Source organism: Bombina bombina, chromosome 4 (genome assembly GCF_027579735.1).
Source record: "Bombina bombina isolate aBomBom1 chromosome 4, aBomBom1.pri, whole genome shotgun sequence".
NCBI classification, from domain to species: Eukaryota; Metazoa; Chordata; class Amphibia; order Anura; family Bombinatoridae; genus Bombina; species Bombina bombina.
Genome location: NC_069502.1, coordinates 832,339,930 through 832,628,287, shown reverse-complemented (window position 1 = coordinate 832,628,287; position 288,358 = coordinate 832,339,930). Strand labels below are relative to the sequence as shown.

The 288,358-nt window shown below is 39.8% G+C and overlaps 2 protein-coding genes across 7 annotated transcripts; one reads left to right on the top strand and one right to left on the bottom strand.

Moving 5' to 3' along the window:
• Window positions 1–55,864: 55,864 nt before the first annotated feature.
• Window positions 55,865–277,352, bottom strand: LOC128657177 (oocyte zinc finger protein XlCOF7.1). Of its 4 annotated transcripts, XM_053711425.1 has the most exons (9): window positions 277,228–277,352; window positions 275,809–275,914; window positions 249,703–249,807; window positions 211,457–211,604; window positions 211,145–211,225; window positions 196,001–196,224; window positions 194,990–195,158; window positions 85,962–86,053; window positions 72,424–73,273 (listed from the first exon to the last, which is right to left on the bottom strand). In XM_053711425.1, the coding sequence occupies exons 2-9, from the start codon at window positions 275,884–275,886 to the stop codon at window positions 73,271–73,273; spliced, it is 900 nt and encodes a 299-aa protein (XP_053567400.1). In that variant the 5' UTR covers window positions 275,887–275,914; window positions 277,228–277,352; the 3' UTR covers window positions 72,424–73,270. The 4 variants fall into 4 exon arrangements, with proteins under 4 accessions (XP_053567399.1, XP_053567401.1, XP_053567402.1 ...); XM_053711424.1 differs by lacking the exons at window positions 72,424–73,273; window positions 85,962–86,053 and adding an exon at window positions 55,865–56,394; XM_053711426.1 differs by lacking the exons at window positions 72,424–73,273; window positions 85,962–86,053 and adding an exon at window positions 71,057–71,391.
• Window positions 277,353–277,391: 39 nt separating this feature from the next.
• On the top strand, window positions 277,392–285,883 carry LOC128655635 (gastrula zinc finger protein XlCGF66.1). Of its 3 annotated transcripts, none has more exons than XM_053709225.1 (5): window positions 277,392–277,494; window positions 278,294–278,399; window positions 282,052–282,156; window positions 283,281–283,428; window positions 284,272–285,883. In XM_053709225.1, the coding sequence occupies exons 2-5, from the start codon at window positions 278,322–278,324 to the stop codon at window positions 284,364–284,366; spliced, it is 426 nt and encodes a 141-aa protein (XP_053565200.1). In that variant the 5' UTR covers window positions 277,392–277,494; window positions 278,294–278,321; the 3' UTR covers window positions 284,367–285,883. The 3 variants fall into 3 exon arrangements, with proteins under 3 accessions (XP_053565200.1, XP_053565199.1, XP_053565201.1); XM_053709224.1 differs by having other exon boundaries at window positions 277,399–277,525; XM_053709226.1 differs by having other exon boundaries at window positions 277,408–277,462.
• Window positions 285,884–288,358: the final 2,475 nt, after the last annotated feature.

Here is a 288,358-nt window from a genome sequence, read left to right as displayed (position 1 = left end):
TCATACAGTAAAAAAGAGAAATTAATAACTATGTGGGAACATATAGAACAGTCAAACCAGCAGATGCTATTTCGTAAAGTGGAATACATGGGGGATACTGCCTCTCTACATAAGTGGGAAATATGGTGTCTTATAATGAAGGGGTGTGAGGGATAAGAACCTTCCATACTAGTTCTGGTATAAGCAGGTACCATCTAAGAACAGTGTTAGTGGTCAGTACAGGAAATCAAGATTGTGCCATCTCGGCCGCAGGCAGCACATCTCCCAATTAGTGTAACTTAGAGTGACCAACTAATCACAAGCAGGTCTCTACCGTCTATTTCGGGGTAATAGTGATCCAGTTTATAGTAGGGTTCAGATATTACAGTATGTGATTATGTATGAGCCAACTGTAACTAGACTACAAGACTGAAAAAGTTGGTCCGGCGTCTCCAGCATCCGTTTCTTCCTCAAGCCGGTTAGACCGGAAGTGAAAACAAAAATATCCCAAGGTTTATTGGAACAAGTATACAGTAAATACCAATTCAACAAGGGGTGGGTGATCCTTCAAGGGAACTCCAAGACAGGTATGGTATGGACAATGGCAATAATCTGACACATTTCAGTGGGAAGGGGTTAGAGGTGGCGCCTACGGCTAGCTGTCTGAAAATAAAATTGAAAGAAAAAACGTTTTGAATATATAATGTTGTGGGTGTAAATCAATGTGAAATATAGAGTGTATTACAAATATTAAACAAACCACTAAAAGAGTGAATCGAATTATTAATTTATTTAGAAATATATATATAAAAACACAATAGTACACATAAGTTGTATATTAATGTGATGATAAAAACCAAGCAGGTACTGTCTCAGCAGACTGGATTTGATGGTTTGAAAGGGTGTACTAATAAACAGATTAGGAATCTGATATAAAAGAAAAAATATATTTCAGTTAAAAATATATATCATTAGACACAATGTGGCTCAAAAAAAATAAAAAATAAAAAAATCCAAAAATAGCATAAAAAAGAAAAAGAAAAATTCTTCAGAAAAAAAAAAAATGTATAAAAACGATACTTCCGATTAAAAATTGCTGCAGCAAAAAGAAAAAAAGTGATAAAAGCTGACACTTGAATTTTGTCTAAAATAAACTTCTATTTAGGCCGTACATTCAAATAGTACTAAAAAGAATGTATATCTGAAAATGTCTCTGGAGTCTCTAAATTCCCACGTAGGTCTTTGATTCCTCGAAATAATACCAGATACTTTGTAACGTCTCTTAAAGTGTTAGTAAAAGTCTGTATTGTTGCAAATACTAAAATGGACTTATAATCCCACGTTCTTAAAGTTGGTATATGTCAACATTAATGTTTATGTTTGTAATAAGGTATATATGGATCTTCTTTTTAAAAAATTATAACATTGTTACAAATTCCTGCTAGAATATAATTTCTTTAAAAAACGAATCAGCTGATGATATTTTGAAAGCGCTCACTTGAGGCTTTAATTCTAATATCTACTGAAACTCTTTACATATATTCTCAGATGGGGCAATTATTCTTTTCTTTTATCCTTAAGTGTGTTATATTGTCTTCATAGACACAAGAAACAAAGAAATCTCTTACCCAATCTTGCTTCGTTGAGATGGTTCTATTTGTGGCAACGCCGAATATTGTTTGTAGTGGCGTTTTCTCTGGACCGGAAGTGGTTGTATTTCAGAGGATCCGATCCTCTAATACCTTCCTTCGGATACGTATAGAAGTGTAAAATCCCTTTTGTTGATGTGTAGAAAAGCTCTTATTCAATTGTAGACGGACGGTCTTGGGAGAGTAAGATAGCTATAACTGGCCAGTTATTTGTAGAGTAAATGCTGGAGCTGGTTATCTTCTACGCGTTTCGGCTTCTAGGACACAAGCCTTTATCAAGTATACCAGATCCGGCTTCTCCCAGGTATTTAAAGGGTTTCCTGTTAACCCTTAATTGGCTACAAATTACCTTGTAGTTTTGATAGATCCTCAATGAAAATGAAATAACATCTTTGATCTCGCTGTAGATATGCTTCGATCCAGTGTATATTTTACCATCATATATACCTTAGATATTTATTTGTGACAATTTATTTTCTGCATTTTAATTTATAAGATTAATATACATAAGAAATTTTTTTTTGGGAAAGTTGGATTTTTTTGATAAAAAGAGAAAAGTGTTTTTCATAAAATCAATCTCTTTCTATGAATCTTAAACATGGATTTGTAAAATGGAAGTTATGAAAAATAAAATATGAAGAATAAAAAATACTGCATAATGAAAAATTATAAAAATTATTTTATGTAAAAATATATAAAAATAAAAAATAATGAATAGACAGAAAAAAAAAAAATAAAGAATAAAAAATGAAAAAAAATATAAAAAATGAAAAATATATTTTTTTTTCATTTTTTATTCTGGTATACTTGATAAAGGCTTGTGTCCTAGAAGCCGAAACGCGTAGAAGATAACCAGCTCCAGCATTTACTCTACAAATAACTGGTCAGTTATAGCTATCTTACGCTCCCAAGACCGTCCGTCTGCAATTGAAATTCTTTGACTCACCGGACGATAGGAGCTTTTCTACACATCAACAAAAGGGATTTTACACTTCTATACGTATCTGAAGGAAGGTATTAGAGGATCGGATCCTCCGAAATACAACCACTTCCGGTCCAGAGAAAACGCCACTACAAACAATATTCGGCGTTGCCACAAATAGAACCATCTCAACGAAGCAAGATTGGGAAAGAGATTTCTTTGTTTCTTGTGTCTATGAAGACAATATAACACACTTAAGGATAAAAGAAAAGAATCATTGCCTCATCTGAGAATATATATAATGAGTTTCAGTAGATATTACAATTAAAGCCGCAAGTGAGCGCTTTCAAAATATCATCGGCTGATTCGTCTTTTAAAGAAATTATATTCTAGCAGGAATTTGTAACAATGTTATAATTTTTTAAAAAGAAGATCCATATATACCTTATTACAAACATAAACATTAATGTTGACATATACCAACTTTAAGATCATGGGATTATAAGTCCTTATGGCCACATTTTAGTAATTGCAACAATACAGACTTTTACTAACACTTTAAGAGAAGTTACAAAGTATCTGGTATTATTTTTTTATACATTTTTTCTGAAGAATTTTTCTTTTTATAGTATTTTTGGATTTTTTTAGTTTTTATTTTTTTGAGCCACATTGTGTCTAATGATATATATTTTTAACTGAAATATATTTTTTATTTTATATCAGATTCCTAATCTGTTTATTAGTACACCTTTCAAACCATCGAATCCAGTCTTCTGAGACAGTACCTGCTTGGTTTTTATCATCACATTAATATACAACTTATGTGTACTATTGTGTTTTTATATATATATTTCTAAATAAATTAATAATTTGATTCACTCTTTTAGTGGTTTGTTTAATATTTGTAATATACTCTATATTTCACATTGATTTACACCTACAACATTATATATTCAAAACGTTTTTTCTTTCAATTTTATTTTCAGACAGCTAGCCGTAGGGGTCACCTCTAACCCCTTCCGTTGTTTTGTCTAGCATATATCTGGTTGCAAATTTGTGAGATTTTTTGCAACCCCAGAGGTAGGCAAGTCTGTCTCATAAACAGTTTGATACACACACCTTTTCTTTTGCATTTCAGTGGGAACTATGGTGTCTTGTAATGAAGGGGTGTGAGGGATAAGAGCCTTCCATACTAGTTCTGGTATAAGCAGGTACCATCTAAGAACAGTGTTAGTGGTCAGTACAGGAAATCAAGATGTGCCATCTCGGCCGCAGGCAGCACATCTCCCAATTAGTGTAACTTAGAGTGACCAACTAATCACAAGCAGGTCTCTACCGTCTATTTCGGGGTAATAGTGATCCAGTTTATAGTAGGGTTCAGATATTACAGTATGTGATTATGTATGAGCCAACTGTAACTAGACTACAAGACTTAAAAAGTTGGTCCGGCGTCTCCAGCATCCGTTTCTCCCTCAAGCTGGTTAGACCGGAAGTGAAAACAATGTAGCCGTATGACCTACCAACCCGGAGTGCCGTAACCAATAGCGGTGAACCAATCCTCTGTGGTATGTATGAGGAAAGAAAGGATCAGGCACTGCATACACAAGTTATTGCAAAAATATCCCAAGGTTTATTGGAACAAGTATACAGTAAATACCAATCCAACAAGGGGTGGGTGATCCTTCAAGGGAACTCCAAGACAGGTATGGTGTGGACAATGGTAATAATCTGACGTGTATCGTACCCCCTACAGGCGCTTACTCATAGATCTATTGCATGCTTAGACTGTGTGCTTTATATACGCTTTCCTTCAAAGTGATATTAACCCTATGATGACCTTAAAAAATGATGGGAAAACTAGGAAAACCATCAATGTTAAAAGAGATTACACTTAATGTATATGCAAAAGGCAGTTCAACTATGTATTTATCAGATGAAACTTTTAACTAACTGTTCCATAATTATGACACATATTAATTACTGAGCCTAAGTATAAAAAATGTATTAGTTACTTCTATTAACTGGTATCTATTAGGATCTAAATAACAAGATTAAAAAAGTTAGAGAATGCCTAGAAACCTAAATATGCCTCATTATATACAGGACTCAGTATAAGGACAAAGATGATCAGATATTAATCATAATGAACCATTAAAGAAGCTTGTACACTCTGAGCTATACAAAGCTCTGCACTGAGAAAAAAAGGGGGGGGGGGGGTGCAGGATACAGAGGAACAAGCTACATATATCAAATCTTAGAATTGTGTGACTATAAATGTAGAATGAAAGGAACCCTGCTGTAAGTGTTAAAGGGTACTCCAATAGTTACAGATAAGGCATCAATAAAAAAATTGATGTCACATTCTCTATTAAGTCCTAACGGACTTCTAGTCTGTAATTGGAGTATCCAATAAATTTCCTTTCTTTGTAGTATGTTATATCTGTTTCCTCCTTTAGTAAGTTAGCGACATCTATTATATGAATGGAGACATTGGCTATGTTTGTAAAATGTTCTCCATTAAAGTGGTTAGCTATGGCCGATTCCTTAACATAATTTTTGGTTTCCCTAAGATGTTCGCTAAATCTCTTTCTGACCTCCCTGGAGGTTTGACCCACATACTGCATCTGACATAAATTGCATGTAAGCAGATAGACAGCAAAAGTTGTGCCACAATTGGCATTAAAGTTGATGTCATATCTATGTTTGGTGATACTACTAGTGAAGTAATTTCCTCCACCCATGTAGACGCACATACCGCAATTTCTACTTAGGCATTTAAAATTCCCTTGCCTAGCAAGCCACCTAGCAAGTTTGCTGGACATGTCCTGGTTATGTTACTGGGGGAAAGACTTCTGGCTAAAGTATGGGGTTTCTTAGACACAAATTTGCAATTTTTTATGATGGGAGCCAGTGTGGGATCTCCTTCAAGAATATGAAGGTGTTTTTGTAGAATTTTAGCTATTTTCGTGTACTGGCTGGTATATTCAGTGGTAAATACAATGGCCTCTTTATAAGAATTCTCTTTAGTTGTATTTTTACAAGCCTCATAGGACTGAATTTCTGTTCTGCATTTTTCTATGGTACGTTAATTATATCCTCTGGCTATAAGCCTTTTTTTTTAGGTCTAATGACTGTATTTTATAAGTTTCTTGTGACTGTATTTCTTTTTAACCTTATAAACTGTCCCAGAGGAACAGCTTTTATAAGGTGACTAGGATGTTGTGAGGTGGCATGCAGTATTGTATTACCTGCAACAGGCTTGCGATAAGTTTTGGTAATAACTTTATTGCCACTCACTTGTAAAGTCAGATCAAGATAATTTACTTCTTCTTGATTAAAAATGCCAGTGAATTTAAGATTCATGAAGTTGTTGTCCAAAAAGTCAATAAATCTATTGAACAGCGCTTCATCAACTGTTTTTTTAGGATGACCAAAAGATCATCTATGTACCTCACAAATATTAGTATATCCTCCAGCCATGGATTAAGTACACTATAGATGTAAGTGAGCCCCCACCATGAGACGTATAAATTAGCGAACGCGTGGGCAAATTTTGCCCCCATGGCCGTCCCACATATTTGTCTATAGACGGTCCCTTCAAACATGAAGTAGTTATGAGATAATACAAACCGTAGAACATCACCAATGTACTTCTTGGTATCATATTCCAGGTTCAGTTCTCTTTCCAGGAAAAATTCTACTGCCTCAATTCCAAGATGTTGTGGTATGGAAGTGTATAAGGAACTGATGTCTACTACTAACCATGTGTAATTGGGTTCCCATACCACCGTTTGTAAAGTATCTATGAGGTGAGAGCTGTCTTTAAGATAAGACAGCTGCTTAATGGCTAAAGGTTGGAGGATACTATCCAACCATGCCCCCAAGGGCTCAAACAGGGACCCCACACCAGAGACAATGGGTCTACCCGGGGGATGTGTGAGGTCCTTATGGACCTTGGGGACATGGTAAAATATAGGAACAAGTGGATTTTTGGGGACTAGTGTGTCTAAGTCTGTCTCTCTGAACACACCTAAGTGTATACCTTCAGTAATTAATTTGACAAGATCTTGTTTGTAGTGTACAACCGGATTTCCTGCAAATTTTTGGTAAACTTTGGCATCAGACAGCTGGAAAAGTGCCTCACAGAAGTAATCTTCTTTATCCAATACAACAATACTTCCCCCCTTCTCAGAATTTCTAATGACAATCTGATCATTGTTCCTGAGAGTAGTAATAGCTTTCCTCTCCCCTTTACTCAGATTCTGGGGGGAAGCACTGTTGCTTAGAGACCTCTCCAACTGTAGGATGTCCTCCTGGACCAACCTCTGATATGCATTAATATGAGGTCCCCTATATTGTATAGGATAAAAATCAGACCTGGGTTTAACAGGTTTCAGCATGTCATTTGGTAACGTCTCATTTCTCTCCCGACTATAGAGCTCAGTAAGTTGTACCACAGAGCACGCTTCACTAAAAAGTAAGTGTTTGCTTTCAAAATTACAAGGTGTCTCAAATGACTCCTCAGTATCAACTTCAACTGTATCTCTAGTGAGAGCAAAATAGCGTTTTAATGCCAATTTTCTTATGAATTTGTTATGGTCAAGGAGTGTATTAAAACTTGAAAAATTTGACGTTGGTGCAAAACCTAATCCCTTACGGCTAGATTTAGAGTTTTGTCGGTAACGACCCGCGTAGCCAACGCTGGCTTTTTTCTGGCCGCACCTTTAAAATAACTCTGGTATTGAGAGTCCACAGAATGGCTGCGTTAGGCTCCAAAAAAGGAGTGTAGAGCATATTTAACGCAACTGCAACTCTCGATACCAGAGTTGCTTACGGAAGCGGCCAGCTTCAAAAACGTGCTCGTGCACGATTCCCCCATAGGAAACAATGGGGCTGTTTGAGCTGAAAAAAAACCTAACACCTGCAAAAAAGCCGCGTTCAGCTCCTAACGCAGCCCCATTGTTTGCTATGGGGAAACACTTCCTACGTCTGCACCTAACACTCTAACATGTACCCCGAGTCTAAACACCCCTAACCTTACACTTATTAACCCCTAATCTGTTGCCCCCGCTATCGCTGACCCCTGCATATTATTATTAACCCCTAATCTGCCGCTCCGTAAACCGCCGCTACTTACGTTATCCTTATGTACCCCTAATCTGCTGTTGCAGCTTGCGTCCGGGGATTTGACAGTGATATATTGTTGCTACTTATTACCTGTGTATCCAGACAGGATTTGTACTGAGATCACAATTTGCAGAACTATTCCTTATATAAAGGTGTGTATCACAAATGGATTATCTACTACCACTATTGTAGGAGAAGTGGCAGCAAAGTTTAACCCTTGTGAAATGAATGGATATCAGTTTAATTTGAGTTTAGCCAGAGGTTAACCAGATATGTTAATCCTGTAACTATGGAGATCTAGTGAAATGAGGAACCGTTACTTTGTGGTTCCGTTATACAGCCTTAGGGATAGTTATGCTGCTAAGATAGATAAATCAGTAAAGTTTTACCTTATGCAGGATTGTCCATTTATTTGGTGCAACTTACAAGCTGTCCGTTGTTATAGTTGTTTACCTCGGCGGTGCCGACTACCGCGTCTTAGGTGCAGTGAGCGTCCTCTGTTACGTCACAGAGGGGCGTGCTGAATTCCTCCGGTCTCAGTTTCAAACACGGAGTTACGATTAAGGTAAAACTTATGTACAATGCGTGCGATATTTACAGTGCAAGGGTTGTTTGTCTCCATTTAGCTGGAAATCCTTTGTAATCCTGTTACTTTGAAGAGAAGTAATTCATAGATGTTGAAACATCAACAGCGCTGCGATAAGCAGCAAATTGTTCAAGTGTCCTGAATCTTTATAAGCTGTATTGGTAAAGCTGCAGGTTTTAAGAAAGAAAGTTCAGGTAGTAGATGAATAGAGATAACAGGAGCTCTTACTAGGTCTACTCACAAGTTACCTAACAAATTGCTAAGCACCTGGTTACAGGTGCAGTGGGAATTTGTAGAGTCAGTGGGAGGGCTTAGCTTAAAGGTACAGTCCTGACATCTGCTGTCCCTAACACCGCCGACCCCTATATTATATTTATTAACCCCTAATCTGCCCCCCACAACGTCGCCTCCACCTGCCTACACTTATTAACCCCTAATCTGCCAACCGGACCGCACCGCTATTATAATAAAGTTATTAACCCCTAATCCGCCTCACTAACCCTATAATAAATAGTATTAACCCCTAATCTGCCCTCCCTAACATCGCCGACACCTAGCTTCAGACATTAACCCGTAATCTGCCGACTGGAGCTCACCGCTATTCTAATAAATGTATTAACCCCTAAAGCTAAGTCTAACCCTAACACTAACACCCCCCTAACTTAAATATAATTTAAATCTAATGAAATTAATTAACTCTTATTAAATAAATTAATCCTATTTAAAGCTAAATACTTACCTGTAAAATAAATCCTAATATAGCTACAATATAAATTATAATTATATTATAGCTATTTTAGGATTAATATTTATTTTACAGGTAACTTTGTATTTATTTTAACCAGGTACAATAGCTATTAAATAGTTAAGAACTATTTAATAGCTAAAATAGTTAAAATAATTACAAAATTACCTGTAAAATAAATCCTAACCTAAGTTACAATTAAACCTAACACTACACTATCAATAAATAAATTAAATAAAATACCTACAATTACCTACAATTAAACCTAACACTACACTATCAATAAATTAAATACAATATCTACAAATAAATACAATGAAATAAACTAACTAAAGTACAAAAAATAAAAAAGAACTAAGTTACAAAAAATAAAAAAATATTTACAAACATCAGAAAAATATTACTACAATTTTAAACTAATTACACCTACTCTAAGCCCCCTAATAAAATAACAAAGACCCCCAAAATAAAAAAATGCCCTACCCTATTCTAAATTACTAAAGTTCAAAGCTCTTTTACCTTACCAGCCCTGAACAGGGCCCTTTGCGGGGCATGCCCCAAAGAATTCAGCTCTTTTGCCTGTAAAAAAAAAAACATACAATACCCCCCCCCAACATTACAACCCACCACCCACATACCCCTAATCTAACCCAAACCCCCTTAAATAAACCTAAAACTAAGCCCCTGAAGATCTTCCTACCTTGTCTTCACCTCACCGGGTATCACCGATGCGTCCTGGCTCCAAAATCTTCATCTAAGCCCAAGCGGGGGCTAGACATCCATCATCCGACGGCTGAAGAAGTCCAGAAGAGGCTCCAAAGTCTTCATCCTATCCGGGTAGAAGAGTAGATCCGGACCGGCAACCATCTTCTTCCAAGCGGCATCTTCTATCTTCATCCGATGAGGACCGGCTCCATCTTGAAGACCTCCACCGCGGACCCATCTTCTTCCGACGACGACTTCCCGACGAATGACGGTTCCTTTAAGGGACGTCAGACAATCGGAATTAAGGTAGAAAAATTCTGGCTCCAAAATCTTCATCTAAGCCCAAGCGGGGGCTAGACATCCATCATCCGACGGCTGAAGAAGTCCAGAAGAGGCTCCAAAGTCTTCATCCTATCCGGGTAGAAGAGTAGATCCGGACCGGCAACCATCTTCTTCCAAGCGGCATCTTCTATCTTCATCCGATGAGGACCGGCTCCATCTTGAAGACCTCCACCGCGGACCCATCTTCTTCCGACGACGACTTCCCGACAAATGACGGTTCCTTTAAGGGACGTCAGACAATCGGAATTAAGGTAGAAAAATTCTAATTGGCTGATGGAATCAGCCAATCAGAATCAAGTTCAATCCGATTGGCTGATTCAATCAGCCAATCAGATTGAGCTCGCATTCTATTGGCTGTTCCGATCAGCCAATAGAATGCGAGCTCAATCTGATTGGCTGATTGGATCAGCCAATCGGATTGAACTTGATTCTGATTGGCTGATTCCATCAGCCAATCAGAATTTTCCTACCTTAATTCCGATTGGCTGATAGAATCCTATCAGCCAATCGGAATTCGAGGGACGCCATCTTGGATGACGTCCCTTAAAGGAACCGTCATTCGTCGGGAAGTCGTCGTCGGAAGAAGATGGGTCCGCGGTGGAGGTCTTCAAGATGGAGCCGGTCCTCATCGGATGAAGATAGAAGATGCCGCTTGGAAGAAGATGGTTGCCGGTCCGGATCTACTCTTCTTCCCGGATAGGATGAAGACTTTGGAGCCTCTTCTGGACTTCTTCAGCCGTCGGATGATGGATGTCTAGCCCCCGCTTGGGCTTAGATGAAGATTTCGGAGCCTGGAACGATCGGTCATACCTGGCATGGTGAAGACAAGGTAGGAAGATCTTCAGGGGCTTAGTGTTAGGTTTATTTAAGGGGGGTTTGGGTTAGATTAGGGGTATGTGGGTGGTGGGTTGTAATGTTGGGGGGGGTATTGTATGTTTTTTTTTACAGGCAAAAGAGCTGAATTCTTTGGGGCATGCCCCGCAAAGGGCCCTGTTCAGGGCTGGTAAGGTAAAAGAGCTTTGAACTTTAGTAATTTAGAATAGGGTAGGGCATTTTTTTATTTTGGGGGTCTTTGTTATTTTATTAGGGGGCTTAGAGTAGGTGTAATTAGTTTAAAATTGTTGTAATATTTTTCTGATGTTTGTAAATATTTTTTTATTTTTTGTAACTTAGTTCTTTTTTATTTTTTGTACTTTAGTTAGTTTATTTCATTGTATTTATTTGTAGATATTGTATTTAATTAATTTATTGATAGTGTAGTGTTAGGTTTAATTGTAACTTAGGTTAGGATTTATTTTACAGGTAATTTTGTAATTATTTTAACTATTTTAGCTATTGTACCTGATTAAAATAAATACAAAGTTACCTGTAAAATAAATGTTAATCCTAAAATAGCTATAATATAATTATAATTTATATTGTAGCTATATTAGGGTTTATTTTACAGGTAAGTATTTAGCTTTAAATAGGAATAATTTATTTAATAAGAGTTAATTTATTTCATTAGACTTAAATTATATTTAAGTTAAGGGGGTGTTAGGGTTAGACTTAGCTTTAGGGGTTAATCCATTTATTAGAATAGCGGCGAGATTCGGTCGGCAGATTAGGGGTTAATAATTGAAGTTAGGTGTCGGCGATGTTAGGGAGGGCAGATTAGGGGTTAATACTATTTATTATAGGGTTATTGAGGCGGGAGTGAGGCGGATTAGGGGTTAATAACTTTATTATAGTAGCGGTGAGATCCGCTCGGCAGATTAGGGGTTAATAAGTGTAGGCAGGTGGAGGCGACGTTGAGGGGGGCAGATTAGGGGTTAATAAATATAATATAGGGGTCAGCGGTGTTAGGGGCAGCAGATTAGGGGTACATAGCTATAATGTAGGTGGCGGCTCTTTGCGGTCGGCAGATTAGGGGTTAATTATTGTAGGTAGCTGGCGGCGACGTTGTGGGGGGCAGGTTAGGGGTTAATAAATATAATATAGGGGTCAGCGGTGTTAGGGTCAGCAGATTAGGGTACATAAGTATAAACAAGTGTGAGAGAGAAAGTAAGGGCGCTAAAAAAGCTAAAAATACCACTTAAAGCTGACAGACAAATGTATAATAACCAGGGACTTCAATAGAATATTTATGTATTTAATATACCATAAAAAATGACAAGAAACTAAACTTAAAAGGGACGTCTCCCAAGAAATTGCATAATAAAATGATACAGCATAAAAACATTTTAGCATAAAAATGTTGATAATCTTGGATTTAAAACTGGATTTCAGTTAAACGGTGGATACTATGTATAAATCAAAGTTTTTTCCTTAGGACCTTGCCGTTTGCGAGATACAGTGTCTCTATCTAGAGTCAGATGTCAGATATACAGGTAATCTTGATTGCTGATCTATGTAATATTCCCACAATAGAAAATCTTTACTTCATCTGTGAGTTGGTAAGTTAGAAACGTCTATATCTTATCTAAAATACTTGGTGATAACTTTACTAGTGGCCGGTCTCTGTCAGGCAACTCCGTGTGTGCTCCACGAGAATCCGGCGTCTGACGTCACGGTTTCCACCTCGAGGGCTCGCCTCTATTCAGCCAATTGGAACCTCCGTTGGTCCCTGTCTGTGAATCTGCTGTTGTCCGGTCCGATTCGTAGTAGTTGGATTATAGTTGGAGATTGCTCTTAGTGCTGTGCACGCAACCTCTTTTTCAGCTATCCGCCAGGGGATAAAAAATGAAGTAACAACCCAGGTTGATAATTCTTCTATGTGATGGTAGTTGATTCTCAGATTATGGTATGTGGTACTAGTTTTTCTACGCGTTTCACTCCTTTCAGAGCTTTATCAAGAATGACTAGCCCACATTATCCTCCTCCTTTTCAAGGAGTCTCTGTGTTCTTATTGGTCAATGCTTTATTTGATTGAAAGATGGAATTTTTCTGACATCTAACTCTTTGTTCTTTCTTATATGCTTAGTGGAAGATTCACTGTATCTTTTAGGTCCTCTCCTGAGCTCTCGGTGCCAGACACTAACGATCACTGCTGCATGTTTCCGGTGATGGATAAGCCAGAGTGACAGGGTCTGGACGCTTTGTTGAGAATTGCTTAGCTCTGATAATTTCTTCTGCGAGCTAAGCAATTCTCAACAAAGCGTCCAGACCCTGTCACTCTGGCTTATCCATCAACGGAAACATGCAGCAGTGATCGTTAGTGTCTGGCACCGAGGGCTCAGGAGAGGACCTAAAAGATACAGTGAATCTTCCACTAAGGATATAAGAAAGAACAAAGAGTTAGATGTCAGAAAAATTCCATCTTTCAATCAAATAAAGCATTGACCAATAAGAACACAGATACTCCTTGAAAAGGAGGAGGATAATGTGGGCTAGTCATTCTTGATAAAGCTCTGAAAGGAGTGAAACGCGTAGAAAAACTAGTACCACATACCATAATCTGAGAATCAACTACCATCACATAGAAGAATTATCAACCCGGGTTGTTACTTCATTTTTTATCCCCTGGCGGATAGCTGAAAAAGAGGTTGCGTGCACAGCACTAAGAGCAATCTCCAACTATAATCCAACTACTACGAATCGGACCGGACAACAGCAGATTCACAGACAGGGACCCACGGAGGTTCCAATTGGCTGAATAGAGGCAAGCCCTCGAGGTGGAAACCGTGACGTCAGACGCCGGATTCTCGTGGAGCACACACGGAGTTGCCTGACAGAGACCGGCCACTGGTAAAGTTATCACCAAGTATTTGAGATAAGATATAGATGTTTCTAACTTACCAAATCACAGATGAAGTAAAGATTTTCTATTGTGGGAATATTACATAGATCAGCAATCAAGATTACCTGTATATCTGATATCTGACTCTAAATAGAGACACTGTATCTCGCAAACGGCAAGGTCCTAAGGAAAAAACTTTGATTTATACATAGTATCCACGATTTAACTGAAATCCAGTTTTAAATCCAAGATTATCAACATTTTTATGCTAAAATATTTTTATGCTGTATCATTTTATTATGCAATTTCTTGGGAGACTTCCCTTTTAAGTTTAGTTTCTTGTCATTTTTTATGGTATATTAAATACATAAATATTCTATTGAAGTCCCTGGTTATTATACATTTGTCTGTCAGCTTTAAGTGGTATTTTTAGCTTTTTTAGCGCCCTTACTTTCTCTCTCACACTTGTTTAACCTTTCACTATAGTAGTCTGAAGGATCTGCTATTAAGTTAAGGTGTTTAATACCCTACACTAAGCGCACTATCATCACCCACTACCTCGTACATAAGTATAACGTAGGTGGCGGTCGGCAGATTAGGGGTTAAAAAAATTTAATCGAGTGGCGGCGATGTGGGGGGACCTCGGTTTAGGGGTACATAGGTAGTTTATGGGTGTTAGTGTACTTTAGAGCACAGTAGTTAAGAGCTTTATAAACCGGCGTTAGCCCAGAAAGCTCTTAACTACTGACTTTTTTCTGCGGCTGGAGTTTTGTCGTTAGAATTCTAACGCTCACTTCAGACACGACTCTAAATACCGGAGTTAGAAAGATCCCATTGAAAAGATAGGATACGCAATTGATGTAAGGGGATCTGCGGTATGGAAAAGTCGCGGCTGAAAAGTGAGCGTTAGACCCTTTCCTGACTGACTCCAAATACCGGCGGTAGACTAAAACCAGCATTAGGAGCCTCTAACGCTGGTTTTCACGGCTACCGCCAAACTCCAAATCTAGGCCTTAGTTAACACTTTGCTTTCATCAGCAGTAAGATTATGATGGGAAAGATTGATAATGCTAAATCCACACGTGCTTTTAATGTTTAAACAGTCCCCATTGAACATTGTGAATATCACCAATTAATGTCCCTTCTTCTTCTTTGGCTTTCCTGGCCCTTTCTTTCCTCCATCTTTTTCTTCTTTTTCTAATAAGCCCATCTGCCTTGTCTTGGGTCTCACTACTTGGGATATATCTTCTGTTCTGTCCTTCGGTATACCCTGTAAAAAAACAGAAGGAGGAGGGGAAAGAGAAGAGCAAACAGAAGAAGGAGAAGAGGAGCAGTTGGAGGCAGTGACGTGCAGTGAAGTTAGAGGCTGGTGAGGCACTAGATACGACACACTGAAGAAACACATATACCACAGGCCGCAAGTACCCCCAACAGAGCAGGTTTTAATTATAGCTGAATCAGTGCACAGGTAAAGTAATCAGCTGATGAGTGAGAGCAAGTTAGTAACCATTGTGTTACTGATCAGCTGATTACTTCACCTGTGCACTGGTTCAGCTTTAATGAAAACCTGGCCTGTTGAGGGTACTTGAGGACCATGGTTGAGAAACTAAAGCATTAGTTCATCTGAAATGTGTTGATTACCTGGAGAATAAAGCACACATACTCTGCTTACTGACACCCACACACACTCTGCTCACATACACACTCACACAATTCTGTGGCACAGTGCCAGTTACTAAGCAATTAGAATGATCCACAATCTCTTCTCTACTCACTACTGTATTGTAAAAATAGAAATAATTTAACATACAAATTTTACACAAAGAACAAGTTATCAATACTGCCAACACAGCTGCTGCAATACGGTGCTCAAGAAACACACGTGCACATCTCACTTAGGTATGCTCTTCAACAAAGGATACCAAAATAATGCAGTACATAATAATAAAAGTAAAATAGAAATGTGCATTTTGGAATTTTGAATTACAGGTTGTGGTTTCAACATAAAAAAACAGCCATTTCCATTTTAATCCAATCCATCAGGTAAAATGGACCACATTATGAACACACTGAAATGGAGGAAACAGTGCAAAATCATTTTAATACTTTTTATTTCATGTCAACCCCTTGTTTCTATTATTTTATTGGACCCTTCAAAGCACTATTATAAACTGCTGTTAAATTGTATTGTGGATCATAAAAGAATACTAATATAATACTAATAAAAGCCTAAACACTTTCCGGTTTGTTGTTTTTGTGTAGAGCATGTGTGTGTACTGTATGTATAATGTATGTAACTATATATAGACATAAACACAGTCCAGATAGGAATTCCAAGAGAAAAAAAAATATTATCCAAACAAGTGTGTTTGTATGTGATTATGTCACCCATCTTGACAGCATAATTTGCACAGTGCACAGTCATCACCTCTTGGGCTGAGGGCTCATGTCATGACCAAGTTCATATTTAATAAGACAGAGAGTGCCTAGAGGATTGCTCTTTATTGCCTTCCAAATCTCTGCCTGCCTTGTAATATCCATAGTATTTTTTTATTTAATTAGCAAGAAAAACAAATAGCTTGACAATAAATAGTTACAGGGGATTCTCAAAAAGCCCCTTTGAGAATCCCCTGTAACTATTTGTCAACTTAGCTATTTGTTTTTCTTGCAAATTAAATAAAAAAAATACTATGGATATTACAAGGCAGGCAGAGATTTGGAAGGCAATAAAGAGCAATCCTCTAGGCACTCTCTGTCTTATTAAATATGAACTTGGTCATGACAGGAGCGAGCTGCACTTAGTCTTATGGCACGGTCGGGCCGGGCTGTGACTATACAGCTGGCCCGATGCGCTGACTAAAAATAACAGACCCGCTCAGCAGAGAGCAGAGAGCGGGTCTGTAAAAGCGCCATATTTTTAAAAAATTAAAAAGGTAAAAAAGGCATTTATAGCTATAGCACCTAAATAATGTTATATAATTCTGCACTGTTCAGAATTATATAACATTATTTTTAAGGTTTACTGTCCCTTTAAAATAGTTTGTGAAATAATAAGAGAAAGAAAAGAAAGACAGAAAGACAGAATTTTTATTTTTGATTATTCCACTGCATATGTGCCACAGTAAAAGTTGTAAAGAAATGAGCATGTTTTAATCCAAATAAAAAAATAATAATTTATTTAATTTAATAAATAAAATAATATAGTTTGTGAAAGAACCCCCCCTCCCAGAATTTATAGTTTTGATTGTTCCACTGCATATGTGTCAAATCAACGTAGCATAGAAAGATCTTTGTATGACACTGACAAGAACAATCCACTCTTTGTTACAAGATTACACTAATCTATATAGTTAAATTAATGCTATCACATTCTGTATGTTAGGGCTTTATATGTAGTATTGTATTACACATTCAATATACATGCAACACGCACAATTTTGTATCATCGTTTTGATGTAACAATCGTTTGGTCATGGACAGTTCCTAATAACTGCACATTTATTAACAAAACATAATTATGTAAGTAAAACAATCATGTAATTAAAGTAAAAAGTAAATGAAAGAAAAAAAACTGAACAGATTAGCACTGTGTCCCAAAGGCAAAACACTTTTTTAAAATAAGCCAAACTGGGTTATGTGTTTTCTATAGTAATCATGCTAAAGTGTAAGTCAGAGAACACATTACACAAAACAAAGCAAGGACAATTTTTTTCTTTGGCTTTGTATTGCAAGGCGCCCCTCTAAAGCAGTACAGAAATGCTCAGCATACTGTAGTTAATGACTCAAGCCCACAAATGAAAGGCATAGGAGCTGGATAGCAAGTGCCAGATAAAAAAACCTTCATGAAAATCAGAGTATTGATCGACCCAATCACAGCAGATTGCTGCCCTGAAGAGCACAGCAGGGCAGTTTGAGCCGCCTCTCTGCCTGCACTGTGACACTTAGGGAACAAATGCAGCAAGTGCCTGTCAGTGTCACCCGTGACTGACCTGTCATCCGGACCGGAACGCTGGGCTCTCTCTCACCCGACTCCTCTGACTAGTGCCAGCAAAAAACGCTCCAAGCCCTCACACTGACTGAGAGCCAAGACGTGTAGAGGCGCGGGAAAAGGAAATAGAAACTATACTAAGTTCCTCCCGCAGTCCAGTATGTCCCACCCCTGGGACCGCGGCGCGCCGGCGCTGACAGCCTCCATTGGGAGCGGTATGGGCCACGAAGAGGACTCAGAGACTTTTGCCAGTAGCCACTGGGTGGCAGTCTCACTCTCCGCCGGCCCATACAAACAAATAGATACACATTGCGCAACAGTAGGGCACACCGCCTCTGCCTACTTGCGCAATGTGTATGTATTTGATTTTGATTAGGATTTTATTTTAAATCAATAATTATGCAGCGCAGCCATGAGCGCAGGGTGGGGGGGAGTAGGTTACCCACAAAAAAATTATAAAAATTATTTTATTTTTTATTATTAATTAAATAAGGTGCAATTACACAGATAGGACAGGTGAGGCACTGCCTCACCTGCCTCCTATGACAGCACGTCACTGCCATATATGCAATACATTAAAAGGGTTAACAAACATAAATCCTTTAGTAAACAAATCAGCTAAGTGTGTAAATAGAAACTGATGAAAGAAAGAACTGACCTGAGATTAATGAACTAATAATTACAAGTGGTTTGAAGTCTCTGGATAGTTCCTGAAAATTGTTATTACTGTAAAATTGTCACCCTAAAGACATCAGATAAGTTTTATAGAGCATCAGAGAGAAACATTTTTAGAAATCAGGTGCATAGGACAAATTGGTTTTGTGTTTGTTTTTTTCTTTGCTAACAAACCAACTCAATAATAAAAGCATTGGGTACTAAGTATAACAAAGAGGAGGTTAAATACCACATTTCCCTTTTGGGGGTCAGGGATCTTGAAACCCAACAAAGATATCACCCTGCAAAAAACTATCCGGGTCTGAAACCAAATGACCATTTCTACTGTCTTCTCAACCGCAGTTTCTGTAGCTCTTACACTCTAATAGTCTACAGGAATCCCTATTAAACAACAGAGTCATCAAGCTCTTAGCACCCACTCAAGAAGATACCCCGGTAATTAAGTCTTAGCCCACAGCTTCACTTTTAATCCAAGGATTCATTTCTCTACATTTGTAGAAATCCTTTTGTAATATCTGGAGTTTAGGTTTTAGAAAAGTACAGATCTGCCAATGAAATCACTGAAAGCCTAAAACAACATTGTAATTAGCAAGAGTCCATGAGCTAGTGACGTATGGGATATACATTCCTACCAGGAGGGGCAAAGTTTCCCAAACCTCAAAATGCCTATAAATACACCCCTCACCACACCCACAAATCAGTTTTACAAACTTTGCCTCCCATGGAGGTGGTGAAGTAAGTTTGTGCTAGATTCTTCGTTGATATGAGCTTCGCAGCAGGCTGGAGCCTGGTTTTGCTCTCAGTGTGCAGTGAATGTCAGAGGGATGTGAAGAGAGTATTGCCTATTTGAATTCAATGATCTCCTTCTACGGGGTCTATTTCATAGGTTCTCTGTTATCGGTCGTAGAGATTCATCTCTTACCTCCCTTTTCAGATCGACGATATACTCTTATATATACCAGTACCTCTACTGATTCACCGATTCTCGTTTCAGTACTGGTTTGGCTTTCTACTACATGTAGATGAGTGTCCTGGGGTAAGTAAGTCTTATTTTTGTGACACTCTAAGCTATGGTTGGGCACTTTTATATAAAGTTCTAAATATATGTGTTTAAACATTTATTTGCCTTGATTCAGGATGTTCAACATTCCTTATTTCAGACAGTCAGTTTCATTATTTGGGATAATGCATTTGAATAATCAATTTTTCTTACCTTAAAAATTTGACTTTTTTTTCCTGTGGGCTGTTAGGCTTGCGGGGGCTGAAAATGCTTCATTTTATTGAGTCATTCTTGGCACGGACTTTTTTGGCGCAAAAATTTTCTTTGTCATTTCCGGCGTCATACTTGTCGCCGGAAGTTGCGTCATTTTTTTGACGTTTTTGCGCCAAAAATGTCGGCGTCACCGGATGTGGCGTCATTTTTGGCGCTTTAAGCATTTAGGCGCCAAATAATGTGGGCGTCTTTATTGTCTCCACATTATTTAAGTCTCATTGTTTATTTGCTTCTGGTTGCTAGAAGCTTGTTCATTGGCATTTTTTCCCATTCCTGAAACTGTCATTTAAGGAATTTGATCAATTTTGCTTTATATGTTGTTTTTTCTATTACATATTGCAAGATGTCTCAGATTGACCCTGAATCAGAAGATACTTCTGGAAAATTGCTGCCTGATGCTGGATCTACCAAAGTTAAGTGTATTTGTTGTAAACTTGTGGTAACTGTTCCTCCGGCTGTTTGTAATGAATGTCATGACAAACTTGTTAATGCAGATAATATTTCCTTTAGTAATGTTCCATTACCTGTTGCTGTTCCATCAACATCTAATATTCAGGGTGTTCCTGTTAACATAAGAGATTTTGTTTCTAAATCTATTAAGAAGGCTATGTCTGTTATTCCTCCTTCTAGTAAACGTAAAAGATCTTTTAAAACTTCTCATTTTTCAGAGGAATTTTTAAATGAACATCATCATTCTGATTCGGATAATGATTTTTCTGGTTCAGAGGATTCTGTTTCAGAGGTTGATACTGATAAATCTTCATATTTATTTAAAATGGAATTTATTCGTTCTTTGCTTAAAGAAGTACTAATTGCATTAGAAATAGAGGAATCTGGTCCTCTTGATACTAAATCTAAACGTTTGAATACGGTTTTTAAACCTCCTGTAGTTATTCCAGAGGTTTTTCCCGTCCCTGATGCTATTTCTGAAGTAATTTCCAGGGAATGGAATAATTTGGGTAATTCATTTACTCCTTCTAAACGGTTTAAGCAATTATATATCCTGTGCCAGATTAGAGTTTTGGGACAAAATCCCTAAGGTTGATGGGGCTATCTCTACTCTTGCGAAACGTACTACTATTCCTACGGCAGATGGTACTTCCTTTAAGGATCCTTTAGATAGGAAAATTGAATCCTTTCTAAGAAAAGCTTACTTATGTTCAGGTAATCTTCTTAGACATGCTATATCTTTGGCGGATGTTGCTGCAGCCTCAACTTTCTGGTTGGAAGCTTTAGCACAACAAGTAACAGATCATAATACTCATAGCATTGTTAATCTTCTTCAACATGCTAATAATTTTATTTGTGATGCCATCTTTGATATCATTAGGGTTGATGTCAGGTATATGTCTTTAGCTATTTTAGCTAGAAGAGCTTTATGGCTTAAAACTTGGAATGCCGATATGTCTTCTAAGTCAACTTTGCTTTCCCTTTCTTTCCAGGGTAATAAATTGTTTGGTTCACAGTTGGATTCTATTATTTCAACTGTTACTGGGGGGAAAGGAACTTTTTTACCACAGGATAAAAAAATCTAAAGGTAAATTTAGGTCTGCTAATCGTTTTCTTTCCTTTCGTCACAATAAGGAACAAAAGCCTGATCCTTCCCCTACAGGAGCGGTATCAGTTTGGAAACCATCTCCAGTCTGGAATAAATCCAAGCCTTTTAGAAAGCCAAAGCCAGCTCCCAAGTCCACATGAAGGTGCGGCCCTCATTCCAGCCCAGCTGGCAGGGGGCAGATTACGTTTTTTCAAAGAAATTTGGATCAATTCGATTCACAATCTTTGGATTCAGAACATTGTTTCACAAAGGTACAGAATAGGCTTCAAGATAAGGCCTCCTGCAAGAAGATTTTTTTCTTTCCCGTGTCCCAATAAATCCAGTGAAGGGTCAAGCATTTCTGAAATGTGTTTCAGATCTAGAGTTGGCTGGAGTAATTATGCCAGTTCCAGTTCTGGAACAGGGGCTGGAGTTTTACTCAAATCTCTTCATTGTACCAAAGAAGGAGAATTCCTTCAGACCAGTTCTGGATTTAAAAATATTGAATCGTTATGTAAGGATACCAACATTCAAAATGGTAACTATAAGGACTATTCTGCCTTTTGTTCAGCAAGGGCATTATATGTCCACAATAGATTTACAAGATGCATATCTGCATATTCCGATTCATCCAGATCACTATCAGTTTCTGAGATTCTCTTTCCTAGACAAGCATTACCAGTTTGTGGCTCTGCCGTTTGGCCTAGCAACAGCTCCAAGGATATTTACAAAGGTTCTCGGTGCCCTTCTATCTGTAATCAGAGAACAGGGTATTGTGGTATTTCCTTATTTGGACGATATCTTGGTACTTGCTCAGTCTTGACATTTAGCAGAATCTCATACGAATCGACTTGTATCGTTTCTTCGAGAACATGGTTGGAGGATCAATTTACCAAAGAGTTCATTGATTCCTCAGACAGGGGTACCCTTTTTAGGTTTCCAGATAGATTCAGTGTCCATGACTCTGTCTCTGACGGACAAGAGACGTCTGAAATTGGTTTCAGCTTGTCGAAACCTTCAGTCTCAATCATTCCCTTCGGTAGCCTTATGCATGGAAATTCTAGGTCTTATGACTGCTGCATCGGACGCGATCCCCTTTGCTCGTTTTCACATGCGACCTCTTCAGCTCTGTATGCTGAACCAGTGGTGCAGGGATTATACAAAGATATCTCAATTAATATCTTTAAAACCGATTGTACGACACTCTCTGACGTGGTGGACAGATCACCATTGTTTAGTTCAGGGGGCTTCTTTTGTTCTTCCGACCTGGACTGTGATCTCAACAGATGCAAGTCTGACAGGTTGGGGAGCTGTATGGGGGTCTCTGACAGCACAAGGGGTTTGGGAATCTCAGGAGGCGAGATTACCAATCAACATTTTGGAACTCCGTGCGATTTTCAGAGCTCCTCAGTCGTGGCCTCTTCTAAAGAGAGAGTCGTTCATTTGTTTTCAGACGGACAATGTCACAACCGTGGCATATGTCAATTATCAAGGAGGGACTCACAGTCCTCTGGCTATGAAAGAAGTATCTCAAATACTTGTATGGGCGGAATCCAGCTCCTGTCTAATTTCTGCGGTTCATATCCCAGGTATAGACAATTGGGAAGCGGATTATCTCAGTCGCCAAACATTACATCCGGGTGAATGGTCTTTTCACCCAGAGGTATTTCTTCAGATTGTTCAAATGTGGGGATTTCCAGAAATAGATCTGATGGCTTCTCATCTAAACAAGAAGCTTCCCAGGTATCTGTCCAGATCCAGGGATCCTCAGGCGGAAGCAGTGGATGCATTGTCACTTCCTTGGAAGTATCATCCTGCCTATATCTTTCCGCCTCTAGTTCTTCTTCCAAGAGTGACTTCCAAGATTCTAAAGGAGCGTTCGTTTGTTCTGCTGGTAGCTCCAGCATGGCCTCACAGGTTTTGGTATGCGGATCTTGTCCGGATGGCTACTTGCCAACCGTGGACTCTTCCGTTAAGACCAGACCTTCTATCGCAAGGTCCTTTTTTCCCATCAGGATCTCAAATCCTTAAATTTGAAGGTATGGAGATTGAACGCTTGATTCTCAGTCATAGAGGTTTCTCTGACTCCGTAATTAATACTATGTTACAGGCTCGTAAATCTGTATCTAGGAAGATATATTATCGATTCTGGAAGACTTACATTTCTTGGTGTTCTTCTCATCATTTTTCATGGCATTCTTTTAGAATTCCTAGAATTTTACAGTTTCTTCAGGATGGTTTGGATAAAGGTTTGTCTACAAGTTCCTTGAAAGGACAAATCTCTGCTCTTTCTGTTCTTTTTCACAGAAAGATTGCTAATCTTCCTGATATTCATTGTTTTGTACAGGCTTTGGTTCGTATAAAACCTGTTATTAAGTCAATTTCTCCTCCTTGGAGTTTGAATTTGGTTCTGGGGGCTCTTCAAGCTCCTCCATTTGAACCCATGCATTCGCTGGATATTAAATTACTTTCTTGGAAAGTATTGTTTCTTTTGGCCATCTCTTCTGCTAGAAGAGTTTCTGAATTATCTGCTCTTTCTTGTGAGTCTCCTTTTCTGATTTTTCATCAGGATAAGGCGGTGTTGCGAACTTCATTTAAATTTTTACCTAAGGTTGTGAATTCTAACAACATTAGTAGAGAAATTGTGGTTCCTTCATTGTGTCCTAATCCTAAGAACTCTAAGGAAAGATCGTTGCATTCTTTGGATGTAGTTAGAGCTTTGAAATATTATGTTGAAGCTACTAAAGATTTCCGAAAAACTTCTAGTCTATTTGTTATCTTTTCTGGTTCTAGGAAAGGTCAGAAGGCTTCTGCCATTTCTTTGGCATCTTGGTTAAAGTCTTTGATTCATCATACTTATGTTGAGTCGGGTAGAACTCCGCCTCAAAGGATTACAGCTCATTCTACTAGGTCAGTTTCTACTTCCTGGGCGTTTAGGAATGAAGCTTCGGTTGATCAGATTTGCAAAGCAGCAACTTGGTCTTCTTTGCATACTTTTACTAAATTCTACCATTTTGATGTGTTTTCTTCTTCTGAAGCAGTTTTTGGTAGAAAAGTACTTCAGGCAGCTGTTTCAGTTTGATTTAAACTTTGCTTTAGGTGTGGATTTTTTTTTTCAGCGGAATTGGCTGTCTTTTATTTTATCCCTCCCTCTCTAGTGACTCTTGCGTGGAAGATCCACATCTTGGGTATTCATTATCCCATACGTCACTAGCTCATGGACTCTTGCTAATTACATGAAAGAAAACATAATTTATGTAAGAACTTACCTGATAAATTCATTTCTTTCATATTAGCAAGAGTCCATGAGGCCCACCCTTTTTGTGGTGGTTATGATTTTTTTGTATAAAGCACAATTATTCCAATTCCTTATTTTTTATGCTTTCGCACTTTTTTCTTATCACCCCACTTCTTGGCTATTCGTTAAACTGATTTGTGGGTGTGGTGAGGGGTGTATTTATAGGCATTTTGAGGTTTGGGAAACTTTGCCCCTCCTGGTAGGAATGTATATCCCATACGTCACTAGCTCATGGACTCTTGCTAATATGAAAGAAATGAATTTATCAGGCAAGTTCTTACATAAATTATGTTTTCAAGAACATCTTGTACTGTTCTTCTATTTCCTATCCTGCAGCGCCACCTACTGGACATTGTTTTTGTTCAAATATTTATTTCAGAAGCTGTATTATAATATTCTCTAAAAATCGTGCGTCAAAGTGACGGATAAAGTATGAGATTGCATCATTTCATATAGCAACGTTATTGAATACAGTGTTTCCAAATTACATGTTGATTCAAAATGAATTGATTTATTTCAACATTCTAGCTTTAGTACAAGCTTAAAAAAAGTAGATTTGCAACTAATCAGAAATAGAAACAATAGAATAATATTACACCAATGCGCTGCTTGCTGGAATGGTATATAATGAAATATAAAATAAGTATATACTAAAAACATAAATATAAGCAATACTGAAATTAGGAAAGATCTGTTCCTCGTTCACTCATTGAAATTGACAAATAAATATTAATTACAATCCAGAACACTTTGTTTTATACAATTTGCTTGAAGTGTAACAAGAGGAGACCATTACACCTATTGCAGATATCATTTTATTTTATGTTATCTGCATTTATTTCTCTGCAGAAGATTGTAATGTTACATTTTTGCAGCATTAACAGGTCAGGTCACCTGTATTAGATTTAAACATCAACTAAATAAAAGCTGCCCTTATACTAAATATTATAAGTAGCTCTCTGTGTATATGGTATTAATATCATAAAACAATTATAGAGAGATAACATATAAATAATGTGTGAGTAACTCTTAAAGTAACCTTTGTGGTAAATCAAACCTGAAAGGAAACTGAGAGGCGGGGCTTGTGACGTGTCCTCTTCTTATTGGTTACACAGGAGCCGTTCGTGTTTTGAATAAAAAAAAAAAAACCCGAGCTCCTGTATTTATTATTTCATCTTCAATATAACATATTTTACAATTCTGCCTGTATATAATCTCAATGAACTGTGACCCAGTAAGTGAAAACCTTTTTTTTTATATAATATTCACAGTTGCATCAATTTCATTTGCTCACAAACATTTTCTAGTATCTTGGAAATGAATCAATTAATAAATAACACAAAATGCAATTTAATATCCATTACATTGCCTTAAGTCACAGGGCTTCTAAGTCCTATAAGGGAAATACACAATACCCACCAGGTGGCGCTGCGGAACAATAAATCACATTCTCTTGCTAAATAGCATTTAATAAATATGTGAATTATGTAAATTGTTTTGTACTCACCGTCCTGCAGTAACCGGCAGCATTTTATTAGGGAATCACATACTGGGCACATGTTAAATTACACAATAAGGTTACCCACTACTATAAAGAACATAAAGCTGCAAGTATGACTACCATCCAGTGACGTGCATTCATTGGAGGCAGGGCCTCCCCTGGCCAATGTGGGAATTACATGCTTTTTTATATAAAAAAAATAAAATAAAAGCTTTTTTTTTTCTTCATTTTTTTTTTCATATGAAAAGGTGACCCCCCCCTACCCCCCCACCAAATTATGTATGTTATTGCAATTTTATTGTTTTAAAAAAAAAACCGTTATATTAAGTTACTACATTCATATTGCGCAAGAAGGTAGAGGCCAGCTGTTCTTCCATTGCGCAATATGAATGTAATAGTCTGTTATGTTATGGGCTGCTTTAGAGACTGCCACCCAGTGGGGAATAATAGCTAATGCAGCAGTCTCTATTGCAGCCCATAACTGCTCCCACCGGAGGCTTGACTGTTCTAGCCTCGGGGAGCCCTCAACCTTGCTTGCCCACCCCTCAGCCAATCAGACATCAGTATGTCTGAGTCTCTAGGCTGAGTTGCCGGGCGGGAAATAGTTGCGCAGCCGCATTGGTGGTCAGGTTGTTGTGCAGTGACTGTCACGTGCGACCGGCGTCCACTTGTCAGAGCAGAGATTGAACTGAAGACGGATGTGCTGCATGCAGTTCTCCCTCTCAGCGTGACCCAGCCCAGGCCTTGTGTGAGGAGTGGGTCCGCGGTCGGTGACGGTCAGGAGTCGGACTGGACAGTGTCACTGTTGTGGAGTGCTGTGGAGTCAGTCAAGTGTCGGTGTCAGGAGGAGTCGGACGTCAGGAGGACAACTAGGAGCCGGAGCTTAGCCAGAGAGGTAGGTGAGCTGAGTGGTGCGTGGTGACAGATGGTCACAGACACGGAGGGGTGGTGAGGAGGGCCCGAGGTCAGATTGAAATTGAATAATTTCATCGTCAATTTCAAACATCAACATGTGAATGAACTTAGTGAGTGGTGGCCGTGGCGTGCTCAGTGCTAGCTTGGTGGCTGTGACAGGTCAGACCGTCAGCTCAGTGGTGGCTAATAATAACAGTAGAGACCAGACTCCAGTGAGAGTCGAGTAGTGTTAGATCATGTCACGAGTGCTAAGAGCTTTAAGCTGCCGCTGCATTTCCTCCCTTTCTACTCATCACACACAGAATACTGATGTTTTACCTCATTGCAGTGGGCGATAATGCAGCCTCAATTTTACTAATACATAGCATTTCAACTTAGCCACCCTCGTTCAGAACGTCTTACTATTTTTAGTAACTGTTACTGTTTGTCAGTGTTTTTATACTATACTGTGGTGTTTTTCACACAAATTTATAAGTTATGACATTTATTAACCTTGTTTATTTTATATAACATTTTTGCTGCCTAACTTAGGTTTTAGGCAGCAAAAATGTTCTATAAAATAAACAAGGTTAATAAATGTCATAACTTATAAATAGGTGTGAAAAACACCACAGTTCTGACAGCTAGGACCATGTGTGTCTCTGTAAGGAAAGGCAGACGATTAGCTGTTCTGCTGCACAAAGATGCCGGTGTGATCACTTTGTTACTGCTGCTGTTATGAACGGGCTTGTAACTTGAGCTTGCAGACAAGTTTCAGCTTCCCCCTCTCTAGCTAGCTTTCCCTGCTCCTTCTATTGGCTGACCTTTAACCCACTGAGGTCTTCCTTGTAACATCGCATCACTGACTTCCCTGCTTCAGGCTTACTCCTGTTTATTCTGAATTCACTGTGCTAGCTGTGGCTGTGTGAGCTGGGAAGCACTAGGCAGCTTTGCAACCTCAGTACTGCAGAAGGAAAAGTAATGACAGTGAGAGGACAGCAGAGATTCTGCAGAGGAAAAAGAATCAGTGATAGGATCAGACTGTTAGTTTCACTCAGTTTTATTTTCTCTGCTGAGTCTCTGCTGTTCTCTCACTGCTTTCCCCTCTGCAGCTACGTGATTGAAAATCTGCCCAGTGCTTCTAGCCCACATACTGATGCTTTTACTTCAGAGGCACAAGGATTAAACCCACTCCTACTGAACACAGTAAGTAATGTGTATTATGCTGGTTAATCTTTTCCAAAAAGTTTGTGTAGAACACTGGCAGTAAAAAATGTATGGCTTTACACCATGAACCTCCTTTTGTTTTCCTAGATGATGCATAATTAAAATCTGAAAGTTAACACCTTGTGTAGTGTGTGTGTGTGTGTGAATGCTTGTGTTCATGTGTATGTTGTGCAGTGTGTGTGAATGTTTGTGTACAACTGTACATGTGTATGTTGTGCAGTGTGTGTGAATGTTTGTGTACAACTGTACATGTGTATGTTGTGCAGTGTGTGTGAATGTTTGTGTACAAGTGTGTGTTGTGCAGCAGTGTGTGTGAATGTTTGTGTACATGTGTATGTTGTGCAGTGTGTGTGTACATGTGTATGTTGTGCACTGCAGCAGTGTGTGTGTGTGTGTGAATGTTTGTGTACATGTGTATGTTGTGCAGTGTGTGTGTGTATGAATGTGTATGTGTATGTGTATGTTGTGCAGTATGTGTGTGTGAATGTGTACAACTCTACATGTGTATGTTGTGCAGTGTGTGTGAATGTTTGTGTAAATGTGTATGTTGTGCAGTGTGTGTGTGTGTGAATGTGTACAACTGTACATGTGTATGTTGTGCAGTGTGTGTGAATGTGTACAACTGTACATGTCTATGTTGTGCAGTGTGTGTGAATGTTTGTGTACATGTGTGTGTGTGTGAGAATGTTTGTGTACATGTGTATGTTGTGCAGTGTGTACTAATAGTGTACGCTCTGCACTATGTACCTCCTTCTATAACTTGTTTACCATAACCATAGGCAGCTCCTCTTACTGTTACTCACCTATACATGATCTTTGTCATACAGGAACCCCACACACGGGTGTAAATGATGTGAAGAAATAAAGGCACTTTTGTGCAAATGGACACAAATGTCTTTATTATAGTGATAGGTCCTGTCCAAAAACAGTTTTTGGACCTATCAGTATAATAAAAAACGATGTGTTCATTTGCACAGAAGTGCTGTTTCTTCATGTCATTTACACTGACTTTAAGGGTAAGCAGGACCCCTACAACAGCGTGCAGGGTGCTCTCTGAAAAAGTATTTGTGAAAGTTTCTAAAGAAATTGGGTGCTGAACTCATTCTATTTGTTTTCAATCACACACACTGGCACAGTGACAGCCCCAGTCTTTAGGGGCTACATAAAATAATAATTTCAAATGCAATCAAAATACTAATAGGACAATGCCAGTGGAAGGTACAAAAGTCTGATAATAACCATTACCATGCACACAAATAGTAGCCTGCAATTCGTATAACTCCAGGTTTTAACCACTTAGCCAGAAAGAGATGCAAAACATTCCATTCCATGGCAACTCATTGGAAGCCAAAAGGTTAAGTGCTGTAACAGAAATTAAATTCTAAAAATAAATGCCCAATAAATTATATATTTAATCCCAAAGTAAAAATATACTTTATATCATGGGGTATTAATGATGTAATTACTTTAGTAATATTGACTAATTCACTAAAGTGAATTGTCTTTATGAGGTAATGAAGAGAGATGCTCTACATAATGGGGCAGTAGATGCTGTCTGATGAACTGGGACATGAGGTATTCACTATAAGTAATGGAGTACTGACTTTTTATAGAGGAGTAAAAATATGTATTCAGTGCCTGAAAATGAAGTAATGATTGATGACATAAGTGCAAAATCCATAAAGATCTGTTACTCATTTCAAGATGGCTTCCCTAAGTATATTTATTAAATAGTGAATTGTGCTTAGTTTTATGATTGTCTTACCCCGGTACCCGCAGATACTAATTGTAACTTATTTAATAATAGTTTCATGTACCTTACAAATAGAAAGAAATTTGTGGCTTATTACAAGGTGGCTGTTGTTCTGTACATAAACAGTTATGTGTTTTTCAAGATGTCTGTGTTCACCTCTAGATGGATGCCTGAAAAGCCTGTACATTATTCTAAGATGATTTTATCTGCCTTAATCATGATAGAAAGCTAACTGTGCTTTATCCAAAGTTGCCTTGAATCTAGATAGTTGTATGTGCCTTTTTCCAACATTGTCAAACTGTGGTTTATCTCTAGATAGCTGCCTGTGCCCCTTTCAAAGATGGCTACCTGTGCTTACACCTAGTTAGCTACTTGTGCCTTATACCTAGTGTGCATGTAGTGTGTGTGTCAGCGGGCAGAGTATGTGTGCTTTATTCTCCAGGTAATCAACACATTGCAGATGAGCTGGTGCTTTAGTGCAGTGCTTTTCAACTGCGGTCCACTCCTTAAGTACCCCCAAACAGGCCAATCAGCTGATCAATAACACCATGGTTACTTACCTGCTCTCACCAATTAGCTTTTGTTTTTTTATCTGTGCACTGGATCAGCTGTAATGAAAACCTGCCCTATTGGGGGTACTTGAGGACCGCAGTTGAGAAACAATTGATTTAGTGTCTGTATTGTATGTGTGTGTTGTAAAGAATGATAATTGCCATTGTACAACCTAATTTAACTGTAAATTTAAGCTACCTCTACTGGGTTCATATATTTGTCTCAACAGCATATCATAGCCAGTAGTGCCTCACTAGCCTCTGACCTCACTGCACGTCACTGTCTGCCTGTATCTGGGTATTGCTGCCTTCATAAAGAGCACCCATGGCAGCAAAGAATTGGTCTAATGAGTCTAAAATAGGATTGTTTGATTCAAAAAACCGATTTGCCCATGATCTTGGTTCTCCTGTGAGATAGGAAATTGTAGTGCATACCTTTATTATATCTGAACAATAAGTTTTAGGCTTCATTGTGTATAGCAATAAACATGCATTCTTGAAATCTCTAAAGTCACACCTTTCCCCTGAGAACAAGGCAGGAGGGTTAATCTGTGGTTCAGGTGGTTCTGTGTGTTTTGATGCAGTTAAATCCTTAACTACATTTTTTAATGCAGTGTTTTTAGTCTGGAGATCAGTAAGAGCTCTGGCAAGATAATCCACTTTGTGGTTTAATGTATCAATCTCTGTACAGCCTGGGGATCCATTGCTACTGGTATATTTAGGCTTGATTATTATATAATGACTGTAATGTTTAACATAGGTCTATTTTATAAATAGTTTGTTGTGTAGCTGTAGCATTCAAACACCAAATGATATGAGACTTAACACTTGATAATAAGAAATACAGCAATTTAGTGCAATGGAAATAACCCAGGTAAAGAGTATAAATATATATATATATATATATATATATATATATATATATATATATATATATATATATATAATCTGTAGGTTGCAATTCCAATGAGAGCAGTGATCCAAAGTAAGTAACAAGCAAGCATGGATTAGTAAATTGCAGCTGTTAAAGGCAAGTCTATATACAAGTAATTAGCACAGTTAGTATACTTGCTTATCTGGTGGTATTTGGATGATGAATACTTGCTTCCCCTGAGATGATGTAGCTAGACTCCGGTAAGTAGAGCAGGTAGGTTCTGGCAGAAGGAAAGCAAACTTCAGATGAGCTGTGATAGTTTTACACAGCATGTAGTGACTGGTAATGGAAGAAAGCAGGCGGAGTGATACGTGCTGCAAGTAGATCCGGCAAGCCAGGTAACTGAGGCTGCAATGATTACAGCAGCATGGAACAGAGACTGCAGCAGAGAGACACAGGAGAAGCACAGCTAATTATCAGGATGCAGTCAACCAAAGGTGAAAAAATAAGAAAATAAGTTGAGCTCAGGTGAATACTAGTAAATTCAGCAAAAAGAGTTCCAATAACTCCAATACAAAAGTACAAGTTATTAGAGGGTTAAATTTGACTTGAATATGAGAAACTAGGCAGAGTACAATTCAGATACTCTGCTTAAACAAAATAATCAAGCAAAGAACCAAAAAGGAAATGAGGCTATAAAGGGTAAATAGGCGGAGTTTACTAGAAGGAACATTACTTAAAGGGACATTACTTAAAGGGACATTACACTGTGTGACTGTATGTAATATGACAGGCACTGGGCAGTGCAGGATGTCAGGATTGACCTTGTCAGTGCCACATCCCTCATGTTTTCCTGGACAGTGTGGACATTGTGGACAGTTACTCTGCTGCATTTGCTAGGACTATGTAATATATATGTATTCATTTAGCTGTGCATTGTACTACCTTTAATGTATACTGTCTTGTACACAAATCATACTGCTGTAAATTCAGCACTTTTCAGGTTTCTCCATGCATACACTGCTTCATATGTTAATCATACCACAGTTATAATGACTGTCCAAGAAAACATGACAATGGTGTTTCAGAAGACCTAAGAATTGGCTAGTTGCTACTATGTAACCACAGCACAGGCAGCTAATTTTATTTTAACAATTTTGTGGTTTATATTTGTATGCTCCAAGAGTGTTTTGTACACTGGCAAACATGTACATTAAGATTATCAAGTTTTTTTATTTTTTTTTATTTTTTAATATTAACTTTTTATTGAGGATATACGAGGTGAAATACATGTTACAAACATTGCAATTTCAAGTGTACCAATCAGTAAGGTTTACAACAAAGTGTACAGAAAGATTACACAATTAGCAATTTATCATTGGTGAGGGCAATAGATTCCATTACATCATGCGTCAGTACTTAGCAAGGGATTGTCTCACTTAGCATACAATTTTCTGTGTTTTTAGTGACTGAGCTTCATTGGTGGTTATAATATACCTCCTCCTCATTTAACTTTATAAATAATAACAAACAGAATCTTTTAGTATAAGTCTATTGTTGACAATAGTATGTCTATTAGTGACACCGTTGTGGTCACCTCTCCGGCCTCGATGATGGTGGGGAAAAAAAAAATAGGAAAGCACCTTGGTGTGTCTTAATCCCTCCCTCCCCTTCCATCACCTATTTGTTGGTACAGAAATCCCCATTCACCCCTCAGGGAGGCTGTTAGCATGAGTTCAGTATTAGCAAAGGGTGTCAAGATCCGCCTCTGGTTGTCAATACTCAGTGTAGCTATATAAACCCGCCATTTGTTCAAAAAGTGTTTTAGGCGCTTGTTAGTGTCCATCTTAGTGTCTATTTGTTCTATGAGAAGCTGCCTAAAGAGGCTGTGTCTAAACGTCACAAAGGAGGGCGTTGTTTTGTCAGTCCAGACCTTCAGTATAACTTTTCTTGCGACTAGTATTACTGTCGTTAGGAAGGGGTTCATTTTGGGGTTCTGCTCTCCCCAATTCAAAAAGCATACCTGTTCTATTCCAATTTCGACTCTGGTCAACAAGGTCTTGTTGATCCAGTAAGCAATGCGTCCCCAAAACTGTCCAATCCTCGGACACATAAGAAAATAGTGAAGGAAATCAGGGTCCGTCAGTCTACATTTGCTACACTCATTCACTACCATAGGATTCCATTTAGATGTCCTTCGGGGAGTCAGGTAATCTCTGTGTAGCATTCTGAACTGGGACTCTCTAAATGTCATGGATAGGGTCGCCCTTCTCACATTCTCTAAGCTTTGCAGAATTATTTCTGGCAGGCCTTCCCTACTCAAGTCTGTGCTCCACCTATCCACCAGTGTTCCCAAATTTTTTGTCTCAATCTTGCCAAGTAATGTTTTGTATATTCCTGAAAGTGTGAATTTACCTAACTTAAATGATACCATAGAAGGGCTAAGTGCGTGTGGTTCCCAAAAATGTGAGTCAGTTTTAATCAGTTGGTCTATATAGTGTCTCATTTGTAGGTAAGCATAAAAATGCCTCCTGGGTAGTCCATACTGGCGCTGCAGGTCAGTGAATGTTTTGACTCCCTTCGTAGAGGGATCCAGAGCATCTCCCACCAAGCGTAAGCCCGCACCTTCCCATATGATGAAGGGGGAGGTATCGACTCCCGGGGGGAAGTCACTGTTGTGTCTTAGCAGTATCATCCTGGAGGACACACAAGTGCGTCCCAGATGACGGAGCGTCAACCTCCACGCCCTTAGTATGTCTCTATATAGAAAGTTTCCTCGAATCCCTGCAGGGATATCACCAAAGTGAGCAAAGGGCAGGAAAGCTAAACTATAGTCCCCCAGTGTCGAGCCCGCCAGGTCACTCGTGCAGAAGTGCTCTGTGTTAAGCTGCCAGTCCAGTACCAAGCGACTTAATGCCGCCCAATTATATAGCCGCAGGTTGGGCAGACCCAATCCTCCCTGAGAGGGAGGCGCATATAATTTATTAAGGGCTATCCGCGGTTTGCCCCCCTTCCATAAGAAGCCTATTATAGCTCGTGTGTATGAGGCCAGGTCTTTCTTTGATATTAATAGGGGTAGCATCAATAATGGATACAAAATTCGCGGTAGAATCACCATCTTTATTAGGCTGACTCGCCCCGAGAGAGACACAGGAAGCTTTCTCCAGCCCTCCAAGGTCTGCCCGACCTCTCTACTCACCCGTGTGATATTGGCTTTGTATAAAGTGTCCACGTCCGTGGACAGTCGAATCCCTAAATAAGTCAAGGTGGGGGCAGCTTCTCGGGTGTCTTGTATAGTGGGTGTCATATCCTGTGAGTGGTCAGCAGCTCCCCTAGTCTTTCCTGGGCCTTTATTCTTCCCAGACATTTTACCTCCCGCCAGAAATTTATCCATAAAACCCAGGCAGTCAGATTACAGCAAAATCACATCCAGCTGTACCAATATAATACTGTAGTAGTGCAAAACAAACTGGTAAAGCATTAAACATCAAGGCTATACAATACTGCTGAGCTTATCCTCCTATCTTGGGTCTGTTTGGTGCCAAGGGCAGGTGTTGCAGTTCCTCAATAACAGTCCCACAATGTCCGCTTGAAAGGTGCTATCAATAAATATCAAGTTTTTTTTAATGAAAATTTTTATTAAACTTTTATTAAAGTTTAAATCGCAATTGCAGTTTTTCTTCCCAATATGGCCCAGCCCTATCATACATGTATAAAAAATTAAACGATCTAACCAGAACCTATGCCATGGAACAGTAACACGGTCCTTCAAGTTTGACAAACAGTGCTTTCTTCACTCAAGACATGAACTTGAGTGAAGAAAGCAGGCAGCGAAACTCATCTACACTGATTGCTTATGGAGCTGTTAATACGAGTCGGGATGGTTTTGCAGAAAGAGTCTCCCTCAATCCCTGGACTCTAACATTTATCCATGCTCTTACTGAGAGGCTGACAGAACTACTTAAAACTCCAGTCCCATCTCGAAGAGTACTACCCTCCATAAGAGACTACTCCAAAATCTTCTGACACTTCTCTGCCAACCTCCTGTGAAAAAAGGCAAAGAATGACTGGGGTTATGAGGAAGTGGGGGAGGTATTTAAGCCTTTGGCTGGGGTGTCTTTGCCTCCTCCTGGTGGCCAGGTTCAGTATTTACCACAAGTAAGGAATGCAGCTTATTAAGAAGGAAATCATGTGAAAGGTTATTGTTCTAAAAATGTAACATTTATGTAAAAAAACATGACTTAAACTGAATCTTACTGATAAGTGATTTAAATTGTGATTTATATAATGATTAGAATCCGTTTGATTTAAGTCAAATCCACCCTGGTATTGAAAGGTATGGTAATAGCCAGAGACTGAAAATCCACTCAGATACCCACACTCTTGTCTTGTGCAGACAGAATAAATATTTTTCTTAGAGAAATATTAATTGAAACATAGACCTTCACAGACCCCCCAGCCCCCAATCCTCCCTCAACCTTCATGACCTACGGGGTGTTAGCAGGAATCTTAATTTGAGGGCTGAACATTAAGTACCTCCAACCTAACATTTTCTCTCCTGCTCTGCTCTACCTCACTATTGGCTAGATTGCGAGTTTTGCGTTATGAGGGGTGCAGTGCTAACTTGCACGTTATTGTCACCGCTCACTTTCCTACAGCGCTGGTATTACAGGTTTTTATAAACCCGGCGTTAACAGGCAAGAAGTGAGCGTAGAGCAAAATTGAGCTCCATACCGCACTCCAATACCAGCGCTGCTGAAAGCTGTGGTGAGCTGGTTTTACGTGCTTGTGCACGATTTCCCCATAGACATCAATGGGGAGAGCCGGCTGGAAAAAAAAGCCTAACACCTGCAAAAAAGCAGCGTAAAGCTCCGTAACTCAGCCCCATTGATTCCTATGGGGAAACAAAATTTATGTTTACACCTAACACCCTAACATGAACCCTGAGTCTAAACACCTCTAATCTTACACTTATTAACCCCTAATCTGCCGTCCCCGACATCGCTGACACCTACATTATACTTAACCCCTAAACCGCCGCACTCACGCTTCGCAAACACTAGTAAAATATTATTAACCCATTATCTGCCGCCCCTAACCTCACCGCCACCTACCTACATTTATTAACCCCTAATCTGCCGCCCCCAATGTCGCCTCCACTATACTAAATTTATTAACCCCTAAACCTAAGTCTAACCCTAACGCTAACACCCCCAACTTAAATATAATTAAAATAAACTAAATAAATATTACTATCATTACCTAAATAATTCCTATTTAAAACTAAATACTTACCTGTAAAATAAACCCTAAGCTAGCTACAATATAACTAATAGTTACATTGTATCTATCTTAGGGTTTATTTTTATTTTACAGGCAAGTTTGTATTTATTTTAACTAGGTAGAATAGTTACTAAATAGTTATTAACTATTTACTAACTATCTAGCTAAAATAAATACAAATTTACCTGTAAAATAAAACCTAACCTGAGTTACACTAACACCTAACCTTACACTACAATTAAATAAATTACCAAAATTAAATACAATTACCTAAATTACAACAAAACACTAAATTACACAAAATAAAAAAAGAAATTATCAGATATTTAAACTAAACTAAAAAAACTAAGCTCCCCAGTGCCCTGAAAAGGGCATTTGGATGGGCATTGCCCTTAAAAGGGCATTTAGCTCTTTTTCTATTGCCCAAACCCTAATCTAAAACTAAAACCCACCTAATAAACCCTTAAAAAAAACTAACACTAACCCCCGAAGATCTACTTACAGTTTTGAAGACCGGACATCCATCCTCAATGAAGCCGGGAGAAGTCCTCAGCGAAGCGGCAAGAAGTCCTCAATGAAGCCGGGAGAAGTCTTCATCCAAGCCACCAGAAGTGGTCCTCCAGACGGGCAGAAGTCTTCATCCAGACGGCATCTTCTATCTTCATCCATCCGGCGTTTAGAATCCTCTTCAAACAAAGTCTTCTTCCTGAATGAATGTTCGTTTAAGTGACGTCATCCAATATGGCGTCCCTTGAATTCTGATTGGCTGATAGAATTCTAATCGAAAATAAAGGTGAAAAAATCCTATTGGCTGATGCAATCAGCTCGCTGATGCAATTGAGTTTGCATTCTATTGGCTGATTGGAACAGCCAATAGAATGCAAGCTCAATCCTGTTGGCTGATTGGATGAAGACTTCTGCCTGTCTGGAGGACAACTTCTGCCGGCTTGGATGAAGACTTCTTGCTGCTTTGCTGAGGACTTCTCCCGGCTTCGGGAGTTAATGTTAGGTTTTTTTAAGGGTTTATTGGGTGGGTTTTAGTTTTAGTTTAGGTTTGGGCAACAGAAAAATAGCTAAATGCTGTTTTAAGGGCAATGCCCATCCAAATGCCCTTTTTAGGGCAATGGGGAGCTTAGGTTTTTTAGTTAGGATTGTATTTGGGGGGTTTTACTGTTGGGGGGTGTTTGTATTTTTTTTAGAGGTAAAAGAGCTGATTTTTAAGGGCTATTGGTAGTTTATTGTAGGCTAGGTTTTGTTTTATTTTGGGGGGCTTTTTTATTTTGATAGGGCTATTAGATTAGGTGTAATTAGTTTAAATATCTGATTTCTTTTTTTATTTTGTGTAATTTAGTGTGTTTTTTTTGTAATTTAGGTTAGGCTTTATTTTACAGGTACATTTGTATATTTTAGCTAGGTAGTTAGTAAATAGTTAATAACTATTTAATAACTATTTTACCTAGTTAAAATGAATACAAACTTGCCTGTAAAATAAAAATAAACCCTAAGCTAGCTACAATGTAACTATTAGTTATATTGTAGCTAGTTTAGGGTTTAATTTATAGGTAAGTGTTTAGTTTTAAATAGGAATTATTTAGGTAATGATAGTAATTTTTATTTAGATTTATTTTAATTATATTTAAGTTAGGGGGTGTTAGGGTTAGACTTAGGTTTAGGGGTTAATACATTTAGTATAGTGGCGGCGACGTTGGGGCGGCAGATTAGTGGTTAAAAATTAAGGTAGGTGGCGGCGATGTTAGGGGTGGCAGATTAGGGGTTAATAATATTTAACTAGCGTTTGCGAGGCGGGAGTGCAGTGGTTTAGGGGTTAATATGTTTATTATAGTGGCGGCAATGTCCAGAGCGGCAGATTATGGGGTTAATAATTTTCTTTTAGTGTTTGCGATGCGGGAGGGCCTCGGTTTAGGGGTGTTAGTATACTTTTTAACACTTTAGTTATGAGTTTTATGCTACAGCTTTGTAGTGTAAAACTTATAACTACTGACTTTAGATTGCGTTACGAATCTTGCGGGATAGGCTGTACCGCTCACTTTTTGGCCTCCCAGAAAAAGCTTGTAATACCAGCGCTATGGAAGTCCCATTGAAAAAAGATTTTACGCAAGTTGCGTAAGTTAATTTGCGGTACTGCCAAAAAAGTGTGTGGTGCCCCTAAACCTGCAAGACTCGTGATACCAGCGGTAGTGAAAAAAAAGCGTTATGAGCCTTAACGCTGCTTTTTTACTCATACCGCAAAACTCGTAATCTAGCGGTATATCTCCTCCCACTGCATTGTACATTACTCATTCCGCTATCACTTTCCTACATTCCTCTCACTCTTTATACAATGTTCTGTTTGTCTGAGACTCATGTACCAGACATTTATTTGTTAACCTATTATGAATTGCGTTAATAATATGTAATGACCTGTTATATCAGTCTGTGCCAATCTGAAAGGGATGTGATATATCTAGTCACCTGGTTTGGTACCAATTAAGAGACTCTTAATCAGCCACTCACCACAATGGATCTTATGATACCTGAACCACTTAAAGATTCAGCTTTAAAAACTTACCCCCCACACCATGGTTTATTGTCAGTGTTATCTACACTAGTGCAAGTGTGACCAATGTCCTACACTGCAGTCGACTTTGTTATTTACCTCTTTGTTAGTTGTTTGTTATGTCTTACACAAAAACTCTTATTCTACAAACAGATCTGTTACTTTATTATTACAAAATACATCTGTAGTTGTTCTATGTAAATGGTTTATTCTTCAAATCCTGTGAATGAGGCAGAAATAGATGTAACTATGTCAGTTTTGCACGTGTTTTCAGGATCATTTGAGTGCAGGTTAAATTGAGAACATATTACAAGTTGAACAAATCGAATGAGCGCAATTACAATTTATGCTAGAATTATTACCACAATCTCAGTGCTGTGGTTAACTGTTTTGCAAAATTAAAAAGTTCACAAAACACATCAAAAATACATTACAAAGTACAGTTACACTCATAATAACACCATCTAATAAAATGTATTTAAAAATATATTGCACAAAAAAGTTATAAGTGCACAAAGATATGAGATCTCCATTTTTAGAAAAAAAACATAATTTATGTAAGAACTTACCTGATAAATTCATTTCTTTCATATTAGCAAGAGTCCATGAGCTAGTGACGTATGGGATATACATTCCTACCAGGAGGGGCAAAATTTCCCAAACCTTAAAATGCCTATAAATACACCCCTCACCACACCCACAATTCAGTTTAACGAATAGCCAAGAAGTGGGGTGATAAGAAAAGAGCGAAAGCATCAAAAAAATAAGGAATTGGAATAATTGTGCTTTATACAAAAAAAAAATCATAACCACCACAAAAAAGGGTGGGCTCTTGCTAATATGAAAGAAATGAATTTATCAGGTAAGTTCTTACATAAATTATGTTTTCTTTCATGTAATTAGCAAGAGTCCATGAGCTAGTGACGTATGGGATATAAATACCCAAGATGTGGAACTTCCACGCAAGAGTCACTAGAGAGGGAGGGATAAAATAAAGACAGCCAATTCCGCTGAAAAATTAATCCACTACCCAAATCAAAAGTTTCAATTTTAATAATGAAAAAAACTGAAATTATAAGCAGAAGAATCAAACTGAAACAGCTGCCTGAAGTACTATTCTACCAAAAACTTCTTCTAAAGAAGAGAAAACATAAAAATGGTAGAATTTAGTAAAAATATGCAAAGAAGACCAAGTCATTGCTTTGCAAATTTGATCAACAGAAGCTTCATTCTTAAATAGCCCAGGAAGTAGAAACTGACCTAGTAGAATGAGCCGTAATCCTCTGAGACGGGGAATAATCCGACTCCAAATAAGCATGATGAATCAAAAGTTTAACCAAGATGCCAAGGAAATGGCAGAAACCTTCTGACCTTCCTAAAACCAGAAAAGATAACAAATAGACTAGAAGTCTGTCTGAAATCTGAGTAGCTTCAACATAATATTTCAAAACTCTTACCATATCCTAAAGAATGTAAGAATCTTACCAAAGAATTCTTAGGATTAGGACACAAGGAAAAGACAATAATTCCTCCACTAATGTTGTTAGAATTCACAACTTAGGTGAAAATTGAAATGAGGACAGCAAAAAAACACCTTATCCTGATGAAAAATCAGAACAAGGAGATTCACAAGAAAGAACAGATAATTCAAAAATTGTTCTAGCTGAAGAGATGTCCAAAAAGAACAATACTTTCCATGAAAGTAATGAATGTCCAGAGCAAGCATATGCTCAAAATAGAAGAGCCTGAAAAACCTTCAGAACCCAATTAAGACTCCAAGGAGGAGAAATTGGCTTAATGACAGGTTTGATACGAATCAAAACCTGAAAAAAATGATGAATATCAGGAAGTAACACTGCCTTATCCTGATGAAAAATCAGAAAAGGATATTCACAAAAAAGAGCAGATAACTCAAAAACTCTTCTAGTAGAAGAAATAACCAAAAGGAACAATACTTTTCCAAGAAAGTAATTTAACGTTCAGAAAATGCATAGTTTCAAACAGAGGAGCCTGTAAAGCCCTCAGCACCAAATTGAGACTCCAAAGAGGAGAGATTGAATTAATGACAGGCTTGATATGGACCAAAGCCTGTACAACACAATGAATATCAGGATGATTAGCAATCTTTCTGTGAAAAAAGAACAGAAAGAGTAGAGATTTGTCCTAACAAAGAATTGAAGACAAAACCTTATCCAAACCAACCTGAAAAAATAATAAAATTCTATGAATTTTAAAAGAATGCCAAGAAAAGTAGGTCTTCCAGACTCAATATAAATCCTTCTAGAGACAGATTTATGAGCCTGAAACATAGTATTAATCAATGAGTCAGAAAAACCTCTATGACTAAAAACCAAGCGTTCAATCTCCATCCCTTCAAATGTAATGATTTGAGATCCTGATGGAAAAAATGGCCTTGAGAAAGAAAAGGTCTGGTTTAAACGGAGGTGTCCAACGTTGGCAACTGGCCATCCGAATGAGATTCGTATACCAAAACCTGAGAGGCCATGCTGGAGCTACCAGAATAACAAACAAATACTCCATAAGAATTTTGGAAGAAGAACTAGAGGCGGAAAGAAATAGGCAAAAAGATAATTCCAAAGAAATGTCAATGCATACACTACTTCCGCCTGAAGATTCCCGGACCTTAATAGGCCCCTAGGAAGTTCTTTAGTCAGATGAGATGAAAAACATATCTGGGTAAGAGAGACCATTCTCCCGGAAGAAAAGCTTGATTAACAGAGATAATCCGCTTCCCAAATATCTATACCTGGGAAAAAAACCCACAGAATTTAGATAGGAGCTGAATGTAGCCCAAGCTAACATCCGAGACACTTCTGTCACAGCCTAAGGACTGATAGTCCTACTCTGATGATTGACATACACCATAGTAGTGATATTGTCTGAAAAACATTAAACGTCTCTTCTTCAAAAAGAAACTAACTGAAAAACTCTGAGAAAACACAGAGTTCTAAAATATCAAATGGTAATCTCGCCTCCTGAGATTTCCAAACCCCTTGTGCTGACAGAGATCCTCAGACAGCCTCCCAACCAAAAAGACTCACATCTGTAGAGATCATGGTCCAGGTTGAAAGAAACAAAGAGACCTGTAGAACTAAATGATGGTGATCTTAACCACCAAATCAAGAGAGATAAATATTAGGATTCGAAGATTTAAAATGTGAAATCCTAGAAACCCTGCACCATAATTCAGCATAAAAGACTGGAAAGGTTCTTTCTATTGAAAATGAGCAAAGGGAATTAAATCCAATGCTGTGGCCATAAGACCTAAAACTTCTATGCATATATAGCAACTGAAGGAAATAATAGAGACTAAAGGTACCGACAAACGGAACACAATAAAATTGTCCCTTGTCTGATAGAGACAAAGACAGTGACACAAACTATCTGGAAACCTAAAAAAGGTGACCCTTGTGTAAGGAATCAAGAGCTTTTGAAAAAAAAAAAAAAGATCCTCTAACTATGTCCTGAAGAGCAAAGTGAATCATATGAGATTCCGCATCCTCAGAAAATAATCTTAATGAAAACAGAAAAATGAAAATATGCATTTATTGTATATAATGAAAACAAATAATGCTATCACTGACCAAAAAAAGGCAGAATAGTTTGGATAAAACTCCAAAAACCCAGTTCCTAAAAATGGAACTGGAAGAAATACCCCAGAAGATTCCAGGTCTGAGCAGCGCTTGAACCCCATGGGTGCCCAGCCATGCTTCAACAGTACCCAAAATATATAGGACCGAAACACACTTAAAGAAAGTGTTAGCCTTACTGGAATAAAATCAAAGAAATTTGGACCGAATAGAACCAAATAAATATCAAAGAAGTCTTAACCTGCCCCTTGCCAGCCAAGCTGGAATACGGCACGTACATCGCAATTTTAGGGAGCTGATTTCGAACTGAAAAATTTCCAATTAAAAACATGTTACTTGGGAAAGAATTCAGGAATTCGTTCCTTAATAAGAACAACCAAACTAATATAAGCTTAAAGTTTTAGTCTTAGAACTCAATCTTGAAGCCCAGAGTAACAGTTAAGAATTGAATCCAATTATAAAACAAATAATTGATTATCTTAGAACAAAAGAAATATGGATTTTTAAAAATCACAAAATTCTTCTAGCTAAAATAGCTAAAGACATAGATTAACCCTCATTTGCGAAAATATTCAATAAAATGAAGACACAAATGAAATTATTAGCATGATAGTCCAGTTAAAGGACCAGTCAATACAGTGGACTTGCATAATCAAAAAATGCAAAACAACAAGACAAATGCAACAGCACCTAGTCTAGTAAATGTTGTCCCTTAACAATGCTAAAATAAATCATAATCTGATACTTGATCTTAAAGTAAACAGAACAAAAATGAAGCAATTGCAACATCCAAATAAATCACAGGACCAAGAAAAGTACCTGAAACTAAATAATTTTCCATAAATAAGATACAACCATCTAAAGGAAAATAAATACTATTTTGCTATAGAAACAATAGCATAATTAGTAGGAGTAGAGATAGCCCCAATAAATTGGAGAACCCTCCAAATTGAATTTAACTGCTGGCAAAGAATATAGTTTAAAACCTTTGAAGAAGGAATAAAAGAAAATTCTCAGCCTATTCCATTCCCTAGTATGAGGAATTGGAAAGAAAACCTCTGAAAACACAGAAGAAAAATAAGCAGAAATAGTGTTAGCTAGTCTTGAAAAAGAACTAGTTACCTTAATATCCAAAATAATCAACACCTTTTCAACAAAGAACAAATGTACTTTAATAAAAAAAATAATAAAAAAGTAGATTTGTTAGTGTCAATATCTGATGAAGAAAATTCTGAATGAGAAAAAAAACATCATCAGAGAAGGATAAATCAGTATGTTGTTGGTCATTTGAAACTTCAATAATTAAAAAAGAAGTGAAAAAGACCAAAAATTTTTTATTAGAAGGCACGATGTCAGACAAAGCCTTTAAAATAGAATCAGAAAAATATTTCTTATAAATCTTCTAAATATTTCTTGTACATAAGATGTAAAAAGAATGGCAATATATAAAGCATAAATACTAATAGATTCTGCATGTAAAAGTTTATCATAATAACTTATTACAAACCATAGCTAAAGATAAACATTCATAACATTTAAAATAAATGAACTTAGCTTTGGTAGGACTGAACTCAGTCAAGCGTTTTTCCAGAAGTAGCTTTTAATCCAGGGTCAATCTGAGACATCTTGCAATATGTAATAGAAAAAGCAACATATAAAGCAAAATCTATCAAATTCCTTAACTTACAGTTTCAGGAATGGGAAAAAAATGCCAATGAACAAGCTTCTAGCAACCAGAAGCAAATAAACAATGAGACTTAAATAATGTGGAGACAATAATGATGCCCATATTTTTTAGCGCCAAAAAAAGACGCCCACACTATTTGGCGCCTAAATGCTTTGGCGCCAAAACTGACGCCACATCCGGTAACGCCGACATCTTTGGTGCAAAAAAACGACAAAAAAAATAAATAAATGACGCACATACAAACAACTTCCTGTGACAAGTATGACGCCGGAAATGAATAAGAAATTTTTTGCGCCAAAAAAGTCTGCGCCAAGAATGGCGCAATAAAATGAAGCATTTTCAGCCCCCGCTAGCCTAACAGCCCACAGGAAAAAAAGTCAAATTTTAAAGGTAAGAAAAATTTAATATTCAAATGCATAATCCCAAATAATGAAACTGACTGTCTGAAATAAGGAATATTGAACATCCTGAATCAAGGCAAATAAATGTTTAAACACATATATTTAGAACTTTATATAAAAGTGCCCAACCATAGCTTAGAGTGTCACAGAAAATAAGACTTACTTACCCCAGGACACTCATCTACATACAGGGAGTGCAGAATTATTAGGCAAGTTGTATTTCTGAGGATTAATTTTATTATTGAACAACAACCATGTTCTCAATGAACCCAAAAAACTCATTAATATCAAAGCTGAATAGTTTTGGAAGTAGTTTTTAGTTTGTTTTTAGTTATAGCTATTTTAGGGGGATATCTGTGTGTGCAGGTGACTATTACTGTGCATAATTATTAGGCAACTTAACAAAAAACAAATATATACCCATTTCAATTATTTATTTTTACCAGTGAAACCAATATAACATCTCAACATTCACAAATATACATTTCTGACATTCAAAAACAAAACAAAAACAAATCAGTGACCAATATAGCCACCTTTCTTTGCAAGGACACTCAAAAGCCTGCCATCCATGGATTCTGTCAGTGTTTTGATCTGTTCACCATCAACATTGCGTGCAGCAGCAACCACAGCCTCCCAGACACTGTTCAGAGAGGTGTACTGTTTTCCCTCCTTGTAAATCTCACATTTGATGATGGACCACAGGTTCTCAATGGGGTTCAGATCAGGTGAACAAGGAGGCCATGTCATTAGATTTTCTTCTTTTATACCCTTTCTTGCCAGCCACGCTGTGGAGTACTTGGACGCGTGTGATGGAGCATTGTCCTGCATGAAAATCATGTTTTTCTTGAAGGATGCAGACTTCTTCCTGTACCACTGCTTGAAGAAGGTGTCTTCCAGAAACTGACAGTAGGACTGGGAGTTGAGCTTGACTCCATCCTCAACCCGAAAAGGCCCCACAAGCTCATCTTTGATGATACCAGCCCAAACCAGTACTCCACCTCCACCTTGCTGGCGTCTGAGTCGGACTGGAGCTCTCTGCCCTTTACCAATCCAGCCACGGGCCCATCCATCTGGCCCATCAAGACTCACTCTCATTTCATCAGTCCATAAAAACTTAGAAAAATCAGTCTTGAGATATTTCTTGGCCCAGTCTTGACGTTTCAGCTTGTGTGTCTTGTTCAGTGGTGGTCGTCTTTCAGCCTTTCTTACCTTGGCCATGTCTCTGAGTATTGCACACCTTGTGCTTTTGGGCACTCCAGTGATGTTGCAGCTCTGAAATATGGCCAAACTGGTGGCAAGTGGCATCTTGGCAGCTGCACGCTTGACTTTTCTCAGTTCATGGGCAGTTATTTTGCGCCTTGGTTTTTCCACACGCTTCTTGCGACCCTGTTGACTATTTTGAATGAAACGCTTGATTGTTCGATGATCACGCTTCAGAAGCTTTGCAATTTTAAGAGTGCTGCATCCCTCTGCAAGATATCTCACTATTTTTCACTTTTCTGAGCCTGTCAAGTCCTTCTTTTGACCCATTTTGCCAAAGGAAAGGAAGTTGCCTAATAATTATGCACACCTGATATAGGGTGTTGATGTCATTAGACCACACCCCTTCTCATTACAGAGATGCACATCACCTAATATGCTTAATTGGTAGTAGGCTTTCGAGCCTATACAGCTTGGAGTAAGACAACATGCATAAAGAGGATGATGTGGTCAAAATACTCATTTGCCTAATAATTCTACACTCCCTGTATAGTAGAAAGCCAAACCAGTACTGAAACGAGAATCAGTAAAGGTAATGGTATATATAAGAGTATATCGTCGATCTGAAAAGGGAGGTAAGAGATGAATCTCTACAACCGATAACAGAGAACCTATGAAATAGACCCCGTAGAAGGAGATCATTGAATTCAAATAGGCAATACTCTCTTCACATTCCTCTGACATTCACTGCACGCTGAGAGGAAAACCGGGCTCCAGCCTGCTGCGGAGCGCATATCAACGAAGAATCTAGCACAAACTTACTTCACCACCTCCACGGGAGGCAAAGTTTGTAACACTGAATTGTGGGTGTGGTGAGGGGTGTATTTATAGGCATTTTAAGGTTTGGGAAACTTTGCCCCTCCTGGTAGGAATGTATATCCCATACGTCACTAGCTCATGGACTCTTGCTAATTACATGAAAGAAAAAGGGAGGCAAAGGGCTTTTACGTAGACATACATACATATGAATATCTAAAGGTGTATATGTATGTGTGTGTATATATATATATATATATATATATATATATATATATATATATATATATATATATATATATATCAGTTATGTGCAGTGAGGTCAGAGGCAGGTGAGGAACTGGCTAGGATATGCCTTCATTCTTTAGATTTCCTTTGTTGAAGAAATAGCAATGTACATGGGTGAGCCAATCACATGAGGTATCTATTGTGCAGCCACCAATCAGCAGCTACTGAGCATATTTAGATATGATTTTCAACAAAGGATATCAAGAAAATGAAGGAAATTAGATATTAGATTTAAGTTGGACAGAGGGGGTGGGAGAGACAGGGAGATAGAAATAGACAGAGGGAGGGAGAGAGACAAAGAGACAGAGGAGAGAGAGACAAAGAGAGACAGAGGGTAGAGACACAGAGAAAGAGACCATGGGGGAGAATGAGACACATAAGGATAGAGACAGAGGGGGAGGGAGAGACAGGAAGAGAGAGATGATAGATAGAGAGAGACAGAAAAAGAGAGAGAAGAGAGAGAGACACAGAGGGGGAGAGAGAGACACACAGAGGGGGAGAGAGAAAGAAAGACACAGAGGGGGAGAGAGAAAGAAAGACACAAAGGGGAGAGAGAGAGACAGAGGGGGTGGGAGAAAGGGAGAGACAGAGGGGGAGGGAGAAAGGGAGAGACAGAGGGGGAGGGAGAAAGGAAGAGACAGAGGGGGAGGAAGAGAGAGACAGAGGAGAGAGAGAGAGACAGAGGGGAGAGAGAGAGACAGAGAGAGAGACACAGAGGGGAGAGAGAGAGAGAGACAGAGAGGAGAGAGAGGGGGAGAGAGAGAGGGGGGGAGGGATAGAGAGACAGAGGGGGAGGGATAGAGAGACAGAGGGGAGAAAGAGAGACAGAGGGGAGAAAGAGAGAGACAGAGAGAGAAAGACAGAGGGGAGAGAAAGACAGAGGGGAGAGAAAGAGAAACGGGGGAGAGAGAAAGACAGAGGGGGAGAGAGAGAGAAAGACAGAGGGGAGAGAGAGAGAGACAGGGGGAGAGAGAGAGATAGACAGGGGGAGAGAGAGAGAGAGAGACAGGGGGAGAGAGAGAGAGACAGGGGGAGAGATAGAGAGACAGGGGGAGAGATAGAGAGAGACAGAGGGGGGAGAGATAGAGAGAGAAAGACAGAGGGGAGAGAGAGAGACAGGGGGAGAGAGAGAGAGAGAGAGAGAGAGAGGGGGGAGAGACAGGGGAGAGAGAGAGAGAGAGAGACAGGGGAGAGAAGAGAGAGACAGAGGGGAGAGAGACAGAGAGGGAGAAAGAGAGACACAGGGGGGAGAGAGAGAGACAGACAGAGGGGAGAGAGACAGAGGGGAGAGAGAGAAGAGAGAGACAGAGGGGGAGAGAGAGACAGAGGGGGAGAGAGAGGCAGAGGGGAGAGAGAGAAAGACAGAGGGGGGAGAGATAGAAAGAGAAAGACAGAGGGGAGAGAGAGAGAGAAGAGAGAGAGAAGAGAGAGACAGAGGGGGAGAGAGAGACAGAGGGGGAGAGAGAGACAGGCAGAGGGGAGAGAGAGAAAGACAGAGGGGGGAGAGATAGAAAGAGAAAGACAGAGGGGAGAGAGAGAGAGAGACAGGGTGGGAGAGATAGAGAGAGAAAGACAGAGTGGAGAAAGAGAGAGAGAGACGGGAGAGAGAGAGAGAGAGAGAGAGAGGGGGGAGTGATAGAGAGACAAAGACAGAGGGGAGAGAGAGACAGGGGGAGAGAGACAGGGGGAGAGAGAGACAGGGGGGAGAGAGAGAGACAGGGGGGAGAGAGGAGAGAGACAGAGGGGGAGAGGGAGAAAGAGAGACACAGGGGGGAGAGAGAGAGACAGAGGGGAGAGAGACAGAGGGGAGAAAGAGAGAGAAGAGAGAGAGACAGAGGGGGAGAGAGAGACAGAGGGGGAGAGAGAGACAGAGAGGAGAGAGAGGGGGAGAGAGAGAGAGGGGGAGGGGGAGAGAGAGAGAGGGGGGAGGGATAGAGAGACAGAGGGGGAGGGATAGAGAGACAGAGGGGAGAAATAGAGAGACAGAGGGGAGAAAGAGAGAGACAGGGAGAGAAAGAGAAACCGGGGGGAGAGAGAGAGACAGAGGGGGAGAGATAGAGAGAGAAAGACAGAGGGGAGAGAGAGAGAGAAAGACAGAGGGGAGATAGAGAGAGACAGGGGGAGAGAGAGAGAGACAGGGGGGAGAGATAGAGAAAGACAGAGGGGAGAGAGAGAGAGAGACAGGGGAGAGAGACAGAGGGGGAGAGATAGAGAGAGAAAGACAGAGGGGAGAGAGAGAGAGACAGGGGGAGAGAGAGAGAGACAGGGGGAGAGAGAGAGAGACAGGGGGGAGAGAGAGAGAGACAGGGGGGAGAGAGAGAGACAGGGGAGAGAGAGAGAGACAGGGGAGAGAAGAGAGAGAGACAGAGGGGAGAGAGGGGGAGAGGGAGAAAGAGAGACACAGGGGGGAGAGAGAGAGACAGACAGAGGGGAGAGAGAGAGAGAGAGAGAGACAGAGGGGAGAGAGAGAGAGAAGAGAGAGAGACAGAGGGGGAGAGAGAGACAGAGGGGGAGAGAGAGAGACAGAGGGGGAGAGAGAGACAGACAGAGGGGGAGAGATAGAGAGAGAAAGACAGAGGGGAGAGAGAGAGACAGGGGGGGGGGAGAGATAGAGAAAGACAGAGGGGAGAAAGAGAGAGAGAGACAGGGGGAGAGAGAGAGAGAGAGAGAGAGACAGGGGGAGAGAGAGAGAGACAGAGGGGGGAGTGATAGAGAGAGAAAGACAGAGGGGAAAGAGAGAGACAGGGGGAGAGAGAGAGACAGGGGGGAGAGAGAGAGAGAGAGAGAGAGGAGAGAAGAGAGAGACAGAGGGGAGAGAGGGGGAGAGGGAGAAAGAGAGACACAGGGGGGAGAGAGAGAGACAGACAGAGGGGAGAGAGAGAGAGAGAGGGGAGAGAGAGAAAGAGAGACAGAGGGGGAGAGAGAGACAGAGGGGAGAGAGAGAGACAGAGGGGAGAGAGAGAGACAGAGGGGAGAGAGAGAGAGAAAGACAGAGGGGGAGAGATAGAGAGAGAAAGACAGAGGGGAGAGAGAGACAGGGGGGGGAGAGATAGAGAAAGACAGAGGGGAGAAAGAGAGAGAGAGACAGGGGGAGGGAGAGAGAGACAGGGGGAGAGAGAGAGAGAGAGACAGAGGGGGGAGTGAGAGAGAGAGAAAGACAGAGGGGGGAGAGAGAGAGAGAGACAGGGAGAGAGAGAGAGAGAGAGAGAGACAGGGGGAGAGAGAGAGAGAGACAGGGGGAGAGAGAAGAGAGAGAGACAGAGGGGAGAGAGGGGGAGAGGGAGAAAGAGAGACACAGGGGGGAGAGAGAGAGAGACAGAGGGGGAGAGAGAGAGACAGAGGGGGAGAGAGAGACAGACAGAGGGGAGAGAGAGAGACAGACAGAGGGGAGAGAGAGAGAGACAGAGGGGGGAGGGAGAAAGGGAGAGACAGAGGGGGAGGGAGAAAGGGAGAGACAGGGGGAGGGAGAGAGACAGAGGGGAGAGAGAGAGACAGAGGGGAGAGAGAGAGACAGAGGGGAGAGAGAGAGACAGAGGGGAGAGAGAGAGACAGAGGGGAGAGAGAGACAGAGGAGAGAGAGAGGGGAGAGAGAGACAGATGGGAGAGAGAGAGACAGAGGGGGATGGAGAAAGGGAGAGACAGAAGGGAGAGAGAGAGAAAGTGAGAGAGAAAGAGAGACAGAGGGGGAGGGATAAAGAGACGGAGGGGGAGGGATAGAGAGACAGAGTGGGAGGGATAGAGAGACAGAGGGGGATAGAGAGACAGAGGAGAGAGGGGAGAGAGAGAGATGGGAGAGAGAGAGACAGAGGGGATGGAGAAAGGGAGAGACAGAAGGGAGAGAGAGAGGGGATGGAGAAAAGGAGAGACAGAAGGGAGAGAGAGAGGGGATGGAGAAAGGGAGAGACAGAAGGGAGAGAGGGGAGAGAGAGACAGAGGGGAGAGAGAGACAGAGGGGGATGGAGAAAGGGAGAGACAGAAGGGAGAGAGAGAGAGAGAGGAGAGAGAGACAGAGGAGGAGGGATAAAGAGACAGAGGGGGAGGGATAAAGAGACAGAGGGGGAGGGCGCAAGAAAAAAAAAGTTGAGAAAAAAAAAAATTGCACCAGTACAGTACCATAGTATGTGTCAGTCACCAGTGCACTCATTCATCTTAGCTTACCATAAACTGTGAATAATAATCAATGAATCTATTAAATTTCCCTCCCCCTGCAGTGCACCCATGTCTTTAATCTCCCGGTTTTCATTTCCAATACTATGCAATGCATTAAATACAGTACCGGGTCCACTACCTATCAATTACATCTGTATTATAATCCAGATACGATGACAGGCACAGGCACTCACATTTCTATCACTAACATTACCTTTAATGAATTGTTCCCCTTACATGAAGGTGCACAAAGTTGTGTCAGCAGAAGAAATCTAAGTTTAAGAGTGCTATGCATGAAGTGCACTAACAGTCTAACACAAATTGGGAGCGTGACTTAATAGCAGCACGGTGGATAAATATCTCTAAATAAGAGCTGACAGCCTGACACATGACATGTTAAGTTATGTAAAGGGAGCGCGCTCTTACAGTGCTACTGTTAACCCAAAATTAAATGTACTAATGAAATGAATATAACTATTATTTGTGCACATTATTTTTATTATAATATATCTTTATGTCATCAAGGTAAATTATAATAAAAATAATGTGCACAAATAATAGTAATAACCGTTACCTTACGTCATTCACTTATCACTAAGAGAATCCCTGCAGCAGATGCTCTGCGATACAGAAATTTCAGATGTCCCCAGGGCGGCTGGCAGTGATCTTTCAAAGTTTCTTCCAGGGGGTCGCTCACTCAGTCTCAGTTACTCACCTGGCTTACTGGTCCAGTATAGCAAGTCCAACTCCAAAGTGACCAGGTAGATGGCTCCGTCCAGACTCTAGATGGGATGACAGCTCAGGTTGCAGCAGTCTCTCCTCCCCAGTTCCCTTTTGCCGCCAGTACTGCGCTGCGCTCAAAATCATGCTATCTTAAGCATGCGCAGGGAGCCAATCTATAACGTTCACGTTCTCCTGGTGCTGTCAATCACCAGGAGAACATGTCCGTCTCTGATTGGCTCTCTCGCTAAGAGGCATTACGAGTGATGCCTCCTATTGGCCTATTTTTTCCACACTGACGTTCGGTCAGCCTGTGGCAGCCAGTGGGTGGTGTTCTCTTCCTTACTGTGTAATTTAAAAAATGCACCCATGTTACGCAATGGAGAAGTAGAAAAGTACATTGCCTCTCCATAGCGTAACATGGGGAGAAAAAAAAGGTTAATATTTTTTGTTTGTTAGCCAGAAGCTGTTGCTCTAATGCCCAAAATATGCACCCATGTTGCGCAATGGAGTATGTAAAGTACACTGTCTGCATCTCCATAGCGTAACATGGGGAAGAAAAAAAAAGTAATTTTTTTTTTAACACAATTTTTTTTTTCATTTATATTAAATTTAAATAAACTTTGGGGGCCAAAATGGCAGGGGAGGCCCTGCCTCCTATGACTGCATGTCCTTGATATATATACATACACAGTGTATATATATATATATATATATATATATATATATATATATATACACACATACAGTGGGGCAAAAAAGTATTTAGTCAGCCACCAATTGTGCAAGTTCTCCCACTTAAGAAGATGAGAGAGGCCTGTCATTTTCATCATATGTATACCTCAACTATGAGAGACAAAATGTGGAAACAAATCCAGCCAATCACATTGTCTGATTTAATAATAATTTATTTGCATATTATGGTGGAAAATAAGTATTTGGTCACCTACAAACAAGCAAGATTTCTGGCTCTCACAGACCTGTATCTTGTTCTTTAAGAGGCTCCTCTGTCCTCCACTCATTACCTGTATTAATGGCACCTGTTTGAACTTGTTATCAGTATAAAAGACACCTGTCCACAACCTCAAACAGTCACACTCCAACCTCCACTATGGTAAAGACTAAAGAGCTGTCAAAGGACACCAGAAACAAAATTGTAGACCTGCACCAGGCTGGGAAGACTGAATCTGCAATAGGCAAGCAGCTTGGTGAGAAGAAATCAACTGTGGGAGCAATAATTAGAAAATGGAAGACATACAAGACCACTGATAATCTCCCTCGATCTGGGGCTCCACGCAAGATCTCACCCCGTGGGGTCAAAATGATCCCAAGAACGGTGAGCAAACATCCCAGTACCACACGGGGGGACCTAGTGAATGACCTGCAGAGAGCTGGGACCAACATAACAAAGGCTACCATCAGTAACACACTACGCCGCCACGGACTCAGATCCCGCAGTGACAGACGTGTCCCTCTGCTTAAGCCAGTACATGTCCAGGCCCGTCTGAAGTATGCTAGAGAGCATTTGGATGATCCAGAAGCGGATTGGGAGAAGGTCATATGGTCAGATGAAACCAAAGTAGAACTGTTTGGTAGAAACACAACTCGTCGTGTTTGGAGGAGAGAGAATGCTGAGTTGCAACCAAAGAACACCATACCTACTGTGAAGCATGGGGGTGGCAACATCATGCTTTGGGGCTGTTTCTCTGCAAAGGGAACAGGATGACTGATCCGTGTACATGAAAGAATGAATGGGGCCATGTATTGTGAGATTTTGAGTACAAACCTCCTTCCATCAGCAAGGACATTGAAGATGAAACATGGCTGGGTCTTTCAGCATGACAATGATCCCAAACACACCGGCCGGGCAATGAAGGAGTGGCTTTGTAAGAAGCATTTCAAGGTCCTGGAGTGGCCTAGCCAGTCTCCAGATCTCAACCCCATAGAAAACCTTTGGAGGGAGATGAAAGTCTGTGTTGCCCAGCGACAGCCCCAAAACATCACTGCTCTAGAGGAGATAGGCATGCAGGAATGGGCCAACATACCAGCAACAGTGTGTGACAACCTTTTGAAGACTTACAGAAAACGTTTGACCTCTGTCATTGCCAGCAAAGGCTATATAACAATAATTTGCAAATAACTTCTTTCCAAATCAGACAATCTGATTGTCTGGATTTGTTTCCACATTTTGTCTCTCATAGTTTAGGTATACCTATGATGAAAATTACAGGGCTCTCTCATCTTCTTAAGTGGGAGAACTTGCACAATTGGTGGCTGACTAAATACTTTTTTGCCCCACTGTATACCGTATTGTTCCACATATAGGCCGCACTTTTTCCCCTTGATTTGTAGCTTTAAATGTGCAGTGCGGTCTATATGCAGGGCGCGGCCTATAGTCGAGTGCTTATCGGCAAAATTGCACTTGCGCAGTACAGCCGAACTTCCGGTGCACCCAGTGGCCTTATGGGGATTGTAGTTTGCCGGAGTTGGGTAGTTTTGCAACGTTTTGCAATAGTTGATTGGTTTGAATGATGAGCAGAATGTTCATATGCAGGAGCCACCGCTGTGAAGGTGTGTGAAGATGTGGTAATACTGTGCTGAGCACAGTGTAATTCGGAGAACGGGCTTGTACATCCAAACTTCCGGTGCACCCTGTGGCCTTATTGGGATTGTAGTCCACCGGATTGGATAGTTCTGTAACGTCTTGTAATAGTTCATGTGAGTCAGTTTTGCTATTGATATTGTCAGGTAAGAAAGTGCTTTTTTTCCCCCCCATCACATCCTACCTGCGAAACCTGCTAATAATGTACCAGTACATACCAAATTGCAGCTTTAATATGTTAAAATAAAAAAAGGAAAGATGCTGTACTCCTTAGTACTGGTAATTTCAAATGTGAAAAGAGCCTTTATTCATGGTTGAATAAAGGTTTTTTTCACATTTTAAATTACTGAGGAGTGCAGCATCTTTCCTTTGTTTTGTTTTTTCTATACTCTTGGGGAAGTGTAAAAGTATCCCTTGGGAGCTGACACCCTGCATTGGGACTCATTGCTTGCACATTTTGTGTGTTTTCTTGAAAAAAATTAAATTTCTTCAAAATGGCACCAAGCTTTAAGGTTGCGGCCTATATGCGGCACAATACGGTATATAAATATGTATTTATATGTGTATATATGTATTTACAGACATATATACACATAAATATATACACATATGTATACTGTACGTATATACACATAAGTGCATTAGAGCCCTTTGCAATTAAGTAGATGAAAACATGAAAAACAATATTTATTCAATATTCATTTTTAATAAAGTCTTATACTGTGAATTTACTTTAAATATTTCACATAGCAGAATATGTTTTAAGTATTTTTAAATAGTTATTTTTATATATATATATATATATATATATATATATATATATACACACACACACACACACCTATGTATAATCATGTATATATACAGTTAGGTCCATAAATAATTGGAAACTGACCCAGCTGTCATAATTGTGACTGTACACCAACACAATGAATTTGAAATGAAACAACCAAGATGCAATTGAAGTGCAGACTTATCTTTAATTCAAGGGGTTGAAGAAAAATATATGAAACTGTAAAAGTCAGTAACACAAAAAAAAAAGGTATTTCAGCCAATCGCATATGATAAATAAATATAAATATATATATATGTTTATATATATATATATATATATATATATATATATATATATATAGAGAGAGAGAGAGAGAGAGAGAGAGAGAGTCCAAGAATGTAAAGCCACAAAAAGCGCTCAAAGTCCAATTATAGGATATAAAAAGAGAACTTTTATTAGAACATTTTTAAAAACAAAAGTTGTCCTGTATAGGACTAATCCATGTTGTGCTTTGCAGGCGCACAGAGAGCATACATGTTTCGTGCTATGGTAGCACTTGTTCACTGCTACCAAAAAAGGTATTTCAGCCAATCGCATATGATAAATAAATATAAATATACAGCTATATTTAATACGGATTGAAGACAACTCAGTAAAGATTAAAAATAACAATTTTTAATAAAATGGTGATTAGACATTAAACATATGATTGTAAGTAATTAAATCTAGAAAAAATAGCATCTAAATACAATGAAAAACATTAAGTTACTTAGCTTCGATTGAGTTCAGCAGCTTACACCAAATAGCAGGAAATAGACAAACACACATGTGAGGGTGACTCCGTGCCACATCTTGGGCCCTCAGTTCTTTAGCTTTTCTGGTAGGACTTGGCATCTGCACGATCCAAGAATCTCCATTTTGGAAAATGTACAGCTCATCCTTTGTTCAGTAGGGACACCTAGTGGTGGGACATAATATTGCATGCTATAAAGGGAGCAATGGATTTTCTAATGGCAATACAAACCACCTGTTGGTCCCATTATATATATATATATGCAATCTCTATAAATCATAAACCTCTCTTATGGGCCTAGCCCTATGTGTCATCTGTTTCCCGATACATGTTACCCACTTTACAAAAACATACAAAATTACACAAATAACAAAAATCATTATTACTCCTTGAATAAATGTAGCCCCTAGATTCCCCAACCACCCAAAAAGCCCGATATTTGGTGGTTCTTGGAGCTTCTTTTTAATGTCCGTTATCTTGGACAAGTCATGAGAAATGTCTCCAGCATTGTTCACAATGTATGTGCAGCACTCAGTTCCTATCAAGGCACACACCCCTCCTTTTGCAGCTAGAATATAATCCAGCGCTAGTCTGTTCTGTAATGCCACTGCCCTAATCTGCACCTTTTCTTGGGTTAGCTTATTGATTGAGTCCACTGAGGCATCCAGAGCATCTTCAAACAATTTAACGAGTGCCTCAATTCTGTTGAATGCCCAATATACCCCCCAGCTTGGAAATACCACACCTGAGTTGGCTTCATGGGTTCCTATGAATTCACTCCATCTTTTATTTCTAATAAGGCATTCTGGAGGGTGATCTCTTTTCCTTATTGCTGGGATGATAGATCCAATGTAGCACTCCCCCTCCCATTGGCGTGGTAACCACCTGTAGGCCCAAGATCCACATAGAAAATATACGCCTCGGGGAAGGATACTATAGCTATTATCAGGGGGCCCACTAAAACACGTATCCATGATAGTGGCTATAAAAGGAAAGTTCATGCGTTTAATGGCACCATGGGGAGTGAAAGTTACAATTTTGATTACAGGTGAAGACTCATTCACTGACATTCCCCAATGTTTGTCATTACCATAGCCTTTTACCCAAGCAGATGTGCAATTAGAATATCCCAACCTAGTGGCATTAAGTCCATTTTTATGGGAGCTGATGCAAACAGCACCTTCCTGTGGGATATTTATGATGTGGAGTCTTCCTTCCGAGTGTGGCTCCCCTACTTCTCTGTACCAGCCAAATTCTGTTGCATTATAGTGCTTTAATTCCTCCAATGACCATGGCACTCCAATGAAAGGGTATCCACTCTCCTCACTGAATGAGATGGCCCCACATATCCAGCAGTCAGTGCTGTTCGACACCTTTGAGTATCTCGCCAGCAGGTTCAAGAATGAGTTGGAGGACCATGAATCTGACCGGTCTATATTGCCACTAACCTGTTGGAAGGATAAAAGACAGGGTGTGTACCTCCACTTAACAATACAACTTTAGTATCCCCAGGCCCATCTGATAAAACTTCTCCTTTCTGCCTGACCTGTTCACCCACACAGGGTAATACCCACACTTTGGATCCTGACTGCACAGTGCTGCCTTGTTCCCAAGTCACAAGGATTGGTTGGGGTATCCAAATAGATACCAGACCCAGAACAGTGCCTGGTGTGATCTGCCCTGGTGACCCCCTGGACAAAAAGATCTCCCACAGATTTTCTGTTACACTAATAGTCCCTGTGGTCAACCATTCATTATCTCTTAAATCATCAGCTAATGTAAATGTTACCTCAGCTTCCTCCGGTAGGGTACCTCCCATGGGAAGGGTGTGCTTGCCCCCTCCACCACCCTCTGCAACCTCTAATAAATGTTGGTTGACTATTTTGAATTTGTTCTTCCCCACTTGTTGGGGAGATGTTCCATGGAACCACAGTCGCAAATTCAGTCAGTGTCTCCATCTGTCCAGTCAGTCTCTCGTATGGGGAGAACCTCCCTATTGGCCTGTTATTAAGCATCATAACTGCCTGTGTAATGACCCTATCCCACCCCCTTAATGTCCTACTTGGGGATAGCTTCCGAATTTGATCTTTTAAAAGCCCATTGCACCTTTCAATCAACCCCGAGGCTTGAGGGTGATAGGGGATGTGAAAGATCCATTTAATGCCCGAGTCATGTGACCACTGCTGCACAAGTTGTCCAGTGAAATGGGTTCCATTATCTGTCTGGATTTCGGATGGTAGTCCATAGGCAGCTACTAGAGTCTGAAGCATTTGAAGGGTTGAGGCTTGATTCGCATGCTTGCAGGGTAGTACTCTCAATATCCCAGAGAATGTGTCCACAGCGGTACAACAATACATTAAACCTCCTCTGCCCTTTGGTAATGGGCCAATGTAGTCCATTTGCCAGATCTGCCCCGCTTTGGTTCCTCTGTTCAAATGTCCACGGGCATGTTTAGCGAGTGGCCACTTCTTGATCTCATTACATGTCTCACATGCTATTTGTGCTTGCACAACCATTGGGAGAGTAATGGGTAGCCCTCTGGCTCGTGCCCACTCTAGTGTTGCTGTATTTCCCCTGTGGCCTGATGTTTCATGAGCCCACTCTGCCATCCGAAGCAATACTGGATCCACTGGATCAATATTTTTCACTGCTCTTATTCTGTTTAATTCATCTGCAGTCTTGTTCGGGTTCTCTTCTCCAATGCTGTCTTTCATATGAGCGTCCACATGTCCAATGTGGATTAGTCGTAAATGGGCTGTTTTCCAAATCTTCTCCCATAAGTCTTCACCTCCCCAAACTGGTTTTCCATGAATTAACCACCTGTTGTTCTTCCAATTCGGCATCCATGTTGTACATGCTTTGTATACTGCCCAACTGTCAGTGTAGATGTAAATTTCTGGATCTGTAGTCTCTTCCATCAGTATGGCTATGGCAGTCAGTTCAGCATACTGGCTGGAACCTCCTGTCCCTTTTTCTTGAATTACAATCTGTTGGCATGGATTGTATGCTACCGCAGTCCAATGTCTGCCTTTGTGGGTCACAATAGCTGAACCATCAGTGAACCAGGCATTCATCTTCTGTTCTTTGCCAAGCTCTTCAAATAGAGGGGCAGTCTTGTTTGGAGATGGCTCCAGGAGAGGTACTTCATGTACATTAGGATTGGACAGGGTCTCATATGTCACTAAACCAGTGAGAAGCTTAGACAGTTCTTTTATCTCACCGGCTTGTATACCTCCTCTCTCTTGCAGATACCATTTCCACTTCAGTAACGTTTGACTATGTGCTACAGCTGTCTTAATAGGTAGTCCTTCATCTCTCACCCATCCTGCAATAGGTAAATCAGTCTTCACAGACACTGGACTTTGTCCTGTCATTGCTTCCACATGCTGCAATGCCATGTATGCTGCTAGAAGATTCTTTTCCAGTGGTGTATATCTTTGCTGAGCTCCAGTCAATTGCTTAGACCAGAACCCAATTGGCACTGCCCTTTTCCCTTTATCTTCATTTGGCTGCCATAGCCCCCATGATGCCACATTGTCAGTGACCATTACATCTAAATGGAAAGGAGCTCCTTCACGGACCGGCCCCAGCCCCTGATGCTGTAATACTGCTTCTTTAGCTGTTGTGAAGGTTGTAACTTGTTCTGTTCCCCATACAAAGTTTGATTTCTTCTGGGTAACATTGTATATGGGGCGCAACAAAAGTCCTAGATGTGGTATAAAAGCTCTCCAGTACCCCAAGGCCCCAAGAAATTTCTGGGCCTCCTTCAAAGTCTTTGGCTCAGGTGTATTCTGGATAGTGTCAAGAACAGGCTGAGGTATTTTCCGGATGGGGCCAGCCCATACCATTCCTAGGAACTTCACTTCCTGAGTAGGGCCTTGGATTTTTTCTTTGTTAATGGCCCATCCTCTACTGGTTATGTGGTTGACAAGAATAGGAAGCGCCTCTTCTACTTCTTCTTTAGATCCCGTGATCATGATGTCATCAATATAATGAAAAACTGGAGTCTTCAGAGTGAGGTTGCTTAGGTCTCGGGCAACTAATCCATGGCAAATTGTAGCAGAATGCACATAGCCTTGAGGGACAACTTGGAACGTGTATTGGCATGCTCCCCAGGTAAAAGCAAACTGGTCTTGTTACTCAGGTGCAATGGGGATTGAAAAGAACGCATTGGCTAAATCGATCACTGCGTGCCACGCCCCGCCTGTATAGCAATATTTTCAATTATGGTGATGATATCGGGGACTGCAGCACTCAATGGTGGTGCTACTCTATTGAGTCCCTTGTAATCTATCGTCATTCGCCAGGAACCATCTGGTTTCTTAACAGGGAACACGGATGCGTTAAAAGGGCTAACCGCAGGAGGAACTACACCTGACTGTAACAGCTTTTCAATGGTCTCACTGATTTCTTTCTGTCCCCCGGGCAAGCGGTATTGCTTTAGCCTTACCGGGTTACTCGGGGGAGGAATAACAACGGGTGTCCAATTTGCATTCCCCCGCACAATGTCTTTTACTGGGCGAAGGTAGTAGGGCTTGTGAGGGAATCCAAAAGTGAACACCCCCCACTGCGTCTCAATACTCTGCCCTAGCAAAACATCTATCCCCAAGATATTATCTGGTAATTCTGAAATTAACACCTTTGCCTTAAATCGTGGTCCCTTGTTTATTGACAATGTAACGGTTGTCTGTACTGCCTTAGTAATCTGTCCCCCTAAACCCTCTATACTCACATTTGGTCCTGACAACTTTGAAGGGCTACAATGTAGTACCGTCACTTCTGCCCCAGTGTCTACCAACGTCAAAATCCTAGTTGGCTGCTGTCTTGCCCCCCACCAAATAGTCAAAGGTACATGAGGCCGTCGGTCTCTAGCAGTCAGTGGGGACATGTGCACTACTGAAGGCCCACCGGTGAGTCATTGGAGTGAAACCTCATCCCAGTTTGTCAGTTTATGAGTAAGCAAATCCTCTGCTGGATACAGGGACTTCCCTTGTAGAGCATTCTCAGGGGGTGTAGGTGTTGTAATGGGTGTGGCCTTAGGGAACAAGCTGATGCGATCTGTTGTAGTGGATGGGGGGGATCCAGTTAGTGTAGGAAAGGTTGTTGGGTGCATGGCTGTGGAAAGGTTAGTAGTGGCAGTCACTTGAAAGTGGGTGTCAGATGGTGTGTTCAGAAAACAAGCTAGGGACTGAGAATTGTCAACTGGATCCCTGTATGCAGCATATACTTGTACTTTCTGTTTAGATCTCCTAACAACCTCTGTCCATTTCTGGAACATATCAGCAGTTGAAATGACATTTATGCTATCTCTAGGTACACCCGCTTTTATTAAATCCATCCACATCTGTCTACGTGAAACATTAATCCTATCTCTGTTCCTATGCTTTCCCTGTTTCTCCATTCCCATTAAATCTACCTCCCCCTCTCTGTTAGTGACAGACATGCCTTTCCTGGGTTTAGATTCTTGTTCTAACTCCCCAATCTCAGCTAACAAAGCTGTAAGTTGGTGTATTTTTCCTCCATTCCCCAACCCGCCTAGTAAAGATAGTAATGAGGCTCTCATGGACAGCGGCGCTGCTTTCAAAAACCGCGAGCGCATGCTGGCTGTGAATTCCTCCATATCTGGCCCCTCCTAATTGTCCTTATTCAATCCTGCTACACAACCCATAATCCTAACACGCGTTACAGCGTCCCTTAATTTTAGCCAGGTGTTTGTAGGTTCAATGTCTCCACTAGATGGGAAAACTATTTGGATAGCATGGCGTATCAAATCCAGCAATTGGAAATTGTTTCTAACCTCCCTTACTCTCCGCAAAACCTGCCTGACCTGGCGGTCTGTGGTTAACTGTCCCATGCCTATTGCTTCATTTGCATTCAGTATCACACTGTCAGCACCTGAATCCTACAAACGCAACAACCACTCCCCCATATTCTCATCCATCTGTTGTTTAAATGTTTTTGCTAAATCGGTAAGCTCAGTCTGGGTGTAACCTCGCACCACTTCATTCACCTCATCACGTGTACCATCTCTCACACTATTTGCCCCCCCATGAGCTCTGAGCAGCCTCCTTTTTCGTTGCTTAGTAATAATAGGGCGGGCCTTACATGCCTTGGATTCACTCCCACTATCAGAAAAGGATATGTATTCATCCTCCTCGTCTGAGGATTGGAGCAGAGCTTCACAATCCCATGCGGGTCCTGTAATCATTGCTCGCACTTTATTCACTGGCACTGGCTTTCTACCTTTCTGGGATCGTTTGCGGTTAATCTTACTCACTACAAGATTAGTACATTGCTCTTCTAATTCTACAGCATGACTAGCATTGCTACGCATACATTCTTTTGTAATTACTAACTGGTCCTGCACTTCTTGTAATTCTTTTTTAAGTGACTCACATCTCTGTGCTTCACGCTGTAGCGCTTGCAGCAGAATCCATCCTGTAGTTGCAGCAGCTTTTCGCTCTTTTTTTGGGTATACCCCTAAATCTAACCTTAAAGCTTGTGCACCAAGCTCTGTTCCAGCCTCAGGGTATACTGGAGCTGCATATTTAATTAGCTCCATTGCTATAGGCTTCCAACTCCCTGAGTCAGCCCATACTGGAATTGAACCATATTTGGAAGGTACCTTCCCTCCCCCATTCTTACTTTTCCTAAACAAAGCATGCATTCTATTCTTAAAAATAAATACAGTCAGGGGAAAAAGCAAGACAAAAATACAATTGCTATCTCTACTTATCAAAGCAGCACTGTTTCAGTCTTTTAACTTTGTATTTGCTAAATGGCTAAACGTTCACGGTTTAGGCACAAGTTAAATAAATATAAATAATGTTAATAAATGTAAATTATACACCAAAATTTCAGAATTTTTGCTCTCTACTCACGTATTAATATCTAGCGATCAGGTGAAATCCTGCCAGACTACGCCAATTGTAAAAGTCAGTAACACAAAAAAAAAAAAAAGGTATTTCAGCCAATCTCATATGATAAATAAATATATATATATATATATATATATATATATATATATATATATATATATATATATATATATATATATATATATATATATATATATATATACATACAGGGAGTGCAGAATTATTAGGCAAGTTGTATTTTTGAGGATTAATTTTATTATTGAACAACAACCATGTTCTCAATGAACCCAAAAAACTCATTAATATCAAAGCTGAATAGTTTTGGAAGTAGTTTTTAGTTTGTTTTTAGTTATAGCTATTTTAGGGGGATATCTGTGTGTGCAGGTGACTATTACTGTGCATAATTATTAGGCAACTTAACAAAAAACAAATATATACCCATTTCAATTATTTATTTTTACCAGTGAAACCAATATAACATCTCAACATTCACAAATATACATTTCTGACATTCAAAAACAAAACAAAAACAAATCAGTGACCAATATAGCCACCTTTCTTTGCAAGGACACTCAAAAGCCTGCCATCCATGGATTCTGTCAGTGTTTTGATCTGTTCACCATCAACATTGCGTGCAGCAGCAACCACAGCCTCCCAGACACTGTTCAGAGAGGTGTACTGTTTTCCCTCCTTGTAAATCCCACAGGTTCTCAATGGGGTTCAGATCAGGTGAACAAGGAGGCCATGTCATTAGATTTTCTTCTTTTATACCCTTTGCCAGCCACGCTGTGGAGTACTTGGACGCGTGTGATGGAGCATTGTCCTGCATGAAAAACATAATTTATGTAAGAACTTACCTGATAAATTCATTTCTTTCATATTAACAAGAGTCCATGAGCTAGTGACGTATGGGATATACATTCCTACCAGGAGGGGCAAAGTTTCCCAAACCTTAAAATGCCTATAAATACACCCCTCACCACACCCACAAATCAGTTTAACGAATAGCCAAGAAGTGGGGTGATAAGAAAAAAAGTGCGAAGCATATAAAATAAGGAATTGGAATAATTGTGCTTTATACAAAAAAATCATAACCACCACAAAAAAGGGTGGGCCTCATGGACTCTTGTTAATATGAAAGAAATGAATTTATCAGGTAAGTTCTTACATAAATTATGTTTTCTTTCATGTAATTAACAAGAGTCCATGAGCTAGTGACGTATGGGATAATGACTACCCAAGATGTGGATCTTTCCACACAAGAGTCACTAGAGAGGGAGGGATAAAATAAAGACAGCCAATTCCTGCTGAAAATAATCCACACCCAAAATAAAGTTTAACAAAAAACATAAGCAGAAGATTCAAACTGAAACCGCTGCCTGAAGAACTTTTCTACCAAAAACTGCTTCAGAAGAAGAAAATACATCAAAATGGTAGAATTTAGTAAAAGTATGCAAAGAGGACCAAGTTGCTGCTTTGCAGATCTGGTCAACCGAAGCTTCATTCCTAAACGCCCAGGAAGTAGATACTGACCTAGTAGAATGAGCTGTAATTCTCTGAGGCGGAATTTTACCCGACTCAACATAGGCAAGATGAATTAAAGATTTCAACCAAGATGCCAAAGAAATGGCAGAAGCTTTCTGGCCTTTCCTAGAACCGGAAAAGATAACAAATAGACTAGAAGTCTTACAGAAAGATTTCGTAGCTTCAACATAATATTTCAAAGCTCTAACAACATCCAAAGAATGCAACGATTTCTCCTTAGAATTCTTAGGATTAGGACATAATGAAGGAACCACAATTTCTCTACTAATGTTGTTGGAATTGACAACTTTAGGTAAAATTCAAAAGAAGTTCGCAACACCGCCTTATCCTGATGAAGAATCAGAAAAGGAGACTCACAAGAAAGAGCAGATAATTCAGAAACTCTTCTGGTAGAAGAGATGGCCAAAAGGAACAAAACTTTCCAAGAAAGTAATTTAATATCCAATGAATGCATAGGTTCAAATGGAGGAGCTTGAAGAGCCCCCAGAACCAAATTCAAACTCCAGGAGGAGAAATTGACTTAATGACAGGCTTTATACGAACCAAAGCTTGTACAAAACAATGAATATCAGGAAGAATAGCAATCTTTCTGTGAAAAAGAACAGAAAGAGCAGAGATTTGACCTTACAAGGAACTTGCGGACAAACCCTTATCTAAACCATCCTGAAGAAATTGTAATATTCTCGGTATTCTAAAAGAATGCCAAGAAAAATGATGAGAAAGACACCAAGAAATATAAGTCTTCCAGACTCTATAATATATCTCTCTGGATACAAATTTACGAGCCTGTAACATAGTATTAATCACAGAGTCAGAGAAACCTCTTTGACCAAGAATCAAGCGTTCAATCTCCATACCTTTAAATTTAAGGATTTCAGATCCTGATGGAAAAAAAGGACCTTGAGACAAAAGGTCTGGTCTTAACGGAAGAGTCCACGGTTGGCAAGAGGCCATCCGGACAAGATCCGCATACCAAAACCTGTGAGGCCATGCCGGAGCTACCAGCAGAACAAACGAGCATTCCTTCAGAATCTTGGAGATTACTCTTGGAAGAAGAACTAGAGGCGGAAAGATATAGGCAGGATGATACTTCCAAGGAAGTGAAAATGCATCCACTGCCTCCGCCTGAAGATCCCGGGATCTAGACAGATACCTGGGAAGTTTCTTGTTTAGATGAGAAGCCATCAGATCTATTTCTGGAAGTTCCCACATTTGAACAATCTGAAGAAATACCTCTGGGTGAAGAGACCATTCGCCCGGATGCAACGTTTGGCGACTGAGATAATCCGCTTTCCAATTGTCCATACCTGGGATATAAACCGCAGAGATTAGACAGGAGCTGGATTCCGCCCAAACTAAAATTCGAGATACTTCTTTCATAGCCAGAGGACTGAGAGTCCCTCCTTGATGATTGATGTATGCCACAGTTGTGACATTGTCTTATCTGAAACAATGAACAACTCTCTCTTCAGAAGAGGCCAAGACTGAAGAGCTCTGAAAATTGCACGGAGTTCCAAAATATTGATCGGAAATCTCACTTCCTGAGATTCCCAAACCCCTTGTGCCGTCAGAGACCCCCACACAGCTCCCCAACCTGTAAGACTTGAATCTGTTGAGATTATAGTCCAGGTCAGAAGAACAAAGAAGCCCCCTGAACTAAACGATGGTGATCTGTCCACCATGTCAGAGAGTGTCGTAAAATCGGTTTAAAGATATTAATTGAGATATCTTTGAGTAATCCCTGCACCATTGGTTCAGCATACAGAGCTGAAGAGGTCGCATGTGAAAACGAGCAAAGGAGATCGCATCTGATGCGGCAGTCCTAAGACCCAACATTTCCATGCATAAGGCTACCAAAGGGAATGATTGTGACTGAAGGTTTTGACAAGCTGATATCAATGTTAAACTTCTCTTGTCTGACAAGGACAGAGTCATAGACACTGAATTTATCTAGAAACCTAAAAAGGTTACCCTTGTCTGAGGAATCAATGAACTGAATGGTAAATTGATCCTCCAACCATGAACTTGAAGAAACAACACAAGTCGATTCGTATGAGATTCTTCGAAAATGAGAAGACTGAGCAAGTACCAAGATATCGTCCAAATAAGGAAATACCAAAACCCTATTCTCTGATTACAGAAGAAGGGCACCGAGAACCTTTGAAAAAAATTCTTGGAACTGAGGCTAGACCAAACAGTAGAGCCACAAAACTGGTAATGCTTGTCTAAAAAGAGAATCTCAGACACTAAAAGTGATCTGGATGAATCGGAATATGCAGATACACATCCTGTAAATCTATTGTAGACATATAATGCCCTTGCTAAACAAAAAGCAGGATAGTCCTACAGTAACCATCTTGAATGTTGGTATCCTAACATAACGATTCAATAATGATAGATCCAGAACTGGTCTGAAGGAATTGACCTTCTGTGGTACAATGAAGAGATAAAATAAAACCCCAGCCCTTGTTCCAGAACTGGAACTGGCATAAATACTCCAGCCAACTCTAGATCTGAAACACATTTCAGAAATGCTGAGCCTTGCTGTGTCAACTGGGACACGGGAAAGAAAAGAATCTCTTAGCAGGAGGCCTTAACTTGAAGCCAATTCTGTACCTTTCTGAAACAATGTTTCTGAAACCAGAGATTAAGAACGGAATTGATCCAAATTTCTTTGAAGAAAACGTAATCTGCCCCATACCAGCTGAGCTGGAATAAGGGCCGCACCTTCATAGGTACTTAGGAGCTGACTATAGGTTTCTATAAGGCTTGGATATATTCCAAACTGGAAATAGTTTCCAAACTGATACCGCTCCTGAGGATGAAGGATCAGGCTTTTGTTCCTTGTTGTGAGGAAAGGAACGAAATGATTATTTACCCTGGAAAGAAAGGGAAAGCAAAGTTGACTTAGAAGACATGTCAGCATTCCAAGTTTAATCCATAAAGCTTTTCTAGCTAAAATAGCTAGAGACATATACCTGACATCAACTCTAATGATATCAAAAGATGGTATCACCAATAAAATAATTAGCATGTTATAGAATAATAATAATGCTATAAAATTATGATCTGTTACCTGTTGCGCTAAAGCTTCTAACCAAAAAGTTGAAGCTGCAGCAACATCCGCTAAAAATATAGCAGGTCTAAGAAGATTACCTGAACATAAGTAAGCTTTTCTTAGAAAAGATTCAATTTTCCTATCTAAAGGATCCTTAAATGAAGTACTATCTGCCATAGGAATAGTAGTACATTAGCAGGAGTAGAGACAACCCCATAACCTTAGGGATTTTTGTCCCAAAAAACTCTAATCTGTCAGATGGCACAGGATATAATTTGCTTAAACGTCTAGAAGGAGTAAATAAATTACCCAAATTATTCCATTCCCTGGAAATTACTTCAGAAATAGCATCAGGGAGATAAAACACTTCTGGAATAACTACAGGAGATTTAAAAACCTTATTTAAACGTTTACATTTAGTATCAAGAGGACCAGAATCCTCTATTTCTAATGCAAAAAACACTTCTTTAAGTAAAGAACGAATAAATTCCATCTTGAACAGATACAAAGATTTATCAGCATCAACCTCTGAGACAGAAACCTCTGAACCAGAAGAACCATTATCAGTATCAGAATGATGATGTTCATTTAAAAATTCATCTGAAAAAAAGAGAAGTTTTAAAAGACTTTTATGTATACTAGAAGGAGAAATAACAGACATAGCCTTCTTAATGGATTTAAAAAATAAAATCTCTTATGTTATCAGGAACACTCTGAAAATTAGATGTTGACGGACAGCAACAGGTAATGTAATAGTACTAAAGGAAATTTTATCTGCATTAATAAGTTTGACATGACATGCAATACAAATAACAGCTGGAGAAATAGATACCAAAAGTTTATAGCAGACTTAGCTTGGTAGCTCCAGCACTGTGCAGTGATTTTCCTGTAGTATCTTTTGACTCAGTTGCAACGTGGAACATCTTGCAATATGTAAAAGAAAAAAACAACATATAAAGCAAAATTGATCAAATTCCTTAAATGACAGTTTCAGGAATGGGAAAAAAATGCCAGTCTCAACAGTCCCTGTGTGGAACAGCCATGGATTTTAGTTACGGTTGCTAAAATCATTTTCCTCATACAAACAGAAATCTTCATCTCTTTTCTGTTTCTGAGTAAATAGTACATACCAGCACTATTTCAAAATAACAAACTCTTGATTGAATAATAGAAAACTACAGTTAAACACTAAAAAACTCTAAGCCATCTCCGTGGAGATGTTGCCTGTACAACGGCAAAGAGAATGACTGGGGTAGGCGGAGCCTAGGAGGGATCATGTGACCAGCTTTGCTGGGCTCTTTGCCATTTCCTGTTGGGGAAGAGAATATCCCACAAGTAAGGATGACGCCGTGGACCGGACACACCTATGTTGGAGAAAAGGTATTTCAGCCAATCTCATATGATAAATAAATATATATATATATATATATATATATATATATATACATACAGGGAGTGCAGAATTATTAGGCAAGTTGTATTTTTGAGGATTAATTTTATTATTGAACAACAACCATGTTCTCAATGAACCCAAAAAACTCATTAATATCAAAGCTGAATAGTTTTGGAAGTAGTTTTTAGTTTGTTTTTAGTTATAGCTATTTTAGGGGGATATCTGTGTGTGCAGGTGACTATTACTGTGCATAATTATTAGGCAACTTAACAAAAAACAAATATATACCCATTTCAATTATTTATTTTTACCAGTGAAACCAATATAACATCTCAACATTCACAAATATACATTTCTGACATTCAAAAACAAAACAAAAACAAATCAGTGACCAATATAGCCACCTTTCTTTGCAAGGACACTCAAAAGCCTGCCATCCATGGATTCTGTCAGTGTTTTGATCTGTTCACCATCAACATTGCGTGCAGCAGCAACCACAGCCTCCCAGACACTGTTCAGAGAGGTGTACTGTTTTCCCTCCTTGTAAATCCCACAGGTTCTCAATGGGGTTCAGATCAGGTGAACAAGGAGGCCATGTCATTAGATTTTCTTCTTTTATACCCTTTCTTGCCAGCCACGCTGTGGAGTACTTGGACGCGTGTGATGGAGCATTGTCCTGCATGAAAATCATGTTTTTCTTGAAGGATGCAGACTTCTTCCTGTACCACTGCTTGAAGAAGGTGTCTTCCAGAAACTGGCAGTAGGACTGGGAGTTGAGCTTGACTCCATCCTCAACCCGAAAAGGCCCCACAAGCTCATCTTTGATGATACCAGCCCAAACCAGTACTCCACCTCCACCTTGCTGGCGTCTGAGTCGGACTGGAGCTCTCTGCCCTTTACCAATCCAGCCACGGGCCCATCCATCTGGCCCATCAAGACTCACTCTCATTTCATCAGTCCATAAAAACTTAGAAAAATCAGTCTTGAGATATTTCTTGGCCCAGTCTTGACGTTTCAGCTTGTGTGTCTTGTTCATTGGTGGTCATCTTTCAGCCTTTCTTACCTTGGCCATGTCTCTGAGTATTGCACACCTTGTGCTTTTGGGCACTCCAGTGATGTTGCAGCTCTGAAATATGGCCAAACTGGTGGCAAGTGGCATCTTGGCAGCTGCACGCTTGACTTTTCTCAGTTCATGGGCAGTTATTTTGCGCCTTGGTTTTTCCACACGCTTCTTGCGACCCTGTTGACTATTTTGAATGAAACGCTTGATTGTTCGATGATCACGCTTCAGAAGCTTTGCAATTTTAAGAGTGCTGCATCCCTCTGCAAGATATTTCACTATTTTTCACTTTTCTGAGCCTGTCAAGTCCTTCTTTTGACCCATTTGCCAAAGGAAAGGAAGTTGCCTAATAATTATGCACACCTGATATAGGGTGTTGATGTCATTAGACCACACCCCTTCTCATTACAGAGATGCACATCACCTAATATGCTTAATTGGTAGTAGGCTTTCGAGCCTATACAGCTTGGAGTAAGACAACATGCATAAGGAGGATGATGTGGTCAAAATACTCATTTGCCTAATAATTCTGCACTCCCTGTATATTAACAGCTACATGTTTCGTGCTATGGTAGCACTTGTTCACTGCTACCAAAAAAGGTATTTCAGCCAATCGCATATGATAAATAAATATAAATATATATGTTTATATATATATATATATATATATATATATATATTTTAACAGCTATATTTAATACGGATTGAAGACAACTCAGTAAAGATTAAAAATAACAATTTTTAAATAAAATGGTGATTAGACATTAAACATATGATTGTAAGTAATTAAATCTAGAAAAAATAGCATCTAAATACAATACAATGAAAAACATTAAGTTACTTAGCTTCGATTGAGTTCAGCAGCTTACACCAGGTAGCAGGAAATAGACAAACACACATGTGAGGGTGACTCCGTGCCACATCTTGGGCCCTCAGTTCTTTAGCTTTTCTGATAGGACTTGGCATCTGCACGATCCAAGAAGAAGTCTCCAGGGTTCTTAGTGTCCTGGCCTTTTACCCAAAAGGGAGGGATTATGATATTGTTAACACCCACTAGGGAGGAACCAGATGGAATGGCCAATAGACTTACTAGGGAGTAAGTTGTCTGGGGGGTGGCTGTACACAGGATGCCTAGACTGATGTCACTTCCTGCTAAAAGCACATGGCATTTTTCCAACAATCTCCATTTTGGAAAATGTACAGCTCATCCTTTGTTCAGTAGGGACACCTAGTGGTGGGACATAATATTGCATGCTATAAAGGGAGCAATGGATTTTCTAATGGCAATACAGAAACATTTAGGAATTGCAACCATTTTCATACACAGTCCCCTTATTTCAGGGGCTCAAATGTAATTGGACAAATTAACACTTTGTCGAGAATCCTTTGCAGGAAATGACTACTTTAAGTCTGGAACGCATGGACATCACCAAACGTTGGGTTTTCTCCTTTGTGATGCTTTGCCAGGCCTTTACTGCAGCGTTCTTCAGTTGTTTATTCGTAGGTTTTTCTACCTTAAGTTTTATCTTCAGCAAGTGAAATTCAAGCTTGATCAGGTTGAGATCAGGTGATTGACTCGGCCATTGCAGAATACTCCACTTCTTTGCCTTAAAAAACTCCTGGGTTGCTTTCGCAGTATGCTTTGGGGCATTGTCCATCTGTAAAGTGAAATCCTGTCCTATCAACTTCACTGAATTTAAGCAATGTATCTCTATACACTTCAGAATTCATCCGGCTGCTTCTGTCACATCATCAATAAACACCAGTGACCCAGTGCCACTGAAGCCATGCATGCCCATGCAATCACACTGCCTCCACTGTGTTTTACAGATTATGTGAAGGGCTTTTTCTTTAACATGGAAAGGATCCTACGATCATCCACCACTGTTGTGGACATCCAGGCCTTTTTGTGTTGCAGAGCTCACCAGTGCATTCTTTTTTTTTAAAATCAGAATGAACCAAACTGTTTATTTGGTCACTCCTAATGTTCCTGCTATCTCTGATGGATTTCATTTTATTACAATTTAAATAAACAAGGTTGTAAACAATACAGAGATTTTTTCCTCAAATCTATAGTAAAAACTGTTGTGGATCTATAGTTGTATTAGGTAACATTTCTTAAATAAGCAGAAATTACAAAATAACATAGGGGCTCCAGGTGATCACTTGGCTATTTAAACCTATATAGGGACCCTGGATTCCCCCCCCTCCCCCGGGGATGGCAAATACACTGGATCATAGAAGGTGGATACAAAACATATTTTTTAAAATTTAAATCAGTTGTTTTTTTAATTTAAATAGGATTTTAAAAAAAATAATAAAATGCATTTTGAGGAAACATCAATCTAAAGATAGTTGCTATTTAAGATACATTACAATCCAAAGTTTATTCATCCTGAAATATCAATTTGTTTTTAATTAGATAGCAACATGCTGTATATTCATGGCTGCATTTTTTTTTCGTAATTAATTCTATGAATCCATTCACAGAGGTTTCTGTCAGATTATTTTGGACAATTTTTCAATCTTGAAGATATTATCACTTATTATTGGTTTTGTAGTTCTCAAAACTGAATTTGTGTCTGCAGAAATAACATGCCCCTCTTCATAGCAATATTATAAAATAAACATACAGAGTTGATAAATAGACTTTAAAGGGACATAATCATGAAAGAGAACATTTGGGTTTGAGATAGAACATAACATTTTTAGATTTACTTATATAATCATATTTGCTTCATTCTCTTGGAATCCTTTGTTGAAGGAGAGCAATGACCTACTGGGGCCTATCTGGGTGAGACAGTGACAAGCAGCTAGTTCACAGTAGTGCATTGCATCTTAGTGAGCCTACTTATGCAGGCTTTTCAACAATGGATACCAAGAGAACAAAGCAAATTAGATAAGTGATGTCAAATAGAAAATCGAATGTTCATTCTGAGTCTTGAAAGTTTAATTTTGACTTGACTTTCCTTTATTAACATTGCTCCCCTACAAATCTATGTTCACAGAATCAACCCATACGAAGTTTCAAAACACTCAATGAATAGAATATTGTTTGGAGTGGAATAGATCTGCACAAGGACCAAAGTGTGAGGAGGGAGGGGCAATCACTAAAAATGAAAAAAAGAAAAACATAATTTATGTAAGAACTTACCTGATAAATTAATTTCTTTCATATTGGCAAGAGTCCATGAGCTAGTGACGTATGGGATAGTAATACTCAAGATGTGGAACGCCACAGCACAGTCACTAGAGAGGTAGACATAAAATAATAACAGCCATTTTCCGCAGAAAAAAATGAATCCACAACCCAAAATATATTTTTTTTTCTCATAATGAAAAGAAAAAATTAAACATAAGCAGAGGAATCAAACTGAAACAGCTGCCTGAAAAACATTTCTACCAAAAAACTGCTTCCAAGGAAGCAAATACATCAAAACGCTAGAATTTAGTAAATGTATGCAACGAAGACCAAGTTGCTGCTTTGCAAATCTGATCAACTGAAGCTTCATTCTTAAAAGACTGATCTAGTAGAATGAGCTGTAATTCTCTGAGGGGGGGCCTGACCCGACTCCAAATAAGCCTGATGAATCAAAAGCTTTAACCAAGATGCCAAAGAAAATGGCAGAAGCCTTCTGACCTTTCCTAGAACCAGAAAAGATAACAAATAGACTAGAGGTCTACCTGAACTCTTTAGTATCTTCAACATAATATTTCAAAGCTCTTACCACATCAAAAGAATGTAAGGATCTCTCCAAAGAATTCTTAGGATTAGGACACAAAGAAGGGACAACAATTTCTCTATTAATGTTGTTAGAATTCACAACCTTAGGTAGAAATGTAAATGAAGTCCGCAAAACTGCCTTATCCTGATGGAAAATAAGAAAAGGAGATTCACATGAAAGAGCAGATAATTCGCAAACTCTTCTAGCAGAAGAGATGGCCAAAAGGAACAACACTTTCCAAGAAAGTAATTTAATGTCCAAAGAATGCATAAGCTCAAACGGAGAATCCTGTAAAGCCTTCAAAACCAAATTAAGACTCCAAGGAAGAGATATTGATTTAATGACAGGCTTGATATGGACCAAAGCCTGTACAAAACTGTGAATATCAAGAAGCTTAGCAATCTTTCTGTGAAATAAAACAGAAAGAGCAGAGATTTGTCCCTTCAAGGAACTTGCAGACAAACCCTTATCCAAACCATCCTGAAGAAACTGTAAAATTCTAGGAATTCTAAAAGAATGCAAGGAGAATTTATAAGAAGAACACCATGAAATATAAGTCTTCCAAAATCGATAACAAATCTTCCTAGAAACAGATTTACGAGCCTGTAACATAGTATTAATCACTGAGTCAGAGAAACCTCTATGACTAAGCACTAGGCGTTCAATTTCTATACCTTCAAATTTAATGATTTGAGATCCTGATGGAAAAACGGGCCTTGAGACAGAATGGAAGTGGCCAAGGTTGGGAACTGGACATCTGAACAAGATCCGCATACCAAAACCTGTGAGGCCATGCTGGAGCTACCAGCAACACAAACGATTGTTCCATGATGATCTTGGAAATCACTCTTGGAAGAAGAAACAGAGTCGGGAAGATATAAGCAGGTTGGTAACACCAAGGAACTGCTAACACATCCACCGCTTCCGCCTGAGGATCCCTGGACCTGAACAGGTACCTGGGTAGTTTCTTGTTTAGATGGGAAGGCATCAGATCTATTTCTGGAAGACCCATCTGAACAATCTGAGAAAACACATCTGGATGGAGCGACCACTCCCCCAGATGTAAAGTCTGACGGATGAGATATTCCTCTTCCCAAATGTCTATACCTGGGATATGAACAACAGAAATTAGACAGGAGCTGAATTCTGCACAAGCAAGTATCCGAGATACTTCTTTCATAGCTTGGGGATTGTGAGTCCCACCCTGATGATTGACATATGTCACAGTTGTGATATTGTCTGTCTGAAAACAAATGAACGGTTCTCTCTTCAACAGAAGCCAAACCTGAAGAGCCCTGAAAATAGCACAGAGTTCTAAAATATAGATTGGTAACCTTGCCTCTTGAGATTTCCAAAAACCCTTGTGCTGTCAGAGATCCCCAGATAGCTCCCCAACCTAAAAGACTTGCATCTGTTGTAATCACAGTCCAGGTTGGACAAACAAAAGCCTCTTGAACTATATGATGGTGATCTAACCACCAAGTCAGAGAGAGTCAAACATTGGGATTTAAGGATATTAATTGTGATATCTTTGTATAATCCATGCACCATTGGTTCAGCATACAAAGCTGGAGAAGTCTCATATGAAAACCAGCAAAGGGGATTGTGTCTGATGCTGCAGTCATGAGACCTACAACTTCCATGCACATAGCTACTAAAGGGAATGATTGAGACTGAAGGTTCTGACAAGCTGAAACCAATTTTAATTGTCTCTTATCTGTTAGAGACAGAGTCATGGACACTGAATCTATCTGGAAACCTAAAAAGGTGACCCTTGTCTGAGTAATCAAATAACTTTTTGGTAAATTGATCCTCCAACCATGTCTGTGAATAAACAACACTAGCTGATTTGTGTGAGATTCTGCAGAATGTAAAGACTGAGCAAGTATCAAGATATCGTCCAAATAAGGAAACAATGCAATACCCCATTCTCTGATTACAGAGAGTAGGGCACCGAAAATTTTTGAAAAGATTATTGGAGCTGTCGCTAGGCCAAATGGAAGAGCGACAAATTGGTAATGCTTGTCTAGAAAAGAGAATCTCAGAAACTGATAGTGGTCTGGATGAATTGGAATATGAAAATATGCATCCTGTAAGTCTATCGTGGACATATAATGCCCTTGCAGATCAAAAGGCAGAATAGTCCTTATAGTCACCACTTTGAAAGTTGGCACTCTTACATAATGATTCAAAAATGAATTTTCTTTCTTTGGGACAATAAATAGATTTGAATCCTGAAACGGAACTGGCATGATTATCCCTGAAAGCTCCAGATTTGAAACACACTTCAGAAAAGCCTGAGCCTTTACTGGATTTGCTGGGATGCGTGAGAGAAAAAATCTTCTCACAGGAGGTCTTACTCTGAATCCTATTCCGTACCCTTGAGAGATAATACTCTGAATCCATTGATTTTGGACAGAATATGCCCAAATATTTTGGAAGAATCTTAATCTGTCCCTGAGCTGGAATGAGGACTGCACCTTCATGCAGACTTGGGGGCTGGTTTCGGTTTCTTAAATGGTTTGGATTTACTCCAACTTGAAGAAGGTTTCCAATTGGAACCAGATTCTTTGGGGGAAGGATTAGGTTTCTGTTCCTTATTTTGTTTAAAGGAATGAAAACTGTTAGAAGCTTTAGATTTACCCTTAGGTCTTTTATCCTGAGGCAAAAAAAAAACTCCCTTCCCACCAATGACAGTTGAAATAATCGAATCCAACTGAGAACCAAATAACTTATTACCTTAGAAAGAAAGAGATAGTAATCTAGACTTAGATACCATGTCAGCATTCCAATATTTGAGCCACAAAGCTCTTCTAGCTAAAATAGCTAAATACATAGATTTAACATCAATTTTAAAGATATCAAAAATGGCATAACAGATAAAATGATTAGTATGTTAAAGCAAGCAAACAATGCTAGACAAACCAGGATCCATTTCCTGTTGCGCTAAACTTTCCAACTAAAAGGTTGATGCAGCTGCAACATCAGCCATAGAAATGGCAGGCCTGAGAAGACCACCAGAATATAAATAAGCATTCCTTAGATAAGATTCAAGTTTCCTATCTAAAGGGTCTTTAAAAGAAGTACTATCTTCCATAGGAATAGTTGTACGTTTAGCAAGAGTAGAAATAGCCCCATCAACTTTGGGGATCTTTTGCCAAAACTACAATCTAACTGCTGGCAAAGGATACAATTTTTTAAACCTTGAAGAAGGAATAAAAGAAGTACCAGGCCTATTCCATTCCATAGAAATCATATCAGAAATAGCATTAGGAACTGGAAAAATCTCTGGAGTAACCACAGGAGGTTTATAAACAGAATTTAAACATTTACTAGTTTTAATATCAAGAGGACAAGTGTCCTCAATATCCAATGTAATCAACACCTCTTTTAACAAGGAATGGATATACTCCATTTTAAATAAATAAGTAGATTTGTCAGTGTCAATATCTGAGGAAGGATCTTCTGAATCAGATAGATCCTTATCAGAGGAGGATAATTCAGTATGTTGTCGGTCATTTAAAATTTCATCAACTTTATGAGAAGTTTTAAAAGACCTATTACGTTTATTAGAAGGCGGGATGGCAGACAAAGCCTTCTGAATCGCATCAGCAATAAAATCTTTCGTATTCACAGGTATATCATGTACATTAGATGTTGAAGGAACAACAGGCATTGTACTATTACTGATGGACACATTCTCTGCATGTAAAAGCTTATCATGACAACTTTTACATACCACAGCTGGAGATATAATCTCCACAAATTTACAACAGATGCACTAAGCTTTGATCAAACTTATCAGGCAGCAGAGTTCCAACAGTGGTTTCTGAGACAGGATCAGATTGAAACATCTTGCAAACGTAAGAGAAAAAAACAACATATAAAGCAAAATTATCAATCTCCTTATATGGCAGTTTCAAGAATGGGAAAAAAATGCAAACAGCATAGCCCTCTGACATAGAAAAAGGCAATAGGCATATAGGAATGGGGTTTTAAATAATAATAATAATTATTATTCTTTATTTATAAAGCGCCGACAGATTCTGCAGCGCTGCCCATGGGTACAAGGATAACAGTACAATGGAGAAACAATACGATAAGACACAAAATGTTACAGATAAAAACAGGGGGAACTGAGGGCCCTATTCCGTGGGAACTTACAATCTAGATGAAATTATTTTGTGCCAAGTATGACTCACAACGCAAACTGAAATTTTTTTGGTGCTAACAACATCCGGAAACGACACACTCACGTCATAGTAGACGCAACTTTGTGCAAGGAACTCGGCGTCAACAAAGACACTGGAAATTACGAATTTGCGTCATCGGACATACCTTTGCGCCAAAAAAATTATCGCGCCAAGAATGACGCAATAAACTTTGGCATTTTGCGCCCTCGCGAGCCTAATTTTGCCTGCAAAATTTAATGAAAAAGCAGTCAACTGAAAAAAGACTATACCCCAGGTAAGAAAAAATATTTTCCTAAATAATGTTTTTTCCCCAAATATGAAACTGATAGTCTGCAAAAGGAAGCGCATATCAACGTAGAAATCTTAGCACAAACTTACTTCACCACCTCCATAGGAGGCAAAATTTGTAAAACTGAATTGTGGGTGTGGTGAGGGGTGTATTTATAGGCATTTTGAGGTTTGGGAAACTTTGCCCCTCCTGGTAGGATTGTATATCCCATACGTCACTAGCTCATGGACTCTTGCCAATTACATGAAAGAAAACATAATTTATGCTTACCTGATAAATTCCTTTCTCCTGTAGTGTAGTCAGTCCACGGGTCATCCATTACTTATGGGATATTAACTCCTCCCCAACAGGAAGTGCAAGAGGATCACCCAAGCAGAGCTGCTATATAGCTCCTCCCCTCTACGTCACACCCAGTCATTCGACCGAAAACCAAACGAGAAAGGAGAAACTATAGGGTGCAGCGGTGACTGGAGTATAATTTAAAAATTTAGACCTGCCATAAAAAACAGGGCGGGCCGTGGACTGACTACACTACAGGAGAAAGGAATTTATCAGGTAAGCATAAATTATGTTTTCTCCTGTTAAGTGTAGTCAGTCCACGGGTCATCCATTACTTATGGGATACCAATACCAAAGCTAAAGTACACGGATGACGGGAGGGACAGGCAGGATCTTTATACGGAAGGAACCACTGCCTGAAGAACCTTTCTCCCAAAACAGCCTCCGAAGAAGCAAAAGTGTCAAATTTGTAAAATTTGGAAAAAGTATGAAGAGAAGACCAAGTTGCAGCCTTGCAAATCTGTTCAACAGAGGCCTCATTCTTAAAGGCCCAAGTGGAAGCCACAGCTCTAGTAGAATGAGCTGTAATCCTTTCAGGAGGTTGCTGTCCAGCAGTCTCATAGGCTAAACGTATTATGCTACGAAGCCAAAAGGATAGAGAGGTAGCAGATGCTTTTTGACCTCTCCTCTGTCCAGAATAAACGACCAACAGGGAAGAAGTTTGGCGAAAATCTTTAGTTGCCTGTAAATAAAATTTCAGGGCACGGACTACGTCTAGATTGTGCAGAAGTCGTTCCTTCTTTGAAGAAGGGTTAGGGCACAATGATGGAACAACAATCTCTTGATTGATATTCTTGTTAGTAACTACCTTAGGTAAGAACCCAGGTTTAGTACGCAGAACTACCTTATCTGAATGAAAAATCAGATAAGGGGAATCACAATGTAAGGCTGATAACTCAGAGACTCTACGAGCCGAGGAAATAGCCATTAAAAACAGAACTTTCCAAGATAACAGCTTGATATCAATGGAATGAAGGGGTTCAAACGGAACACCCTGTAAAACGTTAAGAACTAAATTTAAGCTCCACGGTGGAGCTACAGTCTTAAACACAGGCTTAATCCTAGCCAAAGCCTGACAAAAAGCCTGAACGTCTGGAACTTCTGACAGACGTTTGTGTAAAAGGATGGACAGAGCTGAGATCTGTCCCTTTAAAGAACTTGCAGATAAACCCTTTTCTAAACCTTCTTGTAGAAAAGACAATATCCTAGGAATCCTAACCTTACTCCATGAGTAGCTCTTGGATTCGCACCAGTGTAAGTATTTACGCCATATTTTATGGTAAATTTTCCTGGTAACAGGTTTCCTAGCCTGTATTAAGGTATCAATTACTGACTCCGAAAATCCACGCTTTGATAAAATCAAGCGTTCAATTTCCATGCAGTCAGCTTCAGAGAAATTAGATTTTGATGTTTGAAAGGACCCTGAATTAGAAGGTTCTGTCTCAGAGGCAGAGACCAAGGTGGACAGGATGACATGTCCACTAGATCTGCATACCAGGTCCTGTGTGGCCACGCAGGCGCTATTAGAATCACTGATGCTTTCTCCTGTTTGATCCTGGCAATCAAACGAGGAAGCATCGGGAAGGGTGGAAACACATAAGCCATCCTGAAGGTCCAAGGTGCTGTCAAGGCATCTATCAGGACCGCTCCCGGGTCCCTGGACCTGGACCCATAACAAGGAAGCTTGGCGTTCTGGCGAGACGCCATGAGATCCATATCTGGTTTGCCCCAACGTCGAAGTATTTGGGCAAAGACCTCCGGATGAAGTTCCCACTCCCCCGGATGAAAAGTCTGGCGACTTAGGAAATCCGCCTCCCAGTTCTCCACTCCTGGGATGTGGAGCGCTGACAGGTGGCAAGAGTGAGACTCTGCCCAGCGAATTATCTTTGATACTTCCATCATCGCTAGGGAACTCCTTGTCCCTCCCTGATGGTTGATGTAAGCCACAGTCGTGATGTTGTCCGACTGAAACCTGATGAACCTCAGAGTTGCTAACTGAGGCCAAGCCAGAAGGGCATTGAGAACTGCTCTCAATTCCAGAATGTTTATTGGAAGGAGACTCTCCTCTTGAGTCCATGATCCCTGAGCCTTCAGGGAATTCCAGACAGCGCCCCAACCTAGTAGGCTGGCGTCTGTTGTTACAATTGTCCAGTCTGGCCTGCTGAAGGGCATCCCCCTGGACAGATGTGGCCGAGAAAGCCACCATAGAAGAGAATCTCTGGTCTCTTGATCCAGATTTAGCGTAGGGGACAAATCTGAGTAATCCCCATTCCACTGACTTAGCATGCACAATTGCAGCGGTCTGAGGTGCAGGCGTGCAAAAGGAACTATGTCCATTGCCGCTACCATTAAGCCGATTACCTCCATGCATTGAGCCACTGACGGGTGTTGAATGGAATGAAGGACACGGCAAGCATTTAGAAGCTTTGTTAACCTGTCCTCTGTCAGGTAAATTTTCATTTCTACAGAAGGGAACTCTTGTGAGTGGTAAGAGAGAACTCTTCTCTTCGTTCACTTTCCACCCATGCGACCTTAGAAATGCCAGTACTAACTCTGTATGAGACTTGGCAGTTTGGAAGCTTGACGCTTGTATCAGAATGTCGTCTAGGTACGGAGCTACCGAAATTCCTCGCGGTCTTAGTACCGCCAGAAGAGAGCCCAGAACCTTTGTAAAGATTCTTGGAGCCGTAGCCAACCCGAAGGGAAGAGCTACAAACTGGTAATGCCTGTCTAGGAAGGCAAACCTTAGATACCGGTAATGTTCTCTGTGAATCGGTATGTGAAGGTAAGCATCCTTTAAATCCACTGTGGTCATGTACTGACCTCTTTCGATCATGGGTAAGATTGTCCGAATAGTTTCCATCTTGAACGATGGAACTCTTAGGAATTTGTTTAGGATCTTTAAATCCAATATTGGTCTGAAGGTTCCCTCTTTTTTGGGAACCACAAACAGATTTGAGTAAAACCCTTGTCCGTGTTCCGACCGCGGAACTGGGTGGATCACTCCCATTAGTAAAAGGTCTTGTACACAGCGTAGAAACGCCTCTTTCTTTATCTGGTTTGTTGACAACCTTGAAAGGTGAAATCTCCCTTGTGGAGGAGAAGCTTTGAAGTCCAGAAGATATCCCTGAGATATGATCTCCAACGCCCAGGGATCCTGGACATCTCTTGCCCAAGCCTGGGCGAAGAGAGAGAGTCTGCCCCCCACTAGATCCGTTTCCGGATCGGGGGCCCTCACTTCATGCTGTCTTAGGGGCAGCAGCAGGTTTTCTGGCCTGCTTGCCCTTGTTCCAGGTCTGGTTAGGTTTCCAGCCTTGTCTGTAGCGAGCAACAGCTCCTTCCTGTTTTGGAGCAGAGGAAGTTGATGCTGCTCCTGCCTTGAAGTTACGAAAGGCACGAAAATTAGACTGTCTAGCCCTAGGTTTGGCTCTGTCTTGAGGCAGGGCATGGCCTTTACCTCCCGTAATATCAGCGATAATTTCTTTCAAACCAGGCCCGAATAAAGTCTGCCCCTTGAAAGGTATGTTAAGTAATTTCGATTTAGAAGTTACATCAGCTGACCAGGATTTTAGCCACAGCGCTCTGCGTGCCTGAATGGCGAATCCGGAATTCTTAGCCGTAAGTTTAGTTAAATGTACTACGGCATCAGAAATAAATGAATTAGCTAGCTTAAGGGTTTTAAGCTTGTGTGAAATCTCATCTAATGGCGCTGAGTCAAGGGTCTCTTCCAGAGACTCAAACCAAAATGCTGCCGCAGCCGTGACAGGCGCAATGCATGCAAGGGGTTGTAATATAAAACCTTGTTGAACAAACATTTTCTTAAGGTAACCCTCTAACTTTTTATCCATTGGATCTGAAAAGGCACAACTATCCTCCACCGGGATAGTGGTACGCTTAGCTAAAGTAGAAACTGCTCCCTCCACCTTAGGGACCGTTTGCCATAAGTCCCGTGTGGTGGCGTCTATTGGAAACATTTTTCTGAATATAGGAGGGGGTGAGAAAGGCACACCGGGTCTATCCCACTCCTTAGTAACAATTTCAGTAAGTCTCTTAGGTATAGGAAAAACGTCAGTACTCGTCGGTACCGCAAAATATTTATCCAACCTACACATTTTCTCTGGGATTGCAACTGTGTTACAATCATTCAGAGCCGCTAACACCTCCCCTAGTAATACACAGAGGTTTTCCAGCTTAAACTTAAAATTTGAAATGTCTGAATCCAGTTTATTTGGATCAGATCCGTCACCCGCAGAATGAAGCTCTCCGTCCTCATGCTCTGCAAATTGTGACGCAGTATCAGACATGGCCCTAGCATTATCAGCGTACTCTGTTCTCATCCCAGATTGATCTCGTTTACCCCTAAGTTCTGGCAATTTAGACAAAACTTCAGTCATAACATTAGCCATGTCTTGTAGAGTGATTTGTAATGGCCGCCCTGATGTACTTGGCGTTACAATATCACGCACCTCCTGAGCGGGAGATGCAGGTACTGACACGTGAGGCAAGTTAGTCGGCATAACTTCCCCCTCGTTGTCTGGTGAATGTTGCTTAACATGTACAGATTGACTTTTATTTAAAGTAGCATCAATGCAATTAATACATAAATTTCTATTGGGCTCCACCTTGGCTTTTTAACATATTGCACAAAGAAATTCCTCTGTGTCAGACATGTTTAAACAAACTAGCAATTAGACTAGCAAGCTTGGAAATACTTTTCAACTAAATTTACAAGCAATATGTAAAACGTTACTGTGCCTTTAAGAAGCACACAAAAACTGTCACAGTTGAATAACAATGAACCGGATTAGTTATAGAAACAAATTTAGTAAAGGATTGCACTCATTAGCAATGGATGATTAACCCTTAATATCAGAAAAAACGGATAACAATTGAAAATATAAGCGTTTTTATCACAGTCAAAGCACAGTCTCACAGGTCTGCTGTGAGTGATTACCTCCCTCAAAACTAGTTTTGAAGACCCCTGAGCTCTGTGGAGACGTCCTGGATCATGCAGGGAGAAAAAGGCAGACTGTGACTGAATTTCTGATGCGTAGTAAAAGCGCCAAAATAGGCCCCTCCCACTCACACTACAACAGTGAGGGAAGCTCAGTAAACTGTTTTAATTTAAAACAAACGACAGCCATGTGGAAAATAACGCCCAAAACAATTTTTCACCAAGTACCTCAGATAATTAAACGATTTAACATGCCAGCAAACGTTTAAAATCTAATTTATGAAATGTCATTAAAAGCCTGCTGCTAGTCGCTCACACTGCAAGTTAGGCTAAAAGTTATATGCATACAGTATTTTCCCAGTGAAGTGCCATTCCCCAGAAATACTTAAGTGTAAAAATATATACATATCAGCCTGATACCAGTTGCTACTACTGCATTTAAGGCTGTACTTACATTATAATCGGTATTAGCAGTATTTTCTCAGTCAATTCCATTCCTTAGAAAATAATATACTGCAACATACCTCTTTGCAGGTGAACCTGCCCGCTGTCCCCTGATCTGAAGTTACCTTACTCCTCAGAATGGCCGAGAACAGCAAATGGATCTTAGTTACGTCCGCTAAGATCATACACAAAAACTCAGGTAGATTCTTCATCAAATTCTGCCTGAGAAGAAAACAACACACTCCGGTGCCGTTTAAAATAACAAACTTTTGATTGAAGATATAAAAACTAAGTTTAATCACCACAGTCCTCTCACACATCCTATCTATTAGTTGGGTGCAAGAGAATGACTGGGTGTGACGTAGAGGGGAGGAGCTATATAGCAGCTCTGCTTGGGTGATCCTCTTGCACTTCCTGTTGGGGAGGAGTTAATATCCCATAAGTAATGGATGACCCGTGGACTGACTACACTTAACAGGAGAAATAATGTTATTTTTTAGTTAAAAATATTTCTATTATTATTAATGTAATCATTTTCTCCATCCAATATTAAGCAATTGAACTGGAGATAGCTCACCTCCAAATAATTTCATTCACTTCAATGATCTATCTATGCATATCTGATGATATATAACAAAATCAGTAATGGTCTGATATAACTGGAAAAATAATTATCTTAAAACATTCTAAAAATAAAAACCATGATTTAAATCAGTCTTGCTGACTAGTAATTTAAATCAGGAGTTAAAAAATTTGATTTAAATAAAATACAACCTGGGGTCACCTCATAAATGCTTGAGGTGCAGAAGGGGCCTCAAAACAGCCCTAAAACTGTGCACCCCAGAGGATCACATGCAGTAATCAGCCCTTCATATTGTGTGGGTTACAACTATGTGTAACTCTCTGTACTTTGGATGTTAAGCTCTGATTTCTTTTAAAATGAGTTTTCTGATGCCTAATAAGAGTATTTTTCTGGATAAAACATTTTCCACATTTAGAACATGAAAATGCTTTCTCCCCTGTGTGAATTTTCTTATGCCTAATAAGAGTTGTTTTCTGAGTAAAACATTTCCCACAGTCAGAACATGAAAATCCTTTCACCCCTGTATGAATTTTCAAATGTGTAATGAGATTGCATTTCCGAGTAAAACATTTCCCACAGTCAAAACATGAAAACCCTTTCTCCCCAGTATGAATTTTCTGATGAGTGATAAGATTTGATTTCTGAGTAAAACATTTCCCACATTTAGAACATGAAAATCCTTTCTCCCCTGTATGAATTTCCTGATGACGAAAAAGATTTGGTTTCCGAGTAAAACATTTCCCACATATAGGACAGGAAAATGGCTTTTCTCCTGTATGAATTTTTAGATGATTAAAAAGATGTGATTTATTAAGAAAACATTTCCCACATTTAGAACATGAAAATCTTTTCTCCCCTTTCTCTCCAGTATGAATTTTCTGATGAATAATAAGAGTTCTTTTCTGAGTAAAACATTTTCCACAATCAAAACATGAAAATCCTTTCTCCCCTGTATGAATTTTCTGATGAGTGATAAGATTTGATTTCTGGGTAAAACATTTTCCACAGTCAGAACATGAAAATTCTTTCTCCCCTGTATGAATTTTCTGATGGTTAATAAGATTTGATTTCACAGAAAAACATTTTCCACAGTCAGAACATGAAAATCCTTTCTCCCCTGTGTGAATTTTCTGATGACGAATAAGATTTGATTTCTGAGTAAAACATTTCCCACATATAGTACATGAAAATGGCTTTTCTCCTGTATGAATTTTTAGATGTTTAGAAAGAAGTGCTTTCTTAAGAAAACATTTCCCACATTCAGAACATACATTTCCCATGTGGCTTCTTTGATTTTGAAGAAGATGTAAAGAAGCATCTGCACTCTGATTATGACGAGGATTATTGCAGTTTGTGAATTCACCTGTCAATAAGAAACACGATGGGAGTAATGTTATTATTAACATAATTATTTTATCATGAGAACATATAAACTGTTCTGATTTAGTCAGTCCCCTACCCTTGTAGAATACACTGTGACAACTAGATCTTTTCCCAGCTTCCTATCTAAGGCTTAAGGGCAGTTTATTAGACATTAGGGACTATTTCTAAGAATTCATAATAAACATATCTTTATAACTACTGCTTGACTCCATAACAATAAAAACAAAGACAATTGCCCCAGGTGGCTTAGTATACCAAAGCAATTTATAAAAGCTTCAACAGAGAGAAGAATTTCACTCACGTGTCAACTATACCTTCTGTGATAGTTAGCAGCACACTCAGGCAATTCTGTTATACCATATAGATGAGGAGGATTATTTAGATGAAAAGGCTTAAAAACCACAATGTAGCTAATCCAAAAAGATATCAATGTGTTACAAATCTCCAAAATAACATAAAAGCACCACAGTTAGTGAGTTAACTTAAACGGACTCTGAAACCAATTTTTTTATTTTGTGATTCAGATAGCATGCAATTTTAAATAACTTTCTAATTTACTCCTATTATCAAATGTTCTTCGTTCTCTTGCTATCTTTATTTGAAAAAGAAGGGATCTGAGCTAAGGAGCCAGCAAATTTTTGGTTCAGTACTCTGGGAAGTACTTGTTTATTGGTGGGTGAATTTATCCACCAATCAGCAAGAACAACCCAGGTTGTTCACCAAAAATGGACTGGCATCTAAACTTGCATTCTTGCTCTTTAAATAAAGATATCAAGAGAATGAAGAAAAATGGATAATAGGAGTAAATTAGAAAGTTGCTTAAAATTGCATGCTCTATCTGAATCACAAAAGAAAAAAATGTGGGTTCAGTGTCCCTTTAAAAAAAGGCTAAGAGCATTTACTTCACTGGAAAGAGGGTTATGTTTAAAAGCACTTTAATATGCAACATGACTGCTTATTGCTTATGTGCACAAAACATTCAGTTTTATTGTTTTAAAATGTTGCATTCATGACATACAGTATATAAACTCACCGGCCACTTTATTAGGTACACCTTGCTAGCACCGGGTTGGACCCACTTTTGCCTTCAGAACTTCCTTATTTCTTCATGACATAGATTCAACAAGGTGTTGGAAACATTCCTCAGACATTTTGGTCTATATTGACATGATAGCTGCAGATTTGTCGGCCGCACATCCATGATGCAAATGATAGCATGCAATTTTAAATAACTTTCTAATTTACTCCTATGTGACATGGTGCATTATCCTGCTAGATGTAGCCATCAGAAGATGGGTACACTGTAGTAATAAAGGGATGGACATGGTCAGCAACAATACTCAGGTAGGACTCATCAGACCAGGCAACGTTTTTCCAATCTTCTATTGTCCAAGTTTGGTGTGGCTGTGCAAATTGTAGCCTAAGTTTCCTGTTCTTAGCGGACAGGAGTGGCACCCAATATGGTCTTCTGCTGCTGTAGCCCATCTGCTTCAAGGTACAATGTGTTGTGCATTCAGAGATGGTATTCTGCATACCTTGGTTGTAACGAGTGGTTATTTGAGTTACTGTTGCCTTTCTATCATCTCAAACCAGTCTGCCCATTCTCCTCTGACCTCTAACATCAGCAAGGTATTTTCGTCCACACAACAGCAGCTCACTGGAAATTTTCTCTTTTTCAGACCATTCCCTGTAAACACTAGAAATGGTTGTGCATGAAAATCCCAGTAGATCAGCAGTTTTTTAAATACTCAGATCAGCCTGTCTGAACATGGCATGGTTGTTGGTGCCAAAGTCACTTAAATCCCCTTTCTTCCCCATTCTGATTCTCGGTTTAAACTTCAGCAAGTCGTCTTCACCACGTCTAGATGCCTTAATGCATTGAGTTGCTGCCATGTGATTGGCTGATTAGCAATTTGTGTTACCAAGCAATTGAACAGGAGTACCTAATAAATTGGCCGGTGAGTGTATTCTTTATTTGTAATGAAGACCAGATTATCATTTTATATAAAAAGTAATATATATGTAAAATAAACTATATTAGTGAACATACATGTCACACATGCACACTAACCTGTTTTCCACAGACTCATCACACACACTCATCTATGCCCTGTGTCCCACAGATACAGCTCACTTGTACCCTGCAAACCTCACACACATAAAACATAATTTATGTAAGAACTTACCTGATAAATTCATTTCTTTCATGTTGGCAAGAGTCCATGAGCTAGTGACATATGGGATATACAATCCTACCAGGAGGGGCAGAGTTTCCCAAACCTCAAAATGCCTATAAATACACCCCTCACCACACCCACAATTCAGTTTAACGAATAGCCAAGCAGTGGGGTGATAAAGAAAGGAGTAGAAAGCATCAACAAAGGAAATTTGGAAATAATTGTGCTTTATACCAAAAACATAATTTATGCTTACCTGATAAATTTATTTCTCTTGTAGTGTATTCAGTCCACGGGTCATCCATTACTTATGGGATTATATCTCCTTCCCAACAGGAAGTTGCAAGAGGAACACCCAAGCAGAGCTGCTATATAGCTCCTCCCCTCACATGTCATATCCAGTCATTCGACCGAAACAAGACAAGAAAGGAGAAACCATAGGGTGCAGTGGTGACTGGAGTTTTAATTAAAATTTAAATCTGCCTTAAAAGACAGGGCGGGCCGTGGACTGAATACACTACAAGAGAAATAAATTTATCAGGTAAGCATAAATTATGTTTTCTCTTGTTAAGTGTATTCAGTCCACGGGTCATCCATTACTTATGGGATACCAATACCAAAGCTAAAGTACACGGATGATGGGAGGGACAAGGCAGGAACTTAAACGGAAGGAACCCCTGCCTGTAGAACCTCTCTCCCAAAAACAGCCTCCGAAGAAGCAAAAGTGTCAAATTTGTAAAATTTTGAAAAAGTGTGAAGTGAAGACCAAGTTGCAGCCTTGCAAATCTGTTCAACAGAGGCCTCATTTTTAAAGGCCCAGGTGGAAGCCACAGCTCTAGTGGAATGAGCTGTAATTCTTTCAGGAGACTGCTGTCCAGCAGTCTCATAGGCTAAACGTATTATGCTACGAAGCCAAAAAGAGAGAGAGGTTGCTGAAGCTTTTTGACCTCTCCTCTGACCAGAGTACACGACAAACAGGGAAGAAGTTTGACGAAATTCTTTAGTTGCCTGTAAATAGAACTTCAGGGCACGGACTACGTCCAGATTATGCAAAAGTCGTTCCTTCTTTGAAGAAGGATTAGGACATAATGATGGAACAACAATCTCCTGATTGATATTCCTGTTAGAAACTACCTTAGGTAAAAAACATAATTTATGCTTACCTGATAAATTCCTTTCTTCTGTAGTGTGATCAGTCCACGGGTCATCATTACTTCTGGGATATTACTCCTCCCCAACAGGAAGTGCAAGAGGATTCACCCAGCAGAGTTGCATATAGCCCCTCCCCTCTACGTCACCCCCAGTCATTCGACCAAGGACAAAAACGAGAAAGGAGGAACCAAGGGTGTAGTGGTGACTGGAGTATAATTTAAAAATAAATACCTGCCTTAAAAACAGGGCGGGCCGTGGACTGATCACACTACAGAAGAAAGGAATTTATCAGGTAAGCATAAATTATGTTTTCTTCTGTTAAGTGTGATCAGTCCACGGGTCATCATTACTTCTGGGATACCAATACCAAAGCAAAAGTACACGGATGACGGGAGGGATAGGCAGGCTCTTTATACAGAAGGAACCACTGCCTGAAGAACCTTTCTCCCAAAAATAGCCTCCGAGGAAGCAAATGTGTCAAATTTGTAAAATTTGGAAAAAGTATGAAGTGAAGACCAAGTTGCAGCCTTGCAAATCTGTTCAACAGAGGCCTCATTCTTGAAGGCCCAAGTGGAAGCCACAGCTCTAGTAGAATGGGCTGTAATTCTTTCAGGAGGCTGCTGTCCAGCAGTCTCATAAGCTAAACGTATTATACTACGAAGCCAAAAAGAAAGAGAGGCTGCCGAAGCCTTTTGACCTCTCCTCTGTCCAGAGTACACAACAAACAGAGAAGACGTTTGTCGAAATTCCTTAGTTGCCTGCAAGTAAAATTTTAGGGCACGAACTACATCCAGATTATGTAGTAAGCGTTCCTTCTTTGAAGAAGGATTTGGACACAAAGAAGGAACAACAATCTCTTGATTGATATTCCTGTTAGTGACTACCTTGGGTAAGAACCCAGGTTTAGTACGCAGAACTACCTTATCCGAATGAAAAATCAAATAAGGAGAATCACAATGTAAGGCTGATAACTCAGAGACTCTTCGAGCCGAGGAAATAGCCATTAAAAATAGAACTTTCCAAGATAACAACTTTATATCAATGGAATGGAGGGGTTCAAACGGAACGCCCTGTAAAACGTTTAGAACAAGATTTAAACTCCATGGTGGAGCAACAGTCTTAAACACTGGCTTAATCCTCGCTAAAGCCTGACAAAAAGCCTGAACGTCTGGCACTTCTGACAGACGTTTGTGTAACAGAATAGACAGAGCTGAGATCTGTCCCTTTAATGAACTAGCAGATAAACCCTTTTCTAAACCTTCTTGTAGAAAAGACAATATCCTAGGAATCCTAACCTTACTCCAAGAGTAACCTTTGGATTCACACCAGTATAGGTATTTACGCCATATTTTATGGTAAATCTTTCTGGTAACAGGCTTCCTAGCCTGTATTAAGGTGTCAATAACTGACTCAGAAAACCCACGTTTTGATAAAATCAAACGTTCAATTTCCAAGCAGTCAGCTTCAGAGAAGTTAGATTTTGATGTTTGAAAGGACCCTGTATCAGAAGGTCCTGTGTCAGAGGTAGAGACCAAGGTGGACAGGATGACATGTCCACCAGGTCTGCATACCAAGTCCTGCGTGGCCATGCAGGTGCTATCAGAATCACTGATGCTCTCTCCTGTTTGATTCTGGCAATCAATCGAGGAAGCATCGGGAAGGGTGGAAACACATAAGCCATCCTGAAGTCCCAAGGTGCTGTCAGGGCATCTATTAGGACTGCTCCTGGATCCCTGGATCTGGACCCGTAGCGAGGAAGCTTGGCGTTCTGTCGAGACGCCATGAGATCTATCTCTGGTTTTCCCCAACGTCGAAGTATTTGGGCAAAGACCTCCGGATGAAGTTCCCACTCCCCCGGATGAAAAGTCTGACGACTTAAGAAATCCGCCTCCCAGTTTTCCACTCCCGGGATGTGGATTGCTGACAGGTGGCAAGAGTGAGACTCTGCCCAGCGAATTATCTTTGATACTTCCATCATTGCTAGGGAGCTTCTTGTCCCTCCCTGATGGTTGATGTAAGCTACAGTCGTGATGTTGTCCGACTGAAACCTGATGAACTCCCGAGTTGTCAACTGGGGCCAGGCCAGAAGGGCATTGAGAACTGCTCTCAATTCCAGAATGTTTATTGGCAGGAGACTCTCCTCCTGACTCCATTGTCCCTGAGCCTTCAGAGAATTCCAGACGGCACCCCAACCTAGAAGGCTGGCGTCTGTTGTTACAATTGTCCAGTCTGGTCTGCTGAATGGCATCCCCCTGGACAGATGTGGCCGAGAAAGCCACCATAGAAGAGAATTTCTGGTCTCTTGATCCAGATTCAGAGAAGGGGACAAGTCTGAGTAATCCCCATTCCACTGACTCAGCATGCACAATTGCAGTGGTCTGAGGTGTAAGCGGGCAAATGGCACTATGTCCATTGCCGCTACCATTAAGCCGATTACCTCCATGCATTGAGCCACCGATGGGTGTTGAATGGAATGAAGGGTGCGGCAAGCACTTTGAAGTCTTATTAACCTGTCTTCTGTCAGGTAAATTTTCATTTCTACAGAATCTATAAGAGTCCCCAGGAAGGGAACTCTTGTGAGTGGAACGAGTGAACTTTTCTTTTCGTTCACCTTCCATCCATGTGACCTTAGAAATGCCAGTACTAACTCTGTATGAGACTTGGCAGTTTGAAAGCTTGAAGCTTGTATCAGAATGTCGTCTAGGTAGGGAGCTACCGAAATTCCCCGCGGTCTTAGTACCGCCAGAAGAGCACCTAGAACCTTTGTGAAGATTCTTGGAGCTGTAGCCAATCCGAATGGAAGAGCTACAAACTGGTAATGTCTGTCTAGAAAGGCAAATCTTAGATACCGGTAATGATCTTTGTGAATCGGTATGTGAAGGTAAGCATCCTTTAAGTCCACTGTGGTCATGTACTGACCCTCTTGGATCATAGGTAAAATTGTCCGGATAGTCTCCATTTTGAATGATGGAACTCTTAGGAATTTGTTTAGGATCTTTAAATCCAGGATTGGTCTGAAAGTTCCTTCTTTTTTGGGAACCACAAACAGATTTGAGTAAAACCCTTTTCCCTGTTCCAACCGTGGAACTGGATGGATTACTCCCATTAACAATAGTTCTTGTATACAGCGCTGAAACGCTTCTTTCTTTGTTTGGTCTGTCGACAACCTTGACAGATGAAATCTCTCTCTTGGAGGAGAGTGTTTGAAGTCCAGAAGGTATCCCTGAGATATTATCTCTAGCGCCCAGGGATCCTGGACATCTCTTGCCCAAGCCTGGGCGAAGAGAGAAAGTCTGCCCCCCACTAGATCCGATCCCGGATCGGGGGCCCTCAATTCATGCTGTTTTAGTGGCAACAGCAGGTTTCCTGGCCTGCTTGCCCTTGTTCCAGGACTGGTTAGGTCTCCAGCCTTGTCTGTAGCGAGCACCAGATCCTTCTTGTTTTGGAGTAGTGGAAGTTGATGCTGCTCCTGCTTTGAAATTCCGAAAGGAACGAAAATTAGACTGTCTAGCCTTAGGTTTAGCTTTGTCTTGAGGTAGGGCGTGGCCCTTACCTCCTGTAATGTCAGCGATAATTTCTTTCAAACCAGGCCCAAATAAGGTCTGTCCCTTGAAAGGTATATTAAGTAATTTGGACTTAGAAGTTACATCAGCTGACCAGGATTTTAGCCACAGTGCTCTGCGCGCCTGAATGGCGAATCCGGAATTCTTAGCCGTAAGTTTAATTAAATGTACTACGGCTTCCGAAATGAAAGAATTAGATAGCTTAAGTACTCTAAGCCTGTCTGAAATGTCGTCCAGCGTAGCTGAACTAAGATTCTCTTCTAGAGACTCAATCCAGAATGCCGCTGCAGCCGTGATCGGCGCAATGCATGCAAGGGGTTGCAATATAAAACCTTGTTGAACAAACATTTTCTTAAGGTAACCCTCTAATTTTTTATCCATTGGATCAGAAAAGGCACAGCTATCCTCCACCGGGATAGTGGTACGCTTAGCTAAAGTAGAAACTGCTCCCTCCACCTTAGGGACCGTTTGCCATAAGTCCCGCGTGGTGGCGTCTATCGGAAACATCTTTCTAAATATCGGAGGGGGTGAGAACGGCACACCGGGTCTATCCCACTCCTTAGTAATAATTTCAGTTAGTCTCTTAGGTATAGGAAAAACGTCAGTACTTGTTGGTACAGCAAAATATTTATCCAATCTACACATTTTCTCTGGTATTGCAACTGTGTTACAATCATTCAGGGCCGCTAACACCTCCCCTAGTAAAACACGGAGGTTTTCCAGCTTAAATTTAAAATTTGAAATATCTGAATCCAATCTGTTTGGATCAGAACCGTCAGCTGCAGAATGAAGCTCTCCGTCCTCATGTTCTGCAAGTTGTGACGCAGTATCTGACATGGCTCTAACATTATCAGCGCACTCTGTTCTCACCCCAGAGTGATCTCGCTTGCCCCTTAGTTCTGGTAATTTAGCCAAAACCTCAGTCATAACAGTAGCCATATCTTGTAATGTTATTTGTAATGGCCGCCCAGATGTACTTGGCGTCGCCATATCGCGCACGTCCCGGGCGGGAGATGCAGGTACTGTCACGTGAGGCGAGTTAGTCGGCATAACTCTCCCCTCGTTGTTTGGTGAAATTTGTTCAATTTGTACAGATTGACTTTTACTTAATGTAGCATCAATACAGTTAGTACATAAATTTCTATTGGGCTCCACCTTGGCTTTAGTACAAATAGTACAGGTCTCATCTTCTGAATCAGACATGTTTAACAAACTAGCAAATAAACTTGCAATTTGGAAATATTATACAATAAAATTACAATGAAAAAAACGAACTGTGCTTGAAAAGCACTGAGTAAATATAACAGATGAAATCAATCAGCTTTTTAAAACCAAATGTAACTTAGCAAAGGATTGTATCCGGTAGCAAGAAATAACTAACCCTGAGGCATAAAAAAGTTAAAGATAAACGTTTTTTATCACAGTCAACTACAATCTTACAGCTCTGTTAGATTACTTCCCTCAAATTAGCTTTGAAGCTCCCTGGGTTCTGTAGAGATAAACCGGAACATGCAGGAAAAACAATGAGCTTAGACTGAAATTTTTTGATGCGTAGCAAAAAGCGCCAAAAAGGTCCCACCCCCTCACACACAACAGTGAGAGAGATTAAGCAACTGTCATAATTAGATCCAGCAACTGCCAAGTGGAAAAATAGTGCCCAAACATTTTATTCACCCAGTACCTCAGAAAATGAAAACGATTTTACATTCCAGCAAAAACGTTTAACATAATTAAGAGTTATTAAAAAGCCTATTGTATTCCTATTAGGCTAAAATCTTACATACACAGTGTAATTCCAGAGAAGTACCATTCTCCAGAAAACAAAAATGTAAATTATACATACATGATATAATGTCGGTATGGCAGTATTTTCTCAGCAATTCCATTGTTAGAAATAAAAACTGCTACATACCTCTTTGCAGGATAAACTGCCCGCTGCCCCCTGATCTGAAGTTACCTCTCCTCAGATGGCCGAGAACAGCAATATGATCTTAACAACTCCGGCTAAAATCATAGTAAAAAAAACTCTGGTAGATTCTTCTTCAAACTCTACCAGAGAAGGAATAACACGCTCCGGTGCTATTAAAAAATAACAAACTTTTGATTGAAGAAATAAAACTAAATAAAATCACCATAGTCCTCTCACACATCCTATCTAGTCGTTGGGTGCAAGAGAATGACTGGGGGTGACGTAGAGGGGAGGGGCTATATGCAACTCTGCTGGGTGAATCCTCTTGCACTTCCTGTTGGGGAGGAGTAATATCCCAGAAGTAATGATGACCCGTGGACTGATCACACTTAACAGAAGAAACCCAGGTTTAGTACGCAGAACTACCTTGTCTGAATGGAAAATCAGATAAGGAGAATCACAATGTAAGGCTGACAACTCAGAGACTCTTCGAGCCGAGGAAATAGCCATCAAAAACAGAAATTTCCAAGATAAAAGCTTAATATCAATGGAATGAAGGGGTTCAAACGGAACCCCTTGAAGAACTTTAAGAACCAAATTTAAGCTCCACGGAGGAGCCACAGTCTTAAACACAGGCTTAATCCTAGCCAAAGCCTGACAAAAGGCCTGGACATCTGGAACTTCTGCCAGACGTTTGTGTAAGAGAATAGACAGAGCAGAAATCTGTCCCTTTAACGAACTAGAAGATAAACCCTTTTCTAAACCTTCTTGTAGAAAAGACAAAATCCTAGGAATCCTAACCTTACTCCATGAGTAACCCTTGGATTCGCACCAATATAAATATTTACGCCATATCTTATGGTAAATTTTCCTGGTAGCAGGCTTCCGTGCCTGTATTAAGGTATCAATAACTGACTCCGAGAAGCCACGCTTTGATAGAATCAAGCGTTCAATCTCCATGCAGTCAGCCTCAGAGAAATTAGATTTGGATGTTTGAAAGGGCCTTGTATTAGATGGTCCTGCCTCAGAGGTAGAAACCACGGTGGACAGGACGACATGTCCACTAGGTCTGCATACCAGGTCCTGCGTGGCCATGCAGGCGCTATCAGAATCACTGATGCTCTCTCCTGTTTGATCTTGGCAATCAGCCGAGGAAGCATCGGAAATGGTGGAAACACATAAGCCATGTTGAAAACCCAAGGGGCTGTCAGAGCATCTATCAGCGCCGCTCCCGGGTCCCTGGACCTGGATCCGTAACAAGGAAGCTTGGCGTTCTGGCGAGACGCCATGAGATCCAGATCTGGTTTGCCCCAACGATGAATCAGTTGAGCGAAGACCTCCGGATGAAGTTCCCACTCTCCCGGATGAAAAGTCTGGCGTTCAGGGAGTTCCAGACTGCGCCCCAACCTAGAAGGCTGGCATCTGTTGTTACAATCGTCCAATCTGGCCTGCGAAAGGTCATACCCTTGGACAGATGGACCCGAGAAAGCCACCAGAGAAGAGAATCTCTGGTCTCTTGGTCCAGATATAGCAGAGGGGACAAATCTGAGTAATCCCCATTCCACTGACTTAGCATGCATAATTGCAGCGGTCTGAGATGCAGGCGTGCAAATGGCACTATGTCTATTGCCGCTACCATTAAGCCGATTACTTCCATGCACTGAGCCACTGACGGGCGTGGAATGGAATGAAGGACAAGGCAAGCATTTAGAAGCTTTGATAACCTGGACTCCGTCAGGTAAATTTTCATGTCTACAGAATCTATAAGAGTCCCTAGAACGGAGACTCTTGTGAGTGGTGATAGAGAACTCTTTTCCACGTTCACTTTCCACCCATGCTACCTCAGAAATGCCAGAACTATCTCTGTATGAGACTTGGCCATTTGAAAGCTTGACGCCTGTATCAGGATGTCGTCTAGATATGGAGCCACCGCTATGCCTCGCGGTCTTAGAACCGCCAGAAGTGAGCCCAGAACCTTTGTAAAGATTCTCGGGGCCGTAGCCAACCCGAAGGGAAGAGCTACAAACTTGTAATGCCTGTCTAGAAAGGCAAATCTTAGGTACCGATAATGATCTTTGTGAATCGGTATATGACGGTAGGCATCCTTTAAGTCTACCGTGGTCATGTATTGAGCCTCTTGGATCATGGGTAGGATGGTTCGAATAGTTTCCATTTTGAATGATGGAACTCTTAGGAATTTGTTTAAGATTTTTAGGTCCAAGATTGGTCTTAAGGTTCCCTCTTTCTTGGGAACCACAAACAGATTTGAGTAAAACCCTTGCCCTTGTTCCGTCCGCGGAACTGGGTGGATCACCCCCATTACTAAGAGGTCTTGCACACAGCGTAGAAATGCCTCTTTCTTTATTTGGTTTGCTGATAACCTTGAAAGATGAAATCTCCCTTGTGGAGGAGATGCTTTGAAGTCCAGAAGATATCCCTGAGATAAGATCTCCAACGCCCAGGGATCCTGGATATCTCTTGCCCAAGCCTGGGCGAAGAGAGATAGTCTGCCCCCCACTATCTGTATCCGGATAGGGGGCCCTCTCTTCATGCTGTCTTAGGGGCAGAAGTAGGCTTTCTGGCCTGCTTGCCCTTGTTCCAGGGCTGGTTAGCTTTCCAGCCCTGTCTGTAACGAGCAACAGGTCCTTCCTGTTTTGGAGCGGAGGAAGTTGATGCTGCTCCTGCCTTGAAGTTACGAAAGGCACGAAAATTAGACTGTTTGGCCTTTGATTTGGCCCTGTCCTGAGGAAGAGTATGACCCTTACCTCCAGTAATGTCAGCAATAATTTCTTTCAAGCCGGGCCCGAATAAGGTCTGCCCTTTGAAAGGAATATTAAGCAATTTAGATTTAGAAGTCACGTCAGCTGACCAGGATTTAAGCCATCGCGCTCTGCGCGCCTGGATGGCAAATCCGGAGTTCTTAGCCGTTAGTTTGGTTAAATGTACAACGACATCAGAAACAAATGCATTAGCTAGCTTAAGTGCTTTAAGCTTGGCCATAATCTCATCCAATGGAGCTGTGTGAATGGCCTCTTCCAGAGACTCAAACCAGAATGCCGCAGCAGCAGTGACAGGCGCAATGCATGCAAGGGGCTGTAAGATAAAACCTTGTTGAACAAACATTTTCTTAAGGTAACCTTCTAATTTTTTATCCATTGGATCCGAAAAAGCACAACTATCCTCCACCGGGATAGTGGTACGTTTAGCTAAAGTAGAAACTGCTCCCTCCACCTTAGGGACCGTCTGCCATAAGTCTCGTGTGGTGGCGTCTATTGGGAACATTTTTCTAAATATCGGAGGTGGGGAAAAGGGCACACCGGGTCTATCCCACTCCTTGCTAATAATTTCTGTAAGCCTTTTAGGTATAGGAAAAAGGTCAGTACACACCGGTACCGCAAAGTATCTATCCAACCTACATACTTTCTCTGGAATTGCAACCGTGTTACAATCATTCAGAGCCGCTAATACCACCCTAGCAATACGCGGAGGTTCTCAAGCTTAAATTTAAAATTAGAAATCTCTGAATCCGGTCTCCCTGGATCAGATCCGTCACCCACAGAATGAAGTTCTCCGTCCTCATGTTCTGCAAATTGTGACGCATTATCAGACATGGCTCTCACATCATCAGCGCGCTCTGTCCTTAACCCAGAACTATCGCGCTTGCCTCTTAATTCAGGTAATTTAGATAATACCTCTGTCATAACAGCAGCCATGTCTTGCAAAGTGATTTGTATGGGCCTCTCTGATGTACTTGGCGCCACAATATCACGCGCCTCCTGAGCGGGAGGCGAAGGTACTGACACGTGAGGAGAGTTAGCCGGCATAACTTCCCCCTCGTTGTCTGGTGATAATTTCTTTACAGATATAGATTGACTTTTATTCAAAGTGACATCAATACATTTAGTACACATATTTCTATGGGGCTCCACATTGGCCTTTAAACATAGTGAACAAACAGATTCATCTGTGTCAGACATGTTTAAACAGACTCGCAATGAGACTAGCAAGCTTGGAAAATCCTTTCAAATAAATTTACAAGCAATATAAAAAACGCTACTGCGCCTTTAAGAATCACAAAAAAATCGTCACAGTTGAAATAACAATGAACCAAATCAGTTATAGCAACCAAATTTTCACAGTAAATGTATTAAGTTAGCAAAGTATTGCACCCACTAGCAAATGGATGATTAACCCCTTAATACCCAAAAAACGGATAATCAATTTAACAATTAACGTTTTTATCACAGTCAAACACACTGTCACAGGTCTGCTGTGACTGATTACCTCCCTCAAAATGACTTTTGAAGACCCCTGAGCTCTCTAGAGACGTCCTGGATCAAGGAGGAAGAAGCAGGAAAACTGAATTTTTACTGCGCAAAAAAACGCTAAAATAGGCTCCTCCCACTCCTATTACAACAGTGGGAAACCTCAGTTAACCGTTTCTATGTAGAAATAAACAACAGCCATGTGGAAAATCATGCCCCAAAGATTTATCACCAAAGTACCTCACAAAAAACGAATAACATGCCAGTAAACGTTTTAAACATACACTTTAAAAGTTAGGTAGTGTTATTAATAAGCCTGCTACCAGTCGCTTCTACTGCAGTTAAGGCTTATACAATACTTCAGTATTAACAGTATTTTCTTAGTCAAATTCCATTCCTTAGAAAAGTACTTATTATACATATATTCATCAGCCTGATACCAGTCGCTGCTGCATTTAAGGCTGTACTTACATTACATCGGTATCAGCAGTATTTTCTTAGTCAATTCCATTCCTTAGAAAAATAATTTACTGCACATACCTTGTTTGCAGGATTCCCCACACACTATTCCCTTTCTGAAAGTTACCCCACTCCTCAGAATGTGCGAGAACAGCCAGTGGATCTTAGTTACTTCTGCTAAGATCATAGAAAACGCAGGCAGATTCTTCTTCCAAATACTGCCTGAGAGCAAACAGCACACTCCGGTGCCATTTAAAATAAACTTTTGATTGAAGAAATAAACTAAGTATAAAAAACACCACAGACCTCTCACAACGTCCTATCTAGTTGAGTTGCAAGAGAATGACTGGGTATGACATGTGAGGGGAGGAGCTATATAGCAGCTCTGCTTGGGTGATCCTCTTGCAACTTCCTGTTGGGAAGGAGATATAATCCCATAAGTAATGGATGACCCGTGGACTGAATACACTTAACAAGAGAAAATCATAACCACCATAAAAAGGGTGGGCCTCATGGACTCTTGCCAATATGAAAGAAATGAATTTATCAGTTACGTTCTTACATAAATTATGTTTTCTTTCATGTAATTGGCAAGAGTCCATGAGCTAGTGACATATGGGATATCAATACCCAAGATGTGGAGTCTTCCACTCAAGAGTCACTAGAGAGGGAGGGAATAAAAATAAAAACAGCCAAATTCCGCTGAAAAAATTAATCCACAACCCAAAAAAATAAGTTTATTTAATTTTTGAAAGAAAAAAGCTTAAAACAAAGGCAGAAGAATCAAACTGAAACAGCTGCCTGAAGAACTTTCCTACCAAAAACTGCTTCCAAAGAAGCAAATACATCAAAACGGTAGAATTTAGTAAATGTATGTAAAGAGGACCAAGTCGCTGCTTTGCAAATCTGATCAACTGAAGCTTCATTCTTAAAAGCCCAAGAAGTGGAGACTGATCTAGTAGAATGAGCTGTAATTCTCTGAGGCGGGGCCTGACCCGACTCCAAATAAGCTTGATGAATCAAAAGTTTCAACCAAGAAGCCAAGGAAATAGCAGAAGCCTTCTGACCTTTCTTAGGACCAGAAAATAAAACAAATAGACTGGAAGTCTTCCTGAAATCTTTAGTAGCTTCCACATAATATTTCAAAGCTCTTACCACATCCAAAGAATGTAAGGATCTTTGCAAAGAATTCTTAGGATTAGGACACAAGGAAGGGACAACAATTCAATTTCTCTATTAATGTTGTTAGAATGCACAACCTTAGGTAAAAATTGAAAAGAAGTCCGCAAAACTGCCTTATCCTGATGAAAAATCAGAAAAGGAGACTCACAAGAAAGAGCAGATAGCTCAGAAACTCTTCTAGCAGAAGAGATAGCCAAAAGGAATAACATTTTCCAAGAAAGTAGTTTAATGTCCAAAGAATGCATAGGCTCAAATGGAGGAGCCTGTAAATCCTTCAGAACCAAATTAAAACTCCAAGGAGGAGAAATTGATTTAATGACAGGCTTAATACGAACTAAAGCCTGTACAAAACAGTGAATATCAGGAAGTATAGCAATCTTTCTGTGAAATAAAACAGAAAGAGCGGAGATTTGTCCTTTCAAGGAACTTGCAGACAAACCCTTATCCAAACCATCCTGAAGGAACTGTAAAATTCTAGGAATTCTAAAAGAATGCCAGGAGAATTTATGAGAAGAACACCATGAAATGTAAGTCTTCCAAACTCTATAATAAATCTTTCTAGAGACAGATTTAGGAGCTTGTAACATAGTATTAATCACTGAGTCAGAGAAACCTCTATGACTTAGAACTAAGCGTTCAATTTCCATATCTTCAAATTTAATGATTTGAGATCCTGATGGAAAAACGGACCTTGAGATAGTAGGTCTGGCCGTAACTGAAGTGGCCAAGGCGGGCAACTGGACATCCGAACCAGATCCGCATACCAAAACCTGTGTGGCCATGCTGGAGCCACCAGCAACACAAAAGACTGTTCCATGATGATTTTGGAGATCACTCTTGGAAGGAGAACTAGAGGCGGGAAGATGTAAGCAGGATGATAACACTAAGGAAGTGTCAGTGCATCCACTGCTTCCGCCTGTATATCCATAGACCTGGACAGGTATCTGGGAAGTTTCTTGTTTAGATGAGAGGCCATGAGATCTATCTCTGGAAGATCCCACATCCGAACAATCTGAGAAAACACATCTGGATGGAGAGACCACTCCCCTGGATGTAAAGTCTGGCGGCTGAGATAATCTGCCTCCCAATTGTCTACACCTGGGATATGCACCGCAGAGATTAGACAGGAGTTGGATTCCGCCCAAGCAAGTATCCCAGATACTTCTTTCATAGCTTGGGGACTGTGAGTCCCACCCTGATGATTGTTGACTGACCACAGTTGTGATATTGTCTGTCTGAAAACAAATGAATGGTTCTCTCTTTAGCAGAGGCCAAAACTGAAGAGCCCTGAGAATTGCACGGAGTTCTAAAATATTTATTGGTAATCTCGCCTCTTGAGATTTCCAAACCCCTTGTGCTGTCAGAGATCCCCAAACAGCTCCCCAACCTGAAAGACTTGCATCTGTTGAGATCACAGTCCAGGTTGGCCGAACAAAAGAGGCCCCTTGAACCAAACGATGGTGATCTATCCACCATGTCAGAGAGTGTCGTACAATGGGATTCAAGGATATTAATTGTGATATCTTTGTATAATCCCTGCACCATTGATTCAGCATGCAAAGCTGTAGAGGTCTCATGTGAAAACGAGCAAAGGGGATAGCGTCCGATGCTGCAGTCATGAGACCTAAAACTTCCATGCACATAGCCACTGAAGGGAATGACTGAGACTGAAGGTGTCGGCATGCTGTGACCAATTTTAAACATCTCTTGTCTGAATCTATCTGGAAGCCTAAAAAGGTGACCCTTGTCTGAGGAAAATTGATCCTCCAACCAGGTTTCCGAAGAAACAACACTAGTTGATTTGTGTGAGATTCTGCAGTATGTAAAGACTGAGCTAGTACCAAGATATCGTCCAAATAAGGAAACACCGCAATACCCTGTTCTCTGATTACAGATAGCAGGGCACCAAGAACCTTTGAAAAGATTCTTGGAGCTGTTGCTAGGCCAAATGGAAGAGCAACAAATTGGTAATGCTTGTCTAGAAAAGAGAATCTCAGAAACTGATAGTGTTCTGGATGAATCGGAATATGAAGGTATGCATCCTGCAAGTCTATTGTGGACATAAAATGTCCTTGCTGAACAAAAGGCAGAATAGTCCTTATAGTCACCATCTTGAAAGTTGGTACTCTTACATAACGATTCAAAATTTTCAGATCCAGAACTGGTCTAAATAAATTTTCTTTCTTTAGTACAATGAATAGGTTTGAATAAAACCCCAAACCTTGTTCCTGAGGAGGAACTGGCATGATTACCCCTGAAGACTCCAGGTCTGAAACACACTTAAGAAAAGCCTGAGCTTTTACTGGATTTACAGGGATGCGTGAGAGAATAAATCTTCTCACAGGAGGTCTTACTTTGAATCCTATTCGATACCCCTGAAAGACAATGCTCTGAATCCACTGATTTTGGACTGATTTTATCCAAAAATCCTTGAAAAACCTTAATCTGCCCCCTACCAGCTGAGCTGGAATGAGGGCCGCACCTTCATGCGGACTTAGGGGCAGACTTTGGTTTCCTAAATGGCTTGGATTTATTCCAATTTGAGGAAGGCTTCCAATTGGAAGCAGATTCCTTGGGGGGAGGATTGAGTTTTTGTTCCTTATTCTGACGAAAGGAATGAAAACGGTTAGAAGCCTTAGATTTACCCTTAGGTTTTTTTATCCTGAGGCAAAAAACTCCTTTTCCCCAGTGATAGTTGAAATAATAGAATCCAACTGAGAACCAAATAAATTATTACCTTGGAAACAAAGAGATAGTAATCTAGATTTAGATGTCATATCAGCATTCCAAGACTTAAGCCACAAAGCTCTTCTAGCTAATACAGCTAAAGACATGGATCTAACATCAATTTTGATAATATAAAAAATGGCATCACAAATAAAATGATTAGCATGTTGCAGTAAGCGAATAACACTAGATATGTCAGAATCCAATTCATGTTGCGCTAAATTCTCCAACCAGAAAGTTGATGCAGCCGCAACATCAGCCAAAGAAATAGCAGGTCTGAGAAGATGACCTGAATATAAATAGGCCTTCCTTAGATAAGATTCAAGCTTCCTATCTAAAGGATCCTTAAAGGAAGTACTATCTTCCATAGGAATAGTGGTACGTTTAGCAAGAGTAGAAATAGCCCCATCAACTTTGGGGATTTTTTCCCAAAACTCTATAGATTTTGCTGGTAAAGGATACAATTTTTTAAACCTTGAAGAAGGAATAAAAGAAGTACCTGGCTTATTCCATTCCCTAGAAATCATATTAGAAATAGCCTCAGGAATGGGAAAAACCCCTGATGAAAAATCAGAAAAAGGAGACTCACAAGAGCAGATAAATCAAAAACTGTTCTAGCTGAAGAGATGTCTAAAAAGAACAATACTTTCCATGAAAGTAATAAATGTCCAAAGAAAGCATATGCTCAAACAGAAGAGCCTGTAAAGCCTTCAGAACCAAAATAAGAGGAATCTTCTGAATCAGATAGATCCTCATCAGAAGAGGATAAATTATTATGTTGTTGGTCATTTGAAATTTCATCAGCTAAATGAGAAGTTTTAAAAGACCTTTTACGTTTATTAGAAGGTGGAAATGCAGACAAAGCCTTCATAATAGAATCAGAAACAAATTCTTTAAAATTTACAGGTATATCATGCACATTAAAAGTTGAAGGAACTGCAACTGGCAATGTACTATTACTGATGGAAACACTATCTGCATGTAAATTATCAAGACAACTATTACAAATGACAATCGGTGGAATAATTTCTACAATTTTACAACAAATGCACTTAGCTTTGGTAGAACCGATGTCAGGCAGCAATGTTCCAGCAGAAACTTCTGAGGCAGGATCAGATTGGGACATCTTGCACAATGTAAGAGAAAAAACAACATATAAAGCAAAATGATCTATTTCCTTATATGACAGTTTCAGGAATGGGAAAAAAATGCAAGCATAGGCCTCTGATAGCAAAAAGCAAGAGGCAAACATACAAGGGGTATTGAAATAATGAAAAAAATTTGGCGCCAAGTATGACGCCAAAAATAACCGGAAATGACACACTCGCATCACTAATGACGCCGCCGTGTGAAAGGTCTCGGCGTCACGCATGACCCCGAGAATGACGAAGTTGCGTCATAAACGTCTTTTTTTGCGCCAAAAATTTTTTTCCGACAAGAATGACGCAATAAAGTTTAGCTTTTGAAAAAAAGACTAAACCCCAGGTAAGAAATAAATTTCTTAAAATGTTTAAATTTTCCAAATATGAAACTGACAGTCTGCTGAAGGAAATACATGAAGCTGACTCATGGAAAATATAAGTACAATACATATATTTAGAACTTTATATAAATGCATAAAGTGCCAAAACATAGCTGAGGTATCTTAAGTAATAAAAAACATTCTTACCAAAAGACACCCATCCACATATAGCAGATAGCCAAACCAGTACTAAAACAGTTATTAGTAGAGGTAATGGTAAATTGAGAGTATATCGTCGATCTGAAAAGGGAGGTAGGAGATGAATCTCTATGACCGATAACAGAGAACCTATGAAATAGACCCCCATTCGGGAAATCATTGTATTCAAATAAGTGATACTCCCTTCACGTCCCTCTGACATTCACTGTACTCTGAGAGCAATCGGGCTTCAACAATGCTGAGAAGCGCATATCAACGTAGAAATCTTAGCACAAACTTACTTCACCACCTCCATAGGAGGCAAAGTTTGTAAAACTGAATTGTGGGTGTGGTGAGGGGTGTATTTATATGCATTTTGAGGTTGGGGAAACTTTGCCCCTCCTGGTAGGATTGTATATCCCATATGTCACTAGCTCATGGACTCTTGCCAATTACATGAAAGAAAGTAATCTGTGCCCTATTTCCCACAGACATGTCACACAAAAACCACTTGCATGTGCCCTACATCCCTCTCAAGTGTCACACAAGTACACTCACATGTTCCCTGCTTTCCTCAGACATGTCACGCACATACACTCACACATGCCCTGCTTTCTTCAGATATGTCACACATGCACACTCACCTATCCCCTCCTTTCCAGACAAATGTCACACATGTACAGTTGGTATTGAAAAGAATCATCCCACCTAGGAAATTTATGCTTACCTGATAAATTTATTTCTTTTATGATATGACGAGTCCACGGATTTCATCCTTACTTGTGGGATATCGCCTCCTGGTCAGCAGGAGGAGGCAAAGAGCTACACAGCAGAGCTGCATACATAGCTCCTCCCCTCCCTCCAACTCCAGTCATTCGACCGAAGTTAGGAATAGAAAGGAAAAGCCAAGGAGCAGAGGTGGCTGAAGGTTAGTAAAAATAAAGACCTGTCTTTGAAAAGACCGGGTGGGCCGTGGACTCGTCATATCGTAAAATAACATAATTTATGTAAGAACTTACCTGATAAATTCATTTCTTTCATATTAGCAAGAGTCCATGAGCTAGTGACGTATGGGATATACATTCCTACCAGGAGGGGCAAAGTTTCCCAAACCTTAAAATGCCTATAAATACACCCCTCACCACACCCACAATTCAGTTTAACGAATAGCCAAGAAGTGGGGTGATAAGAAAGGAGCGAAAGCATCAAAAATAAGGAATTGGAATAATTGTGCTTTATACAAAAAAATCATAACCACCACAAAAAGGGTGGGCATCATTGACTCTTGCTAATATGAAAGAAATGAATTTATCAGGTAAGTTCTTACATAAATTACGTTTTCTTTCATGTAATTAGCAAGAGTCCATGAGCTAGTGACGTATGGGATAGCAGATACCCAAGATGTGGAACTTCCACGCAAGAGTCACTAGAGAGGGAGGGATAAAATAAAGACAGCCAATTCCGCTGAAAAATTAATCCACTACCCAAATCAAAAGTTTCAATTTTTATAATGAAAAAAAAAACTGAAGTTATAAGCAGAAGAATCAAACTGAAACAGCTGCCTGAAGTACTATTCTACCAAAAACTGCTTCTGAAGAAGAGAAAACATCAAAATGGTAGAATTTAGTAAAAGTATGCAAAGAAGACCAAGTCCTTGCTTTGAAAATCTGATCAACAGAAGCTTCATTCTTAAAAGCCCAGGAAGTAGAAACTGACCTAGTAGAATGAGCCGTAATCCTCTGAGATGGGGATTAACCCGACTCCAAATAAGCATGATGAATCAAAAGCTTTAACCAAGATGCCAAAGAAATGGCAGAAGCCTTCTGACCTTTCCTAAAACCAGAAAAGATAACAAATAGACTAGAAGTCTTTCTGAAATCTGAGTAGCTTCAACATAATATTTCAAAACTCTTACCACATCCAAAGAATGTAAGAATCTTTCCAAAGAATTTTTAGGATTAGGACACAAAGAAGGGACAATAATTCCTCTACTAATGTTGTTAGAATTCACAACTTTAGGTAAAAATTGAAATGAAGACAGCAAAACCACCTTATCCTAATGAAAAATCAGAAAAAGGAGACTCACAAGAGCAGATAATTAAAAAACTGTTCTAGCTGAAGAGATGTCTAAAAAGAACAATACTTTCCATGAAAGTAATAAATGTCCAAAGAAAGCATATGCTCAAACAGAAGAGCCTGTAAAGCCTTCAGAACCAAAATAAGACTCCAAGGAGGAGAAAAACATAATTTATGTAAGAACTTACCTGATAAATTCATTTCTTTCATATTAGCAAGAGTCCATGAGCTAGTGACGTATGGGATATACATTCCTACCAGGAGGGGCAAAGTTTCCCAAACCTTAAAATGCCTATAATTACACCCCTCACCACACCCACAATTCAGTTTAACGAATAGCCAAGAAGTGGGGTGATAAGAAAAAAGTGCGAAAGCATATAAAATAAGGAATTGGAATAATTGTGCTTTATACAAAAAAATCATAACCACCACACAAAAGGGCGGGCCTCATGGACTCTTGCTAATATGAAAGAAATGAATTTATCAGGTAAGTTCTTACATAAATTATGTTTTCTTTCATGTAATTAGCAAGAGTCCATGACCTAGTGACGTATGGGATAATGACTACCCAAGATGTGGATCTTTCCACGCAAGAGTCACTAGAGAGGGAGGGATAAAATAAAGACAGCCAATTCCTGCTGAAAATAATCCACACCCAAAATAAAGTTTAATGAAAAACATAAACAGAAGATTCAAACTGAAACCGCTGCCTGAAGTACTTTTCTACCAAAAACTGCTTCAGAAGAAGAAAATACATCAAAATGGTAGAATTTAGTAAAAGTATGCAAAGAGGACCAAGTTGCTGCTTTGCAAATCTGATCAACCGAAGCTTCATTCCTAAACGCCCAGGAAGTAGAAACTGACCTAGTAGAATGAGCTGTAATCCTTTGAGGCGGAGTTTTACCCGACTCGACATAGGCATGATGAATTAAAGATTTCAACCAAGATGCCAAAGAAATGGCAGAAGCTTTCTGGCCTTTTCTAGAACCGGAAAAGATAACAAATAGACTAGAAGTCTTTCGGAAAGACTTAGTAGCTTCAACATAATATTTCAAAGCTCTAACAACATCCAAAGAATGCAACGATTTCTCCTTAGAATTCTTAGGATTAGGACATAATGAAGGAACCACAATTTCTCTACTAATGTTGTTGGAATTCACAACTTTAGGTAAAAATTCAAAAGAAGTTCGCAACACCGCCTTATCCTGATGAAAAATCAGAAAAGGAGACTCACAAGAAAGAGCAGATAATTCAGAGACTCTTCTGGCAGAAGAGATCGCCAAAAGGAACAAAACTTTCCAAGAAAGTAATTTAATGTCCAATGAATGCATAGGTTCAAACGGAGGAACTTGAAGAGCCCCCAGAACCAAATTCAAACTCCAAGGAGGAGAGATTGACTTAATGACAGGTTTTATACGAACCAAAGCTTGTACAAAACAATGAATATCAGGAAGATTAGCAATCTTTCTGTGAAAAAGAACAGAAAGAGCAGAGATTTGTCATTTCAAAGAACTTGCGGATAAACCTTTATCTAAACCATCCTAAAGAAACTGTAAAATTCTCGGAATTCTAAAAGAATGCCAAGAAAAATGATGAGAAAGACACCAAGAAATATAAGTCTTCCAGACTCTATAATATATCTCTCTGGATACAGATTTACGAGCCTGTAACATAGTAGTAATCACAGAGTCAGAGAAACCTCTTTGACCAAGAATCAAGCGTTCAATCTCCATACCTTTAAATTTAAGGATTTGAGATCCTGATGGAAAAAAGGACCTTGCGACAGAAGGTCTGGTCTTAGCGGAAGAGTCCACGGATGGCAAGAGGCCATCCGGACAAGATCCGCATACCAAAACCTGTGAGGCCATGCCGGAGCTATCAGCAGAACAAACGAGCATTCCTTCAGAATCTTGGAGATTACTCTTGGAAGAAGAACTAGAGGCTGAAAGATATAGGCAGGATGATACTTCCAAGGAAGTGATAATGCATCCACTGCTTCCGCCTGAGGATCCCGGGATCTGGACAGATACCTGGGAAGTTTCTTGTTTAGATGAGACGCCATCAGATCTATTTCTGGAAGCTACCACATTTGAACAATCTGAAGAAATACCTCTGGGTGAAGAGACCATTCGCCCGGATGCAACGTTTGGCGACTGAGATAATCCGCTTCCCAATTGTCTATACCTGGGATATGAACCGCAGAGATTAGACAGGAGCTGGATTCCGCCCAAACCAGAATTCGAGATACTTCTTTCATAGCCAGAGGACTGTGAGTCCCTCCTTGATGATTGATGTATGCCACAGTTGTGACATTGTCTGTCTGAAAACAAATGAACGATTCTCTCTTCAGAAGAGGCCAAGACTGAAGAGCTCTGAAAATTGCACGGAGTTCCAAAATATTGATCGGTAATCTCACCTCCTGAGATTCCCAAACTCCTTGTGCCGTCAGAGATCCCCACACAGCTCCCCAACCTGTGAGACTTGCATCTGTTGAAATTACAGTCCAGGTCGGAAGCACAAAAGAAGCCCCCTGAATTAAACGATGGTGATCTGTCCACCACGTTAGAGAGTGTCGTACAATCGGTTTTAAAGATATTAATTGAGATATCTTTGTGTAGTCCCTGCACCATTGATTCAGCATACAGAGCTGAAGAGGTCGCATGTGAAAACGAGCAAAGGGGATCGCGTCCGATGCAGCAGTCATAAGACCTAGAATTTCCATGCATAAGGCTACCGAAGGGAATGATTGTGACTGAAGGTTTCGACAAGCTGAAATCAATTTTAGACGTCTCATGTCTGTCAAAGACAGAGTCATGGACACTGAATCTATCTGGAAACCCAGAAAGGTTACCCTTGTCTGAGGAATCAATGAACTTTTTAGTAAATTGATCCTCCAACCATGATCTTGAAGAAACAACACAAGTCGATTCGTATGAGATTCTGCTAAATGTAAAGACTGAGCAAGTACCAAGATATCGTCCAAATAAGGAAATACCACAATACCCTGTTCTCTGATTACAGACAGAAGGGCACCGAGAACCTTTGTAAAAATTCTTGGAGCTGTAGCTAGGCCAAACGGTAGAGCCACAAACTGGTAATGCTTGTCCAGAAAAGAGAATCTCAGGAACTGATAATGATCTGGATGAATCGGAATATGCAGATATGCATCCTGTAAATCTATTGTGGACATATAATGCCCTTGCTGAACAAAAGGCAAGATAGTCCTTACAGTTACCATTTTGAACGTTGGTATCCTTACATAACGATTCAATATTTTTAGATCCAGAACTGGTCTGAAGGAATTCTCCTTCTTTGGTACAATGAAGAGATTTGAATAAAACCCCATCCCCTGTTCCAGAACTGGAACTGGCATAATTACTCCAGCCAACTCTAGATCTGAAACACAATTCAGAAATGCTTGAGATTTCACTGGATTTACTGGGACACGGGAAAGAAAAAATCTCTTTGCAGGAGGTCTCATCTTGAAACCAATTCTGTACCCTTCTGAAACAATGTTCTGAATCCAAAGATTGTGAACAGAATTGATCCAAATATCTTTGAAAAAACGTAACCTGCCCCCTACCAGCTGAGCTGGAATGAGGGCCACACCTTCATGTGGACTTAGAAGCTGGCTTTGCTTTTCTAGAAGGCTTGGATTTATTCCAGACTGGAGATGGTTTCCAAACTGAAACTGCTCCTGAGGATGAAGGATCAGGCTTTTGTTCTTTGTTGAAACGAAAGGAACGAAAACGATTATTAGCCCTGTTTTTACCCTTAGATTTTTTATCCTGTGGTAAAAAAGTTCCTTTCCCACCAGTAACAGTTGAGATAATAGAATCCAACTGAGAACCAAATAATTTGTTACCCTGGAAAGAAATGGAAAGTAGAGTTGATTTAGAAGCCATATCAGCATTCCAAGTTTTAAGCCATAAAGCTCTTCTATCTAAAATAGCTAGAGACATAAACCTGACATCAACTCTGATAATATCAAAAATGGCATCACAGATAAAATTATTAGCATGTTGAAGAAGAATAATAATATTATGAGAATCATGATCTGTTACTTGTTGCGCTAAAGTTTCCAACCAAAAAGTTGAAGCTGCAGCAACATCAGCCAATGATATAGCAGGTCTAAGAAGATTACCTGAACACAGATAAGCTTTTCTTAGAAAGGATTCAATTTTCCTATCTAAAGGATCCTTAAACGAAGTACCATCTGACGTAGGAATAGTAGTACGTTTAGCAAGGGTAGAAATAGCCCCATCAACTCTAGGGATTTTGTCCCAAAATTCTAATCTGTCAGACGGCACAGGATATAATTGCTTAAAACGTTTAGAAGGAGTAAATGAATTACCCAATTTATCCCATTCTCTGGAAATTACTTCAGAAATAGCACTAGGAACAGGAAAAACTTCTGGAATAACCACAGGAGATTTAAAGACCTTATCTAAACGTTCAGAATTAGTATCAAGAGGACCAGAATCCTCAATTTCTAAAGCAATTAGTACTTCTTTAAGTAAAGAACGAATAAATTCCATTTTAAATAAATATGAAGATTTATCAGCATCAATCTCTGAAACAGAATCCTCTGAACCAGAAGAGTCATCAGAATCAGAATGATGATGTTCATTTAAAAATTCATCTGTATAAAGAGAAGTTTTAAAAGATTTATTATGTTTACTAGAAGGAGGAATAACAGACATAGCCTTCTTGATGGATTCAGAAACAAAATTTCTTATGTTATCAGGAACATTCTGAACATTAGATGTTGATGGAACTGCAACAGGTAATGGTACATTACTAAAGGAAATATTATCTGCATTAACAAGTTTGTCATGACAATTAATACAAACAACAGCTGGAGGAATAGCTACCAAAAGTTTACAGCAGATACACTTAGCTTTGGTAGTTCCAGCACCAGACAGCGATTTTCCTGAAGTATCTTCTGACTCAGATGCAACGTGAGACATCTTGCAATATGTAAGAGAAAAAACAACATATAAAGCAAAATTGATCAAATTCCTTAAATGACAGTTTCAGGAATGGGAAAAAATGCCAATGAACAAGCTTCTAGCAACCAGAAGCAAAGAAAAATGAGACTTAAATAATGTGGAGACAAAAGCGACGACCATATTTTTTAGCGCCAAATAAGACGCCCACATTATTTGGCGCCTAAATGCTTTTTGGCGCCAAAAATGACGCCACATCCGGAACGCCGACATCTTTGGCGCAAAAGAACGTCAAAAATGACGCAACTTCCGGCGACACGTATGACGCCGGAAACAGAAAAGATTTTTTGCGCCAAAAAAGTCTGCGCCAAGAATGACGCAATAAAATGAAGCATTTTCAGCCCCCGCGAGCCTAACAGCCCACAGGGAAAAAAAGTCAAATTTTTAAGGTAAGAAAAATAATTGATTCAAGTGCATTATCCCAAATATGAAACTGACTGTCTGAAAATAAGGAATGTTGAACATCCTGAGTCAAGGCAAATAAATGTTTGAATACATATATTTAGAACTTTATAAACAAAGTGCCCAACCATAGCTTAGAGTGTCACAGAAAATAAGACTTACTTACCCCAGGACACTCATCTACATGTTTGTAGAAAGCCAAACCAGTACTGAAACGAGAATCAGCAGAGGTAATGGTATATAAATAAGAGTATATCGTCGATCTGAAAAGGGAGGTAAGAGATGAATCTCTACGACCGATAACAGAGAACCTATGAAATAGACCCCGTAGAAGGAGATCACTGCATTTAAAATAGGCAATACTCTCCTCACATCCCTCTGACATTCACTGCACGCTGAGAGGAAAACCGGGCTCCAACCTGCTGCGGAGCGCATATCAACGTAGAATCTAGCACAAACTTACTTCACCACCTCCATAGGAGGCAAAGTTTGTAAAACTGAATTGTGGGTGTGGTGAGGGGTGTATTTATAGGCATTTTAAGGTTTGGGAAACTTTGCCCCTCCTGGTAGGAATGTATATCCCATACGTCACTAGCTCATGGACTCTTGCTAATTACATGAAAGAAACATAATTTATGTAAGAACTTACCTGATAAATTCATTTCTTTCATATTAGCAAGAGTCCATGAGCTAGTGACGCATGGGATATACATTCCTACCAGGAGGGGCAAAGTTTCCCAAACCTCAAAATGCCTATAAATACACCCCTCACCACACCCACAAATCAGTTTAACGAATAGCCAAGAAGTGGGGTGATAAGAAAAAAGTGCGAAAGCATAAAAAATAAGGAATTGGAATAATTGTGCTTTATACAAAAAAAATCATAACCACCACAAAAAAGGGTGGGCCTCATGGACTCTTGCTAATATGAAAGAAATGAATTTATCAGGTAAGTTCTTACATAAATTATGTTTTCTTTCATGTAATTAGCAAGAGTCCATGAGCTAGTGACGTATGGGATAATGACTACTCAAGATGTGGATCTTTCCACGCAAGAGTCACTAGAGAGGGAGGGATAAAATAAAGACAGCCAATTTCTGCTGAAAATAATCCACACCCAAAATAAAGTTTAAATGAAAACATAAGCAGAAGATTCAAACTGAAACAGCTGCCTGAAGTACTTTTCTACCAAGAACAGGAAAAACTTCTGGAATAACTACAGGAGATTTAAAGACCTTGTCTAAACATTTAGATTTAGTATCAAGAGGACCAGAATCCTCAATTTCTAATGCAATTAGGACTTCTTTAAGTAAAGAACGAATAAATTCCATTTTAAATAAATATGAAGATTTATCAGCATCAACCTCTGAAACAGAATCCTCTGAACCAGAAAAATCATTAGAATCAGAATGATGATGTTCATTTAAAAATTCATCTGGATAAAGAGAAGTTTTAAAAGACTTTTTATGTTTACTAGAAGGAGGAATAACAGACATAGCCTTCTTAATAGATTCAGAAACAAAATCTCTTATGTTATCAGGAACACTCTGAACATTATATGTTGATGGAACTGCAACAGGTAATGGTATTTTACTAAAGAAAATATTTTCTGCATTAACAAGTTTGTCATGACATTTAATACAAACAACAGCTGGAGGAACAGCTACCAAAAGTTTACAGCAGATACTCTTAGCTTTGGTAGTTCCAGCACCAGGCAGCGATTTTCCTGAAGTATCTTCTGGCTCAGATGCAACATGAGACATCTTGCAATATGTAAGAGAAAAAACAACATATAAAGCAAAATTGATCAAATTCCTTAAATGACAGTTTCAGGAATGGGAAAAAATGCCAAAGAACAAGCTTCTAGCAACCAGAAGCAATGAAAAATGAGACTTAAATAATGTGGAGACAAAAGCGACGCCCATATTTATTTTTTTTAGCGCCAAATAAGACGCCCACATTATTTGGCGCCTAAATGCTTTTGGCGCCAAAAATGACGCCACATCCGGAACGCCGACATTTTTGGTGCAAAAGAACGTCAAAAAAATGACGCAACTTCCGGCGACACGTATGACGCCGGAAACAGAAAAGATTTTTTGCACCAAAAAAGTCTGCGCCAAGAATGACGCAATAAAATGAAGCATTTTCAGCCCCCGAGAGCCTAACAGCCCACAGGGAAAAAGTCAAATTTTTTAAGGTAAGAAAAAATGATTGATTCAAATGCATCATCCCAAATATGAAACTGACTGTCTGAAAATAAGGAAAGTTGAACATCCTGAGTCAAGGCAAATAAATGTTTGAATACATATATTTAGAACTTTATAAAAAAAGCGCCCAACCATAGCTTAGAGTGTCACAGAAAATAAGACTTACTTACCCCAGGACACTCGTCTACATGTTGTAGAAAGCCAAACCAGTACTGAAACGAAAATAAGCAGAGGTAATGGTATATATATATATAAGAGTATATCGTCGATCTGAAAAGGGAGGTAAGAGATGAATCTCTACGACCGATAACAGAGAACCTATGAAATAGACCCCGTAGAAGGAGATCATTGCATTCAAATAGGCAATACTCTCCTCACATCCCTCTGACATTCACTGCACGCTGAGAGGAAAACCGGGCTCCAACCTGTTGCGGAGCGCATATCAACGTAGAATCTAGCACAAACTTACTTCAGCACCTCCATAGGAGGCAAGGTTTGTAAAACTGATTTGTGGGTGTGGTGAGGGGTGTATTTATAGGCATTTTGAGGTTTGGGAAACTTTGCCCCTCCTGGTAGGAATGTATATCCCATACGTCACTAGCTCATGGACTCTTGCTAATTACATGAAAGAAATTGGCTTAATGACAGGCTTGATACGAACCAAAGCCTGAACAAACTAATGAATATCAGAAAGATTTAGCAATTCTTACTGTGAAACAGCACAGAAAAAGCAGAGATGTGTCCTTTCAAGGAACATGCAGACAAAATCTTATGAAGAAACTATAAAATCCTAGGAATTCTAAAAGAATGCCAAGAGAATTTATAAGAAGAGCATCATGAGATGTAAATCTTCCAAACTCGATAATAAATCCTACTAGACACAGATTTACAAGCCTGCAACATAGTATTAATCACTGAGTCAGAGAAGCTTCTATGACTAAGAACTAAGTGTTAAATTTTCATACCATCAAATTAATAATTTGAATTCCTGATGAAAAAAAACGAATGTTAAGATATAAGGTCTGGCCTTAATGGAAGTAACCAAGATTGGCAACTGGACATCCGAACAAGAACCATATACCAAAACCTGTGTGGCCATGCTGGAGCCACCAGCCACACCAAAGATTGCTCTCTGATGATTTAGAAAAACACTCTAAAAAGAAGAACCAGAGATGAAAAAATATAGGCAGATTGATAATTCCAAGGAAGTGTTAATGCATACACTACTTCCGCCTGAGGATCCCAGGACCTGAATAGGCCCCTGGGAAGTTCCTTATTTAGAAGAGATGCCATCAGATCTATTTCTGGAAGCCCTCACATCTGAAAAAATTGAAAAACATATCTGGGTAAAGAGACCATTCTCCCGGATGTAAAGCTTGATTAACAGAGTAACAGAGATAATCCGCTTCCAAATGTCTATACCTGGGAAAAAGACCACAGAAATTAGATAGGAGCTGGATTTAGCCCAAGCAAATATACAGAAAATAAAAAATAATCTGAATGAAAACAGAAAATGAAGATATGCATCTATTGTATCTATTGTAAACAAATAATGCCATCACTGACCAAAAAGGCAGAATAGACCATATAAACACCATTCTAAAAGATGGTACACTTATATGACAGTTCAAAAAGATTTTCTATCTTTGGAACAATGAATAGTCTTGAATAAAACCCCAAAACCCAGTTCCTAAAATGAAACTGGAATAAATACCCCAGAAAACTCCAGGTCTGAGCAGTACTTGAGCCCCAACGGGTGACCAGCCGCACTTCACCAGTACCCAAAACATATAGGTCTGAAACACACTTCAGGAAAGTGTTAGTTTTACTGGAATTGCTGGAATATGATAGAGAAAAAAGACTTCTCACCGTCGGTTTTACTCTGAAACGTATTCTGTACCCACAGTCTAAGAAGTTTGGACTGAATAGAACCAAATAAATTTCGAAAAAGTCTTAACCTGCCCCTTACCAGCCAAGCTGGAATAAGAACGGCACCTACATGCAAATTTGGGGAGCTGACTTTGAACTTTTAAAAGGCTTAATTGCATGAGGAATAAAACTTCCAATTATAAACATATTACTTGGGGAAGAATTCAGGATTCCGTTCCTTAGTAAGAACAGAAAACTAATATAAGCTTAAAGTTTTAGTCTTAGAACTCAATCTTGAAGCCCAGAGTAACAGTTAAAGAATTGAATCCAATTATGAACCAAATAATTGATTATCTTGGAAAAAAATAAATATGGATTAAACCTCATTTGCGAAAATATTTAATAAAATGACAACACAAATGAAATTATTAGCATGTTAATCAAGTTAAAGGACCAGTCAACACACTGGACTTGCACAATCAACAAATGCAAGATAACAAGACAATGCAATAGCACTTAGTTTGAACTTCAAATAAGTAGTAGATTTTGTCCTTTTAACAATGCTAAACAAATCATAATCCGATACTTGATCTTTAAGTATCCAACCAGAAAGATGAAGCAATTGCAACATCAGCAAAATAAATTACAGGTCTAAGAAAAGTACCTGAAAATAATTTTCCTTAAATAAGATACGACCATCTGAAGGAAAAAAAAAAAAATACTATTTGCTATAAGAATAATAGTATATTTAGCAGTAGAGATAGCCCCATTAACTTGGGGAATCTTTCCTCAAAACTGAAAACTAACTGCCGGCAAAGAATACAATTTAAAAACCTTAAAGAAGGACTAAAAGAAAATTCTCAGCCTATTCCATTCCCTAGCATCAGGAACTGGAATAAAACCTCTGAAGAAACCACAGAAGATAAATAAGCAGAATTGAAATGTTAGCTAGTTTTTAAAATCAAAAGAACTAGTTACTTCAATATCCAAAATAATCAACACCTTTTGAACAAAGAACAAATGTACTCTATTAAAAAATAAAAAAGTAGATTTGTTAGTGTCAATATCTGATGAAGAAAAATTCTGAATGAGAAAAAACATCATCAGAGAAGGATAATTCATTATGTTGTTGGTCATTTGAAACTTCATCAACTAAAAAAGAAGTTTGAAAAAAACCTAAAAATTTTATTAGAAGGCGGGATGTCAGACAAAGCCTTAAAAATAGAATCAGAAAAATATTCTTATAAATTTCTAAGTATATCTTGCATATAAGATATAAAAAGAATAGCAATATATAAAGCATAAATACTAATGGATTCTGCATGTAAAAGTTTATCATGATAACTTATTATAAACCATAGCTAAAGATAAACATTCATAACATTAAAATAAATGAACTTAGCTTTGGTAGGACTGATATCAGTCAACAGGAATCCCTCAGCATTTCTTGATACAGGAACAGTGTTTGAATATCTTGCAATATGTAATAGAAAAAAACAACATATAAAGCAAAATTATCAAATTCCTTAAATGACAATTTCAGGAATGGGAAAAAATGCAAAATAAACAAGCCTTTAGCAACCAGAAGCAACAAAAAAGTGAGACTTAAATAATGTGAAAAAAGTGGAACAAGTATGACGCCCACATTTTTGGCGTCAAATATGATGCCCACATTATTGGCGCCAAGTACAACGCCCATATTTTTTGGTGCCAAGTATGACGCCACATCCTCTGATGCCGAAAACGACGCCCACATTTTTTGGCGCAAAAAAACGTCTGAACATACATGCGTCAAAAAAAAGACGTAACTACGAACAAACTTCCGGCGTCAACTACGGCGCCGGAAATTACAAAATTTTGCACCAAAAAAAGTTTGCGCCAAAATAGACGCAATAAATTGAAGCATTTTCTGCCCCCGCGAGCCTAACAGCCCGCAGGGAAAAAAGTCTATTGAAAATTTTCAAGGTAAGAAAAAAATATTTATTCATATGCATTATCCCAAATAATGAAACTGACAGTCTGAATGAAGGAATACTGATTATCCTGAATCATGGCAAATATAAGTTTAAACACATATATTTAGAACTTTACATATAAAGTGCCCAACCATAGCTTAGAGTGTCACAAATAAAATAAGACTTACTTACCCTAAGACACTCATCTACATAAAGTACATAGCCAAACCAGTACTGAAACGAGAATCAGTAGAGGTAATGGTATATAAGAGAATATCGTCGATCTGAAATGGGAGGTAGGAGAAGAAATCTCTACGACCGATAACAGAGAACCTATGAAATAGATCCCCTAGAGGAAGACCATTGTATTCAAATAGGCAATACTCTCTTCACATCCCTCTGACATTCACTGCACTCTGAGAGGAAAAACGGGCTTCAGCCTGCTGCCAAGCGCATATCAACGTAGAATCTAGCACAAACTTACTTCACCACCTCCCTGGGAGGCAAAGTTTGTAAAACTGAATTGTGGGTGTGGTGAGGGGTGTATTTATATGCATTTTAAGGTTTGGGAAACTTTGCCCCTCCTGGTAGGAATGTATATCCCATACGTCACTAGCTCATGGACTCTTGATAATTACATGAAAGAAAAAACATAATTTATGTAAGAACTTACCTGATAAATTAATTTCTTTCATATTAGCAAGAGTCCATGAGCTAGTGACGTATGGGATATACATTCCTACCAGGAGGGGCAAAGTTTCCCAAACCTCAAAATGCCTATAAATACACCCCTCACCACACCCACAATTCAGTTTAACGAATAGCCAAGAAGTGGGGTGATAAAAAAAAGAGCAAAAGCATCAAAAAATAAGGAATTGGAATAATTGTGCTTTATACAAAAAAATCATAACCACCACAAAAAAGGGTGGGCCTCATGGACTCTTGCTAATATGAAAGAAATGAATTTATCAGGCAAGTTCTTACATAAATTATGTTTTCTTTCATGTAATTAGCAAGAGTCCATGAGCTAGTGACGTATGGGATAATAAATACCCAAGATGTGGAACTTCCACGCAAGAGTCACTAGAGAGGGAGGGATAAAATAAAGACAGCAGGTTCAAGGATTAGCAGCACTCCAGAAGGTAGAGTAAAAACACAGTCTTTATTCTTATAAGTTAAAAACGCAAAAAATACACACAAAAAATAGTGCAGTGCAGCACAGCACATCAGCGAAAAGTTTTGTATTTCAACTTTTAATGTGCAAACTTGAATGCCAAACTATTTAAATACATGGGACTTATCTGTCATCTGGACATGTGTACTGTTATAATCTTTGAGAACTCTGACAGCCTGAAAAACATGCAATAATTAAACATAGTCAGTTGCTATGGGAATGTTTTGATTTTGATTTGCAAACCTTATTGCTGGGCAATTCCCGGAACTGACAACTGTCTGTTTGCAAGCGCTGCAGTAACTCACACTGATGAGCTCTGATTACTAATAGCCGTGATCAGGGAAGCCGTTTGACATTTTCAAATAAAAGCAAAATACGGCAAGTGCTAAAAAACCGGCTATAAAGAGTGTAACAGTATTTTATAAAAGCGACATAGAGGTTGGCGGTGGATTAGTATCTAACTATAAAATACGAGTCAGAAAGTTGTCTATTGTTTAATATTTTATATTTCAATATTCTAACCAGCATAGCTGTTTCAGTGTAGTCTGGGATATGTATACAGTCCCAGCAGCTGATGCCAATATACAGCTAATACTAAGACGTAATTCTGACTGTACTGATCGTATCTAAAGATAAGTAAACTGCAATCTTTATGTGTGCATGATGTCCAATCCTGGAGCTAATTGGTTCTGAGTCATTTTGATATCACAATCTATGTGTTTAGTAACGCAAAGAGGGTCAATTTTCAGTGGTGGAATTTGCTTCATTTTTGTGAATCAAACCTGCAGTTACAACTACTATTTTTGGATATTATTAACCCTATTTGCATACAACCTTTCATGATTATATTTCTCTGACCAACAGCTCTGGATGAACTGATAATAGCCCATATACCAATTGCTTTGTTCTAAATATATACTCATTCTTTGTGTCTTGAGTATTAAAATTAAAAGCCACAAAATAAAAATATACAGTTAAATGTACTTGGGCGATACAACAGTTGCAGCAAAGCACTTGTTTTGTAATTTTGTAATTTAGCACACCAGCGTCTCACAGTACCATGGAGGGGGAGGCAATTAGCCTCAATAAATCCATTTTTGATGTGCAAAGCAGACAAACTTATTTTCAGACAATTTTTTCATTAGGAGACAAGGAATTCATTGATAAAGATATAAAAAGTCTATTAACCAACTTGAAAGATTACTCTTGACGGATCTTCGTTTGATGTGGGATGTAGTAGCCTTTGAACACTATCTTCAATATAAAATAATTCCTAGAGGACTAAGGATTAAAAAACATAATTTATGTAAGAACTTACCTGATAAATTCATTTCTTTCATATTAGCAAGAGTCCATGAGCTAGTGACGTATGGGATATACATTCCTACCAGGAGGGGCAAAGTTTCCCAAACCTCAAAATGCCTATAAATACACCCCTCACCACACCCACAATTCAGTTTAACGAATAGCCAAGAAGTGGGGTGAAAAAAAGTGCGAAAGCATATAAAATAAGGAATTGGAATAATTGTGCTTTATACAAAAATCATAACCACCCCAAAAAAAGGGAGGGCCTCATGGACTCTTGCTAATATGAAAGAAATGAATTTATCAGGTAAGTTCTTACATAAATTATGTTTTCTTTCATGTAATTAGCAAGAGTCCATGAGCTAGTGACGTATGGGATAATGATTACCCAAGATGTGGATCTTTCCACGCAAGAGTCACTAGAGAGGGAGGGATAAAATAAAGACAGCCAATTCCTGCTGAAAATAATCCACACCCAAAATAAAGTTTAATGAAAAACATAAGCAGAAGATTCAAACTGAAACCGCTGCCTGAAGTACTTTTCTACCAAAAACTGCTTCAGAAGAAGAAAATACATCAAAATGGTAGAATTTAGTAAAAGTATGCAAAGAGGACCAAGTTGCTGCTTTGCAAATCTGATCAATCGAAGCTTCATTCCTAAACGCCCAGGAAGTAGAAACTGACCTAGTAGAATGAGCTGTAATCCTTTGAGGCGGAGTTTTACCCGACTCAACATAGGCAAGATGAATTAAAGATTTCAACCAAGATGCCAAAGAAATGGCAGAAGCTTTCTGGCCTTTCCTAGAACCAGAAAAGATAACAAATAAACTAGAAGTCTTTCGGAAAGACTTAGTAGCTTCAACATAATATTTCAAAGCTCTAACAACATCCAAAGAATGCAATGATTTCTCCTTAGAATTCTTAGGATTAGGACATAATGAAGGAACCACAATTTCTCTACTAATGTTGTTAGAATTCACAATTTTAGGTAAAAATTCAAAAGAAGTTCGCAACACTGCCTTATCCTGATGAAAAATCAGAAAAGGAGACTCACAAGAAAGAGCAGATAATTCAGAAACTCTTCTGGCAGAAGAGATTGCCAAAAGGAACAAAACTTTCCAAGAAAGTAATTTAATGTCCAATGAATGCATAGGTTCAAACGGAGGAGCTTGAAGAGCCCCCAGAACCAAATTCAAACTCCAAGGAGGAGAAATTGACTTAATGACAGGTTTTATATGAACCAAAGCTTGTACAAAACAATGAATATCAGGAAGATTAGCAATCTTTCTGTGAAAAAGAACAGAAAGAGCAGAGATTTGTCCTTTCAAAGAACTTGCGGATAAACCTTTATCTAAACCATCCTGAAGAAACTGTAAAATTCTCGGAATTCTAAAAGAATGCCAAGAAAAATGATGAGAAAGACACCAAGAAATATAAGTCTTCCAGACTCTATAATATATCTCTCTGGATACAGATTTACGAGCCTGTAACATAGTATTAATCACAGAGTCAGAGAAACCTCTTTGACCAAGAATCAAGCGTTCAATCTCCATACCTTTAAATTTAAGGATTTGAGATCCTGATGGAAAAAAGGACCTTGCGACAGAAGGTCTGGTCGTAGCGGAAGAGTCCACGGATGGCAAGAGGCCATCCGGACAAGATCCGCATACCAAAACCTGTGAGGCCATGCCGGAGCTACCAGCAGAACAAACGAGCATTCCTTCAGAATCTTGGAGATTACTCTTGGAAGAAGAACTAGAGGCGGAAAGATATAAGCAGGATGATACATCCAAGGAAGTGATAATGCATCCACTGCTTCCGCCTGAGGATCCCGGGATCTGGACAGATACCTGGGAAGTTTCTTGTTTAGATGAGACGCCATCAGATCTATTTCTGGAAGCTCCCACATTTGAACAATCTGAAGAAAAACCTCTGGGTGAAGAGACCATTCGCCCGGATGCAACGTTTGGCGACTGAGATAATCCGCTTCCCAATTGTCTATACCTGGGATATGAACCGCAGAGATTAGACAGGAGCTGGATTCCGCCCAAACCAGAATTCGAGATACTTCTTTCATAGCCAGAGGACTGTGAGTCCCTCCTTGACGATTGATGTATGCCACAGTAGTGACATTGTCTGTCTGAAAACAAATGAACGATTCTCTCTTCAGAAGAGGCCAAGACTGAAGAGCTCTGAAAATTGCACGGAGTTCCAAAATATTGATCGGTAATCTCACCTCCTGAGATTCCCAAACTCCTTGTGCCGTCAGAGATCCCCACACAGCTCCCCAACCTGTGAGACTTGCATCTGTTGAAATTACAGTCCAGGTCGGAAGCACAAAAGAAGCCCCCTGAATTAAACGATGGTGATCTGTCCACCACGTTAGAGAGTGTCGTACAATCGGTTTTAAAGATATTAATTGAGATATCTTTGTGTAATCCTTGCACCATTGATTCAGCATACAGAGCTGAAGAGGTCGCATGTGAAAACGAGCAAAGGGGATCGCGTCCGATGCAACAGTCATAAGACCTAGAATTTCCATGCATAAGGCTACCGAAGGGAATGATTGTGACTGAAGGTTTCGACAAGCTGAAATCAATTTTAGACGTCTCTTGACTGTTAAAGACAGAGTCATGGACACTGAATCTATCTGGAAACCCAGAAAGGTTACCCTTGTCTGAGGAATCAATGAACTTTTTGGTGAATTGATCCTCCAACCATGATCTTGAAGAAACAACACAAGTCGATTCGTATGAGATTCTGCTAAATGTAAAGACTGAGCAAGTACCAAGATATCGTCCAAATAAGGAAATACCACAATACCCTGTTCTCTGATTACAGACAGAAGGGCACCGAGAACCTTTGTAAAAATTCTTGGAGCTGTAGCTAGGCCAAACGGCAGAGCCACAAACTGGTAATGCTTGTTCAGAAAAGAGAATCTCAGGAACTGATAATGATCTGGATGAATTGGAATATGCAGATATGCATCCTGTAAATCTATTGTGGACATAAAATGCCCTTGCTGAACAAAAGGCAAGATAGTCCTTACAGTTACCATTTTGAACGTTGGTATCCTTACATAACGATTCAATATTTTTAGATCCAGAACTGGTCTGAAGGAATTCTCCTTCTTTGGTACAATGAAGAGATTTGAATAAAACCCCATCCCCTGTTCCAGAACTGGAACTGGCATAATTACTCCAGCCAACTCTAGATCTGAAACACAATTCAGAAATGCTTGAGCTTTCACTGGATTTACTGGGACACGGGAAAGAAAAAATCTCTTTGCAGGAGGTCTCATCTTGAAACCAATTCTGTACCCTTCTGAAACAATGTTCTGAATCCAAAGATTGTGAACAGAATTGATCCAAATTTCTTTGAAAAAACGTAACCTGCCCCCTACCAGCTGAGCTGAAATGAGGGCCGCACCTTCATGTGGACTTAGAAGCAGGCTTTGCCTTTCTAGAAGGCTTGGATTTATTCCAGACTGGAGATGGTTTCCAAACTGAAACTGCTCCTGAGGATGAAGGATCAGGCTTTTGTTCTTTGTTGAAACGAAAGGAACGAAAACGATTATTAGCCCTGTTTTTACCCTTAGATTTTTTATCCTGTGGTAAAAAAGTTCCTTTCCCACCAGTAACAGTTGAGATAATGGAATCCAACTGAGAACCAAATAATTTGTTACCCTGGAAAGAAATGGAAAGTAGAGTTGATTTAGAAGCCATATCAGCATTCCAAGTTTTAAGCCATAAAGCTCTTCTAGCTAAAATAGCTAGAGACATAAACCTGACATCAACTCTGATAATATCAAAAATGGCATCACAGATAAAATTATTAGCATGCTGAAGAAGAATAATAATATTATGAGAATCATGATCTGTTACTTGTTGCGAAAAGTGCGAAAGCATATAAAATAAGGAATTGGAATAATTGTGCTTTATACAAAATCATAACCACCACAAAAAAAGGGCGGGCCTCATGGACTCTTGCTAATATGAAAGAAATTAATTTATCAGGTAAGTTCTTACATAAATTATGTTTTCTTTCATGTAATTAGCAAGAGTCCATGAGCTAGTGACGTATGGGATAATGACTACCCAAGAAGTGGATCTTTCCACACAAGAGTCACTAGAGAGGGAGGGATAAAATAAAGACAGCCAATTCCTGCTGAAAATAATCCACACCCAAAATAAAGTTTAACGAAAAACATAAGCAGAAGATTCAAACTGAAACCGCTGCCTGAAGTACTTTTCTACCAAAAACTGCTTCAGAAGAAGAAAATACATCAAAATGGTAGAATTTAGTAAAAGTATGCAAAGAGGACCAAGTAGCTGCTTTGCAGATCTGGTCAACCGAAGCTTCATTCCTAAACGCCCAGGAAGTAGAAACTGACCTAGTAGAATGAGCTGTAATTCTCTGAGGCGGAGTTTTACCCGACTCAACATAGGCAAGATGAATTAAAGATTTCAACCAAGATGCCAAAGAAATGGCAGAAGCTTTCTGGCCTTTTCTAGAAACGGAAAAGATAACAAATAGACTAGAAGTCTTACGAAAAGATTTCGTAGCTTCAACATAATATTTCAAAGCTCTAACAACATCTAAAGAATGCAACGATTTCTCCTTAGAATTCTTAGGATTAGGACATAATGAAGGAACCACAATTTCTCTACTAATGTTGTTGGAATTCACAACTTTAGGCAAAAATTCAAAAGAAGTTCGCAACACCGCCTTATCCTGATGAAAAATCAGAAAAGGAGACTCACAAGAAAGAGCAGATAATTCAGAAACTCTTCTGGCAGAAGAGATGGCCAAAAGGAACAAAACTTTCCAAGAAAGTAATTTAATGTCCAATGAATGCATAGGTTCAAACGGAGGAGCTTGAAGAGCTCCCAGAACCAAATTCAAACTCCAAGGAGGAGAAATTGACTTAATGACAGGTTTTATACGAACCAAAGCTTGTACAAAACAATGAATATCAGGAAGAATAGCAATCTTTCTGTGAAAAAGAACAGAAAGAGCAGAGATTTGTCCTTTCAAAGAACTTGCGGACAAACCCTTATCTAAACCATCCTGAAGGAACTGTAAAATTCTCGGTATTCTAAAAGAATGCCAGGAAAAATGATGAGAAAGACACCAAGAAATATAAGTCTTCCAGACTCTATAATATATCTCTCGAGATACAGATTTACGAGCCTGTAACATAGTATTAATCACAGAGTCAGAGAAACCTCTTTGACCAAGAATCAAGCGTTCAATCTCCATACCTTTAAATTTAAGGATTTCAGATCCTGATGGAAAAAAGGACCTTGTGACAGAAGGTCTGGTCTTAACGGAAGAGTCCACGGTTGGCAAGAGGCCATCCGGACAAGATCCGCATACCAAAACCTGTGAGGCCATGCCGGAGCTACCAGCAGAACAAACGAGCATTCCTTCAGAATCTTGGAGATTACTCTTGGAAGAAGAACTAGAGGCGGAAAGATATAGGCAGGATGATACTTCCAAGGAAGTGATAATGCATCCACTGCCTCCGCCTGAGGATCCCGGGATCTGGACAGATACCTGGGAAGTTTCTTGTTTAGATGGGACGCCATCAGATCTATTTCTGGAAGTTCCCACATTTGAACAATCTGAAGAAATACCTCTGGGTGAAGAGACCATTCGCCCGGATGCAACGTTTGGCGACTGAGATAATCCGCTTCCCAATTGTCTACACCTGGAATATGAACCGCAGAGATTAGACAGGAGCTGGATTCCGCCCAAACCAAAATTCGAGATACTTCTTTCATAGCCAGAGGACTGTGAGTCCCTCCTTGATGATTGATGTATGCCACAGTTGTGACATTGTCTGTCTGAAAACAAATGAACGATTCTCTCTTCAGAAGAGGCCAAAACTGAAGAGCTCTGAAAATTGCACGGAGTTCCAAAATATTGATCGGTAATCTCACCTCCTGAGATTCCCAAACTCCTTGTGCCGTCAGAGATCCCCACACAGCTCCCCAACCTGTGAGACTTGCATCTGTTGAAATTACAGTCCAGGTCGGAAGCACAAAAGAAGCCCCCTGAATTAAACGATGGTGATCTGTCCACCATGTTAGAGAGTGTCGAACAATCGGTTTTAAAGATATTAATTGAGATATCTTCGTGTAATCCTTGCACCATTGCTTCAGCATACAGAGCTGAAGAGGTCGCATGTGAAAACGAGCAAAGGGGATCGCGTCCGATGCAGCAGTCATAAGACCTAGAATTTCCATGCATAAGGCTACCGAAGGGAATGATTGTGACTGAAGGTTTCGACAAGCTGTAATCAATTTTAAACGTCTCTTGTCTGTTAAAGACAGAGTCATGGACACTGAATCCATCTGGAAACCCAGAAAGGTTACCTTTGTCTGAGGAATCAAAGAACTTTTTGGTAAATTGATCCTCCAACCATGATCTTGAAGAAACAACACAAGTCGATTCGTATGAGATTCTGCTAAATGTAAAGACTGAGCAAGTACCAAGATATCGTCCAAATAAGGAAATACCACAATACCCTGTTCTCTGATTACAGACAGCAGGGCACCGAGAACCTTTGTAAAAATTCTTGGAGCTGTAGCTAGGCCAAACGGCAGAGCCACAAACTGGTAATGCTTGTCTAGGAAAGAGAATCTCAGAAACTGATAGTGATCTGGATGAATCGGAATATGCAGATATGCATCCTGTAAATCTATTGTGGACATATAATTCCCTTGCTGAACAAAAGGTAAGATAGTCCTTACAGTTACCATCTTGAACGTTGGTATCCTTACATAACGATTCAATATTTTTAGATCCAGAACTGGTCTGAAGGAATTCTCCTTCTTTGGTACAATGAAGAGATTTGAATAAAACCCCATCCCCTGTTCCGGAACTGGAACTGGCATAATTACTCCAGTCAACTCTAGATCTGAAACACATTTCAGAAATGCTTGAGCTTTTACTGGATTTACTGGGACACGGGAAAGAAAAAATCTCTTTGCAGGAGGTCTCAACTTGAAACCAATTCTGTACCCTTCTGAAACAATGCTCTGAATCCAAAGATTGTGAACAGAATTGATCCAAATTCCCTTGAAAAAACGTAACCTGCCCCCTACCAGCTTAGCTGGAATGAGGGCCGCACCTTCATGTGGACTTAGAAGCAGGCTTTGCCTTTCTAGCTGGCTTGGATTTATTCCAGACTGGAGATGGTCTCCAAACTGAAACTGCTAGAAGGAGAAATAACAGACATAGCCTTCTTTATGGATTCAGAAACAAAATCTCTTATATTATCAGGAACATTCTGCACCTTAGATGTTGAAGGAACTGCAACAGGCAATGGTACTTTACTAAAGGAAATATTATCTGCTTTAACAAGTTTGTCATGACAATCAATACAAACAACAGCTGGAGGAATAGCTACCAAAAGTTTACAGCAGATACACTTAGCTTTGGTAGATTCAGCACTTGACAGCGATTTTCCTGTAGTATCTTCTGACTCAGATGCAACGTGAGACATCTTGCAATATGTAAGAGAAAAAACAACATATATATAAAGCAAAATTGATCAAATTCCTTAAATGACAGTTTCAGGAATGGGAAAAAATGCCAAAGAACAAGCTTCTAGCAACCAGAAGCAATAAAAAATGAGACTTAAATAATGTGGAGACAAGAGTGACGCCCATATTTTTTCGCGCCAAATAAGACGCCCACATTATTTGGTGCCTAAATGCTTTTTGGCGCCAAAAATGACGCCACATCCGGAACGCCGACATTTTTGTCGCAAAATAACGTCAAAAACTTCCGGCGACACGTATGACGCCGGAAACGGAAATAGAATTTTTGCGCCAAAAAAGTCCGCGCCAAGAATGACGCAATAAAATGAAGCATTTTCAGCCCCCGCGAGCCTAACAGCCCACAGGGAAAAAGTCAAATTTTAAGGTAAGAAAAATGTTAAATTAAAATGCATTATCCCAAATATGAAACTGACTGTCTGAAAAATAAGGAAAGTTGAACATTCTGAGTCAAGGCAAATAAATGTTTGAATACATATATTTAGAACTTTATAAACAAAGTGCCCAACCATAGCTAGGAGTGTCACAAAAAATAAGACTTTACTTACCCCAGGACACTCATCTACATATAGTAGATAGCCAAACCAGTACTGAAACGAGAATCAGCAGAGGTAATGGTATATATAAGAGTATATCGTCGATCTGAAAAGGGAGGTAAGAGATGAATCTCTACGACCGATAACAGAGAACCTATGAAATAGACCCCTTAGAAGGAGATCACTGCATTCAAATAGGCAATACTCCTCACATCCCTCTGACATTCACTGCACGCTGAGAGGAAAACCGGGCTCCAACTTGCTGCGGAGCGCATATCAACGTAGAATCTAGCACAAACTTACTTCACCACCTCCATCGGAGGCAAAGTTTGTAAAACTGAATTGTGGGTGTGGTGAGGGGTGTATTTATAGGCATTTTGAGGTTTGGGAAACTTTGCCCCTCCTGGTAGGAATGTATATCCCATACGTCACTAGCTCATGGACTCTTGCTAATTACATGAAAGAAATAGCCCCATCGACTTTAGGGATTTTGTCCCAAAATTCTAATCTGTCAGACGGCACAGGATATAATTGCTTAAAACGTTTAGAAGGAGTAAATGAATTACCCAATTTATCCCATTCTCTGGAAATTACTTCAGAAATAGCATTAGGAACAGGAAAAACTTCTGCAATAACCACAGGAGATTTAAATACCTTATCTAAACGTTTAGAATTAGTATCAAGAGGACAAGAATCCTCTATTTCAAAAGCAATTAGTCCTTCTTTAAATAAAGAACGAATAAATTCCATTATAAATAAGTATGAAGATTTATCAGCATCAATCTCTGAGACAGAATCCTCTGAACCAGAAGAGTCATCAGAATCAGAATGATGATGTTCATTTAAAAATTCATCTGTAGAGAGAGAAGTTTTAAAAGATTTTTTATGTTTACTAGAAGGAGAAATAACAGACATAGCCTTCTTGATGGATTCAGAAACAAAATCTCTTATGTTATCAGGAACATTCTGCACCTTAGATGTTGAGGGATCTGCAACAGGCAATGGTACATTACTAAAGGAAATATTATCTGCTTTAACAAGTTTGTCATGACAATTAATACAAACAACAGCCGGAGGAATAGCTACCAAAAGTTTACAGCAGATACACTTAGCTTTGGTAGTTCCAGCACTAGACAGCGATTTTCCTGAAGTATCTTCTGACTCAGATGCAACATGAGACATCTTGCAATATGTAAGAGAAAAAACAACATATAAAGCAAAATTGATCAAATTCCTTAAATGACAGTTTCAGGAATGGGAAAAAATGCCAATAAACAAGCTTCTAGTAACCAGAAGCAAAGAAAAAATGAGACTGAAATAATGTGGAGACAAAAGCGACGCCCATATTTTTTGGCGCCAAATACGCCCACATTATTTGGTGCCTAAATGCTTTTTGGCGCCAAAAATGACGCCACATCCGGAACGCCGACATCTTTGGCGCAAAAGGACGTCAAAAAATGACGCAACTTCCGGCGACACGTATGACGCCGGAAACAGAAAAGATTTTTTGCGCCAAAAAAGTCAGCGCCAAGAATGACGCAATAAAATGAAGCATTTTCAGCCCCCGCGAGCCTAACAGCCCACAGGGAAAAAAAGTCAAATTTTTAAGGTAAGAAAAAATGATTGATTCAAATGCATTATCCCAAATATGAAACTGACTGTCTGAAAATAAGGAATGTTGAACATTCTGAGTCAAGGCAAATAAATGTTTGAATACATATATTTAGAACTTTATAAATAAAGTGCCCAACCATAGCTTAGAGTGTCACAGAAAATAAGATTTACTTACCCCAGGACACTCATCTACATGTTTGTAGAAAGCCAAACCAGTACTGAAACGAAAATCAGCAGAGGTAATGGTATATATAAGAGTATATCGTCGATCTGAAAAGGGAGGTAAGAGATGAATCTCTACGACCGATAACAGAGAACCTATGAAATAGACCCCGTAGAAGGAGATCACTGCATTTCAAATAGGCAATACTCTCCTCACATCCCTCTGACATTCACTGCACGCTGAGAGGAAAACCGGGCTCCAACTTGCTGCGGAGCGCATATCAACGTAGAATCTAGCACAAACTTACTTCACCACCTCCTGTCACAGCTGCTGATAATCAGAAGTGTTCCTTAGGTAAAAGAATCAAATGTGCAGATTCAGTCAATTATATAGAAAAAATTAAGTAGTGTTGTTTCTGCTTTAGTTTTACTTCACATACTGTTTTGAAATAAAAACTAACTGCAGAGTTTTTATATCCCACCTTATCAGAATGTAAGTTTAACTTTAACATTACATTCTTAATATAGTGGTTAGTAATTGATCACAATGTAACATTTGCAAATGTAATAATCACAGTGTGGACTCAGATAATTTATAAAAATAAAGATGCTGATAATTTGCTACATCGATGGTTAACAGCATAAAGAAAAAATAAGAGCATTAAGCAAAGGAACTTGTAAACTGGTTGTTTCAATTCCTCAATCACATGCAGGATAAACAAAGTCTTGGTTATAGTATCAGAAGCTGGAACAACTGAGTAAAGTGAGACTTCAAACAGCAACAGTCTGTAGTACAATGGTAATGCAGTAAGTACTTACTGGAATCCGCTGACAAAAAGGATGTGTTGTGACCAAAGAGCAGCAGGCTTCTGTTTAACTGCAAAGCTCCAGTCTGAAGGGGGAGGTGTCCAGGTGCACACTGAATCTGAAGGCAGACTTCCAGGATATGCTGCAGGAAGCAGCTGAACAAGGCAGTAAGTGGCTCTAATGAAACCAGGGGAGGTTCCTCAATAACAAGCAATGAGCAAAGCAGCTAGGATGCTTATAAAGGAACACAACAGGCAGTTCTTAAAGGGACAGGCTGTAAAGATATACTGATATTATGACACCTCCATAGGAGGCAAAGTTTGTAAAACTGAATTGTGGGTGTGGTGAGGGGTGTATTTATAGGCATTTTGAGGTTTGGGAAACTTTGCCCCTCCTGGTAGGAATGTATATCCCATACGTCACTAGCTCATGGACTCTTGCTAATTACATGAAAGAAAATTTCCTTCTTTTGATTTAAATAATGATGATCTCACAACTGAGTGGAAAGAAGCACTCACCACCTGTTCTTTAACAATCATTGATATTCTTATAAGGAGCAAAAATATAAAAAGGGATTCCTTAAAGGTACAGATCAGTAATATCAAGCAGGAGTTAAAGAACTACAAACAAGAGGAGGAATATCCTGAGTTGAAATCCAACATGAAGAAAAGAGTACGGAAATTTGACACTGAATTGGCCTCACTCAAAGGAAGAATTTAACCGAGACCAAGACGACTATTTAAAGAATAATGTATATGATTGGTCCAGATTTACCACACGACAACGCAGGTTTTCTGTTAATCAGAGGGATTACAATTCAAGTGCAAATACAGACACAGATGGTGAGCCGTAACTCTAATAAAAACAGAAACAGAAACAAAAACAAGAATAAGCACAAGAATAAGAATAAGAATGAGAACAAGCATAAGATTAAGTCACATCTAGCGAGTGCTTCAATATCCTCGTCTGAACCAAAATCCATTTTGAAGAAAAAACATAAAAAGAAGAAAAACAAAAAAGTGGTGTTTTCATCTACCGAATTGGACACATCTGACCAAGATTCAGTTTCCTCAGATGATAGTTCATCATCATCTTCTTCTTCTTTCTCTTCTTCTTCCTCTTTGTCTGCCCCTCCCTTACTCTCGTTGCAGGAATCATCACGTGAAGATCAAGGAAGGAAAGATGATGATGTCCGTCCCAAAGCAAGAAAACAAGAGATCCCTTTAGGAAAAGAAAAAGGACGCGCAGAGCTGGATCCAGGAGAAGGAAGAAGAGTTTCAAAGAGGGGGTCAAAGAAGAAATAGCACTTTCTGTTATTAATTTATCGGACTTCCAACTTACTGATGATCACATAAATGTTTTATCTAAAGGCTTAGGTTTTGCCCCAACTTACAATTTTTCAGTTTTTAACACTCTACTTGATGTTAATAAATTTGTAAGGAAGCTAACGTTGCACAAACACTTCCATAACTCTGATCATTGTAATGAAAGTGAAGATGACATATTGTCTGAGGATAGAGAAGTACATCCTACTTCTTTTGATCTCAGTGCCATTGGACCTGATATAAATTTAAGTTCAATTTCGAATTTTGATTTTAAGGATATTTGTACTCTGGAACAATTAAAAATTCTGGGAGAAAATGGCACTGAATTCAATGACCTGTGCATACCAAAACCAAAAAAGGTGAGATCTAATTTTTATCCCACTCAATCAAGAGGTCAACATATCAACTTATTTCAGAAACAAGTAGAGAAAGAAATTGTCCAATTAGGCAACCAGAAGACATATCCCAATACTCATGACAACCTTACAATCAAGCAAAAGGCAGCAGTTAAACAATTAGAAAGCCAACAAGATTTGGTTATTTGTACATCTGACAAAGGCGGTAATATAGTTGTGATGAGCAAGCAACAATATATCAATGAGGCATACAGACAACTAAATGATGGAATTACATATAGAAAGTTAGCGTCTAATCCAGAAAGAGAATTTTCTAGGAAGCTTGATAGATTACTTGATGAGGCATTAGCATTGGGCTTTATATCTAAAGAAGAGCACACTTCATTGATACCACTCCATCCAGTGACGCCCGTTTTTCACCACCTACCTAAAATGCACAAGGATCCAGTCAACCCACCAGGTCGCCCAATAATTTCTGGGATTGGTTCATTATTTGAGCCTTTATCTGAGTGGGTTGACTCGGTCTTGCAACCTTTGGTTAAAGGTTTGAGTAGCTACTTAAGGGATTCTTCCCATCTACTCACAATAATTGATAATATTAAATGGGATGCTGACTTTAGGTGGGTGGTGATAGACGCGGTGTCACTGTATTCATGTATACCACATGCTTTGGGTATACAGGCTGTCCGTTTCTTCTTGGATAACTACACCAATTATTCAAGAGAGTTCAAACTGTTCTTTTGTGAGACTGTTGAGTTTCTACTATCCCACAATTACTTTATGTTTAATGGCGAATACTATCTACAAATATGTGGTACTGCGATGGGGGCGAAGTTTGCGCCCTCATTCGCAAATTTATTTGTGGGATGGTGGGAACTCGGCAGTCTCTACAGTAGTAATAATCCATTTTTTGAAAATATTTGCACATATATGAGATTTATTGATGATCTCATCTTTGTGGTTAAGGGTGACTTCGTCTTTGAGGAATTTTTGAAATATGTTAACAATAATGACCTCAAATTGAAGTTTACTGGGGAGATTCAGGATAAAGAAATACATTTCTTAGACCTTACTTTATATGGCTCAGTAGAAACCAATAGGATCATTACAGATACATTCAGGAAGCCAACATCAGGAAATACGATCTTGCACGCTACCTCTTGTCATCCTAAGCATTTAATTCAATCAATTCCGAAAAGTCAGTTTCTAAGGCTTCGAAGGAACACAAACTCTGATGATCTGTTTAACCATCAAGCCAATAAACTAACGGACAGACTAATTGCTAGGGGTTATAACCCTGATACATTACATAGGTCATTGGAAGATGTCAAGAGAAATTTTATCCCTCCATTTAGTAAGGGTAAGAAGGATGCTTTTGATAAAGATGTAGTGATATTTTCTACGGAATTTTCCTTGCAGTTCAATGACTTATGTAATATAATTAAAAAGAACTTACCCATACTTAAAGGGGACAGTGCTTTGGCCAATGTTGTTGACAAGATTAAATTTGTGTCAAAAAAGGCACCTACATTGGGCAAAAAACTTTCCCCCAGTATGGTTAATGATAATGTCAGAGAGAAAAGTGTGCAATGGCTTAATAAGAAAGGGACTTTTAAATGCTTGTCAAGGAACTGTCACACCTGCCAGCATATTTCTATGGGAATAAACTTCAATAGTTACTCAACTAAAGGCAATTTTAAGATTGATCATTATGCCAACTGTGGCACTACATTTGTAGTTTATCTCATAGAATGCTCTTTATGCTCAGAACAGTACGTTGGTCAAACTTCACGTGCCCTTAGGTCTAGAATAGGGGAACATAAAAGAGACATAAAAAACTATAATAAAGATTCTAGTGTAGCAAGACACTTCAATGGCATACATTTTACAGATCAATCTAAGTTCACAGTTAAAGTAATTGATGTAGCCAAAAGACCCATTCGAGGAGGTAATATAAATTCTATCCTTTCCAAAAAAGAGCTTTATTGGATATGGAAGCTTAATACTAGGACACCACATGGCCTCAATAAGGAATGGGACATCAGTTTCTTTGTTGATTCCTAAGCTAGTCTAGGAAAATATATATTTACCTAAACTTATTTCCTTTAACACTATTGATCTTCTGGTGCTATTGTTCTGTAATCCCCTTTGGTATAGTAGCCAGTGCAAGCGTACATCTAATACCTGCATTTATTGTATATGTTTTCACATTAACAAGTTATTAAGGTATTAGTGATATCCTATCACCCTTTTGTTTGTTCTTATCCCATGATCAGAGGTCTCATAATAATATTATCATCTGCTTTCATATTTTATGATTAATGGTTATGTCTTTTGGAAACATCTGTGATTTAAGACATCTGTCGTTGTGATCTACAGACAGATAGTTGCGATGCGCATCATACCATCAATTGTCATGAGAATGGTATTCATAGATATTTTAAGTCTAATATGAATTAATTGAATAAGAGGCTAGTTGCAGAATTGAGTAAACAAAGTTCCTATTATTGACACTCACTATACATCAAAGTATGTGAAAATTAATATTTAAAATTTTTTTAAATATTAAATATTTATCTATGAAGAGTTTATAAACCTATCAAATTTGAAATTATATTTAAGTTGTAATAATAGGAATTAACAACAATGTTTTTTCATTCTATTTATCATTTCTTTTATAACTATAGTGTTTTTTATCATTGTTATGTTATTTTTTGTTTCATTATTCTTGTCTTCCTCTATAATGCACCATTTATACTAGCTCTCTTTGTTTTGAGGGTGTGTATATCTTTGAAAAATTCTGATTGGTTAAAAACCAGTTAAATGGAGCATTACACAGGTGGGGAATCATCCTATGATTAAGTGCTGAATAGCACGAAACATGTCAGGACCTCGCTCCCCTTCCATGTAACCCTTTTCGCTGATGTGCTGTGCTGTGCTGCACTGCACTATTTTTTGTGTGTATTTTTTGCGTTTTTAACTTATAAGAATAAAGACTGTGTTTTTACTCTACCTTCTGGAGTGCTGCTAATCCTTGAACCTGCATTCTATGAAGCCTGCTCGGCTTCCTTCAGCTGGCACCCCGCCACAAGTACATTCCTTCAGACCGGCTTTTTGAGGACTGCAATTGGCTAGCTACCTACACACCTCCTAAGCTGTAGCTACGTCACCCCCTATGCACCGATAAAATAAAGACAGCCAATTCCGCTGAAAAATAATAATCCACAACCCAAAACAAAAGTTTTAATCTCAATAATGAAAAAAACTGAAATTATAAGCAGAAGAATCAAACAAACAGCTGCCTGAAGTACTTTTCTACCAAAAACTGCTTCAGAAGAAGAAAACACATCAAAATGGTAGAATTTAGTAAAAGTATGCAAAGAAGACCAAGTTGCTGCTTTGCAAATCTTATCAACAGAAGCTTCATTCCTAAACGCCCAGGAAGTAGAAACTGACCTAGTAGAATGAGCCGTAATTCTTTGAGGCGGAGATTTACCCGACTCTACATAAGCATGATGAATCAAAGACTTTAACCAAGACGCCAAAGAAATGGCGGAGGCCTTCTGACCTTTTCTGGACCCAGAAAAGATAACAAATAGACTAGAAGTCTTTCTAAAATCTTTAATAGCTTCAACATAATATTTCAAAGGTCTTACTACATCCAAAGAATGTAAAGATCTCTCCTTTGAATTCTTAGGATTAGGACACAATGAAGGAACAACAATTTCTCTACTAATGTTGTTAGAATTCACAACCTTAGGTAAAAATTTAAATGAAGTCCGCAACACTGCCTTATCCTGATGAAAAATCAGAAAAGGAGATTCACAAGAAAGAGCAGATAACTCAGAAGCTCTTCTAGCAGAAGAGATGGCCAAAAGGAACAGAACTTTCCAAGAAAGTAATTTAATGTCCAGAGAATGCATAGGTTCAAACGGAGGAGCTTGTAAAGCCCTCAGAACCAAATTAAGACTCCAAGGAGGAGAGATTGACTTAATGACAGGTTTGATACAAACCAAAGCCTGTACAAAACAATGAATATCAGGAAGATTAGCAATCTTTCTGTGAAAAAGAACAGAAAGAGCAGAGATTTGTCCTTTCAAGGAACTTGTAGACAAACCCTTATACAAACCATCCTGAAGAAGCTGTAAAATTCTAGGAATTCTAAAAGAATGCCAGGAGAATTTATGAGAAGAACCCCAAGAAATGTAAGTCTTCCAGACTCGATAATAAATCTTCCTAGACACAGATTTACGAGCCTGTAACATAGTATTAATTACTGAGTCAGAGAAACCTCTATGACTAAGAATCAAGCGTTCAATTTCCATACCTTCAAATTTAATGATTTGAGATCCTGATGGAAAAAAGGGCCTTGAGATAGAAGGTCTGGTCTTAACGGAAGAGTCCAAGGTTGGCAAATGGCCATCCGAATGAGATTGCATACCAAAACCTGTGAGGCCATAATGGAGCCACTAGCAGTACAAATGAACGTTCCATTAGAATTTTGGAAATCACTCTTGGAAGAAGAACTAGAGGCGGAAAGATATAGGCAGGATGATAATTCCAAGGAAGTGACAACGCGTCCACTGCCTCCGCCTGAGGATCCCTGGATCTGGACAGATACCTGGGAAGTTTTTTGTTTAGATGAGAGGCCATCAGATCTATTTCTGGAAGACCCCAGATTTGAACAATCTGAAGAAATACCTCTGGGTGAAGGGACCACTCGCCCGGATGTAAAGTCTGGCGACTGAGATAATCCGCTTCCCAATTGTCTACACCTGGGATGTGAACCGCAGAGACTAGACAGGAGCTGGATTCTGCCCATACAAGTATCCAAGATACTTCTTTCATAGCCTGAGGACTGTGAGTCCCACCCTGATGATTGACATATGCCACGGTTGTGACATTGTCTGTCTGAAAACAAATAAACGATTCTCTCTTCAGAAGAGGCCAGAACTGAAGAGCTCTGAAAATCGCACGGAGTTCCAAAATGTTTATTGGTAATCTCGCCTCCTGAGATTCCCAAACCCCCTGCGCTGTCAGAGATCCCCATACAGCTCCCCAACCTGACAGACTCGCATCTGTTGAGATCACAGTCCAGGTTGGACGAACAAAAGAAGCCCCTTGTACTAAACGATGGTGATCTATCCACCACGTCAGAGAGTGTCGAACATTGGGATTTAAGGATATTAATTGTGATATCTTTGTATAATCCCCGCACCATTGGTTCAGAATACAAAGCTGAAGAGGTCGCATGTGAAAACGAGCAAAGGGGATCGCGTCCGATGCAGCAGTCATGAGACCTAGAATTTCCATGAATAAAGCTACCGAAGGGAATAATTGAGACTGAAGGTTTCGACATGCTGAAACCAATTTCAGACGTCTCTTTTCTGTTAGAGACAAGGTCATGGACACTGAATCTATTTGAAAACCTAGAAAGGTTACCCTTGTCTGAGGAATCAAGGAACTCTTTGGTAAATAGATCCTCCAACCATGTTGTTGAAGAAACGACACAAGTCGATTCGTATGAGATTCTGCAGAATGTGAAGACTGAGCAAGTACCAAGATATCGTCCAAATAAGGAAATACCGCAATACCCTGTTCTCTGATTACAGCGAGAAGGGCACCGAGAACCTTTGAAAAGATCCTTGGAGCTGTTGCTAGGCCAAACGGAAGGGCCACAAACTGGTAATGCTTGTCTAGAAAACAGAATTTATGTTTACCTGATAAATTACTTTCTCCAACGGTGTGTCCGGTCCACGGCGTCATCCTTACTTGCGGGATATTCTCTTCCCCAACAGGAAATGGCAAAGAGCCCAGCAAAGCTGGTCACATGATCCCTCCTAGGCTCCGCCTACCCCAGTCATTCGACCGACGTAAAGGAGGAATATTTGCATAGGAGAAACCATATGATACCGTGGTGACTGTAGTTAAAGAAAATAAATTATCAGACCTGATTAAAAAACCAGGGCGGGCCGTGGACCGGACACACCGTTGGAGAAAGTAATTTATCAGGTAAACATAAATTCTGTTTTCTCCAACATAGGTGTGTCCGGTCCACGGCGTCATCCTTACTTGTGGGAACCAATACCAAAGCTTTAGGACACGGATGAAGGGAGGGAGCAAATCAGGTCACCTAAATGGAAGGCACCACGGCTTGCAAAACCTTTCTCCCAAAAATAGCCTCAGAAGAAGCAAAAGTATCAAACTTGTAAAATTTGGTAAAAGTGTGCAGTGAAGACCAAGTCGCTGCCCTACATATCTGATCAACAGAAGCCTCGTTCTTGAAGGCCCATGTGGAAGCCACAGCCCTAGTGGAATGAGCTGTGATTCTTTCAGGAGGCTGCCGTCCGGCAGTCTCATAAGCCAATCTGATGATGCTTTTAATCCAAAAAGAGAGAGAGGTAGAAGTTGCTTTTTGACCTCTCCTTTTACCAGAATAAACAACAAACAAGGAAGATGTTTGTCTAAAATCCTTTGTAGCATCTAAATAGAATTTTAGAGCGCGAACAACATCCAAATTGTGCAACAAACGTTCCTTCTTTGAAACTGGATTCGGACACAAAGAAGGCACGACTATCTCCTGGTTAATGTTTTTGTTAGAAACAACTTTCGGAAGAAAACCAGGTTTAGTACGTAAAACCACCTTATCTGCATGAAACACCAGATAAGGAGGAGAACACTGCAGAACAGATAATTCTGAAACTCTTCTAGCAGAAGAAATTGCAACCAAAAACAAAACTTTCCAAGATAATAACTTAATATCAACGGAATGTAAGGGTTCAAACGGAACCCCCTGAAGAACTGAAAGAACTAAGTTGAGACTCCAAGGAGGGGTCAAAGGTTTGTAAACAGGCTTGATTCTAACCAGAGCCTGAACAAAGGCTTGAACATCTGGCACAGCTGCCAGCTTTTTGTGAAGTAACACAGACAAGGCAGAAATCTGTCCCTTCAAGGAACTTGCAGATAATCCTTTCTCCAATCCTTCTTGAAGAAAGGATAGAATCTTAGGAATTTTTACCTTGTCCCAAGGGAATCCTTTAGATTCACACCAACAGATATATTTTTTCCATATTTTGTGGTAAATTTTTCTAGTTACAGGCTTTCTGGCCTGAACAAGAGTATCAATAACAGAATCTGAGAACCCTCGTTTTGATAAGATCAAGCGTTCAATCTCCAAGCAGTCAGCTGGAGTGAGACCAGATTCGGATGTTCGAACGGACCTTGAACAAGAAGGTCTCGTCTCAAAGGTAGCTTCCATGGTGGAGCCGATGACATATTCACCAGATCTGCATACCAAGTCCTGCGTGGCCACGCAGGAGCTATCAAGATCACCGACGCCCTCTCCTGCTTGATCCTGGCTACCAGCCTGGGGATGAGAGGAAACGGCGGGAATACATAAGCTAGTTTGAAGGTCCAAGGTGCTACTAGTGCATCTACTAGAGTCGCCTTGGGATCCCTGGATCTGGACCCGTAGCAAGGAACCTTGAAGTTCTGACGAGAGGCCATCAGATCCATGTCTGGAATGCCCCACAGTTGAGTAATTTGGGCAAAGATTTCCGGATGGAGTTCCCACTCCCCCGGATGTAATGTCTGACGACTCAGAAAATCCGCTTCCCAATTTTCCACTCCTGGGATGTGGATTGCAGACAGGTGGCAGGAGTGAGTCTCCGCCCATTGAATGATTTTGGTCACTTCTTCCATCGCCAGGGAACTCCTTGTTCCCCCCTGATGGTTGATGTACGCAACAGTCGTCATGTTGTCTGATTGAAACCGTATGAACTTGGCCTTTGCTAGCTGAGGCCAAGCCTTGAGAGCATTGAATATCGCTCTCAGTTCCAGAATATTTATCGGTAGAAGAGATTCTTCCCGAGACCAAAGACCCTGAGCTTTCAGGGGTCCCCAGACCGCGCCCCAGCCCATCAGACTGGCGTCGGTCGTGACAATGACCCACTCTGGTCTGCGGAAGGTCATCCCTTGTGACAGGTTGTCCAGGGACAGCCACCAACGGAGTGAGTCTCTGGTCCTCTGATTTACTTGTATCGTCGGAGACAAGTCTGTATAGTCCCCATTCCACTGCCTGAGCATGCACAGTTGTAATGGTCTTAGATGAATGCGCGCAAAAGGAACTATGTCCATTGCCGCTACCATCAAACCTATTACTTCCATGCACTGCGCTATGGAAGGAAGAGGAACGGAATGAAGTGTTTGACAAGAGTTTAGAAGTTTTGTTTTTCTGGCCTCTGTCAGAAAAATCCTCATTTCTAAGGAGTCTATTATTGTTCCCAAGAAGGGAACCCTTGTTGACGGAGATAGAGAACTCTTTTCTACGTTCACTTTCCATCCGTGAGATCTGAGAAAGGCCAGGACTATGTCCGTGTGAGCCTTTGCTTGAGGAAGGGACGACGCTTGAATCAGAATGTCGTCCAAGTAAGGTACTACTGCAATGCCCCTTGGTCTTAGTACCGCTAGAAGGGACCCTAGTACCTTTGTGAAAATCCTTGGAGCAGTGGCTAATCCGAAAGGAAGTGCCACGAACTGGTAATGCTTGTCCAGGAATGCGAACCTTAGGAACCGATGATGTTCCTTGTGGATAGGAATATGTAGATACGCATCCTTTAAATCCACCGTGGTCATGAATTGACCTTCCTGGATAGAAGGAAGAATTGTTCGAATGGTTTCCATTTTGAACGATGGAACCTTGAGAAACTTGTTTAGGATCTTGAGATCTAAGATTGGTCTGAACGTTCCCTCTTTTTTGGGAACTACGAACAGATTGGAGTAGAACCCCATCCCTTGTTCTCCTAATGGAACAGGATGAATCACTCCCATTTTTAACAGGTCTTCTACACAATGTAAGAATGCCTGTCTCTTTATGTGGTCTGAAGACAATTGAGACCTGTGGAACCTCCCCCTTGGGGGAAGCCCCTTGAATTCCAGAAGATAACCTTGGGAGACTATTTCTAGTGCCCAAGGATCCAGAACATCTCTTGCCCAAGCCTGAGCGAAGAGAGAGAGTCTGCCCCCCACCAGATCCGGTCCCGGATCGGGGGCCAACATTTCATGCTGTCTTGGTAGCAGTGGCAGGTTTCTTGGCCTGCTTTCCCTTGTTCCAGCCTTGCATTGGTCTCCAGGCTGGCTTGGCTTGAGAAGTATTACCCTCTTGCTTAGAGGACGTAGCACTTGGGGCTGGTCCGTTTCTACGAAAGGGACGAAAATTAGGTTTATTTTTGGCCTTGAAAGACCTATCCTGAGGAAGGGCGTGGCCCTTACCCCCAGTGATATCAGAGATAATCTCTTTCAAGTCAGGGCCAAACAGCGTTTTCCCCTTGAAAGGAATGTTAAGCAATTTGTTCTTGGAAGACGCATCCGCTGACCAAGATTTCAACCAAAGCGCTCTGCGCGCCACAATAGCAAACCCAGAATTTTTCGCCGCTAACCTAGCCAATTGCAAAGTGGCGTCTAGGGTGAAAGAATTAGCCAATTTGAGAGCACGGATTCTGTCCATAATCTCCTCATAAGGAGGAGAATCACTATCGATCGCCTTTTCTAGCTCATCGAACCAGAAACACGCGGCTGTAGTGACAGGGACAATGCATGAAATTGGTTGTAGAAGGTAACCTTGCTGAACAAACATCTTTTTAAGCAAACCTTCTAATTTTTTATCCATAGGATCTTTGAAAGCACAACTATCTTCTATGGGTATAGTGGTGCGTTTGTTTAAAGTAGAAACCGCCCCCTCGACCTTGGGGACTGTCTGCCATAAGTCCTTTCTGGGGTCGACCATAGGAAACAATTTTTTAAATATGGGGGGAGGGACGAAAGGTATACCGGGCCTTTCCCATTCTTTATTTACAATGTCCGCCACCCGCTTGGGTATAGGAAAAGCTTCTGGGGGCCCCGGGACCTCTAGGAACTTGTCCATTTTACATAGTTTCTCTGGGATGATCAAATTCTCACAATCATCCAGAGTGGATAACACCTCCTTAAGCAGAGCGCGGAGATGTTCCAACTTAAATTTAAATGTAATCACATCGGGTTCAGCTTGTTGAGAAATTTTCCCTGAATCTGAAATTTCTCCCTCAGACAAAACCTCCCTGGCCCCCTCAGACTGGTGTAGGGGCATTTCAGAACCATTATCATCAGCGTCCTCATGCTCTTCAGTATCTAAAACAGAGCAGTCGCGCTTACGCTGATAAGTGGGCATTTTGGCTAAAATGTTTTTGATAGAATTATCCATTACAGCCGTTAATTGTTGCATAGTAAGGAGTATTGGCGCGCTAGATGTACTAGGGGCCTCCTGAGTGGGCAAGACTGGTGTAGACGAAGGAGGGAATGATGCAGTACCATGCTTACTCCCCTCACTTGAGGAATCATCTTGGGCATCATTTTCTGTGTCACATAAATCACATCTATTTAAATGAGAAGGAACCTTGGCTTCCCCACATTCAGAACACAGTCTATCTGGTAGTTCAGACATGTTAAACAGGCATAAACTTGATAACAAAGTACAAAAAACGTTTTAAAATAAAACCGTTACTGTCACTTTAAATTTTAAACTGAACACACTTTATTACTGCAATTGCGAAAAAGTATGAAGGAATTGTTCAAAATTCACCAAAATTTCACCACAGTGTCTTAAAGCCTTAAAAGTATTGCACACCAAATTTGGAAGCTTTAACCCTTAAAATAACGGAACCGGAGCCGTTTTTATCTTTAACCCCTTTACAGTCCCTGGTATCTGCTTTGCTGAGACCCAACCAAGCCCAAAGGGGAATACGATACCAAATGACGCCTTCAGAAAGTCTTTTCTATGTATCAGAGCTCCTCACACATGCGACTGCATGTCATGCTTCTCAAAAACAAGTGCGCAATACCGGCGCGAAAATGAGGCTCTGCCTATGATTAGGGAAGGCCCCTAGAGAATAAGGTGTCCAAAACAGTGCCTGCCGATATTATTTTACAAAATACCCAGATTAAATGATTCCTCAAGGCTAAATATGTTTATATATGAATCGATTTAGCCCAGAAAATGTCTACAGTCTTAACAAGCCCTTGTGAAGCCCTTATTTACTATCTGTAATAAAAATGGCTTACCGGATCCCATAGGGAAAATGACAGCTTCCAGCATTACATCGTCTTGTTAGAATGTGTCATACCTCAAGCAGCAAAAGTCTGCTCACTGTTCCCCCAACTGAAGTTAATTCCTCTCAACAGTCCTGTGTGGAACAGCCATCGATTTTAGTAACGGTTGCTAAAATCATTTTCCTCTTACAAACAGAAATCTTCATCTCTTTTCTGTTTCAGAGTAAATAGTACATACCAGCACTATTTTAAAATAACAAACTCTTGATTGAATAATAAAAACTACAGTTAAACACTAAAAAACTCTAAGCCATCTCCGTGGAGATGTTGCCTGTACAACGGCAAAGAGAATGACTGGGGTAGGCGGAGCCTAGGAGGGATCATGTGACCAGCTTTGCTGGGCTCTTTGCCATTTCCTGTTGGGGAAGAGAATATCCCGCAAGTAAGGATGACGCCGTGGACCGGACACACCTATGTTGGAGAAAAGAGAATCTCAGAAACTGAAAGTGATCTGGATGAATTGGAATATGAAGATATGCATCCTGTAAATCTATTGTGGACATATAATGCCCTTGCTGAACAAAAGGCAGAATAGTCCTTATAGTTACCATTTTGAATGTCGGTATCCTTACATAACGATTCAATATCTTTAGATCCAGAACTGGTCTGAAGGAATTCTCCTTCTTTGGTACAATGAATAGATTTGAGTAAAACCCCAGCCCCTGCTCCAGAACTGGAACTGGCACAATTACTCCAGCCAACTCTAGATCTGAAACACATTTCAGAAATGCCTGAGCCTTCACTGGGTTTATTGGAATGCGAGAGAGAAAAAATCTCTTTGCAGGCGGCCTTACCTTGAAACCTATTCTGTACCCTTGTGAAACAATGTTCTGAATCCAAAGACTGTGAATCGAATTGATCCAAATGTCTTTGAAAAATCGTAACCTGCCCCCTACCAGCTGTGCTGGAATGAGGGCCGCACCTTCATGTGGACTTGGGAGCTGGTTTTGACTTTCTAAAAGGCTTGGATTTATTCCAGATTGGAGAAGGTTTCCAAACAGAAACTGCTCCTTTAAGGGAAGGGTCAGGCTTCTGTTCCTTATTCTGACGAAAGGAACGAAAACGATTAGCAGCCCTATATTTACCTTTAGATTTTTTGTGCTGGGGAAAAAAAGATCCTTTCCCCCCAGTAACAGTTGAAATAATAGAATCCAACTGAGAACCAAATAATTGATTACCTTGGAAAGAAAGAGAAAGCAAATTTGACTTTGAAGACATATCTGCATTCCAAGTTTTAAGCCATAAAGCTCTTCTAGCTAAAATAGCTAAAGACATATACCTGACATCAACTCTAATGATATCAAAGATGGCATCACAATTAAAGTTATTAGCATGTTGAAGAAGTTTAACAATGCTATGAGTATTATGGTCTGATACTTGTTGTGCTAAAGCCTCCAACCAAAAAGTGGAAGCGGCAGCAACATCAGCCAAAGAAATAGCAGGTCTAAGAAGATTACCTGAACATAAATAAGCTTTCCTTAGAAAGGATTCAGTCTTCCTGTCTAAAGGATCCTTAAAGGAAGTACTATCTGCCATAGGAATAGTAGTACGTTTAGCAAGAGTAGAGATAGCCGCATCATCTTTAGGGATTTTGTCCCAAAACTCTAATCTGTCAGATGGCACAGGATACCATTTCTTAAACCTTTGAGAAGGAGTAAATGAAGTACCCATATTATTCCATTCCCTAGAAATTACTTCAGAAATAGCATCAGGGACAGGAAAAATTTCTGGAATAACCATAGGAGGTTTAAAAAATTTTTAAACGCTTAGTAGATTTAGTATCAAGAGGACTAGATTCCTCCATCTCTAAAGCAATTAAAACTTCTTTAAGTAATGAATATGAAGATTTATCAGTGTCAATATATGAGATGGAATCTTCTGAACCAGAAAAATCCTCATCAGAAACAAACAAAGCAGAATGATGACGGTCATTTAAAATTTCATCTGAAAAATGAGAAGTTTTAAAAGACCTTTTACGTTTACTGGAAGGAGGAATAACAGACATAGCCTTCCTAATAGATTTAGAAACAAATTCTTTAATATTAACCGGAACATCCTGAGTATTAGATGTTGAGGGAACAGCAACAGGTAATGGTATATTACTAATGGAAATACTATCTGCATTAGCAAGCTTATCATGAAATACATCACAAACTACAGCCGGAGGAACAGTTACCACAAGTTTACAACAAATACACTTAACTTTGGTAGTACCAGCATCAGGCAGCGTTTTTCCAGAAGTAGATTCTGATCCAGGGTCAATCTGAGACATCTTGCAATATGTAAAAGAAAAAACAACATATAAAGCAAAATTATCAAATTCCTTAAATGACAGTTTCAGGAATGGGAAAAAATGCCAGTGAATAAGCCTCTAGTAACCAGAAGCAATGAAAAAACGAAACTGAAATAATGTGAAAAAAAGGTGGAGACAAGAATGACGCCCACATTATTGGCGCCTAAAAAATTTTGGCGCCAAGAATGACGCCACATCCGGTGACGCCGACATTTTTGGCGCAAAACGTCAAAAAAATTACGTAAACACGAACAACATCCGGGTCAAGTATGACGGCGGGAAAAAAAAATTTGCGCCAAAAAAGTCCGCGCAAGAATGACGCAATAAGTTGAAGCATTTTCAGCCCCCGCGAGCCCACAGGGAAAGGTCAATTGAAACAATTTTTAAGGTAAGAGAAAAATTCATTATTCATATGCATTATCCCAAATAATGAAACGGACTGTCTGAAATAAGGAATATTGATCATCCTGAATCAAGGCAAATATAAGTTTAAAGACATATATTTAGAACTTTATAAATAAAGTGCCCAACCATAGCTTAGAGTGTCACAAAAAATAAGACTTACTTACCCCAGGACACTCATCTACATATAGTAGATAGCCAAACCAGTACTGAAACGAGAATCAGTAGAGGTAATGGTATATAAGAGTATATCGTCGATCTGAAAAGGGAGGTAAGAGATGAATCTCTACGACCGATAACAGAGAACCTATGAAATAGATCCCGTAGGAGACCATTGAATTCAAATAGGCAATACTCTCTTCACATCCCTCTGACATTCACTGCACTCTGAGAAGAAAACCAGGCTCCAGCCTGCTGCGAAGCGCATATCAACGTAGAATCTAGCACAAACTTAATTCACCACCACCACGGGAGACAAAGTTTGTAAAACTGAATTGTGGGTGTGGTGAGGGGTGTATTTATAGGCATTTTGAGGTTTGGGAAACTTTGCCCCTCCTGGTAGGAATGTATATCCCATACGTCACTAGCTCATGGACTCTTGCTAATTACATGAAAGAAAGAAATTTATCAGGTAAGCATAAATTTCCTTTTCTTTTACAAGATATGACGAGTCCACGGATTTCATCCTTACTTGTGGGATACAATATCAAAGCAATAGGACACGGATGAAAGGGAGGGACAAGACAGGAATCTAAACGGAAGGCACCACTGCTTGAAGAATCTTTCTTCCAGACGAGGCAAAAGTATCAAACTTGGAAAATTTGGAAAAGGTTTGAAGAGACGACCAAGTTGCAGCCTTGCAAAACATAATTTATGCTTACCTGATAAATTAATTTCTCTTGTGATGTATCAAGTCCACGGATTCATCCATTACTTGCGGGATATTCTCCTTCCCAACAGGAAGTGGCAAAGAGAGCACCCACAGCAGAGCTGCCTATATAGCTCCCCCCTTAACTCCACCCCCCAGTCATTCGACCGAAGGCTAAGAAGAAAAAGGATAAACCATAGGGTGCAGTGGTGACTGAAAGTTTCAAAAATAAAAATGCCTGTCTTAGAAAAAACAGGGCGGGCCGTGGACTCGATACATCACGAGAGAAATGAATTTATCAGGTAAGCATAAATTATGTTTTCTCTTGTAAGATGTATCGAGTCCACGGATTCATCCATTACTTGTGGGATACCAATACCAAAGCTTTAGGACACGGATGAAGGGAGGGACAAGACAGGGACCTTTAAACAGAAGGCACCACTGCTTGAAGAACCTTTCTCCCAAAAATAGCCTCCGAAGAAGCAAAAGTATCAAATTTGTAAAATTTGGAAAAAGTATGAAGCGAAGACCAAGTCGCCGCCTTACAAATCTGTTCAACAGACGCTTCATTTTTAAAAGCCCATGTGGAAGCCACAGCTCTAGTAGAATGAGCAGTAATTCTTTCAGGAGGCTGCTGTCCAGCAGTGTTAATTTCGTCGACTAAAACTAGACTAAAATGACTATAAAACTAAAGAGATTCTGATGACTAAAATATGACTAAAACTAAAATGACATTTTAGTCAAAAGACTATGACTAAAACTAAATCAAAATGACATTTTAGTCAAAAGACTATGACTAAAACTAAATCAAAATTTGCTGACAAAAAACATTTTATGCAAGGTGTTTTAATCAATCCAAATTCAAACCTTAATACCATAAATAAAAACAGGTTAATAAACCTTTACTCCAGGAGTATATAATGAGTTTGGAAGTTCTAGAGCAGTGCTAATATCGTTGCCGAAAAATGTTTCGAATCTGTGAACAAACAATTGATTCTTCCTATAGAAATATGCATAACCCACGAGTATGGGATTAAATTATGCTGTGCCTGTGCTAGCTGCAGAAACTTTTTGTTGTGTTGAGTTACTTGATACTTGTTTTAATTATTAACAGAGAACTGTTAAAGTTTTTATATTGGGTAATATGTTCAATACAGCCAATACAGTTTACAGTTAGTTTTTTTTATATTTTATAGTTGCACTTCTGTTTGTTTATGAAACTTGGTTTTGTTTAATTTTAATTTTAATAAAGATGTTACATATCACAACGGCTAAATCTGTGTCTGTATTGCATGTTTAAACCTTAATACCATAAATATTAACATGTGTTAAGTTTACTCCTGGAGTATATAATCAGTTTGCAAATTTTAGAGAAATGCTTAAATAATGCATTACACTTTAACTAAACCCCTTAGATTTTAGTCGACTAAAATCTACTGGCGATTTAGTCGACTAAAATCTAGTGGAGATTCAATCGACTAAAACTAGACTAAAACTAAAACAATTCAGATGACTAAAATACGACTAAAACTAAAATGGCATTTTAGTCAAAAGACTAAAACTAAGACTAAATTGAAATTTGCTGTCAAAATTAACACTGCTGTCCAGCAGTCTCATAAGCCAAACGGATGATGCTTCTCAGCCAAAAAGAAAGAGAGAGGTAGCCGTAGCCCTTTGACCTTTCCGTTTACCAGAATAAACAACAAACAATGAAGATGTCTGACGGAAATCTTTAGTTGCTTGTAAGTAGAATTTTAAAGCACGAACCACATCAAGATTGTGCAATAAACGTTCCTTTTTTGATGAAGGATTAGGACACAAAGAAGGAACAACAATCTCTTGATTGATATTCTTATTAGAAACAAAACTTTCCAAGATAAAAGCTTAATATCTATGGAATGCATGGATTCAAAAGGAACCCCTTGAAAAACCTTAAGAACTAAATTTAAGCTCCAAGGCGGAGCAACCGATTTAAATACAGGCTTAATTCTGACCAAAGCCTGACTAAATGCTCGAATGTCTGGGACATCTGCCAGACGTTTGTGTAGTAAAATAGACAAAGCAAAGATTTGTCCCTTTAGAGAACTAGCTGATAATCCTTCTCCAAACCCTCTTGGAGAAAAGGCAAAACTCTAGGAATCCTAACCTTACTCCAAGAGTAACCTTTGGATTCACACCAATAAAGATATTTGCTCCAAATCTTATGATAGATCTTCCTGGAGACAGGCTTTCTAGCCTGAATCAGGGTATCAATGACTGACTCAGATAAACCACGCTTTACTAAAATCAAGCGTTCAAATTCCAAGCAGTCAGACGCAGAAAAATTAGATTTGGATGCGAGAACGGACCCTGGATTAGAAGGTCCCGCCTCATTGGCAGAGTCCACGGTGGAACCGAGGACATGTCCACTAGGTCTGCATACCAAGTCCTGCGTGGCCACCCAGGAGCTATCAGGATCACCAAAGCTCTCTCCTGCTTGATTCTGGCAACCAAACGTGGGAGGAGAGAAAACGGTGGTAATACATAAGCCAGATTGAAAAACCAAGGCACTGCTAGAACATCTATCAGCACCGCCTTGGGATCCCGAGACCTGGACCCGTAACAAGGAAGTTTGGCATTCTGACGGGACACCATCAGATCCAAATCTGGCGTGCCCCATAGCTGAATTAGCTGGGCAAACACCTCCGGATGAAGTTCCCACTCCCACGGATGAAAAGTCTGACGACTCAGGAAATCCGCCTCCCAGTTCTCTACTCCTGGTATGTGGATCGCTGATAGATGGCAAGAGTGATCCTCTGCCCTATCGAATTATTTTGGTAACTTTAATCATCGCTAGAGAACTCCTTGTTCCTCCCTGATGATTGATATAAGCTACAGTCGTGATGTTGTCCGACTGAAACTTGATTAATTTGGCCGCAGCAAGCTGAGGCCACGCCTGAAGCGTATTGAAAATCGCTCTCAGTTCCAGAAAGTTTATCGGAAGAATCGATTCCTCCCGAGACCATAAACCCTGAGCTTTCAGGGAGTTCCAGACTGCACCCCAGCCTAACAGGCTGGCATCTGTCGTTACTATGAGCCACTCTGGCCTGTGGAAACACATTCCCTGAGACAGGTGGTCCTGAGACAACCACCAGAGAAGAGAATCTCTGGTCTCCTGGTCCAGATGCAGTTGAGGAGATAAATCTGCATAATCCCCATTCCACTGTTTGAGCATGCTTAGTTGCAGTGGTCTGAGATGTAGGCGGGCAAAAGGAACTATGTCCATTGCCGCTACCATGAGACCACTTACCTCCATACACTGAGCCACTGATGGCCGAGGAATGGAATGAAGAGCTCGGCAAGTGGTTAAGATCTTCGATTTTCTGACCTCCGTCAAAAAAATTTTCATTTCCACCGAGTCTATCAGAGTTCCTAGAAGGAAACTCTTGTTTGAGGGAAGAAAGAACTCTTCTTTATGTTCACCTTCCATCCGTGAGATCTCAGAAAAGCCAACATGGTGTCCGTATGAGATTTGGCCAGCTGGAAAGTTGACGCCTGAATTAAGATGACGTCCAGATAAGTGCCACTGCTATGCCCCGTGGACGAAGAACCGCCAGAAGGGACCCTAGCACCTTGGTGAAAATTCTGGGAGCCGTGGCCAACCCAAAGGGAAGGGCCACAAACTGGTAATGCCTGTTTAGAAAGGCAAATCAGAGAAATTAATGATGAACTCTGTGAATAGGGATGTGTAGATAAGCATCCTTTAAATCCACGGTAGTCATATATTGACCTTCCTGGATCAGAGGAAGAATAGTCCGAATGGTCTCCATCTTGAAAGATGTAACTTTGAGGAACATGTTTAGAATCTTGAGATCCAAGATTGGTCTGAAAATTCCCTCTTTTTGGGAACCGCAAACAGGTTTGAGTAAAATCCTAGCCCCTGCTCCTCTCTTGGGACTGGGCGGATCATCCCCATGGTATATAGGTCTTCTACACAGTGTAAGAACGCCTCTCTCTTTGTCTGGTTTGCAGACAATTGAGAAATGTGAAATCTCCCCCTTGGAAGGGAGTCCTTGAATTCCAGAAAATATCCCTGGGACACAATTTTTAAAGCCCAGGGATCGTGAACATCTCTTGCCCAAGCCTGAGCAAAGAGAGAGAGTCTGCCCCCTACTAGATCCGGTCCTGGATCGGGGGCAACCCCTTCATGCTGTCTTGGTGGCAGCAGCGGACTTCTTGGGCTATTTACCCTTGTTCCAAATCTGGTTAGGTCTCCAGACTGACTTGGATTGTGCAAAATTTCCCTCCTGCTTTGAAGTAGAGGCAGTTGAAACAAGACCACTTTTAAAGTTCCGAAAGGAACGAAAATTATTTTGCTTAGCCCTTGTCTTAATTGATCTATCCTGAGGAAGGGCATGACCCTTTCCTCCAGAGATGTCTAAAATAATCTCTTTCAGTTCAGGCCTGAAAAGGGTCTTTCCTTTGAAAGAGATGTTCAAAAGCTTAGATTTAGATGACACATCAGCAGACCAGGAACTAAGCCATAACGCCCTGCGTGCTAAAATGGCAAGACCTGAACTTTTTGCCACTAATTTAGCCAGTTGAAATGCGGCATCTGTAATAAAAGAATTAGCCAATTTAAGAGCCTTAATTCTATCCAAAATCTCTTCTAAAAGAGTCTCCATCTGAAGAGCCTCTTCTAGAGCCTCAAACCAGAAAGCAGCTGCAGTAGTTACAGGAACGATGCAAGCAATAGGTTGAAGAGAAAAACCTTGAACAAATATTTTCTTTAGAAGACCCTCTAATTTTTTATCCATAGGATCTTTGAAAGCACAACTGTCCTCAATAGGTATAGTTGTACGCTTAGACAGAGTAGGAATAGCTCCCTCAACCTTAGGAACAGTCTGCCATGAGTCCCACAAGGTGTCCGATATAGGAAACATTTTCTTAAAAACAGGAGGGGGAGAGAACGGAATACCTGGTTTATCCCACTCCTTAGCAATAATATTTACACTCCTCTTAGGGACTGGAAAAACATCAGTGTAAATAGGAACCTCTAAATACTTATCCATTTTACACAATTTCTCTGGAACTACTATAGGGTCACAATCATCCAGAGTTGCTAATACCTCCTTAAGCAATAAACGGAGGTGTTCAAGTTTAAATTTAAAGGCCGTCATATCAGAATCTGTCTAAAGGAAGCGTCTTTCCTGAATAAGAAATCTCTCCCTCAGATAACAAATCCCTCACCCCTTCAGAGCATTGTGAGGTCATATCAGATACGGCTACTAAAGAGTGATATAGCTCAGAATTTTTCCTTAACCCAGAACTATACCGCTTTCCTTGTAAACCAGGCAGTTTGGATAAAACCTCTGTGAGGGTTGTATTTATAACTGTGGCCATGTCATGCAAAGTAAATGAACCTGACGCACTAGAGGTACCTGGCGTTACTGGTTGTGACACTTGTGGAGAGCTAGAAGGCGAACCCTCATTTGCATTTGACTGAGAATCATTTAAAGCTCTATTTCTAAATGCTAACATATGATCCTTATATTTTATAGACATATTAGTACATTTGGGACACATTCTAAGAGGGGGTTCCACAATGACTTCCAAACATATTGAACAAGTATTTTCCTTGGTGTCAGACATGTTAAACAGGCTAGCAATGCAACAAGCAAGCTTGGAAAACACTTTAATCAAAGTAAAAAACACTTAGAAATAAAACGGTACTGTACCTTTAAGAGAAAAAAAGCTGCACAAGTTCTGCAAAACAGTGTAAAAAAGCAGTAAACTTAATGAAATTTTTACAGTAGCATCCTACAGCCTTAGTAACTTTGCACAACTATGCAAATAACCAATTAACCCATTAATGGCAAAACCGGATTAAAAAAACTTCAAAACCAGTAAAAAAGACTTTCAGCACCCTGCCACAGCTCTGATGTGGCTCCTACCTGCCCTTCAGAACGATTTGTGGGGAAAAATCCTCCTTTACAACCCTCAAACACAGCAGGAACCCTTGGAGAAGCAGTTGGATGACTCAGAGAAATAGAAACGGCACAACTGAGGCCAAAAATAGGCCCCTCCCACCTCACTCATTTTTTGAGGCCTAGTAAAAGAAAACACCTGAGTGTTTTCTAATTAATTATGTGGGTTAAAAAACCCAAACACAAGCCACAATGACCCCTCAGTTCCTTACAAAAAACGTTTAAAAATGCTTTCCTTTTGAAAAATAAAAACGTTTTTATCTTTTAAAAATGGTGTCACCAGTAACAAACAAACAAGCCCTTCAATTAAGCTGAAACTTCTATGACTTTAATCAAAGTAAATCAAGTGAAATACAGCTTACCCTTCCCTCATGGGAATATTAACAGCCTTTTCTAGAATTAACACAGTCTGTCTAGAAAAATATAGCCTGAACATACCTCATATGCAGCTTAGCATGCAAACTGTTCCCCCAACTGAAATTTTTCTTGTACTCTTCAGCACTTGTGAGAACAGCAGTGGATCTTAGTTACAAAGTGCTAAGATCATAATCCTCCTTGCAGAAATCTTCAGCCCTTTTCTGCCAGAGAGTAAATAGTACCCACCGGTACCATTTAAAATAACAAACCTTTGGGGGCGGAGCTGCGCCGTGCTGGAACATGGCAGCAGAGTGAAAGAGCTCCGTTGCTGTCAGCCCATCAGAGTGCTTATGCGAACAAATCTGGGGACAGAAAAGCTGCAAATTGAGAGCAGAGACACTGTGGGACATACCCGGCTACTATTGTGGCAGCAGAATCAGAGAAATCACAGCCCACTAGCAATCAGGAGTGAAGAGGTACGGGACAGCGGGCGCCATCTTGCCACAGCGCGCCTTAGTAAGATCGTGACAAGACCCGACGGAGATCCTAAGGCTGCCTCTCGGAACTGCTTACCGCTGCCTCAGACCCACAGCTGATTTTGAAAGGAGAGGTGCATGAAGGAGGAAGATCTAAGGGGCAGTCAAGTTACAACGAGAGCGGTGTTGCGAGGCCTACTCACCGTATACGCAAAGGTACCCGGGGACATTGCAAAGGGGGAAACCCCTAATTATATATTAGATATATATAACTGAGACAGTGAGGAGCCCAGTGGGGTATCGGGACTAATACCAAAAATAACCAGATCCACAAATTAACGCAGCTATACTTACAAAAAACAAAAACAAACGATCTCCCACGTGAGTGCTGCCTATACTGTATAATACCCATATCTAATTGCCAATCGCACTAGAGGCTAAATCAAAGGCCCTAAAGGCTTAACATATAAGCTTCCATACCTATACTATTACCACCCTCCGGAATAGACCCCATTATAAACGGGCAAGGATAGCATTAAAAGACCAGGCCTCTCCATTACCCACGTGGCGCACCTCAAGCTACGATAACACTCACATAGAGGGAGCGGCAACAGCATACAGATACAGGCCATTCCCCTATATGTATTGAAGATCAGGTAAAACTAAGCCTGCTCAAAGAGGCCCTATAATAGACTTGACTCACGGGACATTGCACATCTTATTTCTTTGGTACTAAGCAGTCACGAGTATAAGAAACAGGAGGATTGGGAGACTGTAAATAAAAATAAGACACAGCCTATGTTTCCTGCTGTTCAACTTGGCCAGTGAACTGAGACTAGATTATTGATAACACAGATCAAAGACGTAGCCCCCAGTTTATAGAGAAACGTAACTCAGCTTTGCAAGGGCACATATTGAATCACAGCATCATGGCTTCCAGAAAAAATAATAACAAACCAGAAAAACAAAATAAACCTCCTGCCCTGACCCCTTCGGTCTCCACCTTCTTTCAAGCACAAGAAGGCCACATCATAGAATCACAACAAACACAGGAGACTAATTCAACTAGTATCCCCTCAGAGTGTTCTGAAAATCAGAGAGAATCGCTGCTTTCTATTCAATCACAGATTGCGAGCTTACCCTCCAAAACAGATATTGAGTCACTCAAGACTTTTATTAAAGAAGAAATAAGAGATCTTAAGAAAGATTTGAACAAGATGGGGGCTAGGCTTGAATACCTGGAAGATGGCCAAGATAATCTAAACAACTTAGTCAGCTCAAACATACAGCATCTGTCGATACAGGACTCCATTATACAGTCCTTGCAAGATAAGCTAGAGGATTTAGACAACAGGGGGAGAAGGAACAATTTAAGAATCAGAGGCATTCCAGAAGAGATCCCCCAAGAACATCTAAAATCGTATGTTAAAGAACTGTTTCAGTTTTTACTACCCAGGTCTAATCCACTCGCCTCAGAAGATATTGAAAGGATCCATAGGGCCTTGAGGCCTCCTCAAAAGCCCCCGGCACCACCCAGAGATGTCATCCTTCGGCTGCTTAAGTTCACCTCAAGAGAAGAAATATGGCAGGCGGCCAGAACTAGGCAGACTATATCTTTTCACAACCATTCCTTGCAGATTTTTCAGGACTTATGCCCTCAAACCATCCAGCGGCGGAAAGAGGTCCGCTTCATTACCACAAAACTTCAGGAGAACAATATCAGATACAGGTGGGGCTATCCATTCAGCCTTATTATCCATCACGATGGATCCCAAATAATTTACAAAAGCTACAACGACCTGGACACTCTATCCAAGAAGCTTAACATTACATTTGAGGTTCCATCCGAAAAAGTTCTGGACATTCCATTGCCACAGGAAGACAGACGGGGAGACCGTCCTAAAGAACAACGACCTACTTGGTCGAAAGTCCCAGCAAAAAGACTTAAAACTGGTCCAAATCCCCCTAAAGAGGGGATATGAGTAAACCCCTTTTGGACTATGAATGCAAATGTGACATGTCTACTCTAACCCACTTTGTCTAAGGCATTATTTGTTTTGTCTAGAAATACTTGATTGTTCATTTAGGTGTCATAGATTAATGATGCTCCACCTGAGCTCCCCTGGTGATGGGTAAGTTATAATTTTATCCAGATTTACCACTGTTTGAAAATTTAAGCAAACTTTATCTCCTGTTTTGATATTCTACCTTACTACTTACATTATACATTCCCACATAGGTTATGCTTTCTAAATCCCCAGTTTTGTATAAAAGTTGAAAATTAGACTTGCTAAACTCTGATGGTAAGCTGACACCATTCGTCCCCCTAGCAAATGGTGTATCAGTTGTCAAACAATTACACTTTAGGAAAAGGTTTTTTTTTCAGAATTGAAATTGTGTGTTTTCAAAATTACAGTTCTAAATTCTACAGGAATGGTTAAAAGTAATCCTCAAATTATATTTGTACTTGCAGGTTGTTGTTTTTCTTGTCTCGCAGATATTGAAACTCCAAAGAATGGCTTACTCTTTTCTCATGTCAGTTGGTTTAAAATCATATTATCCGGTAAGGAAGATACTGGTGTAAGGTATGTCACGCCCTGGGCCTCCTGTAACCTACATTCTGCACTCTCCACCCATCCACAATCACAATGACAGACGACTCAAAGCAGGTTAAGATAGTCTCCCATAACGTAAAGGGATTGAATTCCCCTCAGAAAAGATCCATGGCGTTCAGGGAATATAGACGACTCCACTGCGACATAGTACTAATACAAGAGACTCATTTTAAAAGAGGAAAGGAACCTATTCTATCTCTCCGTAAATTTGGGCAGGTGTATTTAGCGTCGAACTCCACTAAACATAACGGGGTGGGTATCATTGTTAAAAAAAATATTCCTTTTTGCCCCTTGAAGGTACTCAAGGATAGGGATGGGAGGTTCATCATACTGATAGGTAAGCTTTACAATAAAGTTATCACGATTGCTAACATATATGCCCCTAACACTGCCACACCACAATTTTTTCATACCCTTAGAAATTCTGTCTTAGATAACTCCAAGGGAAGTCTAATTTTGGGTGGTGACTTCAATTTAGCTATGGAACCTGACATAGACTGCTCCAGGGGGGTTTCCTCAGTTCCTCAGAAAATATTGAGATCGATTAAATCTCACCTTGCCGACCTAGCAGTACACGATGCATGGAGACTGTCTCACCCCTCTACAAAGGATTACACATTTTACTCCCACCCCCATAGAGTCTATACGAGGATAGACTGCATTTTTATAGATGTAACCAGCTTGGCACTAGTTAAACATACAGATATTTCCCCAATAGCATGGTCAGACCATGCCATGATCAGTTGTTCCCTTAAATGGCCTACCTCACAAAGACCCGATAGATCTTGGAAACTTGACGAGACTCTCTTGAAAGACCCAATTATTCACACACAGATCCTTAACTCCTTAATAAACTATTTTAATGCGAACTGCACACCAGACATAGATACTCACTGTCTATGGGAAGCACACAAGTGTGTAATTAGGGGGGAACTCATTGCATTAAAAGCAGCTAGGAATAGACAAAGAACACTTCATCTGAGCTCCTTACTAGAAGAATTGGGAAAACTACAAGACATTCATAAAAAATTCCCGGGTAACCTATCCCTCCTTACTAGCATACAACATAAAAGAGACCAACTTAATCTGCTCCTTGGTCAAGAAACCAAACGAGCAGCACTATTTCTTAAAAAAACATTTTATTAGGGCTATAACAAACAAGGCAAATTACTAGCTAGGTTATTGAGACAACGTACTAATAAACGTCATATTATGACAGTAAAAGCTCAGGGAGGGGGGACTTGGTCGACATCGAGAGACATTGCGGACCGATTTAAACAGTACTACGAAAGGTTATATAATCTAGAGCAGTGGTTCTCAACCAAAGTGACCTCAAGTCCCGGTAAATTTTAGCTGGACATGTCCAGGGCCTGGTAGTTATATATATATATATATATATATATATATATATATATATAATATAGTAGGCAGCAGGGATTTGCCCCATCAGTAACTAAGCAGTTCAGTGTATGTTTAGTGGGGGCCCTGGAGTGTGGGGGTCCTGCCGAAGGTCTGTCGCTGTGAGGGCCATAGAGTGTGTGGTCTGGTCCTGGAGGTTGGGGGCCCTTTCTTTGGCCCTTAATGTTGGGGGTCCTGGCTCTGGAGGTTGATGGGCCTGTTGTGGTTAGGGCAGGGAGGCTACCATGTTCATTTGCATAAATTTGAATACATTTGGGTCAGTGTGAGACAGTTTTCCTGGGGCCTTGATTGGTCTCAGTCTGCCCCTTGTGTGCAGTGGGGTAAGAGTGTGCAGTGGGGGCATGACAGGTCAGGGCCCACCAGCAGGGCTATCACGGCCCGGTACTGGGCCACGGCCCGGCTGTTGAGAAACCAGGATCTAGAGGGTGACGGCCTTTCTGCCACCGAACAGGACATATCCACTTACCTGTCCCGATTACACCTTCCCTCTATTACGTTAGAACAACAGACAGAGCTCGACTTGCCCATTACCCTCAAAGAAGTTAAGGAAGCCATAACAACTTTCCCAGCGGGAAAGGCTCCGGGTCCGGATGGGTTTGGAAACCTTTATTACACCACATACAGAGATACTCTAGCCCCTCATCTGTTGTCCTATTTTCAGGATATAGATGGTAATAAGCCCTTCCCCCCCTTGGCTTTACAAGCTCACATCACAGTCATCCCGAAACCGGGCAAATCGACAGACCTAATACCCAACTACCGACCAATATCGCTATTAAACTGTGATGTTAAAATTTACGCGAAGATCCTGGCAACTAGATTAAATCGGATTCTTCCTTCCATAATTCACCAAGACCAGGTTGGTTTTATACCAAATAGAGAAGCCAAGGACAACACAGTCCGTAATATGCATTTAATATGGCACGCAAAAGCCGGGGGCCTTCCCGCGGTGTGGCTTTCCACAGATGCGGAGAAGGCCTTCGACCGCGTAAGTTGGCTATTCCTCAAGATGACTCTACGGTCATTTGGAATAGGAGATGTCACGTTACAACGAATTTTTGCCCTATATTCGAAACCTAGTGCTAGGATAACATTAAATGGCATTCTTTCACAACCCCTCCAGATAACCAATGGCACACGCCAGGGATGCCCCCTTTCCCCCTTATTGTTTGTTTGCTTGCTGGAAGCCCTATCTACAAGTATTAGACTTAATAGAGATATCACAGGGGTAGTTATTGGAGGGCGGGAATATAAACTCTCTTTATTTGCCGACGATATCCTGTTTTCCCTCACTAACCCAGACTTATCCCTGCCTCCTCTGATGGAGAAGCTAAATGTATTCAATAAACTTACCAACTTCTTAATCAACTATACTAAATCGGAGATCCTTGGAATCTCCCTCCCAGAACAAATGAAAATCAGACTCTCGCAAAATTGCCCGTTTAGATGGTGTCTGGGTTCTATAAAATACCTAGGTATTCAGCTAGCGGAAGACATGGAGAGGATTTATAAATTAAACTATATCCAGATCCGGGAAGCCCTAATTAGAGACCTTTCCTCGTGGAACTCTAGGCGACTAACTTGGATATGGAGGATTAATACTATTAAAATGAATGCCTTTCCAAGACTACTATACATCATGCAGACCCTCCCCATACCACTTCCACCCAGATATATTACTCGGATACAGCAACTTTTTCACTCCTTTATCTGGAGGGGAAAGCAACCAAGAATTAACAAAAAGACAATGTTGCGCTCCAGGGACCAGGGAGGGATGGGAGTTCCAGATATAGAACTGCTATATTTTTGCAGCGCATACTCGACTGGAGGGTCCATAAAACAGAGAAAAGATGGGTAGAGATAGAACAAAATTTAAACCCAGGAACACCACTTTCGGCCATATGCTGGCATCCCAACCATCATGCTATGGTTAAGAACATTATTAATCCTATAACCAAAGAGACACTGAGACAGTGGAGCATAGCAAATAAACTAAACCCATTTCTCTCATCTTGTCCTTCCCCATTGACTTCACTGATACATAACAATGAGTTCTCACTCACTGACCTAGTGGGAGTACAAGGACTGGATGAGGACGCTAGAGACATAGAAGTGCGTCAGGTGACGGAACATGACCAACTATTGTCCCAAAACCAGCTACAAGAGCAAGGATTTACAATGTTCCAGGGTTGGTTTCATTACAGGCGAACACGCCATTACATACTGACTCATACGAATAGCAATAACATGTTGAGAGCCCTTACGAACCTAGAGAAATTATTCACAGCACAAAACCCAAAGAGACACACTCTGTCCAGGATTTATGCAATTTTGACACAGCCCCCACCAGGTAATCTTCCCTCATCAATTGAGTCCTGGGAGAGGGAATTGGGAATCATAATCCTCCCCGACGTGGCAGTTGATATTTTTAGAAACACCAAGTCCTCTTCCTCCTCAGCTTAATTAGTAGAACTTAACTACAAAATACTTCAAAACTGGTACCTTACCCCTAGACGCCTACATAGGTTATATCCCTCACTACCAGATAGATGTTGGAGGTGCGGACACACAGGCAGCGGCATGGGGCACATGTGGTGGTGGTGTAATGCAATTAACCAGCTGTGGAGGCTTTGTATTGGGGAAATGGAGAAAGTCCTGAACTGCGTTCTACCCTTAGACCCCCTAATTTTTCTACTCAATAAATTTAGGAAATTGACATCCAAAGCACATCACATATTGTTCCAAATAATGAGAAACGGTGTGAAATCCATTATAGCTAAACAGTGGAAAGCACAATCACCCCCAGATCTCCAGAGGTGGAGAGGCAGAGTCTCGGAGTTAATAGAATTAGAGGAATTCGGCTCCTATAAAAACAACACGAGGGACCCCTATATAGAAGCCCAAGCCCTTTGGGACCACTATTTATCAGAGATAAAGAATTGAGGCCCGGGGCGGACATGCAGCAGTAGAGTTGGCCTTTGGTGAATCATTTCTGGAAAAGAGCTAGATATACTTTATAGATTTTAAGTGAGTTTTCATGCTACCGTTTATAATTGGTTTAATGTTATGCAAGTACCTACAATAATAAGCAATTCCTGAAAAGTTCTGAAGACACAATTTAGTTTACTCCACTACCATATGCCTTGAGAATAACTTGTGAATTGGCTGAATGCCATTTATTTTATTTATTGCGATACAACATATTGGATTCTGTTATTTTTCTTATTCACTATGTACTTCCCTTGCCTGAACCAGTGTTTTGTGTTTGTAACTTATATGACATATTCTCAATAAAAAAGAATTTGACTAAAATAACAAACCTTTGCTTGAGAAAATAAAAAACTAACATTTTTGTCACCACACTCATTACCATTTCCTAAGCAGTTAGAGTAGGCAAAGAGAATGACTGGGAGGTGGAGTTAAGGGGGGGAGCTATATAGGCAGCTCTGCTGTGGGTGCTCTCTTTGCCACTTCCTGTTGGGAAGGAGAATATCCCACAAGTAATGGATGAATCCGTGGACTCGATACATCTTACAAGAGAAATCTGTTCAACAGAAGCATCATTTTTAAATACCCATAAGGAAGCCACAGCCCTAGTTGAATGAGCTGTAATTCGTTCAGGAGGCTGCCTTCCCGCAGTCTCATATGCAAAATGGATGATACTCTTCAGCCAAAGAGAAAGAGAGGTAGCCGTAGCTTTCTAACCCCTACATCTCCCAGAAAAAACAACAAACAAAGAAGATGATTGACGGAATTCCTTTGTCGCCTGCAAGTAAAACTTCAGGGCACGGACTACATCCAAGTTATGTAACAGACGTTCCTGCTTTGAGGAAGGATTAGGACACAATGAAAGAACAACAATTTCCTGATTAATATTCTTGTTGGAAACTACCTTAGGAAGAAAACCGGGTTTGGTACGCAACACCACCTTATCGGCATGAAAAATAATATAAGGAGAATCACATTGTAATGCTGAAAGCTCAGAAACTCTGCGAGCAGATGAAATAGCAATCAAAAATAAAACTTTCCATGATAATAACTTAATATCTATGGAATGCATAGGTTCAAACGGAACCCCTTGAAGAACTTTAAGAACTAAATTCAAACTCCAAGGAGGAGCAATTGGTCTAAACACAGGCCTGATTCTAGTCAGAGCCTGACAAAAAGATTGAACATCTGGGACATCTGCCAGACGCTTGTGTAACAATATAAAGCAGAAATCTGTCCCTTTAAGGAACTTGTTGCCAACCCTTTCTCCAACCCTTCTTGGAGAAAATATAAAATCCTAGGAATCCTAACCTTAGTCCATGAGTAACTCTTGGATGCGCACCAATAAAGATATTTACGCCATATCTTATGGTAAATTCTTCTAAAAACGGGCTTGCATGCCTGAATCAACGTATCAATGACCGAATCAGAGAACCCTCGCTTAGATAAAATCAAGCGTTCAATCACCAAGCAGTCAGCTGCAGAGAAATTAGATTTGGATGATGGAATGGTCCCTGAATGAGAAGGTCCTGCCTCAATGGAAGCTTCCACGGTGGCAGAGACGACATGTCCACCAGATCTGCATACCAAATCCTGCGAGGTCACGCAGGAGCGATGAGAATCACTGAAGCCCTATACTGTTTGATCCGAGCAATCACCCTGGGAAGGAGAGCAAACGGCGGAAACACATAAGCTAGGTTGAATGACCAAGGCACTGCCAAGGCATCTATCAGTTCGGTCTGAGGATCCCTGGACCCGTATCTCGGGAGCTTGGCATTCTGACGAGACGCCATGAGATCCAGCTCCGGCCTGCCCCATCTGAGAATCAGGGTGGCAAAGACTACCGGATGGAGTTCCCATTCCCCCGGATGAAATGTCTGTCTGCTCAAGAAATCCGCTTCCCAGTTGTCTACTCCTGGAATGTGGATTGCTGACAGATAACAAGAGTGAGCCTCCGCCCACCGAATTATATTGGCTACTTCTGCCATCGCTAAGGAACTCCTTGTTCCTCCCTGATGATTGATGTAAGCCACAGTCGTGATGTTGTCCGACTGAAACCAGATGAATTTGGCCAAAGCCAACTGAGGCCAAGCCTGAAGAGCATTGAATATTGCTTTCAAATCCAGAATACTGATTGGAAGTAGAGACTCCGATCGAGTCCACGCACCCTGAGCCTTCAGGGAATTCCAGACTGCACCCCATCCTAGTAGACTGGCGTCTGTTGTCACTATCACCCATGAGGGTCTGCGGAAACACGTCCCTTGGGACAGATGATCCTGCAACAACCACCAAAGAAGAGAGTCTTTTGTCTCCTGATCTAGATCTATCTGAGGAGACAGATTTGCATAATCTCCATTCCATTGTCTGAGCATGCTCAGTTGTAGAGACCTGAGATGAAAACGAGCAAACGGAATGATGTCCATCGCCGCCACCATCAATCCAATTACCTCCATGCACTGAGCCACTGATGGCCGAGGATTGGACTGAAGGGATCGGCAAGTATTCAAAATCTTTAACTTTCTGACTTCCGTCAAGAAGATTTTCATGGAAATAGAGTCTATGAGAGTTCCTAGGAAAGGAATCCTTGTCTGTGGAATTTGTGAACTCTTTTCTAGATTCACCTTCCACCCGTGAGTCCTTAGAAAGGATAGAACCATATCAGTGTGAGACTTGTCAACTGATAAGACGACGCCTGGATCAGAATATCATCCAGATAGGGCGCCACTGCAATGCCCTGCGGCCTGAGAACCGCCAGTAGAGACCCTAGAACCTTCGTGAAGATCCTGGGTGCTGTGGCCAACCCGAAAGGAAGGGCCTTGAACTGAAAATATTTGTCCAGAAAGGCAAACCTCAGAAACTGGTGATGATCTCTGTGGATAGGAATATGAAGATATGCATCCTTTAAGTCCACGGTAGTTATATATTTACCCTCCAGTATCAATGAAAAAATTGTCAGAATAGTCTCCATTTTGAAGGAGGGAACTCTGAGAAACTTGTTTAGACTTTTGAGATCTAAAATGGGTCTGAACGTTCCCTCTTTTTTGGGAACCACAAAAAGATTTGAGTAAAACCCCTGCCCCTGTTCCTCTATTGGGAAGGGACAAATTACTCCTATAGTGGAGAGATCATTTACACAACGTAAGAACGCCTCTCTCTTTATCTGGTTTACAGACAATCGTGAAAGAAGGAACCTTCCCCTTGGGAAGGAATTTTTGAACTCCAACTGATACCCTTGAGGCACAATGTCCTGTTGTCCAGGGATCCTGAACGTCTCTTATCCAAGCCTGGACAAAGAGAGAAAGTCTGCCCCCTACTAGAACCAGTCCCGGATCGGGGGCCGCCCCTTCATGCTGTCTTGGGAGCAGCAGCGGACTTCTTGGGTTGTTTACCCTTGTTTCAAGCCTGATTGGGTCTCTAGGTGGCCTTAGCCTGTGAATAATTCCCTTCCTGCTTAGCGGAAGAGGAAGGGGTGACTCCTTTGAAATTACGAAAGGAACGAAAATTACTCTGCCGTTTTTGTTTAGATGTTTTGTCTTGCGGGAACAGATAACCCTTACCTCCCGTAATATCAGAAATGATTTCTTTCAAGTCAGGCTCAAACAGAGTCTTTCCCTTGAAAGGAATAGCCAAGAGCTTGGATTTAGAGGACACATCCGCAGACCAAGATTTTAACCATAAGGCTCTGCGCGCTAAAATGGAAAATCCTGCATTCTTAGCCGCCAATTTGGGGATCTGAAAGGCGGCATCCGTAACAAAAGAATTGGCCAGTTTAAGAGCCTTGATTCTGTCCATTATTTCCTCTAAAGAAGTCTCCGACTTAAGAGATTCTTCTAAGGCGTCAAAGCAAAAGGCAACCGCAGTTGTGACTGGTACAATGCAGGCCGTCGGTTGTAACAAAAACCCTTGATGAACAAACAACTTTTTTAGAAGACCCTCCAACTTTTTATCCATAGGGTCTTTGAAAGCACAACTGTCCTCAATAGGGATAGTCGTACGCTTAGCCAAGGTAGAAATAGCCCCCTCCACTTTAGGGACCGTCTGCCAAGTATCCCGAACAGTGTCAGGTATAGGGTACATTTTCTTAAAAATAGGGGAAGGTGAGAACGGGATACCCGGTCTTTCCCACTCCTTAGTAATAATTTCCGAGATTCTCTTAGGAACTGGAAAAACGTCAGAGTAAGAAGGGACCTCTAAGTATCTGTCCATCTTACACAATTTTTCTGGAGGGACCACAATAGAGTCACAGTCATCCAGAGTGATTAAAACCTCCCGTAATAACAGGCGAAGGTGTTCAAGCTTAAATCTGAAGGACATCACCTCCGAATCTGTATGGGGTAGTGTACTACCTGAGTCAGATAATTCCCCCTCAGACAGAATCTCCCTACCCCCCCCCCCCCAGAGCCCTGGGAGGGTATATCGGAGATTGCCATCAAAGAATCAGAAGTTGCGAGGGCCACATGGGTCTCATTTCTGCTATGTTTGCCCTGTAATACTGGCAATTTAGACAAGACTTCTGTGTGAGTGGACAACATAACTGCAGCCATATCCTGCAGAGTAAATGATGAAGATGCTGTTGACGAACATGGCGTCACCTGCGTGGGCGTTATGGGCTGAGACGCTTGGGAAGAAGCATGCGGCTTACACTGAACTTCCTCAGACTGAGGATAATCATCATCATCATTATTATTATTAGAGAAAATTTGTTCCTTACACTGTAATGCTCTAGTAAGGACAAATTGTAACAGGGGGTTCCACAATGGCATTTAAACACATAAGGCATGTACTTTGCTCAAGGTCATCCATCTTGATAAATTGAACAACAAGCAAGGCGATTCACACACAGAATAAATACGATTGTAAAATAAAATATGCTGAGTACTGTATCTTTAAGGACTCAAATTACACATCTTACACAATCCGTTTATATTTTACTAGAAAAAAATAAATATGCGAGTACTGTATCTTTAAGTGAGAAAGCCATCTTAGGCACCGGACAAGTAGCTCATACCCAGTCCCCTGGCTTTTGGAAAATAACACCCATGAATAATATCTTACACAATCTGAATATTTTTACTTGAGAAATAATACTTCGTCACCTCGCCGCAGCTCCGATGATTACCACCAGCCCTGCGCAAGAATAAACAGCCTTAGATGCCGAAAGGAAAAAAAACTGTTAAACCCAACAATGACTGCGCTATGAAAGCGCGCAAAGTCCTAAGCCCCGCCCTTCGTGGGTGTAATTTCCATACGCAATATACCAGGAAAACGAAGCCACCATTTACCGGAGACTAAATAATATATAGACTCCGAAAAAAATACCCAGTGTCAGCCAGCCCCTAATGAGCAACCCCACACATATGTCCCAGCGCTTCAAGGCACACACAAAATGCCCGAGTGTCTGGTTAAGCAAATACACAGTATCCCCCAGCGTCCAACTATTAAAACATTGTTAGAGAGTCTGGTACACTATGTCATTTTTGTACTCATATCCCAGCGCCTCTAGGTAGTAGACTGCTAGAGTGTCTGTGTCTGTCACTATCTGATTAAAGGGAAAATTTTTACCCATAGTATAGTGAAAATGAAGTCCATCTGAGATCTGCTTACTGTGTCACAGAATATAAAACTGCACTTACCTTCCTTGAGGAACAGCATGACAACTTCACAGTGTCAAGAGGTCCACTTTTCCTCCTGAGGTCCTGTGAACAGAGAAGTCTTAGTTATACATCTCAAAGACTTAGTACAGAAAAACGCAGTTTAATCCTGGGAGGCTCAGTGGAGACAAAAATCCACCAGTTCCCACAGTCTAAAAAGACTACTAGAAGCTGCTCTGTAATAAAATAGTACACTTTGGCACCATTTAAAAACAAAAAACTCTTGATTGAAGAATCTAAACTAAACACCTCTCTTTACCTCTCTCCTATCACTAACACAGGCAAAGAGAATAACTGGAGTGGGAGGGAAGGGAGGAGCTATTTATGCAGCTCTGCTGTGAAGCTCTTTGCCTCCTCCTGCTGACCAGGAGGCGATATCCCACAAGTAAGGATGAAATCCGTGGACTCGTCAGATCTTGTAAAAGAAATAATCAAGGGCACGATCCAATATGCAGCGTTGCCTGCAAAAGCCGGCGACGCACAATTTTGCGCGGGTTTGGTATCCTATATACGGCGTAACCTATAAGTTACGCTCGTATATTTCTGCCTTCGCCCGTAGTTTTTTGGACCATAGGCAGGTATACCAAACCCGCGCAGTTTGGTATCCAATATACAGTGTAAAGACTTACGTGGCAAAAATGGAGAAATCTTACTCCATTTTCACCTCGCCACAAAATGCAGCCGTAGTAAGCCTTACGCTGTCTATTGGAGCCCCGTAACTCCCTAAACTACCTGCTAAATAAAACCTAACACCTAACGCATGCACAATGTCTATCTACCTGTCAACCGCGATCCCCCGCCGCAATCCCTAATAAAGTAGTTAGTTATCTATTAAACACTTTTTGATAATTTGCCTTAATAGCTGAAGACTATTAAAATTACATTTTTTATTTTACCCCTTTCTTCCTTTTCTCCTCCTTTCCCCCTCCTCTCTTTTCTTCTCATTTAGAGGAGTTTTAGACTGTTAAACCAGGCCTGGAAAAATAACTCTTCTCTGCCTCTATGCAACCGAAGAGGTTGCCCCCTCTCCTAAAGCCTTATAATAATTGCACAATAACAGAGTAGAAACAGAAACAACAAGAAAACAACACTTTCCACCCTATAAAGCAATATTACATGAGGGAAAAAAAGAATTATTTCACATTACAGGCTGGAGAATTGAATAAGACTATTAAGTCAAAAAACTCTTCTTTGTCTCAAGGTAACCTGGGTTACAGAGCTCAATTTAGTCCCAGTGAGTAGCAAGATTCTCTAAGCAGCTATCAAGGGTTTGTCTGTGCGGTCTGTCAGTTCAGGGGTACAAAGTTATGGCTCTTTATACAGACAAGATCATCAGGCACTTAACAATGTATCAGCCAATTCCTTGATGGTTACATAAATAATACACAGTGTTTCTCTCTTGTTTCCTCTATGTATCTTTTTCTTTACCTTCTTTTCCCTTAGCTCCATGTGTTCTGACCCAAAGTTCCTTAGGCTGACCCCTAGGTATTTTAATATTGGATTTCTCTATCTTTTTTTTTTCCTTTCCACTCTCTTTTCTTGAGCTTTCTTTCCTTCTTTCTCCCTTTTCTTTGCCTCTTTGTCCCAGGAAATAACTTTACTTCTGTTGCTGTTCCCCTTCTATGTACCCCCGGCAATTACAACAAAGGAAGCCTCTACCTTTGGATAGATCAAAGTTCAGGGAACTCACCTCCTCCTCTTCTACCGCCTGTCTGCTGTAGGTGAACGCTTGATGGGGAATCCCAGCGGAATCACAAGCCGGTCCTGACACAGAAGCAGAGGAGTCTCCTGCCGCACACTCTTGTGTTCAGCGGCGTCATATTCAGCCTCTATTCCCCTCACGTCCTCTCTTGCAGCACCGGTGGGAGAGGAGGGAGAGGGGGTAACGCCAAGAGCCTCGTAAGGCAGAATGCGCGTAGTCCTCCGCCAGACCCGGCACCTCCTCTCACGCAGCACCGGTGGGAGAGGAGGCAGGGCAAATATTAAAGGACGCAGTGGATCTCAGGTGAGACAAAGTCGCCGGTAGCTCTCTTCTGATTCTTTAGGTTATCATCAGCAAGCAGACGTGGCGGCAGTGGGGGGGGGGGGGGGGTAAAGGGATCTCCAGCAAAGAGATATGAATTGCAGGGTAATTTCAGGCAAAATTTACAGTGTTCTTACCTCCTCTCATGCAGTCTCCGCAGGAGAGGGGTGATGGTTAGAAGGTGCAAGCTCTCCGTGATAGTAAAGCAAACAGCAGTAGTAGCAAGCCGGAGTATAGGTCCTTTTCAGCTGACCTTGTTCGTCAGCACAGTGGGTTGGAGTTCCACTGTTTGGGTCCCAGAGATAATGTTCACGAACTGTCCAGGTAGCAACCCCAGGGGTTGGGGAGGGGCGAAAACCCACCGCCAGCAGCTATGGGACTGGAGTGGAGAGCTCAGCAGCACAAGCTTTGCTCCACCTCCACCAGAACCCACTAGCAGCCTCCAATCTATTCTCAGAGCATGCAATTTTAAGCAACTTTCTAATTTACTCCTAATATCAATTTTTCTTTGTTCTCTTGCTATCTTTATTTGAAAAAGAAAGTCCAGAACCTTGGACAGCAGTTATTTATTGGTGGATGAATGTATCCACCAATCAGCAAGAACAACCCAGGTGGTTCACCAAAATGGGCCGGCATTTAAACTTACATTCTTGCTTTTCAAATAAAGATACCAAGAGAATGAAGAACATTTGCTAATAGGAGAAAATTAGAAAGTTGCTTAAAATTGCATGCGCTATCTGAATCATGAAAGAAAAAATTTGGGTTCAGTATCCCTTTAAGCACTTTAGGTCCAGGATCGGGTGAAAAGTTCCCTCCTTCTTTGTGACCACAAAAAAGGTTTGAATAGTATCCCAAACCTCTTTCTGCGATAGGTACCAGGACAATGACCCCTAAGAAGGACAGATCCTGCGCGCACCCCAGGCTTCCCTCTGTTCTTGTCTAGAAGACAGGTTTGAGAGGAGAAATCTGCTCTTGGGTGGATGAGACTTGAAACCTATCTTCTATCCCTGAGCAATGACCTCCAGGACCCATGGATCCTGCACGTCCCTGAACCAAGCGTCTGAAAAGCGTGACAGTCTGCCCCCCACACGATCCAGCACCGGATCGGGGGCCACCCCTTCATGCCGATTTAGTCTCGGCGGGCTTCTTGCTCTGCTTGGATTTATTCCAGAACTGAGCCGGCTTTCAAGTACTCTTGGTTTGCTCGGGCTTAGCGGAGGGCTTCTGTCATTGGGATTTATCCGAATGAAAGGAACAAAATAAGAACTCTGTCCCTTTCCCTTAGCACCCTTGCCCCCTATAACAGTGGAGATAATGGAGTCCAGGCCTGGACCAAATAAAATCATTCCCTTAAAAGGGATGGAGAGAACTCTAGACTTAGAAGTCATGTCCGCAGACCAGGACTTCAGCCAGAGTGCATGACAGGTCTGAACTGAAAAACCAGACACCTTAGCATTTAGGCGAATAATCTGCATGTTTGCATCACAGATAAAAGAATTAGCAATTCTCAATCCTTTCCTGGATAACGTCGAGAGGACCCTCCACCTTAATCAAAGCCGCTGCCGGTTGAAACAAGTATTCCGTATGTTGGAAAATGTTTCTTAGAAAAGTTTCCATCTACTTATCCATCGGCTCTCAAGCGGGATAGTAGTATGTTTTGCAAGCGTGAAGATAGCGCCATCCATCTTAGGGGCGGAACCCCACAATTCCAATTGAGAGTCCGGGACTGGGAATAATTTCTTAAAGGAAGGGGAAAAGGAAGATCCAATTCTGTTCCATTCGTTGTTAATAATGCTCACCATCTTTACAGGTACATGAAAAGTTAACAGTACTACCCTGTCCTCGTACACTATCTAATTTAGGAATCAAAGTTTCATCAGGTAGCTTGGCCTCTGGAACCGCTAATTTAGACAGGACCTCTTGAAGAAAACGTAAGTGTTCAATCTTAAATCTAAAAGCTGGTAACTCCGCAGCAGGAGGCTTAGAGGCAGCAGACTCTGACCCAGAAAGTTCACCCTCTGAAGCCTCAGAATGTGACCCCATCCTCGGATAACTGAGTCAGAACAGATAATTCCAATAAATCACATGATAACCCTGGCAGGAGAGCTATGTTTAACCTTTCGCTTGCGTTTATCGGGGCAAGGTAAAGCACTGAGGGCCTCAGACACCACGGTTTTTAACTGCGCAGTAAAATCTGATGGTTAAAGGCTCCCTCCAGATGGAGGATTAGGCGTGCTACGGAAAGCTGCATGTGTAGAAGGAGATGACTAATGGATATGCACCTCATGGGACGGCAAGTCCTGAGAGGTGGACGGCTCAGTGGTACTAAAGGGGTTAACCTTCTTAGACCTAATAACGTTTACAAGGCATGTGGAACATAGTTGAGAGGGCGAGCATACCAAGGCTTCCTCACAATATAAACAGGTATTACTATTTGGAATAGAGGAAGTACCCTCTAGTATCTCAGAATCATCCATAGCTTAAGCTAATGACAGTAGGACACAGACAATAAAAAAAAAAATCTTTTTTTATTTCTCAAAAAACAGCACCTTTATACGCCCAATGGCTGGGGCACTCACCACCTCCTAGACCCAGATATAACAGAGAAAAGGCGTCTTCTCCAACAGCCAGCTCGGTCAGGAAAGAGAAAATGAAAGCAAGACCACTCCTGGGTCACATGGTGCGCAGGTCCGCCCCTGCTATGAGAAAAAACGCACCAAACTACAAGCTGTAGTAAAAACCTGTGCGTTCCAGCCATATAACAAACAGTCTATGAGCCCAATAAATCTCACACATAAAGCAGCAAAAAATCAAAGCATCACATTTGATTAATCCCCAATGTTCAATAATCCCCCTCAGGAGATATTAACCCATGATTCTATTAAGATAAAAGGAGCCACGCTGTGAACCTGTCTTCTAGCGTTTTCATCATATGTAAAAAATTGAAACGATCTTACCATCTACTTAAAACTCCAGTTCCATATCGAAGGGCAGATACCCTTCCCAAAGAACTACTCCGAACCTTCTGACACTTCTCTGCCATCCTCCGTGGACTCTCCTTTTATTAAGAAGGAAATGTATAGTTTAATCTTAGTTGTTTTTTTTTATTTCACAGGTAAGTTTTTATTTATTTTAAGATAGTTATATTGTAAATGTAATTTAAAGTATAGAGGATAGTTAGGTTTAGGGATTAATAGTTTTATTATAGTAGTAGCGATGTGGAGGGGCGACTGTTTAGGGGTTAATAGATTTATTATAGTAGTAGCGATGTAGGGGGCCAGCGGTTTAGGCGTTAATAAATTTATTTAGTGTTGGTGATGTGGGGGGCCATCTGTTTAGGGGTTACAAGGTTTATTTATTGTTGGCGGGCGATGTTGGGGGGACAGTGGTTTAGGGGTTAATAACTTTAAATAGTGTCAGTAATATTGGGGCAGCGGATTATGGGTATTTAGAATAGGGGTTTATGTTAGAGTGTTAGATTTTAATGTAACTTTACTTTCCCCACAGACATCAATGGGGTTGCGTTACAGCGATGTACATTCCGCGATCACAATCAAACACTTTCTCCCCATTGATGTCTATGGGGGAAAGTGTGCACGAGCACGTAAACACAGGCCTTGGCTTTTGTACGGTATGGAGCATATCGCACCATAACACACAGCACAAGGAGGTTTTTCAGTCATTTGTAATGGCAGCGCACAACTTGTAATATTGCCCAATTAAAGATAGCAAGTTTAACCTTTTAACTGCTGAGCCATTTCATACCCTTGTGCTGCAGAGGTTTTCAGTTTTTTGGGGTTCATTTTTGCGTTCATCCCCACATATATCACAATCACCACAAATAACAGGTGAGTTTTCATCTATGTGTTTTAAGGAATTTAAACTTTAACTTCCCTACACAGTAATACCCAATAAACACTTTCCCACAGATATCCTTTATTTCACTTTACCCCTATGTAATAATAATAATGACAGACAGATTTTTGGCGTTGGAAAAGGTCACATATTTATTAATTTAATACTATCATTTTGTCTTTATGGCGGAATTTTTTAGCGATCCTCATAAACTGTCAACTCATAAAACATAATCAAAATAAAAAACATAATTTATGTAAGAACTTACCTGATAAATTCATTTCTTTCATAGTGGCAAGAGTCCATGAGCTATTGACGTATGGGATATACATTCCTACCAGGAGGGGACAAAGTTTCCCAAACCTCAAAATGCCTATAAATACACCTCCCACCACACACATACTTCAGTTTTAACGTATAGTCAAGTAGTGAGGTGTAAAAAGCATACAAAAAAGAGAAACTGGAAAAAAATTATGTGCTTTTATACAAAAAAATCATAACCACCAAAAAATAGGGTGGGTCTCAGACTCTTGCCACTATGAAAGAAATGAATTTATCAGGTAAGCTCTTACATAAATTATGTTTTCTTTCATGTAAGTGGCAAGAGTCCATGATCTAGTGACGTATGGGATACAATACCGAAGATGTGGAAATTACTAGAGAGTGAGGGATAAAATAACAACTGCTACTTACGCTGAAAAAATTAAATCCAAATAATAAATATGTTTTCTTAAATTTCAAAAAACTCAAAACATAGGCAAAGGGAATCAAACTGAGACTGCTTCTGAAGAAGCAAATACATCAAAATGGTAAAATTTAGTAAATGTATGCAAAGAAGACCAAGTTGTTGCTTTGCAAATCTGATCAATAAGCTCCATTCTTAAAAGGCCAAGAAGTGGCAACTGATCTAGTAAAATGAGCTGTAATTCTCTGATGCGGAGACAGCCCCGCCTCCAAATAAGCCTTGTGAATCAAAAGTTTCAACCAAGATGCCAACAAAATGGCAGAGGCTTTCTGACCTTTCCTGGAACCAGAGAAAATAACAAATAGACTAGAAGTCTTTCTGAAATCCTTAGTATCTTAAACATAGTATTTTAAAGCTCTTACCACATCCAAAGAATGAACAGATCTCTAAAGAAAATTCTTAGGATTAGGACACAAAGAAGGAACAACAATTTCCTTACTAATGTTGTTAGAGTTCACAACTTTAGGCAAAAAAATTAAACGAAGTCCGTAAAACCGCTTTATCTTGATGAAATATTAGATAAGGAGACTCACAAGAGAGTCGACGACTCAGAAACTCTTCTAGCAGAAAAAATAGCCAAAAAAAAAAAAAAACACTTTCAAAGAAAGTAGTTTAATATCCAAAGAATGCATAGGCTCAAAAGGAGGAGCCTAGAAAAGCATTAAAACAAAATTAAGACTCCAAGGAGGAGAAATAGACTTAATAACAGGTTTGATACGAACCAAAGCCTGAACAAAACAGTTAATATCAGGAAGCTTAGCGATCTTTCTATGAAATAAGACAGAAAGTGCAGAGATTTGTCCCTTCAAAGTATTTGCAGACAAACCCTTATCCAAACCATCCTGAAGAAACTGTAAAATCCGAGGAATTCTAAAAGAATGCCAAGACAAATCACGAGAGGAGCACCATGAAAGACAGGTTTTCCAAACCTGATAATAAATATTCTTCTAAACAGACTTACAAGCCTGTAACACTGTTAATTACTGAGTCAGAGAAACCTCTATGACTAAGAACTAGGTTTTCAAATTCCATACCTTCAAAATTTAGAGATTTGAGATCCTGATGGAAAAACGGCCCTTGAGAGAGAAGATCTGGACTTAAAGGAAGCAGCCAAGGCTGGCAACTGGACATCCGGACAAGATCTGCATACCAAATCCTGTGAGGCCCTGCAGGTGCTATCAGAAACACATGAGATTGTTCCAATATGATCTTGGAGCTCGACCTTGGGAGAAGAACTAGAGGTGGAAAAATGTAAGCAGGTTGGTAAAACCAAGCAACTGCCAAAGCATCCACCATCTCTACCTGAGGATCCTTGGACCTGGAAAGATATCTGGGAAGTTTCTTGTTCAAACGAGAGGCCATCAGATCTATTTCTGGAAGACCCCACATCTGAACAATCTGATGAAACACATACGGATGGAGAGACCACACCCCTGGATACAAAGTCTGACGACTTAGAAAAAACGCTTTCCAATTGTCTACACATGGAATATGAATTGCAGAAATTAGACAAGAGTTGGACTCTGCCCAAGAAAGTATTCAAGATACTTCCTTCATTGCTAAAGAACTGTGAGTCCCTCCCTGATGATTGACATATGCCACTGTTTTGACATTGTCTGTCTGAAAAAGAATGAAAGGTTCTCTCTTCAATAGAGGCCAAGCTTGAAGAGCACTGAAGATAGCACAGAGTTAAATGTTGATTGGTAACCTCGCCTTTTTGAGGTTTCCAAACCCCTTGTGCTGTTAGAGACCCGCAGACAGCTCCCCAACCTGAGAGAGACTTGCATTTGTTGAGATCACAGTCCAGGAAGGGTGAACAAAAGAGGCCCCTTAAATAATCCGATGATGGTCTAAACACCAAGACAGGGAGAGTTGAATGCTGGGATTTAAGTATATCAACTGTGATATCCGAGAATAATCCCTGCACCACTGATTCAGCATGCAAAGCTGCAGAGGTCTCATATTAAAAATGAGCAAAGGGGATCGCGTTCAATGTTGCAGTCATAAGACCTAAAACGTCCATGCACATAGCCACTGAAGGGAATGATCAAGATTGAAGGTTTAGACAAGCTAAAACCAATTTCATTCGCCTCTTGTCTGTTAAAGACAGAGTCATGGACACTGAATCTATCTGGAAACCTAAAAAGGTGACCTTTGTTTGAGGAATCAAGAAACTCTTTTGTAAATTGATCCTCCAACCATGCCTTTCAAGAAACAACACTAGTTGATTCGTGTGAGATTCTGCTAAATGAAAAGACTGAGCTAGTACCAAGATATCATCCAAATAAGGAAACACTGCAATACCCTGCTCTCTAATTACAGATAGAAGGGCACCGAGAACCTTTGAAAAGATTCTTGGAGCTGTTGCTAGGCCAAATGGAAGAGCAACAAACTGGTAATGCTTGTCTAGAAAAGAGAATCTCAGAAACCGATAATGGTCTGGATGAATTGGAACATGAAGATAAGCATCCTGTAAGTCTATTGTGGACATAAAATGCCCTTGCTGAACAAAAGGCAGAGTAGTCCTTATAGTCACCATCTTGAAAGTTGGGACTCTTACAAAACGATTTAAAAGTTTCAGATCCAAAACTGGTCTGAAAGAATTCTCTTTCTTTGGGACAATTAATTGATTTGAATAAAACCCCAAACCCTGTTCCTGTAGAGGAACCAGAACAATCACCCCTGAAAGCTCTAGATCTGAACCACATTTCAGAAAAGCCTGAGCTTTCACAGGATTTGTCGGAATATGAGAAAGAAAGAATCTTCTCACAGGTGGCCTTATTCTGAATCCTATTCGATACCCTTTTATTCCAATTTGAGGATGGTTTCCAATTGGAACCGGAGGCCTTAGGGGAAGGAGTAGACTTTTGTTCCTTATTCTTACAAAAGGAACGAAAACGATTAGGAGCCTTAAATTTACCCTTATATTTTTTTATCTTGAGGTAAGAAAACTTCCTTCCCACCAGTAACAGTGGAAATAATAGAATCTAATTGAGAACCAAAAAACATTCTTACCCTGGAAAGATAGAGATAGTAATCTAGATTTAGACACCATGTCAGCATTCCAAGTTTTAAGCCATAAAGCTCTACTGGCTAAAATAGCTAAAGACATAGATTTAACATCAATCTTAATAATGTCAAATATAGCATCACAAATGAAATGATTAGCATGTTGAAGCAAAAGAATAATGCTGGACAAATCATGATCTTCTACCTGCTGTGCTAAACTATCCAATCAAAAAGTTGAAGCAGCAGCCACATAAGCCATTGAAATAGCAGGTCTAAAAATATAGCCAGAATGTAAATATGCTCTTCTAAGATAAGATCCTATCTTCCTATGCAAAGGATCCTTAAAAGAAGTACTATCTTCCATAGGAATAGTAATACCTTTGGCAAGAGTGGAAATAGCCCCATCAACCATAGGAACTTTTTCCCAAAGCTCTAAATTAGCCACAGGTAAAGGATACGACTTCTTAACCCTAGAAGAAGGATTGAAAGAAGAACCAGGCTTACACCATTCCTTAGTAAACATATCAAAAACAGCATCTGGAACAGGAAAAACCTCAGGAGCAACCTTAGGAGGTTTAAAAACAGTATTCAAAGGTTTACTGGCTTTATTATCAAGACAGATAGGAAGATTTATCAAATTCAGAATCTGAATCAGGATCTTCTGAACCATAAGAATCCTCATCAGTGGAGGATATTTCAGTATACTGTCGGTCAATACAAATTTAATTAGGATTTATGAGAAGTTTTAAAAGAACTTTTACGTTTATTTGAAGGCAGAATAGCAGACATAGCTTTACCTATAGCTGCATCAATATATTTCATAACATCTGCAGGAGTATCAGGTACTTTAGACGTTGAAGGAACAAGAGACGGTGTATTAGTACTAATAGAAACATCATCGGCATGCAAAAGTTTATCATGACAAATGCCACATAATTGGGCTGAAGAACATCAGTTAACATAATTTCATTTACAACAGACACACTTAGCTTTGGTAGCACTGTGTTCAGGCAGCATGGTTTCTACAGCAACATCAGAGGCAGGATCAGATTAAGACATCTTGCAAAATGTAAAAAGAAAAAAATAACATTTAAACAAAATATCCAATTTCCTCATATAGCAGTTTCAGGATTGAGAAATACTACTTATGCAAAAGTAGAATGCAAAAAAAATAGTATCATAGTTCTTAACATGGAGAGAATCAGAAGCAAAAAGGAAGAGGGGTTATATACAAAAAAGATTTATGGCGCCAAGTAGGACGCAAGACACAAAAAGGAAAAAAATATTCTGGCACCAAAGTTAACATCAGAAAATGATGCAACTTGTGTCATAACAAGTGCAACTTCCTCACCTAAACAACGCGTGCCAGCAAAGACGCAGGAAATTACAACACTTAAGTCACCTTAGATGCACTTTCGCGCCCAAAAAATTTCCACGCCAGAAATGACGCCATAAAAAACTGCATTTTACGTCTCGACGAGCCTAGTTTGCCTGGGAAAATTTGGAACAAAGTCAGATTGAAGATGTCTGAAACCCCAGGTAAGAGTAAGAAATAAAAAATAATCTTCCCAAATAAAAACTCCATAAATATAAGCAAATACATATATTTAAAACTTTATAACAAAGCGCCAAACATAGCTAAGAGTGTCTTAAAATACATACTTACTGGAAGACACCCATTCACATATAGCAGACACCCAAACCAGTCCCGAAAAATATCTGCAGAGGTAATGGTATAGAAGTATAACGTCGATCTGAAAAGGGATGCAAGGAATGAATCCCTACCACCGATTACAGAGAGCCTTTGAAAGGATTTCCCATGGGTGAAACCACTTACTCAACAGGCAATACTTCCTTCACATCCCTCTGACAAACACTGTTCTCAGAGGAATTGGGCTTTAAAATGCTTTCACAGAAGAAAATCAAGCACATCTTGCTTCACCACCTCCACAGGGAGGCAAAGTTTGTAAAACTGAAGTATGTGTGTGGTGGGAGGTGTATTTATAGGCATTTTGAGGTTTGGGAAACTTTGCCCCCTCCTGTTAGGAATGTATATCCCATAAGTCACTAGCTTATTGACTCTTGCCACTTACATGAAAGAAATTGTAACACAATTCAATGCATCGGAATTGTAAAGAAAATGCCAAATATCAAGAACATAGCAGCACCACTTGTAATTTCCAAACCTTCTTTTATTCCATATCACATGGGCAGCAAAAACATAATTTATGCTTACCTGATAAATTTATTTCTCTTGTAGTGTATCCAGTCCACGGATCATCCATTACTTGTGGGATATTCTCCTTCCCAACAGGAAGTTGCAAGAGGATCACCCACAGCAGAGCTGCTATATAGCTCCTCCCCTCACTGCCATATCCAGTCATTCGACCGAAACAAGCCGAGAAAGGAGAAACCATAGGGTGCAGTGGTGACTGAAGTTTAATTAAATTTAGACCTGCCTTAAAAGGACAGGGCGGGCCGTGGACTGGATACACTACAAGAGAAATAAATTTATCAGGTAAGCATAAATTATGTTCTCTTGTTAAGTGTATCCAGTCCACAGATCATCCATTACTTGTGGGATACCAATACCAAAGCTAAAGTACACGGATGATGGGAGGGACAAGGCAGGAACTTAAACGGAAGGAGCCACTGCCTGTAGAACCTTTCTCCCAAAAACAGCCTCCGAAGAAGCAAAAGTATCAAATTTGGAAAATTTGGAAAAAGTATGAAGCGAAGACCAAGTTGCAGCCTTGCAAATCTGTTCAACAGAGGCCTCATTTTTAAAGGCCCAGGTGGAAGCCACAGCTCTAGTAGAATGAGCTGTAATCCTTTCAGGAGGCTGCTGTCCAGCAGTCTCATAGGCTAAACAGATTATACTCCGAAGCCAAAAAGAAAGAGAGGTTGCAGAGGCCTTCTGACCTCTCCTCTGTCCAGAGTAAACAACAAACAGGTTAGATGTTTGGCGAAAATCTTTAGTAGCCTGTAAGTAAAACTTCAAGGCATGGAGTACGTCTAGATTATGCAAAAGACGTTCCTTCTTTGAAGGAGGATTAGGACATAATGATGGAACAACAATCTCTTGATTGATATTCTTGTTAGAAACCAGCTTAAGTAAAAACCCAGGTTTTGTACGCAGAACAACTTTATCTGAATGAAAGATCAGATAAGGAGAATCACAATGTAAGGCAGATAACTCCGAGACTCTTCGAGCCGAGGAAATAGCCATCAGAAAAAGAACTTTCCATGATAGAAGTTTGATATCAATAGAATGAAGGGGTTCAAACGGAACCCCTTGAAGAACTTTAAGAACCAAGTTTAAGCTCCATGGAGGAGCAACAGGTTTAAACACAGGCTTAATTCTAACTAAAGCCTGACAAAATGCCTGAACGTCTGAAACTTCTGCCAGACGCTTGTGTAAAAGAATGGACAGAGCAGAAATCTGTCCCTTTAAAGAACTAGCTGATAGTCCTTTGTCCAAACCCTCTTGGAGGAAGGACAATATCCTAGGAATCCTAACCCTACTCCATGAGTAATTCTTGGATTCACACCAATGAAGATATTTACGCCATATCTTGTGGTAAATTTTCCTGGTCACAGGCTTTCGTGCCTGTATTAAGGTATCAATTACTGACTCTGAGAAGCCACGCTTTGATAGGATCAAGCGTTCAATCTCCATGCAGTCAGTCTCAGAGAAAGCAGATTCGGATGATTGAAAGGACCTTGTATTAGAAGGTCTTGTCTCAGAGGCAGAGTCCATGGTGGAAAGGATGACATGTCCACTAGGTCTGCATACCAGGTCCTGCGTGGCCACGCAGGCGCTATCAATATAACCGATGCTCTCTCCTGTTTGATCTTGGCAATCAGACGAGGGAGCAGAGGAAACGGTGGAAACACATAAGCCAGGTTGAAGAACCAAGGCGCTGCTAGAGCATCTATCAGTGCCGCTTCTGGGTCCCTGGACCTGGATCCGTAACAAGGAAGCTTGGCGTTCTGGCGAGACGCCATGAGATCCAATTCTGGTTTGCCCCAACGGAGAACCAATTGAGCAAACACCTCCGGATGGAGTTCCCACTCCCCCGGATGAAAAGTCTGACGACTTAGAAAATCCGCCTCCCAGTTCTCTACACCAGGGATATGGATCACTGACAGGTGGCAAGAGTGAGTCTCTGCCCAGCGAATTATCTTGGAGACTTCTAACATCGCTAGGGAACTCCTGGTTCCCCCTTGATGGTTGATGTAAGCCACAGTCGTGATGTTGTCCGACTGAAATCTGATGAACCTTAGTGTTGCTAACTGAGGCCAAGCTAGAAGAGCATTGAATATTGCTCTTAACTCCAGAATATTTATTGGGAGGAGTTTCTCCTCCTGAGTCCATGAACCCTGAGCCTTCAGGGAGTTCCAGACTGCACCCCAACCTAGAAGGCTGGCATCTGTTGTTACAATTGTCCAATCTGGTCTGCGAAAGGTCATACCCTTGGACAGATGGGCCGAGATAACCACCAGAGAAGAGAATCTCTGGTTTCCTGATCCAGATTTAGTAGAGGGGACAAATCTGTGTAATCCCCATTCCACTGACTGAGCATGCATAATTGCAGCGGTCTGAGATGCAGGCGCGCAAATGGCACTATGTCCATCGCCGCTACCATTAAGCCGATTACTTCCATGCACTGAGCCACCGTGGGGCGCGGAATGGAGTAAAGAACACAGCAAGCATTTAGAAGTTTTGATAACCTGGACTCCGTCAGGTAAATTTTCATTTCTACAGTATCTATAAGAGTCCCTAGGAAGGAAACCCTTGTGAGAGGAGATGGAGAACTCTTTTCTTCGTTCACTTTCCACCCATGCGACCTCAGGAATGCCAGAACTATCTCTGTATGAGATTTGGCAATTTTAAAGCTTGACGCCTGTATCAGGATGTCGTCCAGGTAAGGAGCCACCGCTATGCCTCGCGGTCTTAGGACCGCCAGAAGAGAGCCCAGAACCTTTGTAAAAATTCTTGGGGCTGTAGCCAACCCGAATGGAAGAGCTACAAATTGGTAATGCATGTCTAGAAAGGCAAACCTCAGGAACTGATGATGATTCTTGTGAATTGGAATGTGAAGGTAGGCATCCTTTAAGTCCACTGTGGTCATGTACTGACCCTCTTGGATCATGGGTAAAATGGTTCGAATAGTTTTCATCTTGAATGACGGAACTCTGAGGAATTTGTTTAGGATCTTTAAATCCAAAATTGGTCTGAAGGTTCCCTCTTTTTTGGGAACCACAAACAGATTTGAATAAAACCCCTGTCCTTGTTCCGACCGCGGAACTGGATGGATCACTCCCATTACAAGGAGATCTTGTACGCAGCTTAGGAATGCCTCTTTCTTTATCTGGTTTGCAGATAATCTTGAAAGGTGAAATCTCCCTTGTGGAGAAGCTTTGAAGTCCAGAAGATATCCCTGAGATATGATCTCAAATGCCCAGGGATCCTGAACATCTCTTGCCCACGCCTGGGCGAAGAGAGAGAGTCTGCCCCCTACTAGATCCGTTGCCGGATAGGGGGCCGTTCCTTCATGCTGTCTTGGAGGCAGCAGCAGGCTTTCTGGCCTGCTTGCCCTTGTTCCAGGACTGGTTAGGTTTCCAGGCCTGCTTGGATTGAGCAAAAGTTCCCTCTTGTTTTGAAGCAGAGGAAGTTGATGCTGCACCTGCCTTGAAATTTCAAAAGGCACAAAAATTAGACTGTTTGGCCTTTGATTTGGCCCTGTCCTGAGGAAGGGTATGACCCTTACCTCCAGTAATGTCAGCAATAATTTCTTTCAAACCAGGCCCGAATAAGGTCTGCCCCTTGAAAGGAATGTTGAGTAATTTAGACTTTGAAGTCACATCAGCTGACCAGGATTTGAGCCATAGCGCCCTACGCGACTGGATGGCGAATCCGGAATTCTTAGCCGTTAGTTTAGTCAAATGAACAATGGCATCAGAAACAAATGAGTTAGCTAGCTTAAGAGTTCTAAGCTTGTCAACAATTTCAGTCAATGGAGCTGTATGGATGGCCTCTTCCAGGGCCTCAAACCAGAATGCCGCCGCAGCAGTGACAGGCGCAATGCATGCAAGGGGCTGTAAAATAAAACCTTGTTGAATAAACATTTTCTTAAGGTAACCCTCCAATTTTTTATCCATTGGATCTGAAAAAGCACAACTGTCCTCAACCGGGATAGTGGTACGCTTGCTAAAGTAGAAACTGCTCCCTCCATCTTAGGGACTGTCTGCCATAAGTCCCGTGTAGTGGCATCTATTGGAAACATTTTTCTAAATATAGGAGGTGGGGAAAAGGGCACACCGGGCCTATCCCACTCCTTACTAATAATTTCTGTAAGCCTTTTAGGTATTGGAAAAACATCAGTACTCACCGGCACTGCATAGTATTTATCCAACCTACACAATTTCTCTGGCACTGCAATTGTGTCACAGTCATTCAGAGCAGCTAATACCTCCCCAAGCAATACACGGAGGTTCTCAAGCTTAAATTTAAAATTAGAAATCTCTGAATCAGGTCTCCCCGATTCAGAGACGTCACCCACAGACTGAAGCTCTCCGTCCTCAGGTTCTGCATATTGTGACGCAGTATCAGACATTGCTCTTACAGCATCTACGCGCTCTGTATCTCATCTAACCCCAGAGCTATCGCGCTTGCCTCTCAATTCAGGCAATCTGGATAATACCTCTGACAGGGTATTATTCATGATTGCAGCCATGTCCTGCAAAGTAATCGCTATGGGCGTCCCTGATGTACTTGGCGCCATATTAGCGTGCGTCCCTTGAGCGGGAGGCGAAGGGTCCGACACGTGGGGAGAGTTAGTCGGCATAACTTCCCCCTCGACAGACCCCTCTGGTGACAATTCTTTTATAGATAAAGACTGATCTTTACTGTTTAAGGTGAAATCAATACATTTAGTACACATTCTCCTATGGGGCTCCACCATGACTTTTAAACATAATGAACAAGTATCCTCTGTTTCAGACATGTTTGTATAGACTAGCAAGCTTGGAAAACACTTTAAAGCAAGTTAACAAGCAAAATAAAAAAACGTTACTGTGCCTTTAAGAGAAACAAATTTTGACAAAATTTGAAATAACAGTGAAAAAAGGCAGTTACACTAACGAAATTTTTACAGTGTATGTAACAAGTCAGCAGAGCATTGCACCCACTTGCAAATGGATGATTAACCCCTTAATACCAAAAACAGAATAATAAATGACAAAAATGTTTTTTAAACACAGTCACAACAACTGCTACAGTCTACTGTGGTTGTTACCCTCCTCAAACACGACTTTGAAGCCTTTTGAGCCCTTCAGAGATGTCCTGTATCATGCAGAAGGAAGCAGAGTGTCTCAGTCTGTAATTCTAGCTGCACAGAAATAGGCCCCTCCCACACATATTACAACAGTGGAAAGCCTCAGGAAACTGTTTCTAGGCAAAAATCAAGCCAGCCATGTGGAAAAAAACTAGGCCCCAATAAGTTTTGTCACCAAACATATATAAAAACGATTAACATGCCAGCAAACGTTTTATATTACACTTTTATAAGAGTATGTATCTCTGTTAATAAGCCTGATACCAGTCGCTATCACTGCATTTAAGGCTTAATTTACATTAATCCGGTATCAGCAGCATTTTTCTAGCAAATTCCATCCCTAAAAATATAATAACTGCACATACCTTATTGCAGGAAAACCTGCACGCCATTCCCCCTCTGAAGTTACCTCACTCCTCAGAATATGTAAGAACGGCAGTGGATCTTAGTTACTTCTGCTAAGATCATAGAAATCACAGGCAAATTCTTCTTCTAATGCTGCCTGAGATGAAACAGTACACTCCGGTACCATTTAAAAATAACAAACTTTTGATTGAAGTTAAAAAACTAACTATAATACACCACTCTCCTCTTACTACGTCCATCTTTGTTGAGAGTTGCAAGGGAATGACTGGATATGGCAGTGAGGGGAGGAGCTATATAGCAGCTCTGCTGTGGGTGATCCTCTTGCAACTTCCTGTTGGGAAGGAGAATATCCCACAAGTAATGGATGATCCGTGGACTGGATACACTTAAAAAGAGAAAAGTAGTTAAAACAGAACAACGTTTTGGGTCAAGCACCCTTATTCATGTTCATACAGTGTATGTACCCATTAACCAACGTAAGTACCTGTAGGCAGGTTAGACCACACCTTTTTAATTAACACTTTAAATATACCTTTATGGTTTTCATTTGTATACACTGACCCCTAGTGGTCTACACCTCTAGATACTATTTTTCAATAAAAAAAAAAATTTTATAATTTAAAACACATCTAAACAGACATGGAAAGCAGCAGTTCTACCATACAGATTAAGTCATAGACAATGCAAAATATATCACATAACTTGTATAAATAAACCATGAATCAGTCTTTATATAAATACACTCAAATCAAGTTCCCTATTCATACCTTTGGGGATTAAGGACTCTAATTTATTTATACATAAGGCTTCACGCCTCTGAAGGAGTAATTCCCTATTGCCTCCTCTTCTAGGAATGGGTACATAATCAAATAATTTGAAATCTTAATTGTGAGATAGTATGGTCTTTTTTCAAAAAATTGTATGCTACAGGAGCATTAAGGTCATTGGTCCTAATATTTGATTTATGTTGTAGGATTCTATCCCTGACCCGTTGGGTCGTCTTGCCAATATAAATTATTTCACACGGAGACTTAATTACCTTAATTAAAGACCCTTTAATTATTGAATTGCAATTGCTGCAACCAGTTATGTGGTTTATATGATTATATGATTAAGACTTACCAATTGGATTGTTGTGCCGGGTTCAATTTGCTGTTTATTACAATTATAGTACCCTTTAATCCTAAAATTCTGACCCGTTAAGGGATGAGTGAAACTATCTCCTTTATTCATATTGTTACAATTTGAACAATTAAGGCAAGGGAAACGGCCATTATTCTTTGCAGTTATAAAGCCCTGTCTACTCTTCTTTTTGCTCCCCACATCAGCCCAGATTACCTTATCTCTTAGACTGGGGAGTCTAGTGTATGCTGGCATAGGCGGCTGTTTAAAGGCTTTCACTTCAGGGTTACACTCACTTAAAATGTGCCAATGTTTTTGTAATATTCTTGGGCTATAGGCATAGGCATTATATTCTGAAATAAATAGCAACTTGTCAGGGTCTTTCTTATTTAGGCTATTCTCCTTATTGACCCTTCCTTTCGGTAATTCCAGTACCCTTTTGATGACATCCTCTATCATGTTATGTGTATAACCTCCCTCCAAAAAAAAAATAATCTATCTCCCGTCTCCTTTAGTGCAACCAGGGCTAAGCCATCATTTCTCACAATCCTTCTCACCCTTAACATTTGGCTAAAAGGAAGTGACTTAATTAGAGCTGGGGCATGTGCACTAGTATAGTGAAGGAGACTATTCTTATCTGTATCCTTTCTATACAAATCAGTTTTTAGCACACCCCCATCCTTATATACCTTAGTGTCCAAAATGTTTATAGACTCCTCACTCCAGGATAATGTGAATTTCTCCAACATTGGTGTGTCCGGTCCACGGCGTCATCCTTACTTGTGGGAATATCTCTTCCCCAACAGGAAATGGCAAAGAGTCCCAGCAAAGCTGGCCACATAGTCCCTCCTAGGCTCCGCCCACCCCAGTCATTCTCTTTGCCGTTGCACAGGCAACATCTCCACGGAGATGGTTAAGAGTATGTGGTGTTTAGTTGTAGTTTTTTATTCTACTATCAAGAGTTTGTTATTTTAAAATAGTGCTGGTATGTACTATTTACTCTGAAACAGAAAAGGATGAAGATTTCTGTTTGTGAGAGGAAGATGATTTTAGCAGACAGTAACTAAAATCGATTGCTGTTTCCACATAGGACTGTTGAGATGAAGTAACTTCAGTTGGGGGAAACAGTTAGCAGACTTTTCTGCTTAAGGTATGACTAGACATATTTCTAACAAGACTGTGTAATGCTGGAAGGCTGTCATTTCCACTCATGGGGACCGGTAAGCCATTTTTCTCAGTTTCAAACAGAATAACAGGCTTAATATGGGCTATAAAACTGGTAGACACTTTTATGGGAGTGGATGCACTAGTGGCACCTTGGACTTTCAACCTAGCTTATGTGTTCCCACCGTTTCCTCTCATTCCCAGGCTGGTAGCCAGGATCAAACAGGAGAGGGCCTCGGTGATCTTGATAGCTCCTGCGTGGCCACGCAGGACTTGGTATGCAGACCTGGTGAATATGTCATCGGTTCCACCATGGAAGCTACCTTTGAGACAGGACCTTCTTTTTCAGGGTCCATTCGAACATCCAAATCTGGTCTCCCTCCAGCTGACGGCTTGGAGATTGAACGCTTGATTCTATCAAAGCGTGGGTTTTCAGATTCTGTGATAGATACTCTGGTTCAGGCCAGAAAACCGGTTACTAGAAGGATTTACCATAAAATATGGAAAAGATATATCTGTTGGTGTGAATCCAAGGGATTCCCATGGAATAAGATAAAAATTCTTAAGATTCTTTCCTTTCTGCAGGAAGGTTTGGATAAAGGATTATCTGCGAGTTCTCTAAAGGGACAGATTTCTGCTTTATCTGTCTTACTACACAAACGACTGGCAGCTGTGCCAGATGTTCAAGAATTTGTTCAGGCTCTGGTCAGGATCAAGCCTGTTTACAGACCTTTGACTCCTCCCTGGAGTCTAAATCTAGTTCTTTCAGTTCTTCAAGGGGTTCCGTTTGAACCTCTACATTCCATATATATTAAGTTATTATCTTGGAAAGTTTTGTTTTTGGTTGCTATTTCTTCTGCTAGAAGAGTTTCAGAGTTATCTGCTCTGCAGCGTACTCCGCCCTATCTGGTGTTCCATTCAGATAAGGTTGTTTTGCGTACTAAGCCTGGTTTTCTTCCAAAGGTTGTTTCCAACAAGAATATTAACCAGGAGATAGTTGTACCTTCTTTGTGTCCAAAACCAGTTTCAAAGAAGGAACGTTTGCTACACAACTTAGATGTAGTCCGTGCTCTAAAGTTCTACTTAGAATCTACAAAAGATTTCAGACAAACATCTTCTCTGTTTGTCGTTTATTCTGGTAAAAGGAGAGGTCAAAATGCGACTTCTACCTCTCTTTCCTTTTGGATTAAAAGCATCATCCGATTGGCTTACGAGACTGCCGGACGGCAGCCTCCTGAAAGAATCACAGCTCACTCCACTAGGGCTGTGGCTTCCACATGGGCCTTCAAGAACGAGGCTTCTGTTGATCAGATATGTAAGGCAGCGACTTGGTCTTCACTGCACACTTTTGCCAAATTTTACAAATTTGATACTTTTGCTTCTTCGGAGGCTATTTTTGGGAGAAAGGTTTTGCAAGCCGTGGTGCCTTCCGTTTAGGTAACCTGATTTGCTCCCTCCCTTCATCCGTGTACTAAAGCTTTGGTATTGGTTCCCACAAGTAAGGATGACGCCGTGGACCTGACACACCAATGTTGGAGAAAACAGAATTTATGCTTACCTGATAAATTACTTTCTCCAACGGTGTGTCCGGTCCACGGCCCGCCCTGGTTTTTTAATCAGGTCTGATGAATTATTTTCTCTAACTACAGTCACCACGGTACCATATGGTTTCTCCTATATTTTTTCTCCTGTCCGTCGGTCGAATGACTGGGGTGGGCGGAGCCTAGGAGGGACTATGTGGCCAGCTTTGCTGGGACTCTTTGCCATTTCCTGTTGGGGAAGAGATATTCCCACAAGTAAGGATGACGCCGTGGACCGGACACACTGTTGGAGAAAGTAATTTATCAGGTAAGCATAAATTCTGTTTTCATGCTCCTTGTTGCAGAATTCAATTCCAGCACAAAAACGCTGGAGGGTACCAATGTCACCCCACCAAATGCCAAAGATATCATCTATGTAGCGCCACCAGGTGGCGCCACATAGTAGGAAAAGTTTATTTTCATACACAAATCTGTATGGTAGATCTGCTACTTTCCATGTCTGTTTAGATGTGTTTTAAATTATAAAAATATTTTTTTTATTGAAAAATAGTATATATAGGTGTAGACCAATGAAAACCATAAAGGTATATGTAAAGTGTTAATTAAAAAGGTGTGGTCTTACCTGCCTACAGGTATTTAAGTTGGTTAATGGGTACATACACTGTTTGAACATAAATAAGGGTGCTTGACCCAAAATATTGTTCTGTTTTAACTACTTTTTGCTGCCCATGTGATATGGAATAAAAGAAGGTTTAGAAATTACAAGTGGTGCTGATGAGTTCTTGATATTTGGCATTATCTCTGGGGGTTGGCAGTTAACCCCACACAACATGTGCACACACCTTGGGACATTTGTGCTGGATATTAGCCCTATTGGAGATTGTAAAGAAAATGGGCGGCCCAGCGTAACCACGTGCAACTCAGAGGTGTAACTTGGCAGATAACAGGCTGAAAGGTCTGCAGACTAGGAGGGCATATGAGTTTGACCGACAAACCACCAATCAATGTCCCTGTACCCTACATACCTCCCCCCATTACCGCCAAAGATAAATGGGGCAGTCCTCATCTTTCTGCTCTGCATTAGGTGCCAATTTTCTGAACATATCCCATTTAAATCTTGACAAGGAATCAGAAATAAAAATTTTAACGCCCGGAATGTTCTTAGCCCTAAAACTTATATGAAGCTTTTAGAATGAAATGCTGCACGTATGCAATGACCTGGGGAGAGGATTATTAGCCAATTCCTTACCCATTGTTCTACTGCAATAACAATTAGGAATAATTCCAACAACACTAGGTTCTTTGTCTAACCTTTATCCTCCCATACCTGAGGCCATTTTCCTACACACCATTTGCCATTAAAAAATGCTTCAAAACTTACTCCGCCCGCAGCACCTGTGTATAAATGTATCTCATTTGCCAATACCTGTTCCTCCCAAATCCTTATCCCTTTAAAGCTTTGTAAAAAAACTGTCCCAAATTTGCAACTCCCCCTTTAACTGTTTGTTCAATCTAATTCTATGGCTGGACAACACCGCGCCCCCTGTACTGATTTCCAGTCTTCTTTTAAAAATTCTTCCTAAGGGTATTACTCTGCATGCAAAATTTAGCAGCCCTAATCCTAAGTGTTACTTTTTTCATACCTATCACTTGTTTTATAGCTTATCATCTTAGCTACCCTATCCTTTGCAATCTACATTGTTTATTCACTGAATCATTTTCTATGCCTAAAAATGACAAACTAGTACAAGGTCCCTCTGATTTCTCCTGTGCTACAGGAACCCAGAACTCTATGACAATTTTTAACAGCTTCCCTAGAATCCTATCACATTTGCCTGTATCACGCTCACCAACAACCATAAAATCATCTAAGTAATGGATTATTGATCTGCTACCTGTCCTTCTCTGGACCAACCAATGCAAAAAGGTACTGAACATCTCAAAATATGTGCACGTAATTGCGCATCCCATGGGCAGACATTTATTGACCTCTAGGATAAAACAAATGTTGAATCATTCTAAATTTACCAACCTCTTTTTTCGGAACCACCCACAACGGTGACACTATTATTATTATTATACTTTATTTATGAAGCGCCAACATATTCCGCAGCGCTGTCCATGGATTAATATAAATAAAACAGTACAAGACTTGTAATTCACAAAACACATACAGGAGGGATTGAGGGCCCTATTCCCGTGGGAACTTACAATCTTTCCAATGGTTTCTCCTTAAAAAAGGCCTCTTATCAGGCTTTTATAACAGTACTGCCCAAACCAGGCAAATCCCCAGACCAGCCAGCTCACTTCCGACCTATCTCCCTCCTGAATGTTGATTTAAAAATTTACGCCAAAGTTTTGGCAAATAGACTCAATGCAGTCCTCCCTTTGCCGATTCATGTGGATCAGGCAGGCTTTGTACCTGGTCGAGAGGCCAGGGACAACACCATGCGTGTGCTGCAACTTATGCAATTTGTTTCTTTACATAAAACCCCTTCAATCCTCCTGTCAACAGATGCTGAAAAGGCCTTTGACAGGTTGGATTGGACCTTTTTAAAACTCACCCTCCAGAAATTCGGTATCCCAGAGGAATTTATCTCCAAAATCTTTGCACTTTATGTGGGCCCAACAGCCAAAGTTAAAGTGAATGGTATCCTGTCCGGCTCATTTCATATTAAGAATGGGACGAGACAGGGGTGCCCTCTTTCCCCCTTATTATTTGTACTCTCTATGGAAATTTTGGCAATCAAGCTTAGGGGCAGCTCGGAGGTGAGTGGTCTGCAGATTAACCAGACACAATACAAAGCTACATTGTTTGTGGACGACTTACTGCTTTCCCTTATCAACCCGACTAAATCTCTCCCTGCAGCTCAAACTACGCAATAAACTCTTCCAAGTCGGAATTACTTCCAATGGAAATGTCTCCGGCAGAATGTAAACGATTGGAAGTTGATTATCCATATAAGATTCAAACCAAAACGTTAAAGTACTTAGGCGTACATTTATCACCTAACCTACATGACCTGTTCAAATATAACTATGAAAGATTTATACACAAATTCAACTCATTTATTGCATCTTGGCTCCCTAAATCAATTACTTGGATAGGAAGGATTAATGTGGTAAAAATGAATTTGTTACCTAAACTTTTATATATCTTCCAAACAGTCCCTATCCCACTTCCTAATCACTTCCTCCCTACACTACAGTCCATCACTAACTCTTACATATGGCGTAAAAGACCACCAAGGATATCTAAAACACTATATCTGCATCCAACTAGGGGAGGACTAGGTGTACCAAATCTCCAGAATTACAAAGATGCCACTATCCTTCAGAGGATTGTTGATTGGTGTTACCAGTCGGCAACTTCATCTAAAGCCTGGGTCTCCCTGGAACACAACTTAACGGGGATACCCCAGCTAGGGAGCTATTGTTGGCTTCCCCCTGAACACCGTACTTCTACAATCCAAAACTATCCCATTATAAAAGAAACTTTTCAGGTATGGTCTAGACAGATACAGAAAAACACCTCGTTCTCTAGTATCCCATCCCCTCTCACACCATCACTCTCCAATCCTGACTTCTTGGTGGGGAATTCTCCTCCAAAAAATTTAAAACTAGACATCCATGGACTTCTCCCGGTCTATCTGTTGACAGAGGCAACAAAAATAATCCCAATGACACAAATGCAAAACTTGGAGAACGACTTCTTCGCTACCTGGCTAAGATATAATCAGCTGACACATTTTATCAACACTCATAAAAACAAACAGGATCTGGTGCGTACTAGCACTAGATTTGAACAACTATGTAGTGCACCTCACCAACCAGCCCATACTATATCTCTTTTGTATGCTATTCTGAACTCACTCCAACAGACCACCTTTCTTCTTACACACAAAAATGGCAAAAAGACCTTGCGGGGCAAGTATCAGTAGAGGAATGGAATAAAATTTTCCACAACATAGCCAAATCTTCTCACTCCGCCTCCCTGCTGGAAGTCAATTATAAACTCTTAATGAGATGGTATTTGACCCTGCAACGCCTACAATACATCTTTCCCCTGACATCTAACAGATGCTGGAGGAAGTGCAACCAAGAGGGTTCCATGTACCATATTTGGTGGTCATGTCCTAGTATTCAGCCGTTTTGGTTCTCCATAACTAAGGAAATTAGCAAACTACTAGGACGCAACATTCCTCTAGATCCAGTAGTTTTACTCTTCCATGATATTCCCAAAATGCGATCTAAGGCCCACACTAGGCTTCTACACATTGCATTGAATAGTGCTAAGCAAGTCATTCCTCGGAGATGGAAACAGGAGATTACTCCTACGACTGACGAGTGGCTTGCTCAGGTTTCGCTAAATATACGACTAGAGAGGTTTCATTACTTCTCCATTAACCAATTGGATTTCTATTGCGAGATTCTCTTCCTATGGGAATCCAGACCCCGCAGCTAATTACCAGGAGGACGCAAGATAACCTAACACCCTTGATAGGGGTAAGCCCATACTGTAATTTTAATATCCCTCAGCAAACTTAATTTCACTTCACTCAGGAACACGTGTATTTGACCTCTTCTCTTCTTTTTCTTTCCTCTTCCTTTCCTTCGTTTGTCTATGCTTCTTTTTCTTTATGTCCTGCTAAACACTTGCAAAATTCATATTGACAATTCTCTATGTAACCAATATTGATAATTGTTGTTTGATGGCCTTTCTAGTCCATTTCTTATTGTATTATTTTGTTTAACCCACAACAAATGTAAGAACTGAAACACAGGGATTTCGATGATTGCCAACAGACTTATGCTGTGAGTGTTTTATTCTCTGCTTGTATATGTTTGAAGTTATTTCAATAAAGCTTTTTCAAAACTTAAAAAAAAAAAAAAAAGGCCTCCTATCCTCCCTAAATCAACTAACTTTTTTAATTTCTCCCTCAATACCTCTGGTAATTCGTATGCAGATTTTAAATTATTTGCCTTTTTTGCCCCATATACCTCTCCCTGAATAGGCACCTTTAAACCAAATTCAAAACCTTCCTTTAACATCCCTCTGTCCTTGACATTATGATATAATTCCAATTCCTTCAAAATCTTAGTTACTTTCAATGGGATTCTGACCAACCCCTGCCCCACCCCCTTGAAATCTGCCTGAGCCCTGAAAGGAATTATTCTTACCACCTTCTTTTCTTCTACAATCCAAACTGGGGTGATTACCTGTGCAGTGTTTACAAATATGTTTGTACTTACAAGATAATACCCTGTCACAGAGCTTGCCGTTAAACGCCCAACATTCCTTCACCTCATATTTATTTCTCTTAACAATAAACGGATTCCTGCTCTTCTGCTAATTGAACTAAGCATGACCATATGTCAATGATTTTTACCCAAAAATCCTTTCTGCCCTTTACACCCGTGGCCACGCTACCTCTCTTGAATTCCCCCATAGCTTGTGAAACAATCCGCAATTAAATGCAAATACTGCATCATACCTATTATTTGCTCTAGATGAGCATCCAAAAAACATCCAGAAAACATTCAGAGTATACTGCAAACCCTTTAACCCAGTCCACAAATGAAATCTTTTTCCTAGCCTTAGCGCCTTCTCCTGTTGACTTAGTGGCAATTCAAACTCTGTTCAGCACTCAAGCAGGTATATAAGGTGTGCAAGCTGTCAGGGTATACACCAAATTCCCCAAACAAATATCCATGAGCAAACAATGCAGCAACACCACCAATTCTTGTTAAAGGTTTATTAAAACAAATATGTCTTTGGTCCAATAAACCTTTAAGAAGAATTGGTGGTGCTGCTGCATTCTTTGCTCTTGACTTAGTGGCAACAGCTTCCCTAGTAATACTAAAAAAAGTCAAGGAACTTTTCTTTCTGAGCTTTCTGCACTATTTTTCCTTTTAAATGTGAAGAGAGTGGTACTGATTTAACACCATTTGTTTCGTTATCCATAACATTATCCCCCTCACTTTCCTCTGAATCAGAGGCTTTTTGACCCCAACCGTTCCCCTACTTTTTTTTTCATATTTGGGAATATAACAACATCAGAATCATACCTGCAACTAGAACTATCGGATGAGATAACAATACTACATTTCTTACCTTTCTTATGTACCCCCGCTCCACGAATTGAAAGTTCCTCCCTAGGCCTCACTTTGCTCGGACCGGGTTGCTCCTGCTGGCTCTCTGTTCCTTGATCTCGTTGCTCCTTAGTTGGCTGCTCCCTCCGCCCTTCCCCAGCCGTGATTCCAAATGAAACCTCCTTTCCAGCCTGTGGATAATATATGTTACTCATACTCATATGGTTACCAGCATTTAACAGCACATTATTAGATGAATCATTAACTCTCATATATAAGTGCCCGTCGCTGACCTTTAAAAATTTAGCATTCCTTTGAGTGTTTGTTATTTGGACAAAGGACTGCTGGTGTATATTATTGGCCTCATGAACATATCCCCTACCCGCACTATCTCTGTGGCAATGCCTACCCTGATGCCCTGAAAAACTATTTGGGAGGCATAACGATATGACATCACCTCACCCACAACATAGATTTTTAGCATTATAGTGCGGGGCAGTGTGATCAACTATCGTATAGTGACCTACAATCTGAGGGCCCCTTCTGGTTCCCCTGTCCCTATCCTAGCTCGACCGCTCATCTGACAAACCCCCGTCTACCACATAGGTACGGATTTGATACTCTTTATAGGAACTCCCTTCCGCCCAGCCTAAACATACCCCCGGAGGAATGGATGCCCTCCTTGATCACATACGGACCCAACGCTGGTCTATGTGAAGCTGATCTCGCCTCCCTACAAGGGGGCTGGGGCTGTTCCAGGATCGGCCAAAAAAAAACAAAAAAACACTTACAAGCTCTGGCCCTACAGAAAAAACCTGCTCTGCAGAATTATAAGCCGATGACACAGGGCCACCCTGACCTGGGGGAATATCCGGTAAAGACAAGGCCTGCTCAGAAACAACCCAGTGTATAGGAGGGGGAGCTAGGGATTGGACAGAGTTAGATCCGGAAGACCAAGCATAAGAATGAGGACTAAAGGAAGATAAAGGGGGGGGGGGGGGGCAGGAAGGGAATGAAAGGGCCCAACACTTACCTCTGTGACAGCCTGCACAGCACTCCCTAGCCTTTCAGGAAAGACAGTCCCCTGTGACTCCATGCCTCTAACTCCTACAGTGTTCCTTTTTCTCTTCTTGACCTTCTTCTCCTCTCGCACTGCGCTGCCCGTCCACAAATTCTCGCCATCCAGATACTTCTTAGGCATTCTTCTGCTTCTAGTAGCCATCCTGAAGTAAGTGTCCACTGGTTCAGCTGAAAGACCTATAAGCAAAAAAGGACAAAAAAAATTTCTGAACAATATCTGTGTGCAGCCTGTTGCCCTGTTTCCCACAGCCATGTCACACACATACACTCACCTGTGCTGTGTCCCTCAGACATATCACACACGTACAATCACCTGTACCTATATTGTCACATATTTCCTGCTCTGCAGCTTCTGGTATATTTATTAGCCAATTATCTTCTGTTTGTTCCATGTTCAATGAAATCTTAGTATCATTTTCAATTGAATTAATAATAAAACACACACACAATCTAAAGAATCACTATTTACAGTGTCAATGGTCTCTTTTAAAAACTTAAGATGAAAATAAAATGTAAACAAGAATTGTGTAATTTAATTGAATTAAACCTGAGTCTAGATCACTAGCAGTCACATCTGGAAAAAATTCCATGTAGTAACAACATAGCTGAGTTTTAGTCACTTTTGCAAATACACCCCACAGTAGCCAACCAGAATTCCCATGTTTTGTGTATTACAGTTTTTTTTTGTTTAGTTTTTTGTAATCAGCTATATTAAAAAAGTAAAGTTGTACAAAACATAGCTATGTGTGCACAATATGTCTTATCACGTTTGATACGGTCATTGTTAACTACAGGTAGAACTCGAAAAATTAGAATATCGTGCAAACGTTCATTTATTTCACTAATGCAACTTAAAAGGTGAAACTAATACATGAGATAGACTCATTACATGCAAAGCAAGATAGTTCAAGCTGTGAGTTGTCATAATTGTGATGATTATGGTTTACAGCTCATGAAAACCCCAAATCCATAATCTCAGAAAATTAGAATATTACATGCAATCAATAAAACAAGGATTGTACATAGAACAATATCGGACCTCTGAAAAGTATAAGCATGCATACTGTATGTACTCAGTACTTGGTTTGGGCCCCTTTTGCAGCAATTACTGCCTCAATGCGGAGTGGCATGGCTCCCCAAATCAACACAGACTGTGGAAACTTCACACTGGACTTCAAGCATCTTGCAGTGTGTGCCTCTCCATTCTTCCTCCATACTCTGGGTCCTTGGTTTCCAAATGAGAAGCAAAATTTGCTCTCATCAGAAAAGAGAATTTTGGACCACTGAGCAACAGACCAGGTCTGTTTTTCTTTAGCCCAGGTAAGATGCTTCTGACGTTGTTTGTTGTTCAGGAGTGGCTTGAAAAGAGCAACATGATATTTGAAACCCATGTCCAGGATCTGTCTGTGTGTGGTGGCTCTTGATGAACTGACTCCAGCCTCAGTCCACTCCTTGTGAAAGTCCCCAACACTTTTGAATGGCCTTTTCCTGACAATCCTCTCCAGGCTGCGGTCATCCCTGCTGCTTGTGCACCTTTTTCTTCCACACTTTTCCCTTCCACATAACTTTCTTTGATACAGCTTTGATACAGCACTTTGGGAACATCCAACTTCTTTTGCAATTACCTTTTTGAGGCTTTCCCTCCTTATAGAGGGTGTCAATGATGGTTTTCTGCACAACTGTCAGGTCAGCAGTCTTTCCCATGATTGGGATTCCTACTGAACCAGACTGAGAGACTATTTAAAGGCTCAGCAACCCTTTGCAGGTGTTATGGCTTAATTAGCTGATTAGAGTGGGGCACTTTGAGCCTAGAATATTGCACCTTTTCACAATATTCTAATTTTCTGAGATTGTGGATTTGGGGTTTTCATGAGCTGTAAGCCATAATCATCACAATTATGACAAATCATGGCTTGAACTATCTTGCTTTGCATGTAATGAGTCTCTCATATATTAGTTTCACCTTTTAAGTTGCATTAGTGAAATAAATTAACTTTTGCACAATATTCTAATTTTTCGAGTTTCACCTGTACATGGAAGTTACGTTTAAACTATAATAATTATAACCAAAATATAACTACTTAACTGGTCAATTTCAAGAAAAGCATATTTCATAAAGAGAGTAAGATATGAGGGAAGTGTCTTTTCTATAGGTTACCCAAACACTTTTCTGGATCTAAAAAATAAGGGGGTGATAGGGCGAGAGAGAGTCTGGAGATTATTATTAGCGGTGAGAAGGTGTGAAGAAATGGGAGGAGGGGAGATGGTGTGGGGGTCCCCGTGTAAGTTATAGAGAATGTCTAGTCTAGGTGAGTCTCTATTTGCAATCTAATGTGGGGGTTCTAGTTTTGTAGAGAACCTCCTAATAAAGTTGGGCTCTGATTTTTATACTAGATTACCAATAAAACTTAATATTGTGATCTATGTTTAAATTGCCTTTTTAAAAATCCATATTTCTCTAATTTTGCTTAACAGGTTTTTTTGGCGTTTTTAAAATAGAATCCATTCTAATTGTTTTCATTAAAACCTTGCATATTTACATCACAGTAACATCCCTTATACCTGACATTAGGAAAATACAGCATTAGTATTCCAAAAACCCCAATATCTGACATGGGGACAATACAGCAGTAGTTTTCCAACAACCCTTTACCTGACATGGAGACAATACAGCACTAGTTTTTCAACAGGCCCAATACATGACATGGAGACAATACAACGCTTGTATTCCAACAGTCCCTATACCTAACATGGGGACAATACAACACTTTTATTTCAACAGCCCCTATACCCGATATGGAGACAATACAGCACTTGTATTCCAACAGTTACTATGCCTGATATGGAGACAATACATCACTTGTATTAAAACAGCCATTATTCCTGACATGGGAACAATACAGAACTATTAAACCAACAGCCCCTACACCTGACATATGGAGAATCCAGCACTAGTACTTAAACAGCCCCTATACTTGATGGGGACAGTATATCACTAGTATTAAAACAGACCCTATAGGTGACATGGGGGCAATATAGCACTAGTGTTCAAACAGCCCCAATACTTGACATTAGTCCAATACAGCACTATTATTCCAACAGCCCCTATACCTGACTTGGGAACAAACCAGCACTAGTATTTTAACAGCCCCTATACCTGACATGGGGACACACCAGCAGTATTATGCTAAACAGCCCTAATACCCGATATAAGGAGAATATTGCACTAGTATTCCAAAAAACCCTATACCTGACATGAAGACAATACTGCACTAGTATTCCAACAACCCCTATACCGGGCATGAGGACAATACTGCACTAATATTTCAACAGCCCCTATACCTGACATGGGTACAATACAGCATTAGTATTTCAACAGACCCTATACTTGACATGGGGACAATACTGCACTAGTATTTCAACAGCCCCTATACCTGACATAGGGACAATCCAGCACTAATATTCCAACCAGCCCCTTGACTGACATGGGGACAATACAGTAGTAGTATTCCAACATCACCCAATGTTCTCCCCAGACCTTTTTAGCGGGTGCACCCCCCGGATGATTTTACTGACCACAAGGCTAAAATTTCATGATTCAAATAGAGTATGCAATTTTAAGAGATTTTCCAATTTACTTATTTTAACAAATTTTGCACAATCTTTTTATATACACACTTTCCGACTCCTACTGAGCATGCACACAAGTTCATAGGGTATACGTATTTTTAGTCTGTGATTGGCTGATTGCTGTCACATAATACAGGGAGCAGGCAAATAGGGAAAAAATACATTTGTCAGAAAAAATAAATCTACTGGTTAATGCACTATAATGCATTATTTAATCCTACTGTATTTATTGGTCCTTTAAAGGGATGCTAAACCCACATGTTTTCTTTCATCATTCAGATAGAGCATGCAATTTTAATAAACTTTCTAATTTTATCCTATTATCAAATTGCCTTTATTCTCTTGCTATCTTTATTTGAAAAAGCAGAAATGTAAGGTTAGGAGCAGGCCCATTTTTGGTTAAGCACCTGGGTAGCACTTGCTGATTGGTGGCTACATTTACCCACCAATCAGCTACCGCTACTTAGGTGCTGAACCAAAAATGGGCCGGCTCTTAAGCTTACATAACTGCTTTTTCAACTAAAGATAGCAAGAGAATGAAGAAAAAGTGATAATAGGAGCAAATTAGAAAGTTGAAAAAAGTACATACTCTATCTGAATCATGAAAGTAAACATTTGGGTTTAGTATCCATTTAAGCTAAAATTAGCTAATATTAAACATGTTCAATTTTTATTGCACAAATTATCATTAAAGGGACAGTATACTATAAAATTGTTTTTCCCTTGATGTGTATCCAATTACTTTTATTTTACCAGCTGCAGGGTATAAAATGTATGAGATTTGCTTTTTTAAGGTTTATTTGTGTATATCAATTAGCTGAATTTGTGTTTTGAAGCCACAACCTAATAAAATGGGTTGAGCTTGAAGGTATAATCAGATCTTATTACTTTATCACATTGTGTTCATATACCTGATTCTTTATCTTATATCTGTCCATAAACCAATCACCGATACTTGGAAAGAACAATAGAAAAACATAATTTATGTAAGAACTTACCTGATAAATTCATTTCTTTCATATTGGCAAGAGTCCATGAGCTAGTGACATATGGGATATACAATCCTACCAGGAGGGGCAAAGTTTCCCAAACCTCAAAATGCCTATAAATACACCCCTCACCACACCCACAATTCAGTGTAACGAATAGCCAAGCAGTGGGGTGATAAAGAAAGGAGTAGAAAGCATCAACAAAGGAAATTTGGAAATAATTGTGCTTTATACAAAACGTCATAACCACCATAAAAAGGGGTGGGCCTCATGGACTCTTGCCAATATGAAAGAAATGAATTTATCAGGTAAGTTCTTACATAAATTATGTTTTCTTTCATGTAATTGGCAAGAGTCCATGAGCTAGTGACATATGGGATATCAATACCCAAGATGTGGAGTCTTCCACTCAAGAGTCACTAGAGAAGGAGGGAATAAAATAAAAACAGCCATATACCGCTGAAAAAATTAACCCACAACCCCAAATAATAAGTTTATTTTCATTTTTGAAAGAAAAAAACTTAAATCAAAAGCAGAAGAATCAAACTGAAACAGCTGCCTGAAGAACTTTTCTACCAAAAACTGCTTCAGAAGAAGCAAATACATAAAAACGGTAGAATTTAGTAAATGTATGCAAAGAGGACCAAGTCGCTGCTTTGCCAATCTAATCAACTGAAGCTTCATTCTTAAAAACCAACGAAGTGGAGACTGAACTAGTAGAATGAGCTATAATTCTGAGGCGGGGCTTGACCCGACTCCAAATAAGCTTGAAGAATCAAAAGCTTTAACCAAGAGGCCAAGGAAATAGCAGAGGCCTTCTGACCTTTCCTAGGACCAGAAAATATAACAAATAGACTAGAAGTCTTCCTGAAATCTTAAGTAGTTTCAACATAATATTTCAAAGCTCTCACCACATCCAAAGAATGTAAGGATCTTTCCAAAGGATTCTTAGGATTAGGACACAAGGAAGGGACAACAAGTTCTCTACTAATGTTGTTAAAATTCACAACCTTAAGGAAAAATTCAAATGAAGTCCGCAAAACCGCCTTATCCTGATGAAAAAGTCAGAAAAGGAGATTCACAAGGAAGAGCAGATAGCTCAGAAACTCTTCTAGCAGAAGAGATAGCCAAAAGGAACAACACTTTCCAAGAAAGTAGTTTAATGTCCAAAGAATGCATAGGCTCAAATGGAGGAGCCTGTAAAGCCTTCAGAACCAAATTAAGACTCCAAGAATGAGAAATTGATTTAATGACAGGCTTAATACAAACTAAAGCCTGTACAAAACAGTGTATATCAGGAAGTATAGCAATCTTTCTGTGAAATAAAACAAAAAGAGCGGAGATTTGTCCTTTCAAGGAACTTGCAGACAAAACCTTATCCAAACCATCCTGAAAAAACTGTAAAAATTCTAGAAATTCTAAAAGAATGCCAGGAGAATTCATGAGAAGAACACCATGAAATGTAAGTCTTTCAAACTCTATAATAAATCTTCCTAGAGACTGATTTACGAGCTTGTAACATAGTATCAATCACTGAGTCAGAGAAACCTCTATGACTTAGTACTAAGCATTCAATTTCCATACCTTCAAATGTAATGATTTGAGATCCTGATGGAAAAATAGACCTTGAGATAGTAGGTCTGGCCGTAACGGAAGTGGCCAAGGCGGGCAACTGGACATCCGAACCAGATCCGCATACCAAACCCTGTGTGGCCATGCTGGCACTACCAGCAACACAAATGATTGTTCCATGATAATTTTGGAAAACACTCATGGAAGGAGATCTAAAGGCAGGAAGATATAAGCAGGATGATAACACCAAGGAAGTGTCAGCGCATCCACTGCTTCCGCCTGAACATCCCTGGACCTGGACAGGTATCTGGGAAGTTTTCTTGTTTAGATGAGAGGCCATGAGATCTACCTCTGGAGGACCCCACATCCGAACAATCTGAGAAAAAAACATCTGGATGGAGAAGCCACTCCCCTGGATGTAAAGTCTAGCGGTTGAGATAATCCGCTTCCCAATAGTCTACACCTGGGATATGCACCGCAGAGATTAGACAGGAGCTGGATTCCGCCCAAACAAGTATTCGAGATACTTCTTTCATAGCTTGGGGACTGTGAGTCCCACCCTGATGATTGACATATGCCACTGTTGTGATAATATCTGTCTGAAAACAAATGAACGGTTCTCTCTTTAACAGAGGCCAAAACTGAAGAGCTCTGAGAATTGCACGGAGTTCTAAAATATGTATTGGAAATCTCGCCTCTTGAGATTTCCAAACCCCTTGTGTTGTCAGAGATCCTCAAACAGCTCCCCAACCTGAAAAACTCGCATCTGTTGTGATCACAGTCCAGGTTGGCCAAACAAAAGAAGCCCCTTGAACTAAATGATGGTGATCTATCCACCATGTCAGAGAGTGTCGTACATGGGGATTTAAGGATATTAAATTGAGATATCTTTGAATAATCCCTGCACCACTGATTCAGCATACAAAGCTGAAGAGGTCTCATGTGAAAATGAGCAAAGGGGATCGCGTCCAATGCTGCAGTCATGAGACCTAAAACTTCCATGCACATAGCCACTGAAGGGAATGACTGAGACTGAAGGTGCCGACAGGCTGCAACCAATTTTAAACGTCTCTTGTCTGTTAGAGACAGAGTCATGGACACTGAATCTATCTGTAAGCCTAAAAAGGTGACCTTTGTCTGAGGAATCAAGAAACTTTTTGGTAAATTGATCCTCCAACCATGTTTCCGGAGAAACAATTCTAGTTGATTCGTGTGAGATTCTGCAGTACGTAAAGATGGAGCTAGTACCAAGATATCTTCCAAATAAGGAAACACTGCAATACCCTGTTCTCTGAATACAGAGAGTAGGACACCTAGAACCTTTGAAAAAGATTCTTGGAGCGGTTGCTAAGCCAAATGGAAGAGCAACAAATTGGTAATGCTTGTCTAGAAAAAAGAATCTCAGAAACTGAAAATGTTCTGGATGAATCGGAATATGAAGGTATGCATCCTGCAAGTCTATTGTAGACATATAATGTCCTCGCTGAACAAAAGGCAGAATAGTCCTTATAGTCACCATCTTGAAAATTGGTACTCTAACATAACGATTCAAAATTTTCAGATCCAGAACTGGACTGAATAAATTTTCCTTCTTTGGGACAATGAATAGATTTGAATAAAACCCCAAACTTTGTCCCAGAAGAGGAACTGGCATGATTACCCCTGAAGACTCCAGGTCTGAAACACACTTCAGGAAAGCCTGAGCTTTTACTGGATTTTAGTGGGATATGTGAGAGAAAAAAATCTTCTCACAGGAAGTCTTACTCTGAATCCTATTCGATACCCTTGAGAGACAATTCTCTGAATCCATTCATTTTGAACAGATTTTATCCAAATATCCGTGAAAAACCTTAATCTGCCCCCTACCAGCGGAGCTGGAATGAGGGCCGCACCTTAATGCGGACTTAGGGGCTGACGTTGGTTTCCTAAAAGGCTTGGATTTATTCCAATTTGAGGAAGGTTTCCAATTGGAGGCAGATTCCTTGGGGGGAGCCTTAGATTTACCCTTAGGTTTTTTTATCCTGAGGCAGAAAAACTCCTTTACCCCCAGTAACAGTTGAAATAATAGAATCCAACTGAGAACGAAATAAAATATTACCTTGGAAAGGAAGAGATAGTAATCTAGATTAGATGACATATCAGCATTCCAAGATTTAAGCCACAAAGCTCTTCTAGCTAATATAGCTAAAGACATGGATCTAACATCACAAATAAAATGATTAGCATGTTGCAGTAAGCAAATAATGCTAGATACGTCAGATTCCAATTCTTGTTGCGCTAAATTCTCCAACCAGAAAGTTGATGCAGCCGCAACATCAGCCAAAGAAATTGCAGGTCTGAAAAGATGACCTGAATATAAATAGGCCTTCCTTAGATAAGGAATAGTAGAACGTTTAGCAAGAGTAGAAATAGCCCCATCAATTTTGGGGATCTTTTCCCAAAACTCTATAAATTTTGCTGGCAAAAGGATACAATATTTTAAACCTTAAAAAAGGAATAAAAGAAGTACCTGGCTTATTCCATTTCTTAGAATCATATCAGAAATAGGAAAAAACTCCTGGAGAAACCACAGGAGGTTTAAAAACAGCATTTAAACGTTTATTAGACTGAACGTCAAGAGGACTGGTTACCTCAATATCCAAAGTAATTAACACTTCTTAATAAAGAACGCATATACTCAATTTAAAATAAATAAGTAGATTTGTCAGTGTCAATGTCTGAGGAGGATCTTCTGAATCATATAGATCCTCATCAGAAAAGGATAAATTATCATATTGTTGGTCATTTGAAATTTCATCAACTAAATGAGAAGTTTTAAAAGACCTATTACATTTATTTGAAGGTGGAAATGCAGACAAAGCCTTCAGAATAGAATCAGAAACAAATTCTTTAAAAATTTACAGGTATATTATGCACATTAGAAGTTGAAGAAACTGCAACTGGCAATGTACTATTACTGATGGACACATTATCTGCATGTAAAAGTTTATCAAATAACATTCAGTGACATAATTTCTACAACTTTACAACAAATGCACTTAGCTTTTGTAGAACCGATGTCAAGCAGCAATGTTCCAGCAGAAGCTTCTGAGGCAGGGTCAAAGTGAGACATCTTGCAAAATGTAAGAGAAAAAACAACATATAAAGCAAAATTATCTATTTCCTTATATAACAGTTTCAGGAATGGGAAAAAATGCAAATAGCATAGCCCTCTGATAGAGAAAAAATCAAGAGGCAAACATCAATGGGGTATTGAAATAATGAAAAAGTTTGACGCCAAAAAATGACGCACAACGTAACTAAACTTTTTTGGCACCAAAAAATAACCGAAAATGACACACTTGCGTCACTAACGACGCAACCGTGTGATAGGTCTCGGTGTCAAGTATGATGCCGGAAATGACGAATCTGTGTCATAGACGTACCTTTTCGCGCCAAAAAAAAACGCAATAAAGTTTAGCATTTGTCGCACCCGCGGGCCTAAAACCGCCCGCAATTTGTAAGAAGTAGTCAATTGAAAAAAAGACTAAACCCCAGGTAAGAAATAAATTTCATTTTAAAAAGATGTTTATATTCCCCAAATATGAAACTGACAGTCTGCAGAAGGAAATACATGAACCTGACTCATGGCAAATATAAGTACAATACATATATTTAGAACTTTATATAAATGCATAAAGTGCCAAACCATAGCTGGGGTGCCTTAAGTAATAAAAAACATACTTACCAAAAAGACACCAATCCACATATAGCAGATAGCCAAACCAGTACTGAAACAGTTATCAGTAGAGGTAATGGTAATTTGAGAGTATTTCGTCGATCTGAAAAGGGAGGTAGGAGATGAATCTCTACGACCGATAACAGAGAACCCATGAAATAGACCCCCATTAGGGAAATAATCGTATTCAATAAGTGATACTCCCTTCACGTCCCTCTGACATTCACTGTACTCTGAGAGGAATCGGGCTTCAACAATGCTGAGAAGCGCATATCAACGTAGAAATCTTAGCACAAACTTACTTCACCACCTCCATAGGAGGCAAAGTTTGTAAAACTGAATTGTGGGTGTGGTGAGGGGTGTATTTATAGGCATTTTGAGGTTTGGGAAACTTTGCCCCTCCTGGTAGGATTGTATATCCCATATGTCACTAGCTCATGGACTCTTGCCAATTACATGAAAGAAATTAACATTTTATTACCTTATATCTTCTATAATCCACTGGGAGTTTAATTTCTTCTACTGGCTGTGTTTACACAGCTTGGCCTTGAGGCAAAAAACTTTCAGGATGGGTGGGGATACCAAAGTCTAAATCAACTATTTCAAATGCCAATATAAGGGTAATGGAAATACTTGTAAACAATTTTATACACTCTAGCAGGTAAAGTTGATCATTGGGAACAAATTAAAGGGGAGAATTTTTTTGAGTAAACTGTCCCTTTAAATACATGTATGTTAAATTATGGAATTAACTTGTATTTTGAATACCACAAAATTATTTAATATTAGAAAATATTACACTACACTACCCCCACCTGGCTACTTCATAATGCCACCTGCTGGCAATTTTTTTGTGTGGAGAAAACGGAGCACCTATACCTGACATGGGGATAATACAGCACTAGTATTCTATCAGTCCCTATACCTGACATGAGGACAATACAGCACTAGTATTGCAACAGCTATTATACCTTACATGACAATACAGCAGTATTCCAACAGTCCCTATACCTGACGTGAGAATAATACAGCAATAGTATTCCAACAGCCACTATACTTGATATGGGGACAATACAGAACAAAAATTCCAACAACCCCTTTACCTGACATTGGGACAATAGAGCACTAGTATTCCAACAGTTCCTACACCTGACATAGGGACAATAGAGCACTAGTATTCCAACAGGCCTTATACCTGACATGGGGACAATACAGCACTAGTATTTCAACCGCACCTATACCTGAAATAGGAACAATACAGCACCAGTATTCCAACAACCCCTGTAAACATGCACAGACACACTAAATAAGCTTCTACACACACACCCATAGAGTCAAATCCTGATTACTTTATACAAACATATACAATATTACAGAGAGGTCCATTGTCTTTCTTACTAAATGTGAACAGCTGATTAGAATATGCAATTCGACTGGGTACACTATTGCACACTTTATTCAATTTCTATGGTAATCATTGCTGCCACTTCTCATCTGGGCGATTATCACTAATATTGCCATTTTGCACATGTGTATTTTGCTTTCTGCATCTGCTTGGTTGATGTTGTATTTAATGCTGTGGTAACTTTACTTTAACTCACAATATACAGACAGGACATAAAGATGGGCAAATTTAAAATAACATAGCACTGTGGGATTTATTTTATGCTCCTACAAAGTGTATTCGCAGCTGATCATATGACAATAGTAATGATTATACTGTGGTAGATATAAATGTCAGCAGGCAGGCAAGAGGGGTATACGGAACACTGTCAAACTACAGGTCAGTGCAACTTAATTCTGAAAAATACAACCTGCTTCCCAAATTATGGGTTGGCAGGGGTTAATCAATTTGTGCCTTGAGTATAAATTGGCTTCCTCTGCTATACCTAACTAGTCTATGATTAAGCACCACTAGGTTGTGCAAAACACGTAAGACTTGCCCTGTGTTTTTGTACTCTGTCTGAGGATACTCCATTTTATATTTGTTTCAATAAACAGAATTTAAAAAAAAAAAAAAAAAAACTCTCTAACGAGTAGTGTCTGCTCCTCCGTGTGCTCCCCTATAAATGTCAGCAGCTGTATAGGGCCTTCCTGCTTGGTATTATTATATGATATGGGCTGATATAACTGAACACTAGAAATGTGACAACAGTTGGTGAGTATAAGGCTATATTGCACTGTGACACTCAGTGTATGATTGAGGTGACACCCTGACCAGTGATATAATGTACAGTACTTTCACATTACAAAACCCAGGCAACACCTCAAACAGAAGACATGTCACACACTTGCACCTATCTGCACTGTCGCTGTAACACGTTTCCTGCATTGGAGATTCCAGCTGACAAGTTACACTCCAATCTTCTGTTTTCACAACTATGCCAGTATTAAAGGGACAGTAAACTAGGGGGGGCGTGTCTAAACTGTGACCTGAAACAGTTGCATATTCCTAGACTCCAGGCGAATCTCCATAATCCGTCAGTTAAAGGAGTTCAATTACAGCAGAATAGTCGAATATATCCACTGCAATATCATAGCATATAGCCGTGCCAAACATATCTTGCATTGGGCTGTATTAGTGAATCTGGAGCTTGACATCAGACGTTAAGGGCCTGGCAGGACACAGCAGGCAACCATACCCCCCTCAGCAGGCCGAGGCATTTTGCCTCAACTGAGCACACTGATCTACCACTGTGAGCAACAAAACAACTTGGACGATACACGAAGAGGGCTGATTAAAGAAAGGACAACAAACACTTTTTCAGCAAAACACAATAGACATAATAATAGCAGCAGGACCATGTGCCGTCGCCAGTATGCATTGGCTAAAGCTAGAAGCATTATTACAGCATTTAATGGATCGTGCTCCGATAGATTATTTAATGATCCGCTGCACAATTGAGACTGCAAAGAAAAGAACACCACATGAAACAGAGAGAGTTTCTCCTGTTCCAGATAAATCGGCAAAAGGGGCCTAGACACACCAAGATCACTTTACCTATGGAGCACAGACAGCTATGCAGTTCAAAATTGCTTGAGTCATCAAACAACCCGCCAAGAGAGGCCATAGCAGACACAGATTCTCCAACACCAAAGACATCAATACACGACCTTCCTGCAACACAGAACGGTCCTTTAAAGAAGAGAGGATCTCTGTCACATACCACATCTTTAAAGGGGTTGGTGGTGGACCCCCAGAAGACAGTTTTTGCAAGACAGAGACCCTTCAACTGCATCAGCAACTTTGACAGAGGCAAGACAGGCTATCCAATCTGCGGAACATACCCATAACCTGTATGGTAAAATACGAAATGAGGCCATCTTCAGAGAAACTCTAGAGGTAAATAATATACAATCCCCTTTGCATCCACTATGTGATGGAGCATATTTGAAGTCCATTCATTTCTTCAACCAAAGTCCTGGGAATAAAGGACTGATCCCAAAATGACAACAATATAACCTGTACTCTAGAAAGATTAGTATAGATATTTAATTAACACGTAATGCAGATTGCTAGTTTTAATTTGTATTATCCAATTTGTTTCCACTTATACAATTGTTAGTTTAATATTTGCATTTACAATGCTGTATTTAAGCCTTAAACCTTGTATTAAGATGTTTGACAACTCATTGATTAGAATATATTACTCGGTCCAAGAGTGACCTATTAATTTGTTGAAAAGGGAAAAGAAAATGAGTACTATAACCAACTGTAAACATTTTTGATCAAGTATGATGTGAATATTTTATGATTTGCTTATCTTTTCTTTTGTATGATGTATACTCTTTGTCCTCAATAAAAAAAAAAAAAATAAAAAAAAAGGGACAGTAAACTTAAAAAATAATGTGATATAATTCTGCACATAGTGCGGAATTATATAACATTATCTTAATGGCAGCTTTCAAAATCAAAAGCTTTGAGATATTTTGGCTCTCAAAGTTGCACTTACCTTGTCTTCTCTCCAGGCTCTTCTGATCAGGTCTTGGTTTTCAAAAGCACTTCGCAGGCGCGCTGTCTAATCACAGCACTCCCAATCGCGACATTAAACTGAATGTAGCTCGCTCCCGCTCTGGTCTGGTAGCGGGGGCGAGCTACATTCAGTTAATTTCAGAGCTTCAACGTACATATAATAATCTGTAGATTAGATAATGTTCCACTACAGTCATAGATTCAAAATAATAATTATATTGCAAAGTACCAGTTGCCTTTGTATCCCTATATTAAGACACATTTATTAAAGGCAAAAATAACTTATTCACAACAAATCAGAGTTTTCAGAATACAATTTGATGAACTAGAGGGCGAGCAGAAGGAATAGGAAGGGCACAAGTGTGTGTACCATTTACATGAAGCAGAGGGTGAGAGAGAAGGGAAGGCATGTGTGTGTCCGGGAAGAGAGGGCACGTGCATGTGTTATTTCACTAAAAGCAGAGGGTGAGAGAGAAGGAGACAGAGGATATGTGTGTGCCATTTATATGAAGCATATGATGAGAGAGAAAGGAAGAGATGGCATGTGTGTTCTATTTACATTAATCAGAGGGTGAGAGTGAAGAGAAGAGAGGGCATGTGTTCTATTTACATAAATCAGAGGGTGAGAGTGAAGAGAAGAGAGGGCATGTGTTCTATTTACATAAATCAGAGGGTGAGAGTGAAGAGAAGAGAGGGCATGTGTGTGTACTATTCACATGAAACAGAGGGTGAGAGAGAAGAGAGGGCATGTGTGTGTGTGTACTATTCACATGAAGCAGTGGGTGAGATAGAACAGAGGGCATGTGTGTGTACTATTCACATGAAACAGAGGGTGAGAGAGAAGAGAGGGCATGTGTGTGTGTACTATTCACATGAAACAGAGGGTGAGAGAGAAGAGAGGGCAAGTGTGTGTACTATTCACATGAAACAGAGGGTGAGATAAAGGAGAGGGCATGTGTGTGTACTATTCACATAAAACAGAGGGTGAGATAGAAGAGAGGGCATGTGTGTGTACTATTCACATGAAACAGAGGGTGAGAGAGAAGAGAGGACATGTGTGTGCATGGTATTTGCATGAAGCAGAAGATGAGACAGAAAGGAAGACAAGGTATGTTTATTAACCAAACCGATTGTGTTATTGCCATCTGTCTGTATTGAAGTTCATTTCAGAATCTGAGTTTTCTAACTGTGAAGCTTATACCATAGATCACTCACCTGCAGAGATATCTGATGGCTGAATATTCTGTACTGCATATGCTCCTGTGTCTAGATGTTTATCACTGTGACCTGTTAGTTCTAAAAGAGAATAAAATTAGTTTCCTTTGCTAATCATGCCACAATGTACAATGTATTCTAATTTTCCCTGTACAAAAAAGTGTTAATATTTATGTTGGGTATAAAACTTGTTTAGAATCAGACAGCTCATTAGATCACAGAACGGATTCACTGTATATTTACACTCTTTCAGTTACTTCTGTAGTGTATGCGCATTTCCTGATAGAGATATTTATTACTACACAGCGTTACCTGAGCTCTTGTTTCCTGGGATCTCCATAGTCCTTACTGCTTGGTGAGTCTCCATCATGACGTCCTTGTAAAGCTCCTTGTGTCCCTCTATATACTCCCACTCCTCCATAGAGAAATACACAGCAACATCATCACACTTTATAGGCACCTGAAACACACACAACTCATTCAGCACTGACACGGGGACTGGTTCTGTCACACACTTTTACTTACAGAGACAGGATAATGTTACTGAGAACATACAGAGACACAGGCCGCAGGTAGGAAATACACACAGGGCCAGATGGGTCAATAAGAAGGATTACTGAGCCCTGACACTGGTATAATGTCACATTCCCTAGCAGTGCTCACACCATTCTCCAGAATTGCACATTCTCCAGTAATTCAAAACTAACCATAAGACCAAGGGCTGGAATGTGACCTTTAAAGTCATATATATGCCCCCACTTACCCAAACTAAATATTATGCTATAGAATTAGTCAAGAGATACATTTATCTGTGATTCATGTAATCAGTATTTCTTGATTGGGTATTAGAAGCAAAAAAAGAAAAAACAAATAGAACTTTTGCCATATAATAAAAAATCTGAACTTTATTTCAGGAACTTATCCATTGTAAAAACGAACATCAGACCACTAAGCACAAAATCTTGTATATATTTACTAAGCACAGTAAATATTGTATGTATTGTAACAAGAAGCTTTGGCAACCACTGTCTTCTAGGGTTTAAATGCAAGAGGACAATCCAGTTAACGTTTTCAAAACTTTATTTCTTTTACAAGATATGACGAGTCCACGGATTTCATCCTTACTTATGGTCAGCAGGAGGAGGCAAAGAGCACCACAGCAGAGCAGTATATATATAGCTCCTCCCTTTCCTCCCACTCCAGTCATTCTCTTTGCCTGTGTTAGCGTAGGAAGAGGTAAAGTGAGGTGTTAGTTTAGTTTCTTCAATCAAGAGTTTATTGTTTTTAAATGGTGCCAGTGAGTACTATTTTTCTCAGGGAAGAGCATCAGGTGTTTCAACTATGGGAACTGAGGAGATTCTACATTCTCGCTTCACTCCCCATGCTGGTGCTGCCCTGCTGATGGTCTTATCAGATATTACATAAGGACCTATTTGTCCTCACAGATCTACAAGAGGTGATACCAAGGGACCTCTTCTTCGTGTGGGACAGGTTCATGATGTGATCAGCAATGCGGTATGTACAGTCTTTTTATTCTGGGGAGACAGTGAAACTCAGAACAGACTGGACGTTAATTGCTGCAAAAGGGGTAATCAACTTGCAAAAAGTGTTATTTGCCTAGCTGTTTTCCCTCTTATACTAACCATGTGAGCAGTGGGTTGGTGTGTATATAGGACCAAATTTCATTAAGGGTCTGAAACGGTGAGACTGTGACTCTATTGTCATTTTATCTCCTGCTGACGCTGGGGACTGTTTGGGAGTTTTTGCTCCGTGTTTTACATTATTTATAGTGGGCAAGTGTTGCAACAACAAATTTTTTTGAGGGGACACATTGGTTATATTGCAGTCGGGTCTGCCCGACATTGATATTTCCCATGCGATTTTCTATGGGTCTTTCTGATAACGCCCACGAAGGGCGGGACTTACGTTCGCGCGTTTAGCCTAGCACTTGCTTTCCCGGCTTCCGACAGTCACAAGGGTATTTCGGAGTTCCTGTGTTTCCTATGTCCACTTGGTTTCAGTTGATACAAGATCGCAATCGGACTTAGGCAGCGGTTCACGGAGGTCGTTGGTTGTGAGGTAGGCGCCACAGCAGAGCTGTGGCTTGGTGCAGGGGTTATTTTAGTCTTAACATAAAAAAGGGGCTATTATAACCTTAGGGTTGTGAATAAGTTTTGTTATAAAAACTTCCTATTTCTTCTTGTTGCACATTTGCAGTAAAATTTGTATCGGTTTAAATTTTAAAGGCGCAGCACAGATTTTGTTATTTCATTTTTATCTATACCACGACCAATATTGCACTTTGTTTTTCTTTTTATCATGGCTGACCTACTGGAACATACTTGCTCTATGTGTTAAGCTGCCAATGTGGAACCCCCTCTTACATTTTGTCCCTCATGTACTGAGAGGGTTTTACAATTTAAAGAGCACATTTTCTTTAAGGCTAGCATATCTAAGGATGCTTCTCAGCTTGATGAGACTCAGGGTATGCCGCAACTTCCTTCCCAAGCGTTGCAGCTTTTAGCACTCGCTCAGGCGCCATCAACTGCGTCCACCTCATTTACTTTACAGTATATGGCGGCAGTTATGTCATCCACTCTTACAGAAGTTTTGTCTAAGTTGCCAGTGTTGCAAGGCAAACGGAGTAGAAGAGAGAACCAGTTGGTCCAGACGACTTCTGACTCTTTGATGGCGATCTCCGAAGTACACTCCCAGGGTTCTGAAGTGGGAGGAAGGGAGACTCTTTCTGAAGGGGAAGTGTCTGATTCAGGAAGTACATTGCCCCAGACAGATGCGGACTTAATGTCCTTCAGATTTAAGCTTGAACACCTCCGTCTGTTGTTGCGGGAGGTTTTGCTGACTCTGGATGATTGTGACTCTATTGTGGTACCACCAGAAAAATTGTGTAAGATGGACAAATATTTAGAGGTCCCTTCTTATTTTTTTCCAATAAAGTTTTTATTGTAGAATAAACTTGGTAATAACAGCATTCGGTTCATTATTTTTTTTTATTTTTTTTTTACAAACATATGTCAAATAGTAATCGCTCAATAGACATAATATACATACTAGTATAGTCACCTCCGCTTAGGAGATTACATAAAGTAAGCAATAGCTATCAACAAATCTTAAATTTGGGGATTAGTGTAATACACCAGTCATACATATTAACTCAATTTTATAGAGGCTTCAGGGACTCAGCCAAAAGATACCTGTCAACATACTTCTTCCAATAATCGTAGTGCGCATCTCCAGGCGAGGGAGGCTGTTTATGGAGAGGTGAGATGAGAGAAAGGTAGGAGGTAGGGTAAGGAGTAATAGGTCACATATTATAGAGGGGGGAAGAGGGAGGGGGAAGAGCGGGGGGGAGAGAGGAGGGGGGTTCTTGGCAAATGGTCCCTAAGGTAGAGGGAGCTATATCTACCCTGGCTAAGCGTACGACTATCCCTATTGAGGACAGTTGTACTTTCAAAGACCCTATGGACAAAAAGTTGGAGGGTCTTCTAAAAAAGCTATTTATTCATCAAGGGTTTCTATTACAACCGACGGCCTGCATTGTACCAGTCACAACTGCGGCTGCCGTTTGGTTTGATGCTTTAGAAGAATCTCTTAAGACTGAGACTTCTTTAGGAGGAGATAATGGATAGAATAAAGGCCCTTAAGCTGGCAAATTCTTTTGTTACGGATGCCTCTTTCCAGATCGCCAAATTGGCGGTTAAGAATGCAGGATTTTCCATTTTAGCATGCAGAGCTTTATGGTTAAAATCTTGGTCTGCGGATGTGTGCTCTAAATCCAAGCTTTTGGCTATTACTTTCAAGGGTAAGACACTATTCGGGCCTGACTTGAAAGAGATCATTTCCGACATTACGGGAGGTAAGGGTCATCTCCTACCTCAGGATAAAACATCTAAGCAGAGGGTCATCTCCTACCTCAGGATAAAACATCTAAGCACAGGGTCAGACAGAGTAATTTTCGTTCCTTTCAAGGGAGTACCCTCTTCCTCTTCAGTTAAACAGGAAGGGAATTTTGCACAAGCCAAGTCCGTCTGGAGACCAAACCAGGCTTGGAACAAGGGTAAACAACCCAAGAAGCCCGCTGCTGCTCCCAAGACAGCATGAAGGGACAGCCCCCAATCCGGGACCGGATCTAGTAGGGGCAGACTTTCTCTCTTTGTCCAGGCTTGGATAAGAGACGTTCAGGATCCCTGGACACTGGATATCGTGTCTCAAGGGTACCAGCTGGAGTTCAGAAATTCCTTCCCAAGGGGAAGGTTCCTTCTTTCACGATTGTCTGTAGACCAGATAAAAAGAGAGGCGTTCTTACGTTGTGTAAAAGACCTCTCCACTATGGGAGTAATTTGTCGCGTTCCAATACAGGAACAGGGGCAGGGGTTTTACTCCAATCTTTTCGTGGTTCCCAAAAAAAGAGGGAATGTTCCGACCAATTTTAGATCTCAAGAGTCTAAACAAGTTTCTCAGAGTCCCATCCTTCAAGATGGAGATTATTCGGACAATTCTTCGATTGATCCAGGAGGGTCAATATATGACTACTGTGGACTTAAAGGATGCATACCTTCACATTACTATCCACAAGGATCATCACCAGTTCCTAAGATTTGCCTTTCTGGACAAACATTTTCAGTTTGTGGCTCTACCCTTCGGGTTGGCCACGGCACCCAGGATCTTCACGAAGGTTCTAGGGTCTCTGCTGGCGGTTCTCAGACCGCGGGGCATTGCAGTGGCGCCTTATCTGGACGATATTCTGATTTAGGCGTCGTCTTATCAACTGACAAAGTCTCATACCGACATGGTTCTAAGGACTCACGGGTGGAAGGTGTATCTAGAAAAGAGTTCACTAATTCCACAGCAAAGGGTTCCTTTCCTGGGAACTCTAATAGATTCTATATCCATGAAAATCTTCTTGACGGAAGTCAGAAAGTTAAAGATTCTGAAAACATGCCAAGCCCTTCAGTCCAATTCTCGGCCATCAGTGGCTCAGTGCATGGAGATAATTGGATTGATGGTGGCGGCAATGGACATCATTCCGTTTGCTCGTTTTCATCTCAGGTCTCTACAACTGAGCATGCTCAGTCAGTGGAACGGAGATTATGCAAATTTATCTCCTCAGATAGATCTGGATCAAGAGACGAGAGACTCTCTTCTTTGGTGGTTGTTGCCGGATCATCTGTCCCAAGGGACGTGCTTCCGCAGACCCTCATGGGTGATAGTGACAACGGAAGCCAGCCTATTAGGATGGGGTGCAGTCTGGAATTCCCTGAAGATTTAGGGTGTGTGGACTCGGTCGGAGTCTCTACTTCCAATCAATATTCTGGAGTTGAGAGCAATATTCAATGCGCTTCAGGCTTGGCCTCAGTTGGCTTTCGCCAAATTCATCCGATTTCAGTTGGACAACATCACGACTGTGGCTTACATCAATCATCAGAGAGGAACAAGGAGTTCCTTAGTGATGACAGAGGTATCCAAGATAATTCGGTGGACGGAGGCTCACTCTTGTTATCTGTCAGCAATCTACATCCCAGGAGTGGACAACTGGGAAGCGGATATTTTGAGCAGACAGACGTTTCATCCGGGGGAATGGGAACTCCATCCGGAGGTCTTTGCCAACCTGATTCTCAGATGGGGCAGACCGGAGCTGGATCTTATGGCGTCTCGTCAGAATGCCAAGCTCCCGAGATACGGATCCAGTTCCAGGGATCCTCAGGCCGAACTGATAGATGCCTTGGCAGTGCCTTGGTCGTTCAACCTAGCTTATGTGTTTCCGCCGTTTGCTCTCCTTCCCCGGGTGATTGCTCGAGTCAAACGGGAGAAGGCTTCGGTGATTCTCATCACTCCTTCGTAACCTCGCAGGACTTGGTATGCCGATCTGGCGGACATGTCCTCTCTGCCGCCGTGGAAGCTTCCATTGAGGCAGGATCTTCTCATTCAGCGACCCTTCCATCATCCGAATTTAATTTCTCTGCAGCTGACTGCTTGGAGATTGAACGCTTGATTTTGTCTAGGCGAGGGTTTTCGGATTCGGTCATTGATACTTTGATCCAGGCACGTAAGCCTGTTACTAGAAAGATTTACCATAAGATATGGCGTAAAAATCTTTATTGGTGCGAATCCAAGGGCTACTCATGGAGAAAGATTAAGATTCCTAGGATTTTATCTTTTTTCCAAGAAGGATTGGAGAAAGGGTTATCTGCAAGTTCCTTAAAGGGACAGATTTCTGCTTCATCTATTTTGCTACACAAACGTCTGGTAGATATTTCGGATGTTCAATCTTTTTGTCAGGCTCTGACTAGAATCAGGCCTGTGTTTAGACCTATTGCTCCTCCTTGGAGTTTGAATTTAGTTCTTAAGGTTCTTCAAGGGGTTCCGTTTGAACCAATGCATTCCATAGATATTAAATTGTTATCTTGGAAAGTTTTATTTTTGGTTTCTATTTCTTCTGCTCGCAGAGTTTCTGAGCTTTCAGCATTACAATGTTATTCTCCTTACCTTATTTTTCATTCCGATAAGGTAGTGTTACATACCAAACCTGGTTTTCTTCCTAAAGTTGTTTCCAACAAAAATATTAATCAGGAAATTATTGTTTCTTCATTGTGTCCTAATCCTTCTTCTAAGGAGGAGCGCCTGTTACATAACTTGGACGTGGTCCGTGCCCTGACGTTTTACTTACAGGCGACTAAGGAATTTCGTCAATCATCTTCATTATTTGTTGTCTTTTCAGGGAAACGTAGGGGTCAGAAAGCTACGGCTACCTCTCTCTCTTTCTGGCTGAAAAGTATCATCCGTTTTGCATATGAGACTGCTGGACAGCAGCCTCCGGAAAGAATTACGGCTCATTCTACTAGGGCTGTGGCTTCCTCATGGGCATTTAAAAATGATCCTTCTGTTGAACAGATTTGCAAGGCTGCAACTTGGTCGTCTCTTCACAATTTTTCTAAATTTTATACTTTTGCCTCGTTCGAGGCTGTTTTGGGGAGAAAGGTTCTTCAAGCAGTGGTGCCTTCCATTTAGGTTCCTGTCTTGTCCCTCCCTTTCATCCGTGTCCTATAGCTTTGGTATTGTATCCCATAAGTAAGGATGAAATCCGTAGACTCGTCATATCTTGTAAAAGAAAAGGAAATGTAAGCTTACCTGATAAATTTATTAATTTTACGATATGAAGAGTCCCTGGCCCACCCTGTCATTTTCCAAGACAGGTCTTTATTTTTGTTAAACTTCAGTCACCTCTGCACCTTGGCTTTTCCTTCCTCTTCCTAACTTTGGTCGAATGACTGGAGTGGGAGGGAAGGGAAGAGCTATACATACAGCTCTTCTGTGGTGCGCTTTGCCTCCTACTGCTGACCAGGAGGCGATATCCCATAAGTAAGGATGAAATCTGTGGACTCGTCATATCGTAAAAGAAATAAATTTATCAGGTAAGCATAAATTTCATTTTTCTTTCAAAATAGCAAGATGACTTTAACAGCAGCATACAGTTTGTTCACAGGTAAGGCAAAAGGACAAGCTTCTCTGCACAAGCTTCCAAAACAGGAAATCTCTGTCTGCATTGTCTGCAGCAACACAAATGTCCTTTACAGAATGTAACAGCAAACAGAAATCCATCAAAACGTTTAGTACATAATATTTTTCACAACACATCATATCAGGCCTCCTGCCTGGCTGTAATCTACTTAGCTAGAGAAATGCTTCCCTTTTAAACCCTAGGAGCAGTAATCATGAGCCACACCTGAGTTTAATTGTCTTTAACAGCTGTAAGGTATTCACAACTAAAAAACACTAATAACTTCCCTGGTGTTTCTTAGCAAAATGGTGAAGTGAAATGTATTAAACTTGGTCTAATATATACTCCCTCTATCCCCAAACCAGGTTTTCTGTCACACTTTCTCCCCCCCAGCTCACACTTGGTGGAGTGAGCTACCATAGACATTAAAGAGTGTACCCTTGAAAGACCAGCCGCATTGCCCTGCAAAAGACCTGCTCTGTGCTGAACAATGAAATGAAAAGACTGCAGACTAAGAAACCATCTAGTCACTCTTGCATTCCTCTCCTGATCTGTAATCAACCTGAATTTCCTCCAACAAATAGTACCGAAGAGACTCCAAAGCCCACTTAATAGCTAAACATTCTTTTTCAACAATAGAGTAATTTTTCTCTTAATGGTTTAATTTTCTACTAAGAAATAATACAGGATACTCTTTCCCTTGATACACTTGGGAAAGAACAGCCCCCATACCAACATCAGAAGCATCAGTCTGCACTATAAAATATTTACAAAAATCTGGAGTTACCTAAACTGGATAGGCACAAAGGGCATCTTTCAAATACTTAAAAGCCTTGTCTGCTTCTGTAGACCATTTGGCTATCACTGGTGATTTTGCCTTTGTTAGATCAGTTAAAGGAGCAGCTATTGTAGCAAAATTTTTAATAAACCTTCTATAATATCCAGTCAAACCCAAAAAAAAGCTCTAACTTGTTTCTCAGTTAGGGGCTGGGGCCAGTTTTGTATGGCTTCTATTTTAGTTGTCTGTGGCTTAACTAATCCTCTCACAATTGTATATTCCAAGTACTTCGCTTCCTCTAAACCAATGGTAGATTTAGAAGCATTCACAGTTAAGCCAGCAGAGAAGATGGAGTTAAGAACTGCCTGAACTTTTGGAAGATGTGATTCCTAATCTGTAATATAAATGATTACATCATCAAGATAAGCTGCAGCATAACGAAAATGGGGCTTTAGAATTCTATCCATCATCACTGAAATGTTGCAGGAGCACCATGTAACCCAAAATGCAAAACTGTATACTGTAACAACCCATCTGGAGTGGAAAAAACAGTTTTCTCCTTTGCCTGATCAGTGAGGGGTACCTGCCAAAAGCCTTTCGTTAAATCAATTGTTGTTAGGGGGGGCGGAGCCGGCAGCCAAACTGGTAGGAAGTGTGGAGACAGAGCTCTGGCCACAAAAGTGTTATTTTAGCTCATATAACCTGCTAAATACAGCGAATTTGCCCAAAACATATCTAGGGCAGCTACTACAACCACCCGGCACTGTTTCTTGCTCGTTTTTGCAAAAATTTACAATCGCAAATAACACCCGCTTGGGAGCTCCAGACCATTTTGCAGGAAAGGCCGTGGTCGCGGCCTACACCGGCACACGCAGTTAAGCCTTCACTGGCGGAATTACACCTGATTACTGCAGGACCATCTCCTTGAACTACCGGACTACCAAGCACACTGGGAGAGGTGAATATACTGGTAAACAACCAGTTTTTTATGGTAATAGAAACTCAACACTCCTAACGGCATCCCACGTGGCAGTTTGTAAGTAACCAACAACTTGCTTTTTTTTTTCTTTCTTTCACTAAGAGACATTCAATTCCGGTTCCTTAGATTTGGCTTTATAGCCATCATTCTACCTTCTGTTGAAGCATTGTATACAACTGCTACCTCACTGCGATTTTATTTGAATAAGCCTTACAACTCTGTGGGTGACAAATGGAAACCATTACTTTAAATCTTTACACACTCTACTGCCGCTCTTTATAATGTGAAATCCTCTAATTACCAGTGTGTAGACTGCAATATACCTCATTTATTTTGCCTTCATATTTGGACACTTTGCTCTATACTGATCCTCCACACGCCTAAATCAGATAACATTAGCCTCTGTGCAGCAAAAGCTCTCTTACTAACATTAAGAACTGTGGCCTTTTTTTTTACAAGGTATTGTACAGCTGTGTATTTTTTCTTTTTGGATAAGACCCTCAGTGCCAAAATTGATGGTGAACATTATTCTAAAATACTGCTGTAATACCAGACTTCATTGATTCCCAGGGCCAGATTTGACACCCTCCTCCCTTTCCCGCTATCCTCAGTGGTGACGGGTCATACCCCATCTCCTTTTTCCTGCTTCGCCCAAAAGGGGGCACTCCCTCAGGAGGGTGCCATACATGATATCTGACCCTGAGTGACAACTACCCCAGCGGAGGTCAGGAAATCCTATATTACACCAACAGCAACATAGGTGAAACACAAGAAACGCCTTAAGAGAATCAACAGCACTCCTCTACATTAAAATGTGCTGCTAATTGTATTGCCTAAGGGGAGGGGAAGCCCCTCAGGCTCCGGATCCTACTACATATACACATTACTCTGGCTTACTCTGCAACATCAGATTATAAAATTTTGATCTTCTAGCTGTGTCCTGTGCTCTTAATTGTCAGGTGTGGCATTTGAAGTCCTGAAGATGGCACAATCCAACAAACGGAAACCAAAGCCGGTAGGTGGCCCTAAAAGGACTGTGGTGGACCATTTCAATCCTATGATATTATCTACAAATGAAGATTCACAAGATAGCACTAATATCTCAACACATGGATCAGATTTAGTATCCAATACCCTCCAAGCCCTCCAAGATGCTGCCCCAACAACGGTGACACCTTCGTTTATTTTATCATCTTTGCAAACTTTGCTTGAGGCACATCACTCCTCTTTTCAGTCCCAAATAACTGCCTCGCTGGCTGAGATGCGGCGAGATTTGACATCTACTTCTGAAAGAGTGGACACAATTGAGAGGAAGCAGGAAGACATGATAGTTGAACAGGGTAATGTCCTTGCATATGCCCAGAGTTTGGCGGAACAGCTTATTATGCTAGAAAACAAAGTGGCGGATGCTGAAGACCGATCCCGCCGGAATAATATACGCCTCAGGGGGATCCCTGAAAGCATATCCTCTAGTGACTTGGTCACCCACCTTTCTGAATTTTTCAATCATCTGGCACCACCGGCAAATCCAAATGAGAGACTCATTGATAGGGCACACAGGGCTCTACGCCCTAGAAGCCTAGCAACTGATAAACCAAGAGATGTCATTGTTCGGCTACACTTCTACACATACAAAGAGAGGTTAGTAAGAGCCTCTATGTCCAAACCCACCTTGCCTGAACAATTTCAGGACATTAACATCTTTGCCGATCTCTCTCACCACACCCTCCAGCAGCGAAAGTCTTTTGGAAGTTTCACCAAGTTTCTTAGGACAAACAACATAAAGTACAGATGGGGTCATCCGACCAGACTTTTTGTTCTCAAGGACAACCAGCAGTATATTGTTACCACTCTTGAACAAAGTCACAACCTTCTGCAAAAATGCCACATCTTCATCTTCACCTGACTCTCCACTACAAAGCTCTTTGAACCCTATTGTCCCACAATGGGGTCCTTTACCCCAAAGACCATCCAGTGACTTAGCTACAACTACTCAGGCACGAGCAGATGACGATGACTGCACATGAGGTATAGGGGTGGTGGAGCATCTCCACCTCCCCACTGCTCACTAACCATCTGTCAATATAATTTACAAGTGACTTTCCATTGCTCAATGTTTTCTCTTTTTTTTTTCCTCATCCTTAGGTTTGATATATGCAAAGTATTTTATTTTAAAGTGTATATGTGTCTACTCTCTATACTACTCACTATCTTTTTGTTCTTTCTTTCCTTCTTTTTTCCACTTTTTTTTTTTTTTTCTTCTCTCTCTTTTTCCTCTCTTTTTTCCTTCTCTTTTTCTTCTTTCTTCTCTCCAAGTCTCACCTCCTACTGGGGATAACTTTTCCTATTTGCTATGGGGGCCCGGGAAACACCTGAGCTTTTAAGAACATATTTTACTCTCTTATTGTTAGTATGCTTTGTTTATCTAGAGCGTGAGGTGGCCGCATGGTGGAGATGCAACACTGAATGCACCATTTTGTGGTGACCTCGCTCTCATATGCATTGTTCTCTCAGATTTGTCATTTACTTTCTAATCCACCTAAATTACAGATGATGTATGCTGTGTTGTATATGCCACTTGTGCTTCACGGTACCTTTTTCGGTGACATCCTCCCCCCATCTATCTTACAATGGGTTCGGGCATTGTCCGCCGCCCGCAACACCGGGAAGTATCGTGCTTTCCAACTGGCATAATAGTTCTCTAGTATTTACTTGATAGTGCTTGAAGATGCCGTGAACTTACTGCAATGTACAGATTATATGTTGTTTTTACCATAGCGGTTATTTTATTGTTGGGTACTACAAAAGTTTACTCGGTTGGCGGGGCGGATACATTCCGCCAGCTGATGGCCTAATATATCAATTCTGTTGATGTTTTCTTACATTGTACTACCCTTTATATGTTGTATGGTTATGTGGAGCCACATCTTGGCTGATATATTTTGCAATACCTGGGCCATCCTGTGCTGCATGCTTCCTCCACCATTAGCATACTATCAGTCCCATCTTCTATTAGATGGGTTGACGAACTACCTGCGATTTTCGGGATGTGGAGGTGGGGTGCTGAACAGGGGGCTGGTCTACCCTTTTGCTTTAGATTCTCACTGTTATGTTGATGTTTAACATTCACTACTATTGCATTAATAGATTTGGTCCGAAATTGATGCTATTTCCCCCCACTCTCCCCCTCTTCTCTTCCCCCCCCCCCCTTTTTTTTTTTTTTTCTTTTCTCCTTCTTTCTCTCTCTTCCTTTTATCCCATCTGGACCCTCTCTTTTCTTTTTTACCCACTCTGTCAATCTTTCCCCCCTGGATCCGGGGCCTGTGTGTGTACTTATCCCTCCCTCTTCTCTTCCATTCACACTTTACTCTTTCTTTCCCCTGTCAAGCTCTCCCAATGATGCGGATTTAATAACTAAATTGCCAGCTGGCACTGGCTACCACTCCCCCCACTTAAAGTACTCTGGAAAAGTATTCTAGAGACTGCATACGCAGTTTATCTTGTTTATATACCGCACCTTGTACTCTTATTTGACTGTTTGTACGTTTTAACTTGAATATTGTTTGTACCAGTATTATTTTCTTTTATTTATGAGACTGTGTTGAATTGTATTTATCCTAAGCAATCCTTTTTTTTCTTTTCTTCCCCTCTTCCTCTCGTGTCCTCTGCCCTTTTTGTCCCTTCCCCAACTACCCACCACTGTCCTGACAATCCGCCCGACCCCAGTCTATAGCGAGAGGACGCACATTTGTAACTATGCCATACTGTTGTGTCACTCACAATGTGAGAGGACTCAACTCTCCGACTAAGCGCAGTCTCTGCCTTAGATCTTTAGCCAAGGCTCGGGCCCACCTGGTTTTCCTTCAAGAGACCCACTGGGTGAAAAGGTACAAAGACACCCATCCAGTCTAAATTGTATCCGATAGTTGAAACTGCCAGTTTCTCTCAGAAATCAAGAGGAACGGCTATCCTCATACATAAAGATGTCTCTTACGAGAAAATTTTTGTCGACTCTGATCCTCAGGGACGATACCTGATTCTAGTCTGTAAACTGGACGGTGCGCTGTATACGCTAGCCTCTTATTATGGACCTAATAAACAACACATTCGGTCTCTACGCAAGTTTCTCCAGAAACTGGAGACTCTGCATCAGGGCCTTTTGCTTCTCGCCGGGGATTTCAATCTTATATGGGACCCCAATCTGGATAGACGATCGGACACCCCCCGCAAATTCCCTAAGCCAATGGCTGAATTATCGCACCAATTTCGACACTTAATCTACCGCTTCAACCTATTTGACATCTGGCGTGCCCTTAACTCGACTGCTCGGGATTATACTTATTTCTCTCCAGTACATCGCTCATATTCGCGGTTAGATTTTTTCTTCTGTGACCCGGGTCTTCTGGATGGTGTGACTCGTACTTGGATTCCTCAATGCCCATGGTCCGACCATGATCCTGTATATATCAATTTACGATCCTCCATAGAACTTCAACGAGCGGCAACATGGCGCTTGCATCCTCACTTGTTTTCCAATCCTGGAACGGAGGCTTCCATTGCTGAAGACATTACCGAGTTTCTAGCTTCTAATGAAAATGGTGAAGTTAACGACTTCACTTTATGGGCTGCACTGAAAGCATATATCCGAGGGTCGTTTATAAAAATAGCAGCAGCCGAGAAAAAACGCAAAGGAGAAACCCTTGCACAACTTACTATGAGCCTCCGAAAGATTTCTGGGGAACATAAAATGAACCCCACAGATACACTGTCCAAGCAACTAGTGGATCTTAAGGCCCGTATAGTACAGTTGGAGTCCGAGAGGACAGCTGTGAGACTCCTACGGCTTAAAGAATTATACTACCATAAGGGTAATAAAGCTGATAGATTATTGGCCAATAGATTACGCCAGAAAACGGCGGCAGCACGCATCCCCATGCTGAAGATAGATGGACAGTGTGTTATAAAACCCACAGATATTGGCAATGCTTTTGCAGATTACTATGCCGCCCTCTATAATCTACAACAGGACGGCTCAATTAGCCCTCCAACATCTGAGAATATTGAGACATTTTTAGCCTCGCTGAACCTCCCTTCGGCCCCACAAGACTGCATTGACTCTTTGCAGAATCCCATTTCACTAATAGAAATTAAAAAAGCTATCAAATCTCTTAAGGCCTTTAAATCACCAGAACCAGACGGATTCTCTGATCTATTTTATAAAAAGTTTCAAACCCAACTACTTCCCGTTCTAGGACGTTTCTTTACGCTAGCAAGCGAACGGGGCACCTTTGCGGCCGAATTTTTACAGGCCACTATCATTACTCTCCCGAAGCAGGGAAAGGACTTGACCCTTTGTGGCAGCTATAGGCCGATTTCACTGTTGAACCTAGACGTTAAGTTGTACGCTAAGATTTTAGCCTCGCGCCTCAATTCTTTACTACCAGCGCTGGTCAGACCAGATCAGGTGGGCTTTGTCCTACATCGGCAAGGCCCAGACAATACAAGACGTCTCCTGAATGTCTACCTTGAAGCTCATGGTTCCCACTTGCCCTGTGTCACCCTGTCGTTGGACGCTGAGAAGGCCTTCGACAGGGTGAACTGGAAAACAGAATTTATGTTTACCTGATAAATTACTTTCTCCAACGGTGTGTCCGGTCCACGGCGTCATCCTTACTTGTGGGATATTCTCTTCCCCAACAGGAAATGGCAAAGAGCCCAGCAAAGCTGGTCACATGATCCCTCCTAGGCTCCGCCTACCCCAGTCATTCGACCGACGTTAAGGAGGAATATTTGCATAGGAGAAACCATATGGTACCGTGGTGACTGTAGTTAAAGAAAATAAATTATCAGACCTGATTAAAAAAACCAGGGCGGGCCGTGGACCGGACACACCGTTGGAGAAAGTAATTTATCAGGTAAACATAAATTCTGTTTTCTCCAACATAGGTGTGTCCGGTCCACGGCGTCATCCTTACTTGTGGGAACCAATACCAAAGCTTTAGGACACGGATGAAGGGAGGGAGCAAATCAGGTCACCTAAATGGAAGGCACCACGGTTTGCAAAACCTTTCTCCCAAAAATAGCCTCAGAAGAAGCAAAAGTATCAAACTTGTAAAATTTGGTAAAAGTGTGCAGTGAAGACCAAGTCGCTGCCCTACATATCTGATCAACAGAAGCCTCGTTCTTGAAGGCCCATGTGGAAGCCACAGCCCTAGTGGAATGAGCTGTGATTCTTTCGGGAGGCTGCCGTCCGGCAGTCTCGTAAGCCAATCTGATGATGCTTTTAATCCAAAAGGAGAGAGAGGTAGAAGTTGCTTTTTGACCTCTCCTTTTACCGGAATAAACAACAAACAAGGAAGATGTTTGTCTAAAATCCTTTGTAGCATCTAAATAGAATTTTAGAGCGCGAACAACATCCAAATTGTGCAACAAACGTTCCTTCTTTGAAACTGGTTTCGGACACAGAGAAGGTACGATAATCTCCTGGTTAATGTTTTTGTTAGAAACAACTTTTGGAAGAAACCCAGGTTTAGTACGTAAAACCACCTTATCTGCATGGAACACCAGATAAGGAGGAGAACACTGCAGAGCAGATAATTCTGAAACTCTTCTAGCAGAAGAAATTGCAACTAAAAACAAAACTTTCCAAGATAATAACTTAATATCAACGGAATGTAAGGGTTCAAACGGAACCCCCTGAAGAACTGAAAGAACTAAATTGAGACTCCAAGGAGGAGTCAAAGGTTTGTAAACAGGCTTAATTCTAACCAGAGCCTGAACAAAGGCTTGAACATCTGGCACAGCTGCCAGCTTTTTGTGAAGTAACACAGACAAGGCAGAAATCTGTCCCTTCAGGGAACTTGCAGATAATCCTTTTTCCAATCCTTCTTGAAGGAAGGATAGAATCTTAGGAATCTTAACCTTGTCCCAAGGGAATCCTTTAGATTCACACCAACAGATATATTTTTTCCAAATTTTGTGGTAAATCGTTCTAGTTACAGGCTTTCTGGCCTGAACAAGAGTATCGATAACAGAATCTGAGAACCCTCGCTTCGATAAGATCAAGCGTTCAATCTCCAAGCAGTCAGCTGGAGTGAAACCAGGTTCGGATGTTCGAACGGACCCTGAACAAGAAGGTCTCGTCTCAAAGGTAGCTTCCAAGGTGGAGCCGATGACATATTCACCAGATCTGCATACCAAGTCCTGCGTGGCCACGCAGGAGCTATCAAGATCACCGACGCCCTCTCCTGAATGATCCTGGCTACCAGCCTGGGGATGAGAGGAAACGGCGGGAACACATAAGCTAGTTTGAAGGTCCAAGGTGCTACTAGTGCATCCACTAGAGCCGCCTTGGGATCCCTGGATCTGGACCCGTAGCAAGGAACTTTGAAGTTCTGACGAGAGGCCATCAGATCCATGTCTGGAATGCCCCACAGCTGAGTGACTTGGGCAAAGATTTCCGGATGGAGTTCCCACTCCCCCGGATGCAATGTCTGACGACTCAGAAAATCCGCTTCCCAATTTTCCACTCCTGGGATGTGGATAGCGGACAGGTGGCAGGAGTGAGACTCCGCCCATAGAATGATTATGGTCACTTCTTCCATCGCTAGGGAACTCCTTGTTCCCCCCTGATGGTTGATGTACGCAACAGTTGTCATGTTGTCTGATTGAAACCGTATGAACTTGGCCCTCGCTAGCTGAGGCCAAGCCTTGAGAGCATTGAATATCGCTCTCAGTTCCAGAATATTTATCGGTAGAAGAGATTCTTCCCGAGGCCAAAGACCCTGAGCTTTCAGGGATCCCCAGACCGCGCCCCAGCCCATCAGACTGGCGTCGGTCGTGACAATGACCCACTCTGGTCTGCGGAATGTCATCCCTTGTGACAGGTTGTCCAGGGACAGCCACCAACGGAGTGAGTCTCTGGTCCTCTGATTTACTTGTATCTTCGGAGACAAGTCTGTATAATCCCCATTCCACTGACTGAGCATGCACAGTTGTAATGGTCTTAGATGAATGCGCGCAAAAGGAACTATGTCCATTGCCGCTACCATCAACCCGATCACTTCCATGCACTGAGCTATGGAAGGAAGAGGAACGGAATGAAGTATCCGACAAGAGTCTAGAAGCTTTGTTTTTCTGGCCTCTGTCAGAAATATCCTCATTTCTAAGGAGTCTATTATTGTTCCCAAGAAGGGAACCCTTGTTGACGGAGATAGAGAACTCTTTTCCACGTTCACTTTCCATCCGTGAGATCTGAGAAAGGCCAGGACTATGTCCGTGTGAGCCTTTGCTTGAGGAAGGGACGACGCTTGAATCAGAATGTCGTCCAAGTAAGGTACTACAGCAATGCCCCTTGGTCTTAGCACAGCTAGAAGGGACCCTAGTACCTTTGTGAAAATCCTTGGAGCAGTGGCTAATCCGAAAGGAAGCGCCACAAACTGGTAATGCTTGTCCAGGAATGCGAACCTTAGGAACCGATGATGTTCCTTGTGGATAGGAATATGTAGATACGCATCCTTTAAATCCACCGTGGTCATGAATTGACCTTCCTGGATGGAAGGAAGAATAGTTCGAATGGTTTCCATCTTGAACGATGGAACCTTGAGAAACTTGTTTAAGATCTTGAGATCTAAGATTGGTCTGAACGTTCCCTCTTTTTTGGGAACTATGAACAGATTGGAGTAGAACCCCATCCCTTGTTCTCTTAATGGAACAGGATGAATCACTCCCATTTTTAACAGGTCTTCTACACAATGTAAGAATGCCTGTCTTTTTATGTGGTCTGAAGACAACTGAGACCTGTGGAACCTCCCCCTTGGGGGAAGCCCCTTGAATTCCAGAAGATAACCTTGGGAGACTATTTCTAGCGCCCAAGGATCCAGAACATCTCTTGCCCAAGCCTGAGCGAAGAGAGAGAGTCTGCCCCCCACCAGATCCGGTCCCGGATCGGGGGCCAACATTTCATGCTGTCTTGGTAGCAGTGGCAGGTTTCTTGGCCTGCTTTCCCTTGTTCCAGCCTTGCATTGGTCTCCAAGCTGGCTTGGCTTGAGAAGTATTACCCTCTTGCTTAGAGGACGTAGCACTTTGGGCTGGTCCGTTTCTACGAAAGGGACGAAAATTAGGTTTATTTTTTGCCTTGAAAGGCCGATCCTGAGGAAGGGCGTGGCCCTTACCCCCAGTGATATCAGAGATAATCTCTTTCAAGTCAGGGCCAAACAGCGTTTTCCCCTTGAAAGGAATGTTAAGTAGCTTGTTCTTGGAAGACGCATCAGCCGACCAAGATTTCAACCAAAGCGCTCTGCGCGCCACAATAGCAAACCCAGAATTCTTAGCCGCTAACCTAGCCAATTGCAAAGTGGCGTCTAGGGTAAAAGAATTAGCCAATTTGAGAGCATTGATTCTGCCCATAATCTCCTCATAAGGAGGAGAATCACTATCGACCGCCTTTATCAGCTCATCGAACCAGAAACATGCGGCTGTAGCGACAGGGACAACGCATGAAATTGGTTGTAGAAGGTAACCCTGCTGAACAAACATCTTTTTAAGCAAACCTTCTAATTTTTTATCCATAGGATCTTTGAAAGCACAACTATCCTCTATGGGTATAGTGGTGCGTTTGTTTAAAGTGGAAACCGCTCCCTCGACCTTGGGGACTGTCTGCCATAAGTCCTTTCTGGGGTCGACCATAGGAAACAATTTTTTAAATATGGGGGGAGGGACGAAAGGAATACCGGGCCTTTCCCATTCTTTATTAACAATGTCCGCCACCCGCTTGGGTATAGGAAAAGCTTCTGGGAGCCCCGGCACCTCTAGGAACTTGTCCATTTTACATAGTTTCTCTGGGATGACCAACTTGTCACAATCATCCAGAGTGGATAATACCTCCTTAAGCAGAATGCGGAGATGTTCCAACTTAAATTTAAATGTAATCACATCAGGTTCAGCTTGTTGAGAAATGTTCCCTGAATCAGTAATTTCTCCCTCAGACAAAACCTCCCTGGCCCCATCAGACTGGGTTAGGGGCCCTTCAGAAACATTATTATCAGCGTCGTCATGCTCTTCAGTATCTAAAACAGAGCAGTCGCGCTTACGCTGATAAGTGTTCATTTTGGCTAAAATGTTTTTGACAGAATTATCCATTACAGCCGTTAATTGTTGCATAGTAAGGAGTATTGGCGCGCTAGATGTACTAGGGGCCTCCTGAGTGGGCAAGACTCGTGTAGACGAAGGAGGGAATGATGCAGTACCATGCTTACTCCCCTCACTTGAGGAATCATCTTGGGCATCATTGTCATTGTCACATAAATCACATTTATTTAAATGAATAGGAATTCTGGCTTCCCCACATTCAGAACACAGTCTATCTGGTAGTTCAGACATGTTAAATAGGCATAAACTTGATAACAAAGTACAAAAAACGTTTTAAAATAAAACCGTTACTGTCACTTTAAATTTTAAACTGAACACACTTTATTACTGCAATTGCGAAAAAACATGAAGGAATTGTTCAAAATTCACCAAATTTTCACCACAGTGTCTTAAAGCCTTAAAAGTATTGCACACCAAATTTGGAAGCTTTAACCCTTAAAATAACGGAACCGGAGCCGTTTTGAACTTTAACCCCTTTACAGTCCCTGGTATCTGCTTTGCTGAGACCCAACCAAGCCCAAAGGGGAATACGATACCAAATGACGCCTTCAGAAAGTCTTTTCTAAGTATCAGAGCTCCTCTCACATGCGACTGCATGCCATGCCTCTCAAAAACAAGTGCGCAACACCGGCGCGAAAATGAGGCTCTGCCTATGCTTTGGGAAAGCCCCTAAAGAATAAGGTGTCTAAAACAGTGCCTGCCGATATTATTATATCAAAATACCCAAATAAAATGATTCTTCAAGGCTAAATATGTGTTAATAATGAATCGATTTAGCCCAGAAAAAGTCTACAGTCTTAATAAGCCCTTGTGAAGCCCTTATTTACGATCGTAATAAACATGGCTTACCGGATCCCATAGGGAAAATGACAGCTTCCAGCATTACATCGTCTTGTTAGAATGTGTCATACCTCAAGCAGCAAGAGACTGCTCACTGTTCCCCCAACTGAAGTTAATTGCTCTCAACAGTCCTGTGTGGAACAGCCATGGATTTTAGTGACGGTTGCTAAAATCATTTTCCTCATACAAACAGAAATCTTCATCTCTTTTCTGTTTCTGAGTAAATAGTACATACCAGCACTATTTCAAAATAACAAACTCTTGATTGAATAATAAAAACTACAGTTAAACACTAAAAAACTCTAAGCCATCTCCGTGGAGATGTTGCCTGTACAACGGCAAAGAGAATGACTGGGGTAGGCGGAGCCTAGGAGGGATCATGTGACCAGCTTTGCTGGGCTCTTTGCCATTTCCTGTTGGGGAAGAGAATATCCCACAAGTAAGGATGACGCCGTGGACCGGACACACCTATGTTGGAGAAATATATGTTTGCTGTGCTGCGGCGCTTTGGTCTTCCGGAGCCCTTCATCACGGCAATCGCGGCTCTTTACTCTACCCCGTCGGCAGTAGTCAGGGGTCTGGGGTTTTGCTCCAGAACTTTCTCAATAACGAACGGCACGAGACAAGGATGTCCAATGTCCCCACTTATTTTTGCCCTCATGATGGAACCCTTAGCCGAGGCCATCCGGTCATGCCCCTTAATCCGAGGGGTATGTGTCCATCACACGGAGCAGAAGACTGCTTTGTTTGCAGACGATCTAACGGTGCTTGTGTCGGATCCTATTACTTCTCTTCCCCATCTATTTTCCCTACTGAATAAATTCTCCTTAGTCAGTTACTACAAGCTAAATGTCCTCAAGACTGAGGCGTATGCTATTAACATTTCAGACGGGACTCTTAATGAACTGAAACGCACTTATAAGTTCGCGTGGTCTACGACTCATATCAAACATCTCAGGGTTTATCTCTCACATAGTATTCCGAAGATGATAGAATTGAATTTCAATCCCTTATTGTCAACTATTGTAAAATCGACCGACACTTGGAATGTCCCATCACTGTCATGGCTGGGTCGAATCGCGGCCTTCAAAATGAGCCTCCTACCAAAGCTTACCTACCTATTCCGCTCCCTACCCATCCCGATTCCTAGATCTACAATTTACAAATTCCAACAACTATGTAACAAATTCATTTGGCGCAATAAGGCTCCGAGACTTGCTACTAATATTCTACAACAACCTCTTCTGGCTGGTGGGGCGGCTGCCCCCAATATCCTAAAATACCATGAGGCTGCCAGACTCTCTCATGTAACCCAATGGAAGCTGCCGTTGGAGAGTCGATGGGCAGAGATTGAACAAGCATCCCTCCCGGCTGGATTCACCCTACAAGATCTAGTGTGGATCCCTAGACACTCTAGGACGCCAGCCCTTTTGACTAATCCTATTGTCAAATCAAATTTGCAGTTTTGGGATAAGGTTCGCAACCTCTCGACCGTAGCACCGCATCCCTCGCCATCGCATTCCCTTAGGGGACTGCTATTGTCATTGCCAGACTCCCATCCCAACTTATGGCTCGCTTTGGGGCTGACTAGAATAGCAGATTTTTATGCAGGGGATAAACTACTAAACTACCAGGACTTTCTTCGAAAGTTTAATCCGCCTCCTCGATTGCACTTTGAATTCTGGAGACTACGTAGCCTTCTCCTCTCGTGGGGCTTTGGTGCGGGCCCACTAAGGTCTAAAACCGCTTGGGAAGTTCGCTGGGACTCTATGACATCCCCCGGTAAACTTCTGTCCATCTCGTATCTTACGCTCATGAAGCCTCCAGTTTTCTATAAATCCCCTCCAGTAAGGCGATGGGAATCTTCCCTGATGGTTTCAAACGAACCACAACAATGGCGGATGGCTGTCCAATTAACCAAGAAAGCTATACACTGCATAACCCTGTACGAGTTATTTCTCAAGGTTATGCTACAATGGCATATGACTCCCATCCACTTGTTTAAAATCTCGGCAGTCAATTCACCCAAATGTTGGAGGGGCTGCGAGGAGTTGGGAACGCCCCAACATATTTGGTGGTCTTGCAGTCAGATTCAGCCGCTTTGGCAAAAATCAATCCGATACTGCTCTTCAGGGAATATCCACTTACCTCTGTCCCCTAGTTCATGCCTGTTCCACATCTTGCCTAGGAAATTGACTCTACCTCAGAAACTATTCTGTATTTACCTATTTCTAGCTGTTAAATTAGCTGTAGCGCGTATGTGGCTGCAACGCACTGTCCCTTCGTGGGAACAAGTGATGGACATACTGGATTTTGTTAAAAGAATGGAGTCCTATGTCTCCCATGTCCACAGACCTTCAGTCCCAAATTTGGGCACTTCGCCCAAAGTAATTCACCCTACAAACACTTTGGGGACTTTAGGTTCCTCGGGTTAGCTGTAACCGGTGCTACTAATGTCCTCCTGCCCATTCCCCCTTTCTTCCCCTTATCTGAACCCTCCCAATCTCCCCCGCTCCTATCCCTTGTCGATGTATATCCCCCTCCCCCCCCCCCCCCCTTTTTTTTTTTTTTTTTTTTTTTCTCCTTTTTGGATAGCTTGACACAGTTTCCTTTTTTTCTTTTTTCTATGTATAATCTGGTTAACATTTCTGATTGTCATATTCTATGTTTAAGCTATAATTTTGGTATGAACATTTATGATGATGAAACCTCTATACACTAAGGAGTTTGCTGACTTATATGGGTTATTGATAATATGGGTCTTTATCCACAACAAATGGACTTTTGCACCCTCCCATGGAGAGGTGGGAATAAGATTATTGACCAACAGACACCGAACATGGACTTAAACATCCAGCATTCTCTCTCTTGTGCTCCTTATTTTATGTGATTGTTTTATATAATACTACCTCTGGTTAATCCTGTTATTCCTGTTGTATGTACTATTGATATGTATGTACATGCTTTTGATGCTCTTATGTTCATTTATCTTTTAAAACAATAAAAACTATTTAAAAAAAAAAAAAAAAAAAAATCAATTGTTGTTAAATAACATGCTTTTCCTAGTCTTTCTATTAACTCATCAACCCTAGGCATTGGGTAGGTATCACATTTTTCAATACAATTTAATTTATGATAATCATTACAAAATCGTAAAGTACCATCCAGTTTAGGAACTAATACAATTGGACGGCTCCAATCACTGCGTGTTTCTTTAATCACCCCAAGTTTTAACATTTTTTCCATCTCCAATTTAATAGCCTCCCTACGGGCTTCACAAACTCTATAGGGATTAAGGGAAACTTTTTCCCCTGGTTCTGTAACTATGTCATGTTTAATTACGTTAGTTCCCCCTGGCATCATGGAAAAAAACTCTTTCCTTCTAATAAAGTCCTTGACCTCTTGCTTTTGATGCACAGATGGGGTGTCAGAAATATTTACCTCTGGCTCAGTAACAGGTATCTCTGTTGTATTTACCGCACACAAAACCTCCCTATCCTTCCAGGGCTTCAGTAAATTAATGTGATATATCTGCTCATGTTTTCTTCTCCCTGGCTGACTCACCTTATAGTTTACATCACTCACCTTTTCAATTATCTCATATGGGCCGTGCCAAGTAGCCAAAAATGTATTTTATACTGTAGGGACTAAAACTTATTACCCTGTCACCAGGCTGAAACGCTCTAACCCTAGAATTATGATTATAACTGTGTTTTTGTGCTTCTTGGGCTTTTCCCATATGTTCCATAACTATGGGCATGACAGCCTCCAAATCGATGAAGCATTTGAGATATATGCTCAATAACAGGGTTTAGTTTCCTGTCCCCATGTCTCTTTAACAATATCAAGTAACCCCCGTGGATATCGACCATACAAAAGTTCAAAAAGGTCAAAACCCTGTGGAGGCCTGAGGAACTTCCCTGATCGAAAACCTTAAATAAGGCAATAAAAGGTCCCATTTTTTTTCCATCCACATTAATTGCCTTCCGTAACATACTTTTTATGGTCTTATTGAACCTCTCTACCAGCCCATCAGTTTGAGGGTGAAATACTGAAGTTTTCAGATGCTTAATATGAAGCAGTTTACACAATTCTTTTGTAACCTTAGACATAAAAGGAGTCCCTTGATCTGTCAAAATTTCCTTGGGTATGCTTACTCTACTAAACATAAGTTCATTTGCTATAAATTTTGCAGAACTATTACATAGAGATACTGCCTCATGGTAGCGTGTTGCATAATCCAGGACAACCAGTATATACTAGTGTCCTCTGGCTGACTTCACCAGTGGACCTATCAAGTCCATAGCAATTCTTTCGAATGACACATAAATTATTTGTAAAGGCACTAATGAACTAAGAAAATCCTTAGTGGGAGCAGTTAGCTGGCACTTGGAACATTAAGAGCAAAAATTATTAACATCCTTAAACACACCTGGCCAGTAAAACCTTCTTAGGATCCTTTCTTTAGTCTTATCCATTCTCAGGTGCCCCCCTAGTATGTGATTATGTTCAAGATTTAACAATGTATTACGAAAAACTTGAGGTACCAACAACGGCTTAACAATATCTGTGCCCTTTTTGTCTACTCTGTATAGCAGGTTATTATTTACTTCAAAGTGAGGATTAGGTAATGGATTTTCTGGCTGTGAAATAACACAAATTTACAACTCGGGTATAATTTCTTGCTTCAGCCAAAGTGGGATCCTCCCAATGGGCACTTTTAAAATGACCACAATTAACCTCCAAATCTATTAAATCATCATTGCTTTCTGTACTAACACCTGGCTTATTATTCTAGATAGGCTGATCTATCAATAAAGGCATAGTACAATAAGTTTTACTTTTACTAATTTCTTCCAAATCAATTTCAGAAAAAGGAAACAAAAATCCTCAATTGTTTCATTCTCTTTGGACTCCTTAGATTAATTTAGTATTAAAGCCCATAATTCTAAAAACTTAGGAAAATCTCTTCCTATCACCACTCATGAGCTAATTTGGGTACTACACCTAACTGATGTTTTAAAGAATCACATTGTGTTTAGAAATTTACATCAGCTGTAGCATATTCACGTTTATCACCATGAACACAAAGAATACCCATTTTATGCATATGATCTATAGTCACATCAGGTACTATAAATTTGCCACTAATGTAACCATACTACCTGAATCAAGTAATGCTTTACAGTGACCAAACACATGTGAGAGACATCACTATTATCAGGATGAATACAGTTAGCCAAAAATGAGTGTGGCCCTGTATTATCACTTGTAATATATTCAAGTGCTGGATACACAGTCTCAAACGTGGTGCTGTTAGATTTGTCAGTTCAGTGGTAGTCAGCACTTATTATCGGATACGGTGTATCCACTTTTAGTAATTTATGTATACATCATCGTCTCAAAGTAACCTTGTATTGAGTAGCAACAAAGTTATTTCATGGATACGTTACTGTAAACATCCCGTGAGTCCTCCAATCTGGGAATCAAAAAGGCAAAGACGAGATTTATTCGTCAGCAAACTGCACGCTTGTAATCCATGTGAACTGAAAAGCCGGTCCAAGCTCGACAGAAATTACGTCACACGCCAACTGTTGTTTCACCCCCCACGTAACCAAACATCATAGGGGCTTCCTCAGGTACGCCCAGATTGGAAAACTCACTGGATGTTTACAGTAACGTATCCATGGAATAACTTTCACCTAGATTTAGAGTTCTGCGTTAGCCATCAAAAGCAGCGTTAAGGGGTCCTAAAGCTGCTTTTGGCCGCCCGCTGGTATTTAGAGTCAGACAGGAAAGGGTCTAACGCTCACTTTCAAGCCGCGACTTTTCCATACCGCTTACGCCAATTGCGCATCCGATCTTTTCAATGGGATCTTCCTAACGCCGGTATTTAGAGTCTTGGCAGAAGTGAGCGGTACACCCTCTACCGACAAGACTCCTACCGCCAAAAAAAGTCAGTAGTTAAGAGCTTTATGGGCTAACGCCGGTTTATAAAGCTCTTAACTACTGTGCTACAAAGTACACTAACACCCATAAACTACCTATGTACCCCTAAACCGAGGTCCCCCCACATCGCCGCCACTCTAATAAATATTTTTTACCCCTAATCAGCCGACCGCACATCGCCGCCACCTACATTATCCCTATGAACCCCTAATCTGCTGCCCCTAACATCGCCGACACCTACATAATATTTATTAACCTCTAATCTGCCCCCCATGTCGCCGCTACCTTACCTACACTTATTAACCCCTAATCTGCCGACCGGACCTCGCCGCTACTATAATAAATGTATTAACCCCTAAACCGCCGCACTCCCGCCTCAAAAACCCTATAATAAATATTATTAACCCCTAATCTGCCCCCCCCCAACGTCGCCGCCACCTAACTTCAAGTATTAACCCCTAATCTGCCGACCGGACCTCGCCGCTACTCTAATAAATGTATTAACCCCTAAAGCTAAGTCTAACCCTAACACCCCCCTAAGTTAAATATAATTTTAATCTAACAAAATAAATTAAATCTTATTAACTAAAGTATTCCTATTTAAAACGAAATACTTACCTGTAAAATAAACCCTAATAATAGCTACAATATAATGAATAATTATATAGTAGCTATTTTAGGATTTATATTTATTTTATTTTTATTTATTTTTTATTTTATTTTTTTTGTAAAATTAAAGTTTAATAGTTTTGTTTGTGTTTAGTGTTGATTTTTTTTTTTAAGTATTTTTATTTGAGGTTCCGACAAAGGCATACAAAAATCATAAAACAGCAAAGTACAAAGATCTATTTTACAGTATACATTGTGATAGAATTCTCAGAGATTATTGTACAGGCAGTATATCAACTAATGCATCAACCTCCTGAATGACACCCAAGGCCACTTTTGGACCTTATAACGTTAGAGCAATCTTACAGGAAGTTATCTTAATCAGGGGAGACCACTCTTGAGTCCCATATGTCTAACCTCATTTTCTATTTTAATAACTATTTGATCAGTTTTCTGATAGAACATAACCTCCTAAGTATATAATAATATGAAATTAAATTATTTCCCCTAAACAAACTAACGAAGCCTCTCTTGGACCTCCTGACTTGCATAATAAACATAATGGGGGACTTTAAGGAGGAAAGGAAAAAGAAAAAAAAAAAAAAAAGAAAAAAAGAAAACAATAAATAGGCCACTCTTGGGCCTAAGGATTGAAATAATATGATGTCTTATCAAGCATATGGATTATGAGTTAAACAGTTTAAGGGGGAAGTCATCTGCACAGTGAAAAGTCATACTCATCAATCAACTAATAGTAAGTGGCGAGCCTCTCCTCAGACACACACCTTAACAAGTATATTAATAAACAACGTATAAATTACACTGGTGCTAATATTAATTGTGGGTATAACAGGGATCAGTTGCTAAGCTGCAAGGCAGGTTGGGGAGATTAAGCTAGGCATTTTGTGCAGGAACCCCAACTCTATAATATTCTGTATAAGACAAAGACTATGGAAAGTGAAGTGGGTTTAGAAAAAAAAAATCAGACTAGGTGCAGTCAATAAATACAATGGACACTGCATCTTATTCAAACAGCACTGATGAATAGGCAAAGGGTAGAATGGCTTATGGTAAAGTGAGCTTGCACAATATCAGACTGGGCACAGTCGTCATAGAATAAAGGGACTACTGTGATGAATGTCACTTAAGAATGTCCCCAAAGTCAGCGTTAAAGACCTTCTCAAGTTCTAACTCACTGCGCAGCTGAAACTTCATGCCTAACCCACACCTATTCTCTGGTGCACATTTTCGGCAATCCTTTCCGCTGAGGAGGTATAGATCCGGGCACTGTCCTCTGCTGTGCTCCCCCACCTCAACCCATAGATAGCCGTGGGATCTCGTTGCTTGTCGGGCAGATTGTCGTCCAGACATCGAAGAATCCCCCAAGGTTTGTTTAACAAAGGGAAAATATATCCCAGGTACCAGTGCATCTCAGCACCCTCACTTGTAAGTTCCGACTCTTCCCTACACAATCAAACAATGAGGGTAAGTTCAATGAGGCATCCGGTGCTTTGGTGGGCTGTGCGGTAACTTTCTTTTTCTGCCTCAGCGTGCCTTTCGAATAGATCGGGGCTAGCACCGATTCCTCCAACTCACCCTTCTTCATCACATGAGAGGCTGTCACTACACTGGGGTCTATCAGCGATGCGGTATCTTGTAGGTGAGGACCTAGTAAAGCAAACAGTTCCCGCTGGAGGCTGACAAAGTGTATCGCTATAGCCGCTTGTGTTTCTCTCTCCCACCGGTCCACTGCAGCTATGATCCTTTCGCTATGGCGGGAAGACGCCATTGTGATCCCTTCGTGTGAAGGTTGCAAAACACTAAACCTCCGTTAATACAATCTTCAGGTCTGAAATCTTTGAGGGGAGACCCAATTATTTAATGTCCTTTAACTAGGGTGACTTCCCCAATTGACAGCTCCAATCAGCTCAGGATTTATATTTATTTTACAGGCAACTTTCTATTTATTTTAACTAGGTACAATAGCTATTAAATAGTTATTTACTATTTAATAGCTACCTAGTTAAAATAATTACAAAATTACCTGTAAAATAAATCCTAACCTAAGTTACAATTAAACCTAACACTACCCTATCAATAAATTAATTAAATAAATTACCTACAATTACATACAATTAAATAAACTAAACTAAATTACAACAAAAAACAAACACTAAATTACAAAAAATAAAAAAAGATTACAAGAATATTAGGCTAATTACATCTACTCTAAGCCCCCTAATAAAATAAAAAAGCCCCCCAAAATAATAAAAGGTCCCTACCCTATTCTAAATTAAAAAGTAACCAGCTCTTTTGCCTGTAAAAAACAAATACAACCACCCCAACATTAAAACCCACCACCCACATACCCCTACTCTAACCCAAATCCCCCTTAAATAAACCTAACACTACCCCCCTGAAGATCTCCCTACCTTGAGTCGTCTTCACCCAGCCGGGCCGAAGTCTTCATCCGATGGGGCAGAAGAGGACATCCAGACCGGCAGAAGTCTTCATACTATCCGGGCAGAAGAGGACATCCGGACCGGCAGACATCTTCATCCAAGCGGCATCTTCTATCTTCATCCATCCGGAGCGGAGCGATCTTCTTCCAGCTGACACAGATCCATCCTCTTCAACCGACGCCTACTCGCCGAATGAAGGTTCCTTTAAATGACGTCATCCAAGATGGCGTCCCTCAAATTCCGAATGGCTGATAGGATTCTATCAGCCAATCGGAATTAAGGTAGGAAAAATCTGATTGGCTGATTAAATCAGCCAGATTCACGTTCAATCCGATTGGCTGATCTAATTAGCCAATCAGATTGAGCTTGCATTCTATTGGCTGTTCCGATCAGCCAATAGAATGCAAGCTCAATCTGGATTGGCTGATTGGATCAGCCTATCGGATTGAACTTGAATCTGATTGGCTGATTCAATCAGCCAATCAGATTTTTCCTACCTTAATTCCGATTGGCTGATAGAATCCTATCAGCCAATCGGAATTCGAGGGACGCCATCTTGGATGACATCATTTAAAGGAACCTTCATTCGGCGAGTAGGCGTAGGTTGAAGAGGATGGATCCGCGTCGGCTGGAAGAAAATGGCTCCGCTCCGGATGGATGAAGATAGAAGATGCCACTTGGATGAAGATGTCTGCCGATCCGGATGTCCTCTTCTGCCCGGATAGGATGAAGACTTCTGCCGGCCTGGATGTCCTCTTCTGCCCCATCGGATGAAGACTTCGGCCCGGCTGGGTGAAGACGACTCAAGGTAGGGAGATCTTCAGGGGGGTAGTGTTAGGTTTATTTAAAGGGGGGTTTGGGTTAGAGTAGGGGTATGTGGGTGGTGGGTTTTAATGTTGGGGGTTTGTATTTTTTTACAGGCAAAAGAGCTGATTACTTTGGGGAATGCCCCGCAAAAAGCCCTTTTAAGGGCTGGTAAAAGTTACTTTTTAATTTAGAATAGGGTAGGAACCTTTATTATTTTGGGGGCCTTTTTTATTTTATTAGGGGGCTTAGAGTAGGTGTAATTAGCCTAATATTCTTGTAATCTTTTTTTATTTTTTGTAATTTAGTGTTTGTTTTTTGTTGTAATTTAGTTTAGTTTATTTAATTGTTATGTAATTGTAGGTAATTTATTTAATTAATTTATTGATAGTGTAGTGTTAGGTTTAATTGTAACTTAGGTTAGGATTTATTTTACAGGTAATTTTGTAATTATTTTAACTAGGTAGCTATTAAATAGTAAATAACTATTTAATAGCTATTGCACCTAGTTAAAATAAACACAAAGTTGCTTGTAAAATAAATATAAATCCTAAAATAGCTACAATATAATTATTTGTTATATTGTAGCTATATAAGGGTTTATTTTACAGGTAAGCATTTAGTTTTAAATAGGAATACTTTAGTTAATAAGATTTAATTTATTTTGTTAGATTAAAATTATATTTAACTTAAGGGGGTGTTAGGGTTAGACTTAGCTTTAGGAGTTAATACATTTATTAGAGTAGCGGCGAGGTCCGGTCGGCAGATTAGGGGTTAATACTTGAAGTTAGGTGGCGGCGATGTTAGGGAGGGCAGATTAGGGGTAAATACTTTTTATTCTAGTGCTTGCGAGGCGGGAGTGCGGCGGTTTAGGGGTTAATACATTTATTAGAGTAGCGGCGAGGTCCGGTCGGCATATTAGGGGTTAATAAAGTGTAGGTAAGGTAGCGGCGACTTTGGGTGGGCAGATTAGGGGTTAATAAATATAATATAGGGGTCGGCAGTGCTAGGGGCAGCAGATTAGGGGTTCATAGGGATAATGTAGGTTGCGGCGGTGTACGGAGCGGTAGATTAGGGGTTAATAATATAATGCAGGTGTCAGCGATAGCGGGGGCAGCAGATTAGGGGTTAATAAGTGTAAGGTTAGGGGTGTTTAGACTCGGGGTACATGTTAGGTGCAGACTTAGTAACTGTTTCCCCATAGGAAACAATGGGGCTGCGTTGGGAGCTTAACTCTGCTTTTTTGCAGGTGTTAGGTTTTTTCATCCCAAACTGCCCCATTGTTTCCTATGGGGGAATCGTGCACGAGCACGTTTTGCCAGCTTACCGCTACCGTAAGCAACGCTGGTATTGAGGGTTGAAGTGCCGGTAAATTTGGCTCAACGCACCCTTTTTGGAGCCTAACGCAGCCCCTCAGACAACTCTCAATACCAGCGTTGTCTTAAGGGTGCATTGGGAAAAAAAGCAGCGTTAGCTACGCGGGTCTTTACCGACAAAACTCTAAGTAACTACTCAATACAAGGTTACTTTGAGACGATGATGTATACATAAATTACAAAAAGTGGATATACCATATCCGATAATAAGTGCTGATTACCACTGAACTGACAAATCTAACAGCACCACGTTTGATCTTGATAAAGGCCCAGGTGGCTGAAACGCGTAGAACTTTGCTCACTCTTTGTTTCTCAGTGAAATTCAGTTGGTTAGACTTGTAGTAGGTCAGGTACTTCAAGCTATTCTTACGATATCGAATAGTCTCCAAAAGTATAATTACTGCCCCATGATCTACTAGCCTACCAACTTTGCTCTCTGCTCTCTCACGCTGAGAACCGATAACGTAATTACAAGGACAGCTAGCATCCCCGGCAAACTAGATGCATTTACACTGACCCTTGCACCGGAACCCATCTGAGTGGTGACCGTAAGCCGTGGTTTAAATGAACTGAACGCTCTGAATACTTCCACTTGCTCCGGTCTCAATTTGCTCCACAACTTGCTACAACAGTTTCCACACTTTACGGAGCATTTTTTTACTTTGATCTGAGACTGCAACAACTCATCCAAGGACTCCATCTTAACTCTTTCAACAACAGTCTCACGGACTCCTTCCTAATTTCTGCAGAGGAATTTGCCAACAGCTCATATGTGAATACCTGTAGGAAATTCTCTCCAATATTTTGTATCACATTGAGAGTCCCAATCCATTCTGAACTGGACATTTCATGTAAGGTATTCATTATTAGCGGCACATATAGCCGCTTTTTAGGTTATCAGATTTAACATCTTTTATAGTCTTTATTTATGTTATAGACCTTTGGTTTTAAATCAGCTATTACTATTAATGATTGTTATATCACCAAGTCCTTTATTGCTTCTATTGTTTTAATCACGCTAAATTTGATGTATTTTAATTTATTTGATGCCGGCATCACATTATGAACTCTATTGTTAACTTTGTTAATTTTTAACTTTTGAAATACATTTATATTAAAAGTCATATTATATTTATCCTTTTGCCTCACTCTAAATTTAAGTGACATCATATGGTCAGGTTCTAATTTTATATACCTCAAATTAAGTTAAATTTAATAGATTAATTGGATAAGAACAATACTTTTCTAAAAAATATCTCTTTTTGGCTTTAAGTAGCTCTATCCCTAATACCACACACATTTCTTCAGCACCACGTTTGAGTCTATGTGTATCTAGCACTTGAATACTATGTATACTTATATGGTTTAAAGGGACAATGAACCCAATTTTTTCTTTTGTGATTCAGATAGAGCATGACATTTTAAGTAACTTTCTAATTTACTCCTATTATCAAATTTTCTTCATTCTCTTGGTATCTTTATTTGAAATGCAAGAATGTAAGTTTAGATGCCGGCCCATTTTTGGTGAATAAACTGTGTTGTTTTTGCCGATTGGTGGATAAATTCATCCACCAATAAAAAAGTGCTGTCCAGAGTACTGAACCAAAAAAAACCTTAGATGCCTTCTTTTTCAAATAAAGATAGCAAGAGAACGTAAAAAAAATAAATAGGAGTAAATTAGAAAGTTGCTTTAAATTGCATGCTCTATCTGAATCACAAAAGAAAAAATTTGGGTTCAGTGTCCCTTTAAGTCATTGCTGTTTTACTGTACGCTTTCAAACTTGTATGTACTTACTGGAGGACGAACATAGATCCCTATTTATTACCATGATAGCCTGGACTTTCTTTTACAGAGTGGTGCTATCCTCTGGTTTGGGTGTTGTTCATCTAGTAAGCACTACTGGTATATGCTTTTGTTACAAGTCATGTTGTTATCTACATGCTGTTGTACATTCTGGCATAGATCCTCGGGTATTTTCTCATGTTGACACTTTTCCAGTTAACAAAAACTGGGTTATCCTCTGAGAGAGGTGTTGCTTTTGACTTATTTATGCAAGGGATTTGCATGGATCCTCATTGATTTACTAAGATAGCAGATTCCTGTTGTAGTACAGGGCTACCCTCTGGTTGAGGTGTTGCATTTAACGTTTAAATACTTGCATATCTACCCATGTCTATTGGTTATAAGCTGGCCATGCTTTTTTAACTTATTGTATTATACATAACATATGTGCTATTAATATATTTATGGATTAATAAATATATTATAATGGATGCATCTGTTGGGGGAGTGGTCTGCTGAATCTATGCACTTAAGTGGACACAAGCCAAAATAAATTATTACAAATAGTTTAAACTCATTTGGTGTCATACCGTTATTATTGTGTATATTTATTGAGCGCTAAAATCCCTGTCTTTTTAAGAGGATATATAAAATGTATCCTCTTCCTTCTTAACAAGTTAAAAAATGTGTCCTTCAAGGTCTGCACCACATCAATATTATTGAATTTTCCATTGTTTATTCCTCTCCCCATTCTATAGTATATTTAAATGTTCCTCTATCTCCCAGAGGAGTGTCCCTTGTTTTATGTAAATATAACTGCTGGTCTCTCACCCCCCTTCCCCTTGAACAGTCTAACCAGTTCTTGTAGGGTTCTGGCAAATAGGAGAGGAGGGTAAATCTGCTGGAGGTAGATGCAGAACTTCTCCTACCACAATATACCTTTGGTCTGCAGTTTGAGGGTCACCCTGACCGACGCAGGGAAGCAGGTAATCCTCGTTGAAAGCAATTCATCACCAATAACTCCACAATCTTATTAGTGGAGTTAACCTCTGGTTGCAGCAATTTCCTGGCAAGGTGAATGAGGTCAAACATCTGTGATCTTGCAGCTTTATCAAATGCATATCACCAAGAGTGGATTCTTTGAGCACGTACTGCATTTGTCACTCCTAGGCGTGCCAGGATCTCAGCCTTCAGCTTGTCATAGTCACTGGCTTGCTCCGGCTCTAGGTCAAAAGTAGACCTTTTGAGGTTCTCCAATTAAAAAAAAAAAAGGTGCAAGTATGCTCGCCCACTCATCTGCTGGCCATCCTTCTCTTTCCGCTGTTCTCTCAAAGGCAAGAAGGTACGCCTCAACATTGTCCGCTGCAGACATCTTTTGAAAATAGTGACTAGCTTGTATAACTTTAGAGCCTTGACAGCCACCAACAGGATCAGAGTTCAGTCTCTCAGATATAGCTTGAATCTATTGCCGCAAGGTGCATGTGGCGTTCTGCTGTTCCTCACAAACCTTCCTGAATGTTTCTGCTTGAATTGTGACCATCTGTTGCACCAGCACTTCAGTACTCTCTTTCTGTGTTTTTGCCATAATCATAGCGTTCTCCGTCTGTGCCAACACCAACTGCTGCAGAGCTGCACTCTTTTCAGCAGTTTTTCTATTGGCCTCCTGTTGCACAGCGGTAGACTGAATCAATGGTTTAATAACTTCCTCCATGTTGCAAATTATAAAACCCACAGACAGACAGAATCATTGGCAACCACGGTCTTCTAGGGTTTAAATGCAATGGAGGACAATCCAGTTAAAGTTTTCAAAACTGTATTTTCTTCCAAAATAGCAAGGTGACTTTAACAGCAGCATTCAGTTTGTTCACAGGTAAGGCAAAAGGACAAGCTTCTCTGCACAAGCTTCCAAAAAAGCAAATCTCTGTCTGCAGCAACACAAATGTCCTTTACAGAATGTAACAGTAAACAGAAATAAAGCAAAACGTTTAGTACATAATATTTTTCACAACACATCATATCAGGCCTCCTGTCTGGCTGTAATCTACTTAGCTAGATAAATGCTTCCCTTTTAAACCCTAGGAGCAGTAATCAGGAGCCACACCTGAGTTTGTCTTTAACAGCTGTAAGGTATTCACAACTAAAAAAACACTAATCACTTCCCTGGGGTTTCTTAGCAAAATGGTGAAGTGAAATGTATTAAGCCTGGTCTAATATATACTCCCCTCTATCACCAAACCAGACTTTCTGTCACAGTATGCACAGTATACTGTAAATATGGAATCAAGTGTTGGATTGCAAAATATCTGAACACAAATCCAAGGCTGACACGTTTCAGCTTCAATGCCATAATTATAGCCCTAAAAACACACTGATAAAACACTCTGATATAATCCTACCTTGTGTCTCATTGGTGATAAGATTTCATGATGTCACTACTTAATTTTAACAGAGAAAAAATCAGAACAGCACAATTATGGAGGAGAGCACGAAAGACCTAAGGACACTGCCAGGTCCCTAAATGAATAGTCAATGATAAAGATGGTCCTCAGCACTCAATATTTCAATATAGACAGTTTATTCACATAGAAAAACAACGTTTAGGGGTCACAGCCCCTTATTCATGCTTTATCATTTACTTAATTTAAACAGATATCCAAATACATAAATATATCATTATTACTAAAAAGCACATTTACATATGAACCATCAATACAAAATATTATTTAAAATGTAATCATTTTCTATATACGAATTAATGGATAATATACATCAGATATAGCAACTATCTGATACAAAAAGTCAGAGTAAATTTGTTACTCCATATCAATTCAAACTGCTGACGGCTCAGACTCATTGCCAAAAAGGTCATATTCTGAGTTGAGCCCTTCTGGTATTCTAGTTCTAAGTTTTAAAATCCAATACACTTCTTGCTACTCCAACAATTTCAATTTATCACCACCTCTTTTTGGACTTCTAACTTGTTCACGAATTCTCCAACGAACATCCCTGGTGGCTAACCCTGTATATTGCAACTTACATTTTGTGCCAGTAATTAAATAAACTACAACTGTGGTAGTGCAGTTAAAGCTTTCCTCAATTTGTTCATTTATCACCATGGAACAAAAATGTGTACCTATGGCTACATGTTCACAGGCTTTACAATCTGTATTCTCACACCTGTACACACCGTTAAATCTTAACCAGGAATTATTCGGAGAAGCAACTTTAGGGAGACAGGAAGGGACTATTATTTTGGCAAGTGTATGATTTCATCTGTAGCAAACCTGCAATGTTTTTGTACCTAATTTTCCAACTTCTTATCTGCTGCCAACAATTTACAATGTCTGTGGATGATATTACACACTTTATAATATTGTTCTAAATAATATTTAATGAATGTTACTTAATGTATCATACAGATATTTTATTTACCACCCAATAAAGATTGTCTATCCATATTAGCTACCTCATTGTAGGACTTATTAATCACATACATCCTCTCTCTAGCAATCGTTCAGAAAGAGCTTCTGCTTGTCGTTCAAAATAGTCTTGAATAATGCAAATCCATTTCAATCTAATAAATTGGCCTTTTGAAACCCCATAAAGAACTTGTTTGGGATGGAAACCATTACCATGTACTAAGGAGTTGCCTGATATGGGTTTTCTATACAGTTTGAATAAGGCTGTTTTTTGTAACTTTCAAAGTAATATCCAAATATTCAATTTGATGTTTCTGATACTGATAGGTAAAGTGTGAATCCCACTACATTAGTGTTTAATTAATCCACAAAGTCAGGTACCATCCCATATCAAAATCAGATGAACAATAAATTGTTTATAAAAATGAATTACCTAAAGAGGTTAATTTGCCCAAAGTAAATGATTTATTGATGATCTGATTTTGATATGGGATGGTCCATCGGATTTGGTACCCCACTTTGTGGATTGAATATTTGGATATTACGTATTTATGTATTTGGATATTGCTTTAAATTAAGTAGTGACATCATGAAATCTTTTCATCAATGAGACACACAATAGTCTTATATCAGAGTAATTTTATTAGTGTGTTTTTAGGGCTATAAATACAGCATGGTAGCAAATAAATGCCAGTCTTGGATTTGCATGATGTCTTTAATGATTTGATGTTCGTTTTTAAGATGGATAAGTTCACTAAATAAAGTTTAGAGTTTTCATTATATAGCACAAGTTCTATTCATTGTTTTTTGTACAAATTTTCTGGTTTGAGCTTGATTCTGCAGCTACGTTGTCCATGTTGAGCGGCATTGGATTAAACAGTCATGTGATTTACCCGCTGACTAGTTGGAGTTAGAAGAGGAAAGCTCCATGCGCTGTTAGATTAATAGCGTGCCCGCATGCATTGGGATTGTTTGTCTACATTGATACTAGAAGCCACACAAGGGTGAGTAAATAGATGTGACATATTAGTTTACTAGAACTGACAAACTCTGTTGTGGGGCATAACAGACAGGACGATCCTTGTGGATATTAATACGTATGGCTTTGTGTCTTCTACCTGTGAGCTTTGCATACTAGTTAACATACAATTACTAGGTGGTTACCAGACTTCTTATAACTGTTGGTATTTGAAGTCACCAGTTAAAATATTTAACAAAACGTAATTAGTAAATCCCATGCTTATAATGAGAGCCAAAGTTATCATGATATTACCAGATGATTATCACGTGCACAATGCATAAAAATATAAACGTTTAATACCACTTTTTAAAAGCTGTAAACTGTTACAGTGGGCAGTACCCACAGGCATTATAGGCTCCTTGATCGCTCCGCAATAAACACATAAACTGCCCTCAAAGCATTTAACCTATAAATTGTTAGGCCCCACTATAATAGTTCCCCAAAATCACTAAACCCCTAACAGCCATTAACCCCTAAACTATTTAACTCTGTTTTACAGGTTCTGGTAACTTTTCTTTGCATAAACAAATTTCTTTGAAATGTGGCAGCTTTGTAGCCATCCTCAGTAATAAGAAATGCTAAACATGTTCTGTAAATGTTTGAATACTTGTGGTCTATTATAATATAATAATATATTTGTAGATGTTTTGTTTTTCAGGTTAAACCTGCTTTTTAAAGTATATACAAAAAAAAAAATACATATATTTGGCCCTTAGTGTGAAAAGGTTATATACCCCAAGTACAGAATAAGCGAGGGCATGTCAGGCTGCAATAAGCAGATTGTAATCATTACAAACCATGTTAATATGTGTAAATAAACAAATACAGCCAGTGACAGGGACATGCAGCTGCTATTATGACATATTCCATCACCTCTCCTGTCAGCAGGTACATGATCTGCAGGGTGTGGGTCAGTATCCTCTCTGTTGTCGTCTTGTCCCCAGTCATGTGACTCGCTGTCAGTGAGTTAGTCACACGCTGCAAGAGTAAAACATCACATGTATGTATCCTGTTATCATATTCCCCATCTCATCACGGTCACAAGGCAAGGCATTGCAAAATATCTGCACACACAATAAATATTGCATATATGCACAGTAAATATCAGGAATTAAGTGTTGCATTGCAAAATATAGGACAACCCTCAGTTGTTATTCCTGCACTGAGAAAATGACATCATAAGCCCCGCCCTCAAACTTTGTGCACCAACAACACAGAGATGGATGAATGTATAACATAAATGTATCAAAAACTATTTGACATAACGGTATCCAAATCAGTGTATGAATGTGTTTAAAGATACAAATAAAAAGAGAGAAGCGCTCAACCGGAACGAACAATAGCATAATAGCTTGTTCTATGGCTAGTTACCACCCAGGAAGCAGCCTCTTTCTGCTCAACATGTGCCTTTCACAGAGAAGAACTTTCCTGAAGCATATCAGTCTGATCCTGACTTAACAGTACAGTCCAGCCCTGAAATACCAGGCAATCCCTTTCTAAACGAGAGAAACAATAAAACCTTAGACGTACGTTTTGGCCTATTGTGAGTCTCGTCAGTGAGGTGCAGCCATATCGCTCTACGTACGTCTGGAGTTTTGCCGTTTCTCTCGTTCAGAGAGGGATTACCTGGTATTTCGGGGCTGGACTGTACTGTGAAGTCAGGATCAGACTGATATGCCTCAGGAAAGTTATTATCTGTGAAAGGCACATGTTGAGCAAAAAGAGGCTGCTTCTTGGGTGGTAACTAGCCATAGAACAAATTTTTATGCTTTTGTTCGTTCCCAGGTTGAGCGCTTCTCTCTTTTTATTTATGCAAATTATGACACGGAAGTCTCCCTAAGTGTGATGCGGGAATCCCGATGTGGACCCGTTGCTCAGTGTGCCTAGAGGGATATGGCTGCACCTCACTGACAAGGCCCACAATAGGCCGAAACGTACGTCTGGGGTTTTGCTGTTTCTCTTGTTCAGAGAGGGATTGCCTGGTATTTGGGGCTGGACTGTACTGTGAAGTCAGGATCAGACTGATATGCTTCAGGGAAGTTATTCTCTGTGAAAGGCACATGTTGAGCAAAAAGAGGCTGCTTCTTGGGTGGTAACTAGCCATAGAACAAGCTATTATGCTTTTGTTCATTCCCAGGTTGAGCGCTTCTCTCTTTTTATTTATGTATCTATAGTCCTATATTGGACCTAACAATTTTAACACAAAACAATTATACATAATATGCTAGATTACAGAAAAAACATAGGCCCAAAGGCAATGAAAGAATACACAAATAGCACTCTTGTAGTCCTCTTGTGACACACTATGTGTGTAATTTTAGAGATAGAGTACCAATGGTAAGGGGAGTACGCTTGAATAATTAAAACATAACTTTTATTAGTACGCAAAAAAAACGGAGATAAAATAAAGGGATGTGCAATTAAAAACAATAGCTACCTGGGGAGTGATAAATTATATATCTTTTATCACTGTCGTGTCTGGATATGACAGTTCTCGGTTGTTGTATAGATAGGGTGTATACAATAGGAATATAGTGTATGCTAACCCCTGCACTCTTAAGGATAATGTTGATACTCAATGTTTCATATATCAACACTGGAGTTAATTATTAAGGTTAACCATAAGTTTATTGCAGGGAAAAAGTCTTCTTATATTATTCAATTGTTACACAAAATATCTTGAAAATCTACGATATTAGAATTGTATGGAGCACATGAATGAGGGCAAAACGTGCATCATAGGTTTAGCAATCAGTGTGCTTGGTGTATACTTAGGTATTCATATTAGTATGTTCCTTGTAACACAAGCTGAAACATTGTATTTTAATCTCAAATAATAGTTTTGTGATCTTATGTATAGTAAACGATTGATTTTAAACCACTTGCACTTCTTGTAAAGTACTTATCAAATAAAGTTAATATTTCACACTGTATAGTGAATTACAATTACGAAATGTGAATACGTTTATTTGAATTACTGAGAAGATAGCTATGGGTATAAACAAGCTAAAGCATATGTCAGCAGAGTCTTATAGTCAGCTTAAGGTTGTTCCATATATCTTGTTATAGTCAGAAATAGTTAACCCTTATATTAATATGAACCAGCATACATCTGGTATCATATTATAATTCACCCCTTATAGAGATAATCTTAAATAATTGTTGATTGACTTAATAGCATATATTGTGTGATGTATATGGAGCCTACTCAATTGCTGTACTATTAGATAGTGTAGTTGTCACAGTGTATTGTTATTAGGCAGAAACTCTTATCTGCTTCTGCACACTAAACGTGCAGCTTCCATGTATGTATCACTGACTCATGCTGTGGATTAGCTATTATAGTGTTAAACAATCGTTGCTAAATAAATCTCTTGAGTTGATGCTTGTAATTATATTGAGATTAGAACAGTATGTGCTGTAGTCGAATAACAGAACAATAGATATAATACTATATTCTTGTTATTAACCCTGAGGTTGCAACCATTAAAAGTATCAGTTGATTAAATGTGCAACAGATGTAATTGTATTCCAAACTCTCAGCTGTGAAGCTTGCCTCTGTGTGATTAGTGCCACAGTTTAGCCGTTTTTATACAGATTATTATCCACAATTCTATTTGTCATATATATTTGCTTACCCACCAGAGATTAAAAGTTTCTCTGTGATAGGATTTTAAGTTATTTAGACTTTGCGAACTGTATATGCAAATCGACTGCTGTGTATTCAGCTGTTAGAGTTGTCTATTGCGCTCACAATACTGCATAAGATGTAATGTTAAATTAAATCTTTGATGGTAAAAGACAGCGTTTAGCCTGCTCAAATGATCACTGTTATGCTCCTCTCTGTGCTAGTCTAAGTAATATATCGTTAACAAGATATTATATTGGCATGGTTCTGAAGTGCCTAATAAGCGTCTTCTATTAATTCATAGTACTGATGGCCATTAAATGCACATAAACGCTATAGCAGAACAGAAGTTAACAACACCTATTACCCCAGGTAACCTAGCCCTAACAAACACAGGAGCTCCCTGACTCCTCACCAGTTCCCTAACAAACACAGGAGCTCCCTGACTCCTCACCAGTTCCCTAACAAACACAGGAGCTCCCTGACTCCTCACCAGTTCCCTAACATGTTTCAACCCCCTTTGAGAAAGCTGTGTATACGGCGAAACATGTTAGGGAACTGGTGAGGAGTCAGGGAGCTCCTGTGTTTGTTAGGGAACTGGTGAGGAGTCAGGGAGCTCCTGTGTTTGTTAGGGAACTGGTGAGGAGTCAGGGAGCTCCTGTGTTTGTTAGGGCTAGGTTACCTGGGGTAATAGGTGTTGTTAACTTCTGTTCTGCTATAGCGTTTATGGGCACATAATGGTCATCAGTACTATGAATTAATAGAAGACGCTTATTAGGCACTTCAGAACCATGCCAATATAATATCTTGTTAACGATATATTACTTAGACTAGCACAGAGAGGAGCATAACAGTGATCATTTGAGCAGGCTAAACGCTGTCTTTTACCATCAAAGATTTAATTTAACATTACATCTTATGCAGTATTGTGAGCGCAATAGACAACTCTAACAGCTGAATACACAGCAGTTGATTTGCATATACAGTTCGCAAAGTCTAAATAACTTAAAATCCTATCACAGAGAAACTTTTAATCTCTGGTGGGTAAGCAAATATATATGACAAATAGAATTGTGGATAATAATCTGTATAAAAACGGCTAAACTGTGGCACTAATCACACAGAGGCAAGCTTCACAGCTGAGAGTTTGGAATACAATTACATCTGTTGCACATTTAATCAACTGATACTTTTAATGGTTGCAACCTCAGGGTTAATAACAAGAATATAGTATTATATCTATTGTTCTGTTATTCGACTACAGCACATACTGTTCTAATCTCAATATAATTACAAGCATCAACTCAAGAGATTTATTTAGCAACGATTGTTTAACACTATGGCCTAGATTTGGAGTTTGGCGGTAGATGGGTTGTTAACGCTACGCGGGCTTTTTTCTGGCCGCACCATAAAATTAACTCTGGTATCGAGAGTCCAAAAAAATGCTGCGTTAGGCTCCAAAAAAGGAGCGTAGAGCATTTTTACCGCAAATGCAACTCTCGATACCAGAGTTGCTTACGGACGCGGCCAGCCTCAAAAACGTGCTCGTGCACGATTCCCCCATAGGAAACAATGGGGCTGTTTGAGCTGAAAAAAAACCTAACACCTGCAAAAAAGCAGCGTTCAGCTCCTAACGCAGCCCCATTGTTTCCTATGGGGAAACACTTCCTACGTCTGCACCTAACACTCCAACATGTACCCCGAGTCTAAACACCCCTAACCTTACACTTATTAACCCCTATTCTGCCGCCCCCGCTATCGCTGACACCTGCATTATATTATTAACCCCTAATCTGCCGCTCCGTAAACCGCCGCAACTTACATTATCCCTATGTACCCCTAATCTGCTACCCCTAACACCGCCGACCCCTATATTATATTTATTAACCCCTAATCTGCCCCCCTCAACGTCGCCTCCACCTGCCTACACTTATTAACCCCTAATCTGCCGAGCGGACCGCACCGCTACTATAATAAATGTATTAACCCCTAATCCGCCTCACTAACCCTATCATAAATAGTATTAACCCCTAATCTGCCCTCCCTAACATCGCCGACACCTAACTTCAATTATTAACCCCTAATCTGACGACCGGAGCTCACCGCTACTATAATAAATGGATTAACCCCTTAAGCTAAGTCTAACCCTAACACTAACACCCCCCTAAGTTAAATATAATTTACATCTAACGAAATTAATTAACTCTTATTAAATAAATTATTCCTATTTAAAGCTAAATACTTACCTGTAAAATACATCCTAATATAGCTACAATATAAATTATAATTATATTATAGCTATTTTAGGATTAATATTTATTTTACAGGCAACTTTGTAATTATTTTAACCAGGTACAATAGCTATTAAATAGTTAAGAACTATTTAATAGTTACCTAGTTAAAATAATAACAAAATTACCTGTAAAATAAATCCTAACCTAAGTTATAATTAAACCTAACACTACCCTATCAATAAATTAATTAAATAAAATACCTACAATTACCTACAATAAAACCTAACACTACACTATCAATAAATAAATTAAATACAATTCCTACAAATAACTACAATTACATAAACTAACTAAAGTACAAAAAATAAAAAAGAACTAAGTTACAAAAAATAAAAAAATATTTACAAACATAAGAAAAATATTACAACAACTAATTACACCTACTCTAAGCCCCCTAATAAAATAACAAAGACCCCCAAAATAAAAAAATGCCCTACCCTATTCTAAATTAATAAAGTTAAAAGCTCTTTTACCTTACCAGCCCTGAACAGGGCCCTTTGCGGGGCATGCCCCAAGAAAATTAGCTCTTTTGCCTGTAAAAAAAAACATACAATACCCCCCCCAACATTACAACCCACCACCCACATACCCCTAATCTAACCCAAACCCCCCTTAAATAAACCTAACACTAAGCCCCTGAAGATCTTCCTACCTTGTCTTCACCTCAACAGGTATCACCGATCCGTCCTGGCATCCGGTGCTGAAGAGGTCCAGAAGAGGCTCCAAAGTCTTCCTCCTATCCGGCAAGAAGAGGACATCCGGACCGGCAAACATCTTCATCCAAGCGGCATCTTCGATCTTCTTCCATCCGGTGCGGAGCGGGTCCATGTTGAAGCAGCCGACGCGGATCCATCCTCTTCTTTCGGCGTCTCCCGACGAATGACGGTTCCTTTAAGGGACGTCATCCAAGATGGCGTCCCTCGAATTCCGATTGGCTGATAGGATTCTATCAGCCAATCGGAATTAAGGTAGGAATATTCTGATTGGCTGATGGAATCAGCCAATCAGAATCAAGTTCAATCCGATTGGCTGATCCAATCAGCCAATCAGATTGAGCTCGCATTCTATCAGCCAATCGGATTGAACTTGATTCTGATTGGCTGATTCCATCAGCCAATCAGAATATTCCTACCTTAATTCCGATTGGCTGATAGAATCCTATCAGCCAATCGGAATTCGAGGGACGCCATCTTGGATGACGTCCCTTAAAGGAACCGTCATTCGTCGGGAGACGCCGAAAGAAGAGGATGGATCCGCGTCGGCTGCTTCAACATGGACCCGCTCCGCACCGGATGGAAGAAGATCGAAGATGCCGCTTGGTTGAAGATGTTTGCCGGTCCGGATGTCCTCTTCTTGCCGGATAGGAGGAAGACTTTGGAGCCTCTTCTGGACCTCTTCAGCACCGGATGCCAGGACGGATCGGTGATACCTGTTGAGGTGAAGACAAGGTAGGAAGATCTTCAGGGGCTTAGTGTTAGGTTTATTTAAGGGGGGTTTGGGTTAGATTAGGGGTATGTGGGTGGTGGGTTGTAATGTTGGGGGGGGGGTATTGTATGTTTTTTTTTACAGGCAAAAGAGCTGATTTTCTTGGGGCATGCCCCGCAAAGGGCCCTGTTCAGGGCTGGTAAGGTAAAAGAGCTTTTAACTTTATTAATTTAGAATAGGGTAGGGCATTTTTTTATTTTGGGGGTCTTTGTTATTTTATTAGGGGGTTTAGAGTAGGTGTAATTAGTTTAAAATTGTTGTAATATTTTTCTTATGTTTGTAAATATTTTTTTATTTTTTGTAACTTAGTTCTTTTTTATTTTTTGTACTTTAGTTAGTTTATGTAATTGTAGTTATTTGTAGGAATTGTATTTAATTTATTTATTGATAGTGTAGTGTTAGGTTTTATTGTAGGTAATTGTAGGTATTTTATTTAATTAATTTATTGATAGGGTAGTGTTAGGTTTAATTATAACTTAGGTTAGGATTTATTTTACAGGTAATTTTGTTATTATTTTAACTAGGTAACTATTAAATAGTTCTTAACTATTTAATAGCTATTGTACCTGGTTAAAATAATTACAAAGTTGCCTGTAAAATAAATATTAATCCTAAAATAGCTATAATATAATTATAATTTATATTGTAGCTATATTAGGATGTATTTTACAGGTAAGTATTTAGCTTTAAATAGGAATAATTTATTTAATAAGAGTTAATTAATTTCGTTAGATGTAAATTATATTTAACTTAGGGGGGTGTTAGTGTTAGGGTTAGACTTAGCTTTAGGGGTTAATCCATTTATTATAGTAGCGGTGAGCTCCGGTCGTCAGATTAGGGGTTAATAATTGAAGTTAGGTGTCGGCGATGTTAGGGAGGGCAGATTAGGGGTTAATACTAATTATGATAGGGTTAGTGAGGCGGATTAGGGGTTAATAACTTTATTATAGTAGCGCTCAGGTCCGCTCGGCAGATTAGGGGTTAATAAGTGTAGGCAGGTGGAGGCGACGTTGAGGGGGGCAGATTAGGGGTTAATAAATATAATATAGGGGTCGGCGGTGTTAGGGGCAGCAGATTAGGGGTACATAAGGATAACGTAGGTGGCGGCGCTTTGCGGTCGGCAGATTAGGGGTTAATTATTGTAAGTAGCTGGCGGCGACGTTGTGGGGGGCAGGTTAGGGGTTAATAAATATAATAGTTAAGGGGAATTGTGTGAGAGAAACAATGCGCTAGATAAGATCTGGGCTACACATAAAAAACAGGCAATCCCTAAGCCTGAAAACAATCAAGAGTACAAAAAATGGGTATATATGTGAGCGCCAATATGTGTAAAACACAAATGGCAATAGATCTTTTTAATATTGGCTTCTATATCAATATCTTTATTATTATCCTTTGGTTTTATTTCGGTTAGTTTTAAAAAGAGAACGGTCCACTAAGTACTGGTAATATGAATTATAAAATATAAAATAAGAAATATATGAAATACAGAATGTAAATAATCATTAATTTTATTGTTAAAATTTAATTATTAATTCATAAAGAAAAAAGTATATAGAACGAACAATAAATATACAAAAGCAATAATACTAGTGATACACCTCCCTATTGGTACCAATCTTATAGTTAAACTAATTATACTTGTGAATAAAATATATATAAACAGTCTAAAAGAATATATGCACTAAAAGATTCTTTAAAAAAAGGAACCTTAAACAATTATCCTGAGTTTAAAAGTTATAGCAGTTGGTATGCTTACAATCTGGCTTAAGCATATATTTAAAATGTCCTTTTTGTTTGAAAAAGTGATCCACTCCTGTTTAAATTTAAATCTGATTGAGCAGTATAATCCACTTGTTATCACAATAAGCCAGCATGTGAAAGTAAAGATAGTATTAGGAGCTCCAGTTGTCCGTATGGGAGACTTTCAGCAAAGTGACAATTCAGTCTGATAACTCCAAAAGCTGTACTTATATTTGAAAACAGTTTCAAAGTTGAAACTGGTACCTTATTTAGATCCGCTTCCAATGCTCGTCAGTTTAGGGGAGACGCCAAACACAAAGTCCCGTGTCGATCCTTAGACACGCCCACAAGTGCGGGAAATGACGTCAGCGGTTTAGTTCCGGACTTCCTTGGTAACGTCCTTAGCAACGTCTCTGTTGCTGTATCCTCAGTGTATCATCCGTATTGGTAACGCGTTTCAGCTCCTTGGAGCCTTTGTCAAACCATACCGGATGATACTGATGGGGTCCTTTTATACCATTAGTGCCAATACTGATTTATTGTTAATTAAGACATTTATACATTTTGTGCTTGCTAAACAATATCCATTGTATTCCTAATATCAGGCTTTTTATGCACAATGTAATGTTTATAATAAGTTAACTTTCCTAATTAAATATTGTATTTTTTAAAAGAACGAAAAAGAATAGAAGAGAAGAATAAATACTTAAGAAAATACAAGCTTATAAGAATAAGAGGCTTATAGATATAAGTTCTCAAAAAAGAGCATAGTTTTGGATGAATTAATAATTTATTAATAACCACTAATTTGTTAAAAATTCATTTGTTAAAAGTAATAAATGTGAGATCTGATCTTAAAGGTGAAACATTCTTAGTATATTATTAATAAACTATTAATAATAATAATTGGTATATATATAAAAAACATATTACCGTACATAATGGACTTATAAAAGGTGATGTCATAATTGTGACTATTTATAAGAGTACTTAAGACGATGTATAAATAAAGGAATTTAGGGAATTAGGATATCTAATAGATTTAAAATGTTTAATAGATTAAAACGTTTAAAAAACATATAAAAGAACAAGTTTATATTAAGGGGATATATACTCTGTTATTATATAAATTTAATGTTTTTTTAGGGATTATTGCATACAAAATCTTTTTTTAAAAAAATTTTTATTTAAAAAAGCTCCCTAGTTCAATTTCTAAATTAAGACCCTGAGGGTGTAGTGTATCCAGATTAAAAATCCATTTACTTTCTAACTGCAAAAGTTTATTATGTAAATCCCCTCCTCTTGTTTGTTTAGGCAGTTTGGCTACCCCCATATATTGGAAACATTTTAGATTACCTCCATTACATTGTTTAAAGTGTTTAGGAACCGGTAAATCTTTATTTCTTTCTTTATCCATGTTTTCGATAGATAGAATGTGTTCTCTAATTCTTTCCCGTAGGGGTCTTTCCGACTCTCCTACGTATTGTTGGCCACATTTACATTGAATTACATACACTGTATTACTATCTGTACATCTAATACAATCGTGGATTTTAAATTCCTTTTTATTTGTGTTAGAAACAACTGTTTTTCTTTTCTGTGAGTGTCTGCAGGATTTGCAGATAAAACAGGGAAAAAAGCCTTTTATTTCGTTTCCTTTTAGGTCTCTATCATTGTTTCGTTTTTTCTTTATAGTAGTGGGGGCCAGCTTATTTTTCAGGTTGTTTGCTCTTCTATAAACAAAATGGGGTCTTTCATTAATTAGAGGTCCTAGTATTTTGTCTTGTTTCAAAATATGCCAGTGTTTTTTCATAATTTGCTCTGTTATTTTATAATTGGCATTATATTCTGTGACAAATGGTATTTTGATTGTGTTGGTTTGTACATTATCTGGTTCTTTTTGTTTCTTTATTAATAGGGATCTTCTATCTATATTTTCTATATCTTGTCTTATCTCTTCCACAACATTATCTTTGTACCCTCTTTCAATAAATTTTTCTTTCAGAATGAGTGACTGAGTTAAGTAGTCATCCTTCTTATTGCAATTTTTTCTAACCCTCATCATTTGGCCTTTAGGGATATTATTTTTCCATAAATAGTGGTGACAGCTAGTTGAGTGTATAAAGTTGTTGCTGTCAACCGGTTTAAAATATGTTCTTGTATTCAGTTTTCCCTCCTCTATATAAATTTGTAAGTCTAAAAAATTTAAATATTCCTTACTCATTTCTTTAGTAAATCTGATGTTATGATTATTATTGTTCATATTAATAAAGAAATTTTCTAAAGATTCTGATGTCCCTCTCCAAATGATGATTACATCATCTATGTATCTTTTAAAGAGGACTAGGCTCGCACCCAGTTCCTGGGTGGCTAAAAATTGTTGTTCCCATAAACCCATAAAAAGGTTTGCGTAACTGGGTGCGAACCTAGTCCCCATAGCAGTCCCACATATTTATAAATAATATGAATCATCAAATTGAAAATAATTGTGGTTCAAAATAAAATCTATGCTATCTAAAATGAAATCTCCCTGTTCTTTTTTGATTGTGGAGTCATTATTTAAGAAGTGTTTTACCGCCTCTAAGCCTTTTGAGTGTTCAATTATAGTATAGAGTGATGTTACGTCGCAACTAACTAACCACATTTCCTCTGTCCATGTTATATCTTCCAAAAGTTTAATTACTTCTGTTGAGTCTTTTAAATATGAATCAAGAGATACTACATATTTTTGCAGATATCTATCCACATATTGTGATAGGTTGGCAGTCACAGAATCTATGCCAGACATTATTGGCCTGCCTGGTGGGTCCGTAAGGGACTTATGTATCTTAGGTAAGATATAGAACACAGGGATTCTTGGTGTTTTTTTAAAAAGGTAATCATATTCTTTTTCATTTATCACTTCTAAAGTTTTATATTTATTTAATAGTGATTTTAGTTCCCAAGTATAAAACGTAGTGGGGTTAATTTTACTCTTTTTATAGGTATTTTCATCTTTGAGTAAGTTGTCACATATTCTCATGTAGTGAACTTTATCTAAAATTACGATCCCGCCACCCTTATCTGCATTTTTAAAAATTATTTCGTTATTATTTTCTAGTTCTTTAATTAAGTTTTCTTGTTTCTTTGACAGATTGTATTTTACTTTATTGATTTTCTTTTCTGGTATATTTTTTATATCATTTATAATTAATTTCTCAAAAGTCTCTAATATTGACCCCTTTTCATGTTTGGGGTAAAAAGACGATTTATTCTTCAAACCGGAATGTATAAAACCATTGGTGTTAGGTATAATTTTTCTGGGTTGTTGTACTTCCCTCTCTAGGGCATTTTTTGCAAAATATCTCTTCAAAGTTAAAGTTCTGATGAATTTGTTTGCGTCTATGTATGTATTAAATTTATTAATTTTTGCAGTGGGGGCAAAAGAAAGGCCTTTTAGTAGAACATCTTTTTCTTCATCTTTTAGAATATAGTTACTCAAATTATAAATACCATTTTCCTTATTGTTACTCACTTCTTTCTTTTGTCTGTTGGCTTTCTGTAGGCCTCTTCCCCGTTTTCCTCTCCTCCTGAGTGATTTCTTTTTCTTTGACCTAATCTTTGTTCCTTTGCTTCTAACACTGGTTCGTTATACGTGTTCTGTCCTCTCCCTAAAAAATGATGATTAGTAGCTGTTGAGGGATTGGCATAACTTTGTGTATGTCTTTCGGTCTGTGAGCCATGGTTATCTACCATACCTTGCTCTCTTTCCAAAGGAGCAAATCTATTATATAAGGGAACATTATTCTCTCTTATTATCTCTGATCCCTCCGTGTTATGATTTCTCCAATCATAATCCCTATCATAATTCCTATCATGATTCCAATTTTCATTAAAATTCTTATTTCCATTATTCCGCCTATGGTTTGACAAAGGCTCCAAGGAGCTGAAACGCGTTACCAATACGGATGATACACTGAGGATACAGCAACAGAGACGTTGCTAAGGACGTTACCAAGGAAGTCCGGAACTAAACCGCTGACGTCATTTCCCGCACTTGTGGGCGTGTCTAAGGATCGACACGGGACTTTGTGTTTGGCGTCTCCCCTAAACTGACGAGCATTGGAAGCGGATCTAAATAAGGTACCAGTTTCAACTTTGAAACTGTTTTCAAATATAAGTACAGCTTTTGGAGTTATCAGACTGAATTGTCACTTTGCTGAAAGTCTCCCATACGGACAACTGGAGCTCCTAATACTATCTTTACTTTCACATTGTGAGGATTTATTATATAATTAATATGAACCCAGTTGTATCTACTCCACTCAGTCTCACACCAAACCTAGGTACCTTGATAAACTAGGAACCTTATTATGCTCATTGACTGAGGGTGACCTGTTTAGGTCAAAAGTAAATAACAACTATCTTTAGTTGTTGGAGATATGCACAACAATGTGAGTGTGCTAATACTCTCCTAAGTACTATAATAGCATTTGCTAAACAATAGATAATCTCTTTGGATATAGAATAAAATATAACTTTATGTAATTGAAGCTCTGTTAGTATCTCTTTAAATAGATTGTAGCTTATCAATCAGGTACAATGCTTTAAAGTTCAGGTTAGTAAAGTTCATATGCAACCTTATTTATGAATGCAGCAGAATTGTTATGGCAGTGTATTGTATGCAGAAATAACCAGGATATATGCAGAGGATGTTAAACATGCACACTTTCCATTAGTAACGTATATGTATAAGCTTGATTAGTTAGTATATACAGTCTTAGGAACATATGATATTAGCGTAACTTCAGCAATAACTTTATGTTTAGTACGATACCCAACACTTCATGACCAGCGTGTACTTGTGAAGACTATGCTTGATAGCAATTCAGTTGTCCTGAGAAGCAGTGTTGAATCCGGCAACAGAGAGGAGCTGCGACACTGACTCCCGGAGTGCTGATGACGTCAGACGCCGAACTACTGCAGACACGCTGAATGTCAGTTAGCGTTTCAGAATGAAGTATGCTGTCCTGTGATTGAAGAGAACTTTGCAGATATAAAGTTAGAAAACAACTTGACGAAAATGGAGAGAGCTTCTTGAAAGTTGTTATCACTCCTCATGTGAATCAAATTACCAAGCATCGATGAATTAGAGAGGAGGGCTTATAAAGGCATAACGGTCATGTGATATTATGTTTAAAGGGACAGTGAAACGTGGAAAAGATGAAGTATAGAGATTGGGAAATACTGTGATATGACAGGACACCCCCCTTAACGATCTGCTCCGCAGATCAGGGTTTGGGACGGTCTGGATGTCTGCGATGAAACAGAGATACCAATCTAGGGGCTGATAAGTTAGTGGATGGTTCCCAAGAATCCTCTTCTGATGAATAATCTTTCCACCGAACTAAATACTGTAGAGAATTCTTATAGAATCTAGAATCCAAAATGGAATCAACTTCATATGATAATTCATCCTCAATGAGTGTCGGAACTTGAGTTGTCAAGGCTTGATCTCTGACTGGAACATAAGGTTTCAAAAGGGATACATGAAATGTTGGATGTATCTTAAAAGAACTTGGTAGTTGTAAAGTGACAGCATTAGCATTAACAATCTTAATAATTTTGTAAGGACCAATAAACAGAGAACCAAGCTTTTTACTGGGAATGTGAAGCTTCAAGTGTTTAGAAGACAACCAAACTAGATCTCCCACCTTATACTCAGGAGGTTTTGTTCTCCTTAAGTCATAATAACGTTTTTGCCTTTCTTGAGATTGTAGTAAAATCTGTTTTAGTTGAATGAATCCTTCAGCAATTGTATTCACAGTGTCATTTACCAAGGGACAAGAACTTTCTGATCTTTGAAGAAGATGATAAGAGGGATGAAACCCATAGTTGATGAAAAATGGAGTTGTATTGGTAGATGAATTAATGGTGTTATTATATGAGAATTCAGCAGTAGGAAGAAGAGAAGACCAGTTGTCTTGCTGAAATGTACAGTAGCATCTTAGATATTGCTCTAAACTCTGATTAGTCCTTTCGGTCTGACCGTTTGTTTGAGGATGGTAAGCTGAACTCAAACGGCGATCAATATGCAAACTAGAACAGAGTTGTGTCCAAAATCTAGAGGTAAATTGTGTACCCCTGTCAGTCGTAATAGACTTAGGTAACCCATGCAATCTGACAATATGTTTGATGAACAATTCTGCTGTTTCTGAAGCTGTTGGCAAAGTGTGAATAGGTATAAAATGTGCCATTTTTGAAAAGAGATCCACAACAACCAGGATTACTGTGTTGTTAGAAGAGGGAGGTAGATCGACAATGAAGTCTAGGGCAATATCTTGCCAAGGTCTGTCAGCGATTGGAAGAGATAGAAGTAAACCATAAGGGTGAATTCTTTGAGATTTACATTTGGTACATACAGCACACCCTTGTATGTACTGTTTTACAGACTGAATCATATGCGGCCACCAAAAATCCCTTTGAATTAAATGAAGAGTTTTCTTGAAACCAGGATGTCCTGAAAGTGGAATATCATGTGCCATAGCTAAAATGTCATTCCTAAGAGATTCTGGAACATACAGTGCATGACCATGGTAAAAAAATCCATCATTACCTTTATGAATCCTAGAATCATTAATCAATGGATCATTCTGTTGTTGTTCTTTGAGAATAGATGTTTTTCCCACTAAGAGGCCAATGAATTTTTCTGGTGGTATTATTGAGTTTAGTTCAGAACTCTCAGTTAATGGAGTTGAATATCTAGATAGAGCATCTGCCTTTGTATTTCTTACTCCTGGACGATAAGTGATTATAAAATCAAATCTAGTAAAGAATAAACTCCATCTGACTTGTCTGGAAGAAAGACTTTTGTTAGTTTTTAGATATTGTAGATTACGATGATCTGTAAATATGATGATTGGAAATCTTGCGCCTTCTAATAGATGTCTCCAAAATTCTAATGCAGCCTTGATGGCTAGAAGTTCTTTTTCCCCAATTGGGTAATTAATTTCGGCCGAATTCATAACCCGAGAATAATATGCAACAGGATGAAGCATGTTGGTAGAAGAATCTTTTTGAGACAGAATGGCTCCTATTGCAAATTCGGATGCATCTACTTCTAATGTATATTGTTTCGATGGATCTGGGAATTGTAGAATTGGAGCGGTAATGAAACTATGTTTGAGAGCGTTAAAAGACTCATCTGCCTGTTGGTTCCAGTGGTATTTGTTATTCTTTCGGGTGAGTAATGTGAGAGGTTTTGCAATAGTAGAGAAACCTTTAATAAATTTTCTATAAAAATTTGAGAATCCTAGGAATCTCTGGAGCTCTTTCTTATTTTTTGGAATAGGCCAGTTAGTGATAGCTTGTACTTTGTTGTCCTCCATGGATATTCCTTTTGGTGAAATATGATACCCCAGGAAAGAAATAGTATCAGAATTGAATATACATTTTTCTGCCTTAACATATAAGTTGTTCTGTCTTAATCTTGAAAGAACTGTTCTGACATGTTGTATGTGATCCTCTTTGGAATTTGAATAAATGAGAATATCGTCCAAATAAATGACAATGTATGTGTCAAGTAAATCTTTGAAAACATCATTAATGAAAAACTGAAAAGTTGCAGGTGCATTGCACAAACCAAAAGGCATGACACAATACTCATAGAGACCATACCTAGTGCGAAAGGCAGTTAACCATTCATCACCTTTGCGAATTCTAATTAAATTATATGCACCTCTCAAATCCAGCTTGGTGAAAATGGTAGCACCCTGTAACCTCTCTATGAGTTCTGGAATAAGAGGTAAAGGATATCTATTTTTTATTGTACAATTGTTCAGTTGTCTATAGTCAATTATAGGCCTGAGACTGTCATCTTTATTCTTCACGAAAAAGATCCCGGCACCAGCTGAAGATGTAGAAGGCCGAATAAAACCTTTCTTTAGATTTTCCTCAAGATATCCTTTGAGATGAAGCAGTTCTGGTTCAGAGAGTGGATATATACGACCATAAGGGATTTTACTGTTTGGTTTTAAATCGATAGGACAGTCGTAGGGTCTGTGGGGAGGTAGAGATTGAGCCTCAACCTTATCAAAAACATCATAAAAATCTGAATACTCTGTTGGTATATTTATGATATCAACCTGTAATATAGTTTGTGATTGTGTACAGTGTTTTTTACAATATGGTGAGTCGAAGGAAATAGTACCACTATTCCATGAAATGTTTGGTTGATGTTTCTTTAGCCATGAGAGTCCTAGAATTATGGGGTACAAAGGGGAATGAATAACCTCAAAGGTACACAATTCAGAGTGACCTGATGAAAATGTTAATGATAATGGATCAGTATGATGGGTAACGGGACCTGAATTGATAAAAGAACCATCAACAACTCGAATAGGTAATGCAATTAATTTTTTAATTATAGGAATCTTGTGATTTTCAACAAAGGATGAATGAATGAAATTATTAGTTGCTCCTGAATCGATTACCACCTGGGCTTTAAGTTGATGTTGATCCCACTGTAGACAAACAGAAAGAGTAAAGTGAGATGAGTTTTTTATAACAGTCTCATTTAAATGAGCTATCTCTTGCTTACCCTTTTTTGATTTTAACAGAACTGGACACTCCTTTACTCCGTGATCCTTAGCAGCACAATATAAACAAAGATTAAGTTGTCTTCGTCTAGCCTTTTCTTCAGGTTTAAGAGGACCTTTGACAAAACCTATCTCCATAGGCTCATCTGTTAAACGGACAGTGGAAACTGAATGAGAGCTATAGGCTTTCTTGGTGGATAATTCTGATGACCCTCTTTCAATCTTCCTTTCCCTCAAACGACGATCAATAGATATAGACAAGGTCATAAGATTTTCTAAGTCCTTAGGAATAACCACACGTGCCAATTCATCTTTTAGAGCATCCGCTAATCCAATACGGAATTGATTTGTCAAAGCTGGGTTATTCCACTGTGTGTCAGGTGCCCATCTTTTGAAATCAGTTATATATTCTTCTACAGGGCGTCTACCTTGTCGCAGATGTCTGATAGAATTTTCTGCTGAAGCTTGTTTGTCGTGATCTTCATATAGTAAGGACATGGCATTAAAAAATGATTCTAATGAGTTTAAGATAGGATCTTCTTTCTCATAGTATGCATTAGCCCATGCCTTGGCTTCACCAGTGAGATAAGAAATTACCGTTAGAACTTTAACCCTTTCAGTAGGATAGGTTCTTGGTTTCAATGAAAATAATAAAGTACATGAATTTTTAAAGTCTCTAAATTGAGTTCTGTCTCTAGAAAATCTCTCAGGTGGACATATTTGTGGCTCAGGAAAAACAAGAGGTGTTGGTAAAGTTTGAGTAGGTACATGATCTCTAATATATTTTCGTAGTTCCTGATTTTCAACTTGGAGGTCCCTAAGACCCTGGATCATTATATCCATATTTTGAGAAAGGGTTCCAACACGGTTGGACAATTCAGTAACATCCATTATAGATACAAGTGGGTTAAGGGTGGCTTGGTAATATGTGAGGATTTATTATATAATTAATATGAACCCAGTTGTATCTACTCCACTCAGTCTCACACCAAACCTAGGTACCTTGATAAACTAGGAACCTTATTATGCTCATTGACTGAGGGTGACCTGTTTAGGTCAAAAGTAAATAACAACTATCTTTAGTTGTTGGAGATATGCACAACAATGTGAGTGTGCTAATACTCTCCTAAGTACTATAATAGCATTTGCTAAACAATAGATAATCTCTTTGGATATAGAATAAAATATAACTTTATGTAATTGAAGCTCTGTTAGTATCTCTTTAAATAGATTGTAGCTTATCAATCAGGTACAATGCTTTAAAGTTCAGGTTAGTAAAGTTCATATGCAACCTTATTTATGAATGCAGCAGAATTGTTATGGCAGTGTATTGTATGCAGAAATAACCAGGATATATGCAGAGGATGTTAAACATGCACACTTTCCATTAGTAACGTATATGTATAAGCTTGATTAGTTAGTATATACAGTCTTAGGAACATATGATATTAGCGTAACTTCAGCAATAACTTTATGTTTAGTACGATACCCAACACTTCATGACCAGCGTGTACTTGTGAAGACTATGCTTGATAGCAATTCAGTTGTCCTGAGAAGCAGTGTTGAATCCGGCAACAGAGAGGAGCTGCGACACTGACTCCCGGAGTGCTGATGACGTCAGACGCCGAACTACTGCAGACACGCTGAATGTCAGTTAGCGTTTCAGAATGAAGTATGCTGTCCTGTGATTGAAGAGAACTTTGCAGATATAAAGTTACAAAACAACTTGACGAAAATGGAGAGAGCTTCTTGAAAGTTGTTATCACTCCTCATGTGAATCAAATTACCAAGCATCGATGAATTAGAGAGGAGGGCTTATAAAGGCATAACGGTCATGTGATATTATGTTTAAAGGGACAGTGAAACGTGGAAAAGATGAAGTATAGAGATTGGGAAATACTGTGATATGACACACATGCTGGCTTATTGTGATAACAAGTGGATTATACTGCTCAATCAGATTTAAATTTAAACAGGAGTGGATCACTTTTTCAAACAAAAAGGACATTTTAAATATATGCTTAAGCCAGATTGTAAGCATACCAACTGCTATAACTTTTAAACTCAGGATAATTGTTTAAGGTTCCTTTTTTTAAAGAATCTTTTAGTGCATATATTCTTTTAGACTGTTTATATATATTTTATTCACAAGTATAATTAGTTTAACTATAAGATTGGTACCAATAGGGAGGTGTATCACTAGTATTATTGCTTTTGTATATTTATTGTTCGTTCTATATACTTTTTTCTTTATGAATTAATAATTAAATTTTAACAATAAAATTAATGATTATTTACATTCTGTATTTCATATATTTCTTATTTTATATTTTATAATTCATATTACCAGTACTTAGTGGACCGTTCTCTTTTTAAAACTAACCGAAATAAAACCAAAGGATAATAATAAAGATATTGATATAGAAGCCAATATTAAAAAGATCTATTGCTATTTGTGTTTTACACATATTGGCGCTCACATATATACCCATTTTTTGTACTCTTGATTGTTTTCAGGCTTAGGGATTGCCTGTTTTTTATGTGTAGCCCAGATCTTATCTAGCGCATTGTTTCTCTCACACAATTCCCCTTAACTATTATATTTATTAACCCCTAACCTGCCCCCCACAACGTCGCCGCCAGCTACTTACAATAATTAACCCCTAATCTGCCGACCGCAAAGCGCCGCCACCTACGTTATCCTTATGTACCCCTAATCTGCTGCCCCTAACACCGCCGACCCCTATATTATATTTTATTAAGATCTATTGCCATTTGTGTTTTACACATATTGGCGCTCACATATATACCCATTTTTTGTACTGTTAATAAATATAATACAGGGGTCGGCGGGGTTAGGGGCAGCAGATTAGGGGTACATAAGTATAACGTAGGTGGCGGTCGGCAGATTAGGGGTTAAAAAAATTTAATCGAGTTGCGGCGATGTGGGGGGACCTCAGTTTAGGGGTACATAGGTAGTTTATGGGTGTTAGTGTACTTTAGGGTACAGTAGTTAAGAGCTTTATGAACCGGCGTTAGCCCAGAAAGCTCTTAACTCCTGCTTTTTTTCTGCGGCTGGAGTTTTGTCGTTAGAGCTCTAACGCTCACTTCAGAAACGACTCTAAATACCGGCGTTAGGAAGATCCCATTGAAAAGATAGGATACGTAATTTACGTAAGGGGATCTGCGGTATGGAAAAGTCGCGGCTGAAAAGTGAGCGTTAGACCCTATTTTGAGTGACTCCAAATACCGGCGGTAGCCTAAAACCAGCGTTAGGAGCCTCTAACGCTGGTTTTCACGGCTACCGCCAAACTCTAAATCTAGGCCTATAATAGCTAATCCACAGCATGAGTCAGTGATACATACATGGAAGCTGCACATTTAGTGTGCAGAAGCAGATAAGAGTTTCTGCCTAATAACAATACACTGTGACAACTACACTATCTAATAGTACAGCAATTGAGTAGGCTCCATATACATCACACAATATATGCTATTAAGTCAATCAACAATTATTTAAGATTATCTCTATAAGGGGTGAATTATAATATGATACCAGATGTATGCTGGTTCATATTAATATAAGGGTTGACTATTTCTGACTATAACAAGATATATGGAACAACCTTAAGCTGACTATAAGACTCTGCTGACATATGCTTTAGCTTGTTTATACCCATAGCTATCTTCTCAGTAATTCAAATAAACTTATTCACATTTCGTAATTGTAATTCACTATACAGTGTGAAATATTAACTTTATTTGATAAGTACTTTACAAGAAGTGCAAGTGGTTTAAAATCAATCGTTTACTATACATAAGATCACAAAACTATTATTTGAGATTAAAATACAACGTTTCAGCTTGTGTTACAAGGAACATACTAATATGAATACCTAAGTATACACCAAGCACACTGATTGCTAAACCTATGATGCACGTTTTGCCCTCATTCATGTGCTCCATACAATTCTAATATCGTAGATTTTCAAGATATTTTGTGTAACAATTGAATAATATAAGAAGACTTTTTCCCTGCAATAAACTTATGGTTAACCTTAATAATTAACTCCAGTGTTGATATATGAAACATTGAGTATCAACATTATCCTTAAGAGTGCAGGGGTTAGCATACTCTATATTCCAATTGTATACACCCTATCTATACAACAACCGAGAACTGTCATATCCAGACACTACAGTGATAAAAGATATATAATTTATCACTCCCCAGGTAGCTATTGTTTTTAATTGCACATCCCTTTATTTTATCTCCGTTTTTTTGCGTACTAATAAAAGTTATGTTTTAATTATTCAAGCGTACTCCCCTTACCATTGGTACTCTATCTCTAAAATTACACACATAGTGTGTCACAAGAGGACTACAAGAGTGCTATTTGTGTATTCTTTCATGGCCTTTGGGCCTATGTTTTTTCTGTAATATATATAATACACAGCACCATCTACCCAATGGTTATATGAAACAGAAACCAGTAACCTATATAGGGTGTAGTCACAAGTAGTGATGCACCGAAATGGAAATTCTGGACCGAAACCGAATCCGAAAATCCGGGATGCACTTGGCCGAAAACCGAAACTGATACCGAAATTTATTCTTTCAAAATTTTTTTTTTTTAGTTTTTTTTTTTTTTTTGCATAATTAGAGCCAATAAAAAAAGCTCACACTTTTATTGAAAGTAAGACACTAAAATTGGACAAAAATATCTTAAAACAATAATATGCTACACAATAATTTTACTAAGAAAAAAAAACAGGCAAAAAAGAATACCATTTTCGGCCAAAATGTTTCTGCGACCAAAATTTTGGTGCATCCCTACTTAAAACAATTATAAATATCAATATACTGTATTATTCTTCATTTAGTGCTATGTAACATAATCATATTTAACAGGGGTTTTTTTTACCAATTATAGTCCTAGAAAACTCATATGCAGAACAGTAAGTCAAGTAATAAACTTAAACAGCAGCTCTAGGCTAGCATCAAATTTGAAACATGCTACACAATAATTTTACCGAAAATAACGAAAAACGAAAAAGCCAAAAATGCCATTTTCGGCCAAAACTTTCTGCGGCCGAAATTTCGGTGCATCCCTAGTCACAAGAATTAAAAAAGGCAGTGCCATTGAAATCCTTTTCTTGCTTCCAACAATATGCTAGATGTTACCAACAATATTCATGCACAAATGGTAAAAATACTCCCCTCTGTGTGTACCGCAGCCTTCTATCAGTCTCTCCCAAATGAGACTGCTTAAAATTGTAGTTGTATGTGATATAGAGGCGCAGGTATTCCCTTATTTGATGTTCCAGAATTGCCTGAGAATGAAAGGACTTTATTTCTATGTGTGTAGATCAACACCACATAATTGATGCAGTATACTTACTCTGAAAAAGTTCAGAGTAAAAAAATTTCATTTCTCAGCAAAAGCACCTGTGTAAACCCAAAGGCAGCATCTCATAATTTTTTACTGCTCTTGAGAAAGACGAAATATCGTTGAAACACGTAGAGCTTTTTATTTGAGCTTTTATCTTCTTGTCCATAGTGACATGTTTTAAAATAAATTTGTATTTTATATACAAACTTTTGCTTGCTGTCCTTTGGACTCTTTTCACCATATCAGCGGGTGCGCTGCATAAGGAGCCGGATTCCGATTTTATCGAACTACACAGGATTTGAGAAATTCTTATTCTCAACACATCACACAGATTAACTAACAAGAGGGAGCCGGACTCTGAACTTTTTCAGAGTAAGTATACTGCATCAATTATGTGGTGTTGATCTACACACATAGAAATAAAGTCCTTTCATTCTCAGGCAATTCTAGAACATCGAATAAGGGAATACCTGCGCCTCTATACCACATACAACTATATTGGACCTAGCAATAGAGATAACAAATCTATAAACCAGCTATTGTCTAAGATATCACTCCAAATGAATCCTCAGAATTACCTACATGTAGACAAACTGATCAAAATATTTAAAAAAATAAAAACATAAAAATGCAATCAAAAAGTCAAGTTAAACATATAGAATTAAACACATAGATAAAGTTAGCATCAGGGAGCATACGTAATTTTCACTATGTGTATGGTCCATATATATATATATATATATATATATATATATATATATATATATATCTTTAAATGTCAAAGTCTCATTTCAGTTACATCATGATGAAAATAAACTAAGCAGTTATATAAGGAAATGTTTTATTTTTTGAAAATATTTTGATCAGTTTGTCTACATGTAGGTAATTCTGAGGATACATTTGGAGCGATATCTTAGACAATAGCTGGTATATAGATTTGTTATCTCTATTGCTAAGTCCAATATAGAACTATAGACACGCCTATAGGAGTTGAAAGTGATTACACTAGGCATTTGTATCTTTATACACATTCAAACACTGATTTGGATAGTACACATTGATACATCCCCGTGTTATTGTTACACAAAGTTTGAGGGCGGGGCTTATGATGTCATTTTCTCAGTGAAGGAATAACAACTGAGGTTTGTGATAATATTAAATAGAGAATTTATTTTTATCACCAACAAGGATTGACTATACTCAGTGATGTTCTGCAAATGGTCCCACTATATGTTTATTATTGCACTGTATAATATTAACACAGGATTAGTAACTATGACCATTCACAATGTATTTGGTTTTTCTATGGTTGTCATGGCAACAGTTTGGCGTTTTTTGCACAGTGGGTGGAGTTTCAATAGGTATAAAAATGTTCGATTCCCTCTGTACAATTGTTGGTCTTATGAGGGGTGAACACCCCAAAACGTCACTTGTTTATATGGAATTAATCACTTTTTATTTCACCTGTATCAAGTCCAGTAAAGCACTCTCACTTCCAAATTCAGCTGCCAGGGTGCTAGTGGATAGTAGATAATGGTAGCAAAAACTTGCACTCACTGGTTTTTTCAAACACCAAACATTTATTGTAACGTTTCGGAGACAGAGTATCCCCTCTGTCTCCGAAACGTTACAATAAACGTTTACAATAAATGTTTGGTGTTTGAAAAGACCAGTGAGTGCAAGTTTTTGCTACCATACACACACACACACACACATACATATAGTATATATCAGGAATTAAAAGGATATTAAACAGTGTGAAATTATAATATAAGATGTTTAAATATATGTAGATAAAAAGACTACAGTATAATTTCATTATTTATTTTGTTTCCTTTTCGTGTAATTTAACACTGACATTTTTTGTTTTTTTAAATCCCACTAAGTTTCTATAACGTATGGGAGCTGCCAAGTTTGGGCTTAAGTTGCCCCTTATCTGTTTCCCCTGCTGAAGACAATTAGATACAGATATAAAACAGGTTATAAAAGAAGGAATTTCACAGCTGGTGTTATTATGAAGTAGTGTGGGGCAGTGTAATATTTTCTAATATTATATAATTTTCTGCATAATTTAACATAAATTTATTTCATGATAATTTGTGCAATAATTTAACGTAATATTGGCTAACATTTTAGCAGGGTGGTCACTAAACTCAGCCGGGTTGTGCACCCACTAAAAAGGTCCTAGGGAGAACACTGACTTTAATTACATAAACAGAGATAAATAGAAAACTAGTTCAACATCACTTTATAGAAACTAAAGTAATTTATAGAAATGAAAACTTTAGACATATTTTCAATATTTAAACAAATAATATAATTGTAAAAATACAATCTACATATTATTTACAAGACCAATCTTTGCTTTAAATACATCATGATGTCTAGCAAGTATTTACTGTTTGTTCCTTAAGGAGTTAACATTCCTTGCAAAATATCTGTCTACACAATAAAGGTTTTACATATGCACAGTATGTCTCAGCAATTAAGAGCTGCATTGGAAAAAGGTCTGCATGCAAAATACATTTTATAAGCATTTAAATGGTCATTTTGTTTGCAACATTCACATTTATTTGCAGTCCAGGGGCAAAAGCCTTAAGAATCTTTTTGAATATCCCCTTTGCAATGGGCAATTAAGGAAAAATATAACTAAGCTCATTCACTAATCAAGCAATCACGGTGTAATATATTGCAAGGTCAATTTCTGGCTCCTGTAAGATACATTCCAGTATCTTTGCATGCAGTTTAAAAAAAAAAAAAAACATATATAGATAAATTACAGGAAATCCAGGTAACATGCACAATGAAATTACCAGGATGTGAGCAGACTAACCAGCTAGCGGGTGTACGTGCAGGTATTATTTATATATGTGAAGGGGGGATAGTGTGGCTCCAGGAATACCTCTGTAGATCAGCAACAGCCTCTGGTCACAGACAGCATAGAACAGCAGTTCCGTAATGTTCACAATTGAAGACTCGAGGTGCAGGCCAAATGGAGGACTGAGCGTGTCCCGAATATATGCAACAAGACGAGAAAGGCAGCACACACGGTATCCAAATAAAAAACAGAACTTTATTCCGGCATTGCAAAAAATACAAACACACAAACACAAGGAAAAGGGGACGTGTCCTTACGCGTTTCGTGCCATGCGGCACTTAGTCATAGCCATGCAGCACTTAGTCATAGCCTTTTCCTCGTGTTTGTATTTTTTGCAATGCCGTAATAAAGTTCTGTTTTTTTATTTGGATACCATGTGTGCTGCCTTTTTTGTCTTATTATCTATATATGGCAAATGTACGCATGCGTATGCCCACTCTATACAATAGCACTTCCTCTTCTGCACAAATTACTACTTGTCTATACCCGTGTTTCTCAACGGCAGTACTCAAGTACCCTCAACAGACCAGGTTTTTATTAGCTGAAGCAGTGCACAAGTGAAGTAATCTGCTGATCAGTAACACTATTGTTACTAACCTTCTCTTACCAATCAGCTGATTATTTCACCTGTGCACTGGTTCAGCTATAATGAAAACCTCGCCTGTTGGGGGTACTTGAGGACTGTGTTTGAGAAACAATGGTCTATACTATATAAAGACTAGTTTATTATTGTTAACATAAACCTGTCATTGCTTCATAAGCTGCCTATTGCTGACCTGTGTATGGGTATGATAGAACAAATAACAAAAGGCTATTGGGTAGTAACGGTCTCCTCAGGTGAATTTACACTTTTGTATTTGCATAAACACCTTAAAACACCGGCTCTTTCTTTATCTCTGAGCATCTGTCACCTCTTGTTGCTAAGCAACTAAAAATACACATATTCACTGCAGGAGGTTAACGTGGTGTTATATTTTCTCACCTCTCCCGTCAGCAGGTAGAGAATCTCCAGGATGTGATTCAGGATCCGCTCAGGCAGCTTCTTCTTCATCTTGTTCATGGTCAGTGATATTCTGTAACACTAAGACCTGCAACAGTGGCACGTACATGACAGAAATTACAGAGGGATTACTGGCGATACACACATACTATAGACACACACCTGAAATATAGCTGTTTACATGTATATCCCAAACATATATACACCAACTCACAAATACCCAGGTTACTTATACCTACATATATATGCATCATATTAATGTATACATGCATATACACACATATTCCACACACACTCATAACTGATGATAAAGGTTGTTTTGTTTTTGAATAAAAGAGAAGGGAGCTTAGAGGGTGTACTATACAATACATAAGTAATAGTAAACCACAAGTGCCTTATACAGAGCTAGTTCATATTATAAAGAGTCTAGCTCTGTATTTCACACACACACTTAATCCCCTCCCCAGTATTTTATATACAGATATATAATATTATTGAGAGGATCCCTCTGACTCACACACACACACATATCCCACCACTATACCTTGTTTACAAAGCTATAATACTATAGTGAGGCTCCCTGATTCTCTTTCACACACATACACCTCAATAGTACCTTATCTACAGATACAAATTTTTATATAAAGGTTTCCTCTGCTTTAAACAAAGACACCTCATCAGTATCTTATATACAGATATAAAATATTTCTAGAAAGGTTCACTCTGTCTCACACACAGCCGCCCAGTATGTCATATAAAAATATATAATATTATTGAAAGGTTCCATCTACCTCACACACAGAGCCCCCATAAAGTTGTATGTTATAGAGAGGTTCCCTCTGCCTCACATACACAAAGCCCCCCATCCACAGTATCTTATAAACACATAACTAATATTATAAAGAGGTTCCCTCTGTCCCACACAGACCCCCTCCCCAGTACATTATATACAAACATATAATATTACATAAGTTTCCTCTCTCTCTCACAAGCCACCTCCCCAGTACCTTGTATACTGTTTTACAATATTATAGCTGTTCTCTTTTCCTCACACACACAGCCCCATCCCCAGCAACTTATATACAGTTATAAAATATTATAGAGAGGTTCCCCCACACACACAGCCCCCTCCTCTGTACATTATATACAGATATACAATTGTGTATGGACTATGGAGGTTATTTCTGTTTCACACACACACAGTCCCCTCCCCAGTACCTTATATACAGTTATACAATATTATACACATGTTCCCTCTTCCACACACACAGGCAGTACCTTAAATACAGATATATAATTGTATATGGAAGTTATCTCTGCTTCACATACAAAATCGCCTGCAGTACGTTTTAAATAGTTATTATTAAAAAGGTCTTCAATCTGACATACACAGTTACCTACATGAAACCACTGTACTGAGTGCTGAGACGGAAAAAGCTTTTTACATACAACAATAACTACATGTGATGTGTGTAGCGATCTAAATGCACTAAGAGCTACCGGAAGCTGCATTTAAACTTCCTGCAGTCCTCTTTCCTGTGTGGTTACAGCAGCAGTCTTGTGACGTCACAGGTCCTTCAGCTCGAAGGGACCGAGTTGCTATAATGAAAAGTATCAATATGGCGGTTTCACAAAGACAAATATGAGCAAATACATAATTGTATATTGGTATATACTTCTATATACTGTACTTAAGACGGTATGTGTGTGTTTATTAGGCAGCAGGCTTTGGCAGGGAGCTGATTCAGCATGATTGCGTATGTGAGAGGCAGAGGGAATCTCTATACAAGATGGGATTGGGAACCTCTCGACAATATTATGTGTAACGGAGGCATAGCATAGGGAACCTGTGTATACAATATTATAAATCTATATGTAAGGTATTGGGGACGGGGCTGTGTGTGTGAGAAAGGAAGAGGGAACCTCTCTTTAATATATAATGTACTGGGGATGGAAAAGTGAGAGAAGCAGAGGAACCTATCTATAGTATTATATTTCACTATATAAGATACTGGGGATGGAGTTGTATGTGAGACAGAGGGGACCTCTTTATAGTATGATATTTGGGTTAAATCTGAGCAACTTTCTAACTGGTGATGTGTCTGTGTATAAAGCACTGGGGAAATGTGTGCATCACAGAACGAACATCTCTTAAATAGTAAATGCCTCTATATAAGGTACTGGAAGGGGTGTGTGAGAGAGATATGCAGAGTGAGCCTCTCTTTACTATATATCTGTATATAATGTATTGGGGAGGGCGCTGTGTGTGTGGCAGATGGAACTGTCTTTTTTATAAGGTGTGTGTGTGTATATGAATGCATACATGTATGTGAAGTGTATATGTGAGTTTGTATAGATATATGTGGGCTACACATGTATGCATAGGTCAGTGTGTGTGTGTATAAGTGTATGTATGGCTATTATTCTTATATGTGTAATTTCTGTCATGTATGTGCTACTGCTGTAGGTCTTAGTGTTACAGAATATTACTGACCATGAACAAGATGAAGAAGAAGCTGCCTGAGCAGATCCTGAATCACATCCTGGAGATTCTCTACCTGCTGACGGGAGAGGTGAGAAAACATAACGACACCACAGTAACCTCTTGCAGGGAATATGTGTATTAGTTGCTTAGCAACAAGAAGTGACAGATGCTCAGAGGAAAAGAAGAAGCCAGTGTTTAAAGGGACATTCCAGCCAAAATTGGAATTTACATGGATACATTTCAGCTTTGAATAGAAGCAGTTTTGTAATATATATGCATTAGCAAAAATGCTTCTAGTAAAAGTTATAGCTGTTTTAAAAGTGTATTTAAGTATGCACTATGCACCAGCATTTTGAACACAACACGTGCTCAGAGAGCCTAAGGAGCTTATACCATCTGGTAATGACTCGAATTGTTATTTGCTGGCATGATACAAGCCCCACTGATTATCTGAGCAGCTGCAGTATTTAGTGCTGGTGCACTGAGAATATCTAGCTGTGCTTTACATGCATGTGCAAATAAAAATGTTAACACTAAAACAGTGATAACTTTACTAGAAGCATTTTTGCCAATACATGTATATTTCTATTCAGAGATGTAATTCATCTATGTGCATTTCAATTTTGACCGGAATGTCCCTTTAAGGTGTTTGTGCAAATATAAAAAAGTAGAATGTTTCTGTGAATATTCTCTTGTAGAAATTCAAACAGCCTGTTGTAGTTTGTTCCATCATTCCCATACACAGACCATGGGGCAGCTTAGGTTGCTTATGGAGTGATGTCAGGCTTAGGCTAATAAAGAATAAACTGATATTTATATGGTATAAACAAGTAGTAATTTGTGCAGAAGAGGAAGCGCTATTGTATAGAATGGCCATAAGCAAGTGTACATATTCCATATATACATAATACCTGCACGTACACCCGCTAGCTGGTTAGTCTACTCACATCCTGGTAATTTCATTGTGCATGTTACCTGGATATCCTGTAATTTATCTCTATATAATGTATGTGGGTTTTTTTTTTTTTTCCAACTGCACGTAAAGATACTGGAGCCTAAATCTTGCAGAATCCAGAAACTGACCTTTCAACATATTAGACAGTGATTGATTGATCAGTGCAGGAGCTTAGTTATATTTTTCCTTAATTCTCAACAGCAAAGGATATATTTAAAAAGCTTATTAAGGGTTTTTCCCCTGGACTGCAAATCAGTGTGAATGTTAAAAACAAAATGACCATTTAAATGCTTATAAAATGTATTTTGCATGCTGATCTTTTCCAATGCGGCTCTTAATTGCTAAGAAATACTGTGCATATGTAAAAACGTTATTGTGTTCACAGATATTTTGCAAGGGATGTTAAACTGTAAAAAGTAAAAATATAAGTGTTGCGCAATACTCCTGACTTACTGCCTCTCCCAAAATATCTCCTTTCTAAATATATGAAATATAACAATCGTAACAGTGTAGGAAGGGCGCTACAAAGCAGAGTCAAATATGTCAAAATGATAATAATAATAATAATAATGTGCGCACGGTACATAAATAATTAATACAAATATTTTAATTTGGGGTTCAATGTTGATATAAAATTGACTATTAATACAAAACTCTGAGCAAAAAATAATAAAACATCACTATTCATAAAATGAGTCACAGTTTATAACATTAAAAGTCCTCAAAAATGACAGTCCATAAGCTTAAATGTGGATTACGGTTCAAAAGTCCTGGGACATCTCCCAATAACCACTTGTACTTAATCAACCAATATATGAAGGTACTGGTTGACTTGCCCTTTTAACGCAAACCTTATTCCGCAGCTCCTGATCATATACAGACTTTTATTATTTTTTGCTCAGAGTTTTGTTTTAATAGTGAATTTTATATCAACATTGAACCCCAAATTAAAATAATATTTTTTATTAATTATTTATGTACCGTGCGCACATTATTATTATCATTTTGACACATTTTACTCTGCTTTGTAGCGCCCTTCCTACACTGTGTTACGAATATTAAACAGTAAATAAATACTAGACATTATGATGTTTTCAATGCAAAGATTAGTCTTAGAATACTATGTAGATTTATCTTTACAATTATATCAGTTTAAATATTGAAAATATATGTCTAAAGGTTTAATTTCTATAAATGACTTTAGTTTCTATAAAGTAATGGACGCCGCCATGTTTAAACTATTTTTCTATTTATCTCTGTTTGTGTTAATAAAGCTAGCAACCTTTTAACGGGTGCACTATACGGGTGGTTTTACTGACCACCTGCTAAAATTTTAGCCAATATTAAGTTAAAATTAGCTAATATTAAAAAAAAAAATTAAAAAAAAATCACAAATTATTAAAAACATTTATGCTAAATTATGCAGAAAATTATATAATATTAGAAAATATTACACTGCTCACACACCACTTCATAATGCCACCCGGCTATTTCATAATACAACCCGGCTGGCAAAATTTTCTGTGACAAACTCTGAAAGTTGTGTGAAATGACTTCTTTTATTACCTGTTTTATATCTGTCTCTAATTCTCTTCAGCAGGAAAACAGATAAGGGGCAACTTAAAGGGACAGTAAACCCAAAAGTTTTCTTTCATTATTTAGATAAATAATACAATTTTTAAAAAGTTTCCAATTTACTTCTATAATCAAATTTGTTTTGTTCTCATGTTATTCTTTGTTGAAGGGATACCTAGGTAGGTAGCGTGCACATGTCTGAAGCACTACATGACAGGAAATAGTGATGTCATCTAGTGCTCCTGCTAATGTATAACATTGTTGCAAAACTGCTGCCATATAGTGTTGTGGACACGTGCACACTCATGAGCTTACACCCCAGCTTTTCAACAAAGGATAACAAGAAAACAAAGAAAATGTGGTAACAGAAGTAAATTGGAAATTTGGCTAGAATTGTATGCTCTATCTGAATCATGAAAGAAAAAAATTGAGTTTATGTCCCTTTAAGCTCAAACATGGCAGCTCCCATACTTTATAGAAACTCAGTGGAATTTAGAAATCAAAAAATGTCTTTGTTAAATTACAGGAAAAGGGAACAAAATAAATAATAAAAGTATAATGGAAAGTCTTTTTTAGCTACATATAATTAAACATCTTATATTACAGTTTCATACTGTTTAATATCCCTTTTATTCCTGATATATACTGTGCATATATACAATATTTGTGTGTGCAGATATTTTGCAATGCAACACTTAATTCCTGATATATACTGTGCATATATACAATATTTACTGTAGGTGCAGATATTTTGCAAGGCAACAATTAATTCCTGATATATACTGTGCATATATACAATATTTACTGTAGGTGCAGATATTTTGCAAGGCAACAATTAATTCCTGATATATACTGTGCATATATTCAATATTTACTGTAGGTGCAGATATTTTACAATGCAACAATTAATTCCTGATATATACTGTGCATATATACAATATTTACTGTAGGTGCAGATATTTTGCAATGCAACAATTAATTCCTGATATATACTGTGTGCATATATACAATATTTACTGTAGGTGCAGATATTTTGCAATGCAACAATTAATTCCTGATATATACTGTGCATATATTCAATATTTACTGTAGGTGCAGATATTTTGCAATGGTTTTCCATGTGACCATGATGAGATGGGGAATGTGATAACAGGATACATACAAGTGATGTGAGAGGGGTCAGTGATGTTTTTACGTTTCACTCTTGCAGCGTGTGACTAACTCACTGACAGCGAGTGACATGACCGGGGACAAGATGACAACAGAGAGGATACTGACCCACACCCTGCAGATCATGTACCTGCTGACAGGGGAGGTGATGGAATATGTTATAATAACAGCTGCATGTCACTGGCTGTATTTGTTTATTTACACATATTAACATGGTTTGTAATGATTAGAATATGCTGATTGCAGCCTAACATGCCCTCGCTCATTCTATACATGGGGTACATAACCTTTTCATACTAAGGACCAAACATATGTATCTTTGTGTATATACTTTAAAAAGCAAGGGTAATCTGAAAAACAAAACATCCAAAATATATTATTATATTAGACCAAAAATATTCAAATATTTATGTAAAGTTTTTAGCATTTCTTATCACTGAGGATGCCCACAAAGCTGCTGGCACATTTCAAAGAAATTTGTTTATGCAAAAAAAAGTTACAAGCACCTGAAAAATGGCTGTTAGGGGGTATAGTGGTTGTGGGGAATTATTGTAGTGGGTCCTGCCAATTAAGAGGTTAAATGTTATAAGGGTGTGTCATTTTATGTGTTTATTGCCGAGGGGTTATGGAGCTTATAATGCCCGTTCACTGAAACAGTTTACAGCTTTTAAAAGCGATATTAAAAGTTTATCATTCTATGCATTGTGCACGTGATATTCGGTTGGTAATATTATGCTAAGTTTGGCCAGCACGCTATTTAGCGCATCTCATAAGCATATGATGGACTAACTAAGTTGCCCTCAACAAATAAGTTTTTCAGAAATATTTTAACCAGTGAATTCTAATACCAAATTGAGAAATACTATAACACGGACCAAAGTCTCTCTTGACTTGTAATCTAGATTCTAATAGTTTGTTCTGGTTAGTGGTGACATATATTCGTCTCTAAATGTCACATTCGAACCCTTTGGTCTTTGGTTGGAAAATGTTCTCTATAGAATTTCACCATTACAGGAAAAATCCACCCCCCCCCCCTTTGCAGCAGCATTCACCGACTGATTATAGAGGTGCGCACTGCTGGGGAATGGGGCATTATACTAGTGCCAGGGCTCAATAACTCTTTACTTACCTATCTGTCCCTTTGAATATTTTCCTAACTTATGTCTGTGTCTCTGGATGTTCTCAATAACATTATCCTGGCTCTGTCAGTAAAAGTGTGTGACAGAACCAGTCCCTGTGTCAGTACTGAATGAGTTATGTGTGTTTCAGGTGCCTATAAAGTGTGATGATGTTGCTGTGTATTTCTCTATGGAGGAGTGGGAGTATAAAGAGGGACACAAGGAGCTTTACAAGGACGTCATGATGGAGACTCAACAAGCACTAAGGACTATGGAGATCCCAGGAAATGAGAGCTCAGGTAACGCTGTGTAGTAATAAATATCTCACTCAGGAAATGCACAAACACTACAGAAGTAACTGAAAGAGTGTAAATTTACAATCCGTCATGTGTGTTAATCTAATGAGCTGTCTGATTCTAAACAAGTTTTATACCCAATAAATATCAAAACATTTTTTACAAGGGTGTGAGAAGCAAAACGTTTGTCAGGGATAGTAATGCAATTGTATATGAATATTTTTATATGCACAAATTTATTTAAGGTGATGATAAAGTCTCCCTTTATAAAAAACAGATCTGTAACTTTAGTGATATTTTGGATGGAGTTTAAGTCATCAGTGGTAATGAAGATGCGCAATAACTTTTTAATATAGATATGAAATTCAAATGCTCCACTTCCCACTTCAAAAGTCAAATTTTCTGTGAGTTAACGGTTTGAATTGTCCAATCAGCGCTCTCCCCATATGTAACTTTTGTTGTAGCTAGAGTGCTGATTGGAGAACAATTGAAACCGTTAGCGCACAGAAAAATGTAATTTTGAACTGGGTGGCGGGCGCGAGCTATCTGAACTTCATATCTATAATAAAAAGTAAGTTTTATAGCGCATCTTCATTACAACCGATGAATTAAACTCCATTTAAAATATCACTAACATTCCGCATCTGATTTTATAAAGGGGAGACTTTACTATCACTTTAAGCAACAGACTAGCGGGAAATGCACGTCACATTCTTAGGTTGTGATGCGCATTGGCTGATAGAGAAATGTAGCTTTATCCAGCATCAGATCAGCTTTAAACAATTCTAATAGAGTACATTGTACATTGTTTAATTAGCAAAATAAACTCATTTTATTCTCTATTAGAACTAACAGGTCACAGAGATGAAAATCTAGACACAGGAGCACAAGGAGAACTTGTACAGGATATTCAGCCATCAGATGTCTCTGCAAGTGAGTGATCTATTGTATAAGCTTCACACTTTAAAAAAAACCACCTGATTCTGTTATTATTTCACCCTATAAAAATAATGAACCTCAGTACAGACAGATTGCAATGCTAAAATCTATTTGGTACATAAACCTACCTTGTCTTCTCTCTCACCCTCTGATTTATGTAAATGGTACACACACCCTCTAGTCTCTTCACTCTCACCCTCGGATTTATGTAAATGGTACACACACACACCCTCTAGTCTCTTCACTCTCACCCTCTGATTTATATAAATGGTACACACACACCCTCTAGTCTCTTCACTCTCACCCTCTGATTTATGTAAATGGTACAAACACACACCCTCTAGTCTCTTCACTCTCACCCTCTGATTTATGTAAATGGTACACACACACCCTCTAGTCTCTTCACTCTCACCCTCTGATTTATGTAAATGGTACAAACACACACCCTCTAGTCTCTTCACTCTCACCCTCTGATTTATGTAAATGGTACACACACACCCTCTAGTCTCTTCTCTCTCACCCTCTGATTTATATAAATGGTACAAACACACACCCTCTAGTCTCTTCACTCTCACCCTCTGATTTATGTAAATGGTACACACACACCCTCTAGTCTCTTCACTCTCACCCTCTGATTTATGTAAATGGTACACACACACCCTCTAGTCTCTTCTCTCTCACCCTCTGATTTATGTAAATGGTACATACACACCCTCTAGTCTCTTCACTCTCACCCTCTGATTTATGTAAATGGTACACACACACCCTCTAGTCTCTTCACTCTCACCCTCTGATTTATATAAATGGTACACACACACACCCTCTAGTCTCTTCTCTCTCACCCTCTGATTTATGTAAATGGTACACACACACCCTCTAGTCTCTTCACTCTCACCCTCTGATTTATGTAAATGGTACACACACACCCTCTAGTCTCTTCACTCTCACCCTCTGATTTATATAAATGGTACACACACACCCTCTAGTCTCTTCACTCTCACCCTCTGATTTATATAAATGGTACACACACACCCTCTAGTCTCTTCACTCTCACCCTCTGATTTATGTAAATGGTACACACACACACCCTCTAGTCTCTTCACTCTCACCCTCTGATTTATATAAATGGTACATACACACCCTCTAGTCTCTTCACTCTCACCCTCTGATTTATATAAATGGTACACACACACACCCTCTAGTCTCTTCACTCTCACCCTCTGATTTATATAAATGGTACACACACACCCTCTAGTCTCCTCACTCTCACCCTCTGATTTATGTAAATGGTACACACACACCCTCTAGTCTCTTCACTCTCACCCTCTGATTTATATAAATGGTACACACACACACACCCTCTAGTCTCTCCACTCTCACCCTCTGATTTATATAAATGGTACACACACACACCCTCTAGTCTCTTCACTCTCACCCTCTGATTTATGTAAATGGTACACACACACACACCCTCTAGTCTCTTCACTCTCACCCTCTGATTTATATAAATGGTACACACACACACCTCTTAGTCTCTCACTCTCTCCCCTCTGATTTATGTAAATGGTACACACACACCCTCTAGTCTCTTCACTCTCACCCTCTGATTTATATAAATGGTACACACACACACCCCCTCTAGTCTCTTCACTCTCACCCTCTGATTTATATAAATGGTACACACACACACACCCTCTAGTCTCTTCACTCTCACCCTCTGATTTATATAAATGGTACACACACACACCCTCTAGTCTCTTCACTCTCACCCTCTGATTTATATAAATGGTACACACACACACCCTCTAGTCTCTTCACTCTCACCCTCTGATTTATATAAATGGTACACACACACACACCCTCTAGTCTCTTCACTCTCACCCTCTGATTTATATAAATGGTACACACACACACCCTCTAGTCTCTTCACTCTCACCCTCTGATTTATATAAATGGTACACACACACACCCTCTAGTCTCTTCACTCTCACCCTCTGATTTATGTAAATGGTACACACACACACCTCTAGTCTCTTCACTCTCACCCTCTGATTTATATAAATGGTACACACACACACCCTCTAGTCTCTTCACTCTCACCCTCTGATTTATATAAATGGTACATACACACCCTCTAGTCTCTTCACTCTCACCCTCTGATTTATATAAATGGTACACACACACACCCTCTAGTCTCTTCACTCTCACCCTCTGATTTATATAAATGGTACACACACACACCCTCTAGTCTCTTCACTCTCACCCTCTGATTTATATAAATGGTACACACACACACCCTCTAGTCTCTTCACTCTCACCCTCTGATTTATATAAATGGTACACACACACACCCTCTAGTCTCTTCACTCTCACCCTCTGATTTATATAAATGGTACACACACACACCCTCTAGTCTCTTCACTCTCACCCTCTGATTTATATAAATGGTACACACACACACCCTCTAGTCTCTTCACTCTCACCCTCTGATTTATGTAAATGGTACACACACACACCCTCTAGTCTCTTCACTCTCACCCTCTGATTTATATAAATGGTACACACACACACCCTCTAGTCTCTTCACTCTCACCCTCTGATTTATGTAAATGGTACACACACACACCCTCTAGTCTCTTCACTCTCACCCTCTGATTTATATAAATGGTACACACACACACCCTCTAGTCTCTTCACTCTCACCCTCTGATTTATATAAATGGTACACACACACACACCCTCTAGTCTCTTCACTCTCACCCTCTGATTTATGTAAATGGTACACACACACACACCCTCTAGTCTCTTCACTCTCACCCTCTGATTTATATAAATGGTACACACACACACCCTCTAGTCTCTTCACTCTCACCCTCTGATTTATATAAATGGTACACACACACACCCTCTAGTCTCTTCACTCTCACCCTCTGATTTATGTAAATGGTACACACACACACCCTCTAGTCTCTTCACTCTCACCCTCTGATTTATGTAAATGGTACACACACACCCTCTAGTCTCTTCACTCTCACCCTCTGATTTATATAAATGGTACACACACACACCCTCTAGTCTCTTCACTCTCACCCTCTGATTTATATAAATGGTACACACACACACCCTCTAGTCTCTTCACTCTCACCCTCTGATTTATATAAATGGTACACACACACACCCTCTAGTCTCTTCACTCTCACCCTCTGATTTATATAAATGGTACAAACACACACCCTCTAGTCTCTTCACTCTCACCCTCTGATTTATATAAATGGTACACACACACACCCTCTAGTCTCTTCACTCTCACCCTCTGATTTATGTAAATGGTACACACACACACCCTCTAGTCTCTTCACTCTCACCCTCTGATTTATATAAATGGTACACACACACACCCTCTAGTCTCTTCACTCTCACCCTCTGATTTATGTAAATGGTACACACACACACCCTCTAGTCTCTTCACTCTCACCCTCTGATTTATGTAAATGGTACACACACACACCCTCTAGTCTCTTCACTCTCACCCTCTGATTTATGTAAATGGTACACACACACACCCTCTAGTCTCTTCACTCTCACCCTCTGATTTATATAAATGGTACACACACACACCCTCTAGTCTCTTCACTCTCACCCTCTGATTTATATAAATGGTACACACACACACCCTCTAGTCTCTTCACTCTCACCCTCTGATTTATATAAATGGTACACACACACACCCTCTAGTCTCTTCACTCTCACCCTCTGATTTATGTAAATGGTACACACACACACCCTCTAGTCTCTTCACTCTCACCCTCTGATTTATGTAAATGGTACACACACACCCTCTAGTCTCTTCACTCTCACCCTCTGATTTATGTAAATGGTACACACACACACCCTCTAGTCTCTCCACTCTCACCCTCTGATTTATGTAAATGGTACACACACACACCCTCTAGTCTCTTCACTCTCACCCTCTGATTTATATAAATGGTACACA

Excerpts from the sequence above, each read along its gene's own strand:
- LOC128657177 (XM_053711424.1), bottom strand. The coding sequence starts at position 275,886 with ATGAACAAGATGAAGAAGAAGCTGCCTGAGCGGATCCTGAATCACATC. Across the intron at positions 211,605-249,702 it reads TGTACCTGCTGACAGGAGAG|GTGCCTATAAAGTGTGATGA; the intron begins GTGATGGAATAT and ends TGTGTGTTTCAG. Across the intron at positions 196,225-211,144 it reads GCCATCAGATATCTCTGCAG|GTCTTTCAGCTGAACCAGTG; the intron begins GTGAGTGATCTA and ends TTTTGCTTATAG.
- LOC128655635 (XM_053709225.1), top strand. The coding sequence starts at position 278,322 with ATGAACAAGATGAAGAAGAAGCTGCCTGAGCAGATCCTGAATCACATC. Across the intron at positions 278,400-282,051 it reads TCTACCTGCTGACGGGAGAG|CGTGTGACTAACTCACTGAC; the intron begins GTGAGAAAACAT and ends TCACTCTTGCAG. Across the intron at positions 283,429-284,271 it reads CCCAGGAAATGAGAGCTCAG|AACTAACAGGTCACAGAGAT; the intron begins GTAACGCTGTGT and ends ATTCTCTATTAG.